This window comes from Corvus hawaiiensis, chromosome 6 (assembly GCF_020740725.1).
Source record: "Corvus hawaiiensis isolate bCorHaw1 chromosome 6, bCorHaw1.pri.cur, whole genome shotgun sequence".
Classification (NCBI taxonomy): Eukaryota; Metazoa; Chordata; class Aves; order Passeriformes; family Corvidae; genus Corvus; species Corvus hawaiiensis.
Genome location: NC_063218.1, coordinates 10,814,740 through 11,050,159, shown reverse-complemented (window position 1 = coordinate 11,050,159; position 235,420 = coordinate 10,814,740). Strand labels below are relative to the sequence as shown.

At 42.2% G+C, this 235,420-nt stretch overlaps 7 protein-coding genes and 1 non-coding gene across 19 annotated transcripts in view; 4 read left to right on the top strand and 4 right to left on the bottom strand.

Moving 5' to 3' along the window:
• The window catches only part of HSP90AA1 (heat shock protein 90 alpha family class A member 1), a 7,404-nt gene extending 3,798 nt beyond the window's left edge, over positions 1-3,606 (bottom strand). The window contains exons 1-4 of the mRNA XM_048306996.1: positions 3,439-3,606; positions 1,521-1,679; positions 1,062-1,428; positions 454-587 (exon numbers count right to left, since the gene is read on the bottom strand). Coding sequence (XP_048162953.1) covers positions 454-587; positions 1,062-1,428; positions 1,521-1,679 — 660 coding nt within the window. The 5' untranslated portion in view covers positions 3,439-3,606. The remainder of the gene's footprint in view (positions 1-453; positions 588-1,061; positions 1,429-1,520; positions 1,680-3,438) is intronic.
• A 20,656-nt stretch (positions 3,607-24,262) lies between these two features.
• On the top strand, positions 24,263-69,868 carry WDR20 (WD repeat domain 20). 8 transcript variants are annotated; one of them, XR_007204364.1, is made up of 5 exons: positions 24,268-24,570; positions 52,096-52,278; positions 56,482-57,759; positions 59,496-59,562; positions 68,887-68,954. XR_007204364.1 is itself a non-coding variant. In XM_048307659.1 (5 exons), exons 1-4 carry the CDS (start codon positions 24,322-24,324, stop codon positions 62,750-62,752), a joined length of 1,800 nt encoding a protein of 599 aa, XP_048163616.1. In that variant the 5' UTR covers positions 24,268-24,321; the 3' UTR covers positions 62,753-62,793; positions 68,887-68,971. The 8 variants fall into 8 exon arrangements, 6 of the variants coding, with proteins under 6 accessions (XP_048163621.1, XP_048163619.1, XP_048163616.1 ...); XM_048307659.1 differs by lacking the exon at positions 59,496-59,562 and adding an exon at positions 62,663-62,793 and having other exon boundaries at positions 68,887-68,971; XM_048307662.1 differs by lacking the exon at positions 59,496-59,562 and having other exon boundaries at positions 24,264-24,570; positions 56,482-56,704; positions 68,887-69,868.
• Positions 69,869-70,870: 1,002 nt separating this feature from the next.
• Positions 70,871-92,958, bottom strand: MOK (MOK protein kinase). The gene is made up of 6 exons (XM_048306033.1): positions 92,686-92,958; positions 80,629-80,682; positions 79,695-79,759; positions 79,387-79,440; positions 77,162-77,261; positions 70,871-71,656 (listed from the first exon to the last, which is right to left on the bottom strand). Exons 1-6 carry the CDS (start codon positions 92,956-92,958, stop codon positions 71,603-71,605), a joined length of 600 nt encoding a protein of 199 aa, XP_048161990.1. The 3' UTR covers positions 70,871-71,602.
• A 1,362-nt stretch (positions 92,959-94,320) lies between these two features.
• Positions 94,321-94,394, top strand: TRNAI-AAU. Its single transcript has one exon. It is a non-coding gene; the product is annotated as a tRNA-Ile (tRNA).
• A 1,050-nt stretch (positions 94,395-95,444) lies between these two features.
• ZNF839 (zinc finger protein 839) lies at positions 95,445-106,332 on the top strand. 2 transcript variants are annotated; one of them, XM_048307878.1, is made up of 8 exons: positions 95,445-96,058; positions 96,963-97,868; positions 99,694-99,945; positions 100,687-100,779; positions 101,130-101,282; positions 102,393-102,482; positions 103,196-103,334; positions 104,971-106,332. In XM_048307878.1, the coding sequence occupies exons 1-8, from the start codon at positions 95,507-95,509 to the stop codon at positions 105,945-105,947; spliced, it is 3,162 nt and encodes a 1,053-aa protein (XP_048163835.1). In that variant the 5' UTR covers positions 95,445-95,506; the 3' UTR covers positions 105,948-106,332. The 2 variants fall into 2 exon arrangements, with proteins under 2 accessions (XP_048163835.1, XP_048163834.1); XM_048307877.1 differs by having other exon boundaries at positions 95,446-96,058; positions 102,393-102,533.
• A 2,730-nt stretch (positions 106,333-109,062) lies between these two features.
• On the bottom strand, positions 109,063-115,224 carry LOC125327869 (cyclin dependent kinase 2 interacting protein). Its single transcript, XM_048307879.1, has 5 exons — positions 115,187-115,224; positions 113,784-113,952; positions 112,441-112,567; positions 110,775-110,904; positions 109,063-109,330 (listed from the first exon to the last, which is right to left on the bottom strand). The coding sequence occupies exons 1-5, from the start codon at positions 115,191-115,193 to the stop codon at positions 109,128-109,130; spliced, it is 636 nt and encodes a 211-aa protein (XP_048163836.1). The 5' UTR covers positions 115,194-115,224; the 3' UTR covers positions 109,063-109,127.
• A 25-nt stretch (positions 115,225-115,249) lies between these two features.
• Positions 115,250-156,131, top strand: TECPR2 (tectonin beta-propeller repeat containing 2). 3 transcript variants are annotated; one of them, XM_048307874.1, is made up of 20 exons: positions 115,250-115,353; positions 120,176-120,460; positions 120,576-120,704; positions 121,130-121,261; positions 122,187-122,344; positions 123,459-123,771; positions 124,590-124,722; positions 126,029-126,460; positions 127,074-128,071; positions 129,445-129,628; positions 131,430-131,603; positions 133,730-133,910; positions 135,400-135,541; positions 136,775-137,015; positions 137,769-137,858; positions 138,700-138,933; positions 142,540-142,688; positions 154,071-154,212; positions 155,204-155,353; positions 155,608-156,131. In XM_048307874.1, the coding sequence occupies exons 2-20, from the start codon at positions 120,227-120,229 to the stop codon at positions 155,763-155,765; spliced, it is 4,374 nt and encodes a 1,457-aa protein (XP_048163831.1). In that variant the 5' UTR covers positions 115,250-115,353; positions 120,176-120,226; the 3' UTR covers positions 155,766-156,131. The 3 variants fall into 3 exon arrangements, with proteins under 3 accessions (XP_048163831.1, XP_048163833.1, XP_048163832.1); XM_048307875.1 differs by lacking the exon at positions 115,250-115,353 and adding an exon at positions 116,979-117,090; XM_048307876.1 differs by lacking the exons at positions 154,071-154,212; positions 155,204-155,353; positions 155,608-156,131 and adding an exon at positions 145,640-146,137.
• A 16,906-nt stretch (positions 156,132-173,037) lies between these two features.
• On the bottom strand, positions 173,038-176,347 carry ANKRD9 (ankyrin repeat domain 9). Of its 2 annotated transcripts, none has more exons than XM_048308197.1 (2): positions 176,251-176,347; positions 173,038-175,792 (listed from the first exon to the last, which is right to left on the bottom strand). In XM_048308197.1, the coding sequence occupies exon 2, from the start codon at positions 175,740-175,742 to the stop codon at positions 174,867-174,869; it is 876 nt and encodes a 291-aa protein (XP_048164154.1). In that variant the 5' UTR covers positions 175,743-175,792; positions 176,251-176,347; the 3' UTR covers positions 173,038-174,866. The 2 variants fall into 2 exon arrangements, with proteins under 2 accessions (XP_048164154.1, XP_048164153.1); XM_048308196.1 differs by having other exon boundaries at positions 176,220-176,316.
• Between the last annotated feature and the right edge of the window lie 59,073 nt (positions 176,348-235,420).

Genomic DNA, 235,420 nt, shown 5'->3' with positions numbered 1-235,420 from the left:
TACTTGAATTTCAAAAACTCTAAGTTTATTAAGTTGCAGTTCTAAGGTACCCCTTGTAGTCTCACAAAGCCAGAAAACTCCACAAACATGGTGCCAAGCTTTCCCTCCTACACTCCAAGGACTCTGGGTGCTGACACAAGTGGTGTTTTGTTTTGGTGTGCTCTGAGCCAAGTTCTTACCATTCAGTGCCATTACACTGAATGACTCATAATAATGCACCCAGATGCAGTCAACAGTTTGGATACAGACACTACTGGCTTGGGAAACACCTGTGGTTTTTTTAACCTAGTCCTGTGAAATACCATTTTGAGTAACAACTGCACTTCCCAAGAGCTTTCTCCATGTAACATCTGAAAGAATTGACACTAACCAAATAAAAATTGACTGCTCCTTTTACACAAACTCATGTGTGAAAGCAGCATACTCATTTAGTATTTCAAGTAAGGTACGTACAAAGAGCGTGATTGGGTAGCCGATGAACTGAGAGTGCTTCTTCACAATTTCCTTGATTCGACGCTCTTCCAGGTATTCAGTCTGATCTTCTTTAAGATGCAGGATGACTTTTGTTCCACGGCCCAGAGGTTCACCTAGAATGGAGTTTACACATTTTACTTTGCTGCAGCACAGCAAACCTTGATTAATTTTTAAAAAGACACTGCTCTATCAGCAATTTTCTCACCACTAGGTAAATGAAGCTCCTAGGTCTAGAAACAGCCTAGGTTACACTTTCTCAGGTTTCCCTACATGTATTTCAAACAAGTTTCAGGAAATGTTTCCTAGACTGTTCAGTGTCTTTAGACTGCATACACAGTTGTTGAAGCCTACAAGTGTTTTTCCACACAAACTTTGAAAGCATAAGTCTTAATACACCATTTACCTGGCCATTCTGTATATTTCAAATTATGCCAACTTAAATGACCAGGGATGAACCCGGACCTGTGCCTGATGTGACACATGATTTGTACTAATTCCTTTTATCTAGTGTCTTTTCCAAGACAAAGTATGTGCCACTACCAAACATATTTAAAAAGCATCACTGAGCCAGAACACTGAACACTCACCATTATCCAGTCTAACAGTGAAGGACCCTCCAGCTGAGGACTCCCAAGCATACTGCTCATCATCGTTGTGCTTGGTGATCACTGTTACTTTTTCAGCAACCAGGTAAGCAGAGTAGAAGCCAACACCAAACTGACCAATCATGGAGATATCGGCCCCTGCCTGCAGGGCTTCCATGAAAGCCTTGGTGCCAGACTTGGCAATAGTACCAAGGTTGTTGACCAGGTCAGCTTTGGTCATCCCAATGCCAGTATCTACAATGGTTAGAGTGCGATCATGCTTGTTTGGAATCAGGTTAATTTTCAGCTCTTTTCCAGAATCCAGCTTGCTTGGGTCAGTCAAGCTTTCATATCTTATCTTATCCAGAGCCTGTAAAAGAAGAGACAGGTTTCAGTATTCCCTGACTATTCCTAGAAATTTCAGCAATTGTCATAATTTACCAGGCTAGCACTGGTACTCACATCTGAGGAATTGGAGATCAGCTCACGGAGGAAGATTTCCTTATTGGAGTAGAATGTGTTGATGATCAGAGACATCAACTGAGCAATCTCAGCCTGAAAGGCAAAGGTCTCCACCTCCTCCTCCATTGGTTGGTCCTGAGTTTGCACAGCTTCCGGCATCTGTGAAGATAGAGGGAGGAGCTGAAATTCCATCTGGAACAGCCTAGCTAACATATCCTCTTTCATGCAGTGACAATGGCACTCTGAGATCAAGTACTTCAACCACGTGGCTTCAGCATCAGGGGAACACACACATAAAAAAAAACCCTTCCCAGATCTTATTTCCAGCCAGTAACCCCTCAGAAATTTAAAGGAATGCAGAAAATAGATGACAAGACAAACTACAGGCTCACTTTACGCTCACTTTACTTTGCAGCACTTAGAATAAGACAAGACTTTTCCTCTCTAACTTCCTTAATTTATGAATTGGTATGAGACCTTTATTTTCCCTCTCCACAGAACTACCTAAAGTCTTCATATGGGTGATTTCTCTCTTATTAGCATCCACCTATTACTTTGCATTCACAGTTATCTCCTCCAGCAGCAAACACTATGCACAACTCCCACCTATGTACCAACACCACTCAACCGGACTCATTTCTCTGGACAAATACTAACGTGGATAAATATTCGTCCTTCACCGGCAACCTGCTGCCCACGGTCCTCCCCTGCGGGAGCCAAACCTCAGGGGCGGCGGATTTCGCCCGACAGAGATTTGTGCAACCACAGCCACGCTTCGATCGCTGCAGGACAGCGGCACCGAGCGCGGCCGGACCCGCGGGGCGGCCCCGGCTCCCCCCGCCCGCGCCAGGACCGCGCCCCCGAGCGGGAGCGGCGCCGCAGCGCCCCCTAGCGGCGCCCGCCAGAACCGCGACACGTTCTAGAAACTGCCAGAGCCTTCCCTGCCCCCCGCATCCCGCCCGCGCCGCGCGCGCGCCGCCCCCCTCACCCCCCCAAAGCGCTGCGGTGCCAGCAGCCCCCGAGCCCGCTCCTGGCCTCACGTCCTCGCCCCGCTCCTGCCCCTTCACACCGCTCTTTCTCCCCATCCCCCCTTCCTTCCCTCCTGTACTCCGCTTTTCTCCCGTTCCTTCCTTCCTGCCGCCCCCGCTCTCTCCCCCCCTCTGCCCCTCACTCTCTTCTCTCCCGGCGCTCCGCTGGTTCTCTCTAGCCCGTTCTCCCTCCTCCCACAGTACTCCTCTTTCTGCAACCCATTTCTTCTCCCGATCACCGCCGCTCCTTTTCTCCCGCTCCCAGGCTCCTTTCCTCCCCTCCCGCCCCCGCCGCTTTCCCGGCCCGGCGCTCCCCCACCGTCGCTCCTCCATCTTGCGCTCTCATGGCTAGGCACCCATTCATTGAGAATGAAATCCCTCCAGCCGCCTGCTCCCTCCGCACCAAAGCGGGCTCGGGTCACCCCCCCCCCCCAGCCCTCCCGACCACCCTGGGACGCGGAGGCGGCGCTGCAGCCCAGGACAAGAACAGCCTTCCCTGACCGCCACCTACGCCCCCTGCTCCGCTACGATACCGGACCCCTTCCCGCCCAAGGAACTACCCATCAGTTTCCCCCCCTTCCGCCACCTTTCTTAAGGAACATAAATTTAATAAACCGAGTTCAGAAGCATCAGCGACAACCCCCCTTTCAGCCATACCCAGACTTTGAACCCGACCACCCTCCGAAACCAAGCCACCTTTCCCAAAATCTAAAGAAGCACGGACGGAAGCACGACCAGCGCCACGCGGCTCCTACAGCACACCCCACCCCCCACGCAATCTCTAACACCAGCCCCACACCCCCAACGACCGAGCCCCGAGATTCGGTCAGAAAACACTCTCTGCACCGATCCAGCCCTAGCAAGCGCCGACTGCCGCCTCCGCCGCTCACCTTGGCAAGGGGAAGGGGCGCTGCTCTCCTCGCTGATGCTGTAACACAACCCTCACGCTCTGCGATACCCTCAGTAGTGCGCGCTCCCCGCCGCCCGCCCGGTTTATATACGGCAGGATCCGCCTCCTTCCAGAACCATCGGGAACCTTCACCGCCGGCGCGGGGGGGCCCGGGGAGGGGGGCGAGAGGCGGGGGCGGAACCAGCCGGCCGGGGGGAGGGGCCGTGCCGCTCGCAGCCAATCGCAGCCGTCCGCGACAGGCGCCGCGGGGCGGTGGCTGAATGGGCGAGAGCGCGCGCCCTCCTCCCACCCCGCCCCCCTGCGCCCCCAGCGATTGGCTCGGCCGGGAATCCGAGGGGAGGGGGGAAGCAGGGAGGAGGTGGGCGCATGCGCAGTAGCTGGCCGCGCAAAGCGGCGCTGAATGGGCGGGGCCCGGGGGGGGTTGCGCGAGTGGCGGGTGACGTCACCCGCTCCCGAGCGCCGCTCCGAACGTCCTAGAAGGGGGCGGGGCCGGGTCCCTTGTCCCCCCCAATCCTCCTTCATCCTGCCCCCGCCCCCGCGGAGCGGCAGGGAAGGGCCTGGAACACTCGGGGTGCTCCCCCCCCGCCGGGAATGGCCCAGGGCCGGGGTGGGGGGTGGTGGTGGTGGTCAACCTCTCTCCCCCGTTCCGAGCCCCCGTCCCTTTGCGTGGCCGGTGCGCCGGCGTGCGGGAGTGCAGGGGTGCGGGTGCTCAGGTGTGTGAGAGTGCGGGGTGCAGGTGTGTGTGAGGGTGCGGGTGCTCAGGTGTGTGAGAGTGCGGAGTGCAGGTGTGTGTGAGGGTGCGGGTGCTCAGGTGTGTGAGGGTGCGGGTGCTCAGGTGTGTGAGAGTGCGGGGTGCAGGTGTGTGTGAGGGTGCGGGTGCTCAGGTGTGCGAGAGTGCCGGGGTGCAGGTGTGTGTGTGAAGGTGCGGCGTGCAGGTGTGTGTGTGAGCGCGGGGTGGAGGTGTGTGTGAGGGTGCGGGGTGCAGGTGTGTGTGAAGGTGCTGGGGTGCAGGTGTGCAGGAGTACAGGTGTGTGTGAAGGTGCTGGGGTGCAGGTGTGCAGGAGTACAGGTGTGTGTGAGGGTGCGGGGGTGCAGGTGTGCAGGAGTACAGGTGTGTGTGAGGGTGCGGGGGTGCAGGTGTGCAGGAGTACAGGTGGACGTGTGCAGCTGTGTGGCTGTGTGTGTGCGCAGGTTTAGGTGTGCAGCTGTGCGGGAGTGCCGGTGCAGCTGTGCAGGTGCTGCCATCCCCTCGGGTGGGGTGAGGGGCTGCGGGAGGGCGGCACCGCTCCCCTTCCCCTGCTCGCCAGGCAGGATTCGGCCGCGCTGCCGGGCGTAGCCGGGTGAATCACAGCTTAGGGATGCTGTGGTAACGCGTTTCGCCTGCTCAGGGAAAACAACACTGGTTCTCACGAAGCAGGTATCAGTCTGCCAGTTAACAAAACTCTGCCTCTCGGTCTGTGCACTTCCACAGGGTAAAAAGAGCCATGGGACCGAATCCAAGCGGCTCAGCAGACCTACATAGCTATGCAGTTACTTAAGGATTTAAGTGCTAATAGTAGACATGAGACGTAGGTCAGTGCTGTTGGGTTTGTAGCAGCCCAAAGCCTGAAACCTGCTGGGATTCTCAGCCTGAACGTGGCCTTTGCCAGTTCATCTGGGAAATCTCGGTTGATGTTCAAAGGACACCGCAAGAGACAACTTTATACATACAATTACGCATCCTGCATAAAGGCTTTGATATGTACGTCTCATTATACCCAGCAGCTCTGTGATTGCAGCATTTAGTAGGGAGGGTATTTTTATATCCTGAATGACCTGATTGGGAGCAGGGAGTTAAATGCAGATCTTCCACAGCTCAGGAGAATGATCTGCATCCCATGTGTTCCAGACCAGACTTCTAAAACTTTCTTCTTGGAGCTGATCCACTTTCAAGGATATAAATACCAAGAGAAACTACATGTTAAAATTGTGCACTGATGTAAGCATGAATCTAGACAAATCTCCTTGCTCTAAAGAACAGCTATTTATTTGAGGAATAAAAAGAATGTTGTTTCTGTTGCAAAAATGCATCCCAGGTGCAACTTCTTTCTGTTTTCTTTAGGCTCTTAGATGTACCCCAGACTTCTGTCTAGTTCAACATCTTTGGGAAATTGAATTTTAAGTTGCCTAACCGGACCTTCTCCAAGTTAAGCATCTGAAACAGACTGGCTAGCATGAACTAGATATTCCAGTACTTACATCCATTGATGTATTTAATCAAAAATCCTCATGCTGAACATAGTATTCTTTACATTCATTGTCCTGCAGTTTAACCCAGACAAGCAAATCTAATTGAATTGGGGTCCACTGGCTTGATTTTGTTGTAGCATTATGTTTTCAGGGAGTTTTCAGTATTCTGACAAGAAGATACATTAAGTACATGTGTAAAACATGTAGGAACACCAAGGAATTAAAATTACAGCTTGTCTTGCTGCAGTTTCTGCAGTATCTGGATCAGTACATGCATTGGTGCAATGTCTTAAAGGACTCTGCCCTTCTAAAGAGGTGCTCCAGCTCTGACCCAAGCAGTTGGCCAAAATACAGGATCCTGCAGGTTATTTTAATTAGGTGGAGAAATTAATTGTGGTGCAAACATAACAGGGTGTATAGATGAGCTGCTGCTCAGCCCACAGGAGAAATCAGACCACTTGTAAGGGTGAGGTTATTTGCTCACTGTTCTAAGCCACTGAAAAAGCTGGATTTCAGCCAACATTCAGCCTCGGAAGTTCTGCACTTACGTCTGGGTCACCTTCTTGGTACTTACTTGGGCTGGTTGTTACTCTCTTCAAGTTTTATTTTGAGGTGTTCTCAATACATTTCCTTTCCTTTCTCTCAGACACGTACGCCTGTACAAAATAATGTGCACCAAAATGCTTTCTTGAGTACAAGTTCCTTTCTCTGCACAGTGACTGTGATTTCAGTGATCTGACAGCTGCTTTGGTTGTCTGCTTCCATAAAGCAGCCTAACTGCTCTCCACTACTGTCCTAATAAAGTGTGGCAGATAAGCATAATGATGTAACTTCCATGTTTTTTCTTAGATTAAAAATAGTCATGGTATAGTATAAATTCTATAGTATGTGCCTTTTAGGCTGAAACCCTCTTACATTCAGATTCCATTGACTGAAATGCTCCTAATGTGTATTTGCATCAAAGTAACTTCTGTACTTCAGAGAACTGCAAACTATTGCAATATATGGAAATCTGTCCAAGCATTTTATCCAGCAATATCCTACTAAATTTACTTGCATGCTCTCCTTTTGAGGTGTCCAGAATTTTAAGGGTGCCACTTTTATAAAAATATTCAAGATGTTTAAGAAAATATTTTCCTTTCTAATCTCTCGATTAGTGTGGGTCCAGTGAGTCAGACTTAGGGATATATATTATTTCAAGCATGTGAAGACCTATGGAAGGTTTTTGCATATGTCTGCAGGATCACATGCCTTTATACTGTCTAATCTCCAGTCACATCATTCTGTTTTCTCTTTTGTGGTTGTGTTATTCAGCCTTCAAAAGCAGACTGATTTCTTTTGTCAAAGTTGTTTGACAAGTACACTGGGAGAACGTAATCTCATACCAAACCATCTAAATTTTCCCAGCTCTGCTTAATCCGAGTTCCTCCGTGTCTGTGTAAAATTTTCTTCATGGCTTGTGAATATTTTCTTCATGGCTTGTGAATAACCTGTATCCTTTTTGTTCTGTTATGCAGTGAGGGCTAGCAAATATAGACACTTTGTTCCTATGGTTACTCTATTTTAACTGATCCCAGTTTTGTATTGCTTCACTTTTAGGCAAGGGAAAAAAAAAAAAAAAAAGACTGGTTCCAAAGTTGGTTCGTGTTAGAGTTAATTTTGGAGGAAACTCTGACCAAGACAGATCCATTTTTCAACCAAGAGATTGTGCTGGTTTTTGTTGGGGTAGACTTAATTTTCTTCACAGCAGCCAGTATGGAGTTATATTTTGAATTTGTGCTGAAAACAGGGTTGATAACACACAGATGTTTTTGTTATTGCTGAGCAGTGTTTGCACATCGTCAAGGCCTTTTCTGCTTCTCACACTGACGCCCAGCAAGAAGGCTGGGGGGACACAAGGACCTGTGAGGGGACACGGCTGGGACAGCTGACCCCAACTCACCAACAGGACACTCCTTACCAGAAAGCCTCCATCGTGCATTTCCTGGTTTCCTAAGGATTAGTCCCATGCTTGTTCTCCGTATACATTTGCATCCTAATAGAATCTTTAATTACACAGTTTCATAGAACTCCTTACTATGTGGAAGTTATAATATTTAAAAAGAACAAAGTAAAAGTCGGCTGAAAGAAAGTTTTTTAATGTTCAAAGTGTTGAAATAACACCCAGGAAAACTGGGGTTTATTCTTAATTCAATCAAAGGCTTCTTCAGTGTTGCTGAAAGAGATTTTTTTGTTTTTTATAAGTCACAAAGAAATTAAAAAACATTTGCATTGAGAATTCAAATTCCAACATTTCACTTAAGTTCTGCTTGGTTTTGTAGCCTTAATGCTTTTAAAACATTGCTTTAAAATTAATTTTAAGTTCTGACACAGTTTTGCCATGTTATCTCAGTGCTTCAGGGAAACAAGGAAAACAAAACAGCAGCAACTGAAACTGCTTAACAGTAGATTTCAGAAGAATGATGTAAGATGTGGTAATATATGTCTAGTTTGCTTTAACACATGGGATTATGCATGCAAAATCTGTGTTATCATAATGAAATGTAAAGCTGGGAATGGATATCTGTCTGAGCAAAGCTTCATGCTTTCTTAAAACGATTTCCAGGCTCTCTTCTTTTTGTGCTTCCTCATCACTTGCCGGAAGCTAAAGTGATCATAAGATCTGTAGGTCACCAAAAAAAGGTGATTCATACTAGAAATAGGATCAATAGTCACGTAGAAGAAATATTTTTGTGGTGAAAAAGCTAATTAAGAGGCAGGGAACAAAATCAATCTCATATAATGTAGTTGTACTGTAGAACTGCAGGTGGCAGCAATAATTTCATGGTTCGTGGGCTGCATGTACATATTCTTTTTTCCTAAAAACTTACAGATCTTGAAGTATGTGTCAGGGATTGTGAAAACTGTCAGTCATTTCTCTCAGAAGGAATTCTAAAGGGAATTACTGTTGAACAAGAATATATTTTTTATAACAAAAGTCAACAATTTCACTACTAAAAAGTGTCAATTATAATTTATATTTTATATATAGTATAACATATATAATATATTTATATAGATATAGATATAGATATAGATATGTAAAGCTCAGCTGCACAGGAAAGCTGAGGGAATGAGCATGGAAAGGCCTGGATTCGTGGAATGTTAACAAGCCCCCAGAATAATTGTCCAGTCTTAAATTACTTTATGTGGTGTTTGTTACAAAATTAATAAGTTAAGTTTATAACAGCTACAGTTTGATATTTTAATTTGTTCCTCATCTTAATATTCCCTTGTGACTGGAACAAAAGATACTGTCTTTTATAGCTTTAGACCTCATATAATGTTTGACACTTTCTCAGAATTAATGTAAATTTTTCATTTCTCAGCTGAAATTATATGTACAAATCAAGCATTATACCTATGCAAACTGAGCAATACAAGACACTTTGTTTTCCACCAAGTTAAAAGTGTTTCTTTCACTGTCTGCTTCTGCTCTTTGTTTTAAGAGCATTGCAAGATGACTGCAGTACCTGTTTTTTGAAATGTGTGCGGTCTCTGTCTAGCATGAGACCAAAAAGACAGGACATACAGTTACATGGCTTGGAGAGTGACAGGAGAATGTCACGCCCATCAGAGCTCCCCTAAATCAGGAACAGTTACATAAAACTGTTAACTTTGGAGGGAGAACAAGAGGTATGGTGGCAGCTGTAACTTTTATTATCCATAGTTAAGAGCTCTGTTCTATTCATATGCATACGTTTCAATAGATCCTAATTCAGAAGGACAAGAAACTTGGACAAAAAGCCCTTCCAGACAGCAGAAGGTTTGACTGAAAAGTCCCTAGACAAACAAAACCCTAGACTTCCCATGAAGTTGTTAAAAAATGATAGTGATGGTAAAGTAACATTATTATAAAAATAACTCCATAGAGCCCCAGCATCAGCAAGCGTGGAAATAAAGCTGACACTTTTTTCCCTGTCAAGTTGTAGTTGAATTCAGTATAACAGTAAGGGTTGGGGTTTAGCACCTATAACAGCTAAGCACTGTTGCACACTGTTTACTAGCAAGTGTGGGTATGTATGGAGCACTTACATACCTTTTTTTGTGGGCATGGTAGATTTGGACGCAGAACTATCCTTCAAGCCACCTTCTAAATGTTGGATACTATTGGTAATTATGTCACAAAGCATGTGTTCTGTACTTCACTGACATTCTTGATGCAATAGTATTAATTTTTCTAATTACTGAACACAGATGACTTTTCAGAGTTGAGTTAGGTGCTTATGACATGACAGAAAAGTTGACAGTAGGAAATAAATTTTCAATTCATTTTAAATAGAGGCAGAGAAGGTAAGTTCTAGTCCTGGGTTTTAAGCAGATAAGAAGAAAGATCATGTATTTTTGCATTAGGAGATTTTATATAAAGAAGATATCTTTGGGATCAAATTGCTCTAGTGACTTCAGCAAAAGCAAGAAGAAAATTTTTGGAAAGCCCTTCATAGTTCAGGAACACTTCCAAAGGATCTACTTCTTTATAAGCACATTTCCTAGAAACAAAGAAAAAAATAAAACCCCTTCATAGAAAGGTTTACCTTCGAAATCAGAGGGAAAGAGAGAGAGCAATCTGGTGTGGAGATCACACTTTCAGATTTAGTTGGGAGTGGAATTTTAGTTGTGTAAAGAGCTGAGAAAGTAGGTTTACTAAGCAGTATGATAGCTGGAATCAGGGTGAACTAGATTAAAGAAAATCAATTGCACATTTTTATTGAGGATACTGAGTATGCAGTAACCTCAACCATTCCACTTTAAAGAGGGCACAGAAATGGAAAGAATTGAAGAATCTTGCACAACTGCTTAAATTGGTGCTAATATGATAAACCTGATTCTAGAAAGTATTTGCAGGGAGTACTTTTAGCTTTTATTAAGTTCAAATTATAGATCGAAAGTAGCTCTGGTGTCATGCAGCCAAGTTACCTTGGATCTGACCAGTATGAAAGGAATTCTGTGAAAAAGATCTGCTAGAAGCCTTGGCCAAGGCTGACTCTTTTTACTCCTTCAAAGAGGTGTCCAAGCAGAACACCTCACAGTCCAGAAAACTGCTTACAAACTTGCTGTCTTCTTTCCTTCTGAAGGTCCAGGAAAACTTGGAAGAATTTTATTATTGTCACCTTTGTAATTGTGCTCTGCTGCAATATCTGTGAAAAAGAATATTTGAAGTCAGCTATTCAGAATTCAATATATGCTGGGCTATACTATGAGTCTGCTACAGACCCAGAAGTTTTAAATTTCATCATGAGGCATGTTTCAACAATGGTCTTAGAAGTCACAGAAATTTTAAAAATCTGCAAGCTTGGGATCCACATTTTTCTGGATGGGAGATTGTGAGCATTTAAAATACATGTCCATGAAGCTGATTCTTTCTAGTATTTCAAACAGGATATGGTCCTTAATTTGACACTATACTTGTAAAAAAAAGGCAAGAAATTAATTTATATTTGTCCATATATTCTGAGTAGACTTTTTTTTTCATATTCCAGACAGTACTTCCATTTTATTAGCAAGATACTGGTGGGATAAAAGCAAGGTACTAAAATTATGGAGTGCTTTCAGATAATCATAGATTAAGGCTTAACAGCTATCTGTGATGAACACTCAGCTTAGGCACAGTTTAATGTTATTTTCTTGCTGTGTGAGACAGCTCAAAAGATTTATTTCTTGTGAAAAAGCAGAAGAACTCTGAATCCCAGCTTCCTCTCCACAAAAGAATGCTGAAAAAAAGAATAGTAGCAGTAAGTATTCTGATTAAAGCTGACTGTGAGTAGGTACTTCGAGAAATTTTGTCAAGAGCTGTGTAAGTGCTTGATTAATCATTACAAATTTATCTGTGGGCTACAGGAACCAGGCATAGTGAATTAGAGGGAAAATCGGTTTTCATCTCTTTCAAGGAGATGCTTCCTGCCATACTGAGGCAAATCTTCTGATGTAACTTGGCTCTTTATGCTGAAATCCTTCTTTGCAGTCAGCTGAGCCGAGGGTATTCTTAGCAAGTTAATATGCAGGTCAGTATAATGCAGCTGCTCTGCACTGTGAAAGTAGGACAGACCAGTTACTAGAAGTCACCAGGTTATTTCTTAACCAGAGGGGTGCTGGTTAACACTTGCCAGGATATGCCTCTGCCTTTTTTCCCCACATCACTGACAAAACAAAACGAGGAAGAAACCCCCTCCAGAATGGGTTTTTCAGCGCTGTGGGAGTTGCAATGACTTGTGATTGACAAATTTAAAACTGTTTCAGATGCTGACAGCCCAGGATTTCTTCTCTGCTTTATTTGGATTAGATATATCTGGAAGAGTGAAAGTACTTTTATTTTGTCAAATTCAAGTTACTTTTTAAATGTCTAGTGATTAAAATAAAATCAGCAAGTTCACTCTAGCCAGTAAAGTTTATTATGAAATTAAACTATGAAAAAAATTATGACAGAATGCATTTTCTGTTTCTTGTTTTGGCTGCCCTTCACAGTAGATCTACAAAGCTAAGTTGCAGGAGGGGGCATTCAAGGATTGGGATAGTAAAAGACGGGATTTTTCAGCTTTTCTTCCTCAGGGCTTAGCTGCTCTTCCTAATGACATACCTAAAATTGTGTTTCCTCAGACCATTTGTTCAAAATGAAATATCTCTTTTAGCTGTGGTTCCATAGAACTGTTCAAGTTTGTTTCATCTGACACAAATACAGTTCTGAATTTATACCAAAAATAACCATGATGGCTTGGCTTCCTTCTCCTTAGTAGTTCAAGACAGAAAATTACAGGGGGCCATTCTTTTTCTAGAAACCTCTGCAGTCACATTCCTATTATATTATTTAATTTGCATGTTATTTCCATCTTGATGAACTTCCCTGCATGTCCCTGGGTTTGTATGAATAAACATAATTACAGGTCATATGAGAAGTATTTCCAACTCTGCTTTGCAGTTTTGTAGAATTAATTTATTAAATAATACTGATGCACCTGGCATTTGAAGTACATTTCTACATTGCCTTCTGCTCATCTGTTCTCACTTTTGGAACTAGAACCATAATAAGTCTGGCTTAAAAACCAGAATTACTAGTTAGTCACTGCCAACCAGACCTCTCTCAGAAGCATATCTAAACATGTCAGGAGATTTCTCTGGCCCCAAAAGCAGAACTTTAGAATATATCAATATAAAATGCATAATCAGAGTTTATTGTTTCACCTGCATAATTAGGATCTTCATCTACAAGCATGTATTTTCATTGCCAAGTAGTCCAGATTTTAACAAAAGCATGTAATGTGTCTTACTAAATTCACGAAGATAAATGTTATCTTTGTAAGATTTCCTCTGGGTTGGTGAGTGAGAAGCTCAGCATCTAGACTGATACATGGTGTAACTGTCCTACATAGGCAGTACTCTTTCAGAGCTCATTAGGAAAGCAAACCAAGAAATTATCACACAATACAGAGTCCTTCTTGCAAATGTTAATTTTGGCAGTACAGAGACAGCTTAGTTAATGTTGTACTAGTAGCATCTGGGAATGATGCAAGGACATTAGGTATGCAACTAGTGTTTCAAAGCATGTACAATTAGCATCTCAAACAAGGCACTTACAAAGAGTGTAATTGGATAGCTGATGAATTGAGAATGCTTCTTCACAATTTCTTTGATTTGCCTTTTCCCCAAGTATTCTCTTTGGTCTTCCTTCAGATATAGGATAATCTTTGTTTTACAGTCATGTGGTCCCCCATTAATGAAATATGTGCGTTTTAGTGACAGCACAAATGGATGAATAGCAACCATCTTCCTGAAATTAAGAGTTAATACAATTGTAATAAGAAATTCTTAACCATCACTGACTAGCTGATAATGCTGAGCTGGTGTTTTATACCAGTTCTGTGCTCCAACAAATGCAACAACTAAAGCAATTATACCATTTCAATGTGTATTTCCCCCAGCTTTCATAGCCCTCAAGAAGCACAGCATAACAACATATGAACTGCAAGAGAGAGTCTATAATGCAGAAATTCATTAAGTTCAACCTTTCTCTTTAAATGTTACACATACCAGAAATGAAATGCAGCAGTGGTGCTGTATTGTGTGATGCACTTTCATTCTCTGCTACACAAAGTTCAGCCAATGGTTATTACTGAGCCAGGCAAATTTGCTGCTAAAGGTAGAGATCCTGTGCCATCAGACTGTGCACCTGTGCTCCCACTCTGCTCTGCAGAATGTTCACTTGACTCTCACCACCCACGAGACAGAGAACAACGAATTCCAAAAATAATTACCCTTATCAATGACAGCAAGAAGCCTGGAATGAAGGTGACTTTCCTACTGCCTGTCTTTGCTTTGTGACCACAGTCACTTTTGCAACCAGGGAGGCAGAGATGAGGCTGACCTCAAACTGACCATTCCCAGAGACACCAGCACAAGCCATGTTTCTGTAGAAGCCCCACTGCTGTACCTTGCAGTAGTCATGGGATCAGCTTTGGTCACCCTGTGGTCAGGATGAATCCATGATGGTCAGAATGCAATTGTATTTGTCAGGTCCATCATTCCCAGGATCCAGCTTGTTTGGATCAGTCCCAGACTCAAGTCTCCTTCTGTCCAGGGATCACAACAGAAGGCTTGAGCATTCTCAGGCTACCCTTAAGAATCCAGGCAGTGTTTTAATGGCTGAGTCACATTAATAGCCAGATTACTTGCAACCAATGATTTGCTAACTGCTTCCCTCAGAAAGTTTTTCTTGCTGGAACAGAAAGTGTTGATGAGCAGTTATTTCAGCCTGGAAGGCAAGAGTCTGCTCCTCTTCATCCATGGGCTGATCTTCAGCTTGCACACACTCAGTGTTAAAAAGGATGCACAGAGTTGAAACCTCTCTGCATGTACACCCACACATACAGACAAGAGAGAGTGGCACATGTGTTTTTAAACTGAAAAAATACAAATAATTTGTCTTGAGAGCATATGGCAGAAAAATTTAATTATTGTTTCAGAGGTATCATTAATAATCCAGTACACATTTTAGGTTTTTCACTTTTCTCTGATTTCTCACTTAAGATAACATAGGATGAATAATTGTTTAATCAAGAGGGAATCAGTAGGCTTTTTAATATAATCATATTAGATTGCATTATAAAGTAAGAAAAGTAATAACAGGATTTGTTATCACAAATTAATTTCACTTGTACATTCTGGGACATCCCAGAGACAAAATTTTGCAGTTATGACAAAATAACAAACATGAGATTTCCACTCTCCTTTAACTGAAACACTACCTCAACAGGAATATTCTGAGGTAACTCTTTTACTTTATAAATAAGCTTGAAATTTCTCTGGGGGAATGAGAGATACTGGCTTAGTTGGCATAATGATGAGACTAATATAGTTTTGTTTATAGTCCCTTCAAGTCAGAATAACACTGCAAGGAAACACATTTTATTGAAGGGACGTGTTATAGTGCGAAGTCCCTTCTCTTATCATTTAACAGAAACCAAGTCTGAAACCACCTAAAGATGTGGATTTCCTCCTTAAGATAGGCTCTTATTTCATGTTCTTATTTAAGTTATGCCTAAACAATCCCCTTTATTCACCTCTTATGATAAAAGACCACAAGGCCCTTGTGTCTAGCTACTAGCTGTTTTTATTTTGCCCCCAATTCTCTCCTGTCACAGCTGTGGGCAGGGAAGTAGACAAGAAACAGAATAAATTATAATTTAAACTGACTAGAAATATTACTATGAGTTTTTGTTTGAATTTTCCAAAGGGAAGTGATGGAAAGAAACATACTGTAGCCACATTTCAGCTTACATTAGAAGAGCAACTAATTTTCATCAGCTAAGTCTGGCAGTAAAAGAATCACTGTCATCACTCATCTTTCTGCAGAATTTATGTAGGTAACCTTCAAGCCACCACAAAAATAAAAAATCAGCCCATCCTTTGGTTTAGACTTGCAGCAGGAGAAGGAAAGTAGAGAGAAACTGAACAAGACTCCTTAGGCATGGAGCAAATCAAGGCAGCCGTGGAGAGTGTCTTATTCTGACCTACCATATATCAAAGGCTGACAGGGTTTGCTAACCCATGTACTAGAGGCAAGCAGCCTCCTCGTTTCTTTTTTACAGACTAACATCATGATCGTGCACTTCAAAAGAGCTTCATAAATATTTATTCTTACAGAAGGTAAGTAAAATGCTACCTCCTCAAAACAGTGTTGATTTATATTGATATTGCACAAATGTAAACAATAATGTTAAGGGTAAACTTACAGAATGACAGAGTGTTTGAGGTTGGGGGGAACCTCTGGAGGTCATCTCATTTCTCCCTGCTCAAGCAGGGCCACCTGGAGCAGGTCACCCATTACTGTGTCCACTAACAGCTGCTCTGAAACGAACTAATTAATGGGTGACATCCCTTTGCAATTACAGAAAGTGGGCCACAGCCCTCCCAGAAAAACACTGAAACATAAAGTCTCTGTAGGAGCACCTGTTTTAGCCCTGGCACACACAGCCTCAGCTCAAACCAAGGAACAGAAATGGAAGCTATCTCTGCCTGTGAATGGGAGTGACTGAAGTGCACTGATGGGCTGTGCATGCTTCTGGATGCAAATGAAGAGAGTAGCACCCTGACTTGCGAGATTAATCCATTAAAGCAAAAGAGAAGCTTATGAACCATGTTACTTGCCATGCTAATGAGGTTTCCTCCCGGGTGTTCGTGCTGCTGCTGCAGAGGGAGGAATACGGGTCTCTGTGCAGGCCCTGCCACCTATCTAAGAGCTGGGACGTGAGTGCAGCATCAGGTCTGTCCAGTTTGCAATGCTGTTAGAATTCACCAGATGGGGCTAATACAGCAAATATAAATATTCTCTATAGGAGTCATACTGAACAAATATATAGAGATGGGTAGAGAGAGCAATACATATTTGTGTATATGGCATAGGAGTGTTAACCTTACAAAAGTTGTTTGTTTGGGTTTTTTTTTTAAGTTAACCCCTTCAAGGAGTCTATTTTTTAAAATAGATACTTTGTTATGTTAATATCCTGTTAATCAAATGTTTAATTATTCAGCCATTCTCTCCCAGCCCACAAACCAATAGATGTCTTAGGAAATCTATAGGTTGGATCAGGCTTAGTTATTTTAAAATTTTTAAAACTCTAAACAACTATAAAACCACATATATAAAAATTGAAGGTTTATGTTGAGATCAATTCCTAATTATTGTGCTTTTATCTCTGTTTAACTAAAAATACAAATGAAAGTTGTAAAAATCAGTTTGTTTATAAATGTGCACAGCTTTCCCTTTTCCTGTGGTATACTGATGCAGAGACTGATCCTGTCACATCAGTCCACCCCCCAGATTTATTTTCCTGTAGAGACCAAACATATTTAGACATCACAGTCAAGTTTTAGTTAACTGATTTAAAAAAAAAAAGGAAATACTTGTATGCCAGTGCATCTATTGAATGTCCTCATCTCTGTCAAATCACTGAATCAGGAAGTTAGTATTTGAAAATTGAAAGTAATTGCCTGTGAAAGATGTCAGACTGGTGCTCTCTGTATTTTACCATGCCCATAAGAAGCAATTCTATCATTTTTACTATCAAAAATGATGAAAATACGTGAAGATTTAGTATGCATCTACCCCATGTCTGATTGTAGCTTGTTATATGTACTCATGAGAAGAAAAATGACAGTGAACAAATAGACTTCAGATGGGATTTAGCTCAACCAACAGAACAGCTATTGGAAAATGACATAAATCTTGTTATACCTAGCACACGGCCTTAGAAAGATGGAGGCTAAAGACAAGGAATGTAACAGATATGTGCATGCTTGATTATGTGACTACTGGTAAGTGCTTGTTACATAAGAACAATATTGTATGAGCTTCATAACGATGATCGTTTCAGATAAACCAGAAAAGCAAAGACCTAAGAGCCTACTCTACACAGGTAATCTTTTAAACCACACTCCTATTTAGTAATACCATTCTTGCTTTATGTACGTAGCGAGAGAGAAACTGAACAAGTCTCATTAGGTATTGCGGCCGGGTTGGGGTCTGTGCTCAGACCCGGGAAGCCGTGACCGACCAGAGAGAGCGCCCCGCAAGGGACAGTCCCCCCGAGGTCTGCGGCGGTCCCTCAGCCGCCGGGCTGCCTCCGCAGAGGGGTGCCTGTCTCAGCAGGCTGTCAGCTCTCTAGTGATTTCAGCAAGGGTGATTTCAGCTCTCGTTCTGCGAGGCAACCCCAGGCCAGACGAGGAGGAGAGAGACGAGAGGCTCGTTTGGCCATTCCACATGGGGCAGCTTTATTAGTCCCGCTCTCTGCAAAGGGTAGGCTAGGGACGAGGTCTCCGATCTCTAAGGGAGAATAGGGTAGCTCTTATAGGGATACAAGGGTGGGTAGGAGAGGGTAGAAGCCAATGGGTTACAAAGAATCTACATAGAGTCCCCCAGAGGATCATGGTTCTTGTTTTCGCTCACCCTCACCGGGAAGCGCTGCCTTTTCCAAGGGGATCTTTATGGGAGGTTGTGCAATCCCTCCAAGGCATGGGCTGGGCGTACCCCACAATTAGGCATGGAGAAAGTCAGACTTCCACTTAGACATGCACTTAGGCTGCTGAAAGCCTGAGTGATGATAATTTTTTATGATTAATTAAATTTCGTGTATGATGAAATTATAAGGTACATATGGTATTATGTAAGAATACATACATCATAATAATAAATACCCCTTCCCCTCAGCCAACCTGTCTCGTAGATGACAAAACCCCAATCATAAAAAAACTATCCCACTTTGAGTTACACATAATCTTCCTATACACGAGTAAGTTCTGGACACCAGATGGATGGCAAAGCCTTGTGAATTTAACGTATGCCCTTCTTGACTTGCAAATGAAAATCAGTGACCACATAACCATAATGAAGCCAGAACATAATGATGACCAGAATGGAGCCAGCACATAATTCAGGGAAATAAGCTCTCCTTTCTTTATATGTGCAATGATTCAACCAGCAATGAATGAAGTCAGTGCTATGCAGTATCCAGAGCTCCCATGCTTCAGTAAGCCTATGGAAAAACTCATAAAAATTCCCATTAGACGATCATTTATCTAAAGCTTCAATGCTTCATCTAAAACAATTTGGAGACAGTCGTTCCAGACATGGAAATGGAATTATGCTTATGACACTGATGGAGAATCTTCTCCTATGACTGGACAGAAAGCAAATAGCCATGCTTTTTCTTAAGCTCCCTGCACCCTTTGAGATGTGAGAAAGGTGATAAGGGAATGAAGAATCTGCTAACACGTTTTCAGTTCCTCTTTGAGTAATACACCAAAGCAACAGAGAAAGATGTCACCATCAGTTAGGTAGATGACCTGGGGGAGACTGAAGAACCTGGTATAAATTTAAGATATACATGCACATAGCTGTCTTAAGTGCAAAATGTTCAGCAGCTCCTGAATCTGGTCACATTTAAAATTCAGTCACTGTTTTTCTTTTTTCTTTTTTTTTCTTTTAAGTGCTGGTAATGCTTCCTTTTCCTTGACTGTTAAAGTCTACTCTTTCCAAGGACACTTTTCTCAGCTTTCCTTATTTCTTGTTCTGCTTAGGGACTCCTAAATCACACACTGGCAGCCACTTTTCTTGCATGGATGGCTGTTAACTCGCTGTTGCTCACACCAGATGCAGGTCGCTTGGCTGACCTGCAACACCCATCAGTAACCAACCATGCATTATCATAACTCAATAACCACAAGCTTCCCAATGAAAACCAGCTGAGTGAAATAGCCAGTTCTGATGAAAGAGAAAATAATTTTGAAACACATATTTGCTGAATGTATTGTTTCTTAAGTTACAAACATGCAAGAGTCTATTGCAGACCACACTTTAGGAGTGTTCTTGGCTTTCTCAATGGCACTGCGTTCTCACACTGCAACACTGTCTAGAAATTCCAGTTTTGTGAGAAACTGAGTTGCTGCTGCTGGCCAATAATCAGACCTAATTTATTCACAGATTGTCATTCCTCAGCTGATTACAGCAGGACTGAGTATATATGGATAATATGTCTTCCCTATTTAGGGAGTTTTGAGAAGTACATAATGCTGCAGCACATCTTAGAAACACAAGCTATTTGTAGGTATATCAAACCAATCTCTCTGGCTTTCCATAGAATTTAAATTAAATTCATTATCTTAGTCTCATCTTCAGAGAACATAATTTCCAGGACAACTACGGCCTCAAGATAATAACTGTTGTTGACAAGAACAGCACTCCTGGCTATGGAGGCAAGGTAGTCTTTTCAGGAGACAAATCACAGAGAGCTGATTGCGAACAGCAGAATGAAGTTTTCCAAAGACACAACAGCGTTCACCCATCATCCTATCCCAGCTGCAAAGCAGACTTATTTTACCTTGCCTTCTTCAAGCCAAATGTCTGTTTTTAAGAATATCCATTTGTTTCTCAGTAATTACCACCCCCCCTCCCCCCCCATGGAAACAAAACATTTCACATGCTCTTGCTCCTCTTGTGGAGGGATGCAAGTACAAACAACATGCAATGTGTTCTAAGAGAGCAGAAACATCCTTGGTAACACCCTTTTACTTTGTAATACATAATGCATTACATCATGTATTTAATGTTAAATGTATGCAGTGGTTAAAAAGAGATGCCTAATGCAAATAAGAAACTATGAAACTATGCCAAAACCAATATTTTCTCATGATGAAAGCAAGTTAAATGTACTTTTAAGACCATGTAAGTTCTTGGAAACATATTTCCAACATGGCCATCCTTTTTCTTCTCCCCATATTAAGTAGAACTTGCATGCCAACCTCTCACCAGCACCAATCCTTTGCCTAGTTCAGATGTGTCACGTGCATGTCTGTGTATCTCTGTTAGTAACTCACATACATAAAAAAATTGTTAAAATTTGACATATTGCAGAGCTTTTTGACTCTCTTGACTCTTAAGCCAGTCACACTGAATGCCTAAATAAGTTTGGGCATCAGAAGTCCCAGAAACACTTGACAGGCCTGCTATAGTTGACAGACAGTGCAGAGATGGTTTCTTGATTTCTGGAGCATAATCTTCAGGCAGTGCATGCTAGAATAGATAGTTTGCCTGATGGAGTATGGCTGTAATCATCATCCTCTCTTTTTTTGTCTCAGAAAAGGTGGTAAAAGCATCACTAATATCAGTTGTTGCACTTTCTGGGAAGTAACAGATGGCATTCAAATTCAAGTACAGGAAAGTTTTGTTCATAACTGTACTTGGATTGCAGTTTCCTCATGTCCAGTAAAAGCACTATTAATATTACATTCTGAAAAGTTGCAGGACCAACTTATGCCCTGCATAAAGCAATCTCAAAGGACCACACTATTTTATTACTGTTAGTGAATTTTGCTCATGTGTGTTTTCCAATTTGCCAAAACAATTTGCAAAAAGTAAAGGCACGATACAGCAGTGATTGTGACTGTCTTCAGTTTATTGGTTGTGTGGTGCATACAAAACGACTCATCCGGGGTGTCCTCATGGGATCATTTCAGAACTATCATTCTTGGTTAGCTTGAAACAGAAGAATTTACAAGTGGTACAGGGAATTTTTCATAAGACTTATCTCTGTAGTCTCTGTTTCCCCTAGTATTTTGATGAGCATTGTTGTTGGGGCTGTACAATAGCGTTCTTGTGACTTGCAGCTGTGTTTTTCAAATGAATATTTGTCTTGGATTCTCAGTGGAATCTCTCAGCAGCTTTTATTGATGTTTCTTGTAAATGTTAAACACTACATAAATTCTTTGACTCTCTGCACCATCATCTACTGCTGATAACCAGGTACTTGTATACTTTGTTTATTCTTCAGATCACACTCGTTCCATCAGTGACAGATGGCCTGCTGTGGTTTCAGTACGATTTGCATTCCACACAGTCCCTCTACCAAAGTTGCCTGCTTTCTTCTTCAAAGTGATCTATTCAATGTTGTCAATGGGTAATGAATAAGACATACTGAATATGCCCGCTTGGAGCAACACTTTTTAAAAAAAATTTGTTGTTGTTGTTACATCCTTATCTGTTTTGAATATTACTATTTAGAGATCCATGCTCATCCTGCTCTTCTTTGTTGACTGAAAATATTCTGACTTTCTCTCTGGAAGTCATTAATTTCTCATTAATGAAATTTCTGTATGAAACAATCACTCTTAAGATGATTTTTTAAAAAAATTGTGGGTCTGCTTACTTACTTTATGGGCTTTTAGGAGGTCATCAACCATCTGGCAGGGCTGGCTGATAAGCTGACAAGATCTATTGGTCATTATTGATTGGCTTTATCTTAAGAATTTTAAGCAAGTCTTCAATACCTGGCCTTTTAGAAGTCTAATTATCTGTACTTGTTCAGATATTCACTCAGATACATACACTTTTCTGGTGATTTTTGGCTGTTTCATGTCTCTTAGCTTCCTTGTACTAATATTTTGATGGTCAGCAGCAAGACAGTCTTCAGCTACAAACAAAATCTCTTTGAATTAAATTGACCTGAAACTAAATCTCTTTAACCTCCTGCAGTCTGAGTGGACTTCTTCAGCTGAACTGATCTAATGGAAAGAAGGAAGGTCCTGCTTCCCTCCAGCTCTGCTGTCCATTGCTGTCCCCTCCCTTAAGCAGTCGGTGTTCTTAGTTTAACCCAATTCATTTCACATTTGCAAGGAGTTTAATTCTCTATCCATTTATCTTTCAGAAATGGCTCCTCATGAGGTCAGAAGAGCACTGCTGCTGGTAAAGGAAGCAGTAGCAGCAGATAGTCACAGTCCAGAAAGAAGAGAGCAGTACAGTGCTTTTTGTAGCAGTCACATTAGAGCCACACAGCAGGAAACTGTACCTTGAAAGTGTTTCTTTTGTTGTTAACATAAGATGATCTAACTCTGTGCTGCTTATCTTCCCCTAGTCGCACATTCCCAATTCCTTCTTTATTTTGACTCCAGCAATTCTGTGGTGAGTTGGATCAACCCGGTTGCTGATCAACACTTTGCTTACCTGAGAACTCATAATTTCTGTGTGTGTGTTAATTTTCAGGTGGATCTGACTCACCCTTTGGTTGCATGATTACTAGACTTGATGCAAGGCAGGTAAGAGAAATACCTGTCCAGGAGGGGTCAAAGCCTTTTTTACAGCTGGAGATCAGTCTTAGATCAGTTTGAGTCAGTCAGTAGGCTGTAGTGAGAAAAACTCTTAAAGCTGAAACTTGTCAGAAGAAATAGGCCTGCCTCCCTGCCCAGTGAATACAATCCTTCCCAATCCTGTGCCACCTCCACCTGGCATTGATCTGGTTCACCATGCAACACAGCTGGCTGTATGGTTGCAGGATGATCAGAACAAGGAGGTGAGTGATCTGAAAACCAGTTTTTCAAGTTCACACCTCAGGCCAACTCCCAGGCCTGGCTCTGCCTGCAGCAGGTTGGAGGCTAGTGCAGAGCTGGAGGGATGGAGGTAGCATCTCCATCAGGGGCAGCGTGAGCTTGGCATGAAACGTCAAATTACAGCTGCACACCTGGATTTGCTATCCCTAAGCTGATGGACATTCACAACGGGGTCCACAGCCCCACCTCACCAGGCTTCCAGGTGCTGGCAGTTCTCTGTGGGCAAAGCTGGCCAGGGCCATGGCAAGCAAGCCAATGGAGGTGGCCAGGGCGGTGATGCTTCACTGTGATGGCCCCATGGTGAGTGGGGACTCTCACCTGGGAGCCATTGCCCCAAAAACACCGCTGCATATGGACACCTCCTGGCTCTGATCTGGCACCTCCAGCAGCAGGACCACCTCACCCCACACTGTGCCCGGGCAGATACCCGCATCCTGAGGTGGCAGGTCCCTGTGGGCACACAAAACCCCTGCTCACAACCCCCTTCACCCTCTCTCCCCCAGAGCAGCTGCCCCGTGGAGCCACCATGTCGCGTGACCCTGCTGAGGCCACATCTGCAGCGCTGTGTCCAGTTCTGGGCGCCGCAGAAGGAGAGAGACACGGAGCTCTTGGAGTCGGTCCAGCGGAGAGCTACAAGAATGATTAAACTACTGGAGCATATCTCTTATGAGTAAAGGCTGAGGGAGCTGGGCCTGTCCAGAGAAAAGCTGACTGAGAGGAGACCTCATCAATGTGTATAACTATCTAACGGGGGTGAGGGGGTGTCAGAGGATGGAGCAAGGCTCTTCTCGGTGGTGCCACGGGCAGAAGCTAATGCCCAGGAAGTTCCACCCGAACATGAGGAAGAATTTCTTTACTGTGCAGTGACCACACTCTGGAACAGGTTGCCCAGAGAGGGTGCGGACACATCCAAGAGTCCTGTGGATGTAGTCCTGCACTCCGGGATGACCCTGCCGGCGCAGAGAGGTTGCGCACGGCGCCCCACTGCGCTCCCTCCCCGCCCGACCCACCCGGGCACGCTGTGAGGGCCGCCCCCCCCGGCCTCCAGCCACGCCCCTTTCCCCGCCCCCCGGCGCGCGGGCCCGGCGCGCGCGCAGCCGCGCAGTAAACAGGCCCCGCCGGCCCCGCCCCCTCGCACCGCCCCCGCGCGCAGGGGCCGCGCGCGCGCCGGCGGCTGCGCAGTGTCGGCACATCCGGGCACTGGCCAGGATGAGCGCTCCTTTCCAAGATGGCGGCGGAGGGAGGTGGGAAGGAGATGAACGAGATTAAGACCCAGTTCACCACCCGGGAGGGGCTGTACAAGCTGCTGAGCCACTCGGAGTACAGCCGGCCTAACCGCGTGCCCTTCAACTCGCAGGGCTCAAACCCCGTCCGCGTCTCCTTCGTCAACGTCAACGACCAGAGCGGCAACGGGGACCGGCTCTGCTTCAATGTGGGCCGGGAGCTCTACTTCTACATCTACAAGGGGGTCCGCAAGGTACCGGGGCTCCCCCGCCGGGATGGGGCGGGGAGTGGCGGGGGCTCCGCGTCGCCCGCCTGCCGGGGTGCGGGAGCCCCAGGGCCGCGGGGCCGCGCCGGGGGCGGGGGGTAGAGGCCGCCCCGCCGGGCCGCCCCTCCCTCGCTGTCCTCCCTCCCCGCCGCCGTGGGGCTGGCGGCTCCTCGGCTCCAGCCGATCTCCCGATTAACCAGGTAGCGGCTGGGGAGGGGGAGAGCAGGCCTGGGCCGAGGGCGGTGTGAGGGCATCGGCGCTGGGTCGGTGCTTGGGGCTGCTCCAGATACGGTGTCACCGACGGGAGTTGTGTGTGTGGGCCCTGTGCAGGGATGCGATCTCTTGGGCCCTCCTTGTCGTGCGGGAATGAGGGTTGGCTTTTCCTCCCTGGGCCTCCTTCACCTACTGCTTCAGGTCAGAATTTGCTGGACACACTAATGCCTGTTGTGATTATGGTGGTGTTAAATCCCTGCTTCCAGGATCTTTGTAGCTGTGGCTGCATGGCTGAAGCATTGGCTGCAGTTTTAGGCCTTTGTTGTGACTTGGAAATGTGGGTTGATTTTAGGATTGTTTCTAAAGGGGAGCGGTGCAATGAGATGAGTCTTAAATATCAGATAATTGACAGAGAGAGTTGCTTTTGCAGGAAAGATTGATGTGCTTGAGAGAGAGAGACTCCTTACCTGTCGTTATTGGATGCAGGACAGTGCATGCATTTGATCTCTCAGGTCACCATATTTATGAACAAACCCTGGATTTTATGAGATTCGGAGAACAATTCTGAATTTGTCATCCTAGGTGAACGAATGTCACTCTCAATAGACATAAACACAGATATGAATGTCAGCTTTCTGTTTTGTTTCAAATAGTGGGTGTTCATTATTTTACGTGCTTGGGTCTCAGCTGCCATCATGTGAGTACCTTGAAATCTTCCTGCTCTTAGCCAACCATTCCACATGGGATGAGTGCGCAGAGTGCTAGAGACTCACACAAGGCAGTGCAGGAAGCTCGTGGATAACAAGGAATTATACCTGATTCTGCTGTGTCCTAGGGTAGTGCCCCTCACACTCTTCCTTTATATAAAATGTCAGCACCAGCAGGAGTTTTAAATCTGTATGGTTATTTGTTGAATGTGACCTAACAGATCTGATATGTCCTGTATAATTATATGGAAAAGTGTGTCTGTGTGTAGTTTAGTTTCACCCTTTAATGAATTTTAATAATTTAGTTATGTTTCAATTAGTGCTTGGACAATGGCTTCTTTAAGCATACTAGGAGTATTTAGTGTCAAACAGTATTTGCTATTTACAAGTAGTTGCTATCTTTACAAGGTATCCTGAGGAGCAGTATCTCTGAAAATCTACATCCTATATTATTGCCATGGTTGGGTTCTACTGTGTTTGTTTGTTCCGTGCAAAGTAGCTGCAGAGTTTTCTCAGCTCACTGAGCGAGCCTTTATGTAGTTTAGTAATGGTACATGTGATTCTTGCAAGTTCTCTTAGTCATCTCTTGCCACACTTCTGAAAAATAAAGATCTAAACCCTGGAACTTCGTTGAAAATAAGGAACGGAATAATTATATCAAATTACAAAAATCTCCTTGAGCTGGGTATTTGGATATTTTTTCAGATGCCAAAAGCTACTGGTGTGATACACAGTAACTGAGAAGTTTGAGTTTGTGAACTCATGAGCTCTGAGGCATTTGTACCTGTTACAGTGTGAAATGCTTTTTTCTGTGAATTGAATAAAACATACACATTGTTAGGAAAGAATTCATCTCAATAACCTTTTACAGTATTAACTATCTAAAATAATACTGTATATTCTATATGTGTAATATATTAGTAAAGTGAACCTAAAGAAAGCTGAACTAGATTGACTCACTCTAAGGGAAGTGCTTTAAATGAGAATGGGAAGATGGTCTGTCTAAAATCTGCAATACTTGCTGCTTTGGAATTTATTTTGAAACTTCAGTTGGAAGCAACTGTTTTGTCTATGTATGAACGTGAAACAGGAACAGGCTGACAGTCTTGTCAACTGATTATGTAAACTTTTCAGAATCAAAAGTTCTGTCTTGTGGCTATCATAAAGGGGAGAGAGCTATTGTTACCTCAATGGACAGGATGTAATTCTGCCTTAAACTGGGCAGATTATCACATTCTGTGTTCCTTCCTGTTCCTGGGAGCAGGATGGGGAGAGGGACTTGACCTGTTTAAGACCAACCTATTTGTGCTCCTCTGCATAACACAGATGCTGATAACTTCAGTTTTAGTTGTTAGTTCATAATTATTTAAGTCTCCCTTAAAAAAATTTCCCTGATTACTTTTAAGATTATGATTTTCATTCTGGCTAAATCATATTACAGTATCGAGTTGTATTTAATGAAGCTATGCTGTGTGAATATATCAGCTAACTATGTATGATTTTATCTTTTTTTTTTCTTTTTTTCCCCCCATTTTTTTAAAAAGAATTTTTAAACACTTCTTTTCTGGATGGAAAAATGCTATATTTTTCTTAAAATGAGTGAAAAAACTACCAGGACTGTATTTTAAGTGACTGTGTCTGTTAGGTACTGAGATAACCCATTGCAGATCAGTACACATCAAGGAAGAGTAGCACTTAAGCCATGAATGACACTTCAGAATAAGCAATGTAATACGGAGTCAAAGATACCACTTGGGAGGATATTTCTTGACATCAGTAGTGCTAGTCTTTCTTCTTTTAGTTTCCCTTAAATCCTAAATGCATTGTGAATGCTCTATCTGGTTTCTAAGTCACCTTTTTAAGTGAACTGCTGATGTGTGTGTTGTGTTTAGGAGATTTAATTTATATAAAGAAAAATGTTTCCAGGTAACCTTGATCCTTCTTCCAAGACACTTGGTGGAGAAGTTAGATCTGGCATCCAGGACAATGATGTGGAGTTTGTCTATTCATACTCAAATCATGAAGGTTTGTAGAGAGACAGGAGTTTTGGACAGCATTTCAAGCTGTCTCTAGAGACTTTTCAAAGCAAAAAGGTATTTTCTCCCAACTTCGTTCTTCAACTCTTTAAGAAGGAAGCTGAGATTTTACTGTTTAGTGTTTCCATGTTACTACTAAATTTTACTATTGTTGTGAAATGGACATGGTCCTGTAGTTTAGTAAGAAATTAAACTGTGATGGAATGAGATGTGGTTGCTTTACTTAGATAAGTATGTAATTGTTCTTAACTGCTCTGAGTGTCAGTGGGCTTTCCCCTTCAGTCCTCCGTTACTTTGGCTTTAAGATTAGATGTGTGCAATGATCTCTTATTAACCAGAAAGGGTAAATTTTCATGAACTCAACTGATCTAGTGACAGCTGTAAATGATGGACTGGCAGTATAGGATCCTCTTGGCGGTGTGCTCCTATCTCCTTGTCTTTGGCAGTGCTCAGCCTCTGGGTGAGCTAGTTCAGCTTGCTAAACCAGCAGCAAAGTGCTTGCAGTTTTTCTGGGTAGATTTTCTCTTGTTTTGCTGAGTTGAATGGTGTCATCTTGGGGTTGATTATTAGCAGGTACAGTGACAGCAAGGAAAGGGTTGGAGGGGCACGACCCCCTTCAGTGGCCTGGACTGTCTGCTTGGAGGCCTTATGAGGTCTCTCCTGAATAAAGCCTCTGCTTCAGCCTTAAGTCAGTTTTGGAATGATCTGTTCCTAAGGGATTGTTGACTTAATTTTGATTAAGAGAGTTACAGGTGTTAAAGAAGGCTTTTCCTGCTATTTTAGGCATTTCCCTCTTCATGGAGTGAAAAGACAAAAAATTATAACGTAATAATTCAAAAATTGTTCAAATTATGATGCTATGATGCTCTGGGTAAGTTGCTTTTTCCTGCAGCCCCTAATCAGGAGTGAGGGCTGTTACTTGACTTTTTTTATGAGACAGTCTTGAAGTACTTAAATATGGTTTGTGGCTAGCTTTGCAAAATGATTTATTAGTTGATTCATTAGACTGGAAAAGCAGAGTGCTATATCATCTTCCTTGCCTTAGGAATGACTAACAAGACAAGGCTTTCCAGATTGCTGCTGACATTAACTGTCAAGTCCTTTTCCCTTCCTACTTCCTGCAAGGAAGCTTGTGCGTTTTCCTTATAGAAGTTGTGTGTGTGATGATGTGTTATTCTCTACATGTTGTAGAAGTTTGTGGGGAAATTAAGCTGCATCTGTCATTGCAACACAAGTACCTATTAGCAGTAGTGTTGCATGGTTCACAGTCCTAATTTTTATATAATATATCAGCAAGTTAATCTGAATGTATAGTTTAGCTTATTACATGACATAAAACCTTTTGCATTGTAGTTAAATTCTGGCTACCTACTCTTTGGTAACGTGTGGCAGACTTCCTTAACATTGGTCATTTCATTTTCTGAAATCACCTTGTTGCAAGAAGAGGCTTTGTCTTTAGTTTGACTTTTTTCTTGCAGCTACCTAAAGCAGCAGTCTGTTAATAACTATGAAATATTATAGTATGTTGCAGTAGTGTTGGATTAGAAACATACATAGGTGAGAAGCACAGGTTGATGGAGGCATGGAGGGCAGAATTTGTTGACTGTCGTTTTAAGCTTAGACTTAAGCGTCTTGGAAATTATATTTGTACTAGGATGAAAATAATCTTGTATCTCAACTTTTTTTATTGAGAGTTGGCATATTGGTAGTCCCTGCTTATCAGTAAAAAGACTGAAGTACAGGATTCCTTCTTTTGCAGTTCTCAAAATTACCTTTTTTTATGTCTGGCTTGATTTGTTGTGCAGTTCAGTGTTATCCTTGGTGGTGGCTTTCATTCTATAGTCTGTTCACCTGGGAACTTGTTGCAATGACAGAATGATAATGGGTGATATTTGTCACTGTGCTTAATATATTGCTGACAAGAGCAGGGCGAGGCAGTTCTGTGTTGGAAGCTGGGATGTGTGGAGAAAACCATCATGTTTTCTCAGGATGTGGTGGGAATGTGAATTAATATTACTGTATTCTTAGTGATCACTAAGCTGTGTCAGGCCCCTGAAAACGATGTACATTTAAATAGCATATATGAGCTATAAAAATACTGAGGTTTGTAAGGATCTTGGAAGATACAGTAGTTCTGAAGCAGAGGGAAGTATACCTACATCTTAGTCACCAGTTCTTAAACTTGCAGTAATGAGAATTCCACAGTTTCCTTCAATAACTTTTTTTGGTGTTTCTTCTCTTTCTTCTTCTTTCAATATCTGACTAAACTTCTTGTTCAGGGAAAAACAAACGTGAAAGCAAACCAGGCTGAACAGAGTTAATTTACTGTGGACATAGAGGACAGTTGACTATTGCCTTTGGCTTTTGCATATTTAAAAACTTGTTAATTTGTCCTTTCAGTTTTCCTAAGGTAAATAAATCCAGCTCTTTAAACCATTCTTTTCGGATTGTGAGTTCAAATGTTTCATTGCTCTCCTCTGTTGGCTTCTGTTGCCTTGCATTTGTGGTACTTTAACTAGACCCAGTGCTTGCACTGCGACTGCAGTACAGAGCAAGGCAGAATTGTTGCTGCTGTGTCTGTCTTCTAATATTCTTGCTAACATATTGAATAATGTTGACGTTTTTGAATCCTGCTTATAGTGATGACTCACTTGGGTTGTTTCTTATCATATTGCTGCTTTTCTCCATTTTTATCCATGCCTTGATTTTTGTTGCTGTTTATAAATGCCATGTAGCATTTTCATTGAATTTTGCTCTATTAAGATTATTAGAGAGTGGTTTTATTTCCAATTCTGTGCTGCATAATGCAAAAAATCCTTCCAGTCTTGATGTTATTCACGAATTTGATGCGTACTCTCATCCATTAATGAAAATCTCTCATAGAAGAGAAATCCAGCCATGTGTTGGATTTGCTGCTGACATTTCACATTTTTCAGGTGTGTTGGATGTGACTCTATTCTGTCCCTTCTTAAAAGGGTGTTGTAGATTTCTTTTTTTCAAGAAATCCCTTAATTTCTTGCTGAATTTTTTTTCTTCTCTTTGTGGGGGATAATAGTTGTTATATTGGGACTGGACTAGCCAGTCTCATGGAGGTATTGTTGCTAGATCAGTAATACTTTACCTCTTGATCTGTGATTGTGAAGGTATTTGAGAGCCTCTTGGACATTTGTTTCAGGTGTTTAATGGGTGGATATATTTACCACTTTGAGCTTTGTGATGTAGGTAGATACTTTCTTTCTTAATTCTAGCTGGGCTGTACTAGGGACTGACAGACACGTTACAAAATACTCTGTAGACTTTTCCGAAGGGTAGAATTTTTAGTAATGCTTTTTTTTCAACAACACTGCTGAAGGAAACAGTGAAGAGTTAATGTAGAATTACAGATGTGTAGGTAGCTTTCAGTGTTTAATTTTGTTATTAGGCTTATGTAGAGCAACTAGGAGTAAGATAAAAAGACTATAAAGCTGCTTTAAAATGACAGTTACACTGTTAAATGTTTCTTGCTCTGGAGGAAGATGAAATGTCTATGGTTGACAGAGCTTGCAAGATGATTTTTATGTAAGAAGTGGTATTAGTCTGTAGTGCTTTTTCTTGTTCTAGTCTGTGCTTCAAGCCCATATCACAACTGTTTGACTTCAGTGAGCTCTTGCTCTGTGTTCACTGAAGGATTGCTCTCTGAGGTAACAGTTCATTTGTCTATGACTGCTTGTTTGGCTGGCATGTTTGACAGTGAGTGCTGGGCTATGCTGGCCAAACCCCTATGTTGGGATGCAGTATTTTATAGGCAGGGAACTTTTGTGTGTGTCTTTGGTTGGGGTTTTTTTTGCCACAGCAGTATAATTTTGGAGGTTTTGTTTTGTATTGAAGTGCATTTATGGTAATATTGCACTTACATGAATTCAGTTGGGGAAATTTAGGTTAGCGTAAAGCCAATAATCGTGGCACTTATTCTTTGCATATTGACAAAATTTTAGTCATAATGCTTCACAGATGCGAAGAGGGGTCATTTGTAACAAACACTTCTGTGCCTGTGGTGAGTTTTATGGGCCAGCTTTGTCAGAATGTTTATAAAAGTGTTGTGCTATGTGCTTAAATTACAAGGAGTTTGCATTATATGTTGGCATCTGGGAGTCTGCAAAACAGTTAAAATAGTTAACTGTTAATAGTTAAAATGTACATTGAAGGTGCCTCACACTCTAATTAAAGGCTGCCTAGACCCACCTCTGAGAGGATTGCCAGCCATAATTGTCTTGTTTGACATTCTAGATTCAAATTTAATGCCCTAGTTTGAAGTATTATTGTAGTTTTCTGGCTAAAAGGAACCATCTGAAGTACTTTCCTGTGAAGGACATGTACCCAAAGGCCACTTGCTATCCAGTTGGCATGACTATGAGTTGACACACTTGGACAAATGACTATTTGAAAGTGGTGTCATTTAGTGCAAAAATACTGCCTAATATTTCCATTATCTGTCCTCTTAGAAGGCTTAAGGAAAAGAAACCGCAACATTAAATGTGCTATACTTTAAGTAATAATATTTGGTTGTGTCTTTCTGGGAAATAGAGTATTTTTCCTTCCTTACATCACCCCACTTTGCGGCCCAAGCAGCCCATTTTTTAACATCTACATCCCACCCATTTCTTGCCCCTGAAAACAAAGCAGCTGCTGTTGCCTGTTGGGCTCCTGTTGAGCAGCTGTTGGTGCAGTGTTTGCAGCCCCCTGCTCTTTGTGGGCAGGACCACCAACTGCTGCATTTGAAACCTTTCCAGTGGCAGTGTTGTAATTTGCATTGGGATTTCTCGTGCGTTATTCAGTCCAGCTGTTCATAATGGAATGATAGATCTCTAATAGATACTTCCTGCAAATTGATTTCAGTTTTGGTTTACCAGCTATATTCGTTCTTTAATTTCCTGAGTTAATCATAATGTTTACATGTGGTTGTAATGGTAAAAAAATAATATTTATAATTTTTTATTATTACTTTTTAACTCCATGGGGGATTGGAAGGTGACTGTATTAAGTTGTTCATTTAATAGCATATAATTTTTGTACAGCTCGAGATTGTGAAGTGCTATGTCAGACAAAATACTAGTCTAAGCAAGAAATTTAACTTAGGAATATGCTGGTGTAGGGAGAAAACATTGTGTGTTGTAAACAAACTCCATTATCCCCAGTTTCCTAGTAATTAAAAAAAAAAAATTATTTAGCAGGAGTTTTCGATATATTTTTTCAGGGAAGTGATATCATGTGAAAGTTGGAGAGAACTCAAGTTTATGGTTTTAATGCTCTCTTTCAGCTAAAGAAAGGGGGAGCAATGACAACAGGAGAGAGAATGGATACCAATATGCATTGAACTGTGTGTTAAAAACCCACAAGTCTGGTGAAAGAAATTATTTAAACAAGGCCTTAAGGACACTTTAGCCTGCCCAGGGCTACAGTCAAAGGGATAACTGTCAATCTGAGTAACAGAAATGTCTTCTTTTCCTAACTTAAAAACATAACAAATACAGAATCCTAAAAGTTGTAGTCTCATCCTGTTTTAACTGTGGCAGTTTATTTCTAAGGATTTTTTGTATGGTTCTTCTAAGACTTCTACAAAGGTTTTTTTCAGGTTTTCTTGGTATTTGAGGTGGGTATTGGAGCATGACCGTGATACATGTTTGAAGCTGTCATTAAAATGAAATTTTGGCACAAGTTGTAAAGGATTTTTTTTTTGTTGTCTTGATTTTTCTGGTTTTCTATTGGTAACTGTCAGTATTATAGAAAAATAATTTTGCAATGATTTGTTTTTTAAGTCATGTTACTAAGATTTAAATTATAGTCTAGTTGTTCAGATTTGCATATTTTAGTGGTTTGAATGGCAAATACTACCTCATAACATCAACCTAATACTGTATTGTGAAGCCGTAGATGAAGGCTTAGTGTGCATTTTTCTTCAGATTTTTGCCTTTCTTGCAGAACAGCAAACAGTTGGATTTCTTTTTCAGACTTTATTTTTACATGAAAGTATTTGTAGAGATTGCTTTTCTTTAGCCTTTTTAATAAGAGAGTGGGCCAGAGACCTTCAATAGCTACCTGTTTGCACTTAAGGTGTCAAGAGGGTCTGTCTTTAAAAAATAATTTATGGGGACAGGAATAGTTGCATGGTTAGGCAAATACCACTTTTGAAATTTGATATCATATACTGCCAAATGCAGTATTTCTTATGTGTTTTGCAGCCCATTTTGCATTGTCATTTTGTGTCAGTTCGAATTATTACTTTACTGTCCATAAATAACTAAAGAAGAATTTTTTTAAAGTGTGCCTGTTCAGTGTGGTATATTGATCCAGGAGATTCTTTCTCAAAGGAGACTTTCAGAAATACAGGGTGCAGCTTGTAAAAGGAAGATGCTTGTGTTGACTAGAGAATTATTGCTATTTAATAGCATTAGCTGTATATCTCAACATGTGACTTCAAGAAATGTCTTGCTGTTATTTCAGTGTGAACTTATGCTCCCTCCCTTCTAAAGGTAACTGTCCAGTTACATTCTCATCAGTTTAACACACGGGATGGCCTCTCCTGCCTTCAGCAGTGGAACTGTGGTCCCTTGTACAGAATAACTTCTGTCTGTGTGTCATGAACTGTTTGCCAACACCTTCAGAGTTTTAAGATGCTGTTCCAGGTGACGTTTCTGACCTAACAGCATTGGCAGAATAACTTCTGTGCCAATGAAGTGACTGTTCGAGTGTAGTTCTGTGTTTTAGCCAAAATGCTGCCTCTGTAAATTCACGAGATGGAACTGGGATGGTTAAGCGTGGGCACATGTTAGCACTTCTAAATCAGAAAGATGGGGCAAACAACTGTTCTAAAGAACTCAAATGCCCAGGTTAAGCTGCCTCTAGTGATGCTCAAGGTGATCCATACTTCTCATTTTTAGAGTGACAAAGTACATGTTACCAGTGAACTGCTGCAGCAGTCCAGTGGCAGCTTGCTCAGCTGCTCTAGGTGCTGCTCTTTAAGATCTCTGTTCCCTGTGAACAGTAGGTAACACCTTGTATTGGCTTTGTGTGGCCAGGTTTTGGGGGCTTCTGTTAGAAGCTGCTGTGAGAAGCCTGGGATGGACCTGCTGCTGGCCAAGGCTGAGCCAATCAGGAATGGAAGTAACACCTCTGTGATAATATATTTAAGGAGAGAAAAGTTATTGTGCGGATGTATTTGCAGCCAGAGAAGAGCAAGGTGAGAATATGTGAGAGGGATAGCTCTGCGGACACCAAGGTCAGTGCAGAAGGAGGGGCAGGAGGTGCTCCAGGTGCCAGAGCTGAGATTCCCCTGCAGCACGTGGTGAAAACCATGGCTATACAGGCTGTGCCCCTGCAGCCCATGGAGGGCCACAGGGATACAGGGATCCACTTGCAGCCTGTGGAGCAGATGTACATCAGAGCAGGTGGATACCTGAGAGGCTGTGAACCTGTGGGAGGCCCAGGCTGGAGCAGGTTCCTGGCAGAGACCTGTGAACCCATGGAGGGAGGAGCCCATGTAGAGCATGTTCCTGGTAGGACTTGGGACTCATGCTGGAGTAGGCTGTGCCTGAAGGAGTCAGATTGGAAAGGTTCATGGAGAACTCCGTCCTGTGGGAGGGACTCCACGCTAGAGCAGGGGAAGGACTCCTCTCCCTGAGCAGTGCCAGGAACAACATGTGATGAACTGACCATAACCCCTATTCCCTGTCTCCCTGTGCCACTGGGGAGGAGGTGGAGCTAGGAAGAAGGGAGGAGTGGGGAGAGGGTAGTTTTAAGGTTTGTTTTTACTTTTCATTATCCTGCTCTGATTTTGTTAGTAATAAATTCACTTAATTTCCCCAAGTTGAGTCTGTTTTGCCTGTGACAGTAATAGGTGAGTGATCTCTCCTGGTCCTTATCTCCACTCATGAACCTTCCACTATATTGTTTTCTCTTCCGTTTGGTTGGGGAGGGGAGTGATAGGGCATCTTTGGTGGGTGTTGGCATCCAGCCAGGGTCAACCCACCACACGCATTCTGCGAAAACATGTTGGACTGGCATTGATATGGTTGATCTATATGTTGTGTTTTGTTAGTCCTAAACTGATAGAGGCATTGTGTGTACATAAGAGAGAGCCAGAGGGGTATGCTGGTAAGATCAGGGCCTGGAGAAGCCCAGTCTTTGAAGGCTAGAAAAGGCTTTTGCTGTGCTTTCTCTTCACTCATCTGGGAACCCTTTCTTCATTTCCATCTCCTCTGGTTAGTAGGCGTCTTGCAGTTGCGGCACCTGCAGTGCAAATTGATATAAAGGAGAGTTTTGATTTGGACAGTGTGCTGACATCAGGTGGTTAAAGATACAATTATTTTTGACAGCAGAGCTCCCTAGCATGCCTGGTATTAGTATGCCCATATCAGTGGGTGGGACGATTTAATAGCTGGGCTATGTTATGTGTCCTGACGCAGTCTCCTGGGAGGACCTTCAACAAAACGCCTGACGTGGACAGTGGCCCCTCAGTGGGCAGCACTGTGTCTGTGAGGTCTGTTGGTGACAATAGACAGTCTGATCACTCCCTCCTCCGCTTGAGACAAAAATCAGCCAGAGGAAGGAGACTGTTGTGTGACCATTTGGTACGTGGAATACTTTTGGCCCTTTGAAGGTAATTTTTAAAGACAATCATTAATAGCAGGCAAAAGGTTGTGGGATTTTTCCACATGATATCTATACCAGTGAAACTGCTAACACTTATTATTACTTAAAATATCTTAATACTTTGCTTACTTTAAAAGAAATATTTTTATTGAGAAAGCTAGTGCCTGCATTTGGAACATACTGCCTTTTGTTCTAAAAATTCTGAAGGAGGATTCAGCTTTGCAGACTGGGTTATATCCCAGAACTTGTACACATGGGATTGTGGGAAATCAGAGTTCGTTGTATTTGTTTTTGGGGTTTCGTCCTTGATACTTGTTTTCTAGTAGCTGTGCTTGTTTTGCAGCACTTTTCATCTTGTTGGGCAGGCTTGTAATGAAAGGTCTTCAGCTCCAGAAGGAAGATGCATCTCAAATTAACAACTGCAGGACAATAGTTAGAGCAAGTATGTTATTTCATCTGCCTGTTACTGTGTATGACCACAAAAAGCATAAACCAATGGGCCTCATCCTGGTTTTGGAACACAGGTTATACATTTGCTCAGTATTTTATTCACATAACTTCTGTGGGACTGTTCTGGTGCTCTTAGGATAAGAGCCAGCTCTATCTTATTTTTAGTACTGAAGTAATTAGGGCTTTCTTCTAGTAATATTTTCTTAACATGCTGCAACATGATGGAATTATGGGCTTGATAAAAGCACTGTATCAAAAATGTCCCAGATTCCTGTAGGGCTTGCAAAATCCAGCAGTAGCCAGAAGAGACGTATTTTGGACTTGCTGGACAGACATGACAGTGTTGCATTTGACTTCTATTGAGCTTTGTAATGAAGAATTATAAATTGATTAGCAATTAACTGCTACAGTGAAGTAAGTTTCTATAGCAACAGGACAATGCAGGGTACAACTATTCAGACTGGTTTCCTTAGCAGATATTTTTTTCTTGCACGCACAGAGTTTACACTGTTGGACTAAAACATTGTTTTGTTATAGCAACGGATAATCCTCAGCTTTTGCTGCTGTTGCCTTTTAATTTTTTTTTTTTTTTCTTTCCTAAAGAGATAACTTTTCCTCTTGTGAGCTGAAAAGGGAATGGGGGAAACTTTCTGAGACAGATAGCAGTGTGGTAGTCTGGTGGGAACTCAACCTGCAACTATTTACCTGTATGTTATTAGTATAATGAATGGAGTTATATTGAATATATTGTTATGCAGTATGAATTTCTATTTCAATTTTTCATGTTGACAAGTCTACATGAAACTGAACCTGCTCGAATTTAATAATAATGGTGATCATATAATAGCTTGCAAATTTCAAGGAAATCAATTTAGATAAGTTGTAATGCTGATTCCCTGAATCAGCCAGACTTTTTTTTATTTGTTTTTTTTGCGTTTAAAGTCTCTGTATTTGTTTTTTGGTTTCAATACTTCTGAATACCTTTAAAGAGAGGAATATTATACTTTAAGCTTCACTCTTAAAATCAGAAAACATTAGGGTTTTGTCAAGGGACTGCAGGCATTTGGGGTATTTTGCCACAGAACACTCTCATAAAGCCCACTTTTAAGTGTTACTATATTTTGATCTTTTTAAAGTTAGAGGAAATGGAATTTGAACAACTTCAGTGGTGAAGCTACAGCAGTCTTGTTTTTTTAACAGAACACTTAGTTTTGTGTTAAGTATTTTAAAGATACCTCAGATGTCTGATCACTTGAAAGAAAAAACAAAAGCACTTTTTGCTTTTGTCAGTCAGCCTCAATGTTTGCAGTTGATAGGTGTGCATGTATTGCACAAGTGCATTTTCCCAATATTGTCACAAAACCATAACAACGTTTTAGAAAAGAAAAAACAGGATTCAAAGGTAAAGTGAAAGTAAAAGCTTTGAAGGTGTGACTGACTAGAGCACTGGTCCAACAGGTCAGGTAACTTGTGTGTGCATGGGAAGGAGGTGATCAACTCAGAGATGATGATACCATTAAGTCATGCAATGTTTCCAGTTTGTTCCATGTTTTGGGTGCCATCTAAAAGTAGTCTGCCAGCTCTTAATAATAACTTAAATAAGTGTTGCCTTTAACAGGTATGATTTTTTAACCAGTTTTGCTTGCTAAACTGGGCCAATTTAAACAATTTCTCAGTGAAAGTAACTTACTAAGTGTTTAATAAGTATTGCAGCTGAGTATGTGAACTGAATGAGAGCAGCTGTTGAATTGTGCCAGTGTGTGGTTTTACTTGGAATCCATTTGCTATTTACATACCTATTTTCCTTATTTTAATTTGTTTCTTATATCTAGTACATGTATTCTTATCTCTCTTAAGCTCATCTGAATCATGCCTCACTCAGCGTTAAAAACAGGTGAGAAAGGACTGATTATAAGTGTAGGCAACAGTGTGACTAGACTGTAGGAGTAGAAGGAAATAAAGGGATACACTGGAAAATAAGGAGCAAGAAGGAGATCAGAAAAGTAACTATTACTTTTTTGACTTTAGAGCAATGAATCTGTTAAAGGTACTAAATTGCAACTATTGAGAAGTGAATTATAGTTAACTAAGCATAAATATTAAGTGAGACTTGCAGAACTTAATTATGAAGTGATAAAGGAAAGAGATAATTGTTACAGTACACTTCATTTTCTCAGTTCCTCAAAAGTGAAGAGACTAAAATGTGTGCTTCAGTGCCTTCCAGTCTTTACAGAAGGTGACATGTTCTTTACACAGCTTGTGACAGTCCATAAGTAGTATTCCAGCATGAACTTTATTTAGTGCCTGTGAATATTTGGAATGCTCTGTGCTATTCTGGAATCAGTTGCTTTTTAATTCACTCTATTCCTAACAGTGAAAATTTCTGCTAAAAACCTTCTGACTGCCTTTGGCTCAGCAACAGGCAGGTATTTTCGTAAGGCTTATCCTGGATTGTATCCAGACAGAGAAAAACATGCAGGAGTGCTATTCAACACATACCCCACCACAACAACAACAACAACAACAAAAATCCCCTTTCAGTTTTAGCTCTTGAAATTCAGACATTGTAGACTTCTGTGTTAGGGTTGGGTTTGTTATTTTGCTGAAAGTAAAACATTGTCTCCCCGTGGTGGGAAAACATTAATGTATAATGTGTATATATAGACGGCTTTATATGAAGTTCAGGTGCTCAGCCTTTCTAGTGTAACACTTTGATAGTAAGGGAGAGTTGTAACTTACTAAGTTCATGTCCTTGAATGAAGTAGAAATTTAGATCCATGTAATAGATATTTAAAAAGAGGGAATTTTAGAACTTGGAAATTCTGTTACAAAATGTTGAGAGAATTAAAAGCTTAGTTCTTTATATCCGAGACAACCATTGGGAAGAGACTTTCAAGCTGAGGTCTTCTAGGAGTGGTTTTGGAAATAATTTAATTGATGACACTGATACAGAGAAGCAAGACCATGTACATGATACTTATAATAACTTTGGGAGGCATCACTGTTCATAATCAGAGTTACTTTATAAGGAGAAACGAGCTGATACCACAACCATAGATGAAATGAAAATTCATTGAAAAAATGCACAGGGAATTTTTGCTTCAGCAATAAAACTTTGAAAAGATGATAACCATAGTGTAGTGTTGATTACAAGCTGAGCTGGCTTGTGATACAGCTGTTGAAGGCTGGAGGAGATAAATGCAATTCAAAGATGTATCAAATGAGGTTTACCAATTGAAATAAAGAATGTCTTTAGTGCCATTGTACTAGGCATTGAGAAGATGGCTTTAGTATTGTATGAAATTCTGGTTGCTTGTGCTGAGGGTGATTTTTAACTCCTTCTACTAAAACAGGATAGTGTCTAATACAAAACAGGAGAAAGGAGTGTGTGATTTTAATTTTCTAAGCCCAGCAGTCAGTAAATATCCTTTTAGTCACATTAAAAGGAAGAAGAGAGGAAAGAAGGGAGAGAATAAATAATACAAAACCTTCCCTGGATGTATGAGACATTACCAGATCTCCCACAAATCCCAATCATGCAAAATTTACTATTAATTTAGAAGGATCCTGCTTTTTGACCAGCCCTGCTGTAAGCAGTTAGTAATAGTTGAACTGCAGAATGAAAATACTGCGGCGTGATAGGCTGCAGACCCTAAGGGAAGTACAGAGTAAGTTTTACCAAGAGACAGAATGTTTCCACCAGAAGCCTCTTAGGGCTGAGCCAGATGAACAGAGTGAAGAAAATTTATTTTTAGTGATACAAATCCAGCTCTCTGTGTGGTACCCAGTGAGGCCACCTTACTGGCTTTCACATCAGGAGAGGAAATGACTGTAAGAGACTGAGGAGCTGGAGGCAGTAATGTTTAGTGAAAAAATGGATGTACAGCTCACTTGGCAGATGTCATGGAAAGAGCAGGAGATGTTTAGTGGTAACTAAATGGATGCTAGAGTATCTCAGTAGTTTTGAGGGGAAGCTTTAGGAGGGGATTTTGTATTTTGTGTATTCTTGGAGGTGGTTTTCTATATTCTGAGTCTCCATTTGTATAGCAGGCATTGAAGGTCAGAACTATTTTATCCTGTCTTTAACCATGAGAAGAGTAAAGGATGATATTTTCTGAACTGTAACATCAGGTAATGCTGTGTGCAGTAATTGATTACAAAAAGAGGTGACCGGGCAGTCCTTACCTTTTTTTTTAAATTCCTATGGTGTAGTGAGACTGAAAATGATGACCAGTAAGCCTGCTTTTTTTTCCGGTTTTCCTAATCTGTTTTTTACTTTTATATAAAATTTTACTATGCTGAGGTATTTGATAGGTTTTACAGGAATTGGAAAAGATTCTGTGTGCTTAAAACATGTTTTCTCATGATTCTATTTGAGAGAAATGTTTGAAGCAAGATCTTTCTTCAAAATGGAAACTAAAAGGAGCAAGCAGCTGTGCTTTGGCTTTGCCCTGCTAGTGTTAATCCTAGAACTTCAAGTTAGCCAGTTACCTGGCCCCTCTTGCACTGGAACAGAACAGTTTTCCACCAAGGGAACAAGCTTTAATGCAGGAAACAGTCTTTCTCATTCAAATGTACTCTTGGAGCAAATTTTCCTTTCTGATGTGCATTCAAACTCTTCATTCACAGGGGAGAAAGTAGTGTCAGATAGAGACTGCTGTTCTGGTGTAGCTCCTTATAAATTGAATATACTCCTTTCCTCATATCTGAGTGCATTCTCTTTATTTGGTAGCTTTTTATGTACATCTTTGGCAGAGAAGTTTCCCTATTACCCAGCCATTTTAAACAACAGCAAAAATCCTTTAAGGTTTGTAGTATACGGTGGTTCTCCAGTATGAGAATGGCTGCTTCACTCTTTGGAGTACTTTAGGATGTTAATGTATCTTGATCAATATGCAATGCTAAACAGTTAAATGGAATTTCAAATAGAGGCTCAGGCTGCTTGGTTACCATGGCAGACACAGTAGGAAATTCATGCCAAAGTTTGGAAACTAAGATACACAAAAGAAAACTTATAAACGGAAATAATCACTTTGGAGAGCAAATATACTTGTTTATATTTTATTAGAGTCTGCTTCCCAAAGTATACAGTTTTAAAATCCTATTTTATCAAGCAAATCTTAATTGCCAGTCCAGAGTTTTGCACAAAGGAGGCAATATTCGGAAGCAGGGAAGAGTGAGATTCTTTGTTGGCTTGCCCTCTAACTGTAAGAGCATTGAGTGAATAGAGTAGCCTCTTGGAGACAGAGGAATTGAATTGCTTAAGTACTGTAATCAAGGTTGACATATTTTCAGTGTACACTGCCTTGTTTCACAGATGACTCAGATACACTCGTCTCTCTAAAATTTGTCTGTGTTAGTGACTGTATGTATGTTAGATCATATATGTATGACGTGTATATATATGATCTCTATATATTTAATGGTTTGTCTATGTTCCTGGTTGCATATATATCCTTTAATTACTTGTGTGTGTTGAAGATCTTGCCATATTTAATTCACTTTCCCACAGTTGTCTTAAGGCTTGCTACCTGTAACCAAGATCTATATGTGACTATTTTAATGGGGTGATTTTCAGTTTGATAGGTTCCCTGTGTAATTAGCTGTCTGTGAACACAATATTTGGGACTGCAGTCCTGTCAGGGTGTTGTGGCAAAATCTGATCCTGTTGCATGTGACTTGCTGTACAGTTTTCCATAGGTGTAGTCATATGCAAATCATGCAGTTATTTTTCTCTTTCTGAATGTAAATTAGTATGTCTATTTCCATGTATCTTCTCCAAAGTCTTATCCCCCAAAGGAGAAGCTGTTGCACAGAAAGGCCAATCTGTGGCTTGAGGGAGATGTTACTTTTGAAGACTTCCTGAAGATCGAGGTTAGAGCTCGAGTTGGGCATTGCAATTATGAGCACCTACCCTAACATGTGACTCTACCTTATCACTTTATGCATTGCATAACCTGGATTGGAGATTATGGTAGACAGTTGGAGGCTCAGGGAAAGCAGTTTAGGTTATTATTAAGAAACTATGATGAATTTGCCTCTGTCTTTATTATACGCGGTCTCTTGGGAAGGGAGGCTTGATGTCATTATAACTGGGAAGTAGTGGTACTGGAACACGAAATGTTGGAGGTGATGGAACAAACAGTTTATTAAATGGTGTTCAGGAGTTCTTGTTGTTAACAGTAACTGTTATATTGAATTACAGGTTAGTCTGCTTTTTGCTGACCTCTTTTAGAAGGACTTACTGAGCACTTTATAATTAAAACAAAAGTAGAACGTGAAAACATCTGGAAGATTATACTAGGGCTTAACTCAAAGGAAAATAAGAATTTGGAGGCCACAGGAAGAGAAGAATTGTGCCACTGATTAGCCACAGTAAATAAAACTGTTTCATCCCACTAAGTTTAACATATGGTAATTTATAGTTCTATGGTAGATCTGTAACTTCAGGAAAAGAAGTAAAAGGGGAAAAGCAGCAGAAGTGGAAAGTGGACTGATGTGACTGACTAACTGGCAAGAGGCAACTGTAGGAAACTTGGGAGATGCAGCTAGGCTACTTGAATGTATGTGTTCCCACTAACCTCTTGGTAGCATGCAGTGGAGGAAGATACTTGAGTCAGTTTGGAGGCACTACACAAAAAGAGGGGATTGATGTTGGTGATTGACTTAACTGATCAGTACTTGAGTTCTAATAAATATTTAAGAAATGGAATGGAGAAGAATGTTAGAAACAAGAATTGAATAAATCATATTGCATTGTATAAATCAGTAGGTCCATCTCTTCATACAGGTCTATAAAAGTGTATTATTACAGAGCTACTTAGAGAAGTGGTGAAAATTGTGACATCTGAAAACTTTTGTGTAAATACTGAGGACAGGACTGCTTATTCTAGTAATCAGTGTAAGTGCTATGTATATAAGGAATGTTAGACATCATTGTCTCTTCCTGGGTACAAGACTGTGTTCAGCAAAAATCAGAGGGGAACAAAATTTGGAACTGACACTTTTTTCCATGTGTTAACTTACCAGGGTACCTTGCTTCGATTGTATAAGTGAATAATGAACAGGAAGTGGGAGTTAAAATCTGGCAATATTTGCAATTCCATACAATAGTTAATGCAAAAAAAAAAAAAATTCCGTAAGGGTTATTAAACTTCCATATTTGCAATTTAAATGGCTTCATGAAAGAAATCTAGGATGGACAATATTCCATTAATGCAGCTGACTTCATGAGTTTACTTCTGGAACATGTATCTACCACTGTTGAAGAAATGGTAATGGAGTAAAAAGTCGCGGAGAAGAAGTCCAGTTTGGGGTCCATGATTATGAAGTATGTATTTGCTATGACTTGTTAAATCTGTGTCTTAATTTTTAAGCCAGTGAGGGGGAGATCAGTATAAAATATGACCTGTCACCCATGGTTTTTAAATAGCCCTGAGAGATCGTTATTTTGAACTTAAAACTGCACAGTGAGATGTCTTTCTTACATATGTTCTTAAAAAGAGCTGAGTAGGGGGAGAAGAGGAGGAAGGTGTCTGCATCACATGCACAACATACGTGATTCTGAATTAGGTTTCTGCTGGAGAGGTTTTTATCCAGCAGGCTGAGTTACAGTTGAGGAAAAAAAGACCAGGCACTGGGGAGAGACAATAATGCTGATATCACAGCTTCTTCTTCCTTCTTCCTATTAAAAAGAAGGCAACTAATTGCTTAAACCAAAATAGAACATCTAATTCAGTTCATGTCTGTTGGGAATGTGTGATACAGTGACTTTATTCAGAGTTGTTTGAGTTTAACCAGTCTGTTTACAGATTTAGTGTGACCAAACACATAACACTGGAGTCATAGTCTCAATTTTTATCTGAGTTGATCATGTCATTAACTGGCACCCGCAATGAGGGGAACTTTGCAAAAGGAACTGTGGATACCTCTTTTGTTAGCTCTTCTTCAGTATAGGTTTCTGAGGGATTGTTTAGAGGCTCAAGAGCAAGTTAAAGCTCATACATTCTTTTTGTCTTGTAGTAAAGCAGTGTTGTGCAAAGTGTGTAATTTTAAGTGCTTTTAGTGAGCAAAGGGAGCAGGTTTTCTTCTGCAGGTGTAATAAATAATTGACTTTGTTAATATGGAGAAAGAAACACCTTTTGAAAAGTTACAGTGTTACATCACTTGCCTGAACCTTAGAGGTTTCATTATAGTGCAGCTGAAGATTGCTGGAGTTGCTTAAAGTGCTTCCAGTCGACTTTGTGCAGTGGGCAAGCTGTTGGGTTTCTTTTGGAGATGCTAAGCTCTCAGACCTTCTCAGGACTGACGAGGACAGGCTCAGGAGAGCTGTGTCATGATCAGTTCATTAGAACAATTTGGGTCTGACCTGGCTCTTTGAACAGCACTGTCCCAAGTTGTGTTTTGGTCTTCCACTCAAAAGAAGCAGTGTCAGCATGGGTGAAAATTTTACCAAGTGAGTAACGCCTTGAATTGAAGATGCATGAAGTTTCTAAAGGAACAGCTTCAGGGACTTCAGACCTCTGTTGGGTTGTGACAGGTGGAAGCAACAGCAGCATCTGTGCTCAGAAGACAGAGGGATTTTTGTGTGGAGGGGTTCAAAACTTTGTTTCAACATCCCTTAGCCTTCCTGGCCTGCAGTAGTTCAAATGTGTTAATATTCCTGTACTGTTTTAGTTCCCTTTGCTCAGTCTTGTAAACAAAGAGTAAACTGATGCTGTATACACCTGTGAAGTGAATGGGGACTTGCAAACAATTTTTTTTTCTTTTTGAGTGTGCTGTTCTGGGGTTTTGAACACTTTTTAAAAATAAAAATATGTACTTTTTTAGAATTATTGGTAGACTAGTGCTTTCACCTTAGACGACTTCCAAAAGAATGTGCTGATCTATACTGTAACCACAGAAATGTTTTGGTTTATAGCCTTACTAAAATGGAGTTAACATTGTTATGGTATGCTGTAAATCAAACAGTCCTTTATGTGTGTTCTTTATGGTGTTCACATCTACTTTCTTGATCTTGCCAATTATATAACCATCAGTTCAGTTAATAGGACATAGATTTATTTCAAACCAGTGCATGCTCTTTGCTCTGTTTGAGTGCTTAGAGTAATTCTTCTGGAAACAGAATATGATTATTTTATTGGATCCTTCAGAAAACTGCACTGATCTCTGCCTAAATACGGATTTATGTCCAGTTATCTGGATTAGAGCTTTTCTCTAAATGTAAGTGGTCATAGTTGTCAGCTGTATGAATAAATGCTTAAATCTTGTTAAGTAATGTTTTTCTCCTTTCAAAAGTCACGTGTGTGTCGTATGGCCCCAAGTGGGAATTAAATCTAGAAGGGAGAAGAATATCAAGTAGCTTCCCAAATTTGCAAGCAGCTTTGTACAAAATTGATCTTTAAGACTTTGTTATGGATGATTTGTGTGGCAGACTTGAAAAAAATGAGGTTAAATAAAATTACTTGGTGTCCGTGTTTTACTAGCAGAGCTGTTCTTACACAGTATCCTAGAAACTATCACATGCCTTAAGTGTTCCTGTTCAGCATTTAATCAAGTGCTTTGTAACTTGTAAAAAACCTTCTGCAAAGATATAGGAACCCATTTATGAGGAACAGTACTGCGAGTGGCAAGCTATTGATGCTTCAATTCATGGAGTTGAAAGATCAGCTAAATTTTAAATGCAGAACTAAAAATAATATTTTTATTGATGTTTAGAAATGTGACTTTAATATAAAGCAGGTGCATTGAATGCAGTATAAAGACCTAAAATTTCCTTAGCATTAATGGCTTTGCAAGGCTCAGGAGACATTTAAAACTACTCTGTGTACACACACAACACCTATTATGCAACCCTTGAAACTAAGCACATCACTCAGGTATGGAAAAAGCAGCTCTTATTTATTTAAGAAACTATCCTTACATTTAAGAAACCTATTGTCGCTATAAATAGGGCAACTTTACAAATGGTGATTGTCTACTGGCTTTTTATTGAATCCTGAAGAGAATTCTAAATTTTTATTTTCTTTTTGCTTTCTAAGTGAAAGATGAGAAGCTTTTAAACCATTTTTTCTGGGGGGCTTCTGAAGTGAACTTGTGTTGACTTGTACACTACCTGAAAGGTTTGTGAATAGGAAGGGATGTTGGAACTGATGTGAGTTCTTGCCAGACTTTAAACTTTTTGCTGAGAAAGCCAAGTCAGCAGTCTGTCAGCTTACGTGCAGTTATATTTGTAGAAGCCAGTTTGCTACTGACAGGCTGTGGCACTGTCAGCTGCACTGAAGAGTGTTTTGTTAGGGCTTTATACTTGCAGGAAGTGTTGCCTGTTGTGTATTTTATACAAACTAAGCAGAACTCTTGCCCTACATCAGTGGTTTTTATAGGGAAGGACAACCAACTTGTTCCTGGAGATTTTTTTGCTTCCTGAAGTGCCTTTAAGATGCAAACCAGACCTGTTAAGGAAGCTGGGAGTGGCCCTGTTGCTGCTGCTTTGGTTGATCCTAAGCTTAGGATTCCAGGGCTATTCAGGTTGGAAGGGACCTCTGAGAGTCTCCAGTCTAACCTGGCCAAAGCAGGGTCAGCTGTGAGATCAGACCAGCTTGAAACAACAGTAATGTAACTACAAATTATTCTGTTGCTAATATTAAGTGATCTGTATTTGGGATATAAAACCAAAAAATCTGGAAATCTACTCCTTTGGTAATAAAGTAATTAGAGAAATTTCCAGTGTGAAGTATTGACGCTGGTATTTCTGGCAGAAATTTGTGTACAGAAACAAGGAACAGAGTTGGCCAGAAAATTCTACAGAATTATTCCACTTTCTTGTGTTCCTCAGCGTTCTCTGTCCTTCGTCTAGCTCTGCAGGAAGGAGAGACATGGAGGAAAAATAAACAAGTTTAGTTTTCCTTGTCCTTGCTAATGCAGTGAGCAAGTCAGGTAGGGCTCTGTCCTGTTCACAGGAGAATCTGTAAAGCAAAGGGCTGCAGCAAGGGTTGCCTTGCCTCTTTTTTCAGCTAAGTTTTAAAGTGCATCTGTGAAGTTCAAAGAAATTCACTTAGTAATAATTCTAAGAGTTGATTTCTTCTGTTACTTGTACAGCATTATAGCAAGCACAGCTTTCTCAAATTGTTCTGTTTCTAGACCAGAGACCATTAAATCCCTGGACAGCAACGTGTGGAAGAGATAGCAGGTTACAGGCAATCAGTTGTGAATTCCAAGCTCCAGAAATACTGAGGAAATTGTTTTCAAAAGTACATCATCTTGGTTCTGTGTCTTCTCTTTTATTGTGCACTAGAGCTGTACATACATAGCCAATCTGTAATCTGCTGTTCAAGATCAATTAATTCTCTGGACAAGAGAGATTTTCTTAAGAGGATTTTTTGGCAGTAAAATTTCTATTAAATGTTTGCCTTCAATATTCTCAATCTCACAGCTATGACCCATTGAAAGCCAGTCTCCTGGCAAATGTAGTATTAAATACTATTAAGTATCTAAAGGAAACCTTTAATGAATACAGTTGAAATTACCTGAAATAAACTAATAAAGTAATTAATTTAATATCTTGGCAATGTTTTCAGCTTGGAAAGAATTGTAACATATATGACACATTTCATTCAAGTAAAATTGCAGAAAGCTGCAAATATAAGTTAGGAAAAGAAAAGATACAGTAAGAAATAACAGCTGTCAAGGAGTGTGATTAAATGCTGACTTAAAATAATGTGATTCACTGTTTAGGCAATCTTATTATGGAAGCTCGAAGTCTAGGATCAATAAAATAAATTTTGGATAGATATTAATCTTTGGCTTTGACCTTAGAATTACATGCAGCTACAGAACCAAGGTTATTGATGTCCATCCTAATCAGACATCAGAATCTGAATACTTAGATATTTGCTTCAGACTAAGTTACCTGTTTTTGGTTGGGTTTTTTCTGCCATTTTCTTCTTAATGTTTGTGCAGTTAAAGCTGTGATTAATATGTTTCATTTGACTGCCCTTCTACTGGAAGTCATGAATCCAGGGTGAATAGGCTACTGTTAGACTGTTAGATGATTTTTTTCCCCTCCCTCCCTCCTCAGCAGAGTGGCAGTAATTTTGCTAAAATAGTGTGCTGTGAGAATTAACTAAATGAGACTAGGAAGTTCCCCAAACAGTTACATGGCTCATGTTTTATTTCTAGAGTATGTATTCATCACAAAAACCTAAATGTTCAGTTTTTCTTCTGTGAGTGTGAGGTTCTCTTAAGGTAGAGTTTTAATCTGTCCAGAGACAGGACTTGGAAGCTGTTGATGCCCAAGGAATACCAATTTTGTTCAGCTGTGTCACTGGCACTCTACAGGTGTGCGAGGTTCCTGTTGTTGCCTAAAAACTGTTATTCTTTGTCCCTTTGCCCGGGGGGTATTTGCAGTACCCGCTGTTTGTTGGAAGGAACAGACTTTTAGCACAGGTATCAGTTGGCCAAGGTGCCAGTACCAGAGCCTTGATTAGCTGGGATATACTTCAAGGCTTGTACAGGTAAGGGATGATGGTCTTGATTCCTTCCCTTGCATCAGCTGCCCCATTCTGCTTTCAGTCATGATTACTGAAAGTGTTGCTCTCATCATGAATCATCCACAATTGAGTAAATTTTCAAAGTGGACAGGCTGGAATAGTGCTGAGTGTTTTTCAGAAGAAAATTTTAAAGGCATTGGGACAGGAAGTGTGCAAATAGCTTGCTGCCAGCTGCCATGGTGAGGGTGCCTGCTCTGTGCTTTTAGCCTCCATGTCTGGCAACACTTAATCCCAAGATCTTTCTGGGTTTTTTTAAAGTACATCACCATTCTTCTAAGAGGGGGGCAGTTCATATCACCTTGTTCAGTAAAGAGCATCAAATCCTAGGATTTGACAGTTTTTTATGGACTCAGATCTCATGTAAAAGCTTTTCTCTTGAGAATCACATCTTGCACAAAATAGCAAATGGGCTTAGTGGTGAGCTAATGAAACGCCGAGTCCCAGGCAAGATTGAATTTTATGAGTAAGCACTTTTCTTGTTTATAGCAAAATCCGATAGCAACCTTCAACCATGCAGAAATAAAGAAAATGTCTCCTAGTTCCTGTGCCCATTGATTCTGCTCTCTTTCAATTAAGAGAGATGTAGACCAAAGCAGTACTTCAGTGCTTGTAGATTTGACTTATCTCCATGAGACAACTGTGCTATAACTGAAAGCAGTAGCTGCATGTAAATAAAAGGCATGGCATCCCTATCAATAGAAGCCTGGTTAATTCTGGGTTGAATTAGTTTATTTATACTTCATTAAGTTCTGACAGCTTTTCACTGCCATCAGGTTCCCAGGGAACAGCTAGAATAAGCACAGTGAAGTCTGTGCTTAGATTTAATTTATCAGAATTTCATGTCTTGCTGGGTCTGTTACCACACAATTTCATGAGATGGGGAACTTCATTCACACCAAAGTTGTTGGGCAACAAAAACAAAAGTTAGTGATGTAAAACCTCATCCAGACAGAAGAGCAAGGTAATAGTTTGAACATAGCCACCTATTGACTCTGCTGCTTAAAGGGACAGTGAAGATTCAGAAGGTGGTGGGTGGTAGTGCGTGTGTCCTCTGCTGGCTGGGAGAGTCTGTGGTTCTTTCATCATTCAGTATGATTCAGGCCAAGTTTACTTTAAAAGGGATCTTCATTCTTGGGCATTGAGTCCTGCTGCAACTTTTGTCCAGAGGACAGAACCTTGAGTCTCATAGGTTTGCTCTAATTCCCTATTTATTTGCAGTATGGAGGATGCATCTATGTGTTTGTGTGGCTTGCTCTTCCAGATAGAAATGCTACCCCAATTCTGAGAGTTCTCTCTTGACATCACTTGTTTTGTAGTGATACAGGACAATGGAATGTTACACAGTCTAAGACCTAACAGCAAGGCCTTTAGGATTTGATCTCCAGCTTTGAATCCCAGATTTGCATCAGCCTGGGAATGCTCTGTGGCAGGCATGCACATTATCCTGCCATCTCCCAGTAGAATAGTATTCTATTTAATTTCTCCTTGAAGAGGTATTGGTAATACTCTTTTCTAGCTTATAATGGATCTCTGGGCTCTGGAGAGTAACTTTTTAGTCTGCTGACTTAAGAAATTGTAATACATCATTTCATTTTGGAGTTTTTAATCAAGAGGCCATACACCTGATTAAACTGGTTTATAATACATGCTGCAAAACATAAGTGCAACTTTAATATTGTTGTGTATATATGCTTATCATGCATATCCTGTAGTTAAATTTGCCTTGGAAATGGCTCACCTGTGTAGCTAGTTAGGATTTTTCCCTACTGACAGGTCTAGTTTCTCTTGGAGTAACTCTATGAATACCAAAGATCTGCTGCTCTTCCGACCTTGTCCTCTAAGGTTTAATACTCTGGAGCAATTCTATTTTATGTGAAGCTTGTTTACTTTCTCTTTTATTGCTGGCCTGATTTCCTCTGACTAAATATACTGAAAAAGTAGATATCAAATTAGAATTCGAGCCCCAAATCACAGCTACATCTGAGGCCTGTAATACTGTTGAGTATCTGCAGCTTTCTAATTACAGACTCTGAACCTAGTAAATAGGGAGGTTAAAAAACAAGGTTGAACCTGATGTATGATCTTGCATATTTAATGTGTGGGGTTTAATCTCTGGATGATGAAAGATTTAGTTGTCTGTTCAGAAGTGATATGGGGATAAACACGGGTGACACAACTGAGAGGGCATTTTAAATTGCTTTTCTGTTCCTTTTGATTCTTCTGACACTTAGTGCTAGATCTTAATTTGTTTATATTGAAATTCCTCAGTTTTGTTATCACTTATTTTGTCCGAGTTATATTTGAATTCTGTTTTCAGAAGCAAATTACTTTGTAGCTCAGTGGTGTAAAATGTATTTTATAATCAAAGTATCAGTATCTTGAGTCACTGTTCCTAGAAAATGCTCTCCTAGGAGCTGGTTGATCATTTTTTGTGATTATGGAGAACAATATCATTTGTTTGCCTGTTGTTAAAAGATAGACTTACAGTTCAAGAATTGTGTGATTGAGAATATGGTATTTTTAATGCAAAATTGGTTGTACTCAATACTGAGAAAGTGCTACTAGAAAAGTAGGATATACCTTGTCTCTGTGATGGCTCTTGTGTCAGGAGAAGCCTTGTGGTATCTTGAGGGCTCACAGGAACCTTCGTGCTACTGAGTGGTTGTCATTGGTTTGTCACATGCTGTAGGTGCAAAGGCAAGGGCAGGTGTAGTTTGTAGCAAATGTGAAAACCACAAATATTGCATAATACAAAGAGAGAAACATTTTGATAAGATCTTGGATGTCTTTCATAAGTGCAGAGCTGCTTTTTAAAAGTAGGGTTTTGTGATTGCATAAATTGTTGTGTAGTATAAACATTATTTTCAAATAGATGTGGTTATGTGCACATATTGTGATAAACTGTCTGAATTCTGTTTGCTCTCTTTGCAGGCTGCGGACTTGAGTAAACCAATAGACAAAAGGATATACAAAGGAACACAGCCTACATGCCATGACTTCAATCACTTAACAGCCACAGCAGAAAGTGTGTCTCTTCTAGTGGGCTTCTCTGCAGGCCAGGTCCAACTTATAGACCCTATTAAAAAAGAAACTAGCAAATTATTTAATGAGGAAGTAAGTAGAAATCTTAATATTGTTGCATGCAATGTATCTGTCATATTGAAGTTCCTAGATTTTCAAAGTTCAGTAGATGTGGCTCCATTTTCCTATGTAGCTTATTGTTCAGTCACTGCCTTTGTTTTTCAGCTGTTCCATTGGCTTGGAATGCTTACACAAAAATGGTATTCATCTTGAAAAGATAAAGGCATCTTGTGGGGTTTAAGAGTAAAAATTAGAATTTTCTAGTTTGGGTAATACTGTAACTAGAGTTGATGGCCGTTTACTGATGGAAGTAAGGTCTACAAATCTAAATGTTGCTGTGTGTGCTCTGAATTCAGTTGTTTCTGAGGCTTCTGGTTGCCAGTGAAGAAGACTTTTAAGCCCCTATTTAACAATATATTATAGTTAAAAATACAAATTTTTATGGTCAGGACATTACAGCAGAGACTGCCTATATCAAGTATTCCTAAAGGCTTGCTTGGATAAGAGTAGGATATAAAGCTGAGCGCACAGAAGAAGCTGAGGGCTTATGAGGTCTTGGCCATGTGATGTTCGGAAGGAAATTCACCCTCTGCTTTTTCTGCTGCAATGCAATAAGGAAAGATAGAAGGAGTACTATGGGGGGCACTAATGCCAAGTTACAGGACCATTGGCTCTCAATATCTGGTAGCATTGACATTTTTAGAAGAGTAAGTGTCCAGATGCTAATAAGGAAAGAAATCTGGTAAGTGGGACAACTTATGACAGCATTTTCTGCAGGGGATAAGCTATGGGAATTTGGGTGGTCTAGGGCAGGTGATTTTCTTTTGGGGGTTGTTCTTTTGCTCCTTTTTTGTTTTAATCCAGCTCTGTAGAGATGTTTGCAGGTCCCTTGGTTGGTTTTTGTTTGTTTTTCTTTTCTTTTTTGAAATTTCAAATCTGTATTAGAATCTTACAAATGAAGTTAAAACTTGCTCAGCTTTCAAAGTATACCTTTCCCGCCTCAGAGAGATGTGTTGCCTTGCTCCTTCCTTGTGCAAAGAAGATTGAAGTATTGTTCTCACTGGGGATGTTTTATAATTAGATCTAATTCCTCCTCAGCTTTCTAAAAGTAGCTACATATAGATCAGAAGAGGACCCTTTTTCTTCCTACCTGGCCTTGTCCCGACTGCTCTCTCTCTGCTTGTGTTGAGTGGGAAACAGTGCTGGAGAATCTTTCAATGAATCTTTTGTCTGTTGGTAGTTGAAATGTTAATTTTAGCATTGTCCTACCACTCCCCAACCTCCCCCCCCCCAATAGTCTTATTTATTCTTGTATGATAATATTGTAAGTATTAGGAAGAGTAGCAGACATACTCTAAACAGCTGGTTTCATATCACAGAGTAGTTCCCACTCCTGTAGCTGAACTATAGTTCCTTTGAGAAAAACCAGTTCATTTGCTTCAAGATGAAGGTGCCTGTTGGGTTTTGAATATATTGAGTTTAGATGGTGTTTAAGAATAACCATAGGCATAAGGTGGTCTGAATGAGTTTTTACATTGTTCTACAGATCTAGCACTCATGCCAGAGGTAATAGAATTCACCACCTGTCCTGTGAGTAATTTGGTGCTTCAGTTAGCCCAGAGCTCTGCTTTGACTATCAGCTGTGGTAGAGCAATCAGAGTAGCAATGAGAATATATGAGATACATGAAATAAATCAACCTGTTGTGATAGGTTATGTTGAACATAAAATGCAATAGCCCTAGCATAGTCTTAACTTGTTACTCATTTTTGTTAATTCTACTGATGTAGAAGATGATAGGGACTTTAAAGGCTGAGGTGAGTGATAGATACTGTGCAGTGGCTGCCTACATAAATCCATATCCACAGTGGTACTCCTTCCAGTTGTGTCAAACTAGTGATATTTTCTTACTCCCCAAACCAGCCAAGTATACCTCACAGATCCAGTTGTTTCCAGGCGGTAGTTAGTTATTATCAAACAACCCAGTGCTTTTTCATCTTATTTTTTAATCCTTTCTAAAATTTAAACTGAAGCCTTAAGCTGCAATTTTTTTCCTAATAAACTTGTCCTGTATCTTTGTTGCCAAAGCTGTGTCAGACCTTAATGCAAATTCTTTGATTGCCTCAGATTTTTCAGTCCTTTGTGGCCTGCGCCTGTAACTTTGTCCCTTCAAGTTCTTCAAAACATGACCAAGATAACCTTGGCTCGTGTTTCTGACCGGTGACTGAAGCTTCTTCACTTACTATTCTTCCATCAAACTGAACATAAGCTCTTTATCCCACCTCTCTCACTGATTTGGTGATACTGCATTCAGTCCATTCTTGTAATGCATTTGCTGCTCCTACTGACTGCAGGTCTGGATTTGTTATGCTGCAGAACTTTGTGAGCCCAGTTGAAAGCTTTTAAAACTCCTGAAAGTTGTAACTTTAGAGTTTTAATCTTGAAAAGGGGATGCGTTGTAGTTACTTGTACTTGTCAGGTTAAAGTCTCTCTGCATCTTGTCTCCTTGAGCTGATCTGTTCTCATTGCAAATGGTAACCTCTTTTTCACAGTGTCCTTGAAGTAAAGATCAGGTTTGCAGGGTTTCTTTGCAGTATTTAGGATCACGTAGCCCAGCATGGTTATGGACATAAAGTGCCATTTCTGGTATAAAAGTTGAGCAGGTGCTGTTATGAGTAGAGGTTGTATGTCAGATTGAGGTGCTTTAATAGAAGAGAACAAGAAACTTTGCTTTTGTTGCCATATTGGTGATGAGAAGACTGTTGCCTACAGGAAACCAGTGGGCTGGTGTTCCCTGTCCATGTTCTCCTGGTGTGTGCCAGGTAACTTTCTCTCTAATGTTTATGATACCATCATTATTGAGATGTGCATGATATATATCAGTGAATACATGACAAACTAGTTAATATATCACAACAGAATCATAGACTTTATTATTTTAAAGCTACCCCATTTGAGGGAACTTTGCCATATTTAGTTACACCTCTCAGCTCTCAAATACAGCATGGCTGTTTTGACCAATGAGAAATTACAGGAGAGAGACTTTCTGGTTTTACTCTGAGGTTGACAGCAGCAGAAGTGTAATTTAAAATGGCCAGGTGCTGCTTTCCAGTGACAGTTCCAGAACAGGTAACAGTTGATGTATTGTCCCTTAGTTTGAGGTTTTTGTGTGTGATAAACAGCACAGCAAGGTTTTGGGGGGGGTTCTTTTTTCTTTGATTTTAGGGCTTTTGTAACTTGTTCTGGTATTCCTTAGGCTCTATATTTGCACTCTTGCCTTTTGTGTAGCTCAGCTCTTCTTTCTGCTTATAATCAATATGCCAAATACAAATCTTGAATGTGCTTGTAAAGAATTACTTGTCTGTAAGTTGCAGTTCAGTGGTGCCATGCCCAACGTGGTAAGTTGTGGAAGTCCACCACGACTACAGTAGTCAAGAGTCAAACTTTACCTCTCAGTTCTTAGACCATTGAAGACATTATGACCAGGAATGTTTGTTCAATGTGTGTCCATTCTTTTACAATGATGAACTCTACTAAAATGTTTTGCTCTAAAGGAAAGTGCTTAATCAAATGGTAACAGAGTATTGACAGGCCCTTGGCTATTGAAAGAAAAATAATTGGAGGTTGGGGATTCCAAGATGAAAAGTACATGGTGCCTTGTGAATTCACCCAGGCACGTGCATTTACCTACTGACTTTCCAGCCCCATGATAACAGGGTCACTGTGTATGCAGCCTTTGCTTCCTGAATCAGTAAAAGCTGGTAGAGCTTTTTTCAGAGATTGGATTTTATTTGTGATTTCAGATAAAATCAGAGCCTAAATTTACTGTTGTTGATGTGTAACCTGTTTGCTGTATAATACAGATGAGTTAACTGCCTTTTTTCCCTTCAGCTCATTCAGTGTTTTCTTGTTTACTTCTCATGCTCTTAAACCTGCACAGGGAAAGTAAACCGAAGAGCACTGCTTTTAGATTCGTAACAGATTGGCTTGATTGAAGTATGGTCTTTGTGGAATGTGACTGGACCATAATAATAACCTTTGATAGCACTTTGAAAATAATTTCCTCTTTACTGCCTGATAAATTTTTGCAAATACAGTAACATAGTTCCTCTCTAGAAAGTTGAGTTCACTTTATTTGAGTATTGTTCCTCATCCCCCTGCAAGCTCAGATTTACAGTTAATCATGAAAACTTTAATTTTCGGAGTTTCTGATGTGTATCTTCTTTGTTTTTCACAGAGACTAATAGACAAGTCCCGAGTAACCTGTGTAAAATGGGTACCAGGTTCGGAAAGCCTTTTCCTAGTAGCTCATTCCAGTGGCAATATGTACTTGTATAACGTGGAGCACACTTGTGGTACCACAGCCCCGCACTACCAGCTACTTAAACAAGGAGAGAGTTTCGCAGTGCACACTTGCAAGAGTAAATCCACAAGAAACCCTCTGCTTAAATGGACAGTAGGTGAGGGTGCCCTGAATGAATTTGCCTTTTCCCCTGATGGGAAGTTCTTGGCGTGTGTGAGCCAGGATGGTTTTCTTCGTGTGTTTAACTTTGATTCAGTGGAATTGCATGGTACAATGAAAAGCTACTTTGGAGGACTGCTGTGTGTGTGTTGGAGTCCTGATGGGAAATACATAGTGACAGGTGGAGAGGATGACTTGGTGACAGTTTGGTCTTTCATGGACTGTCGAGTTATAGCAAGAGGCCACGGACATAAATCGTGGGTCAGTGTCGTGGCGTTTGATCCATATACCACTAGTGTAGAAGAGAGTGACCCAATGGAATTTAGCGGAAGTGATGAGGATTTCCAAGACCTTCATTTTGGCAGAGATCGAGCAAATAGCACGCAATCTAGACTATCCAAAAGGAACTCTACAGACAGTCGTCCAGTAAGTGTAACGTATAGATTTGGTTCAGTAGGCCAGGACACACAGCTCTGTTTGTGGGATCTTACAGAAGATATCCTCTTCCCCCACCAACCTCTCTCAAGAGCGAGGACACATACAAATGTCATGAATGCCACAAGTCCACCTTCAGGAAGTGGTGGAACTAACCCAGGAAGTAATGGAAACAGTATCACAACACCTGGAAACTCTGTACCCCCTCCTCTTCCACGGTCTAACAGCCTTCCACACTCTGCAGTCTCAAATGCTGGCAGTAAAAGCAGTGTCATGGATGGTGCCATTGCTTCTGGTGTTAGTAAATTTGCAACCTTATCGCTACACGATCGGAAGGAAAGACACCATGAAAAAGACCACAAGAGAAACCATAGCATGGGACATATATCTAGCAAGAGCAGTGACAAACTGAACCTAGTTACTAAAACCAAAACGGACCCAGCTAAAACTTTGGGAACACCTCTCTGTCCCCGAATGGAAGATGTTCCCTTGTTAGAGCCTCTTATCTGTAAAAAGATAGCACATGAAAGACTGACTGTGTTAATTTTTCTTGAAGACTGTATAGTCACTGCTTGTCAGGAGGGATTTATTTGCACATGGGCAAGGCCTGGTAAAGTGGTAAGTTTTAATCCTTAATGCTGCATCAAAGAACTAGAACTCTGAATAGATAGTTTTCTTGAAATATAATGAATGTTGAATATAAAATTTCTTTATGCTTAATGTAAAAAAAATATCCTCAGAGCCATACTTTTGGATACTGCATGCCATATTTCTGAATGATTTGAAGTGTCTTGGATACAATTATTAAATATAGTTGCCTTCCAGCAGAAGAAATAAATACTGTGCATCTAAACTATTGATCAGTGTTCTTATACTTAAGCATAACCACAATATGGTGAAAGCTATATATGTAAAAATTGAAGTAAAACCTGTCAAACACTAAAATAATTATAAGCCTTCTAATGTTTTCTACAAAATAAGCACTCCCAATGAGAGTAGCTTATGAAAAGCTGCTGCTTCTAAGTCTAATGAGAAACTTGAGCCTCTGAAAAAATTAAAACCAAAGTGGTTTATTCCTCCATACTTTTCTGTGGTGGCCTGCCATTAGTGTGAAACCACTTATTAAAACATCAGCCGTTTTATGCACAGATTTGTGAGCCCTGTACTGACTGTAGTTTATGCTCTTGAATTGTGAATCAGTATTATCAAGGAACTCTAATTTTAGCCAGATTTTGATTTATGTATTTAAGTTGGGGAAAATCTTGCAAGCTTTCTCTCAGTAGTCTCAGTGTTCTGTTCCTGTTAGGTTTGTTAGGCAGCTCAACCACTACAAGCTCGTGCTTTTGATGGCATCTGTTCCATCAGCTGAACCTACATTAGTCTATTACTAGTTTTCACTCTTGTTGTTGATGCACTTGAACACCTATAAAATTTTATTTTTCTTCTGTCCAGTGTACAGATAGCTAAATTTTGACTGAAGCTAAATGTGGTGATTCTTACATTAAAAAGTACTTTGTGCTACAATAGCTCTGCCTGCCAGCAACAGTTCAAAGGAATACAACTATGAAAACGTTTCCAGAGTAGATCTGGAAAAAGGACCATTATTTCTGTGAAAATTTCTGAAAGGGGATGTAGATTATCACCTGAAGTAAAAGAAATGATCTGGTAATACCCGAATATTGCCATGTCGAGCAACTTAAATGAAAATGAAATTGTTGTTCGTTAGGTTTTAACCATTTGGTTCATAAATCTGACTTTTGGAGTAGAGGTACTGTATATCTTTAGATACCACATCTTCATTGCTATAAACTTGCAAGTAAAACTCAGTAATTTTTCTTAAAACTGTTTGTATAATATAGACTTTTTTGAGATCTTACTAAATTTGTCACAACATAGGTATGCATAAAAATCTGTGTCTGCTCTGCATCTTAATGCATATTTAAAGATTGAATCTAAAACCTAAAAGTGAAAACCCCTTTATGGGAGAAGGGAGGAGGGTATTACCTAAAAGTATTTTTTTGCTTGAGAACTACAAACCCAGCATTAATTTAAGGAAAAAAAAAAGCACTTCCTCAAAATAATAAATTTTAAAATGTTTGCTCAAAATGAAAGTCTTAAAGCAGTTATACTTTTGTGACTCAGTGCACTTCACATCTTGTTAATTACAGCAGTGCCTCAGATTGCTATTGTGAGCTACATTATCTTTTTTGTTCTAAAACTCCTTTGCATACTATTAAACACTACACTGTCACATTTATTTTCAGTGGCTGAGGTGGGTTTTGTTAGACTGAGTATAACTTAAATAGATTTGTGTATTGACTTTGATTTGGAATATGACATTTCAAATATTTCAGAGATAAAGTATGCAGTACCAAAAATCAGGATTTATGTATTGGCCAATATGGAAAACTTTAACTACAGGTAAGTAATTTTCATGCTGAAGTTATCATTTTCAAAATTAATATATTGCACACTGATGTAAATGCCATATTCTTTAGGATGTATTTACTTAGAAATTTTCAGATTAATTTGTTTTTCTGATTTCACTTGCATTTCTAGTGAGCTCACTCTGCTGGTAAAAACTAAATTTTGGTGGCATGTTTACAGGGCTTTGATAGGAAAATACTTGTGCCAGAAGGACGTTATGAGCATCCTTTTTGTTTATAGGAAAGCACTTAATTTTATTTAATGAGAATTGTCAAAGTATAAAACACTCATGGTGATGTCTTTCTTACTGGGTTATATACCATCATTTCTGTTTCACCAGCTGTTTTATCCTAGGATGTCCCATTACTGTGGGCTTTAAAGTTTCTATTTCTAGTCTTCCTTTGACATATGGCTCCCCAAGTGATCTTAAAGCTCCATCACTTTTTTGTCTGCCAACTCTATAGAGTGAAAGCCTCTGAATCTTACTGCTAATTCCATCATTGCCTCAAAAGGCCTTCATTAAATTAATGCCACTGCCAGCCTAAAGAAAGAATTGGATGGAAAAGCAAAGGAGGCTTGCAGTGTCTAATGTAATTTCCACTGAGCCTGTGCTACCTTTCCCTCTCATTTCCAACAGCCATCAAAACACACTGGATAAGGGGACAGTGTATGACAAGTTCTGATTATTTTTCTGGTTGGGCTTGTGCTGCCCTGAGTGGAAAATAAATCCAGAAGTGTATCTTCAGCCATGATCCCTATGATAGTCGATAGTGTGTATAGTGCTGACAGTGTCCTGAGAGTTTGTTCATAAATTTTCCAAATTACTGCTTCAGTGCGTACAAAATCATACCTTGAGCTTCCTCACGGGATGTACTGTTCTTGCATTGCACTTCCAGAACTGCTCTGCCAACTCCCAGTCAGTGAGGTGAAGTGAATGGCAAAATTCAATTAGAAACAAGTTGGACGAGGCTCAGGGTTCATTAGTTTCAATTTTTTTTTTTTTTTTTTTTGTTAGCTAGTTTCTCTGAAAGAAGCTTCAGGGCAGTAAGAAAAATAGGTTGCCTTAACAAGAGTATGAACTTTTCTTCTCAACATGGTGACAATTAGCTGTCATCTCTCACCCCTGTCTTTCCCAGGCCCTGATGGGAAACCTAAATGGGATTACAGAACTGTTGGATTAATCTGAAAACACAGGAAAAGAATTAGGAAGGAACAAAAGTAAACTTTATTGCGCTGTCTTTGTAGCTACGTCAAACTGAATTACAGGATCTGCAGAAGCAATTTAAAAAACCCAAGAAAACCAACCCACAAAACCACCAAAAACCCAAAGTGGTACTTGGATATGCAAAATAAGTTTTCTCTGAACTCAGTGGTCAGAGTAACTACTTACGTGATTTCTGTGTTGGACTTTGGAACTGACTATTCACTGTCTGTACAGCAACTCCATTTCATGTGAATGGAAGCTGCCGATGAGTTCCCTGTGTAAGAAAGCTCAAGGTAAGATTGGCCAGAAGTACCCCCAGGTGAAATGGCAGTGTATAACCTAGCAAGAGAAACATCCTACCACCTTGTAAAACAAATGCACATGGAATTTATTTATTTGACTTACTGTACAGGAAAACTTAGACTTAAATTATAACATCCTTGAATTTTCTAGTTAACTACAATTGTAGTACAGTATCATGTTTTAGTATGACTTCTGTTTTAGTGAAAGTACTTAAACATTCATGTACTATATTTGAGTGAGACGAGCAGCTATACATACTAATTCTTCCTCAGTGGAAAGGAGCATTTCATCATTACAATTGAAGTTCAATTGCTGGTATTTAAGTACTATCAAATAGATTTCTTTCAACGTGATACGGTATCTGTATAAACTTCAGGGATGATTATAGTTAAACTGAAACACAGCTATACGACTTCAGGTTACCATGCTAAAATTTGAAGCTTTCTGTAATGTGCGCAATAGCAAAGTTGCACATGGCATACCCGCATTATCAGGGTGAATTAAACCTAGAGTACACTGGTGTGATATTTATAGCAAGGTATGTGTGTGTGCGTGTGTGAGGAGGTGTGACAAGTGGCTCCAGTAAAGCCAGGAGAGATCATAACCCTGTAAAGGCTTTATGATGAGGATGTCTGGATTAGGAAATAACATGACTTTTACTAAACACTTTCTAGAAAACCCATGTTCTGAATTATCACCTCTTAAAATTTGAGTATGTACTTGGAATGACTGTATATGTCTGCCCCTTTAACAACATAAAACTACTAAATTAATATTTTAAATGCTGGCCTGCTTATGTTACAATAATAAAATTTGTGTCAGTTAATTTACTGTCAATTTACATGTAAAGATTAAACTATTTTTTCTGCATTTTATGATTCTGTATACTGGAGTTTGTTAAAGATTGACATGTTAGGTGATACTGTACAAAATTGTATTGACTACCTTTAGTGAAAATCAGAAGTAAAATTCATATGTATTTCCTTTTTACACTTCCATCTAATTTCTTGACAACTTGAATAAATTTCATAGAGCCTTTCTAACATGAACTATTGTTAATTTAACTGTTGCAATAATTAAGCTTTAAGAAGTATTGTTGGTATATTTATAATTTTAAGAAGATCATGTTTGTTTCATACTGCTTATTTTTAGCTGTTCTATTGTCACTGTTACAGCTGAAGAACTTTACTAAATACTTGACATTACAAAATAACTTGCTGGGGTTGTCCTCTGTATACTGATGTTAAATAAAAATGTGTGATTGAACTGTAAATGTAGATAACTTTCAATAGTCCTTTCCACATTTGAGTTTTAACTTGCAGTGCTTAGGTGGTCTTATGCTCTCGCGCTGTGCTGAACAAATGGCAACAACAAAATTGTTAACTTGCCATGCTTTAAAGTAAGAAGCTGATCACATCTGTAACCTGCTCTGAGAAAATGTTTCAATTCATCTCAAGACAATGCAGATGTTTTGATGTTTAAATCTTGATGATAAGGACATGTCTCATGGTAGCTATTTTTTTTAGGACTAGAGTAACATTAAACAGAATACTTACCAAACCACTTTTCAAACTTGTTTAAACTCAGATTCAGCAGAACACAGACATGGCTGTATCTAGATTATCTCTGCACACCTGTCCGGTAGGAGCTGGGGCAGAGTGTCGTCATTCCTTCTAGGACTCTACAGGAGCTCTTTCCTCTGTGGACTCTGGTGCAGGGTACGTTCTTTATTCCAGCTTTAGATCTTGATGTTTACCTAATGATTGCTGAATTTACAGCCCCAAGTATATGGCTCATACAGATGATACAAGCATTTTCTGTCTAGAAAAAACTAGTCTAGAATAAAACTCATCTGAACTAAAACTAAACTAGTCCAAAACTTAGGCTGCAAAATTTCTTGGAACAAATTTAGGTGAAGACTTAAGATGTTGCCCTTCCATTTAAGGGGTTAGGGATTGTCTCACCCTTGCAGAAGTGATTCTTTGTTAACCAAAGAAAGAGCCAAACAAGTGCTATTTACTGAAGTGTTTCAGAGGCATTTTTGAGGAATTTAAGTGTAAAAGTAGTTACTTTGGCTCCAGTATGAGTGTGGGAGGACTCTTGTTTGTCTCTTATGCAGAAATACTCTGTAGACTAAAGCTGAGGGAATCATCTTATGTAAACTTGAGAACTTTGTGGTGCTTCAAAGGTATTGATTGACCATTGTGATGATCTATACATAGAACATAGATGTATATTTAAGGACAGGGGCTAGCAGAGGAACAAAATAAAATCTGCTTGAAAGCTTCTGGAACATTCAGTTATATCAAATGATGCAAGAACTGGCTGGTCCAACCAGTTTCTCAACAGTCAGTGTGAGTCTGAAACAAAGCCCAGCTTCCACAGGTTTTGTGGTCAGAGAAGGTATTTGGCAAAAGATGTCTTGAAACATGAAGGTGTCATTTTACTTGTCCTTAATAGTATTGCACAAACTTCTCAAGGAAATAACTTGTATGATCATGTTATTTTCTGGGTTTTGAAGCTGGATTTTAGGTAGGTGCTGATCAACCTTATCAAATTCATTTGGCTCCTTTCTTCTGCTAAGACCACAGTAACTTTACAGCTAATGCACATGGGGTTGCCTTAAGTCATATGCTTTTCCCTGCGGTTTTTCCTGGTTTATCTCAATTTCATTATTTTTTAAACTGAAAATTTTACTCCTTACTGACTTTTGTAGTTCGAGGTAAGTAGAGAAACAACTGTTTCTAAGCATGTGAGCCCTTACTACTTGAATGAAGCTTAAGGTCCTATTCAAGCCAGGTCAGGTTTCTGCTGGCAGAAGCCTTTTTTGCATTTTCAAGCACACAGGTAGTTGCATCTTAATTTTTTTCTTCCTGTTGGACCTGCCTATCTTCCATTTACCTAGTGCCACTGGACAGATTTTAGTTACTCTGATGGTTTTCTACTGGCCTTGAATTTGGTTTTTTTGTTGACAGTGACCTCTGTTAGGAGAAAAACTCCTTTATGTACACAGAGGAGAAGTTGCAAGTGAAACCCTGAAGCTGCTACAGTCTTTTATAAAGTCTGGTGTCAAATGGTTTATGCCTTTATACTTTTGTGTAATGTTAGCAGAACAGAGAAAAAAAAAAAAGGCAAATGGAATAAAAATTTAAAAGCCCATTTAGCAAATACACAAACTGTGTAAAGATTGGTATCACCCTAAATCCCATACGAAATACTGCTCTGTAGCATTTTATGTGACTGTACAGCATGTGCTTTCCTGAGCATTTTCAGTTAATTAATTTTATTACTCCATTAGAGATTAATACCTGATTTAGTGACTATATGCAGTTCAGAAACTTTTGCTATTAAATGCTTATTCATTTGGATAAGAAACTTGGATATTTTGTTCATGCAAATCTTAAAACCAGTTCAGCTGATTTAACTACAGAATTTTAAACAAATGTGAGAAATCTCTCTGTGGTTTTGGGGTATTATTCCTCAAACACCATAATGGACCATGGGCTCTTTCCTCAAGCAAAGGTGTCAGTCCAGATTACTTTGTAACCCTGATTACTCCAGGAATATCACAGTTGTGTACAAGAATAAACTACTCCTGGAATATTTTTCAAATAATAATTTCCCATTATTTTATATACTGGCAATTGTAAAAATGGTTTAACAAACCAGTGCCATTCTTGTATGGGCATTTGTTAATTCAGCCATATTTTACTTTACTGGGTTTAATTGCATTAGTGAAGTGTACTATGAGACTTCTTTTTTTTTCCATGGGATTGTTTGTTATGTTGTACCCTTTCCTTTGTTTTTCCTACTTTTCAATTTCAAACCAGAAAGCAGAACGTTGAGCAGTTTGACATCCAGCATGTTCTGAGTGCCAGCGGAGCTGTTTTCCCTGAAGGAGACGTGCACTTTCTGTGTCCTCCTTGCCCTTTATTACCTAGATTAGTGAAACTATGTAGATTGCAGCTTTGTCTCCAATTAAACCTCTTCTAATTTAAATTAAGAAAATATTAACTCAGTAGTTACTGTTGACTTTTTTTCTTGCTTAGTATTGTAGTATCTTCCTGATTTTTTTTTTTTTTTCTTTTTAAATACAGCAATTACATACTGATCATTCATAGATTAATCTGTTTCTGTTTTGAAACCTTATGTTTCATGTCTTTGGAAAAACGCCCCAGACTTTTGTCTGGATTGTATGTGGAATTTTTAAAAACATACCCACCCCTCTCCTCACAATCTCATAAATGGGGAGGAGGGTTTGTGTTCATGCTGCTGCAGCGAACAGACCCCAGCAATGAGTGCCACGAAGCCCAGGTGCAAATGGCCTTCCTGACTGTATTTGTTACGGCTTTTCATTCTTACCCATGCCAGCCTATTTTTACCAGATGTGCAAAGTCCTGTGTGTTTCAGGAAGTCAGAGAATGCATCGATAAACAGGGTAGCCCTAGCAACTAGTGCTGAAGCAGCCTGTGTTCAATATTCACAGCACTAACTGATTTAAGAAAAATTATCCCATCTGAAAGCTGCATCGCTCAGCTGTGGAGTGTCCCATTAAGAAGGCAGATGGGATAGTGGCTACTTGGAGGACCCTCTCTGAGGTTGAGATGAACATTATTTTACTAAATTTCCTGTCTTGGATCTCGTAACTCTTCCGTTTCCCATGCCTGCTAGACTCATATGCTGACGAAATACCACTGCTAATAAAACACTACGTTTATTTCCAAAACTTTGAGCGGTCTCTTAATTTGTTCCTGCTGCTTGCTCAGTGGGATCTGTTTGTCCTTAAGCCTGAAGCTGCTGCACTGCGCAGCAGAGCTGCAGCTGTTGTTGCTCTGCTCTTCCATGGTTCCTGTCACAGCTGTTAAATGGGCCAGCTTGGCTGTTGCCATAATAAATTGCTGCAGCTTTTGTTCCATCTTTTCCCACCTGATTGACCAGACTTGGTAGTTCCACCACAGAAAGCACTGCACTCCAATGGCTTTATTCTTTCTTTACAGGCACGAGCTTTTTATATATTTTCATAACCTTACCCATCATATTATTCTAGAGAATGTAACTACACCTATTCCAATCCCACACCCTTTGTATCACAGATGAGACTCTTACGGTGAATTTTTGTATCAAAACGTAACTTTATTTTAGTTCTCACTTGCTTTTCTTATATTGGTTTCCTATGTTACACCAAACACAACCTCATGAATAGCCTTGCTTGGAAGGCTCCGATATAATGGCAAAATTCTGTAGAATTTTTGTTGTAATCAGGACCCACTGAGAACTACCACTTCAGTGAAACTTATGTGCCTAAAAAACAAATTCATATTCTTGCTTTTCTTGTATGAACATCTGTCTTCTGAAATCAGGGACTTGGAAGAACTCAAAAACCTTCTGGTCTCTCCCATGGGAGTGAATTTCTGAACAGCCATCATAGCCTAGTCCAACTTTTGAGGCAGTACTTGCATACATTTTTTCCATCCGCAGGAGCACAAGGATATTGGTCTTGAGGTTATTTCCACTTCGGTGTTCCCATGGCTTGCCTGCTCAGAGTTGCAGAATTAATTCAGAGCAAGGACTGAAATAAGGAAATCCTAGTAGTCACTGAAAGCTATCTGCACTGCACTGCTGCTCTTCAAAGCAGGGAGCATTCACAGCCTACAAGATGGAACAAGGACTGACTCTTTGTTCCTAGTATTGGAAATTGTATTCTAGAGTGACTGGTAGTTCACAGGGAATAAGGCACCACATTGAATTTTAGTATGTGCTGCCAGTTTCTAGAGGAATCCTAGGAAAAGAAATAATTCTTCATTTTGTTTCCCAACAATTGGTTGTGTTACAGCGTAAATCCAATACTAGAATAGTATTGGAATATAGAATACTAGAATAGTGCTTATTTCTCCTTCTGTCTAGGGTAGTTATGAGCCTGTTGAAAAAGACCTGACATTATGCCATCCCTAGAGCTTTCTGTGTGCTTATAAAGCACATATTTGCATATGAACAGTTTGGATTGCTGATTTAATTAAGACTGAAACAAATACCTTTGGACATCTTTTTCCAGGGTACTTCAAAGTTGCTTAGTGGATGTAATCTTCTGACAAGAAAGACCTTCCAGTTGCTGCTGAATTTAATAGGCTTGTGAAGAAAGCTTCAGTAATGAACTAGTGAATTCTGATTTAACCTTGTCATTTTCCAACAAAACTTCCCTGGTAGAAATTTCTGAAGTGCTTCAGTGGCTTGTTTGCTCTAAAGTTCTGCCTTCTTTCACCATCTAGTCCTTAACTAATAGCTAGGAAACTTTTTGTTCTCATGAAATAGGCAGGATCTTTGCACATCCTGAATGTCAAGTGTAAAGAACAACCCGCTTCAGTATACCTCAACAGTATTTGAATCAGATATTTCCTACATAAACAAATACAGTTAAAGGTGTTCAGGTTCTTTCAGGTGGTCTGTGGAGGGCACCAAGTTAAGTGCCATGTGCTTTTTTATCTATAAATGTAATATGGACCATGTGCAAATATACACACACAGTCTGCCATAAATCCTGCAAACTATCCAAATTCTTGATGTGTCTGAAGTGATCAGATGGTTTTTTAAAAGGGCTTTGGTTGTAACAGAAACTTGATGACTTGAATCCAGTCCATCTGGCCCTCTTTCCCCTCTTTCTGCCTGGTCTGAGGTCAGGGTTTACTTCCATCATCGTGATCTCTCAGTTCTTGGATCCAAGTGTGAAAGAGCTCCTGTAGATTCTGAAGTAACATGATTCTTGTATGCTAATTGCTGCCTGATCTTGTCTAGTTTGATGGATCTGAGTCCTGGGATCTTAATTTTGAGGTAAGAACATAAGCTGGGAGCTGCTTAGATGAGTTGCTGAAAGTGCATTTATCATACCTACAAGGTGAGGAGTTGCATGGGGATACTTGCTGGTGTGCTTCCAGCTGCCAGTGTGCTTCCAGCTGCCAGCATGCTCCTTGGCCTGCTGGCATTCCGTAGAACTAACTAATGACCTTTTAAGAAGGCTAAATTGTATTTTGACATTAAGCTTTTCCTAAATAAGCCTGATCAAGTTTTATGTGAATGATTAAAAATGGGCTACTGTGTATAAATCTGAAATGGAGTCCGTCCATTGGTACCCACAGGTCTAATCCATAAGGTGTAGTTGCCTTAATCCAGAGCAGCAGCCTTTGTGTAGTGAGGGGTACCACGCAGTCGTGGGGCTGCATGTGAGATAAGTCTCTTGATTTGAATGGCACGGTATTTAAAAGAGCTGGTAACAAGTTTTCCTGAATGTGAACTTAAATTGTAATGGAAAATCTTTACTAAACTCTTGTCAGCGTTTCATTCTGTTTTAAAATTACCAAAACAAGTATTTGTTTAGACAATCTATTTTTCTATTCAAAGCTTGTAATACTCAATCACATATAAGAGATGGAGCATTTCCCTGTGTCAGGTCAGGTGTCAAACATACTGATACTGGAATAGGTTTGTTTGTCACCACCCTAGTAAAATGCTGATCACTTCTTTGGTGTATGATTTTTAAAGTTTCACAGTTCACAATGACTCCAAGTGCAAGGTAGATTAAACCAAATGCTGGGATCAGATCCATTCCATGTCATAAACGCACACATTTCTTCCTGAGAGCTCTGTGTGCTGCTTGGCTGAGACCGTGGTGGCTTAGAGCCTTTGTAGGAGAGAAGGATGTCTGAAGTAAGCAAGTGTTTGTAAAAATCAATTGTACTCATTGTAGGTTCAGGTTAAGAACTTTATAAAATTCATGTCAGGTTCTCTTGCTGGATTAATGTAAACTGCTTTGTTTGCAGGGTTTATTGTCATCCCAAAACCAGGCCAATTCTCCAAGTGGAACTGTAGTATAGCCATCACACTACTGCTAGCAAATCTCTGAACACAGGACAAGAAGTAATGACAGTGGAACCAGGAGCTGTTCTTCAGGCAAAGAGCATCACAAATTATAATGTGGCAGAGTGTAAACATGGAATTATGTGAATCACATAGTGACTTGCAAAGGACAAATGTAAGGAGTTCTCACTACAGCTGATCCTGCTAGGCTGCTCACCCAAGGAAGAGTTTGCATGGAAGAAAAAGCAAAAAGCTTCCTTTGGTGCTGCAGGAAAAAGTAGTAACATTTTTGTTTTCTTTATACTTTTTAAGTCCAGTGTAATTTAATCTCTCTATAAATATATAAATAAAAGATATATATATATATATAGTGTAAAATAAGATATGTTTCTTAATTTCAAGTAAGTTCAATGGTTAAACTAGTACTTCACCATTGTTTATTTTGCACTGATTTTTTTAACCAGAGATGGCTAGAAGACAGCCTGGAATGCACTCATGGAAAATGAAAGTCATTACTTTCTGGCTTCAAAATGTTTTTCAGGAAGATGGATGCTGCAATCATAGATTTTTTTAAAACAAAATTGTTTTGCACTTAAATAGTTTAATGCTAATAGAGAATTACTTTAAAATTGGTGTCCAGACACCAGAAAAACTATGTTGTGGAGAAAAGATCCTTTGTATCTATTAAACATTTATTTTAATATTGTTGTTTCCAACTGCAATTGGCTCTGTATTATATGTATAAATAATGTAATTCAGTGATGGGGGAGGGGAGTAATGGATCATTACACTAGAAATTCTCATTCAAGAAAGTGATATTTCTAATTCAGAAAATACATATTAAACTATATTGAATATGCATTTTTGTTTACTTTCTGTTCAAATCCAATCACTTTTGATGTAACCAATTCTTTGTTGAATTAAATGTTTGGTACAGAAATACTATCTAAACTTTGTAGAACAAATTCCTTTCAAAAATATCTCATCTAGAACATTGCTTCATATTTAATAGAATTGAATTTCAATTAGGGAAGTGAAATACAATTGTTCTGTTCTTGTTCTTAATGGCTTATCTCCAAACATGTCCTGAAGATAAATACATCATACACCAGCAATCTCACAGAGAGGCAACTTCATGGGGTAAGGATTTTATCATGTAGTCCTGTGCATTTGGAGTTGGGAAGTGGAAGATCCCACAGTAGTACCTGCACACACTTTCTGACTTGTCAGTCAGAAACTGGGTTAACGTATTGGAGTAGCATTTCTGAGACTCATTTGTCTTACATCAGGCATCTCATTTATAATTCAGTGGTCTTAAACGGGTAAGTGTGATAGGGATAGGCATATCCATGGATTTGCAGAGGTTAATGCTGCTTGTCTAAACACTTGTCATTTTTCATCAGTCAACACACCACTTAACTTGTTTTCAGTAGTTCTTGCCAAGATTAACCACCCATGTCCAGCCCCAGAATGACAGAAAATAGAAGTATCCATCATACACTTCTCTTTTTCCTGTAGCAGTGTTCACAGTAGGGATGTGCAGAATCCTGCAGGCAGAATGGAACAGCAGCTGCTTGCCCAGGACCATGAACTTGCCCGAGGGTGCATGTGCTGTATCTGTGGGCACGTTAATGCACTTCCTGCTCTCCAACAAATAAAGCTGGGTAGAATTTTTTTAATTACAAGTAAACTTAAGACATTTTTTTGGCACGAGAAGTGATTTGTTTTCAGGAAATGAATGAACATTTGGGGAGAAGCAACTGCAGTAGCTTCTAAGTAACTAAGTCTTATCCTTGCAATACAGCTGGCACGTTGAAAACTGCCAGATCAGTTTATAAACCAGGAATTAGTTCCCTACTTTATTCAAGATGGAGCTGTGCTTTACAATCTTATCTGTCTTCTTCTGTAATATGAGGAATGGGGAAAATACTGAAACTGAGCAGGATGATTTTTCAGAAGTTTTGTTTTATTAATGTAGTGGGTTTAACTGTTAAAATACAGATAAACCTCATCACTGAAAACTAGTGTAGTTATCTCCCCGTAGATTTCTTTTATATGAGTGCTTCATATGGTCTGAGTCAAAATGAAACAGTTGAAAAAATATGCAATAACTTTAAAAAACTTTTTTTCCTTCAGCTGGAAAAATACAAAACCAGTAGGGAAAGAATTGCAGTATCCAATATCAGGGTAACAACAGGAGCTACTCACATCTGTGTTGGCAGGGTATGTCCCCGCCACAAATTGTAGTTCAGCAGCACACAAGGAATGTGTTTGGGTTTTCTTTTTTCAGCCTCTTCTTTACTATTAGGGCAGTCATCTAGAAGCTTCAATTGCCCATACCACACTCTATTCCATATGGAAAAAATTTATTTTAGTAAGAAATAGGACACTAATAACTTACCTGGAAAGAACTTAAGTCCTCTACTGTAGATACAGCTTTTAATAAAAATCTTTTTCCTAATACATTTAAAATAATAATTAAAAGTGAGCAGAACAGAGATAATCTCAGTATGGAATTTTAGCTGGAAGAATCAGGGTAGGAACCATACTTGCCAGTTTGTAGTTTAAAGTTGGGTGTATTTTAACTATAAAGCAGGTGGGAAAATTCAAGTTTGCCTATTCATCCAACAGCCAGGGAAGTGTTAAGTTGTCTCCAGAGGTTTAACAACAAAGAACTTGTTAGGAAATAAATATCCTTGAAGCACTGTATGTGCCAAACCGAGTAAGATCCACCTGAAAGCATAAAAGAAATGAAGAAAAATTCCAATGTGGTCCTTCACTTAAGATTTGCAATTTTATAGCAAAAATGATCTGCTGAACATGAAATTGTCATTCTCATTATAACAGCCTGACAGCCCCAGGTACACAGTATGTGATAATACACAAGATGTTACTCTGGTAGCCTTTTCCCTCCAGGTTAAAACTTACCAAAAATTCTGACTTCATCTTCTTCCCCATGTATGAATAATCACCTGCCTGATGTATGAATTAGGGAAGCAAACAGTGGCAGTAACATTTGAAATCAGAAAGGTACCTTGTGCAAACATAATTTGATGGAATTTTATATTTTTTAGTCAAATTACTTGAACTTCAGCATCTGTGGTTTGAGGCTTCCAGAAAAAGATTACAGGAGGCAACCAATACAATTAATATATCTCCATCAGGAATATAGTTTTGATAATCTGAGCTTTGACTTACTCTGTATAGTGCTAGGTAAGAGAGCTCTGAGTCAGAACAATCCATCAAATGTGGGTAGTTGGATTTGTCCTCTTTTTTGTAAGAAATTAACAACAGTGGAGAGCAAGCTCCCTTGGATCCAGTTAGTTACCTATTTTTAGACCATCAGTTTTAATGCTACTCATTATGCTCAACTCCAAATATATCAGCACTAAGCAACTCACCATCTTCCTCTCTAGAAAAAAACACTGGACAAGCTCATGGCACCTTTTCTCAGTGTTCCAAAGGTAAGAACTTGGAGGTTACTGTTGCACTGTGTTGCCTATAGACCTGCAGTCCTTAATTTCATTTTCTAAGTGTAGCATCACACCTTTCTCTTATCTATATCTATCTATAAAAAAACCACTGTGGTAGGTATTCAGACAAATACTGTATTGCCTTATTGTTGAAGTTCTCTGTTCTATCAGTATGAGCTGCTAACATGAAAGCATGACAGAAGTGGGGAGATGATTCACTGAAACATAATAGAGCAGGAAAACTCAGCCACTCACTGTGGTTTTATGTACTTTCACAGCACTTTGAGCTACTGTGTTCAGGAGAACACTTTTTGCTTGGAACAGGAGGAAAGCAGCATCCATGCAGTAGGAGTTTCAGTAAAATGAGAAAGAGCAGTTAACTGTACCGCTGTGTTCTGCTGTTTCCCTTTGTTACAATGCTCTCATTCTACTGATGTAAAACACTTCCTCCACTAAAACTTGGCTTATGTATTTGTTCAGTCTTAGTAAGAGAAATCTGCTCTTCCTTTGGCACACGTAATACGAGTAGAGGTTTCCCTGCAGAGCCTTGTTCAAATGCTTTAGGCTTATTTTAAAAGAATTCTTCCCAGGGCTGGGATATTTTTTCTGTTCTTGATACTAAGATTCTGAAAGTTTGCTATGAAGAAATTACATAAATTGAGCAGTGGTGCATGATGCAGGTGGCATGATAATCAACTTGGACAGTCAAATTTGAATCAGTATCAAATACTCCCACAGTCTGCACCACATTTACCTGCAAGTATTTTCACATTTTCAAGAATCTCCTTAAAAATGTCATGTTGATCCTCAGTACAGTATGTGATAGTAATACCATCTTCTAAACATGAAGATAAACATAAGGTAGACAAGTGCTTTTAAGCAGTCGATGTCAAAAGGATTCATAAAAAATTCAAGCTTCATGAGCTTCTCCACATGGAAAAGCTACAATGTGGAATTTGGGCATGCTCAAAGTTGTCCAGAACCTGAACAAGGATTAGGATCTAATCCAGTCAAAACAGAATCCTGTAAGTGCTGAGATGCCTCTTCTTACAAGAACAATCAACCAATCAACAAACCACAGCAAAAAAACCCACTTACTGGAAGACCTTAAAGTGAAAAGAAGAATTATTTTCACAAAGGCACAGCCCTGTGGAATCTCAGAAGAGCTGAGAGCAGGCATAAGTTTTACTCTTACAAGATCTTTATGTTAACCTGAATTTTACTGCATTGTTTTGGCTGCATCTTAACTGGTTAGAATAAATAGTTTGTCTGAATCTAAAACATCAGTCTCAAATTGATGGATAAGTGTTGGCTTAGTGACTTGGATGTGATGTGCTCCCCCCAGTGCCCCATTTTTCCATGGTGCCTCCCCACAGCAGGGCCTCTCACACAAAATGCCCTTTGCTTCCTGCTCTCCTGCTCATGGCTGGGGTTTTGAACAGCAGCACCAGAGCCCAGTGTTTGGTTTTGGAAAAAAATGATGATCACTTCCCAATTATGAGCAGAGTTAACTTTTCTAACTATAAAAATGTCCAAAAAAGTTATTTGCCGAACTTGTCTTGCATGCACGCTTGGTAGGCAGAAGATTTTTAACCCCCAGACAAGTATGACTTTCACAGACTTTTGTTTTCTAAATTACAAAACTGTTCTGTAACACATCACCAAATTTAAGTATTGCAAATTAATTAAAGCAAATTTTTAGATCTCAGGAATTTTAAAATCAGTGGTACCAATTTGGAATAAAGATTCTTTCCTAGTAAGATAAGATACTGCCTTTTAACTCTTACCTTATATAGCAATCAGAACCATTCTATTAAATTGTCACTGATGATCTGTGTCCCAGATTTCTGATGCATGATCAGCTATGTGTTTTTACTGCTCTTTGAAGCAACTGGCTGCAATATCAGCCCCTGTTAAGACTTTTGATTAATGTTAAGATCAATGGCTTGAAGCAAATGGTGACTAAGTTTTACTTGCTTTTGAATCAGATAAAAGGTTGGTTTAACTTTAAGTTATAGTTACATAAAAATACTCAGCAGTTACAAAAACTGCATCAAAATCAAGTATCTCATATGATTGTACAATTTGCACATTCTCAGTAAAACCTGAGGTGGAAGTTACTGAATAGAGGAGAGGAATAATTTCCAGAGCTAACTGAAAAAAAACCAACCAAACCCTTACATCTAAAAAAAATACAGCAGTTAGCTGTCATTTGTAATACAATTTGAAAACTTAAATTCTGTAGATAACATTCCATTCCTAATACTTGAGCTCAAAGAATCCTTTCATGTTATTTTTAACTAACCTCCTCCTCCACCAGGTTCTAAAAGGAACAAATACTTAGGAAGTTCAATGCAGAATACTCTCTGTGCTCTGCAAGAACAATGCTTTAATTAAATATTGACCTCCTTCAGGAACAGAGTATCAAAATGGTAGGAAAGCAGCCCTCAAACTTTGTGGGGTTTTCCTACAAATTGTCAGAGCAATACAAATTCAGGCACTGCTGTTCTTGTTAGATCTCTAACAGAAGCATGACTGGGTCTCTGTCACTGCATAGCCAGGCTTTTCCTCACTTCTGCTCCTTCTATAACAGGCAAATGGAAATGTTTCAGGGAAGACTGAAGTGCCTTCTGTTTCTCAGACTGTTGAAGAAACAACAGAAGTTTCAAATGTGCTTCAGTGGGCAAGTGAGAGTCTACACCTCAGTATTTGATCCAATAAATCTGACAGACTGGAACACAGGGGTTCCACCACCTTCCTTACATCCCTGGAAAACTGAATGCAATGTAGGAGTAGAACAGGAAGTCAATTTGGCTACTCCAGAAAAATTTAATTTTGGTAATTCTCCCAGAGGAGGCCAATGTTGCGGATTTGGGTTTTTTTCCTGGATGTTCCTAAGAGAATGCTTTAAAAATAAATAAAAAAGATTCAGTTTCTTTCTGAGAACATCTTAAGGAACACAGATAGAAGAGAAAACCCAAATAATCAGAAATAAAAAACCCTCAGCCAAATACAATTTCACCTCACTCCTTTTTAAAAATTACTTGCCTTACTTGATGTTTCTTGAAATCTTGCCCAAAGGAACTTCTTAGAAAACCTACACTGATTAACCCCAGAACTGAATTAGTGGGAAAAGTGGCTTCTCCCATAGAAGGAGAATTCATGCTTTCAAAGCTGAATGCACAACAGAAAATAATTTATAATTGTTCTTTGGTAGTTTGTGGGGGTTTTTGAGAAAAAACCTGTATTTGGAAGTTTTCCATGTAGTACTAACTTCCACCTCACCTTGTTGATAACAGCAAGTGAATACGAGTATTTTTCACATAGCTGATATATAAACAAAGTTTCAGTTTGTCAGAATTTTGAATCTAATTATTTTTTATTTCATGTCAAATACACACTTAGACTTTTCCCAGATATCGACTATATACAGGATAATTAAGTTTTTTAAAAAAAGTTTTTATTTGCTCAAAATGTAGACTGAAGCCCTGAAAAGGCAAAAGCATAATCCCTGTCTCTGCCAGAACTTCATCTGGAAAACTCTTTAACTCAAAGAGAGACATCAAAACCAGAATGATGATATTTAAAAATAAGGTGGAGCTGACCCTTTAAGTAACAGCAACTCTAACTAGAGTCTACTGAGGGGATTATGAGGTATCCGAGCTTCTAAATTTTAACTCGCGTATGTTAGGGATTTGGGGGGAGGGGTAACTGCATCACACCAAATAAAGATCTGTGTTTAGGCAGACAGAATAAACCCAAGTAATCAGCTTAAGTAAAACATTTGTTTCTAGCTAACAAGCTCAGTGCTACAAATTACTTTCTCTAAATGGGCTGACAATTCTTCCACTTAAGTACTACCTGTCTTGGACTTGCCTTTGAAATTTGACACAAATACTGAGGCACTTGCCCTGATGTATTTCCTACTAGTCTTAATTTTTTGTGCATAGTTAAAGCTTGTGTACTGGCTGCCTTAAAAAGGTTGGGGCGAAAAGAAAAATAGAGACAAACACCAGTAGTGTTTTAGGTAAGGTTCAGACTCAATGCAAAGAACTACGCTGACTGAATTATGTTCATTGTTGAGAAGCCAAGGACTAGCACTGGAAACAAATTTAATTTTACTCCACTTGAAACATGGACACAACATTCCCCCCACCTTTTGATTTGAGTCTTCAAAATTGAAGTGATTTGAAGTCACTTGCCAGAATTCTTGAAAATAAGGGTGCTGTAAGGCTTGATGGGCAGCAGTTCTCTCACTGAGGTAATATTTTAGCATTGCACACAGGAAATAGAAACCTTTGAAAGGCAATTTGTGCAAAATAGAAGATTTTCCTTTTCCTTTCTTTAAAGGGAGGATTCAAAACTCAAAGTTCTTGACCTCTGTTAAACAAGTTGAGAAAAACATTTATTCATGCATATTCAGAGAGGATTACAATTTACTGAAAAGAAAGAATTCACCTGATTTAGGTAATCATTCATAAGAGAAAAGTAAGCAGTACTTGATAAAAAACCCTTTTCTTTCCTAAAAATTTAGGTCATTGGCCTTAAAGGTACTAAGGAAATAAAAGGCCAAGTAAGGCTCAGATTTCCTCTGCTCTGCCTGTAAGGTTCATTAATGGGTGACTGTCTCTGGGTAGAGATTAGAAGACACTGCACAGATTTAGGTTTTTCTGGTGGTTCCCTGGGCAGAAATTGCACACAGCTGTACAGCTCTATTGTGGATATTGAAACAGTGAGATTAGTAACTATGGGAGTACATACTTACTGCTTGAACTTCCGGAGTTTTGTTACCAGGAGTGCCTGTAACTTCATGGATTTTTGAAATGTGGTCCAGCTCACTAGTTCCAAGAAAAAGAGGCTGGAAACTGCAAGGTAAGAGATGGTATTAGCACTAGAGAAGACGGTTAAACTGTCACTTTTGATTTAAAAACCCCTTCTTTTATGAGGAAGAGAACATGTTAGAATTATTCGTGGACAGTTTAATACCTATCGACAACTGGAGGATAATGTGAGCAGCAGAGCAACACAGCTGCTGGTTTGTATTGAAGGAGTAGCTTGGGTTATTAAATGGAAATCTGTAGCTTCCCTCTCCTGCTGGTTTGGGGCAAAATAGGTAAAGAGAACATCCCTTGTAGTGAAGGGCAATGGATCTGGGATTGTGTTTGTTTCTAGTAAAGTGGCAGATCCTAAAAGACAATGTGTAGAATCAAGCAGTCCCTCTTTCTGTGTATGCACATAGAAATGTATTTATAACACTCCATTCCTACACAGGTTCTTTACAAGCAGCAGTACTGGAAAGATGGTAATTTGAACTGCATTCCTGAGCTTGATCCTCAGTTAATATAAAACTTGCACGGAGTCATTGAAAACACTGTTATCATATTAAACCAATCTGACTTTAGTCAGGTCCACTAACATTTATTTCCTGCACATGTTGCTTTTTTCCTTGGGCTTATAATATAAGAAACACTTCAGTAGCACCACATGACTCTTGAAAGCAAAACACTCAGCCCCTTTGTAGACATGAGAAACTTCTTTTTAACTGTTTGCAAATTCAGTCAAACAGCTGGCTGCACACTCCTCTGAGTGTCTTCATAAAGCTTAGAGTAGAGGAAGGCGAGAAAAGATCTGATTCACATTGTGCAGCTGCATCAAGACATGCAGCTGGGACTAGCTTCTGTGTGAACTAAAAAATGTGCTGTCTTTGAATCTAAAACTGTACCAAAGTGGAGAACAACTCTGCAAGCCACTGAAAAGTGCGATCCAGGAATCATGATTTATAGGGAACAGAAAGAGGGAGTTTTGCCCTCATGGTGAGACAACAAGATTTGAAAGATCAGCACGGCTGTGTAAAAGACTAAAAGTTCTTATACAAGGTGGTGTAAGGCATAAAGGCTTATGCAACCATTCAACAGCAACAACTGCAGGAGGCACTGAAAAAGAAACAAACCTGTCCGTAACTGCCTTTAGTTTGGCAAGACTGTATCTCTTTCAATTCCGTAATTTCCAATGAACATCCCTCCTTTCTCTCTGAACACACCTATAAGGCATCTGAAAACACTTAGTGGTTGTAAAGCGTGAAATTTTTTACATTAAGCTGAAACAACAAGGAAATATTTTTAAGGTTTTCCTCTTTTTCCCTAAGAAAACTTAAGTTTGCCGCATGTAATTTTCTTACAAAGCTACAAAGCCCAGCTGATTCAAGCTGAAATGAAAAAACGTGGCATTCTTAAAGCTTTTGGTCCCGATTTACTTTGCAAAAGTACTGCCACATTTGGGATTTTTCTTTTAACAGTTTTCTGGCTGAAGAAGTAGAAATGTTTCTACAAGTTAGCAGGCAAAGCATAATGGTTGTCATTTAATGTGATGGTGATGGCAGCAGCTGCACTTGCCATGTGGAGGAGGAAAGAAGCAAAGCAAATGTTATCAGTCCTGGTTGCATATCAGAGACAGCAGTGTGGGAGGAGAATAAAGAACTGCTGCTGTTGCTAGGGCACAAAGATACTGGAGAAATACTCATGGGTATTTTTCCTTTTTCCTTGAAGACCAGTGACAAATTTTTTGAGTTATAGTTTCATCATTACCAAAAATCTTAAAAGACTTTGTGTTTTCCTGAACTCTTCCTTCATCAGAACCTGATTTCAAAATATACCAGCACACAAGATCTTAGTAGCACAGGGGTCTTAGACACACTATACTGTAAATCAAAGTCATAAATTAGAGGGAGGGTATTCTCTAATCTCCTCTGTTTTTGCAGAAAGTATTAGTAAGTCCAAAGAAAGCGGGAAACACTTTACCACTAAGTGCATTAACAAGACTGAGGGTATTCTGTGATGCTCATGAGAGGAAATGAGCCGTACTCTACACAGAGATAAAGCAGAGAAAATACATTTTTACTAAATATGAAGCCATCGGAAAAATGTTCCAAAGTGTTTCTTCGTAAATCACTTTTGTTTGTACTGTGTTCTCTTGAACTGCTTTATTACTAACCTGCCACTGGGTAAAGAGAGTGCCAGACCAGACCGGATTACTGCCTCATGAACCCTGCAGACTTAAGCACAGAAGCTTCTACAAATCCACGGAAACAAAGATCATATTACCCAAACCACATGCTCCTAATTTGAGCTATTTACCTTTGATTATCTTGATTAATGATACGCAAAACCCTCCACTGAACACTGTACCTTGTGATTTCATAGAAAGCACAGCCAGGACTCCATATACCAATTTTGTAACTATAATGCCCATTTGTAAGCAAACATTCAGGTGCTCAGTACCAGTGCGGGGAGGTACATTACCTATGTGCCTGCTGAGAATAGATATTCATACAAGATCCAAAATCTCTTAACTTCAGGGTGTTCTGCTGCAAAAATAAGTAATTTCCACAAATTACAAACAGTAAAATATTCAAGCAATGACTGTAATAATCATAAAAGAAATCACAGATTACTTTAAGAGGAAACTTTCCAAAATCCAGGGGTAGTAGTATCACAGCAGTAAAGCTGCATTAAAATAGTAAGTAGCTCCAGGTATGAAGATATCTGTGTCCATAGTACGTAATGCAAATACTGTTCTGTACACCATGAAAAGAAAGGCCTAAGAGCATAGGGACTGTCACAGAAGGAAAGGCTACTAAATAGGACATCTGGATTAAGTTATTAGAGTTCTTCTGTTTAGCAGTGATATAATAGGTGGCTTTGGCTTTTCCTGTACTCTTCTATGACTTAAAAGAAAAATTTATCTTCAGAAAATAAAATTTCATAAACTAAATTTAAAAATCCTTGCTTTTCAAACATTAGCAAAATAACTTTGTAAAACTGTCAGGAGAGATGGTTACAATGAAATCTTCTGCAGGCCACTATCTTCTGCTCTCTTTTGTATGTGTAACTTCCACTAAGTATAGGAATTGAATGTAGAAACAAAGAGCTGCAAAAGTAAACCCTGTTTCTTGTGTCTAGATTAAGACAGAAAGGAAAATATATATTAAGAGTGGATAAAGAATAGGTTTTTAGGTTGGAGGGAACACATGCAGGGTGTAATGCATCTCAGCCATTTTTTAGCCAATAACAAAATTGTTTGTTCATTCCCCTAGATCAGGAATACAGTAACCATCTATGTATTTCCTGAAAAATTTTACTTTTATTCATGAAGAAACATTACCTTCTCAGAGTAAAGAGAAAAATACTTATACATTTCACTTTTAGTTAAATATCCTCACATAAAATTAATTACCTTTATTATTATGTTTTCTGGTTGTCCATCTCTCTGAAATACTTCATTTCTGTACTAATACAAACACAGCAGAGAGAAGAATTCAGTAAAAAGATAAACATTATCAGTGCTGTCCAGTTATTTGTAAAAAAACCCCAAAACTTAAAGAAACCAGCACTTTTTTCAAACTTACCAACAGAATAGTAAAAAATTAAATTTTGCCATCATGGTGAGACAACAGCTACAGATATGGGAATGGGGAATGGGCAAGTCCAGGAAGGAGAGGCCAGGCTTTCTGCTTCTGCTCTCATCAGGGCTACCAGAGGGATTGCAAGGGCCATCTCCTCCCAGGAGGGCTACCTGCAGCAGGTACTAGAGCTCCTTTGGGAGCTGGCAGCAGCTCTGGCTGCCTGCTGCCTCCTAGGGCTCTGCTGCAGGCAAAGATGTATCTGGGCCATGGCCTCTTCTCTGCCTCCAGCAGTCTGCTGCTGCCCCAGACAATTCTGTCTCTGCTTAGAGATGACCCTGAAATAAATGTATGCTACATTTGCTGTAAAGCTGTTGCTGAACCAGGTCTTTTACCTATGTAAAACCTATTGTACACAATCTAGAGATTTGCATAACTGGTACATGTTATTCCTAATTTTTTTTTTCAGGTGATGGCTTTCTCCTTCCTAGAATAAAATTTCAGGTGGTGTGAGTCCCTTTTAGTAAAGAACAGAATACAAATACCATAGTCTTCAGCTTCCCGAGGTGCACTGATACCACCTTTTTCAATTATACTGATGCCGTGAAGATTTTTGCCTTTTCTTTTATACCCCTGTTATACCTTTTTACAACTTCTGTATTCCTGGTGCTTTTTGCCTACATTCTTGGACTTGTTTGTCAAGCTAAGAGACTAAACATCTTAGAAGCTTTGTAGCTAGGGATCAGTGTGCCCCAGACCCCAAGGTCCTCTCCAGAACACATTCTGTAAACCAAGATAGAACCATCCAGGGGAAGGTTCCTTGGGGAGGGGGGCTCACTTGAGCCTCTCATTGGGGAATCTTTGATAGATATGCTAATTAGTAAAACCTATAATGTTATACCCAATGTTGGGGGGGGAGGAAGGGAGACACAGAGACAGAGGGGACAGAGATAGACTCGGTGGGGTGCATCTCGATGCATATGACCTGGACGTGTGCACCTAAGGATCCTTAAAAATAAATACCAAGGTAAAATCCCTTTTCCCCTTCTAACTGTGTATGCCTCTTGATTTTAAGACCAGGAAAAGGCATCAATACTACTTCTGTAATTTATAGCTAGCTTTGTAATTAATTTTCCACTCAACTTCTGACATAATTTATATTTCAGTATGCACTAGAATAGCTCAGCTAACAACTGTCAATTCAATACTCTGTAAGATGCCTTAGTTTTTACTGCATGTATTACTTGCAGTATGTATTTCCTCAAGTTCTAGCAGAACTGCAGTACTTCACTTCTAAATATCTCATTTCCTCTCTACTCAAAGTAATTGTCTTTAAGGCTCAAGATTTGTATCAATCACCTCATTACTGCAATGGTTAAATGACTGTGATTCACATCTGAATTGCAAATTAAAGGCTAACCTATGTAGTTTAGCTTGCTGTTGCCATTAGGCAATAATTACAGTTATAAATTTTATCTATTTTTCAGAGCCATTCAGTAACTGCTCAGCTTTTTTCTTTTATAGGCTCCAAAGGCCTTTTAATCTTGCTGTAATGCCTTTATGTAATGCTGCAATGCCATCAACGGAGGCAGAAATGATCACATTTTTGAAAAACAAAGCAGGTACTGATCTGCATGATGACAGTAGTATGAGTAATTGGCTGGGGAGGAGGAGGGAGATTATGAGGACAGTAACTCATTGAGGCCAGGGCCCCAGCAGCCAGTGGGATTTGTGTTCCCAACTGATTACAGTGCTCCTCCAGGCAGTCACATAATCCACTGAGCGGGATTAGATCACAAAGCACTTGGAACAGAGTACCATTTACATCGGGAATTGTAGTAGTAGTGCCCCTGTAGAGATAAATGGTGCTTTCAACATCAGGATTTTTGTCATTTATAGTGGAAAAAATATTACAGAATGCTGCTATTCAAATCAATTTAGATTATTATTTGTATTTAAGGAATTGGGCTTTCATAAAAAGAAGTCATGCTCAGTTGCTTTTTTATTACATGTCACTAGTAAAATTTGGAGCAGATGCTCTTCTGCTTCCAGACTTATCATTGGAGAAACCTTATTTGGCAGTAATGGTGAAGTGAATCCTAAAGCAGTGGCACTTGAAGCTTCTGTCATTTCTCTTGAGAGATACTCCACACCTCTCTCAGAGCCCCTTTTTTCTTTGCTTTAAATGACCAAACTGCTGTTGATTAAACAAAGGGCAAGACTGTTTTTCAGTTATTAAATGCTGCTGCTATAAATTAACAGCAAGAGAATTATGACTTTCTGTAAAGACAAATATCCTTATCTTGATTGAAGTAACATGGATCGCTTGATTTTTTAAGGAAAAAATCAAAAGTATCAGCTTTCCACATTAGTAGCATTACAGTGAACTGTCCTCATAATTACAGAAGTGTCTCCATACTCCTTGTCAAATTAAAAATTCGTTTTCAGTCCAGTTCACTTTCCTATTATATTCTATGATTTGACAAGCTCCACCCCATGTGCCACTACCTTATACAACATTAAAAATAAGGCACTGTATCATGGTAAACACAATCCAGACTCAAAATTCAGACCATAAAGAAGAATCAGCAGTTTACAGAAGTTCAGGTAAACCCAGATTAATGTTCAGATAATCTCCAACTGCAGCATTTCAGATTACTGTTGAACACAGATTTCATTTTGAACTGATTCACCATGCCATAGGAAAGGAGGTTACTACAAGTAGGTGGTGTGAAAACAATCTTCTTCTGGAAAACTTTGAAAGAAATTGTATTTTAAAATTAAAAAAAAAAAAAATCTGAACATACTGAAATGATGATTCCAATTTCCATCTGAATACCATGCTAAATATAGCAAACCCAAAATGTCTTATTAAAACCAGTACACACTAATGTCTACTTCAGCAATCAGCAAACAACTCAATTTTCGTCTCACATTCTTATCTAGGTCAGAAACAGAGTTACTCCTTTTGTTAGAGATCTCAATACTCAGGTGTCACCAGTGTCATGTTCAGGAACAAGTCTTTATTCTATTACACTGAATGACAGTTGCATGTTCAGTTACTTAAATTAATCTCCCAACTGCTAAGACACTACAAATTCTTAATTATTCATTTTTTAAATTAATACTTTTTATTCATATATATATTTTATTCATATATATATGTATTTATATACTACATAATTTACTTATGAATTGTAAGCCCCTTAATTTGCTGTATACAATTCCTTTACTGTTTATATAAGATCTGGTTTTAAATCAGCTTTTGTTCTATATTTTTTTATAGGAACTCTTCCTTAAGCTTTATGGTCTCTGACCTGCTTTGACAAACAGCTCCAGAATTTATACGAGGTATCAGAGAACAGTGTTATTTTATAAAGAAAACTTAGTGAAAGGCTTTTTTACTAGGTATAAAAACTGAAAATCCTTATTCATTGATTCAATAGTTTTGAAACAAATGGGAATAATTTTCTTATTACCTCACTGCAGCCCTGACCTAAGAATCTGTTTAAGTTTTATTTTTTGTTACATAAAGCAATTATTTTGTGTTTTGCAGTCAAGGTTGTTTGACTGTAGAATAGATGGCTATGGACTTGACTCATGGGAAACCTGCATGCACCCATGCCTTAAACAGTTGATTATATTCCACTGGCAAGAACTAAAGGGTAAAGCAGTACAGCATAAAATTCCCTATGAGTTTTATAATTGGTAACAGTGAACAACCAAGGGAAAAATAATTAATTCCACTATGTGATCTACACAAGGAGAGTTTGTGTGTTTCTTAAGCATATGCTACATACCTTTTATCAGCTCATAAATTTTCATATACATAAATTCACATAACAGTGAAAGGGAGCCAGCATTTTCATCACTGCAGAAACAAATAAGGAGACTCTAAGCTAGAAATAAAACTTACACATTGATTTGTACACAGTGTAGAAAAAACCCACTTAGTTTAACCAGTACTAAAATGGACATTTTCATTTTTAATTGATACTGTCTCATAGAAGTTTTTAAACTTAAGTCTGACATATCATAGTTTTAGTTTATACTATCCAAAGTGCTCACTCCAGAAGTTAACTGATTTACTCTGTGAAGCTTTTTGAAGATATGTTTTCTGGGCATATCACACTGTTCAGTATCAAGAAATTTCCAGTAAATTCATTGATACAAACTTACAATAAAGGAGAGGGAAGCCATTACACCACATGTGAAAATACTTTGTACATAGATCTCCAGTAGTGTTCTGTTGCATGGAAATGAGTATCTGTCTGGAATCACTGTTTTGCTGACAACAGCAATTTAAAGTATAATCATGATATAAGACATCTGACACTTTATTTTCCATTTCACTGCCCTGCAGAGGCAGACATCTTTAAGTCTTCAGTTTTTCTTGTAAGATAATTGCATTACAGTACATCTCCCCTGCAATGTTGTGCTAACCCAGCCAATAAAAGGTTGAGGATACAGTCTGCAGTTCAGCTTGCAGACAGACTGCAGGAGCTCAGCAAGCTGGCTGGCCAGCTGGATTACACTTAGTTAACACCACAGCAGCTGAGGCTGACAATTCCAGAAAGCCAAACTGCTGACACAATTAGTGGCTTCCCACGTATTTGTAGAAAATGGGCCTAGCAATAACAGTGTAGTACCTGAGCCTTGAACAGAGAAATAAGACAGCCTGAAGGGCAAGAAAAAATACTTCAGAGCAGTCAACAAATTTTGTGTCAAGTATATGAATAATGAAGGTTATGTCTGCTGTTGCATAGTGATGAAATGTAACATGCAGTAGTGGAGTAAATGCTGTCATAAAACGTGATCACTCTGTGAGACAGAATGTGTCCCCAGAAGACACTGAAGTGCTTAATGAGGACAAGGAACCCAACTTTATCACTGACACCTCTTTCCAAAAGCATAGCTCAGCTACTGCCTAATTCTGACATCTAAACTTCAACTACTTGCACAGGGGTGTTTGCAAAGTTGTCTATTAAAAGATACTGCCAAATAGTTTGCCTGGATCCCTAGTTCAAATTGATAAGTCAAGCCAAGATCTTTACATACCAGAGGCTATTTCAGCTCTGAGTGTGCCTAATCAGAACACTGAGCCACGGTGTACAGTTAAAGGACTAACTGGATATGGGACATGCATTGAAATCACCAGCAAATATTACATAGTATGAGATGAAATTTAACTATGCTTTGCATATATTTTGTTTGTAATTTTAATACTGATGTTGAAATATTTTTGGTCTGTTGGAAAAGAGCCACAGAAAGCAAGAGCTACATCAGACTCTCTTAACAAAGGCAGGCATGTAGACTTCAGATTTTGAGAAACATGTTGCTTTTTTCTTTCTTTTGAAATAAAAAGCTGGTTAAGAATCTACAGGTTGTCTCTAGACCCAAAAGTTACAGGATATTGTTCAAATACAGGAATAAGGAAGAAAGAAATCAATGCACCATGGATACAAAACAACTTTATGTAAACATAAAGATAGTAAGATGTGGACTCAGCCTCCTTAGTGCTTGTATTTATCTCAGATTATTCACTTTTTCTACACTAAAGTTGAATTAAACAGAAAAGAGAAAGACTGACTTGCAGTCAGGGACTGGATTATAGTTGACTTTTTTCCCTGCCATGAGGCTGTCAGAACTTCAGTTTGTCACTGAACTTTCAAATGCAGGGCCTGATAAATTGCTTGCTTGCTGTTTCTTTATTGAGCAAATCAGTAATTAGTAAATGGCTTATTCCTTCTTGCAGCTTGGAGTAGCTGGGCTTACCCCAAGAAAAAAAGTAGTCATGTGTTGAGCTCCAGACACCAGTTACCATGCCAAGGAGCTACCCAGCAGGAATTTTGTGTTGCATAAGAGTATGTATGATACTGTTTACTCTGCGCTGCTGTAGCATACATTCCGAACATTGCTTAGTGTGATGCATTGCCAAATTTAATATTTAAAATTAAGTTTTGATGGAAACCTTTTAAATGAAAAACAGACACTATTCAATTATTGTGTATATTATTTCATTGCCCTCCTAGGCTTTAATAAACAAAAAAATCATGCTACAGAAACTCTGGAGAGGAAGCAGGAAACAAAGAGCTTTGCACACTATTGAATGGATCAGAGCAGGACATACGTCTTTTCCCAGTCAGACTTACAGCTAAACACCAAAACAATATTTTCCACTTTGAAACAAGGAGAAATACCTTGTATGGGCAGGTTCTGTTTAAAATAATGTTGTTATCTGTTGTTAAAAGAGTTCACTTCATCAAAGGAATTTGTCAGTCAATTTATCAAAGGGTTAAAGGCCTAAAAGATGTTTCAGATGAAAAGATGAAAGAGTCTGCTTGTTGTGCCTAACCACTGAGTTGTATACATCTGCCCTTGATACAGTTAAGCAGATAGTTTAAATATTGCTTTGATCATAAATTGGACAATTTTGTCAGTTGTCGGTAATGTATAAATTGACCAACAGATCTCTAACAATGTAACAGAGAATCAGAAGCCACATTCCTTGAAGATATTTGAGTTCTCTTTTTTTAACTTACATTCTTTGAAGCTCTGAGTTACATTTTGAAATCGCACCCAAGAGCAAAATGCCCCATCTCACTTTGTATGTACAAATGAGTCATTCCCAGTGATTTCATTAGGAGCTTAATATATTTAACTGGGAATACAAAACCAGTAACCCAAGAGGCACTGGTTGGCACTTATATTCTTGGAGGACAATGTCAAATCTATGTCTACTTACACACAGCCCTCTCCTCTATTTTCCTAACTGATAAAAAGCACCTATTTTTTTTGTGACCGTAAAACATCTGGATGATGGATGTAAATATAAATGCAAATATGAAGGAGAACTAATGCTATACATTGACTAAAGATAAATACACTGGTTTTAACCTGCATTAAAACAGTTATTTAAAGAAACTGAAAAAAGTATTATCCAAGGAGAGGACGGACACATTTCCTCCAATCATTATTGACAGCTAAAAGAAAAACAGCACAAGTATATTCAGTGCATTTGGCAAGGCAGAGATCAACTATTTATTCCTCATTCATCTTGTTTCACCCTAGACCCAGTGGCCAGGCACCATTTAATACAGTGGGTGACATCAATTAAGAGTACTCAAGGAAATAACCCCCCAGTGCCCAACAGGAAGGCAGAGTTCCCTTTCTGTACCACATGCAAACCTTTTTAATTCATGTGTATTTAAAAAGCTTCACTTAGTCTTAATTTCGTATTCCCTCACTGAATTTAAACAAGATTTTCTGCAGAATTCCCATTATTAATTATGCATACCTTTCAAAATGTTGCTTCATGTGTTTACTTGCATAGTACTTTCCCTCCCTAAGACTCACTGTCTCCAGAACATCAGAAAATGTTCCCTCTCCTTATCTTACCAACTGGTATTTTAAAAACAAAAACACACTGTTTCAGTATGTTTGAAATTGTTATGAAGATTGTTTATCAATCCTTATTTGATCTGTCAAATGCTGACTAATGGAAAACTTTCAAAAAAGAGGTATTTTGTTAACATATAAGTTGAAAGAAAATAAAATGAAAAACAGCAAATGAAGTTTTGCTGCCCAGATTATTTTGCTGCCTATATTCCAGAAAGTAGAATACAGTAATTCTTAGACAATAAACTACCACCTCCTTGTTCAGAGACATGATGCCTCTTCACACTGTCCTTCGTACCTTTTTTATGCTGCAGCACATTAGCAATTCATATTTGAATTTATTCTTTGCTTCTTTCACAAAAAAAACAAAACCAAAGAACTTCCTTTATTTACAATGTACTGAAAACAAAACTGTCTTGGAAAGCAAGTGTATCATGGAATCATTGTTCCATGGGGGTTATTAGTTGGGGTTTTTGTGGAGGTGTTGTTTGGTCTGTTTTTTTTTTTTATTTTAAGCAAAGCAGTTTCTGATTTTAAAGCTATATTCCCATATTAAATTCAGATATGAGATTTGCACTGGGCCAAAAGTAATGTTTGGCTTTGATAAGTATGTGCTTCAAATACAAGGATGTGAAAAATCAGTCAGTTCTAATTCTGCACAACTTTAAGAGATGAAGCAGATAAGGGTTATCAGAAAAGTTTTATTTATATTAATTTTCAGGTCTTCTAATTTCCATCAGAATTGACTTTTTTTCTTTCCTCCTTTATTCTCCTTCAGCTTTGTGATTAACTGTTCCTTACCAATCCCAGTGCCTAGTTTCCTTCACCCACCTCATCCTCCTATTGCCTTTTATTTTTAGCACTTACAGATTCTATCCTGGATAATTTTTTTCAGTAATTTCACCTGAGCAAAATCCAGTTCTAATTAGCTTTATGCTACTGTTGCTTTTGACATGGTCTTATTATTCAAGAAAGATACAAACCCAGTCATTTTGAGGGAGGCAGGGCAGAAAACCTCTTTTATAATATTCAGCCCTTTATGGGTGTCAGAATAACTGTGGGAGTCTCAAGCTATGTCGATAGCAGTAAATTCAGTGAAGCTGCCTGTTATTAGTTACTGTGACAACAGTCCCTGGCAGGGATTTGGCCTGTGACAATCAGCACTTTCCGAGGCACCTTCCCTGCCTAGTGTGAAGACTCCTTCTAAGGTCAGTTCTCAAGCAGTTTCTGTCCTACTGCCTTGTTTTGGAAGATAAGAGAATTTACTAGCAGAGATGGGGGCCATTTCATGCCAGTTGCTCTTTGTGTCCAAGAAGATTTTCAGATATGCTTAATTTACAAGTATAAACACAGCCTTATAGTGGAGAAAGCCTGCCAAGAAATTTTGCAGAGGGAAAAGTTACTTAGGCAGGGATATTCTAATGCTGTCTTCCAACTAACAATCAATTTGTGTTGTCTTATTCTCTTTTCATCTCCCCAGCTTTCACACTTGCTCCTGTTAAAAAGAAACAACCAAGTGTTTTCTTTCCTTGTGAGCCAAATGCTTGTATTTTAATTAGTAGAAACCTTCCCCTTGCAACCCCTCTTTATCCAATACAGTAGCAGCACTTACATGGGAATTGTCAGTTGCTCTTCTCATTTTTATCATCTGCTGCTTCTGTTTTCTGATCACTATTGATCATGCTGCATCATAAACTAATTAGGCCATCTAACTTTGAAAAACTGAAAATAGCAGAGCAATTTTAAATTAACCATCTAATGCACTCAATATAGACAATTTACATATAGATCTATTTTAAAAGCAGAAACTGAATTTGAAAATCATTGTGGGTAAAGGAGGCAATCTCTAACAGACACTCCCAAATGGGGAGGAGACCATGGGACTGTTTAATTGCTTTGGCTGTTAATTGATAACTGGTCAGTTAGTGCTTCAAGCGAGCTTATCCTCAGCCTTGACTAACAAGACTGAGGAAACAATGTCTTGACAGCAAAAATCACCATGCTCTCTATCCCCACCTTAAGTTTTAATTTCCTATCTAAATTGCTAAATATAAGATGGACATTGTGAATTCAGACTACTTAAATACTACTCTCACAGAATTCAGTGTAAATGGATATTTTTGGTAGCAACTGATACTCTCCAACCAGTCAGAAACACAATGGCTATATGTTCTTAATGTCAGAGCCAGCCCTGGGGCCAAAATATACCCAAGATAGACACAAAAGAAGTTAGATATTTATTGATACACTCTTTTATTCTAATAAATGGCCATCCTGTTTTTTTGTTGGTTTTTTGGTTTGGTTGTTGTTGGGTTTTTTTTTGTTTTTCTTACATGCAAGTAATTGGTTCTCTGGCATTAAAAAAAAAATTCAAATCATATGATCTGAAAATAAGATCTTAATATCTATGGCATACCAGCCATAGATGTTAATGAACCTAAGTACTTGGGCAAAGAGAAACGCTGGGAAAGCATTATTGTACAAATTTAATGAAAATATCTTTAGGCATATACAGAAGTCAGATAGTGTATGTTTATACTATTTGGTTATGTTTATATATTTTCTTCTATAAATGTATTTTACTCATACAAAAGAAGCCCAGATCACAGTGGAGAGCTCAAAACAACTTGAGTTGTTTAAATTTTTAACGGCAGAGTTCTAATACTGTACAAAGAGTTAATCCTTAACACATTTTAAAACATTGTTACAGCACTGAAGATCTTTTCCATGTAAGTGTATAAAGCTTGTTATTGTAATTCTTTTACAACAGAGTGCTCTGTAGACAAAATAAATACCCCACACATAACAAACAACTGGGGCTTTAACCTGGCACTTATGAGATACATCCAGTGAAAAGAATGAAGCAAAGGCCTGAATAATTTCAACTGACTGAATAAAGTGCAGAATCAGGAATGAAAATTGCATTATTTGAAATGTCTCTTTGATTAATAAAGTCAATGTGTAAACTCTGAACAAAACAGGTCACTAAAATAAGAGAGATTTTCTCCAGGGACACAATGAGAATGATCACATGACAAATTAGTTATTGTTTAATCAGCAGCTGAAAGAAAATCAGGTATTGTAAGAATAACAGCATAGAAGTTTATATAGAATAAGAAGAAATAAAATGTAGATGTACTAACAAAGTTTGATTTTTGCATTCATAAACCAAGATTTTTGGAGATTCTTAAAAATCCACTTCAGCACCATCCTGATCATGATGTGATCTCATCCTGAGAGTGACCAGACAACAAAAAGAACCCACCAAAACAAAAAACTTCAAACACACGCTGAACAAAAAAAGCCAGGTCACAGCCTGGCAGCTTTAAGCTATGAAAATTGTTACAGCTACAAAACAAAACTTAACTTCCAGTTAGATTACCTGAATTTGGTGTACTCAAAGATGAAGACTCAAAGAAAGGTTAAAAATGTTATGAGCACTGTAAGACTGAAAGGTTTGAGGATAAATTAAAGGAAGTGTTTTAATTAAATTTGCATAAAACATTTGAAGAATAAAAGAAACCTGATCACTGGGTAGCAGTTCTTTCATGCATCTGTAACAAAAGATGTTATCTAACCTCTTCCCTCCCCTCTGTTTCAGCACACATAAGCTTAGAATCGTTAGTGGAAAGGGAAATAAAGGTTGGGAAGAACAAGTTGTAGCAATATGAACTCGTCTAACACCCCCAAAAAAGTGGCCATGAATCATTCAACAGAATAAGACTTTAATGTGCAAGAGGCTAAAGAACCCAGGAAATAAGGAACAATCTAAATATAAATTATGGGCAAGTGATGGAATTCAAAGACAACACCCAATCACTGCAACTAGAGAGCGCAGAAAATTAATAATCATTTAGAATTAAAGAATCCAATACAAAATGACAGAGAAGACAGCACTACAGTAGTCAAAAGAGGGTATTATAAAAACGTAAAGCAGACACTTTGTTACAAAGATGCCAAGATACCGAGGAACAAAAAGCTATGATGTTTAAGTATGATATTGATACACGTAGGAAGAGAGAAATAAAGAAGAAATGAAGAAAGCAAGAAGTTGATCTTCAAGGCCATGGTACGTAATTATTGCACTCAGAGACACGCCAGATGTCTCTGAGTGCAGGGTGTGACATGGGATGATGTGAAGAAAGATGCTAAGCAATGGAAAGCAAGGCGTGCCGAACCAAGAAAACTTAGCAATTCCTGAGAAAACACTTGGGAGAGACCAGCACCTAGGGCGATGCCCCGCAGGAGCCGAGAGAAAGACCTATTCGCACCCTGTTGCGGAGGAGTGGGACGAAGAGGCTAGCGTTGGCATGCGAGACCCAGGAGCTGCCCACGGGCGGCAGGGACGGCATTTCCAGGGGCTATAGAAGCACCTACGGCCCCCTCAGCGCGGGTACTCCCTAAGAACACAGCCCCCTTGGTGACCGCCAGCCTCCCTGGAGGCTCCGAGCCCGCACCACCCCTCAGAAAGACCCCGAGACCTTCACCCGTACCCCCTTACTCTGCATCCCGCGCCGTCCCGCAGGTGACGGGATTGGCGGATGAGCGGCCGGGCCCGACCCGGCCCCGCTCCCGGCGCTCCCCTCAGGCCGCCATGTTGTGTTCCAGTCGCCCCGGCAACCGCGCACGCGCCGCTCCCACGCCGCGGCCCGCTGCACACGGCACGGCCGGGAGGCGCATGCGCGGTGTGCACGGGGCGCCGTCACCCCGCCCCTGCCCGCCAGGTGCGCGCCCAGGTGTGGGGCAATTGTGGATGTCGCACCCATGGATAAGCTTTCGTTTTAAGGAAAAGGGAAGCCAATCCTAAAGTGAACGGGCTGTCTGGACGAGAGCCACCAGGACTGAAGTCAGGAGAATGGAGCAGTAAGTGGGAGAAACGTAATTTCGGCAGTGCGAGATCGCAACCCATTGGCCGCCTACCCAAAACGGACCCCAGACTCAACTGGAAGAAAGAACTGCGCCTGCGGACTAATTAGCATGAGAAGTGAGATGCAACTAGCAAATACTGGTTTCAGTACGAATTAATAGAAAACTTATGCAGGTGGTAACCAAGGAATGCTGATGTCTTTGTTTGTTAAAATGTATACAAGTTTAAAGTTTTGATGATCACTGAGCTAGGCTTTCGTAGGTTACCACCCAACTCCATACTTTGCGCGAACTAGAATAAAACCCAGAAATACCTCGCCTAGAGGTGTCAGGTGGCGCTGCGCACCCGGTAACGAGCCCGCGTTCGGGACACACCACGGTCCCGACTTCCCGGGGATGGCGGGGCTGAGCCGCCCGTGGGTGAGGGGTTAAGGAGGGGAACCCTCGGGACTAGGGATGTTCTCCATGAGTCCAGCGGCGGGCCCTGGCTGCTGTCAAGTCTCCCGTGGCCGGAGCAGCGCCCCGGCGGCCTCAGATTCATCCTCGGTGATGGCCTGATCCCTGGCGGATCATGCGCGCCACTGCGGGATGCCGAGGGCAGCTGTACCGCCAGCCCAGCATGAAGAGGAGCCCGGGGAGAGACCAGGGGCTGCGTTCTCCTAACTGAGCTGTCTCCAAAACCTTGCGTTTTGGAGAGCTGTGTCGTCCCCTTCGTGCCCACCCCCCTCCCCCCCCCCCGGCGTTTGCCTCTTGCTAAACGGACATCCTGTGCTTTCATGTAGGCTTCAAAGGTGAGCAGAAGTTGTCTTTTATATGCAGCATATGTAGTAAAAATCAAAATACTAGGAAAAGGTGAATCGTTTGTCCGTGCAAACTAAGATCCTAGTAGTGCGTTAAACAATAGTAAATGCTTTTTAAGAATGTTCAAATATTTTAATTAAATGAAACTGGAATCATATCCTAGTAAACTTGAAGTATTACCCTACTGTCTTAGAGGGGAAGTTGTCCCCGATCCCGCTTTATGGTTGTTCCCACTACCAGGCGCTGCATCTCTCTGTAGGCAGGGCAGAGTTTTCCGGTTTGCTTTTTGGTCTTGCTGAGGAGTTAAGCGTGTGTTTCCATAAGCGCGGGCTCGGCTCCGGCGCTCCCGGGGACGAGGAAGTTCTTCGCCCAGTCTATCGTCTTCACTATTTTGGCCTGAGAGTGGAACATTGGCGCGGATCTGTCTTTATGTAACCCGGAGGCGGCAGCTGGTGCAAAGTGGCCGGTTAGCTCAGTTGGTTAGAGCGTGGTGCTAATAACGCCAAGGTCGCGGGTTCGATCCCCGTACGGGCCACAAAATTCCACCTTTTCTCCTTTTTTTTCTCCACTCTCTCCAATTTGTCCCACCGATTCCCACCAACCTCGCGCGGTTCTGCTGAGACACGGTGTGACCTGCACACAAGGGCACGACCGCGAGGTGGGGTGTGTGTGTGCAGGGCTCGAGCACCCAGGGCGGCTGCAGCACTGGCCGAGCTTCATCGCGCTCCTACGGCTGATGGAGCCTGGCCGGTCCCGGCAGAGCGCGGATTTCTGTTTCTGCGCGGGCGGCTCAGCGTGCTCGGGTGACCCCTTCGGGCGCTTTTCTGCCGTGTGGATTGCCCTTCCCGCGTGACACGCGCTCCCCCGCCCGAAACCCGCCCGGTGACAGCGAGTGGGGAGTGATCCACAGAATGGGCCACGTTGGAGACCACATCTCGTACCTCCCTCGTCAAGCAGACTTGTCCCAGAGCACACGGCACAGGATTGCGTCCAGACTGTTCTGGGATATCTCCAGTTGAGGTAAACTCCACAATCTCTCTGAGCAACCTGTTCCGGTGTTCGGTAACCTGCACAGTAAAGTTCTTCCTCATGTTCAGGTGGAACGTTCTGTGCATCGGTTCCTGCCAGTTGTCTCGTGTCCTAGAGGTTGGCACCTCCGAGAAGAGCGTGGCTCCATTCTCTTGGCACAATCCCCTTTAGATATTTATACACAGAGATGGGGCCCCCTCTCAGTTGTCTCTTCTCGAGGCTGGAAAGGCCCGACTCCCTCATCCTCTTCTCGTAAGAGAGACGCTCCAGTCCCACAACTACCCCCCGTTGCCCTGCACTGGACCCGCTCCAGGAGGCCCACGCCCCTCTTGAACTGAGACTCGGTACGCTCTGCCTGAAGAGCGGGGAAACCCAACTCGCGGTAACTCCGCCCACAGGTCCCACCTCCAGCCCCACCCGGGGCCAGACGCTTCGGCTGCACCTCCGCCGGCTTTTGCCCGCGCGAGCCGCCGTCGGCGCCGGGCGGCCCCGCCCCGGGAGGGCGCGGCGGGCGCTGCCGGGGGTGCCATTGGCTCCGCTGCCGGTGCCCCGCGCATCGCCCGCGCCGCCGACACCGCCCGGGGCAGCTGCCGATGCGGCGCCCGCCCGCCTGCCAAGATGGCGTCTCCCGGGGCGGGGGGCGCCGAGGCGCCGCCGCCCCCTCCGCCCCCTGAGGACGAGCCCCCCGGGACGCGCGGGGCTCCCCGCGGCGCGGTAGCCGTGGCGGCGGGGCGGGAGGAGGGCGGCAGCGGTGGCGCGGAGCTGCTGGCCGTGACGGAGGAGCTGGTGCAGAGCTTGGCCGCCCTGGAAGCCGGTGCGGGGGCGGCGGCGAGCGGCACCGTGCTGTACCTGCGGGCGGACGGGGGCGCGGGGCTGAACGCCGGCGAGCGGCGGCGGCGACTGGAGCGGCTGCTGGAGAGCCCGGGGCTGCCCCTGCCGCCCCGTCCCGCCGCCGCGCCGCTGGCCCCCGCGGAGCTCCGGCGGGTCATCGAGCAAGTGAGCAAGGCCCAGGAGCAGCTGAAGCCGGCGGCGGCCGCCGCGGCCCCGCCGCAGCCCTGCCCCGCGGGCGGCATCATGCAGAACGCCGCCCGGCAGCTGCAGAGCGTGGCCCAGCAGGTCGCCCTGCAGCAGGACAGGGCCGCCGCGGCCGCCCGCCTCCTCCCGCAGAAGGTAACCCCGGGGGCTGGGGGGCGGGAGGCTGCGGCGCTCCGTTGGGGATGAAAGCCACGGCTCCGGCGGGTTTAAACCCTTTGTAATGATTTTTTTTTTTTCCCCCCCGTTCTCCTCAGTCACACTTGCCGTCGGGTGTAGACTCCAGTCCCATAGCTGAAAGGCACAGCTTTCAATGTGGTTTAGGAAATCCGTGTTTGAATGTAACTAATAGCTGCTGTGGTCAGTATTTCGGTCTGACAACACGTGCAGCCAAGAATAGCTTAGAAGAGCTGTTTCACAGTGGTGATACAGAAAGTTAGTGCATGCCTTTCTTGCAGGTGACAATATCTGGGCTTTCAACCCACGTTTGGGGTGCAGGGTTTGTCAAGTGATTGAGCCAAACTGAGGCAGAAATTTGGATGAAGCAGGCAGAACTGTGAGGGAGATGAACAGTAACGTCTGATTCTCTGAATCATCACCACGAAGTTTTTGTGAACTGAACACATACTACAGTATGTCCTGGACTGTTTTTTTTTGGCCTGTGTCGTGTAGCATTGTAGTTCTCCCGTGTTTGGGGTTTGCTAAAGGTTATGAATGTGCCTTGGTGATGGCATTGACCCTGCTATTCCAGACAGGCCTGCTAGTAGGAGACAAAGCTGTGACATGGCTTCAGAGCAAACTTTACATGTTTTAGTTGAACATCAGTCACAGCAGTAAATGTGCAGGAAAACCCATAGCTTGGAGGAAGAGAAATCTGTGCTTTGATGTTAAATCTGTGCTTTGATGCATTAAAATGAGAAACTAATGATGTGCAGTGGTTTCTTCATGCTTTGCTTTAAGGGCATGTGTGTATTATCTAGATAAGTATTTATTGATTAATGCTATATTTTGTAATTGCAATTCTTCCCTTTTTCCACAAAAGCATCTGGAAGCCATTTGTGTCCAAGTTCAGCCAGGACAGATGAAGGAAACTGAAAGGCCAGTGACATCATTGGCACCAATCCAGTCCAAAACTCTAACGCTGAGTCAGCCAGTTGGTAGGAATTCTAGCATACCAGGACTTGGCATTATTAATCCCCACATAATTAGGATACAGCCTGTTTCAGGAACTGAGCAGCAGCAGCTATTCCTGCAAAGTTCTTCTGAGTCTCCGGTTCAGTTGCTTATGCAGAGGCCTTTACCATCTCATGGCTCAGTGTCTGTGAGCAAGATTCCCCCGTCTAAGATGGTGAATGGACAGAGGGCTACTCGTGCCACAGCATCGGCTTCAAGGTCTCCAAATCCTACCATGGCTGCAGCCAGTTCAGCAAGTACACAATGTCTTGAAAAAAAGCAAAAGGATGACAAGTTAAAGAAATCCTTGAAGGTGAAAACTCGTTCTGGACGGATTTCACGCCCCCCCAAATACAAAGCTAAAGATTACAAATTCATTAAAATGGAGGATTTGGCTGATGGTCATCAATCTGATTCTGATGACTACTCTGAGCTGAGTATAGAAGATGATGAAGAAGGAAAGATGAAGGGAAAGGATGCATTATTCAGTTCTTCAAATTATAATCTGAAACCCAAAATGTTTAAATGTCAGACTTGTGAAAAATCTTACATAGGAAAAGGAGGATTAGCAAGGCATTATAAACTTAACCCAGACCATGGACAGCTGGAGTCTTCACCTCAGAAAATACCTCTAAATAAGCCTAATGGAAGTATATTTGTGGAAGAGCAAATGATGAGTCCAGCACATTTGGATTCAACTACTGTCACTTTAAATCATGAAAAAGCACTAGCTACCAATCTGGAAGAAACTGTTGATTCAAAGGCTGGAGAACAGGTAAAGTGTTACTTAGAAAAACTGTCAGTTCTTTCATTCAAAGTAGAATGGCAGTTCTGTAGCTGCACAGTCTTGTACTGCTCAGAAATATCCATATTTCTGAAATGTAGTCATATCAGAAATATCCATATTTTTGAGCAGTACAAGTTATGATAGACTACATTAGGCAAATTTCCCATTGAAGTGCTTTAAAAATCAAATTGTCTCTTGCAGTGCTGCAGCAACAGTACTGTTGCACAGACACATATAACTAAATGTTCACTGAGTGCTCATTTGTTACTGGGCTTCTGACAGTTTTCACCTTGTCTGCATAAATGACATTCTTTGCATTTGGGTAAGAACACTGTTGTTCAGTTACAGCCTTTAGCATGACAGCAACACATCATCTGCTCTCTCATTTTCTGTTGCTGAAATAATGTCATCACAGAAAAATCTCTTATTTGGAACACAACAGTGAACTGCAGCTCTTCCTAGAGCAGGTTTTCAAAGTGGGGCTTTGAAACCCTGCACACCAAACACTGGTGAAATTTGAGTCTCCGGGTAGGAAGCTGCCTCAGCTGCTAATTTTTTTCTGTGATGTTTTAAGCTGGTCACTTCAAAGAAAAGTTTCTCTTCTAATATTAAAATGACTCTTAACATTTTGCAGCAAGTTGATGCAGCTGCTGGCTAGGAAGAAGTACTCGTTTAGATGTAGGGGTGTCACATTTATTACTTGCATTTGTAATTGTGAAGTTGTTCTCAGGAAAGTGAAAATTTACAGCTTAAGGTGCCAGTGCAGCAAACAAACCTTCCTTCATTGTCTACGCTCGCTTATCATCTCTGGAAAAAGAGAATTGCAGAATACTGAAGTCTGCTCTCTGAATTATTGTACAGTTTTTTGATACAGATAGGAAGCCAATCAAGATCCCCATGCTCAACCCCATGTCTTATGACAAATTTAGAACTAATTTAGTAATTTAATCCCTGGATAGAACTGACATAAATTTGCCATTTTTAGAGCTTCCCTAATCAGTAGAATAGTAGGGAGTTACTGAATGTTGGGATGCAAATGTACAGATTATGCAAAGAAGCCTGATGTACCTCAGTACTATTATAAACTCATTTCTTAAAAGATGCTAGAACATTCTTAGAAATTCTAGCTTGGAAGGGAAGATGTTTAAGTAAGAAATCACTCCTTTAAACGGTTAAAAAGTTTTGTACTGAAATAATGATGATAACTTAAAAATAGAAAAGGTATTTTGAGTTTCTGTGTGATCTTATAACAGAAGCTACTTTCTAGCTGTGTTCCTAGGAAAGACTGGATTTTGAAATGTGGAAACTGGGCAGTACGTTTTGATATTTAATTACTGGGCTTGTCACTGTTCATGGTGCCGGAGTTTTTGTCTTTTGTATAAAGTCTTTAAGCTTTGATGTGGTTACAATGAAACCCAAGTTATTCTTTGAGTATGTTTTACTGCTAATTAAGTTTTAGTTCTGCAACTTCTTTATCTAAAGAGGACATATTTTACTTCAAAAATATTAAATGTATTTAACCCACTTAAAACAGCTCTTTTATTATGTTTATTTAATCTCTTTATTTTGTATGACATCTTGTGGTTCAAAAATGCTAACTTTGCAAATAATGACATACATGTGATGCGGAAATAGCATTCTTAACTAACGTGTTGGATTTATTCCACAACTTTATTTGCAAGTTTTGCTTGTATCCAGCTTTGCATTTTTTTAATATGCTATTATTGTTTGCATAGATGGCAAACTTAATTACAAAATTGTCTTCCTCAAAACTGTTTAAAATAGTGAATAAATACTTTTTCTTTTAATTAAGGCTTCAGAGTCTGAGGAAAGCAGACACTTGCTGGCAGAAAAACCAAATGAAACCAGTTCAGGACACCGGGGACCCGTAACACCAAAAGGACCTGGAAGACCCAGACGACCAAAGAGACGTGGTCGACCCAGGACGGGTGGAAGATCCAGGTGTTCTGGAAGGCTTAGCAGACCTGGTCAGTCCCCTTCAAAGTCACTTAGTAGTGTGTCAGCAGAACACAATGTATTCAGAAGAAAAGCTAGGTTAAAAGAGGTATGGTTCTCTTCTGCAATTACTTCACAAGTATTTTTCACCCGCCCTATTTTTTTTCCCCCCTTTTTTTTCATCACTTATTTTCAATGAATCATTTTCAAAAAGATTTTTTTTTTTTTTTTTTACATCCTTGTGTATGGACAAGATGAAAGCCCAAGATGGCTTCTAAGAAGAAAAAATTAAGTTGTCTTTTAAGAAAAAAATATTTCCAACAGAATACTGGAAAAAGGGAAAATGGGAACTCAGTCTGGAAAGGGATTTTTGACATGTAGATATATTCTTGCTATCCTTTTTCTGGAGAAGGAAAGTTACTAGCTACTACTACATATCTTCTCCAACACAGTAAAAGAAATAATAATAAAAGAACCCTGAAAAACCAAAACAAACCCACAAAGAAGGTCTTGGGGGAGGATAGAATGGGGATTAAAATCCAACTAACACAACTTGTTCTTTGTTTTCTGTGTGTTGTAGATCCTTTATGGCTACTAAAGCTACTGAGGTTGCTGTTCTTTCTATGAATTGGCAACATTTTTGGGACTGAGTTTTGTCTGCACATGAGTAGTAACTGTTCTGAGGTCTTCTAGCTTACCCCATTTTGGAGTTAGTTTGCATGTATTCTTAAAGCTGCCTAAACATACAGCACATCTTTCAAAAAAACGTAGTGATATTTTATGTTCTGAAAATGGGGTGCATAATGTGTGGGCTGCTTTTTCCTAATAATCTCATTCTGGCTTTTGACAGCTAATACAACAATGTGATAATGAAGACTTAATGGAGCTGGCTCTCCCACGTCTTACAAAGCTTGTTACGGTGTATGAATTCCTGTTGATGAAGGTGAGTTTTTATGTAAAAATAATAAATTATTTTAGGGATACTTCCATTAGTATACACAAAAAGATACCTTTAGAGACATAATCGAATTTCTTAAATTAGTATTGTGCAGCATGTTGATGTTCCACACATCACTTCAGTCTTACACAGGCAAAACTCTCGTAGGTTTCAACTCAAAGCCTTGCTTTTTGCTGCCTGGTTCAGTGGCATTTTGAATATTGCATAGTCTTTTGACTTGCATGTTTCTGTTTTAAAATGTTGAACAAAACAAAACTGACAGATCTTAATTTAATCTCTTTTTAAAGTATAGGGAGGGAGAAACAAGCCCTTTTTTATTCCCCTCTTATTCCTAGGTTGAAAAAGGATATCCAGCCAAAGCTTACTTTCCAGATGTGTACAGGGAATTTGAAGACTTGCATAACATGGTAAAGAAAATGGCTTATGATCACCTCAGTAATTCTGATTCTGTGAGTTGCCAGCAGCCTGTTGAAATAAAAGATGCTAAGGTAATAAAGCACTCCGTTTGGAACTATGATTGGTTTGTTTGCTTGCTTTATTTTAGATGCCTTGCATTTTTAATTTTCTCTGATAAGCTTTCTCATGTAGGTAAATTTATTTGAAGACAACATGATTTTTGATGAGCAAAAGTAGACATTATTGTAAAAAGTCCAACAATTTACCAAGAAGAAAAAGAAATCCATAATAAAACTACAATTCTAGTTTGTCAGTGGATATAGAAAGATTAAAACGAATTCTAGCAGTGCTGATACCTGCCTTGCATATCTGGGGTAGTATGAAGCTGCATGTTACTGCAAGGTGTCTTTAGCATTAACTGCTAATAAAAGTACATCCTGATGTTTGATCAGGAAGGAGAGGGGGGGTCTATATTTAAAATGAGTGACCTTGATTTGAAGGGATAAGTAGTTTCATTGCAAAATGAGGGCAAACTGAATGCATCTATACAGTTCACTGTGATACCAACAAATGTGAAAGGCAGGGACTGCATTAATAAAACTGCAAACTATTATTTCAGTGACTCCAGATTCATTGTTTATGGAGCTGTATCTAGAAAGACAGATGGAACCTCTTTCTTGCTTCTCTTCTGTGTTCATGTGCATTCTTAATATAGAATGATGCTTTTTAAAAAATAAAAACAAGACCAAACCAAACCCCAAAACAACCTAGCCTTGCGAAGCTGGATAGTAGTATATCTACATAGGGATGAAGCACAGGAACGGAATGTGAGGAGGGGGGAAACTCCTTAACTACGCAGAGATATTCTAAACAGGAAGACTTAAATGTTTTTTATATGATGGAGAGCCTCAATAATCTTTATTAAACTCTGCTCTGAGTAACTGTCTCTGGATTCTATATAAAACCATCATTCTTTCAAGGTTTGCCTGTTAACAGTCACCTTCAGATGAAGATCATGTGTCAGTGTGAAGGCTAGGAGAAAACATGGGAGTCTAAATACTGGCATTGAGCTGAGGTGATTGTCAGGCTAGACATGGTGTAATTCTAGTTCAGTTTTAAGAAAACGAGTCTGTATTTCAGCATTTATGTATTCAGATCTGAGAGGCTAACTTTTACTTTTTTCCCTGTATCTGTTTTTAAAGGTTGCTGAATCTCTAGGAATCACAGAAATACTCAGTGGAGAACAGAAGATGCAAAGTGCAGGCTCTTGTTCACCATGTGTAATTAAAATGGTTAGTGAGCAAGTGCCTGAGGATGTACTGGGACAAAAATGGTTAGCTGAGGTATGGAATACCTTTGTGAAAATTAACAATGAAACTAAGACAAATTAAAACTTTTTAAAACACATAATTATTCCTTACAAAATCATGCTAGTATTATCTGAGTCATGTTAAAGTAAGGCTTTCGTGGTGTTCAGAAATACTGAAAGTACGCTCTGCTGTGGTATCATAGCAGGGCATATGAACTAGCACATTAAGTATGTGCTTTGGGAAGACACTTGGTAGTGTTCAGGACAGAATATCAAAGACTTACAGGTCTTACAGGGACAAAAGAACTTCGTTGAGGTGCTGGTAACTGGGGGCCCCACAGATTCCAACCTGTGTTAGAGGAAATGGCCTAACCTACAGGAGGCTCAGACGTTGGAGAAGTGATTGCTGTGCTAATTGGTGGTGGATAGAGGGGCATGAAAACAGTTTCTTTCTTTCTGACAAGTCAATTGACAAGCTTCAGTCTGTTTACAGTGTAGCAGAGAGCTGTGTTTTCTCCCCTTGGAGTTCTGGCGAAGTGTGAGGGCTGTGTTTAAATCCTTACCTTTTAGAAGACCTTTAGTGTAAACTCTGTTTTCAAGGATCATCAGTTCACTGCCATGATGTCTCCACAATTATCTCTTCCAGTATTTTCAACTGTTATAGGGGCAGCAGTTAATCATCTCTTATATTGACAGAGCTCAGGGGAAGAACTGTTGCCACCAGCCAAAAGGACCAAGTTAGAAGACGTAACAGAGAATGTGAACGATGCTTATGCCAGTCAAGATGAAGTGAAAGAAAATAGTGGAAATTTGTGTACACTGTTTGAAAAAGATGGTAACCTCTTCAGATTTTCCAGTTCTGTTCTGTTCATGGAGGAGCTGAACAAATCTTTGTTCTTCAGGCTACTGTGGTTTTTGTATTAAAGTTTCATTTCTTAACTTGCTTCCCAAGTCCTTCAAAAGCAACTGTTTAACTGGAAAGGCCTCATGAGGAGGGAAAAGTTATAGATGATGCAGACAGCAGTAGCTCAATTCTAGATGCATGATAATCCAGTTATTGATACTAAGGAGCATAGTACTGTCCTCTGCTGTGTGCTTCCTGTTTGTCCTATCCCTCAAAGTCCTTGACCATTGTGTCAGCTGTGGGAGAGCAGAGGATGAGGAAGCAGAGTGCACATTCTTCCTCTTGATCCCTGCCAGCTACAATAGCAGAATTCCCAGAGCTTTGTGGATCTTGGGGGAAATGGAGAGCTGGTGTAGGCTGTCCTGTATCCATCATTGGAATACATCTTGTATTGGAATTGAGGCACCATTTTTCACCAGTCTTCAGGTGGTTGCCTTTATTTTTATTATTTCTTCATCTTTCATCCTGCTGCCCTTCAGATTAGCAGGGTAACAGTGAAAGGAAAGTAAATCTGTAGTAAGGTGCGTCTATCAGTACCATCCTCTTTGTAAATACCTTGTTTTGTTGTTGGTGTTAAGTGGATTTGCTTTTGCCCTTTGCATGTTTTTCAGTCAATGGTCATTTTTGTTTCCCTCCATTAGATTTTCTTTCTCTGAAAGGCTCTCTGCATAACCATGCTTACTTCTTGCTGCACTACGATTTTCTTCTGGGCTATGAGTTTTTAAAATTTTATTTTGCTTGCACCTGCTAGTAGAGTGTTTGCTAGTCTACAGTGCAAAAAATTAAAAATAGTCCTTTCTGCAGCGTTACATCTCCTTTGTTGTGCAGTGATATCTTTCATAACAAAAAAAATCCAAAACCAAACCAACCTACTTGTTCCTTTTGACCTTTATAATAATAAAGACTGACAGCTCATACCACTGCAGCTTAGTAGTTATTGTTCAACTACCTTCAGGGTTTGGGACTCTGGTCAGGTCCAGGTCAAGTAACTGGTAGAACACTGCATTTCTTGTGGTTTTTACCTTTTCTGGCACAGGACAAAAGTGCCTCTGTGGCTCTTAGCACATTAATATGTAGCAACCTGATGACATATCTGAGTCCAGGATGTGCTTGATTAGGAATAGAAATTTAAACAAATTTAAATGCTTCCATCGACTTACTAATGGCGATGATGATGAGCAGCTGACAAGTTTGTGCCTGGTAAAGTCTATATCTTTTAATGTTACTGGCTGCACGGTCGAAGAAAATTGAGTTTGACTTTCAGCTCAGGTTGTTTTCAGGATTAACAGAAAAATGCTGCCTCTTAATGTAAGGTCTCTTAACATTTCTTAATATAGAAATACTTGATAAAATATCACTGTTCAAAAATTCCCTAAATATTTTTATACTGACTTTCTCATTGGGAAGTTCTGTGAAACTCTTGTAAGGTGCCTCAGGTTTGCTAATTTGGGGGAAAGAAAGCAGGGAAGTAGTCTAGCTTTTCCTCCAAAATTTTTGCTGAAAACCAATTTTTTTGGCATGCAATATTAGATTGCCCAACAAAATAATATTTCTTTTCCCTTTTCAGGTTTTAATCCATTAAATGGAGAAATCTTGCTTTCAGAAGATAGGCATATCACTTGCTGCACAACTGGAAGTACATTACAGACAGCAGAAGAACATAATTCAGTTGCTGATTCAGGAGTTAGAAACTATGCTGAAAATTCAGGTACCTTCTCCCAAACTGTGGAAATGAGGATAGAGTATCCCCAGCCTGTGAGCATACAGGGAGCAGATCTGGCAGGTGCCACATCTCTGCTGCACACTGAAGTCGTGCTGCCTGTTGAAGCAGGTGGCTCAGCTGGGCTGGTTCAGGCGCACTTTGTGAGCGGGAATGCAGCGGGGGGACTGGCAGCTCCTGAACTCCACAGCTCCATGCCGAAGCAGGCAGTGGCCAGTCAGAGCACTGGCTTACCAACGAGTGAAGAAAATGGTCACAATCCAAAATATCAGGAACTGCAAGAAGAAAATCCTAAATTTGCAATTAAAGAACATTCTGAGCAACTTCATAATGCTGGTATGACTGATGACATACAGGAACTTGAAAAAGTTTTTTCAACAAACATTGTGCCAATAAACTACCCCCACAGTGCTCAGGCTGAATCGCATGAGAACGCTGTCCAGGGAGCCTCCCTGTCCACTCATGGGAGCCAGGAAAATGCTTTTAAAAATGAGAGTGAATATTCTTCACAGGAGCTGGCGAATACAGTTACTGTAGATGAAACTGTAGCTTTTGAGATTTCTGATGAGAGCCATGATTTTTTGTCTCAGGGACACGAACAGATTTTTATCCAGACTTCAGATGGGCTTATCTTGTCTCATCCAGACACTGCTGTTTTGTCTCAGGCGGAAGGCATCGTTATTGTGACTGATTCCAATGGTACTACAATGCACATTCGCACACCTGAAGGGATACCTTTGGAAACAGTGGAAGCACTACTGGCAATGGAAGCAGGTGGCCAAAGTGAAGATATTTTGCTCTCGCAAAGTGAATTGGAGCCATAAATTAGAAAACCCTATAAGCTTTCTTCTGGAAAAGACTGATTATAAAATGTATATTTTTCTAATGTGAATACTGAGATAATTGAAATTTAACTTATTTGTAAACTGTTTCTATGCCCTGTACTTTTTATAACTTATGTTTATATAAATCTAGCAGCATTGCAACCAAAAATTCTAGAATTAACATTGTTCTATTTGCTTTATATGTTGGGGATGGGTGGAAAGTGGAAATCTTGTCAACCCTAAAACTTGCACTGTTCCCTTTTGTTACATAATTCCTTTTCTCTAGCCATCTAAAAATGCAGTAAGTTGTACTGCTGTTCAGCAGTGATGTGCTGTGTACTGGCAAGCTGTATATGGGTAAAATAAAAGCTATATTAAAAATGTGCATTTTCTTTGCCACTGAGATTACAAAATACCATCATTGCACTTTTTAAAAGCTATCTTGAACATTCATTAGCATCTAGACTTGATGCACATAAATCTGCCTGGAAAAATCGGCAGTTTTAAGTATAATCCACACTTGTGCATTCCGGGAACAATGTGACAGCCTAGGTCATCCTTACTGAAATAAGCATTCACTGAGTTAGGGACAAAAATAGCCTCAAACAAGATATGTTTTGTACTGAACAGTTGGAAATGTATTTAAGTTGCTTGTCTAATGTTCAGCCACATCTTTAAAAACTGCTGTTGCGTAGACATAAACGGGAAGGTGCGTAAGTAGTGATCTAATTTTCCTTAATGAGGTACCAAATTCTTTTTTTGCTTTAGTCTGTCACGGCCTATTTTTGTTAGACTGGTATTAGACTTTTCTTTCAGATGACGCATCCTTTATGAATTCTACACTTTGACCTTCCTAGTAACTCCACACTACCTTGTACTGTTTAATCATAATACAAAGGGACTTTCTTTAGGCACGGAGAGCACTTGGCAAATTACTTGAATTTTTGTCATACTCTCAATATGATCCTTGGATCATATTATATTTTTGTGGAGACCTACCAGCATCCTGTCTGAGGCACTGTCTTTTCTGTCAATATGTTTAGCAGGTGCAAAAGAACAGCATTAAATGAGCAGACATTACTGAAAAGTGGTAACATAAAATGTTACCTTAAAATGTGTGTGCTACCTCATTGCTGAATAGATGCAGCTACTGGGATAATCAGGCAAATCTGCCAAGGACAGGAGAATTGTACTTAAATCAAGTATGAACACTGATTTTTTTCATGATATTGTTACTGAAGAAAACCACTAAAATTGAATCTAAACAAAAGAGAAGACAATTCACAGATTACATAAACTGCTCTACTATGTCCCTTTAAACATAGTTGAGTTAGGCTTTTTTGTTTGGTGCGTTTTTTTCTTGGTTGCCTGAGTAGGAGATGAATTTTATTACCCAAAATGTTGCCTTTTATGAGTAGTTGTGAAAGATACTGTATGTTAATGAGTTATTAATGTGTTACTATTTGTTTTGGGGTTTTTTCCCTCTTTTTTAGGAGGTGGTAATTGCCAGAGCATACAGACCTACCTTGTAAGTGAAGGTAGTATACAAAGCAAAGTTCTGCTGGTCTTGCAGTCTTCGATTGCAGTGACCAATTCTTTATGATACTCTTTTGTACTGACTGTCTAATAATTATATCTGAGGGCTACAAATATACCAATCAACTGCTTAGAGCTGGAATGACAAAACATCTCTGCAATGGTTTTGCAGTAATCTTCCAACGTCCAACAACAGTCAATAAGCAAGAGGGTCTGTGGATATGAAGACCTGTTCCTGAAGAGCTTCTTTCCTCTTAAGAAGTGAGAACAAACCACAATTACCTCCTGTGCAGAAAATGAAAATTGGCCTCAATTTTGCCTTCCCTATCAATTTGCCCATGCTGGGAAATACAATACACCTACTCTCATCTTAAAAGCACAGTTCTATATGTGAACCAATCTTTTCTCCTTGGAAAATATTTTTGAAGTACGGAGATGTTTCCATAGTGACACAGGTCTGGCCCTACTCAGATGAATTAAGGTGGCTGTTAAACTAGGTGGAACACTTCCACTGAAAAAATAACAAAACCCAACAAAGCTGTTCCTAACTGTATTCTTGAGCTACTGCAGAATTTCTTTTCATATGCTGGAATTGCAGGCTAAGAATAGAACTCTTATTAGCTGCCAGAAACAACCTCATTGTTCAACAGAGCAACATTTCAAGAAAACTTTTCAATTCATGACTGTCTGTCCTGTTACTGCAGGAAACTGATGTTATTTCCCCACTAAGCTTACGAGTTTTCAGCTTGGAGCTAAGTAGGTAAGTGACCCTGCTTTTCCTGTCAGTACACAGGAACACACCTTCAAACCAAAACCACTTGACATCAGTAACAGTAATCTAAGGAAAAACTTACTGAGCCCCATGACAGGGAGCAAACAATACGGGATACAGCCTTGACTAAAGAAGGTTTTGTTTTATACAACAGATGCTTTCATGAAACATCTCTTAAAAAAAAAAAGAAGTTAAAATTAATTAAAAGGGACAAGACCTTCTTATACCTTACACCTTCTTAAAACTTCCTGGCTGCTGGTTCAGGCTTGGATCACTCTCCGAGGGTGATGTACCCATCACCAGAATCAAAACCAATCCAGAATTTACACTATTGTCTGCAAGAGCATTTCAAAACCACATACCAAACTATGTGGATCCTTTTGGATTCTTCCTTTTGTGCTTCCCTCTCCTCCACTTATAAAGCAAGTACAAAAACATTTGCCCTGTTAATTCATGCAAAAAAAACCCCCATGTAGAGATCAAGAAGTGTTGAATTTTGATGGCAAAAGGGACCATGTAGGTATGTTAGGCTGTCCAGACTTTGGAGGAAGTAACATTTTTTGCTGTAGCTTCTCTTCTATATGCATTGAATCCCCCCAGACCATCAAGCAGTCCTTACCTCTTTCTGATTATAGAGGACTTAGCCTCCTACCTGTAGCCTCTGTGTTGCCCTAAAATAGATAAAACCAACCAAAACCAGATTGTCCCACACAGGAAAAGGAGTATCAGCTGAGACAAAGTAAGGAATACAAATAGAGAAAAATATTTTTAATAAGTTTTACAAAAAATCAACTTACTTGGTAAGCCTTGCAATTTGCCAATTCAGTTTCATGTAAGCATCACTAGAACCCAGCCATGTAACCTTTGGAATTCTAGCACTGCCTGTGTCCTGTTTCCAGCAGCATGGCTTCAAGCAGCAGTGTGCTGCTGTTCTCAATGTAAGGCTGATACAACCATGATGATAAATACACCATCATCAGATCCTGGTCAGCAGAATGAGCAATGTCTTGCACAATTGTTTGCTTGAGTTTTAGTTCCTTCTTGTACATTTCAGAGAGCTTCAGACAAACCTCATCTGAAATGGATTGAAAAACCAAACACATTGACCAGAACATTTCAGCAATTCTCTAAAAGCTAAATTATACTTGTAATATGTGGATCATAAAACCCCCTACCTTACATAAGCTATTCCCTCAATTTAGCCATCTTTTTTTTTTTACAGCATTAATCATGTTTTTACATTAGAATATAAAATGCTAAACAATTTGGGATATATTTTACACAATTCTGATTTTGACATGAGTCCCCATTTAATTATAGAATAAGCAGTGGCACTGGTTGTCAGGACCCATTGTAATATTATCAATTACAGCTATTCCTCAAATAACCAAAATTTGATTTTAAAATTTGGTAATGCTATCCTGCAATACAAGCTTCACATTTTAGAGTCCCTCTTGATTTTAGCTAATCTAAAGGATGCTCTCACATACTGTGATGCACTTCAGCAATGAATGATCAGCAATGAGTAACACCAATAGTGAAAAACAACAGCAAAAATCCCCAACAGATCAAAACTGAAGTGTTTATTGTAAAAACTGTTACTGGTTATGTTAGCAATAATGTTAGAGGGGTACAAATGCATCTGTAATCTTTCATTGTTTGACTTCTTAAAAAGTAACCGCACAAAGTATTTTTAAAGAAAGACTGATCTTGTGTTTCTAACTTAACCTGAACTATCACTGCCTTCAGAAGGATTTAGTCTTTCATGGAGTAGACAGCATCACTAAATGATTCAGTCACAATGGGTGTTTTGACAGCAGTTGTCTTTGTCATTCTTTTAAGCTGGCAGAAACTAATACATAAGATTCCTGCTAAACTGTGGTAGTGAAGTACAAAGCAGGGCTTCACAGAGGTATGATTTTCACTTCACAAAGGCGGCAGGTGTCTCACATGAAATCAGGCTTCTCTTGAATTCCGTTTTAAAACTGGGGTAATACCAGTATGGAGGCACTACCTTTTGCCATCAACTGAATGCTGAAAGAATTAATATTAACAGTAGACTGTAACATTTTTTTACTTGACTGACACTGAGATCAGAGGTATTTTTCTTTGACTGCTTGAGAATTAACTGAGGTATAGCTTGCTCTTTGCATTCAAGGATTTAATTTCAGTGTCAAGTAACAAGTCAAGTAGTTAAGCCTGCAGCTTAACACCAGCAAGTTGCAAATACATCTCTGCTTGCAGAGGATGTGGCTGTTGCAGCTTGGACATTGTAAACTGCTGACAAATTTAGTTCTATGCTGTAATTGTTGCATGTCAGACAATGCTTGGCAGTCATCAGCAGTAACCCTAAACCAAGTGGTGCATTCATGTGTTTATTGATTAGTCAATTGTAAAGGAGACAGCACTCTCTCCCTCTCAGGCAAGACATCCAGATAAGAGGGCTTATTTTTCAGTCATAAATTAGATGACATTGATGACACAATGTAACTAGCTAAAATAATCAATATTTTACTTACAGAAGTATGGTGTGGGCCATGTATGAAAGAAGGGTGCTGTGCAATTCCCAGCTCCATGGTGGAATGTTTCCAAGTCACAGATCGCTTTAGTAGTTGAAGTAAGCTTTTCCATTTTCAGTTGTATTTTTGTCTGAAAATGATGAACATGGAACGTTAATGAATATCTCAGGAACATTAGGCTACTGTAATACTAAGCATTTTTAAAAAACACACTATTTGTGAAGGCTATTTAGTATTAATGTTTCTAACTCACATTTTTTTAACTCCAGACAGGAATCAAAGCTGGAGTCTATATACAGATTTAGTATGAGATATCGTGAAATTCTGAACTCTGCAGATATGACTCTGATTTTGCACATTCTTTTGTTTCCCTCATTTAGAAATACACTAGAGCCGTCTCATTTTTTCACCTCCCTAGTTTTTCCTATAGCAATTTAGCACTGGGGAAAAACATCACACAGGTGTAGCACAAGCCCTATCATGTTTTCTAACATTACCATATCGAGATGACTTTAATTTCAAAGGATCAGCAGCAGGTGAGAAAAGCAGCTCAAGCTACTACTGACAATATATCTAGGCTGATCTAACAGCTTGCTTCAAAAAACAGTTCATTCTATCCACTTCCTTCATGTTCACCTTACTTTGTGCATTTGGGTATGAATATTTACACCAAAATGAAGCTTGCGGGCAGTATCTTTAAGTCAAGCAGCTAAACCACAGATACATCTATGAACCTATAAGCTCACATAAACTCCTAAGGAATGAAAAATAAATTAGGTCAAAGTAGCTATGTTTAGTATCCAATCTAACACTGGCTGCTCAGACTCCTCTGTTACTCAGGAAGAGTAAAAAATTTCATCAATGCATTTATAGTCTGAATACAAAAGCACCTCAAGGAAAAAAAAAGAAAAAAACCCCCACATTTTCCCCACAGAACAAAATCTGAGGCAAATCTACCCAGTTTTCTATTTTTTCTAAATACTGGAGGACTGTATCCTGTCTATATAAAAAAAAGATCTACCGTCCTTTTAATGGGGGCCTCCACTTTGGCAAAAGGCTATAGAAGCTATTTTTGATAAGAATTTAAAATTACAGTACCAGGCAGAAAAAAAAATTTTTGCTTCCTGTCAAACTGACAGGTGACAATAATTCCTAGCAAGGTATCCAGAAAAAAAGGTGGGTTACATAATAATTATCTTACTCCACTCTCCAGAGGAGGAGATCTGCACAGCAAATGCAGGTAGGCAGGCTAAAAATATGACATTATGTCTGATCAAAGACAGCTGCACAGGTATGATGGCAGGTAAAGCACTGCTTTATGTTCTGCTGTTTCTTTTGTTCTAAACAGAAGGACTATCCAGGATGAGAAAACAGAAAACAGGTGCAGCTTTGGAATGCATTCTTTCTATGATTTGTTTCCAGATCACTTTATAAAGGGGGGAGCAGAACTATAAGCAGACAGCAGATGTAAAACCAACTTTCAAATTTACCAATCAATCAAATAAATGGTGCACTCTGGATTTATAGTCATTAAGGTTTGAAGCCAAAGAACTATAAATGAAAATCTCAATCTTCTGTCTACAATAAATACTTCAGGACATTTCCTTGTAACTTGAGCACGCTTAGAATTGATTCATATTGACTAAGTCTGAAAAATGAGTATTACCATATGCTTTAAGGTCTCTAGTAATTCTGCACAACAATTGTCCAACTCTTCATTGTATTTTGGGGTTGGCTTTTCAGGTTCTGTGGCATTGTTATCACATGCTATCTCCAGTTTGTTGTCTTGAAATCTAAAATAGAAACATAAGGCAGTGTAAACAACTGCATATAGGTTTACTTGACCAGTGCAGATTTTAAATCCTTGTGGTCTGATCCTACAAAATCTCTCTCTCACAGGCTGCTTATGAGAATTCCTACATAAAAATAGCACAAAGCATAGCTGGCCATGTGAGCAAATGGGGCTAGTACCACAATCTTCAGAGAAAAACAGAACTACGCTACCTTAGAATATATGCTTGAAAAAACATTTGCAGGTGTTAAGACAGTACTTTTTCCCTCTTTACCTTGCCCCTGTGCTGGAGGTTGTTCTCTCATAATGGACAAGGTATGCTCAAGCTTCAGCTGCTCCACGGGATAATCTGGTGCCTCACCACAAACTCACCTTTGTGCACAATTTAAGGCAAGACATTTATTTATCTGTGACACCAGAGCAGCCAATGTACAGACACCTGCCCCATCTGGCAGACTTTCCCACACCAGCTGTAAACTTAGACCGAGGAGAGAGAGCTGCTAGTGAGTAAAAACAACATCTGGCACCATTACAGCAAAATATTCCTCAGCTTGTACCTGCCAGAACCCTGTCAGACAAACCCTCTTCAGCTGTCAGGACCCTGGAGAACCTGCTCAAAGCCCTGTTGACTAAGGTTTTTCATTACAGCATGAAAATAAAAGCTCTACCAAAGTGGGGTTTTTTTCAGTTTTTTGGTGGGTTTGGTTTTGTTTTGGGGTTTTTTTATGGTGGTTGTGTTGTGGTATTTTTGTTCTTTGTTGGTTTTCTTTTAAATCATCACTGTTAAAACCTTTTTGTCTGTACAAATCAGTGATTCTTTCTTAAAACCTTCTGAACTTTTGACTTGAGTGAAACTTGGTAATACTCACCTCACTGTAAAATGTGCGAGAGAATAAGGGAACTCACATGGGCTGAAGTTTATAGAACTAGATTTTAACTTGGTATATTATATAAGGATTTTAAATACATTATGTTTGACTATGTAAAATAAACATCTCTCATTTCTTGCAAATATCATTACTATATGAGACATTATTTGAATGTAGATAGTTTCTGTAACCAAAGAATGCAACTGCTGGGTTTGATCTAAGAGCTAGTTTATCCACTGTGACATGTTATTTCCCGATCACCAAAAAGAACTTTCTAGTGAAGAAAGCAGATTATTCTCTCAATAAAAGCAATCTTTCTGCTATCTGTACTCGAATTAGCATACTTACTGCTCACTGATCCTCATGTTGACTATTTTGTTTGCCGTAGTAAATCCATTATCATTCAGTCTCTCCCATTTCATCATTAAATTATGCCAGTCTGCTGCATTATCTTTAATTTTTCTTGCACTGACAGATAAAACAGGCCTTCTTGGAGTATTATCAGGAGGAGTTTTTGCTGTATGAGAAAATAAAGATATTGAAGCCATTTAAAGCATATAGAAAACAAATCAGTGTCCGGCAGCTATTTGTGTTAAGGATTTCCTTGCTTTACTGGTAAATATTGATTAAAGTAAAATGGAATTTACGTTAACCATCTTTGATCATGAAATCTAATTCCTCAACTATTGCTATTTACAAGAAAACTGTATTATTAAACAAATGCAAGCACATTCTGAGATGTGATGTTGCAGCATGGACGGCAGTGGCTTTGTAGTGCTGGCAGATCTAGCAGTCTACTGACATCAAATGACAGATGCTTACGCAGGGTATGACAGAAAGAAACCATGGCAGCAATTACTGTGCATGCATGCAGTGCTCATGCCATGAATGTCAGAATTAACTCACAGCAACACGTGAGCTGTAAGAGTTTGGGGGAAGGCTGGGTCCCGCTGAAGGCGGTGGGTGCTTTATTGCTGAGCAGAAAGCCCTCGTTTCGTGGTGTCTGGAGGCCAGACAGCTGTAGGAACCCACTGCACATCCTCTGATCACACAAAGCAGGCCCTGCCCTGGCAGCCAAAGCAGGGGTCAAAGCCAAGCCAAATGCCGTGCCTGAATGTTTGCTGGCTTCAACTTCTATCCACACAGATGCCTGAAAAGAGTTCGTCACATAAAAAGATGTAAAGTCGACACAGAATCGTAGAAAGGGTCAGGTTGGGAGGGACCACAGTGGGTCACTTGGTCCAACCTTCCTGCTGGAAGCAGGGCAATCCCAGAGCACGTGGCACAGGATTACGTCCTGATGGTTTTCGGGTATCTCCCGTGACGGAGCCTGCACAACCTCTCTGGCCAATCTGTTTCAAGGCTCAGTCACAGCACAGTAAAGAAGTTCTTCCTCATGTTCAGGTGGAACTTCCTGTGCATCAGTTTCTGCCCGCTGTCTCTCGTCCTGTTGGTTGGCACCACCGAGAAGAGCCTGGCTCAATTCTCTTGACACCCACCCTTTAGATATTTATTCACAGGGATGTGATTACAGACATGGGGAGACACGGGAGGCCCCCGCTCCACCCGGGGCGTGAGCGAGGTGCTGGGCACGGTGCACACCAGGGCGTGACAGTGGCGGCCCGGCGGGCTGGCAGGGCACCACAGGCACATTAAACCTCGTTAGTTTGCTGAGAAAACGCCGACACGCGGCCTCTGGCTGCTCCCCACCGCCCCCCGTTCGCTTCCCCCAGCTCCCCCCCTTCACTCACCCGCCATGGCGGCCCCACCGCCCCGCGGAAGTTCGCTCACGTCCGGCCCCGCCCAGCCCGGCCCCCGAGCGGCGCAGGCACCGGGGCCGCCGCCGCTCCGCCGCCTCGGGGCCCGGCGACGTCGCTCCCTGCTGCCCTTCCTGAGCCGCCGCCCGCGCTCCGGAGCGGTGAGTGCAGCCGCGTCCCCGCGGAGCCGGGGGGACCCTTCAGGGCCGGCCCGCTCCCGCTCCCCTCCCTGGGCTCCGCAAGCGGGGCCTGCTGCGGGCGCCTGTTGCGGGCGTTGCTCCCGGGGCGCGGGCAGCGCTCGGTGAGGGGGCTCGGGGCGTGCTCCGGCGGGGGCTCGGCGGCTGTTACCGCCCGCGGAGCGGCTGGAGGGGCTGCGTCGCCCTCCCCTTGCCAGGGCTCTCGTCTGGGCGGTAAATCCGGCATAAGCCGAGGTAAAGCCGGCGGGAAGGCGAGGCAGCCCCGCGGGTGTCCGGCCGGGAGCCACTGGCTCTGTCCTTCTCTGGCAGGGGCTGCAGCGAGAAGGCACCTGTTGGGAAGGAATGATTTGGAACATCTGAATATGTTTCAATAGAATATGTATAAGAAATACATTTGAGGAGGGGAAATTAAGACAAGGGGGAATGGCTTCGAACTGAAAGAAGGGGAGATTTGTGTTAGATGTTAGGAATAGATTCTTCACTGTGAGAGTAGTGAGGTGCTGAAACAGGTTGCCTAGAGAAGCAGTGGATACTCCATCCTTGAAAGTGTTCAAGGAGAGCTTGGATGGGGCTCAGAGCAATCTGCCTCTCAGGTGCCTCAGGTGCCTCTGCCCATGGTGGGAGGATTGGAACTACCTGATCTTTAGGGTCCCCTCCAACCCAAACCATTCCAGGATCCTGTGACGGTTTCGTAGGGTGTCACAAGACCATCAGCATGAATACAGCTGAGTTTTCCCATCCCTATAAGGATGTGCAGCGACTGTGGGTTCTCCTTTTCTTACCCTTTCTGATGTCACACAGAAAAGAAACAAACCTCATTTGAGCCAAAAATGCAACATTTCATGAGTTGTGTAAAGCCAAGTGTCCGTTAATCAGGTAACCATGACCTGTGTGCCAGCTGGTCATTTGCCTGTGTGCAGGACACATGAAAGCAGAGCTCCTTTGGCAGGGTGTGTGTTTGTGGTCTTTGCTCTGCTTGGCAGCATTCTGCTGTGAAAAGCTTTGGAGATGTGACAGTGGGGTAGCTGGCTCTGGGGCTAAATGTGTGAGAAGTATTAGAAAAGAAAACCGCTTTCCTTTTTAGTTGGCAGGATCTAGCTGAGAACAGAGACTGTTGTGTGTAGCTGTGGTCATAGGGGAGTTTGTCTGTGCTCTGAAGAACTTACATTTAAGTTTTAATGTCAAAGATTTAAAAAAAAAAAATGGAGCTGTTGTCCATCTTCTACAAACAGGACCCTTGGGCTTAGAGAAATGCAGTGACAGCTTTAGCTTCCTGCAGTCTATCTGTGGCATATCCTGGCAGTGAGCCTTTAACTACTGCCTGTCTGCTGAACTACAGGATTATCTCTCACTTTAGTTGCCTCCGTTAGGCAGCATTGAGCCTTATTCCTGGTTCTAAGACCAGAAAAAAAAAAATTTAAAAAGCTGCTTTTCAAAACATAGCCTTGAATGTAGTATTTAAGAACTTGTGAAGTCTGAGAGTTTAGAAGGAAGGAGTCTGTCTGGTGATTGTTTTTGGTGTGCTGTTTTTCTCTACTTTATCTCTGCTGCAGGACAGCTGCTTAGCACAAGCTGATTTGCCCTATACGACTGTTACGTACTTCAGCATAACTGTGGCCAAGGCAGACTGAACAAATGCATCCAGTCCCAAAATCTGCTTAGAAAATAGATTATATCCACTGTTTGCCTTTGATTAATGAGGTAGGAAAACCAGATAACAATTAATCCTGAAGCTGTTAGAGACTACATGTGATACACAACTGTCATTAGAGGGATATTGAAGACTTTAGGCTCAAAAGCAGAGAATTGGGGCATTTATGCAGATGTTTTGAATGTACAGGCCACACTGGAGATATTCTAGTCCCTTACACATTTGGCTAGTGTAGATAAAATTACTTAATTAGTAGTATTTATAATGAAATTATGATTTTGAGCTTTCACTTATATTTACACAAGCAGTACAAGCATTGTGTTAATCTGTAAAGCACTCAAGATGAAACTAATTTGTATACACTGTAAAGAAATAATAGTTCATTGATAAATTTTTCCTTTTTTTTGATTGTACAGGGTGAATGGGTTATAGAGAACAAAATCTTAATTTGTTTTATTGACTACTTTGCCATCAGAGATTGTATTTAAATGTTACAAAGAGTGAGAACCTTAACCTAACAGCAGAGTTTTTTAACTTAGTATGTGACAAGAAATAATTCCTCCCATGTTTTTTTTTGTGAGTGGGAAGAAAAAACCATATAAAATTCTCCTTTTTTGTGTTTTTTTAAATTAAATGTACGCTTCCAAAATATGTATCAGGTTGCAGATAGGGTTATTGTAGAGGAAAGAGGAAAAGTCTTTTTCTGGATAATACAAATTTGCATATTTCCATAGTTGGTAATTAGTTACTATATTTTAATGTTTTAGTTGAGCTGGAGGAATAAGTGATGGAAACTAAGAAAGAGGATGAATTCTGAGGGCTTGGAAGGTCCTCTAGTAACTGAGGAGTGTGAGATGGTTCTAGCTACAAGAGCAGCTTTGGATGCTGGCAGATGTAAATTGCAAGAGTCACAAAGGGGACTTAAAAACCAAAATATGTGAAATTCATGAGGCAGTAGCTGGATAATGGTAGAAGTTGAGGTTAGATAGAGGAAGATTTGTACATATGAGACTCAGGACAAAGACTGGATTTTGTTTTATTAGAGAAAAGAAAAAAGACCATTGACTAGTAAAATTACTAAGATGGCAAAACAGCACATTTAGAACAGCAAACTAGACTAGCAGTGGATTATTTTTATATTTAGTTGACTGTAGGTAGAAAGTAGTAAATGCTGAAGGAAGGGGTAGGAGACTTAAAATATAGGATAGGAAATAGATGGTTTGTGAAAATATTGTGAAAATGTCATGATGCACTGAGGTTATCTGTTAACTTAGTAAACATCTCTGAAACTAACTCTTCATTCAAAAATAGTTTGGACACGTGTCAGCTGGCCTTTTTGCTATTTCATGAGATACATGTCATGACAGGTTGTAAACATTGGAGGAGAGTGGAGTTCATTTCTAAGCTCTAGCAAGCAGTAAAATTTATCACAATTAGGAACATCTAACAACGGGTTCTAGCATAGTTACTGAAAGTTTTTGTAACAGATAAAATACAAGCCAAATAACCAGTCTTTATTCCTATGGTGTTGGCTATGACATGCATGGGCAATGTCATGCAAACAGGCCCTTTGGATTTAGTGGAATTGTATATTTACAGCAAGTGTTGCAGGGCCCAAAGTGTGTGTGCTGAATGCTCTTGCCCAATAACTGAAGTAGTTGGAAAACTGAGATGCCAGAGCTTTTCACAGTAATGGAGATATAAAACTAGGGCAGCTCTTTTTTTTTTTTTTTCTAATTTAGTTGATACACATTGCAAGCAATGTATGAAGCTGCCAAACAAAAAACATTTTCCATCCTTAGAGAATTAAAAACTAGACACAATAGGACATATCACAAATTGCAGTAGGAGTACTTCACAGAATAATTGTGAGCATTTAGAAGCATTTCTAACTTCAACTGGCAGATTTCTGGTTTTTGTTTCTGTAAGGCAGTTCTAACTGCTGAACCTAAAGAAAATCTTCAATGTTAAGATCTTAAACAACCACAGAAAACTTTAGTGTCTACAGAAATCCAAAATTCTTGTCTTGGAAAACTGCAAGTATTTTTGGTAGACTCTATACCATTCTGTTAATCGGACTTGCTCATGGCAAAATAAAATTTAAGAAGTGAAAGCTGCTTTGCTTTTCCATGTTTCAAAGTCACCCATGAGAAGCAGCATCTAGTGCTGCAAAATGTTCTTGTCATGGTTGTAGTGATGAGAAAAATTACTGGGTTTAATTAAATTTTTTGAATATTTTTACGTTCCTCATGGTCAGCTTTTTCTGAAGGTGCCAGTATGTTGTTGCTGTGATGAGCTCTGACTACATTGTTTTTCTTGGAGAAGGTAAACAGATTCTTTGTTTCTGTTATTCTTAGATATTGCCCACTAAGTATATTTACAGTATTGCTCACAAGCATGAAATTATTTTCTTATCCATAAAAGGAAAGCTGGACATATGGTACTTTTTTCCTGTTTGCTCCTTATCTTTCTAAATTCAGTTGCTACATGAATACTTTCCTGTGTCTGTGAAAATAGGAGTTCTTTCATTTTTACTTTCCCCATTTCTTCCTGCATTATTCTTATTTTTTGGTTGTTATTTGAATGTATAGCAGATGTAGCTCTAGCTGAACTGTTTCTCAGCTGTGTTTTTTCTTGGGCTGTGGGGCATTAAGGAGTGGAGCACAAATGCTGGTTTGTTGCTTTGATCTTACAGCACTGTCTGATAACAGTGAATATTCCATGCTCTTGGGCACTGGTTGGATTGTGGGTTGAGGTTGCAGAAAGATGAAGAAATATATCACATGGATTGTTCAGTGTCAGAGGCCTTATGGTTTTTTCACTAGAGAGATGAGAAATACTGCATTTGAACTCATCTTTGACAAGCTTACAGCTGCAAGAAAAAGTGGTTATCCCATATTTAATGGTTACCATACATCCTTATATGTTAGCTGAACCTAAGGAATAGACTTTTTGGTAAGGAAAAGTTTCTTCTAAGAATAGCTTACATTCACTACAAGAGTTTAACTTGCTTTTTCTTTATGCAAAGCAAAAACTGAATATTTTTTCTTATTTTTTTACTAAATTGTGGCTTTCTGTTAACCTTTTATTCTCTCCACACAAGTTAATGACATGTCTTTTGCTTTTGTCTTTCAGATTTCCTTATGTGGTCCTGTAGATGTGTTTATTTCAGCCTTAAAATTGCTGATGCAAATCCTTGCTATGGCATCTGTGGCTTCACCAGTTATATTTAAGGAATTTTGTCCCTTGTATTATCTCCTCAATGCCATTCCTACAAAGATCCAGAAGGGCTTTCGCTCTATTGTGGTTTACCTCACAGCACTTGATACCAATGGAGACTACATTGCTGTGGGGAGCAGCATTGGAATGCTTTATCTCTACTGCAGACATTTAAACCAGATGAAAAAATATAATTTTGAGGTAAATACTAACTTTTACTGTTGTCTGTTCCAATGAAGCTGAGTTGCTCAGAATTGAGCTCTCCTGTCGGTGTCTCATTAACATTCTGAGTTCTTTGTATGGTTTGTTTCAACAGGGGAGGTGTGAATCTATAACTTTTGTAAAGCTGTTGAGTTGTTTCGATGATCTGGTTGCTGTTGGTACAGCCTCAGGTCGGGTTGCAGTTTTTCAGCTTGTGTCTTCATTACCTGGAAGGAACAAACAGGTAAATCTTTGCATTTGGCTAAACTTCTGTGAGGTTTAGGATGGCCAATCCTGGTAGAGTGGTACTGTGATTCTTTATAAGAGTGAGACCCAGCAAGTGAAACCAAGCAATCAAATAGCTGTGAGTATGTCTTAGGCTTCATATGTTAAACTTATAAAACAATAATATTAAAGCATGCTTTGTGTTACAAAAGATGTATTTAATCAAATATGCTTCTGAGAGATTTCTCATGTGTAATAGTTGGCTAATCTCTTTGGCGGGGGGGGGGGTGGATTGTTATGGGGTTTTTGAGCTAAGTAAACTTCAGAAGGACCTGCGCTTTTGTTCTTGATCTCCAGTCAAACCAGTCAGGAGTCACTGAATAGGCTTTGTGCATCCATTTTCTCTTCAGCTCATTCTTGTATTGCTTTCTTATTGTTTCACAGCTTCGCAGATTTGACGTTGCTGGCATCCACAAAAGTAGCATTACAGCTTTAGCTTGGAGTCCCAATGGAATGAAATTATTCTCTGGAGATGACAAAGGAAAGATTGTCTACTCTGCACTAGACCTAGACCAGGTGAGTGTCTGTTATAGGGACCTCAATTCACATTTGCGCTTTCTGAAAGAATGCTTGTGTGTTTAAATTTTTAGCAGTTACTTAATTGCTCAGTGTTAAGTGTTTAGTTGGATGGCTTTATTGGTATGTGTACACTTGGCCAAGTATGTGCACACCCAGCAAGGCAACCATGGGATTTCCTGCACAGCTGCCTTACCTTTTTTAAAAAGTAATACATTTTAAAAGAAGTAGTGATTCTTCTCATTTTTCATGAACTGACTATCACATCTTTCTTCAGATTTCTGCCAGTACTTTCTCTTTTGTTTGGAAGGGGTACTTTTGACTGATGTGGCTCTATTGATGAAGTACTTCTTCCAAAATTGTTCAGCATCTCAGTCGAGAGTGTAGAATGAAAGTAACATTTGGTTGCTGCTGGCTCACTAGCATGTTACTAGTAAATGGAATTTTTCTTACATCTTGTTAGTTAATACAGACCTGAGATGTCAACAAAATGAATGCTAACTTGAATTTCTATATGGAAGAAAAGTTTAAACAGCATCTGTCCTGATGTATCTGTGACCGTCCCTCCGTTTGGTTTGACAGAAATCACCAAAAGTAATGATTGCCTCAGTGTGTGTATGACCTGGCAGTGGGGAAGAAGGAAGAAAATGTGTCCTAAAGTTTCTGTTGATTTCAAGAAAAATGTATGCACTAATATTGCAAGAGAAACTACATTTCATATTGTGTCACACACAATCAAACTCCCCTCTTGCCTATGTAAATTAAGTCCATATTCATTAAGTGAATTTCATGCAACAGGAGTTCAAAAGCTTTTTTTGTTGTTTATTTGTTTTCTCTTGGGCTTATAAATTTCTTTGAAGTGTTAGTTACTACCTTGTATTTTTAGGAGGGTTTGACTCTTGTGAATTGTGTGTATCTTTGAAAGGGTCTTTGCAACTCCAGCCTTGTATTGGAAGAGCCATCTTCGATTGTCCAGTTGGATTACAACCAGAAGGTGCTGCTTGTCTCTACTTTACAGCGGACTCTGCTTTTTTACACAGAAGAGAAATCCGTGAACCAAGTTGGAACACAGCCCAGAAAAAAGTAACCCTCGTAAAATCCTGATGCAGGCTCATCTATTAATTCTAGCATTTCAAAGTGAATTACAGACAGAGTGATCTAGGCAGTGAAATTAATACAACACAGCAGTTTGCTCATAAAAAGCTAGTTACAATAGCTATGGGTGATCGAACATGAAATGACAACTACACCTATTTAGAAAGTATGTGGTTGCAAGTATGTCACAATCATATTTTCAAGGCACTATTAGGCAAAAATATTTAAGATATTTTCTCATTGTTCAAACTGAAATCACTGCCAAACTTCCTCTGCAGTCCCTCTCTGTTTACTGTGACTTGGAGTGAGCAAGCGTTGTTTACAAGTCTGTCTAACGGGTGATGTAATATTTGATGCAAAAGGCGAGTCAGCATCCTCATTTTTCTTATACACTGAAGTGAATTAATAGGGAGAATGTATAGTAAGCACTTAAATTTCAGTTGAAGACTAGGAACCTCTTGTGTGACTTTGACATCTTCTCTTACATAATCTCTCTCGGGTAAGGAAGGGGGAACCTGGTCATAGAGCAGCATGACTGACTCTATCTCTAAGCAGAGGAAATTTACACTTGAGAGAGGGTTTATGATGTATCTTTCAGGGATATGAATAGTAAGAGGAGTACCAAGGGCCATCTTACAGGCAAAGGGTGTTCTTGGGTGATAGTAGTGGTGTTTCTGTGTACGAGAAATGAAGGGTTTAACAGCTGAGGTCTGTTCTGTGCTTCTTGCAAGTAAAGGCTGTCAGTTTCTTTGCATTAGTTTGTAGTGTTTTGCTTGTTTTTTATTAATTCTGGGAGAAGGAAGAGTGCATAGTAAGATCTTTTTGAGATGGACAGAGGGGCATTAAGGCTATGAAGCTTATTAGGAAGAGTCATTTGACTTGCTTAATTGATGTTGTGTCTGACATCCAAAGCTGAGTGAAAACTTGTTATTTGGAATTACTGCTCTTGTCTTACTGTAACTCAATTTGTTCTTCAGACATTTGACTGACTATTTTAATCAAAGATTTTGATAATTTGTGTTTGTAAATTTGTGCCATTAGTTTTAAAAATTGTTTCTGAGTTGAGTATATAGCTTTTAAAATAAATTCTTTTGCATTTTAGCACTGGCAAATTTGGAGCATGTTTTATACCTGGCCTGTGTAAACAGAGTGACCTGACATTATTTGCTGCACGACCTGGGCTTCGTCTGTGGAAGTCTGATGTTCATGGGACTGTTCAAGCCACATTCATATTGAAAGATGTATTTGCTGGAGGAATAAAAACTTTTGAACTGTATCCTCGTTTGGAACCACCTGACAGAGGAAGTTACAGCTCTCCAGAGAAACACCTTGGGCTTGTGTCATGCTTTTTCCAAGAAGGATGGGTGCTGACCTGGAACGAATACAGCATCTATTTACTAGACACTGTGAACCAGGTAGATAAATCTTGTGGCTGCATATTTTGTTTCTTCCATATTTTTGTTCACACTATGCCATGAGACTCTGTTTTGGTTATCCCATTATACGTCTGCAATTTACATCCATGTTTAAAATGAACAAAAAAGAATATTTATTGTCTCCCTCCTCAAGTTGTCATTGCAATGATATACTCACCAACTGGCTCAGTATGTTGTTTAGGAAAATTACATATATTTAAAGCTTTCAGTTGAGGTCTTAACATCATAATCAATTTTGATGCTTAATGAAGCATACAGAAACCTAAAATCTAGGAGTTCATGCAAAAAGATATTTTTAGGCTTATAAAATGTGCCTGGAAGTATTTATTCTTTCCCTTCTACTACTGTTGGTGTCTGAAAAAAAATAAGTAATATCTTTTATTTGGTGTACAGTGTAGTGTTAGCTATTTCATTGTCTTAAAAATGCATATGCAAGTGGATACAAGTTAATATATTTTTGTCTAAATGATATTAAACATTTGTACTGTGGCACTCTTCTGCCACCAAATTGTATATTGCTTAACTTGGTATATTTAGTTGCCTTTAGTTGGACAAAGAATAGATCTGTGGAATTTAGTATAAAAACGGAGCTGCATCATGATTAAAGGGTTCTTTCCTGTTTCTTTTTTTCATTTGCCTTTTTTTTTTTTTTTTTTTTTGGATAGGATAAAAATCTTTATCCTGTAACTGCTTATGTTGATTAAAATCCAGCAAATGCTTTTGTTAAGAGTACCATGTTGTGCAAACAGTATGTTAATCTGATGCCAATTATTTATTTCTCTGTTGACTCTTCATAGGCTTTGATTGGTGGCTTAGAAGGATACGGTGATATTGTGTCTGTGTCCTGTACCAACAATGAGATTTTTCTGTTAAAAGGAGATAGAGACATAATAAGAATTTCAAATAGACCCGAAGGACTGTCATCAATAGGTTTGTATAGATTAGTAAGTTTAATATGTAGAAATCAGTAAGTTTAATATGTATAAATTAGTGTGTACCTCATGGAACATGGTGCCTATCATACTTCTTTAATATAAAAACCCCCCAAACCAACAAAACCGAAACCAAATCCCACACAAAACTCTTCAGATTATTGCAAAAACCTGCCAGGTCCTGTAGAGTTACTCATCTGTTTTGATAGGTTATATTTAGAGATTTAGTCTATCTGCTTATCTGAGCTTCTCTTTTGGCTGCAGTGAGAATGGGGGCATTAAGAAATTAAATATGGTTGCCCTTTTTGAGAGTGGATCAGCATTAACCTAATGAGGCATCTCTAATCTGTGCATTTGAGAGCTCATTCTGAACCATGATGCTGAAGCAGTCTGGATTCCTGATCATGGTTATCCCTTTAGGATCAGTCTCAATAGCTGAATATGTTGATTTTGTGCCGCCTGTCACCAGCCACATTCCAGGTGAAATCTCAGCCTTCCTAGCAATGAAAAAGAAAGAATTGGCAAATAAATCCAAAGAATGCTCACTAAAATTCCAGAAATAATTTGACTGTTGAATACCTGTTGCCATCTGAGTTAAAGATTTATGTTACTAGAACTCTCTAAAAGGGCCTACTAATGCATTTAAATACTCCATCTTAGCTTCGTATTAACAAAATGCTAGTAAATATGCTATGAAGTCTCACTGAATGCTGGAGATCTTGCTTGTCATTACATATTGGCAATAGCTTTAGTCATTTAGGCAGTTCTTTACTCACAAACTACTAGAGGCTGTTTATTATTTTAATCTCAACTTTCATGTATAGTTTTAAAGGAGCCTTTAGAAGTGTAAATCACCACAGCGATTTATCTGGTAATTTTTCTTGATTTTTTTTCTTAGCTACTGAATGTTTGAATGAAGAAGTTAAAGGTATAGGATGGCACTTCAGTGTGTGATACAGCTGGGTCTTCCAAGCTGCAGACCTGTACTGTTCTTTATACATAAACATAAATTCAGAATTTTGCTTTTAGAAGCTTGATACAGGGTTTAGGGGGGAAGTGATTTCATACAGATTAATTTTCAGGAAGTTTTATAGTGTGTGTGTGTGCAAATATTTATTTTTAAATGCTGTGAGCTTAGAATTTTTTTTTTTTTTTGCATATATACTCTTTTCTTTCAATACTCTCCAAGCATTATGCCCCTACTAACTTGATGCTAGTACTTACACTTGAAATAGTATTTATACTTCTATTTTTCTTTTGGACAGTTTCAGATGTGAATTCAAAATTGTCAAATCTTTTAACAGATACAAGTCCTAAATTGCTGACCCCATCATCAGTTGTTTCATCTGTATCATCCAGCCCTTCAGTAGAAACAGAAAGAAAAATGGTTACTTCCCCTTCAGTTACTGGTAATAAAAATGACACTTCTTCTTTAGTGAAAGATGATCTGGAAACTCCAATGCTATCAGAGAAAAGTTTTGATAGAGTGGGAGACTTGAGCAGTGAAACCAGAAAAAGAGGCTGCTCTGTAGTAAGTGAATCACGGAGCAGGAGCAGCTCTGTGAACTCTGTGGACAGTGGCTCAAGCTTTATGATGTGTGCAGACCAACTTCCAGAAGCTCAGAGAGAAGGCCAGCTTTCTTCACAACGGTTCAGCACCATCAGCTCTGAAGATTTTGATCAAGAACTCATTGTAAAGCCAATTAAGGTGAAAAAGAAAAAAAAGAAGAAACAGGGTAGGTCTAGCAGAACTTTCCCAGCCATGCTCGTTGTTAGAACATGTTACATGAAAGAGTCTGTGTTTGGCAGGCTTCATTTATATTGTGGTGTTGTGCTTCTGAAATGATTGAGGGGTTGTGGTGGGCCATTTCTGTTTAAGATTAAAATCTCCTTTAAAAGTGATGAATTCATGAAGGCTTTTTAGATCTGTTTGGGGTTTTTTACTTTTAACTTTTGTTATGCTTTATGTAAACATGCTTCAAGTTCTAATGTATTCATTAATGGAAGCATACAGTGGACTCTGCATCCAGTTTTATGTTGGAATTGTGTAATATCTATACATCCTATTCAGAATATTTGGCAGTGTCTTACTTAGCCATCCTTTTTAGTTTGATAAAATAGTGTGAGTACTTGATAATTTTAATTGTTTACTATATTAAGACTTTTCTTGGCTTTATATGTATCATTTGTTATTAAAGTTGAAAAAAAAAAATCAGTATGGTTGAAATTTAGATTTAGCTTTGTCCTTCCTCCAGTTCTAAAAATATTTTAATTTCTTACTTGGCACTGGAATTTGATAGATTTTAGTAATATTATTTTTCTCCCTTCTCTTTGTGTGCGTGATAACAGAAAGTGGGACAAGGAAAAACCACAGCTCTCTGGAAGGCACACCAATTTATGAGCGTCAGCTTTCTGGTGACAGTCCACATTCCTTGAATGCAGACTCCTTTTCCATGACTTCCAGCATAATGAGTGGCAGCATTGATCATTTGAGTACTGGATCTCCAGATCAGGAAAGCATGTTCAGTATGGAGTCCCATACGATCTTGCAAGAAGATAATGGTTCAGAAACTTTCAGTGTCCTGCAGTCTCCGGAGTCAGCAACTGTACTAATCAATGAAGAAAATGGAGATGTGGTTGATTTACAGAAACTTCCAAACAGTGACAGTGGCATGGGTACTTCAGCTATTATAGATACTTTGGCATCTGCATCTCCTCTGATATTCACAGAAGACTTGACAAGCAGTGTTGATGGTGAATGTAATGGTGGTGCGGTTTCTGCAAGCAATGAATGCTGTCCTGGAAAGCTGAGCCAAGAGGAGGAGGAGCAGGATTTTCCTACATTGTGTAAAATAGATGAAGACTTGGATAAAGTAAAGCTGCAGGATACTGAAAAATCTTCTGAAGATCCAGATCTTGCAGACCAGCTGTTCTTGGAATGCGACAGTATACTTGGTGTCCAGACATCCCTGACACCAAAGGAAAGTGATGAAATTGGTAGAGAAGATCAACAGCAGCTCTCTCTAATCCACAGCGCTTTGTCAGACCCTTCTGTGCTCCAGTTTGACATCTCTGACAATGTTCATTCAGATAACTGTTCCATTTCTGGGTGGAATTTTGAAAGTGCAATCGAAGCTAAATGTAGTACTAGCACTGCTGAAAGGGTAGCAGACACTCATGAAAGTAAGACTGAAAAATCTGCCTCTAGTGATGAGGAAGATATTTATGGACATGGATTACCATATTCATCCTCGGAGACCAGCATGCCTGAAGTTGGTGCTGTGCCTGGTGCACAGGATGTAGCCAAGATAAGCCTAGATGAAATGGTGCTCCTAAAATCTGATCAGGTATTTCTTCTCAGTTTAATTAAAAGTACCTTGAACCTTAAAAAGAAACAGCTTTTCAAAAGAAACGTTCCTGCAATTACTGTCCTTTACATCTTTAGGTGAGCAAATTTTTTTTTTTTTTTTTTTTTTTGGATTCAAGTACACAAGTAAAGTATAAAGCCAAACAAGAGTACATGTTGTAACTCTTGCAAAATGTGATGTATCTGACTTCAGAATGGGTGATGTGTGCTTGCAATGCAAAGAAGCTGTTCTGGCTGTATTATTCCCGGCTCGACAAAAATGCTGTTAGAAACCCATCCATTAAAAAGTGAACAGTAAAACCCAGTCACGCTCAAAGGCTGTTCCTGGTTTGGATCTCCAGCAGTCCAAGTTCTGCCTGATGCTGTTCCCAAATTCAGCTGACTTCATGGAGAATTAGTGCTAATTATCTCACATGGCTGGCTTCTGCTTAAGGATTATTTCATGTGTAAATACTCAGAATAAGGATTAGTCTTTGCCCACTAGCCAGCAGTAGTTAGTACTGTTTAAAATGTTGACAGTTTTGTTTTTCTTTTATCCCTCTTTCCTTCATCATTATTTTGTGGGTAGTCCTCATACAGACTATAGAAAAGAAGTACTGAAGTTAATTGTAAAATCTATAAAATTGCTAGAATCACTGGAACTTCTAGCAGAAGACTTAAGGAAATGCAGTTCTTGTAGGCTGGGGATTTTGTTTCTTTTAGATCTGTAACAGCTTTGTATTGAGATCAAGCAAATACTCATTCATAAAGGTTGAGTTACAAGTTGGTGGTGTCCTGTCTACTAACAGCTGCAGCCTAAAGTGCAGAAGATTTTAGTTTCAGGTTAAGGTATTCTTATACTCTGTCATGTTCAGAAAACTCCCCTGGTAATGTATGCAGTGCTTGAGTTCACCTCATGCAAGCAATCGAAATTTAAGAGAGCAGGCTGTAAACCAGATTTTTGCAAGATGTGGCTCCTGTACCATACAGAGAGTACTGGAGTTGGATATTTAGCTGTCTCTGCCCTCCAGCTGTCTTGTTCTCTTTGCTCATCACTTCCTAGACAATGAATAATTTCCTGGACTACAGGCAGACTGTACATTTTTATGTATTCCTTTGTTGGAGGTGGATGATGGGGTGGAGGGGTTTATTTTTTTGCTAAATCTGTTGTTCTAGCAGTCTCATTATGCACATACAGCCTTAGAGAACAGTGACAGATGTAGTTTTATTTTACACAAGGCAAATTTCTTCATTGATTAAAGTACTTAAGTTTAGCTTTTTAAAAATCAAAACGTGAGAGCTGCTGTTCTTACATACCCGTTTTCTTATGCAGTTTGAAGACACCTGACACTGTTCTGACTGTACAGTTTTTAGTTTGCAGAGAGCTGGATGGGATACTCTGGCCCTGGTTATGGCATCCTGAGCCTTGTTGTCTCAGAAAAATACATTTGGTGCCTGGACTACCGAGGCAGCCTGTACTGCAGTGCCCTTCCTTCAGCTGGGCTGCGCTGGCAGAAGTTTGAGGATGGAGTCCAGCAAGTGGCAGTTTCCCCCTCAGGTGGGTTGGCTTCTGCTGCACTGTCACCTTGTAAATATAGAACTTGGACAGACTTGGGCATTTTGTTTGGGTTTCTTTTTTTTTTTTGCTTTTTTTTTGCCTTTTTTTTGTTGTTTGGTTTGGGGTTTTTTTTGCTTTTTTTTTAATATCAGTTATTTTTTAATTAGGTGAAGCTTGTCATTTTTATGAGATTACAGATACAATTGAGTGCATATGTAATTTGCACAAAAATTGAGTTTATTGTTTGTTTGTTTTTTTCAAATAAATTACTTGCAGAAACTTGGTTGTTTAGGGCTTGTTTCATGTAGAAGTATTGTGTTGGTTTGGGTTTCTTTTTGTTAGTTTTTTAAATAGTCACAGTTATATGACTGCATCTTCACTACCTCTGCATCCCATGTTCTAGTTTAAGTGGCTTTCTTTCTACACATTTCACGTTACATTTTGGGAGGTTTTCAACATGCATTTGCCCAATTAAAGTGAACTTCAAAAGTAGCAGTTCAGTGGTAGGCACAGAAGAGTTCCTTGTCTATACAAACCCTTGATTTTTGTTACAGAGCTATAGAAGTTCTTGGCTGTAATGGTGGTGAGGCACTGGAACAGGTTGTGCAGAGAAACTGTGGATGCCCCATCCCTGGAAGTGTTCAAGGCCAGGCTGGATGAAGTCCTCAGCAATCTGGTCAAGTGGGAGGTGTCCCTGTCTGTGGCAGGGGGTTGGAACTAGATGATCTTCCCCTCCCACCCAAACCATTCTGTGATTCACAATTTTAAGGCTCTTTTTCTTGTAAATGTAGAATTGGCTTTGTGTATGCGTGGGTTAGTTGATTTGATTTCTTTTTAAATACTGGAGAAAAAAACCTTTGAAGTTTCAGTACATTTGCATATGAATTTGTTCTGGATGGTTGTGAATGAGGATTATGTTGGATTAAAAATAAGGAGGTTTTGGTTATAAACTTGCGTCACTTTTGGCCTTCCAGGTTGTTCCAGGACTGGAGTGAAAATAAGAAGTTTCTCAGCCATTTTAATCTCTTTGTCTCCTGCCTTGCCACTACTTTTCTTCCCTGTCATCTCTAAAAGCGCATATCAATCTTCCTTTCTCTCTGTAGGGGAACACTTGCTATCTGTTTTAAGAAGAAAGAAATTCTATTTGATCTGTAGCTGAGCTTTGCTATAGCCAAAACAATTTAAGAGTACTTGTACTAGGTGAGAGTGTGGGTTCATCCAGCTCAGTATCTTACCTTTAAGAGTGGTTAACAGCAGGTCCCTGCAGAAAAGTGAAAGGAATGAGCATGTGTCATGTTTGCCCTTGGTAGTTTCAGGCTGCAGTTTTTGGTGGCTCAGATTGCCTGGGCAAGATGTTGTTCCTCTGCATTTGTTACCCGTCAGTTCCAGGAGTTCACCCAGCTTTCCACTGAATTTGTGGAAGTTTCTAGCATCCACAGTTAGCCATGGATGTATTCATGCAGGAGCATGTTAACCACAAAATGTCAAAATGGAATTAAATGCAACTTTGTGGAATCATTCAAAGGGAATTAATATGACGATGTACTGTTCTGGTACAAGCCAGCAGTTAAGTTTGGAGTTCCATTTGATTTTCTTTTTTTAAGCTATTATTATGTATTAGAAGTCAGTTACTGTTCTGGTCTTGCTTTTAAAAAAAAATTGTGTTTCTTAAACTTGCATTTTTGATGCTACTGGTTTGCTTTTCCTCTCCTGTTAGTGTAGGTGTAGGTAGGACACGTCACCTGTGACTGTTGCAGTAATTGCTGAGTGCTGTTATGTTCTTTCTTTACTTCTCATACAGGGGCTCTTCTCTGGAAGATTGAACAGAAGACTAACAAAGCTTTTGCTTGTGGAAAAGTAACTATTAAAGGAAAACGGCACTGGTATGAGGCTTTACCTCAGGCTGTATTTGTAGCTCTGAGTGATGACACCGCCTGGATTATCAGAACAAATGGAGATCTGTATCTACAAACAGGTACCTGAATTAATTGCAGGCTCTTTGAATTTTTGTGGGCTGAGATTATTAGATTTCAAGTCTGAAGAATGATCACAATTTGCTATAAACTTTGATCTGCAGCCAGGACATAAGGATACCTTTTTATCTTGAGAAACACTAGGAAACAGTTGTGAGATTTTGTGTAATTAGGAGAGTGGAAAAGCCAGTTCATGACCACTTGTTTTGTGTGTGCCAAGTGGAGTACATATAGTACAGAGGATTTATGACATGGGGAGGATGTGATATGGATGGAGATAAATGGAAAGGGACTGTAGAAAATATCAAAATAATATCCTTGCTTTGAAAGTGATATGATGCACTGAAACGACTCAGCCTTAAGTGGGCAGAACAGGGGAAAGTAGAAGCTTTGTGTTTTGAAAAGCACAGATCTCTTGAAGATATGAGTTACCACTTAATAATGAAAGGAAGGTATTCTGAGACAGAAGATCATGAAGTGCTTTGGAAGTATAGACAAGTGGTACGTATTTTACGTGAGAAAGCGAAGCCATGGGGGAATGGAATGGGCTGTGGAGCAGGAATCTTTGCAGCTGCCTTCTTGGATGTGAATGAGGCACAAATTGGAAAAAAGGATAGTGCAGTGACAACTTTGAAGTCATGGCTTTAGTTTTAAGCCCTTCAGTGAATAGAAGAGGATGTATTTGAAGGTGTTATGCAAGCAATATTCAGGCTAAATGCAAAGAGCTAGGATGAAGGATGGCAGTACTAGTTTTAGAGTTAAGGGAGAAAAGTATGAAGGACTCTCAGGCATATGGGGCTTGCACAGGGAGCTGAGTTACTAAGGAAAAATTGCCAATAACATGATGAAGGAATTACTGGTGAATGAAGAGGAGGACTGGGTTAAGGGGAAGCTGTGTAAGACGTGCTGAAACGGGACAGCATCTCTGAGTGGCTGTCAAAATTTAATTTTGGCACTCTCGTAAATTTGTCTTTTAGATTTAGTTACTGTAGCACAATACAAAAATTATTTGTGATTAAGAAAACTGTTTTAAGTACACATCACTGTTTCGAAGACACGCTATTAAAATTATTTTTTTTAGTTAAGTGTAGTAGTTCCAGAAAAATCAAGTGGCCTGCCCATGGTCACATGCATATCGCCAACAGGCATGGATAGTGGTGATGGAGAGTGAACTTTGGATACTAATCATACAGGGCTCTGTGGAGGTTTGAATCAATGTTTTTCTTCCCTTTGAGAGACTGGTTTGATTACATCAGCTTACATTCTGCTGTTCTTAGGCTTCCAAATTTGTCTTTTGATGCAAAAAATAAATTCTCAGTATATTCTGTCTTCCTAATGTGAGGCAACCAGTGAAAATTGTTTCTCCAGGACCTTTTCATTCCCTCCACTGTCTTGTGAAACATTTATAACAAGAGTGTGTGCTCAGAGGTTTAGAAATGAGCATTCTTGTTAGTCTAGAATATCATACAGATGAGTCTTTTCATACTGGCTTTGGCAGCATGAGAAGATGAAACAAAAGCTGTGTCTCCTGAAGTGTTTCCCATGTAGTTTCACATGTGTAAATCAAGCTTCAGTGTAATTGTAAAGAAGACATGTTCCTGGAAATTAGATGTAGAAATGTGTGCAAGCTGCCTGTAAATCTACCAGAACCTCTCTGCTCCTTTCACTACTACACACTGTGGCATGCTCTTTTGTAATTGCTCTGCTGTCAGTATTCAGATCAGGTTGCTTTCCTCCCTGGCATGTTTTGGGAAAAAGTTCTTCCGTTACTGGCTTTTTTTTTTGATGCTTCTGTCAGCTCTAATAGAGGTTTTATAAATGGAGATTCCTGGTGCTGACACTAGAGGGAGAAAAGGAACAGAAATGACAGGACTGGACGTGCACTGTGCAGGATGTTTAAGGATATACAGTGTCTTATTTTTTAAAATGTAAACTCAGCTATATTAGAGGAAATTATTAATATTTTATAGAAAGAACAGTCACTCATGGAAATTATGATCAAATGACAGATGTTAGCATGTCAAGGAGATTCCCTTCTGCATTTTCTTTCACTGAGTTGCTTTATCTCTTTCCTTTTTGTTGCAAAAAGCCAAAGTTTGTAAAGCAATCCTCATTTTCTGATTTCTAGGCCTGAGTGTGGATCGTCCTTGTGCCCGAGCAGTAAAGGTTGACTGCCCTTATCCACTGTCACAGGTCACATCCAGAAATAATGTGGTGTGGGCTCTGAGCGAGCAGCGGGCCCTGCTGTACCGGGAGGGAGTGCGCAGCTTCTGTCCTGAAGGAGAGCAGTGGAAGAGTGATATTGTCAGGTAATAACTCTAGTGGGACATTCTGGGCATAGGAATGACACAAATAACTGTGCTGGAACTCCTTGATGTTTGAAAAAGTATTACCTGAACTCGTGTGTATATATCCCTCTGTGTGTGTATATATAGCTGTTTTAGCTATCTGTCTGTCTGTCTATCTGTCCTTCCTTCCTTTTGTTTTTGTCCAGACATATTCAGAGTAACTGCTGTTTTTCTGTCAGGTGAATGACTGCTGTGTAATGAAAGGAATTGTCATAAACAGAAGCGAGTTTAAAGAGTGAGAACAATTAAAAAAGAAATCTTTATAACGTCTGTCAATGTGACTTTTTTATTAAATATTGCTTCTTTAATCTGTGCCATAATGAGGTGTTTTTTTGAGGTTTTGTTGTTGTTTTTTTTTTCTTTTTTTCTTCTGAGATTAAATCTGTGCATTTTCTTGGTCATCCACACAGCTGGATAACACTTCTGCACTCCCCAGCCACAGCTTTTTATAAATATTTTGTGTAGTTGGTATTTAGCTTTGTAGTTGATCCTAGGCTCATGGTAGTTCCTTTGTGATAAAGTTAAAAGCACTGAGTCTCTACTGCTGGCTTTGAGAATGTAGAATATAGTGTCTCTTGTGACATCAGCCTGAAGCAAGTTTAGGAAGAAATTCAAGTCTTGTCTTCAGGTGATTTTGTCTACTGAATATCCTATTGTGAAACCTTAACTTGTGCTACCTCCCAGCCTGGTACTTGGCTCTTGAACAGTCTAAGAAACTACTGTGTCTTTGTTCAAATGTGAAATTTGCATGTACTTTAATGAGTTTGTTTAATGAAAATACCTGCTTGACCTACACCTTAGGTACATTTCATGTTCTTGGGCTTTGTGTTAAAATTGCAGAAAGCAGTCACTATTTGTTCTTAAATTGTCAAGAAAGGTTATCTGAAAGAGCTAGCATTGTTTGCTGCCTTTTCAGTGTCTGATACGATCACCTCACCCTGTTGACTTTCTGAGCTTGAAAATCGTTTACTTATGCAGGAAACTTACAGTCCTGGATTCAGCATTTATCTTTGTCACATAGTTAGGTTGAGTTTTCTATTTGTGGTCCCTGAACTGCAGGTATTGTTCTCGGAACAGGTCAAGGAAGCTGAGGAGATACATTTATGAGGCTATTTTATCAAAAACTTAAAGAACACAGCTCTTGATTGCTTATTTTACTGAACAAATAGGGTTTGTTTAGTTTTATTTTTATGAATCCAAGTTTCAAATCTTGAGTGATCTTTGAAGGACTTATGGTTTTTTGGTCGTTGTTGTTGTTGAATGTTTTTTACTTAAACAAATAAAATATAAAGTACTGAATAACTGAAAATTTGATATCAAATGTGTTTTTTAGCTTGGCTACACTGAGTTCAACCATGTTAAACTATTAGCATTATAATAGCTTTCTTAAAATACCATCAAGATAAATTTGAAGTAAGGTTTTAACGTTTTTACTTGTTTGCATTTCCAGTGAAATGCAAGCTTTGGAACCAGTGTGCATAACCCTTGGAGATCAGCAGACATTATGGGCTCTGGATATCCATGGCAATCTCTGGTTCAGGACTGGTATAGTTTCAAAGAAACCACAAGGAGATGATAATCATTGGTGGCAAGTAGGCATTTTTTTATTTTACTTTCAGTTTAGTTTTTTACCTTGGGTTTGTTATTTGTGTTATTTTCCCCACAAGATTCTAAAAATAAATTCAATTAATCGCTTGATATTTTATAGCACTCCTTATCGTGTATATTAAAACTTCAGTGTGGCTATGGCTGAAATCCCTTTTTGGGTCTATTTTAAAGAGGGGAGGAAAAACCATCCCATGGTCATCCAGAGCAGCATTGCAGAAGCTTTCAAGAGCACAAGAAATGCTCTGCCAGGTCATAGGACATGCTGTTGAGGCTGAGTATCAAGTCTGGTTGCTGAATGCAGCCTCTTCTCTTGTCTTCCAGTGCCCATCCTTTTCCTTAGCTAGATAAAACAAATAGTAAGTCACCATGCAAAAGAATGTGTTCTGCATTTTTCCATTCTCTTGAGGTTTCTTTGAGCCATGTGGAGCTGCTTGCTTAAGCCACAGTTCATGTGGGTGAGACCAAGTCGGTTACTTCAAGTACTGTCTGGTATTGATTTGGAATTCCTGACTGGTTTCTCCAGCTTTTCTTGTTTTCTCCAGAGAAAGGGGTGGGGAAGAAGGGAGTACAAAAACAGTTTTACAGGAAATTTGTCTACATGCCACCTAAGTTACAAGAATTTTGGTCTATGAGCATATATAATCCCTTTTTGCTTGTGGGCATCGTGAGTAGCTTGGCTTTGAGGTATTTGGCAAGCTGCTGCTGTTTTTGTGCTCTTAGGCATTTTGTTCCTTTCGAGGGGTATCCCAGAGTGTTGCCAGCCTAGTTGTCCATGACGGAACTTGGGCAATTGCTTATTTAGACCTCCATCTGCACTATGAATTAAAATGTCCATGAGGTAGTTGCAAAGGAGTATTGCATACAGGTTTTTGTCATGTGGTTTGAATTGCTACACCGCACAAGTTTCTCTCTTTCAGAAATTGAAAATTCACCTCTTAGTTTGCAGAGTTCAACATGTTTTCAGAGGGAGACATCCTAAAACAAAGGGCTTTCTTAGAATGCAGATTTCTAAATGGATTGTTGGGTAGAAGGGAGTTGTAAGATGGTGTTTAATATTGATTGTGGCTTATTAGCAAGACAATTACTCAAAATGTACCATTTTTGTTTTTCCCTTCCTACACTTTGAATATTTCTAAAAAAGCTTCTGGTGAAAGATTGTGCAGTTCACCCCAAAGCTTAACTAATTATCAAGAGCATTTTTTTTCTTTTTCCCCCAGGTAAGCATCACTGATTATGTAGTGTTTGACCAGTGCAGCCTGTTCCAGACCATAATCCAGGCAACTCACACAGTGGCAACAGCAGCTCAGGCACCTGTGGAGAAGGTGGCTGATAAGCTTCGAATGGCATTTTGGTCACAGCAGCTTCAGTGTCAGCCCAGCCTCCTCGGAGTTAATGGCAGTGGAGTCTGGATCTCTTCAGGCAAAAATGAATTCCATGTAGCAAAGGGAAACTTAATAGGTTGGTGTGCTCTTGCATCTTAATTTTTTTAAGTTAAGAAAATTAAATAGAAGGAAATAACTAACTACATCTCTGTCACCACTGAAATTATGCATGGCAAGTCAGAGCAGCTTTAATATGTTTAAAAATTAAATTAAATTATTCATTAGCATTTGGTCTTAAATACTTTCTCATTTAAAGGGAAATGTTTTTCATGGAAAAGTCATTGTCAGCCAGTGAGCTGTGCACAAGTTACTCTTTTTAACACCTACATGTTTCTCTTCTCTGGGATAAGAAAGCAATCTTAAGCTGTTGAACCTATTTTATCTCACACAGTGAGTTGGGCTCATGGCCAGTGTGACTATGTAAGACACTAATGTTACGGTTTTACAGAGCTAATAGAGGAATTGCTTTATTTTTCTTGCTACAGTTCTCAAAATAGAATTTTGATTTGCTACATTTCTTCGTTTAGGAAAACTAGCAATACATCTAGGATATTGTTCAACCACATCACCAAATTGGTCCCATGTTGAAGACCATTAATATTCTTCTTTATCCTCTTCTGCATTCCCAGTTTTCTCTGTGTGTGTTTACGTAGGTGTCAGGAGGAAGTTTCCCTCTCCTCCCAACAGTTTCTTGAAAGATTTTCATATACGATCTTGTCTAAAATATATTTAATGAATGATTGCAATAGAATTTCTTTTAAATTTTAGATAGCATATTTTAATAGAAAACTAAGTTTGCTACTAATACTACTCTATTCTTTCTTTCAAGGCACATATTGGAATAATATTGTGCCTCGTGGTACTGCTTCTGCCACAAAATGGATTTTTCTGTTGGCTTCCACAGCTTCATCTAAAGAAGGTTGGTAAATCAACAGTGAAGGCATATAATATCTGATTTTTAAATAGAGTGGAATTGATGGTGTAAGTAATTAAATATCCTGAATTACTTCAGATTTTGGTTGTCTTTTCTGTTTGCAGGGATCTAAAGTAGTTGAAGTAGGGTGGAAATAGGTCTGTAAAACTACTGGAGATTAAAATAACATGTTATTCACTCTCACCTTTGGTGTGGAGTGGTATCCAGCAGAGAAATGGGTGGTCCTCAGGAGCAGCAACTTCCTAAACTGCCAAAGCATGAATTGCCAGAATTTGTAATTGAAGTTTTGGAGCATGCTTTGCTGGAATGCCTGTACTAACCAAGTGCTTCTCCTGTCAGTGCAGTTACTGCAGCAAAATCGCACATTATTGGTAAAAGTGAGACCCTGTGAGGGAATTGAACTGCTGGTTACAATAGTTAACAATTGCATTATCTAAGTACAGTGGCTTTAGTGGCAAAAAAGGGTTTAGAGCTGAAAAGGAATGCTGCTTTTCAAAGGCTATTATCAAGGATAAAAAAGAGCAAAAGAATAGAGAGGTGATAGTGCACTGTTACATGTCTTCTCTGTATTAGTTTTGTCAAATGAAACATTTCTTCAAATGAGATCACTTATTACTTCCTTTATTTGAGAAAGGGTGTATTTAGGTGCCTAAATAAGGGCTTAGGATGTGTATCTGAACTTAAAAGGCTTACCCTATGAACATAGCCAAGAAGCTTTAGTTTTGCCTTCAAGTGTACTGATCACTTTTTTCAGAAAAAGTAGATGTGTAAGCTTTCTCAGAGTGGATTAGGAATTATTTTAATAACAGAACTGTCCTTTCCATAGGAAGCTTTTTGTGGCTATGCCAAAGCAACAAGGATCTGTTTTGTGTCAGTGATCAGAATCCTCATTTTCGTCCTTCTACGGTGCAGCTGCCACCAGAGGCTGAAATGGTGCACTACTCGGCCTGCCAGGATGCCATTTGGGGCTTGGATAGTCTTGGGCAGATATTTATCAGAACACTTTCCTCCAGCTGCCCAACAGGGATGCACTGGACAAAACTGGATCTCTCCCAACTAGGTATGACATTTTTATTGAGTAGACTATCTCTTAGCATACTGTATTTCCCAGAAGTATCTTCCAGTTTACTGATGTAGAATATAACATTTACTGGATAAAATAGTACTTACTGGCAGATGATTGTAAAACATCAGGAGCAGCTGTGGCTTTCAAAGAGTGTTCTGTTTAGCCTTTTCCTGGCCACAAGAAGTCTCCTGTTTGCAGGATACTTTGTGTGTGTTCAGTGCATCTTGCAGAAGGTCAGTCTGAGGTGGCTTGGCCTGACACGGTGCTGTGCAGGGGCTCCAGCAGCTTTAACTAGGCTGGCTCTTGTACCTCAGTGCAGCCATAATCACCTGGTCTAGGGCACAAAGGTCTGAATTTTATGGTTAAAACACATTTTTAGCAGAGTCATCAAAGCTTCCTGCCAAGGAAAAATTATGCTTCAAGAGTTGCATCGTTCATGAGTGATGCAGCTGATACTCATGTTCAGGTTTATAGTGATGTAATAATTCAGCATAATGCTTAGAATGTGATGCTGGTTAACTGCTCTTTTCATTTGCTTAGGTGGTTGACCACTATTTGATCATTAAAATATAGTCCCAGTTTGGAATTTGCTCTGGGGTAATTAGGTTATTTGCCAACTTCATCAGTAATATTCCAATCAGATTTATTTCTTGAATAGTCTGACTGTTAGAGCATTCTTACCTTCATGCTGATCTGCATTCCTATTTCAAGTGAAGATAAAGGAAATTGAGACTATGTACCATTCTCTCACCGTTTTAAAAATAATTCAACTGTTTTGCAGTTTTTCCATTTTTGATGGCAGTGTTCATGACTGGTCTGAGAAAAGCGATTTAAACTTCAGGTTTAAGGAAAGGCAGACACAGCTGGCAGAGTTTAAGCTTCATGTGTAAAGAATTTTTGTGTATGATTTGTAATACTTCATGGAAAAATCCTAAAATGTGTATTTAAGAATTAACTTTTTTGTCAGTTGTATACCAGTAGTATTAGAACTGATGAATTGGTTCCAAATCACTCATCAAACCATAGTTAAACACTGATTGATGCCTTTTACTTTTACTGACCTACAGGATAGATTTGTCCACTCTGTCCTTCTCATGTTCCTTAGTGGGATTTGAAACTCTTTTCATGAACCACTGCTTTCCAGCAGTTTAGACAGTAACTGTTAAAGTGAAAAAATAAATAACTTCTGGCTATTGTCTGAAAACCTCAGGAGAATTCATACAGGAAATCAGTGTAACTGGTGTTGGCTGGCTGTAATACCTGGCCTGTGAACTTCAGCAGTTCGGGAGTTCAACCTTCACATTCAGCTGTTCCTGTCAGCTCTGTGGTGCATGGTGGTGGCATAGCAGAGATCTGGGGTCAGGAAATGCTCAAACACTCCACTGTACCTGTCACTGTGGGTTAGCTCTGAAATGTGAAAATGTTTTAGGCATTTTTCCTCTAATTAGTTGCATATGGTAGATTGCTGCTTAACAAGTGCATATCCATGGCTGTAATAGAAGAGCCTTTATTTGTTCTAATGGGGCTGAGGAAATTGGAGAACTATTGTTACTGTTCTAGCGTATGTTTAAGTTTACTCCAGAAATATTAGGACTGTAACTGGGTAGGGCAGGCGGGGTGAGAGCAACTTTATGTAAAGTTCAGTTCAGAATTCTGTATAGAAGTGATGGGGTTTGCCAGCATTAAGGTTGAAATATTCATATTATGTTGGTAGTTATCTTGCCTTTTACATTATGTAGTGGGAGTAGCACCTAGTAGATTATTTTGATTAGAGTTCCACTATCACTGTCAAGATTTCTAAACACAGTAGAATGACCTTTAGGTTTTAACAACAAACAATGCTGCTGGTTCATGCTGCTTGCTCTAAAATAGTAGGTGAATGTGGTTAGCATGACCTTCTCCTAAGATACAAGCAGTAAGTGGGAGGAGGGAGAAACCCCAAAACATTTACATAAGGGCTGTGTTTTTGAATATCAAATTGTACTGTAGACGTAAATAATATCAGCTATGCCGAGTAGGTGATATGTGATTCCACGTTTGAGTGCCTGATGCTTGTCTGGATCAACACTTTGACAGCTGAGGTATCATGTGACAAAGCCATTGCTTCAACTCATGCTTTATTAGAAGAAATAACGAGGTTTTAAGTAAGATTTTGGCTTTGCAGCTGAAAGTCAAGCCTCTGTCTACAAAAGAAAGTTGCTATAGATATTCTCATACCAAGCAGTAGAAGTTTTTGTTTGTCATTTTAGTTTTTATATGAAGCTGTATGGTTAAAGGAAATTTTGGGTTGAGATAGGTTGATCTGTGTTCCTGTGATTCAGAAAGTTAAATAATTTTGGTTAATGGGATCTGTTTACTATTACAGATAATTAAAAGATAAAGCTATGTTGTCCTGTTGCTTCCTGTCCTTTCCCCCAGCAAGCCCTAACAATAGGGAATATTGCCTTCTGCAGAAATAAATACTTTGAACTTGAACTCTGTGGGATAAAATTCCACGCCCCTCTTTAGGGAATGCTGCGTCTGATGCACTTTACAAGGATTAGTTGCCAGATTTCACATCCCTGAAGACAGAACTGTTACCAAGAATGGGATATCCCAAGCAGCATGGGATGGTCAATTAACCAGCAAGGCCTATTTTTAGAGTCTTTAGTTTGGAGTCTGACCAGAGCATTCCTTCTGTAGTGGATCTGTACTGCCTGGGTCCCTCTTTCTTTGGAACTTGTTTTTTCATTACTTAGCTTTGTTTTGTCCGACATGGAGTGAAAAAAGGAAATCAAATGTTAGATACATTACATCACATGGCTATTTTAAAATGAATGTGAAAGAGTAAGAGTTTCAGTAGACAGTTAGCTAGCAGTTCTTTGTAGTCTAAAATACCAGGTATGCATCTCTACTGTCTTTGCAGGAATCTAGACTAAACCCAAGCATAAAGCACACCAAAATTCCAACACACACTTCTTTTAAGGCAACTTTATTTTCATGGTGCTGACAGGGTTAAAATACTGCTGCACATTTCAGATTGATGTAATAAATATGTACAGTGGTGAATATAAATCCATTTGAAAATCAGTTCCTGTATTTACAGATGTGGCACTGGTATGTTAACACTGAAATGCATAACCCATGTGCTCTCATATTTTTGAAATGCTGGTGCCATTAAGAATGTTCTTTGCTGACTGTATTAGCAGATCAACACCTTTAAAAGTCCCCAAGCATGGCCAGCTACAGAGAAGAGTTCATGTTAGGTCATGTGAAAGTTTGTCTAGGTACTGATAACATTTATCACGGAATGGTTCCCTGCTTGAATTTGGTTATTTTAATAGTGTATTTATAATGTGCTTTAGAAATTGCAGTCTCCTATGACTAAAACATTTATTTTTAGATTTAGGAGAGAAATGTCTCACATATGCACTACCTGTTGGTTTTGTTCTTTGTATCCAGTGATTTTTTTTTTTTCTCGCACAAGTTGTATTAACTTCTAATCATTTTTATGTGACTGTTTAAAGCTTGTTTAATACAATGAAGTCTAAATACAAGTTCTGATTATTTGCTGAATTTGAAAGGAAAATGCCAGGTTGCTAATACTCTCTTTGTTATTAGGTGGTGTAAAGCTGATCAGCTTGACCTGTGGAAATCAGCATGTTTGGGCCTGTGACACAAATGGTGGCATTTATTTCCGTGTAGGAACTCAACCTCTTAACCCAAGTTTGATGCTTCCTGCATGGATAATGATTGAGCCACCTATACAGGTAAAATGTTGATTACAATTCTTTGTAACCTGCTGGTTTAGCTCTATGCTAAACAATAAAACAGTAATTTTAGAATTCATGGAAGACAGTAGAGCCAGGTTTTGTAGTAGAGTGTAGCCTTGAGCTATACCCTGAGTACCTGCTGTGTGCTAAGCAAGGGGCTGGATGGGCAAACAGCACAGGGCAGAGGGTGTGGGAAGCCTCTGCTCAAGTGGCGTGGTGCTGAAGTGCCTGCCTCCCTCTTCCTTTATCCTCCTCACCTCTGTGAGTCTGGGATGCTTGCTAGGGTGCTGTGCCTGAATTCAGGGACTTTTCCATGTCATGCAGTGATTCATAAGCAAGCAGTACAAATGCAGCTCTTTTCCCTTGTTACCAGAATGAGCAAATTTTATATCCTTTCTACCTGCCAGCTGGGAGGATCAGAGTTGAAAGAAGCCTCATAAAGTAACTTGGAAGCATATTTGCAAAATACAGAAAACTGACAAAATCTGTTTCTCCAGTGTCTGTTTGTTGTTTAGTTTTTGGTTGTTTTCTTTTTTAATCTCTCCTTAAACCACAGTGCTTGCTTTCATTGCTGCTCTAATACTTTGCAAGTTAATCTATGAAATGGGAGTAATTTCTCTTGTGGTTTGGGACTGCTGTAATGGAGCTGACCTCTGACTACTGATTTCATTCTTTACTCCTTGGCACGAAATCGCTTGAACTGAACCATCTGCTGATCTAGCACAGTAGCACTGGATGTGTTTGCATACTTGATTGACATTTTATGATGTTACAGCATTTCTCTTAAAGATTTTGAAATATGCGGTACTTTCAAAAGTACACATTAAGAAATAGAAGTAAATCTGTGGCAGTGGAGTTGCAATCATTTATTTGGTTTTTACATAATTTGCTTTTAGTTTTGCTTATCTCTCATCGGCCAGTTGTTGGCTTGTGTGTATCTGAGGGTGTAACAGCAAAGAAGGGCAGGGGAACAGGGAAATGAGAACTGCAGATATGCATCCCATCAGTTACCACAGCATCGGTTAGATGACTAATTCTGTACTGAAGATGTGGTCCTGGAGGAATTGTACCTTGGTTTGCAGAATAGCAGGGCGGGCTGATAAATATGTGCCAATACCACTTGCAAAAAACACGTGGTTACAGTGCTCATTCTTGATGTGCTGCAAGTGGGTCTTTCTGATGTTATCTGTAACATGTTGTCCCTGCTGACAAGGGTGTAGGGCAGCAGGAAGAGGAGATTGAACGTGTCAGTAATGACATCTCCCATTAAGGCAGTACTTTTTAAAAAAAAAGGGAAGAAACATTCCATTTAAACTAAGTTTGCCAAGAGACAGAGAGTTAAACTTGTGTAGTACCTTCTTACCAAAGGTCTATCCAGGAGAATAGCCCAAAAAGCTGTTTCTGTATGCTGATACTATTTTCTCTGTACTAAGTGGTGCTCTACTCCTCCCCTGAAGTAGATTAAACTACTCAATACAAAGATGTTTACAAGAATTGGGATTTGCTGTGGCTAATGATGTGATGCAGTGACTTTCTTATGTAGAAAGTGGACAAGGTTGAAAATCAAATTATTTCCCATTATCTTATCAACAAAGCTGGATGATGTTGCCTTCCAAAAATTATAACCTTCTGGTACCCCGAGCAGTGTCATTCCCTTTCCTGTTATCTTGCCAGCTCCTGGCATGGCAAATTTAATGAGTCAATATGAAAGGGCTAGAATTCAAACATTGCTTGCAGAGAAGATGAAAACTCATGGGTTACATGCTTGTTTTGAGACAATTCCAGCATGTTAAGTCATTAAAGGACCAGCCATTCATGCTTTTACAGTGGCTTAATGCAAAATAAGAAAATATGTGAACTTTAAAAGCATTTCCAAATGCTAACTTAGTATTTGGAAAACAAATATAACATGATATCTGAAGAGTGAACTCTTCAGTGAACACTATTTGCTTATTAGGAACACCTTACTATTATCTGTCCCTTAACTGACTTTGCCACAGTTCATGCTGCTTCGCTCTTATGTTCAGAGCAACAGAAATACTGTAAGAAGTATTTGTGAATGATTCAGCCATTTTCTGTTTGAAGAAGGAAATCAAAATTGCTTTTCACTTGCTTTAAGTACAGGAGCACTCTCAAATAACGTAATTTAAAACCAACTATGGATATTTCATTCCCTAGTAAATGTCAGAGCCAATATGACTTGCCTGTCCCAGATCTCATGACTCATGAGCAGCTTGTGAGCAGCTGCAGACTCTGCTTTTATGGTGTCACTTCTTCCTAAAGGAGTTCTGCAGCTGCACAGCATCCATCTTTGCACAACTTCACTAAGGTATTCACAGACTTTGATGAGATTTTGCTCATGCTAAAATGAGTGAATATAATTTGAGTTCAGTCTGTGGCTCTGTGATGCAGTATTTTTTCTTAAATCAAGACTAAACCCATTCTCATTTGTTACTCTTCCCGCTGTACCTCCTTACTGAAGCATCTCTTGAGATGAAGAATAACATATGTTCTCTGCCCTCCTTCTTTTTTATTTTATCCAGTACTTCAGAAGTGGTTGATAACATCATTAGAGTATCTTGACCAGTACTAGTTTATATATAGATGTTTTCTGTGATTCATCAATTTGGTTCTGCAGTCTTAGAAGTCAAAATAATTATGTAGTTAAGCAGCTTTTTGGAAGCTGCTTCAAGGACATTGACAAAAGTGATCAAAATGCTTTGATTAAATTATTTTAGACCAGGAAATAGAAAATGTTTTTCCATTCTATTGTTAACATTCAGGATAAAACTATCATCTGCTGTAGCTTGTCTCAATATACATATATATTTTTACTTATATAAAAAATGTAATTTTAAAAAAAGAGCAGGAAAAAGTATTATTTATATAGATAATATAGAGTATCTTTTTATGTGTGTGTATCTTTATTGTCATTTAATGTTTTTCAGATTTCTGGCCTAAAGGAACAATAACTAAAAATAAAATAGAAAATTGGTATAGACTGTAAGACTAATTTAGGTTTTTAAAGAGCAGAGCTTAATCAAAAGGTAAAAGTCTTTAAATTGCTTTCAAAGGTCCCCCCAAGTTGAACTGTTTGAAAATAATTCTTTGAACCTTTCAGCTTTGATTTCTGGTACCTTCTGAAAAAGATGCTGAGACAAAATCTCATCTTGAGAAACTCTTACTTCCCACAAGTACAGTTTAAAAACTGGCCCTGAGAACCACCTTCTCAGATTTACATTAAGGCATCTATCATCTAAACAACTTTATCTGACAAAATTACAGAACAAGTATTTGTAATTAGTGATTAGTCATCTATTCATTGTAAATAATCAGTCTTACTCTAAAAATAGATTGAGACATTTTATTGTCACTTCTTTAATTGCTGCTCTTTGTTCGTGACCAAATTTCATAGAGAATAGAATTGAAAAAGCAGTTTTATTAAATCCAGAACTCTGTTTAAATATCCACATAGCTTGTCTGAGCTGTGGAGTACAAGGGGTTTGTTTAAGGAAATGTTTGGCTACTGCATAAAGCTTTAGTTGATCATTTGTAGTTCCCAGGGTCTCAGCAGATGAGCACTGCTTAAATTAGTTTGCCATAAAATTGTCACCTGTGGTATGTGTATTTCAAGTTAGAGAAACTTCTCATTTATTATTCTTCCCATAAACAGCCTGGTAACTGTGTCTCTAAGCTTGATATCATCGGTAAGAGAAGTTACTACAGGTAGTAGAAGTTCTTACTGATGTAGGAGGAGCTATTTTTTTCTTACACACAGACTTCCAAAAAACTGAATTAAGGCTTTTCATGCTTTCACAGTTATTCAAAAATTATTAAAACTGTGAAGTAAATGGATGTTTAAAAATACCATTTGAAATTAATGGAAATTATCTGTAATTCTGAAAAATCAATACAGGATAGATTTAACTTCTTTTCAATACCTTATATTGAACGTAGGTCAAGAAAAGGTAAGGAGGTTGGTTGTGCCTTATGGATGGGTGTTGACTTTTTAGAAACAGTTGTCAACATCTTTGTTTTGTTTCCTTTATTTAAATAAAATTATGCTTACCTTACAGAACACTTAATGTGGATCTGGGGACTTTCTTCTTCTGCGTCTGCCTTGCTTTTGCATTTCTCAGTGAGATTTCTGTTGTTATTAAAGCCAGTTCTGCATTAAGTGGTACTTAGAGGAGAAAGTGGTGAGCAGTCCTCAGGATTTAATTTTGCCATTGAGCTGAAATGTAGGAAGGGTTTGTTCGAAATGATCTTCAAGGATTGAATATTTAGAGGGGAAGGGATTTTTTCTGTTGAAAATACTTTGTAACCTCAGAATCATCTATGCTACTTTTGAACACACTTGGCATGGATATATCTCTGTTCTTTCCGATGCAATATCCACATGCCTATTCTTTCCAAGTCCAGTGGTTTTCACTAGCACAGACCAGCTTGCATTGCTCAGCCATTGCACAGACATCTTCTGAGTTGATATGAATTCTGCTTTGGATGAGATTCTGAGGAAGTGTCTTTTATTAGCCAAAGTCTGCTTAGGTTGGAGAAGTAACACACTCATTAGGCCTGGTTATCTCTAGACCAGACTAACTAGTCTGTTGTTCTATATATCTTCACTGATGTGAGGCCTCTGAAGACATTAATAGGGAGAAGATTTTCCTGGAGGACTGCACTTTTCAAGATGATGTAGAGAAAAGCTGTTTGGCAGTAGTAAGAGCAGCTGTCTCAAGGTGGGTTGCAAATAAGTATAGGAGATCAAAGCTTCTGCAGATGTGTCTTTTGTTTAGCTCATTTAGAATGCCATAATGTTTAAGTTCAAGTCTGTGCTATTCTTCACAGGCATGCCTGTCTTAAGTAATTGTAAGTTACATAAAAGGTGCTTTTAGAGGCTGAAAAAATGCAATTCCAGCATTTCTTCTGAAGTGACCTCATGCTGATTCCATTGCTGAGTGTAGTGCTTATTATCTTCCTCTATGTTGCTAGTTAAGAAAACTGCTGTCACTGTATTTCCCTGTATTTTGCTGCTTTGGAGTTATAGCCTTCTGATACTTGTTTTAAGGCATTGCTATCACCACATTCAGAAAAGTATGTGTGTGGCCTGTCACAGGAGATAGCAATTGTTATCAGCACCAGAAGCTTCAGATCACGGGAAGTGCTCAAAATGGGGTACACACAGAAAATTCAGTAGGCAATCCTCCTGTGTCCTTCTGAAACATGATCTCAAGGTGGTGTATTTGCTTTTTGACAAGACTGGCTTACTGAAAACAATTGTGGGAAAGAGAACTGTCAGTTTTCATACTTCAGTTTGGTCATGACTTGGAACTTCCTTATACCTGCAACTCTTCCAATATTCCCGTATTTTGGTTAGTTAACATAGAATTTGATATTATTTTTCAGAGAGATGAAGAAATACATTTAATATTCAGTTGGGCAGATAAAGTAACTACAACTATCATTAAGTTTTGAGAGTTTTTCAGAGCTACTCTATTTAAAAATAACATCACCACAGTATAAAAATTCATGGGTAGAGGATGCACATCATGGTCTAGCAGGTACAAGCTGTGGTTGCACAGGGTAAGGAGACACCTTGGGATATCTGCTGGACACATCAGACCCTTTGACCTTGAATTAGGAGCTCGAAGGCCCCTCCCTATAATGTATTACTGTCTCCCTGTTTTATGATGATGCTGTGAGCGGACAAGGTGCCAACCACCTCTCTTTGCAGACCAGTGTAGCAATCATTTGCCTTCCCAGGGCTGGGTTGTGTGTCTTTCCTGCCTGGAGGTGGTTCCCTCTGCCACCTCCCCTGTCATATTGCTCAAAAAATTTTGTCATTTTGGTCACAGCTGAACCACAAAAAAATGCTTTGCTCTCCTTGGTAAGGTATCTAAGTTTCAAAAACTGAAGAGATGCACTTTACGGGCATAGGCTGCAGGAGAGGGTGTTTCACTGGTGCTCATTAGAAGTGTGTTTATAAAAAAAAAAAAAAGCCTTGGTTACTTAGAGCTTTGTTTATACAAGGTTTTTATTACCTTGTGCTAAACTACATTCTGTTTCATGGGAGTTTGCACTTAGTGTTTACTTAACACACATTTCTGTAAAAAATTAATTTTTATTCTCCTAACAGTTCAGTTCTTCAGTATGTTATTAAAAATACCTGTAGTGGTAATTACAGAGAGCTTATCTCCTACATTACAGTTTATAATCTTAGTTATAAAACAGTGCCCAGAAGGCAGTCGGGCAAACCTGAGTAGGCCTGGAGTTTGTATGGTCTCTAAAGTGGTTACATGAAATTTATTATTTTTTTAGTTCCTTCTAAGGAACGGTTGTACTAAGTATTTTTAAGGTATTTTATGATTCTGCTGAGAACATGTTGAGTAAGTTGCATGGGTTTGGTTTGTTCTTTTCTATGATTTGATACCTTATATTGTTGTCTTCCCCATGTTTCTGCAGGAAAAAATGTTGGAATAAAAAATTTAGAGCTAACAGAGGGGAGAGGTCAAGGAATTTACTCCTTGGCTTTGTTTTGTCTTTCAGATTGTGCTAGTTATAGACAGCACAATAGATGTCTCCTTGGCTGGAAATACCCAACTGAGGCCTTTGTCCCTTTATTCACTAAAGGCAGAAAGTAGGGGAAAGGGTCCTTGTTGTTCTAAGGCTTCTGAGGAAAATAATGCTCCAGTTTTACAGACAATAAACAGTTATGTTTTTCTGACAATTTAATGCCAGCTTTGCTGAAAAACACGTGGCATCGAGGAAGACCAAACACAAATTCATCTTTCCTGCTCCTGTATATTGCCTTGAACTTCTCTGCAGAGAAAAAAGCAGCACTTAATTTAGCAAGCTAATGCTGAAAGGACTTCATTTAAGTGGAACTCAGAAAATAATGTGTAAATAGGCCTGTACTGGGGGAGAGTCTCTCTAAGCTGCATTCTTTGTTTGTTGTCCTCATTAGGAGGGTCTGGATGCTGTTAGTCATGAAAATAGATTGGTCTGATACACTCAATGCTCAAGAGTGTGCGAAGTATCTCTGATGTGGCCTTCTTACAGCCTGACCTGGACCAGCTGAAGGTGTTTCTGATTTGTCTTTTGAAGGCAAGGAGAACATTTGTGCTGAATGTAGCCACCAACCTGTTATTAAAAGGATTGGGCTTGGACAGACTGATAATGTTATGTTTAGTCTTCCTTATCCTGGATATTTGCAGCAGAACAGAGATAATGGAGGTTTGCTGGTACATGGACTCTGTGCTCCTGAAAAGTGACGTGGAAAATGTTCTGGTGCCTTTTTTGTGTGCGTTTGTCCTTTCTTCCTTGACAAGGAACTTTAACCATTTGTGTTCAGCTGTGACCAATAAGACAAAACTTTTGAGTAGTATGTAGGGGAGAGTGGGTGGGAGAATGTGTTAGTTTTTACTTTGGATTTTGTTTAATACTATTGTTTAAATTAAATTCTTACACTGAAACTTACTTCTCTGTGGTTTGCAGAAAGAAAGGAAATAACTTGAGCAGAATTATAAAGCTAATGGACAACTTGATAACTTAAGTATGTTTAGCATAGACATTGTTTCTTGATACCATTTACCAATTTGCCAGTTACGTGATTCCTTCAAGTTTACTTCATTTTATCAACACTGTTTTCTCAACAGACGTGGCAAGCTGGTTTTTGTTGTTTTTATTTGTAGCAGACAACAAATATATCTACATCTCGTAGTATATTGCTTTAATGTTGAAAAGGACGTAGTTGATAGTGTTGCAGTGTATGGTTGTGGCGGGAAATTCTTCATATCACAAGACAGAGTGACTGGGATGTTTGTAGCTAAGGCACAAGACCAGAGGATGGGGAATCTGCATTCAGATCTGACTGGCTAAAAGAGTCAGACTTCTGAGATTTTTAGAGTTTAGAAATTTTTGGCACTACAAGTAATAGAAAAACAATATTCTGTAATTTTTTATCAAATAGCACTGGATCCATGAATGATCCATAATAAGTTGATCTCTCACAGTGATGAATATTATGGATAAATGTATAAACAGTTTGGTGTGTCAGCGTCAGAGCAGGAAGGCTGAGAGACTGCTGCTAGGTTCTTTAAAATTCCAGATTCTCCAGTAAATTACAAAGAGGACATGTTTCACAGTCAGGGTATATAAATCTCATGAATGGTTTTGGAAGTTAAACCAGCTTGTAAAGGCTACACTGAAATAATTTATTAATTTTCATGGTTATCAGTCTCTGAAATGTTATCAGCAGATTTATTAATTTGCACAGATATCTCTCTTTAGTGCTGTGAGAGAACTCTACATAACCTTTAACTGTAGCTGCAGAGATTTTCTTGTTATGTAAACTATAAACTACTTAAAGCATGCTTATGGTAATTAGAACTTAGTGAAAATGAGAGATATCTGAGATAATATCAGCATGATTGTTCCAAGAAGATAGTACATTGTGTCAAGAAAATCTAAAATTAATTTTACCCACCTTACTTTGGTAGCCGTGAGAGTACGTCTACTTGTAGATGGCTGCTTTCTGGGTAAAAAATAACCCAGAGGTCAAACATTTGCAACAAGCTCTAAGAATTGCCTCTATTTGTTTCCAGTGTCTTGTCCCTGGTTTGTGCCAAAAGCCGCTGTGTATAATGATGTCACTAGGTGTCCTGTCAGTTGTGTCCTTTACTGGCTGTTCTGCAGCAGAAAGCTAGGGGGTAGAGGAATTGCCTGGATCCTTCACAGTAGGAATGAGTAAGAAGATTGTTGTATTGATGCAAGGTTATCAGAAAGAGCTAAGTAACACAAAGAAGGAAGAGAAGCTGGAAGTTAAATACCCAGAGAGGTAGGGAAAAACTTAAGGAGGAAATGAGCTCACTTAGAAAAGCAAAGAATGAGAAGAATATTTTGCCAAGCTTTTAAACACATTACTTTGAATTTGATGATTTCCTTTTGTCTCTTAGATGTGTTGGTGCTGCAGAATTGGGTGGAAGTAATTGCTTTGATTACACTTGAGCCTGCAGTGGTATCAGGAGTAATTTAGCTGAGATTCATGCAACTCCTTTTGTGGCTCTCCTTTTGGGTGTTTTCTCTGCTTTTCTTAGCTTCCACTACCTGTAGATCTGTAGTAATGCACAGGCTTAGGTACTAGGTGTAAGCACTCAGTAAGTCTTTTTGGATGGAAATACTCCTCTAGCTCTTTCTCAGAGAATTCTCTTCTAGACAAATGACAGTGGAAGAGAGGCATGGGATCCTGACATATGAGAGTGGAGAGCAAGGCACACAAATCCCAACAGTTCAGCAACAGAAGTCCGACCAAGGTGTCCAGGCACAGTTTGGGAAGGACCCTGGTTGGAACCTGAAGTGTATTGCAGGGCATAGGCAGACACACTGTCAGTTTGTGGTGTGAAGGACCACATGTGGGAAAGGTGGCAGAAAGTCCTAAATCTGGGAGAGGTGGCTATTTAGAAGAACGTGGTAAGAAGGAGATAAGTGGATTTTAAAAAATAAAATACAAAAAAAAAGTTGAAAGGCAAAGGTTTCCTGTTCATGTAGTACTTCCACCTGCACAAGCTAGTAACTGCCCAGCTCCCTTATGTGAAAACATGGGACTGCAAGAGCAGAAGTGTGGAGAGGGATGGCATGGAGCTGGAAGCTGCACAGGATTGAGGCGCTGCCCCGTGATAGCGGTGTGGGGAGGTGAGCAGGGACAAGTGGGGAGTGAGAGCCAAGGACCTGTAGAAAGAAGCAAATAAAAGATGGAGGGGAGAAATGGAAACCGAGCCAGGAATAAGGATCACTTCCAGCAAAGGGGCAGAAGTCCAAATGGGAAAATTGTAGGGGGTTTTGGGCTGTTTTGTTTTTAGTGTGGTTTGGGCATTTGATGGGTTGGTCGGTTGGTTTTGGATATGTTTGGAGGTTTTTCGGTGTGGTTTGTTGTTTTGGGGTTGGGGGTTTTTCTTGGTTGGTTGAGATTTTTTTTTTCAGTACAGTAGTGTAATACCAATCTGAAAGTAGCTAGGCAGCTATATATTCTATGTAGTCAGTGCTTTCCAAGACAATTAGTGGCTTTACTTGTAAGGGTTCAAACTGCAGCCACTTGAGAATTTACTTTGACCACAGGTAAATACTTGATCAAGCCTCTACCAGCCTCAAGCTTCCAACAGAGGGCAAATACCTAATGAGAGCAAACATGAGCAGACAATCTGTCAAGGGCCTTGAAACTTGAATAGACAGGATTGATTTGGTGATGCAAGTCAGACTTGGTTGTAGCTTGGTCAGACCCAAGTCAGCACCAGAATTTTAAAAGCAAAGCCAAAGCAGGTAACTGTTACGTACACAGAAGGCCCATTTGGGACTGGGTTATATATATATATGCAGATCATGCTTCTGTATCCCTAGGTTTATGCATACAGAGAGCTACTAGCTCTTCTATTTAGCACTCTGGAAATTCATCTTATGCCCATGAGGCTAAAGCAGGGAATGCAGTGCTGCTCTGTGAGGAAGTGATGTGTTTCAGACATCCTACTGTCTTCTGCAGTGCCTTTATTAGGCTGGTATGGAGAAAAGCTTTTTTTTTAATATGCGTATTTTATTCAAAGTACATGTTTTGCTGGATATTTGCAATCATCCAGCCTGATTGGGTGATATATTTTGCTACAAAATACCAATGTTATAATGTCAGTACCACTGCTTCTGAACAGTAGTTAAGGCAAATCTCTGTAGAAGCAGGTGGAGTAAGGACATGCCTGGGAACAGAATGGGAACTGTGTTTCGCTTGTGTTTGCCAACAGGTAGTGTTGTGGATCCTCTCCTGCAGGTGTGGCTGCTCCAATACTGCAGTGCTCTGCAGCGAGTTCCATGATTGTATTCCTGTAGAGTGGAGTAAAGGCAAGAAGGCAGATCATAATTTCATTGCAAAGAGGAGACATTCAGACTGTAAAAATATACTGCTTTAGAATATGCTTAGAAATAAAATTCAGAGTTAGTAATGTTAGGAAAACTTTCTGTAAGGCAAGAGGAAAATACTGCATTTTGTGTATTTCATTGGAAGATTTCCCTCTTCCAACTTGCAATTGAAACTGTATCTGATTGGAATTGCAGTGGTTAAGCAAATACTAGCATTATTAGACTTGAATGCTGAACATTAAATATGAATATCAGTAATGATACAGTCATTCATGTTGCTTTTGTACTTACTAAGGGCTCAACTTCTTGGAAAATGGATAATTTTGTACAATAGCAGATAAAATATCAGTTACATTTCTCCCTGTCTTTAGTATCTGGTAAATATTTTACTTCTCTTGTGTACTTCTGTGAAAAACAAGTGCTACAACAGTACAAAGATACAGTAGTACAAAGTTTAAATACTGTGCTTAATTTTTATAGCCAGTAGGAGTCAACTTGGTCAGCATTCATTCAAGTCCAAATGATCGGATGTTGTGGGCAATTGATAGCAAATGGAATGTCCACGTACGAGTTGGAATTACAGATGAAATGCCTGTAGGCACTGACTGGGAACATGTACCAGGTAAAAATTAATGCATCAGTTCCTTGTTTCTGCCATTTTCTCAGTGGTTTTGTTTTGTTTAGTTGTTTTTTCTTGTTGCTTTTTAAATCGGATATTGATGCTTAAGTATTTTTTTTGGCAATCAAGTGTTTGATAAGGGTTATCTTTTAAAGAGGACCTTGGTTTTACTTAAAAACACTGAGTAGTTAACTGGGAGAAATAAGATGGTTTTTTGTTAATTTCTGTTGTGTTATTTCAGGCTGCTGCCACTCAGTGATACAGTTAGTAGTACAGTTCCCTTTCAGTTAAAACTAAAGCAGAATTCCTAAGCAGTAGGAGACTGTTGTTCTATGGGGTTTTGTATTTAATTGTGATATCACATGAGGTTTCTACCTAGGTGTTGGTAGAAAAACCTTACGCTATTTTGCACATCTTTCTACTAATCCTGTGTGCTGGATATGTTGTGGATTAGCTAATTACACTTTTGGCTTGCCTTTAAATAAAACTGAATTTTGTTTGTTTCTTTCTAAATAACTGTGCATTGATGCTGTCTGCTTTTTAAAGATTTGTCACTGCATTTACTCATGGCACTTAGTTGTGGGGTACTTGTAAAGTGGGGGCAAAAGTCCACAATGTCTATAATATTAACCATTTTTAGACAAACTAAGATTGTGATTGTTGGCTTATTCCCCATGTGGTAGTCACATACAGTGGAGGCTCCAAAAGCGTGTTAAGGTCCTCTGATTGGACATTGCTTGTGGCTGTGGCCACATAACAAATTGTATCCATGTTGGGATAACCCTTAAGGTCAATAGATGCAGGGAATACCAAGTCTGCAGTTAAAAAGCTTTTCTGTTCACCAGTGTTTCATGTAAGAATATATAAATATATAAAAATATAAATATACATAGACTTTTGCAGTCTTGATATCTGCTTTTATTGTATTTTCTGCAAGTGTATTTAGTGTCTAGGAAAGCCTGATTATTCCCTCCTCATGGCCAATTCCCTGTAGGTTTGCAGGCCTGCCAGCTGGCTCTAAGTACCAGGACTGTGTGGGCACGCTGCCCCAATGGAGATGTTGCTCGTCGATACGGCATCACTGACAAGAATCCTGCAGGAGACTACTGGAAGAAGATTCCTGGGAATGTCTCACGTTTAACAGGCAAGTTGGTTCTGCATGACAGTCTGTCCAAAACATTGTGATGTCTGCTTTGAGTTCTGCCTGATGGTGCTCAAGCTGACCATATGCAGGGAGAGCTGCACACGCTGTAAGTGTTTCACCAAGGATGCTTTTATCACATTAGTAAAAGCCTTCTCTGGGTATAATTGGGAAAACAGATCCAAATATTAGTTATTCAGTGTTTAGAATTGGAACCTGCTACTGTAATTAAAAGATGGATAATTTATGCTTTGCAGTGACCCCTCTAGATGAACTGTGGGCAGTCAGTACTTCAGGATCTCTGCTCCAGCGCCTCACTAAGACCTTTAGCCATTCCCATAGTTTGCAGAAAAATAATGATGCCTCTGTTCTGCTTCACCCTGATGATTTTGAAGATGAATGGGAAGTGATATGAAGTCTCTCAAGCTTGTGAAGCAGTGAAAAAAACAGGAGGACAGAATTTCTGTAATGTATGTACAGAATATTGGATCTAAAAGCCACTCATATTGGACCTGTGATATTAGCACTTTTGTATTGGAAAACTGACCTGTTAAATAGCCCCCAAGCTGTGAGTTCTGATGTTTGTTACATAATCTTTTGGGAGACTTTAGGTGTGGCATACTGCAATTGTTATACCGTACTACTGTAGAAGCTCCTTCGGAAATATAACTCTTAATTTAACCTTCCTAGCAATGAAAGTGAGTACTTCACAACAGCATGCACACTAATGTACTGATTTTGAGAAGGAATTGTTACATTAAATATTTCTCTACAGCAGAAACATTAAGCATTTCTCAATTTGTTCTTGTACTTGGAACTCCATACCGTACTGATGGGATCACTCCCTGACTCTTGTACATATATTTAGAATTATTTTTCCTTGCAGCATGGAAGAAAATATGGTGAAGTATTTTTTAGTAAGATCTGAGAACATCGTGATTACACTGTATTGTTGAAATGAACTTAGTTTGATCCATTTCCATATAAATAATTGCAAGGCTATACTAACCTTCCATTTCCAGAAATTCTGTTCATAATTTGGCTTCATTCACAAGGTAGAAGTTTGGATTACACCTAATATCAGGGGGACTTTTGCCCGTTTCCATAGCCATCAGGACGCTGACAGAGCTTTGGGGGTGAGTCCCAGTTTGGAATAAGAAGAGGTAGCTTGTTGGGTTTGTAGTACAGAGCAGGAATGTACAAGGCAGCTTTCATAATTCCTGTTGTGCTGTATTTGTGCCTCCAGCCAGTGCTTTAACATTTGGACTCATATTGTTTTGAGTACCAAACTTAGATGTAGGAAGAACAAAAGGGTAATTGATAGAATTACCTATATATCCCATTAAAAATTGTGATATTGTGAGAAAATACTTAACAATATTCTGATTTTTAGCTATGTTAGCTAAATTTTGAAGTGTCTTATACTTAACAGATGTTGCAACAGGAGTATGTGATGAACTGGGAAGTAACCTAAGTTAATCATTGCAGTTTATTTTTCTTTATACTAAATCTTCTTTGAAAGATACCTCATCTTTTTTAAGCAATAGAACTATAGATGAGAGAACCTGAGTTCAGTATGTAGGCGGAGGAGTTATTTTGTGTCCGTTCTAAGCTTATAAATCATCAGAATGTTTTAAGCAGCTGCTAACCAATACTGTAAAAGAGCCAGCTTGAGGAAAGGCCAAGAGTTGAAAAGTGGGGATGTTTCTGTTTTCAGAACTTAGCACATATGGAAAAGGATGTGTTTTCTTTTTAACCTCTGTTCTCTTTCAGAATAGTTCATGCGTGTACTGCACTAAACTTGGAACAAACGCGGTGCAAGGTGAGAATGGGAATTGGTGGAGAGAGAACCAAGTTATGTCACGTTTTTTTAGTAGCACTTGTGATATTGGCTGTCAGTTCTCAGTCAGATCTCAGTCCTACAGGAAGGACAGATTTATTTCCCTTTTACAGATGATATGTTTGCTTCTTTGTTATCTCATCTCTATACAGAGATTATCCCAGAGGGATTCTTTTAGCCTGTCTGGAAGTGGATGGTAATGGAATCAGCTTGTGAAGTAACCCAGTCTGTTTTATGCAAGCATAGCTTGGTGTCTTGAGGACCCCAAAGAAGCTGAAATTCAGCTTAAAAGTATCTTATGGCAACTCCTGAATCAATCACTTTGGAGAAAGGACATGAGAAAGAACAACTCTGTGCCCTCCAAGCACCAGATGCTCAAGTACAGTGGCATTATTTAACAGTGACACTTTTGTATTACATTTTTCAAAGTCATCTTAGTAATGGTTTGAGCTTGCTAGTTGTTTATTTACTGTATAATACTGTTCCTTGCTATGGTCATTAATATTAAATTGGTGTCAAGAGCTCTTACAGACTACTTTTTAGGGTAGTTTCAACAAAATTAGGATGGGTTTTTTTACTTTTATTTCTGTATTTAGGTTTTTGGTTTTGTTTGTGCTTTAAGACAAGTGCAATAAATTAGATTTTTAAGAAATAAATTACCGTGGTAAGACTCATCTTTTGTATGATTTACAAGAGAGTTCTCTTATGTCTGGCAATTGTGTTGTTGTGAAAGACTGTGCTTATGAAATCCCTGCCCTAATGTTGTCCCAGACAACATGGTAACTACAATATAAGGACCTTGATACTGTGAAGTTTATTTTGCATATTTTTTAAATTGTGACAGGCGTATCAAGCCAGCAAAATGTTCATCTTTTAAGCAAAGGCAATTAAACACATCTCATATTTTAATATTAAGCTTGTTGCCTCCATATTAAGATAGTCTTGCTGTAATAGCAGTAAACAAATGTCTTTCCTTACAATGCTGAACAAAAATTGCATGTTGACTATTTTAGCTCAGTGAAAAATACACATTTGTGGTCCCAGCTAGAAAATGGTCCAGCAGAAAATGGTGATTGTACCACATGTGCTGTAACTGCACCCTTCCTTGAATTTTACACTATCTGAGGACTTCCTGTGTTTCTGGCATTTTACTGGAACTGCAGCTGGGGCTTAAAAGAGAGCACCTTGGCTTTGCTTCCCAGAGGAGAGAGCTGTTTCCTGAGTGAGTCGGGACCTGGGTAACTTTACACAAGAAAACAACAGTGATTAATGAGGCTTCTGACTCTTAAACACACTTCCAGCCCCAGGAATCTTGTTCAGATTCAGATGGCAGTGTCCTTGCCTAATTATCATAGCTTTTATCTTGACAAACTGGTTGAGCTGCTTCTCTGACTCCTGCAGGAAAATAGTAGTCTCCTTACAGCACTGGCTCCTTGCTATTGTTCAGGAGTAATCCTGATGTCACAGTGTAAGCAAGGTGACTGTGATGAGTTGTTGTGAAACAACCATCTTACATAGATGAGAAACTCTTGGTTTTCTTAGTCTCACAGCAATAAAAGTAAATAGGATCATGTTAAATGGTACAGAGAAAATCTTTCACTAACAAGTGTCAAAGAAAATACATTAATTGCTTAGGTAAGATTGCAGAACTGTTGATATGAAACACTGCTACTACTAGGAAAATTGAGAATGAGAAACAATTATGAACTTGGGTCATTGTCTAAACATAGCTTTATTTGTGCAGGTACAAAGTTTCACATGTCTTCAGCCTTCACATCCTTTTCAAAGAGTGTCTGATGGAATGGACCAGAATTCCCCCTTCTTCCCACACACTTGTTATCATGAGAATGCCGTAAATCCCATACAATACTTTTCAATAGATGAGTTCTGCCGATCATTTCAAAGGCACTTCTGGGTAATTTCAGACTTGTGTGACATTCTGGCTTATATTTTTGCTTTTCTCTTAGAACTCCCTTTAATGAGTAAGCTTCTGCTAGTTGTTTCTGCAAGTTCTGGATAGATTTCAAGGAGCAACCTTGATACACCTTTTCAGTAAATGCTGTTCTGAGTATAAAGGCTTGAAATTCAAGTGCTTGTATGCCTATGGCTTTGCCTGGTTAATTAGCAATTAGTGAAGCATAAATTGTTTATGAAGGTACAGAGTTCTCCTTATAACCTTGGTGTAAGTTCTCAGGTCTCCAGATTTTACATTAACTGGCCCTGTCTACATCCCATCCCTGTTGTCAGGAGTAGAGAGGTAAGACTGGATTGAGGATTTCCAAAATGTAAAATGTGAGATGCAAGCTGTATTCCTCTTGCAGCCTGCTGAAAGCAAAAGTTACATGTTGGAAATAGTATTGTGGTGGCAAGTAGCCAGCTAAGAAAACGGATGGATCCCTTGCCAGACAAAACCCTGATTTTTTGATAATGAGTTATTGTAGTTAAAAATAACCACTCTTGTATCAGCAGGACAGAAGAGAAATTGTAATATATAGGACTAGATTTTAATTACTGGAAAGCAAAAATTGAGTTGCAATCATTATCTTTTGTGAATTACTACAACCAGAGCTCCACCAATAAAGATTAAAATGTCTGGATGAATGAAAGTATCTCCCTAGTGTTCGGAATAGCTATATCTAGGTTATCAGTTATGGATTTCTCACTGCTTGAAACTGAGATGGGAAGTGAGGTTTGGGTTCAGTGCAGCAAATGTTTTAGAATGTTCTGTGGCTGGTATCGCCCTAGAAGCTGGGTGAAATTACCATGATGATTCCTTTGGTCCTTGAGTCTTACCTGACTTGAAATCTATTTAAATATATCTATCAAATTGTTATATTAGCCATAAGGTTAAACATAAGGTTAAAGTCCTGCTTGATGCTAGTGGAGGAAAAAAGCATAGGAAAAGTAAAGATCTGTTTGAGAATCTTCATGTTCTTATGGATGATGGACTTTTTATATATGTATATTATATGCACATACATAAAAGCTTTGATTTCTGTTCTGTAAAATCTAATAACAGTGATAATAAAATACCAAAAAGTACTAAATCCTCCAAACTGAAAAACGCCCTTTCCATTTTGGCCCTCAGAAATTACTTCTAAATACAGGGATTTTTATAGCCTGTGATTCTGGTAGAGGCATTGAATAGTACACAGCTGAATAGCACTGAGTGGAGCTGCAGTTACAAATTAATCTTTCAAACATCATTCACTATTTCTGATATTGAAGAAACCAGTGACTTGTTTTTCCATTTTAATATACTTTTCTCATTACCTCAGCTGAGATACACTTAGAGCAGATAAAGGAAGGAGACTTCCATTTACAACACTTGTGTTTTGAATCTCATATCCAGAGAAAATGTACCTAAAGATGTGTACAGAATTTTATTAAGGTCCTGCACTTACCATCCTGGGTTTGCACAAGTGACTGCGTGCTTTATTTGTATTCAGTGGACCTGCTGTCTAATCAGTGTGGGGAGCCTGTGCTGAGAGCTCTCTGTAGTTAAGGATGTGCAGAGGTATCTTGTGTGTGGAATGGGGAAGTGACACAGGTGTTAACATCTCTTAAAGCATGAAATGAGAATACTCCACAGATGACTCCTTGCTGAGGCTGTCACGCTGCAGTATTTTTCCCTAGATGTGGACTGGATGAATTTAGCTAAGTTCTGCTGGCTCAGGTGAAAGATAAAGCTAACTAGATCTCTCCCAGAAAAAAAAAAAAAAAAGACTGGGAGGAAAGTTCCAGGGAAGCCCCCAGCAGAATTCCTGGCACATGTGCCTGGCTACAGAGTAGGGGGATGTACCATAGAGAATGAATTTGCTTGAGCTGCAGGGGAAAAACTGCAACTGCCAGCAAGAAAACCCCACAATCCCTGGTGGTTCTAGGGAACAGACCAGCCAGCTGATGCTGGGAAGTGCAAAGTAAGTAGGGTAATTGCTAGAATGACTGAGATTTTACTTGCTCAGCTCCCACGCTTGTCTTGCTAAATCCATTCTGTGCCTCAACAGATGGTCTAAGGTCTGTTCCCTCCATGAGCCGCACCCAGCACTCCAAATTTGGGATAAAAACATGTGAAGCAATGGACCTGCACTTGGTTCCATGGTGCTGTGGTGAAAGTCAGACCTTTTAAGTTAAGGAGAAGATGGTAAATGATCAGTGTAACACTTTGAAATAACATGCGTAGCACTGTTGGTTCTCTCTGTAACTGCTGTAATAATGATGCTGACCTTGTTAAATATTAACGTCGATGCCATAGGTACTTGTGTAGGAGATCTGTTGGCCCTCAGGTCTCATCAGCTGATTACTTAAAATACTGCCAACATGAGGCCTGATTAAAACAACAACAAAATCTGAAACGTGTTTGTCCATACTAGGAATGGATACACTGGGGAGCTGAATCTCCTTGCTTTTAAGGCCTGCTGATGGCTTTTCATACTGTTCTTTGGAGCTCTTTCTCCTATCCTTTCATGCATTTACATGATGCCCATATAGAGCAAATCCTTCCAGGAAAATCCCAGGCAACTGTGTTTTGTATGGCACTTTCTTTCCTTCCTCCCCATGTTGCCATTTCTAATTGCTATAGGATGGGAGTTGAGGTCCAGGGATGCAGTGAAGCAGCTCCTTCTACTTCAGCTTTGGTTTTAATATAAAGACGGTGCTTAAACCAGCAGATATTTGTTTAACCTCTTCCTGAGTCCTTTGCAGCATGTTTTTCACCATTGCTGGCTGCTTGCAATATAGTGACTTCCTAAACCTGATTTTAATAGAAGACTTTTGAGATGGAAGGTAACAGATGTTTGGTTGTTTTTTTTTTTAATGGGTGAGAGATGCCATATTTTTCCAGATGAGTTTTCAAAGCATACCAAGCAAGGTGAGCTCGGCTTTCACTTCAAAAGCCGTGCTTCATTCAATCCCTGAGTGTTGCAATCATACAGCCAGTGATTTCTCAAAGCCACTTTTAGAAGCAGATTGGCATCTGTCTTGCTGTCAGCTTCAGGGACCTTAAGAGTAACATTGTCTCTGCAGAACTGTACTGCCAAGAGCCCAGACTTCAGGGTCTCCTTTAGCACATTTGTTCTAGGCAGCATGGACAGGCTCATCACCTACATAGGATTCCCTGCCTGGTGAGTTTTGCCAGCCTCTGTGGGGGATAATAGGAATCTTTTGCAGATCTGGACAAATGGGTAATTTCTTATGTCTGTCTCTAAGGATTCTTGCTTTAAGTCTAGGGTTCCCTGCTAGAGTTCCCAAAGTCAGTCAGGGTGGAACATATCAGCACAAAAGACACAAATTGCATCCTTGATCAGTTAGTACAAATGAAACTTTGTTCATGCCCTCTTCAGGGTGAATTTCACCAAATTTTATGCAGTTTTTAATTTTAAAAGTTGATGTGGAGGGGAGCAGCACAGCCCTTATTGTATCTACCATCTACAATTATTTTAGGACATTGAGTGACAGTGGTTTTCCAAAAGTACCCATCTCTGACCTTGAGATGGGTACTTTTAAAATCCAGTGTCTAATGGACCCAACAATTAGGCCTCTCACACAGATGATTTGCATGTTATTATTCTGTTTGCATTTTGCATTCAAGATTCTCACCTTTTGTTACTTTTAGTTTTACAAGTACAGCTTGTTCAGAGTGAGTAGATTTAAAATAGCTGTTCCCAAATTCTTGAGTGGGTTGACCTGGGTCACCACTAAAACTTCCATGTAGATTTTCTTGCACTTTTTCCATCTAGTTTTTAATAGAAAGCACCACAGAAGTTGTACGCTTCTGTAAACAAATGTGGTCCATCAGCAGTGCCTGATGAAACATCTTTGAGAATCACTGCTCCAGAAACACTGCTGCAGTGGGAATATGCACACTGCTTTCACCCAAAAAAATAAAAGAAAATAAATCTGAGTTTATTTTTACTAGTACTGGTATTGTTGATGTCTTGACTTGTATTTAGCTGTTTTCCCAATAACAGACTTAGAGTATCTGAATTCAGTTGTCATGTTAAGCTCTGGAACTGAGCTTAACATGAAAACTGGTCACAGTTATTACCCTGCTGACTAGAGGAAAAACAAAAATTTTTTTTTACTATTTTGAAAAAATACTTTGTGAAAACACAGCCAGGCAAGTCAGGTCAATCCTGGAATGTTTGTGTTTCTTATTTAATTCTATATATATTCATGGCAGAGCTTTTACTACAATGGACCCTGGATAGGCTTTGGAACATTATTAGTAGGACCTAGGGCTTTGCCGTATAACATCTCTGGAGGCAACTCTGCTTATGTTCAGCCAAGTAAGATGTTTTTGGAAGCCATCCGAAGCAAGTGATTTTGCATAATAAATGCATCTTCTTTCTATAATGTGATAGTCTTTCTTCTTTGGCAGTGACTCATAGAATTTTAACATGGATGACACTTGGGGAAAGAACCATCTTTTTTTTTTTCCCCCCTCTCTTTATCCCAATGTCTCTGCTGTAGTCCACATAAGTAAGGGGTATCTTTGGGAGCCATTCTGTGCCACTGGTTGAGAAATAGGAGTATATATTTTCAAAAGATAGTCAAGTCGTAGGAGGCCTGTGGTAGTGGTTTTGTGTAATATTTGCAGTTTTGTTCCTGGTTTGGGGTGAAGTCTTTTGCATTGCATGGCATAATGCTAATGTAACTTTGTTTCCCTCTGATATTGATGTGTTTACATCAAGGTTACTGCAAACAGCTGGAAGCACATGAATTTCAGAAAAACATTCTGAGAAAACCAGTATGAGCAGAGATAATGCTCCTCCCGCTTGGGGAGGGGGGCAGGGATGGAAGTGAGAGTCTTGAAAGAATACCTACCTTAATTCATGGTTGCTAGGGCGAGTAGAAGTAAAATTATGGTTTCAGGGAATGTTGAATAAAGTAATTCTGACCTGTGGAAGATGAACGAGGAAAGAACAGGCTTAATGGCAGGAAGGATTTCCTTATCATAAGACTTACTATGTTGTGCTGTTGTCAGGAAATGGTGGCAGTTCCATTCCATGAAGCATTTAAGATTGGACAAAGGGAACAATTCCTGTAATTATATGAGGGAATGAGAACATCTATCTGTCAGAGGCATTTAATGTTCTATTGCTTTGCTTGATTCTTTTATGCAGGTGGTATCACCTTGCTTTCACTTCTTTAAGTACTCTTATGTCCCTTCGTGTTCTGCTTGGTAGATCTGAATGACATTAGCAGAAAGTCAGGAATTTTGAAGGTGAAGAATGAGTGCATCTTCCTTTGATGTCATTTTCACAGAATCACAGAATGTTATGAGTTGGAAGGGACCCACAAGGATCATCAAGTCCAACTCAGGAATGAATGGCCTGTACAGTCATTTGGTGCTGTGAGCACACAGCAGTTTTGCACACTAGTCCTCCAGCACTTCTCTTACCCAGGAGAACATTCAGGGCTTATTGATGGCCTGTCTGAAAACAGTGCTTTTTATTGCAGAGGAGGCACAAAAGCAATGCCACCAGCAGGCTAATAACACATGACATCACCTGTAAGAGCTGTAACATAAGTGGGGTTTGGTTTGGTTGTTTTTATTTTCAGAACCAGTATGTCACAAGCATAAATAAGAAAGATTTGTCATTACAACAATTTGGGAGACTTGTAAAAGGCAAGTGGTTAGACTTGTGTAAGACATCCCTTTTTGTTACACTCTAGGTGTTGGTTCCAATAGTCTTTCTCCACAGAGGTGATACCTGCACAAGTGGGTGCTCATGCATGGTATCAGTCTTTGACTTCAACAGGCCTGAGCTGTCCCTTTTATTTATTACCTGGTCATTTTCCCCAAAACCAGCCATCTCATGTTTTTATTGTGGTAAATCAGCAGTAAACTTGTCTTTACCTAAATGCAGATTGAGAAGGAGAGCAGGCAAACAGGAAAGAGGAATTGAAGGTTTGCTGCTGACAGACTGACTGGACACGTAGTTCCCAAAGGCTGCTCAGAAAGGAGCAAACTGGAGTGGTGAGCAGAGTGAGGTGACTCTCACTACCCAGTTCAGCAGGACATCAAGCCTGGAACTTACAGTGAGGGTGTGGGCTTGGGAGCAGCATGATGGGCAGATACATCCTACAGCAGTAGAAAAGTGAGCAAGAAACCAGTAGAGTTATGTTTTCCCATTAACCCATAAAGAACTATGTTGCAGAGGCTTGGGAACTAGGAAGGCAGGTAGAAATGCCCGAAGCATTGAGCTAGTTTCATGTTTTGATACCACAAAGAACATGGGTTTTCTGTAGGCTCAGAGCTCAAGATTTGCTGTCACAGGGGGTGCAGCCCTTCTGCCAGCTGAGCTAAAAGTCATCAGCTTGGATAGCCAAATTGGCTTTTTTCTTCACAGACAGCAGCTAACAGAGAGAGGTAGGACACGTCTTTCTGCCACACTGTATTTAATGCCAAGGTCACCTGTGGTCAATGTGGCATTAAAACAGCATGTGTGGTATGTGTCCCATCAGCAAGGGTGCCTCCTACAGAGTGAGCTGCATCAGTGTCAGGTTTGGATCTGAGTAAAGCTTCAGTGTAGCCTAATTAATGAATAGGGCCTGGTAAGGTCACAATCCAAAGCAGGGATTTGGTTACATAAATTTCTATGCTTTTGTTTTAACAGGGAGTCTACACAAGATTTGTTTGGTATCTGAGCAACCAGTTTCTAAAGCATCAAATCCCAAGTAGGAGGCAGGAAAGGCTTCTTTTGATTCTGGAACAAAAGACTTCCGAATACCCTCCCAGCTCTGTGTCCTTGGTTCAGTACGGTACAGTGCCACTTCCCATGCATGAACTACAAATGCTGAAAAGGTGAATAGATGCAGATCCAGACTACCAGCTGGGACTTATTACCTCCCAGAGTGAGTACTCAGTGCTGCTTAGCACCCTCTGAAAGGCACAGTATTTGCTCAGCAGAGCTTTTCTTTCTGAGTTGGAGGTGGGCAGAGCCAATCTCTGTGTCACTTCTTCCCTCTTCTGCTTGGCTCTAGCTCAGAAAATTACTCCCTCACTGTCAGGGCTAGTAATGCAATTTGCTCCCCCTTTTTTCCTCCCCCATCATTCAGCTAAAGTGGAAAGAGGATGGGAACACACGAGAGTCCTGCTGTTTGAGCAGAGCATTGTGGTTCTCTCTGTAGCCCCATGGAGCTCAGCTGTGCAATAGAAACACCAGCCTGACAACCCATGGGCTGCTACCAGCAAAAACGCTGTTTGCAGGTGCAGCATGGACTATTGCAGGACAAGGTCTGCTGCTATCTGGCTTGTGTTGTGAGTGCCTGTGAGACTTGAGGAGTTAAAGGCCGCTGCAGTGGCCACTGTAGGGCAATATGGAGCCAGAGACCTCTGGTGATAAGAATATTTGCTGATGTTAGTGATAAGAATGTTTGCTGATGTTACTCAGAAAAAGCTTGGCCTCAGAAGCTGGGATTTAACTGCTCTGTGTCTCTCTAAACTGGCAAGGGGGAGATGTGATGTGAGTTGGCTGTTCATCATGTCGGCAGTGGCTCAGTAGCACAGGCATATCGTTACTAGTCATTTCTAAGCCTGTGTGTAAGCACAGCTGATACCATGTGGTGCCAAAGGATTAGGAACTCGGATTCTCACAGCATTCATGATAAAAGTGTTAGGGTGCTTGGCCCCCGTGTCTGCCTGGCCATGCTGTCTTCCCGAAGCCCCAGGTGCCTCCTCCTCTGTGCTTCCATGGGGCCTGGTCTCACTGAGGAACTGGGACTTACCCAGTCTCTTGAACAGTGAAGGACAGCTTGGATGCTCTTTGCCCATCGCCATGCTGGTAGTGTGCTTCCCCTGCCTCCTGAGAGCAGGGGTGTAAGTGCTGGGAGGAGTCAGTGGCAGACAAAAATCTTGTGACAGGCTGTGCTGGAGAGAGGACTTTATTCCTGAGAGAAAGAATGGAGGGTGGAGTGCCTCTCTCTGCACACCCAGTCTGGGGTGGTGACTCTCAGGAAGAATGACACTCTCATAAGGACCAGAGTGACTGGAGCAAAGGATTATGAGGAAATACACCTTGCATCTTTCACCTAGAGCTTGATACCACAGCCCTGGCTGATGGGATGGTAGACTGCTGACCTGTCATAAAGGTTGGGATGATGTTGCTGGATGCGAACTGCTTATCCCTGGTCAGGATGTTGTACAGATCTCTAACACCTCAGCTGATGTTCTCCATAGTGAAGGCAGCCTGGATGATAGGTAGCTGGCATTTCACTTTGAAGGAAATTACCTGGTTTTATCCTTCAAAATATTCTACCTGCTGAGTGATTCAGTGAGTGACTCACCTGGTCTGCCCTCCCAGCAGCTCTTACCTCAGGGCTGTCTCAGAAGGTGGTTTTCTGCCAGGGCATTCATGGTCTAACCACAGCCCTGATGCTGCTGCTGGCAGGGAAAATGAGGCAGCAGCAAAGCTGAGTCAAACCTTGAGCATCTGAAGGAGGAGGCAAACCCAAGGGAGTGCCACGCTCTTCCCACTGGCATGTGAGTGTTTTTCCCAGAGCGCTGAGAGCTCTGCAATGGTTCTGTGGCTCTACAGTGCTTTCAGCAGTTTTCCTAAGCTCTGGGGCCCTTAAGGTCCCAGCCCTGCTCCTGCTGGGAGAGCCTGCAGATATGTTACCAGAAGTGATGTGCCCCTCTCCTCACAGAAAAAGTGGACAAGCAGTTATTCAGATCACCTCCTTTACTAGCTGGGGAATTTTATCCAGCCTGCCTTTGGCCACAGCCCTGACTGAACATGGCATTAGCAAGGGACTGAAATCAGTGTGAGAGTCTGCATCCCTCTGTCTTGTCACTTTGAGTCACTAACCATCAATAGCTTTCCTTATTGCAGGAGTGGGAGAGAGCAGGAGAGCACTAGCAGATGGTTTTAGAGGAAAGCATGTTCAGAAACTCAGCTTCTCAAGGGATTTCATTCTCTCTCTTACTGTGAGTTAGAAATTACTTATCCTTTTGGGCTTTTCTCTAAAATGCTGCCTCAAACATTGTCAGGAAAATGACATCACATTAAAAATATGAGTGTGATGTAGTATGTGTTTACTGCAATTTACTTGCACTATTAAAAATAAAAACCCCTAATGATTATAAAATAAAGCCTGAATATTAAGAGCATGATGACAAAAACACCCCTTACATCAAAATAATAATTACCACTGGGATGGGAACAAAGGAGCAGAGGGATAATTTTGGGCAAAGTTGCTTTGCTGGCTGAGAGAGAAGACAGGGCTGCCCAGTCTTCCAAACAGAGTCAAGGTCTTTGTACACTGCCTGGTCACTGCTGGGAGGACAATCAGTTTGCCCACATGAGACTGTGGAGAGGAACTATGGCACTCACAGCAAACTGTGAGGGAATCAGAGGGCCAAGAGGCAGGGAGGGTGCTGCCCTCCTTGGAGCTGGAAGCTGCTCCCTGTCCTGGCTGAGCCAAGTCCTTCCTGCCTGGAAGTCTCTCTCTCCTCCCTTGGCCTCCTTCCATTGCTTTCCACAGAGGATCCTGAGGGAAGGACTTGTCTAGCATTAATTGTTCATCTCCCTGTTGAGGTCCAGGGAGTTTATTGCCCTTGTGTTTGCCTTAGTTGGGCAGCACAAGGAAGGGGAGACTGGTCCATGGTCACCCCTCATATCCCAGGCATGCAGGTGTCTTGCCATGGCTCCTGAACTGGGGAATTGAGCTTTTCAGGCCTAATTTGCTTTTCTGAAGAAAAAGTGTTGATTTGCTCTGTTTCCCATTAGATTTCTAGTACAGGGAAGAACATAACCTTACAACAGCTGGAGGGTCTGGAGCTCTCACAGGATCCCGACTTACTGGCTCAGACTTGCTAAAACTTTGCTCAGAAAGCTGAAGTGTGGGACAGATCAAAGTTCCTCTCTGCCTTCCTTGTTTCTCTGAATTGCCTCTGCCTCTCTCCTTGCTGATGCAGATCCATTATGGTCAACTCCCACATTTGTATTAGGAAAATAATATTTTTTCCTACAGAATAAGGAGTCAGGGTTGATGGCAGGGCATGTTTTGGGATTTAGGGACAGATGAGAGATTAAGGTTAGCTGGATGGCACCTTTGCTTGACTCAGGTGCAGGTTCCTCAGAGAGTCTTGGATGTACCACAGTTTAAAAATCAATAAAGTAAGGTTGGATTTAAAGCAGATACTGTAAATCAGTCAGATGTGATAAGCCCAACATGGGAACTGCTGGCCTGGGTCATATACAATTTAGACTAGATGACCAGGCTCTTCTGGCTTTAGCAGTTATTCCTAAACATGATCAGTTTCTCTTCATTTGAAGGTTCTGAAGGTTTGCTTTGTTGATTTATGTGATTTTTTTCATTTATCGACTAAACCACTGGGCAAACAGATCCTGGTCATTTCAGAGGTCATCAGGGCAAGTGGAGGAAATCTTTGTACCCCAGCTTAACTTGGTTCCTTTTCTTGTAGCAGCAGGGAGGGATTACTGATGTTTTTGCAAACTGTATTTGTGTTTCCTGCTGAGTTAGGTTTTGTGGGGGAGCTCAGCTCCTTCCACTCTTGTGCTACACGTGCACCTGTACCTGCGTGGTGGGAAGAGGAGTAAATCAGTGCTAGCAGCAGCCTTGCAGCACCATAGATGAGATTCTTGGTGATAGAGGACAGTTTGGTGTGGTCTGAGCAAGTCATAAGCAGAACTTCTTCTTCACATGTTGTAGGTGGAGGAGGAGAGACCACTGAAGCCACACAGAGAATGAATGCCTATGTAGCCTCAGACAGGTGCTGACGCCAAGCAGGGATGGAAGTAGTTATTAACTCAGATGTTATGAAACTTGGTTTGCAAGGATTTACAGTGCTGTAGCGGGTTGAGTTTGAAACCGGGCGGAAACACCAATTAAATGTAGTGGTTTTGATTCAAAATATTCATTATTTACTTATTTTCCTTCTGTGAGATAAGAATTAGGAGAAAAGCAAAGCAGGCACAAACCTTAAACAGTTGCAGTACAATGAAAGAGCTTTATTACTAACAGAATTAAAAGTAAAGAGAAAACAACAAAACAAAATTAAAGTAAATTCCCCCCCCCCCTCTTTCCAGCACTTCTCTCCTTTTATCCAGCTCACACAAGGGATAACAGAACATGGGATGTTAGTCAGTGTTGCAGTTCTTGAAAAGTCTCTCTCTTATGCTTAAGGAAAAAAGGGTTTTCCTTCAGTTGCACGTGGTTCCCAAACTGCCACCAATAGCAGACCCGCCCGGAAACAAACAGTCTGCTGTGTGTAGAACATCTCTCCCATGAAGAATTTCACAGTTCTTTCACACTACAGAACATGGGCCATCACATGGGGTTATTTATCTTTTTAAGGATAAGTTATTTTGGCCTGCACACAGAGGCTTTTCTTCGCCACAAGTCTCTAACAGCCTCTTACTACTTCTATATAGCCTGGCATAGGCACTCTTCACAAACTTCATAGGCACACGTTGATTCTCCACCCCCCCCCCCATGTTCTTCAAATGGATTAAAGAGACAAACAGTTTGTGGTATTACAGTTTCTTACCACGGCATGCAAGAAGGTTTCTTTTAAGCTGCGCACCAGAATCGCGGCACCGCCCTCTTTTCTCCTGTCGCCATGCTCAGCTCCGTCCCACGGGACTCACTTCTCTTTCTCTCTGACTCTGAAGCCGCCATGTTGAAGAGTGTTCTTGTTCAGGCTTTACGGTGGGGAAAGCCTCGCTCCCTCTGTGCTGCTGGCTGCGTGGTGTCCTCTTCAGTTCAGCACGGAGTGTGCTGGCTGCAGACAGGAGGCTACGCCAGCTCCCGCTGGCTCCGCCGGCTCCGCACGGAGAGGAGAGGGACCCGCCTGTCCCCAGAAGCCGCGCTGGATGGGTTTAGCTGTGAGCAGTCCATGGCTGGTTTTAGCTGCCTGCGGCTCTGGGACAGTCCCCCTCAGTGACCCAGGGTCCGTGCCGCAGCGATGGGAAAGGGGGAAAGGGGCAGTGGCCCCGGCCCGGCCCGGCGGGGCCTGGAGGCTCGGAGCCCCCCCCCACCTTCCAGCAGGCGAGCTCCGACCAAAAGGGGAAGTCCCGCCTTTCCGTGCGGTTTAAATATGTAAATTGTGAGAAGCGTAATTGGTCTTAAAGACTGTCCATCAACTCAGGGTCAACCCAACACAAGTGCTCTTTAAATATTAAGCACATGGCACGAGTGCCTTGTTTGCCTGGATGGAAGATGCAATGCACAAGGATCTGCTGATGCCAGTAGATTTCTTATACTGCAAGTCAAAAACCCATATGGCTTGAACACCAAACACAGGACAAAATAGGGATTAGGAAACCAACCTGGCACTCTGGCCCCTTTCTAGTCTCGGTCTTTCTTTGTCTCTGTGCCAGCGTAAAAGAAGACTTTTAAAGAGCACAAATCCAGCTTTTAAACAAGTTACTCAAAATTACAATAGACTTCATCTCCTTCAGCAGACTCTAGGCAGGCTAAACTTTGGGAGCTGCAGAGAGGAGTCAGTTGCAGAGTCAAAACTAACTCAGTACTTCATCTCTCCCCTTGCTTCCTGGATGAAAATGATTCAGGCATTTTTTACCTGTCACAGCAAATAAAACCACTTTGTACTACAAGGTGGGTAGTATATGAATATTTTGGTTTGAAAGTGCTTGAGCAACCCATGGGACATATTTATTAGATTTCATCACTGTTTCATGATAGAAAGTCATTTTTTAGGGGACTAACTATAACCAAGCTTTTCAGGAATGCTGGTTCTATCTACTGCCTGGCATGCTTTTGGAAAGCATGTCCTATGGATGAGTAATTTGCCTTGTGTGACAAGATTAACCTGTGCAGGTAAGACAGAAGCTTTTAACTACTTATCTCCTTACCCCTGTGCTCCCATGGTGTTAGGACTTGGTCAATCTTCTTTCCCATACCTTTGTGGCCAGCTCCCTGGCTCTAGTACCACAGTCCTCTTCAGTGACATAATCACTGTCCATGTTTGCTTTATTAAGCTTGTCAGTGGCGGTGCAGCTGGCACTTACTGGTACTTTTGTTCCAAGAGAAGGAAAACTGAATGGGCTGTGGAGCCTGCACTCCACCATGCCCTAAAGATGGCAGAAGACAGAGATGTGCTGGCAGGTCAGTCTGAGGAAAGCTGATGCTGCTACTGCTTGGACTATAAACAAAAGACTTCTGTTTCCAATGCCAAGAAGCCCCAGCCTTTTTCCAAGCTGTGACTCTGTCTGAAAAACAAGCCTGGCCCCAGCTGGGTGAGTGATCCACGTAGTCACCGATGTAGTTTGCCCACAGTTCCTCCCCAGATGCAGCATGGCAGACACCAGTGAGCCACAGGCAGGGAGGGCTCTTCGGCAGAGCCATCCCAGCGTGGGCTTGGCACCAAGTCTGACTCCTGTCCCAGAATAACAGGAAGGGCACAGCAGTCAGCTGGCTTTGGACCCATCACAATATGCTGAGGGGATCCGTTCTGTTTGTTGAAATGAATTACTCCAGAGCTGGTGGGAGGGCTCTAGGGAGTCACAGGGCAGCCTTTGCATCGAATTTGTGTTTTGTTAAAGGGCTCATTTGAAGGTGTAGGATGTCCTGCCCAGCCTGTTGTGCTGTTCCACTGTGTAATTACTCTCAAAGCTTGGGAGCAGGAGTGTCTTCCAGCGCTCAGGTCAGTCAACCAACCAATTCCCCACTGCTGAAGCTCGTTATGTCTTTGTCAACAAAACTGATAAACATTCCCTCCCACCCCCAGCTCTGTCTCTTCCACCACCTCATGACACTTTGCCATGTGCAAGTGAGACCTGACTGCTTTACTGCTTGTCTGTTTTGAAAGATGTTTCCACACCACTGTTACAGAAGGAATGGGGAACACATACACTAATAAAGAATGTAGCAACATAGATATTTTTTTTTTTTTAAGTGGCTAGATTTAGAAGATTAGGATTAATTCTCCGAATTTCTGTATTTTTATAATCAACAAGGTAGCTGAAGAGAGCAGTTAGAATTGTTCCATATTTTCCAGCAAAGAATTTTAATTTCCCATGGTAATGGGTTTGAGCATGTATCAGCTTGGTTTCTTAGGAAAAAGGAACACTTTCTCTTCTAGGAAATATTTTCAGTGCTATCAGCCTAAGAATAGCAATCTTCTTTCTGTTTCTTCTCAAATTTCAGAAGTATGGTTTATCTTTTACTGTGCATGCAGTAGAGTGATTATTTTAGATGAAATACCACTCTGTTCTGATGAAACACTAACAGCTTATAGCATCTAATTCTATGGTTTTCTTTTTTGTTCCTTAACCAAAATTAAGTTCATGTGCCTTGAACATGGCTCTTCTCTACTAAAAACATCAATTCCTTGATGACCCTAGAGGGAACAGCAGTGCTGAAATAGTTCAAGTGGCAAACAACTTCCTGGCTATGAATTTAAGCAGTGAAACAAAACCCTACCGTTTCAACGATAACTTCCAAGAACAGAGCCAAGGCTCCAGCGCTGCGGCCCAGGAGATCACTATCATTGCAGGGCTGGTGGAGCCAGCACAGCTCCCTGCAGAGCACGCAGGGGCAGTGCCAGTTACACCCAGAGTGCCTGGAATGCTGGAGAGTAAAGGTTGCACAGCAAAGCTGTATCCTTTGCCTGGTCAAAACAGAAGCGCTAGAAGCGGGACATTACTCAGAAAGGGCTTTTTGATATGGAGCAGCTGTGAGGATGTTGTTTGTACCTTGGAGTATCTCAGAAGGGATAGCTGGGGAAAGGCTGGATATCTAAGCTACTGATCTGGTAACCAGAGTGCACACCAAGACTGCCATGGTGCTCTCAGCTGAACCTGAGCCATCACACACTGATGGGGAGTGGCACTGGAGTGGCCAGACTCCACTGAAAAAAGCCATGATCTAGGATCCTGGGCTAACTGTCATATGTCCTTACATCCCTCTGGGAATAGCAGGCTGACCCTCCTGCTCTGAGCTACCCTCCTCACCTTGCAGCAATCACACTGAGGGGCTGCCAAGGCAAGTACATTTTTGGCCACAGCAATGTGCGTGCTCCATCTCTGTCTGCCTGACAACAAACACCTTGGCCCTCCAAGGGGAACAGAGACAACTTTACAAGGAAGCCAACTGTTATTTATGCATATTTTAAAATACATTTTGTTCAGATGCACATCCTTGCCAGCCTTGTTTAGGGAAGTTTTAACAGTATCTGGCTTCTCTTTGGTCTTGTGTACAAGACAAGGAAGTTTTCATCTGTGCCTTTAAAAAATCCCCGCATCTCTGCCAAGATGTATTAGGAGAGCTGTAAAAAAGGAGTCATCCTGTTCCAGGACGGCAAGGCTTATGTAACAGGGAAATCCTAACAAAAAGATACTCCCCCACCCTGCACATGCTTTTCCAAGGCACATGCCACTCCAGGGTTTTCAGCTGCTTGATTTGTATTTTGATCACATCTGCCACTGGTTTATTCGATGTATTTACAAATATGTTCTTCCACATACCCTCATTTGTACATGCCATAGAACGTCTTTATAAGCCCTCACCTCACCACAAGGATCTTTAAATAAAATATATTGTAAAGTGCCAGATACAATGCTTTTAAAAAATACTGTTCTCAGTAAAACAGACACTTGGCCACTGCATTAGCAGCTTTGTATACTGATACATTTTTAGCACAAGTCTATTTCTGTCAGGTGAGCGGGAGGCCCTCATACCACCCCTCTAGCTCTCCAGTTTCAAGTCCAAAGGCTTTAGAAAATGAGGCAGAGGCAGATTGTCCAGAGCCTCTGGGAAGTGCTCAGGTGAAATGGTCCTGATCAAGACACGCATGGCTCCAACAAACAGCGATGGGGGAGCTAAGCCCACCAGGCACTGGAACCTGTTCTCCCCCAGGAGGTCCTGCCACTGCTGCCGGTTGTCCAACAGTTGCTGTTTCATTGCAAACTTGAGGTCCTGAGGCACGAAGAAGAAGAGGCAGTCGAGGCAGAGGAGCTTGGCACGCATGTTAGCTGCCGGCACGTGGGAGATCTGCTGCAGCAGGGTGTCGAGGGGGGTGTTCCCAGCACTGTCCTGCAGGCAGGGCGACGCGCCGTGCCCCAGCAGCAGGAGCAGGCACTCGGGCCGCACCAGTTCGCAGGCCATGTGCAAGGCTGTCTTGCCGCCCTCCACGCGGCTGCAGCCCTGGCGGTCCAGGTGGCCGGCTCTGTCACTCGGGGGCAAGGCTTGGATGGCCTTGAGGATTCGGAAGAGCACCCGGACGCGGTTGTAGCGGACGGCCATGGCCAGGTGCGGGGCTGCCTGGCAGCAGCTGAAGCTTTGGCTGGGCACGGCCAGGGCACTCTGGGGGAACTTAGTGAGCAGGTGCCGGGCGTAGGGCTGGTGGTCGTGCACCAGCGCGTAGAGCAACGCCTCCGAGGGCGAGTACACGCTCACCTTGCCCCCGTCTTCCCAGTGGAAGACCTCCATGGTCCGCATGTCCTCCAGGAACCAGACGGGCAGCAAGTCCCTCACCGCCTGGTAGAAGGCGAAGGATGATTTCTTGCACTGCTTCTGGGACTGGGCGCCGCAGCCGCCGACCCAGCGGACGCTCCAGGGCATGGCGTGCGGCCGGGCTCCGCCGGGGGCTGCCTCCCACCATCGGCCCGGACCTGCGGGAGCGGACGGGCAGTCAATGCCGGGCGGCCGGGGCTCCCCGGGCTGCTTCCGGGGCTCGCTGGGCTGGCCCGCCCGCCTGTCGCCGGTGCGGGGGACAGCGAGCCACCCCCGGTGCAGGAGATACCCGTATCCCGGAGCACGGGATCGCCATCCTTCCCTCCCTTCCTCCGTCCCTGCTCCCGCTGCACGGGACCCCGGTGTCCCCGGTACACGGAGACCCGGTAAAAGGAAACGGCCTCCCCTCAGCGCACAGGACGCCCATATCCCTGGCGCACGGGAACCCGGTAAAAGGAAACGGTCTCCCCGCGGTGCACTAGGCACCCTTATTCCCATGCACGGAGACCCGGGTACAGGGGAACGGCCTCCCCGCAGTGCACAGGGACCCGGTGCACGGGAATGGCCTCCCTCCCCGCCGCTCACCTCCCCGCCGGTCCCGCAGTGCCGCCCGTACCGTGTCCGCTGCGGTGCAAGGGCAGGAAGCGGGAGCGCCGCGCGCCGCCGCGGGGCCCTTTTATCGCCCCCCCGCCCGGGCGGTGAAGGTCGGTCAGGACCGGGGAACTGTCCGGCCAGCGCCGATTGGCCGCCGCCCCGGCGCTCCGGCCGCCCATTGGCTGCGCCGGGAGGACGGGGCCCGGCGCCGGCGCGTGCGTCACAGGAGGCAAAGTTCCAAGAAACTTGGCTGAGGGCTCGGAGTCCCGCGGGGGCGGGGCGGGAATGCCGCGGGGCGGGGGCCGGCGGTCGGGGCCGTGGGGGTCGCGGGCTGAGGGGTCCCGGGGCGATCGTAGGGATCGGGGCTTCCGGAAGCGAGAGGTCCCAGGCACATGGGGTTCCTGAGGTATGGGGTGTGGGGTCCCGAGGGTGTAGGGATCGGGGTCCCCGGGGGTATGAGGTCCTAGGGATATGAGGTCCCAGGAGTGCGGGGGTCTGGGGTCCCAAAGGTATGGAGTCCAGGTACATGGTGTCCTGAGGGTATGGGACCCTGGGGATAAGGGATGCAGAGAGCACAGAGTCCCCGGAGACATGGGATCCTGAGTCTGTGGGACCCGGGGCGTACCAGAGCCTGGACACATGGGTCAAGGGCACATGGCGTCTGGGCCACAGCGGGGCTGTGCACAGGGACTGTGGGACACCCGGGCCCCTGGGCGTGGGACGCTGCAGGCGTGCAGTGCCCGGGTACAGGGATGCCGGGACAGGCGGTGTCACACCCCCCTGCCCGCCCTGGCAGGGCCCAGCCTGGCCTATGCCAGTTCTGGGCTTGCCCCCTGCCCGCCCCCGTGAGTGGCTCGGGCTGGGGCCTGGCACTGCCCTTCCGCCAGCGCATGTGTGAGCACGTGTGCTTGTTGCTAAACTTGTGGCTCTCGAATGTCTCCAGAGAGTGACATTTGCCTGCAGCCATTCCCTCTGAGAAGCACCTGTCAGGTTTGGGCTTCAGCAGAGCGAGGAGGTGGTCATGGTGTGGGGTGAGCCCGGCACTGCCCGCAGCCCTGCACCAGGGGCTTCCCTTGCACACCTGCAGTCCCTTGGCCCTAAAATGCATGTGTACAGGTAAGAGTCACACACTGGGAAAGCAAGTGCTGGCATTACTGAGATGTGCTCTCTCATAAGGCCTCCTTACTGATAGCAAATGCTGGGACCTGCTCTATCCTTGTCCCCATCAGAGCATTTCCTTCTTCCTCTGTGTGTTTGGCCCCAGTGTCTCCCCCTCTCGCAGTCATTGTCCTCTAAGTCAGGAAGATCAGACTCCCTGGCATCTGCAGGTGGGCGATGCCAGTCACTGATGGATTCATGGGCCACAGCTCTGGTTTCTCTGTCCTTGGAGTTCTCCCACTGCTGCTGTTAGCTGCTGGAATAGGAGACACTCATGCACACTGAGAGGGATTGCCAGACATGGGCTGAAATGCTCTGCTTCCCTGCAGCCCTCACTGTGAAGCTGCTTGGGAGGCAGGAAGGGAGCCCACATCATGCTACCAACCATCCCCATGCCCCTGATGAGCATGAAGCTGGCGAGGAACAGCCATCCCCTTTGTCGTGCCTCTTCTGAACCACCATTCATCCAGGGAAACAATGCCTAAACTGTGCTTGGTTTGCTTTGTAACTTCTTCCCTGCCACGCGATGCTCACACCAAACCCTGGGGATCCATGTGAGGGGGTGCAGGCAGGTGGGGGAGCTGGGCAGGATACTGCGTGCCACTGTCACACTTAAAAACTCTTGCTGACCACATCTGAGGGAAGAGAATAAAATAACATCCACTGAGCTGCTTTGCCAGAGAGAATTACGTCCAGCGTTTGTCAGCACGATTCGTCATCCGAGGATCCCCACAGATCCACCACGGCTCCTGGTGTCTTGGATGTCAGCCACGGCACAGAAAATCCTCTTTGACTGCTCATTTCCGATTCCAGGTGAAAACCCATTAAAGGCAGCCGCTTCACCACTCCCTGCTACCACCAGGGCACTCACCTGTCAGTTGGCTCCTATGACTGCAGGCATGGGATAATTTGTACCAAAGTGCAGGATCTAAAGAAATGGTTAAAAAAGAGCTGATTCTACAGCCCTTCCTTTGTGTGTGCCTATGCCTTGCTGCCCATTGCTGATGGCAGTGGTACGTGCCATGTCTCCCTGTGCTGCCTGCTCTGGGGGATGCCCTGATGAAAATCCCAAATCCTGTTCTAGCTGTTGCCAGGACATTGCCATTGATTTGGATGTCCAGTGTGGTGATAAGTCAGGTTGCCCAGCCCTTTCTACTCATCCTCCACACATGCCTGGGCAAGCCAAGTGGTGTCAGAGCCCAAAGGCAAGGCATAAGCACAGTTGCAAAGCCAAATTGGCTTTTGTGTAGGAAATTAATGTCTTTGGTGTAGAAGTGGGACTGTTATTCACGGGCCAAGCTCTCCTGTGGAGGTGGTGGGAATGGTTACAACCATAGTGTGCTTTGGGCCCCAGCACTGGCTTAAAAACAGGCCAGAGTGTGCCAAGTCCTTTTGGCCTCACAGCTGGTGGGTAACCCTTTGCAAACTGTATTTGTCACATACATTTGAAGTGGGAGCCTTCCTACAGGAAAGGCAGCCTGTCTGTGGGCTGCACTGGATTACATTTGCCTCCAAAATTGTTTATAGGGTGCTCAGCACTAGCGATGTAACAGGACAGCCCAGAAAAGTTTTAATTTTGTGATATGTATTATTTTTTGCACAGACCCATGAACATGACTTGTTTGTTTGCAGTCCAGCCTGGTTTTACTCACTTTGAATTAAGTAACTGATCTTATTACTGATCCGACTATGAGAGGGCTTATCACAGGTTCCTTGGCACATGACAGAGATTACTCTGTCGGTGCAACCACATCCAAGTAATGTGACGTGTCCTCTCAGAGCTATTTTTGTCTTTAGCCTCCTCCAGGACCTTGATCCTTTGGTTTCTCCAGCCAGTGACCAACTAAAACCTTCTTAATACTACGGAAACCCCAACTACGTAATTGGTCGAAGGGAAAAGCTCTGCCATTTCTTATGGCAGACGTCATTTGCTTCTTAAGGCTTTCATTAAATTGAGGGCAGGATAATTTTGACTTAATAGACATGATTGTGGGTGTAATTAAAAGCAAAATAAAAATAGGCACTATCAGGGACTACACTGAACATGGTCTAGTGTTGGGTTTGAGAATGAGATTGAAGATGGGCAAAGAGTACATCCCTCATTCTTGAACAGAGCTGAGGGATACAGGGTTTACTACAGTCCTGGTAAGAAATTTGTGCATGGGTTTGACTCTGAACACTTACCAGTCTCCTCTGGAAGAAGGCAGGCTCAGGAACAAAGGTCAGCAGAGTTTGGACAACAGCTCCAGACCCATGGTGGGCTGGAGCAGCACAGCTGACATTTCACTTTAGGCCTCTGGGAGCTTCGTCAACAAGTCCGAGATAAATGCCTTATGTCCTGTTTGGCTAAAACTGCCACATCTTCAGAGTGAAGCAAGGAATGAGGAGAGCCAGGGGTTTTGCAGTAGGGGCACTTGGCTGGAATATACACACTGTATGTCCCCCTCTCACCACAGGTACATCACTGGTCTTTAATTTAATCTCTCTGTGCCACCAGCATCCCAGCTGCACAGGGAGTGCTGTAATGCTGCTTTGACCTTCCTATTTTAGCTGGTGAGTTCTTTAGGTCAGGGATAATATGCAAGTATATTGTTCTGGTCCTTGGGGTCCTGGCTCTGGATGGGGAACCCTCTGCTCTGGTGTGTTAGACAGGGGACAGAGACTGGTCATCCTTCGGAGAGACACAGTGGCAGAGCTGCTGGCAGTCGCTAGACAGGATTTGTTCTCCTTTGGTGAGGACATGCCATGTGAGGAGGCGGATGGCAGCCCCAGGCACTCTGTTCAGCTCTGATGAATAATAGCTGTTGCTGACACCTCGTGGAAGCCTCACACAAACATTTTCTCAGAAACATTTCGGTTTCATTTCTTCTGCTGCTGCTGGTTCCGCACCTGATGAACTTGTCCTTTGTTTCTGTCATCTCAGGGCTCTTGGCTGCCTGCAGCACCAGGGATGGGAAGGCAGCAAGGGAAGCTGCGTGGGGCTGCCTGGTAAGGAGGAGTGCACATCTTCTTCCTGCATGGTGGTGAGTGAGGGCTGTTCACCGTGGATGGCTTTTGCACATCAGATGCAGAGAGGAGAGCACCTCCCTCCTATACCCACCTGGGTCTGTAACACCTATCATGTACATGCCTTTTGTGTGTCTCTTTGCCCATCTCCATTTTTCAGGGGAGCATTTTGGCAAGTGGCTGTCCTTTCATTTCAGAATATCAAATCACTTTGGAAAAGATACAGAAGTTTTCCTGGGAAGTGCAAAAATATTTTCATTTGAGAAACAAGACAGCTGATTAGAGAGTCAGCGGTAATCTGGGTTGGGGCAATGCTCCAGGCTCCCTTGCTGGAACCATCAGTCAACATCACCCTGTCCAGGGGAGGAGTCGTGGCCTTGAACCTCGCCCTGTTCTCATGACTCACAATTGCACTGTTTTGCTCAGCATCCACCTCTTCTTCCTCCTGTCTTCATTTGTATTACAGTCAGTGTCTGCTTGCTTGACTTTGTGTGAATCATTATTCCACACTGAACCTTAGCTGCCCATAACTTCAGCTGCTCTGCTTTCTCTGCTGTGTTACAGGGTCAGCTCCATCCTGACCCATGGCATGAAAGAAAAATCTGCTTTGGAAACAACAAAGTGAGCAAGTCTTCTCTTGTTACTCTTGTTTCCTGGATGCTGCTGAGCAAATTCCAAAACCCTGCATCCCAAATGATTCTTGGTGGAGTAGGCTGCCCAGAGAGGTTGAGGAGTCTTGATCCCTGGAGATATTAAAAAGCTGCCTGGACGCAATCCAGAGTAATGTGCTCCTGGGGACTCTGCATGAGCAGGGGTGTTGGATTAGATGGCCTCTAGCAGTCCCTTCCAACCTTACCCATTTTTGATTTTTGGGAGCCCAAGTGAAGCTCTGATACATTTTGTTTTGGAACAGGAATCTCTCCACTGGCTCTGTAGGAAGTACACAATGTGAGGGTTGACTGCTGTCAGACATCAGTCCCAGCTGATGAGAGGCTGAACTGGTGTCATGGATTTGTTGAGGTTGGCCACCAGTGGGATAAACCAATTTTTAAGGCTTTGAAACTTATTTTTATTCTGGTTCCTTGATAAAGTGGTCTGGCAGAGTGAGGTGGGCAGCAAGGTGATGAGCTCCTTCAGCTGCAGCTGCTTTGCAAGCCCTCAGGGATGCTCACTAGCTGTGGTCAGTGTCCTCTTCACCTTGGCCGGGTTCACAGCCCACCTCTCATTAAGCCTTGATTTTGGCACCTGTAATAAAAGAGCCACATTTATCCTTTTGGAAACTTGCAGAAACTCCCAGAGCTGCAGGAGAGATTAAATTTCATCCAGCATATTACAGGGGGAAGCTGAAAAGTGTGCTTGGCCCTTAAAAGACTAAAAAGTACCTTTTGGGGAGCCTTTCTGTTTCGTAAGCAAGCAGTCAAGAGGGGTCAGAGAGCTCCTGGCGCCTTTGGACCATTTTGGCCTTCAGCTTGATGTTGGTTGTTAAAAATATTTTCCCAGATGTATTAATACGACCAGACTGGATTGCGTCTGAGCTGAACATTGTGAGCCTGAGGCAGGACATAAATATAGAAGCAAAACAGGCTGACATAAGAGTCATCTGTCCTCTTCTACACAAGAAGTGAAGGGGAAAGAGAGGGAACTTACTCTGTTGCAATTTTTAGACACTTCCAGGAATTAGCCTGAGCCTCAGATAGTGCCTGCATGGGGTCCTTAGGCACAGAAGCCCCCACGTGTCCCTCTCCCAGCCCCTGGTGTGCTGTGCCACAGGACTGCACACTCAGCACATTTTTAGCCCAGGGTTAGATCTGCCTAGACAAGGTCTGCAATCAGGAAGGACTATTTGTTTGATGTGTTTGCCCAACAGGCTTACCCTTATCATAATGACACAGCAACCTGGCCTTAGCAGAGCAACCCCCAAGGGCACAAGGGGTCAAACTCTTGCCTCCATTGCCCCAAATATGCACAGTGTAGCTTGTCTCTTATCGTGCAATATCCAGCCATGCTTCAGTTGGCATTCAGTGCTCTGCTTTGGGAAAGAGCAATTGTGCCAGGTACTGCTGCCTGCTGACATCACACTTGGCATTTCTCTCTCCCCACCTGAAAAAAAAAATCAATCATATTCAAAGGTTAGAAAAATGATGCAGTGTTTTATAATTAGAGAATAGGATGGCTTCCCCAATGGGAATTGCTCTGAGCAGGTGCCTGATTGAATTCAATGTGAATTTGTTACCCTCTGGCTCCCTAAGAACCAATGAATTGCCTGCCTTTAGTATATCATGAACATGCCTTAAAATCATTACTTAATCATCTCTTTGTCTACAAAAGTATACCTGTGATTATTAAATTTTGCTACTTAAAACACTCAAGGAAGGTTCGGGATGAAAGCTCAGTTTTCCTGTAGATACATAAGATAAAGGTTTTGCTAAAGCAGAGTCTGGCCCCACAGGGGATCAGTACCCAGACTTACTCACTCCAGTTTCTGGCCAGGCCAGAGACACCTCCTTGTTCCCTGTTGGTGTCATTTTAACCCCAGCACTTTTCAGGCTGGTTGATGTGAGCTTGTCCTCACCAGCTCCCGGGCTATTTGCAGAAGCAGAACCTGCCACTCACTATGTGCCAGTTCCAAAACAAGCAGGATCCTTTGTTTATAATGTGCTATAATTGGCCTGAATGAAACCTGCGGTTCTTCAGGCTGTAGGGCCCAGGACTGCTGATGCAGCAGCACCCTAATTCCAAGCAATGCTGCTGGGAATCCTGAAATGGCTTTGCATAAAGCTGAGGGATGTGTAGGTACATAGTGTTAGCGTTATGTTCAAAAGCTCCTGGTTTCTGGAGCAGGCTGTACTTGTCAGGGCTGTGTAGATCTCCTTCTCTAGATGAGGTTTGGGGGGATGGAGCCTCCCTGGAGCAAAGCAGAGAGATCCTCTTTCTGCAGCAGCTTCATTGTGTAGATGCTTGGGTTGCCACAGGGAGCATTACCCTAACCATCCTCTTTTTCCCCCAAGGCATTTGTAGTTGGGATGTGAGCAGGGCTCTGTGACTCAGAAACTACCTATCCAACGATTGGGCCTAAATGATTTGAGTTCACCTGTGATTAGTGTATATTTAATTTTGGTGGTATGTGTGGCTGTTCAGACCCTGCTGTTCAGCATGGAACTGTTCTGACCTTGTAGCTCATTGCAGGACAAACTCCTGTCTAAGATAAAGCAAAGCAGCCCCCCACTTTTGTTTAGAGGCTGGTACATACAGTATAGTGCTCACCCAAGGGTTGTATTTGATCTGGCTTTGCTGTAAGAAACCCCTCTGCTATTTCAGTTCTAAAACACAATAGATATATGGTCAAGCAGAAAGATTAAAAAAAGTACTGGCTAATGCTTTGTGTGTCTTAGAGGACTTATTTTTATTCCTATTTGTTCTTTCTCTCTGCTTTTGGCTGCTGCTGGGTCTGTTGAAATAACAAACAGGGATAAAGAAAGAGGGCAGCTCTGTTGTGAGCTTCCTTTGGTGGGAAGTGGCTGTGGTGCAGCAGTTAACTCCAACGGTGACGGCAGCCTCTGCAGCTCTGCTGCCAGCAACCCAACGGGAAACCCGTCCTGTTTTTCTGAAAAAAGATTGGATTATCAGTCAAAGGCCTTTTTGCTGCAGAGTGGTGTTTAGAGTCTGTCTTTTGCTTTGTAAAAAAGTAGTCAGAAATCTTCTAGTGCTGTGTGCAGCTGCTCTGCTGCCAAGAAAACCTCCAGGGCCTGGTGATGAGGCCTCTGCAATATTTCCGGTTTCTTTGTAATTACTTTCTAATTAAATTTTCAAATCCAAGTACAATCAGGAGGTTAAACCATAGTGAGTTCATAGTAGGGTCTTTCCATTTGCTTTTTCTTTTTCTAAGTCAGTAGCTATCACCTATGTAGAGGTGATAGGTAATTTTGTGCGTATAAAAGTGCTTAAAATCAGGGTGGCAATGCCTTTTACCTGATGGATTCAGCACTAGCATAATTTTATGCACTCTCCATTTGGAAGCACTGCTTTTGCATAGAAATTGTTGTAACTGCCTGATCAGATTTGTCCATTAGTATGTCTACTCATGGCTTATTAAGTGGCTGGGGCATTAGAGTCCAAGCTTCCCTTGCCAGGACTTCCCTCTACTTCTCCACACGCAATTTAGGGAAATGGGAGGACCGATGTTTCCAAGGTGTTGCAAGAGTTTTGTGATGCCTCCATCTCAGAAAACAGAAATAAAAAAGGTCTAAAATGATGATGTAAAGTAATTGGGAGATGAGATACATGACAAAAACTAGCCATGTGTAAATAGTGAAGCTGAGAAACACCTGAACGCAGTTGCTAAGCGCTGCACAAAGGTCTGCTGGCTCCCTGCCACCACCTGAGCCATGCAGGGGTCCCAGTGGTCTCCTCCCCTTTGGCTCTGCTCCCTGCACCTCTCCTGCTGGATACTGGGACCAGGACAGGCTGACCATTGCCTTCCATCTCTGCAGCAGGGCTGCCCACAGTGGAGCAGCCACTGTTGAAGTGAACAGAGTGTTTGGATTTTGTTCTGCAGGTTTTTTTACTGCAGAAAGGTGTGAAGCACACTTGGACAAGGTCTTGGGCTCCTTCAGACTCTTTTGGAGTGCTGTGGGCAGAGCCCATCCTGGCTACCCATCCCATCTGTGTACCCTGCCCATGCCAATGTGATCTGTCACCAATGGAGGTTATTTGATGGCTCTTGGGAGTGCTGCTGTTCAGAGCTGGGTATGGCAGCACCTGCTGGAGCACCCAACAGTGCAGGTGGGAATTTCAGTCATGCTAAGAAGCATTGCAGGTGACAGACAAAATTACGCAGGCTCACCTCTTCACATCTCTGCTTTGCTGCTGTCAGCCTCTAGCCCTGCTCTCCTGCCCCCAAACTGGGGATGGCAGAATAAGAAGTGCCTGTGTCCTGGTTTACAGCCAGGTGGTTCAGCTTAAACCACTGAAGAAAGTGGGTCTGGGATAATACATCAGTGTTATAAAGGAAGGTAAGCCTTGGAGTAAGGTTTGTGCTTGGGAGAGGTAATGCTATGGGGTTGAGTGTTTTTTGAATGATGTCAGCATTTGCAATCCCTTAGACTTGTGTTTGGGTTAAGCCCACAAGAGACATAAGAGTTCATTTGAGTTTACCCTAGAGACCTTGCTGCCATCTCTGAGGCACAAATGATCCTGGAGACAGCCTGCTCTTGAAATTCATGTATTCTGTGAAGCAGAAAGAAAAACATAGTGGCCAGGGTTCAAGCACATTTCTTGGTTGTCCTGGTGATAAGTGCCTGATAAAGGTTCAAGATCTTTGCTTGTATAGAATAAAAGCAGCTTTGCTTAAGTTACTGCTGGCATCCATGGTCTCCCAGAGGGTGCTGATCTATTGTTCCCAGTGTCTGGGCCATTCTTGGTGAGTGAGACAAGGTTGTGTTGTGTGGGTTGTAGTTTGTCCTACGACAGAAGTGACCTTCCAGGTTTTCAGTCTGTGGCATGCTGCAGTGGCTGTGTCATGCAAACATTTGCAGTAAGCTGGATTCCCCCCTCTGAGGGACTGGGGCTTTGTGGAAGGAGTATGGGATGGTGGCACAAGCCCACTGCAGTTGGCAGCCTGCTGCAATGGTCCCTGGAAGCAAGCCAAGAGTAGCTGGTTAGCACCACCATTAGGTTTCGGTGTTGACAGCCTGTGGAGATATAAAGGCAAAAAAAGCCTCCTTGGCGCTTCCACTTCCAGCTTTTTGTTGTCTGGCGAAGAAGGGACTGGTTCTCTGACTCTTGGTTTGTGCTCTGAGAGACTAAGTGTGTTTGAGGGCAGGATTTTTTTAGCAGAAGTGTGAGGATGGTGGTGGGGGGAGAGGTGAGGCGAGGTCAGAGCAGTGGGATGTGACATTCAGGTTTTCTCTCAGGGCTCCAGTGGGCTGAAGCAGATGTCAGAACCTGAACTCCTTGAGTCACCTGCAGTAGTGAGGATGGAGCTGCATTCCCTCTGCTGCCTTCAGCCCCTGCTCTCATGGGGCTTCCCCAGCCCCATCTGCCTGTCACCATGGGCAACTTCCCAAAGCTGGAGCCTGAACTGCTTTCGTTTCTGCACAGGCCACTTAGTCATTTCCCACTTGTAAACAAACATTTTGGAGACACTGGAGAAGCTGAGCCACCAAGAGGACAAAGTTCTGTTGCTTTTAAAGTAGCTCATTCATCAGTGAGCAGCTCAGCCACAGCTGAACTGAAACCACCCTCTCCTTGTCATACAGGGAACAGGAAAATATGCTTCTGGAACAGGCCAGTCATTCAATCGTCAGCTTGACTTCCATTTAAAGTGTTGTAGTTGAGGTGGCTTTGTTATGAGATTTTTTTAAAATCTGTCTTGTGACCTCTTCTTCTTCCTTATATGCAGAGGTCTTCCTGAGTGTCTCTGAGGACACTTGCATTGGCAGTGCAATGGAGATCTGAAGCGTGGTTGTTGCTGCAAACTAGAGGCAAACAATTCCCCTCAGTCCTTGAAAAAAGGAGGAATCTGCTCATCCACGTTTAACTGCTGCCTGGCTTCTGTACTTTTCTAACCTTCATTTCCACTTGTGTGACCTGCCTGTAGGTGTGGGCTCACACTTTCCTCCCGCTGACCCAGGCAGGTCATCACGCGGTTCCACACTGATGTGGTTCTTGAAAATTCATTGTGACTGAGGTCACGCACAGCTTGGAGGTGAATTATTGCCAGGTCTCCTGGAGTATTACCCAGCAGTGCTGGAAACAGCCCTGAGGATGAACACTCTTGCAAATGATCAGCCAGCCCCTTCCTCAAAGAGGTCCTCATACAAGAAGGTCTAAAGTGGAAAATTGTTTTTCAAAAAAATCACAGAGAGAGGGATAAAAAATCAAAAACCTGTGGGAACTGTTTAAATCAAATTTTAAACAGCATAGTGGACATTTTAGTTGAGAGATTATTCATGTCTCATTAAAAAAAAACATACAAACTTAATTATTTACCAAAAAGCTGTATCACAAGGGGCAGATGCTGCCAGCATGTGGGGCTGAGCCAGAGCTTGCTGCTCCTGCTCTGTCCATGGGCTTTGGGCTGGCACAGGCACAGTGCTCCTTCCCGCCTGCCACCAGCCTGGTGAACATGGCTGGCTTGTGCTCAAGCTTAGCACAAGCTGGGTCAGGCACCTGATAAATCTAAGCCAAAACCGAAGTGCGTTTGGCTGCTGAGGATGGAGCTGCTGTCAATTTGTTTTTCTCGGCTCAGCAGTTCCCCCTGAGATCTCCATCAACAAATCGATGCTCGGCGTCGCACTGTCCTGCCTCAGCTCCTCCTCCCGGGAGCTGTGTGTGTCCTCAGGCTGGCCCTGAGGGACGTGCGGCATCCCATGGCCACTCAGAGCAGCAGCCTGGGGCTGGCTCAGCGCTGAGCTTAACTCCCATCGGAGCTGCTGGGATTCACTTCAGAGCTCAGCGAGTGCCAAGTGCTCCCTGGACTGGGACACGCACCTGGCTGCCGGGTGAGGGGTGTGCCACTCTGTTAGATAAGCCTTTTGGGTTCCCTCTGGTTTGCTGCACTTCATTAGGAGCCAGAATTTAACATTTTCTGCTGGACTTGCCCCTCTGCAGTGACAGCCTGACTCTGCGTCTGTGAGGCGGATTCATGTTTTCCGCTTGGGTATTTCTAGTGACACTGGTCAGGCACAAAATCATGTGATTTGAAAGAACAATTTTGGCTATCTTACCCCAAATGTCAGATTCTTTCTGTCTTTTAAAAAATTATTTTAATTTTTAGGACTCTTTTCCCTAAACTGTTTAAAACTAGAAAAAAACTCCAGAAGTTTGCTGTAATAAAATTGGGACCATGGTACAAATTGCCAGGGCTCTTCCCGGCGGCATTCCGGCCAAAGTTGACTTGCGGTGCCTGCTCCAACTTGCAGCAGCCGCGAGTGCATCAGCAGCCAAAGGTTCCCCCCTGCAGCACAGTTACAGCTACTGCAGGTGCCCCATCAGCTGGAGCTCATTTATTCATGAGGATTGTTCCTGTTTTTAAAAAATGGAAGAGAAAAAAAAAAAAGGCATCTTGCGCCGCTAAAATCCGGAGAAAATTCTACTGACTTCAGCAAAAGCAGATGGGATTGTTAATGTCATGATGGAATTGACAATTCTTGGCACTCCTTTTCCTTTGTGGGACCCGATCTGAGGAGTTTCCCACAGAGATATGTTGGGTCACAGGTCATGATATAATGACTACATCCACGGGTCAGCGCCAGACATAGTTTTGCTCCTCACTCGTGATGAGTCATGAAGAAAAAATGGGCTAAAGCTTTATGTGGTTCAAGGGACGACTGAAAAAATTCATAGTGAAATGTGTTGAGGGATACTGAGGCAACACCACAGTGCAAGGACAGGGCTAAGAATCAAACTGTTGGAGTTGGTGGGGTTTTTTGGGGGAGAATTTTGGTTGATTCTCTGTTCTGGTAATATCCCCTCTTCTGGGTGCAGCTGGGACCAATGGACCTTCACATGATCCAGCCCCACCACTCGTGTTATCTCATGGGCATCTGTGCCAGTGCTTGCCAAAGCACTTGGGCTTGCTGTTGCTTCAGGCTCTAGCCAAATTTAGGCAAATGCAACTAAATGTACTACACAGAGATCACAGACGAAATGTCCTTTCCAACTTCACCTGGTTAGATTCTTTTCTAAAAGAAAATGGAACTCCTGAAAAATGTGCTGGCCTTGTGCATCACCTACACCAAGAGCATCTACATGAGTATATATTGACCTGCCCCATTTTAGGGATGCAGTGGGCTTGGCCAGAAGTTGGCAGAGGCTCATAAAGCAGTTGAGGGCCTTTGTTCCCCTCTTACATGCACATACAGACCCCCATAGCTCTTAGCTGGATGCTGGCACAGCCCTCAGTGTAGCACAGACTATGTTTTCTCATGTGCAATTCAATAAATTCAGCATTTTCAGGACCTCGGCATAATCAGGGTTTTCAATCTTCTCCTTCATTGCCTTCTAATATACCCTCCTAACAATTAACTCTGTGTGTTGGGAGAACGCCAAATGCAGGGTAAAAGACTTCGTTTTTCTTTCCCATAATTAAATGTCGTGTTCGCTGCTGTCTTTCCCACTCGATTAAGTATCCGTGTATGGTCTAAAATGCTCTTTGGTGAATTAGCATAAAGTCTGTCAGGATTTCAACCAACATTCTCCCTCCTGCTGCATCTGTGCAGCTCACAAAGGGCAATGTTGGCTGGCAGCGGGGGCTGCCAGTATTTTTTTAAAATTACATCTAAAGATATATTGGAGAAATATTCCCCAAGCTGGACTCTGGCAATATCTACAGCACTGCATGTGATGGCAAAAAATATAATAGGTTGTCAATGACTAATAAATGTGTGAGTTATGGGCTGGGAGGTGAAATATCAGAACTTTCCACCAGTTCAGGATGAGCTGGAAGTGAGATGATGACTGGGATTCTCAGCACGAGATGAGCAGTGGGGTTATCCTGGTTGGCAGCACTTTCCTGGGGAATGGCCACTTGGAGGGTTTCCCCAAAAAGCATTCTCTGGAGCCAGTGCACTTTTTCCTACATCCCCCAGGGCTGCTCTGTGCCACCTAGTTCCAGGTAGAGGGTGCTGGTAGGTGCCTGGGCAGTATGACATTCCAAGGGGAATTTCTAATCAACTTTTCAGCACAGCCCCAGCTCCTACCAAGAGTCTGTCCTTGTCTCCATTACATCCTTCAGTGCCCAGCCCTCCTCTTCACCCTTCAAAATGTTCCTTTTCCCCCCCCACTGTGGTCATTTTTTAAATAACAGAGTGGGTTAGGTTGGAAAAAAATTTAAGATCATTGAGTCTGTTAACCCAGCACTAAACCATCTCCCAAGTGCCACGTCTGCACATCTTTTAAGTTCCTCCAGGGACAGTGACTCCACCACTTCCCTGGGCAGCCTGTTCTGGGCAGCACCTTCCCTGGGCAGCTTGACCACCATTTCAGTGAAGAAATTTTTCCTCATATCCAATCTAAACCTCCTGGCACAATTTGAAGCTGTTTTCTCTTGTCCTATTGTTCGTTTCTTTAATTTTCATAATTCTTCAATCTTCACAACTTCAGGTTTGTTACCAAGTGCAGAAGCAGTCTCTGATATGGGAGGATGGGTCATTATAAGTTGGGAGAAGACTTAGTGGTGAGGGGAACAGAGCTGGCAGATAAACCTGGGATGTGGCTGAGTCCCAAGCCCTCCTTGTCCAGAGATACCTCTGCTCCCTGATCCCTGGGTGGAATCTCATACCACTGCTGTTTCCCATTTCCTCCTGCAGCTCTCTTGGTGTCCTTTGGATAAACAGCTGCAGAAAGGGAGCCTTTGTTTCCAGAAGCGTTGGGGGAATGGCTCGTGGTGGTACAGATAACCCTGCCTGTTGAGGAGAGGCTGCAGTACAACTGGGAGGGTACACAATGAATTATTCACCAGCTGTTTCCTTTCCTTTCAAGACATTTTCTGTAAAAACAGGGGCTGGAAGTGGTGCATGTGAGATGTGCAATCAACCACACAGAAGGAGTTTGAGCTTTTGGCTTGCTGGGTACTCAGACCATCCGTCACGAATAACCGGTTTGTGCAAATTTGTCTGGGCCTCCATGAGGTTTGACTGCAGGTGGCCCATAAATGTGTTTTCTTTTTCTCTGAATGCCTGCTGAAGACCTGAAAGTCTGATTTACAGAAGTGCCAGGTGCCTGCAGCTTTGACAGGCATTGGTAGGAGTAGGAGGTAGGATGCTTTAAACATACAGAGAGAGGCACAGTGCCATGCACCCCCATGAGTGGGCTCTTGGGACCTTCTGCTTGGGCCCCCGGGCTGTTTGCAGCCTCTCCTTTGCATGGCCCAGTCCCTAAGGAGGAGACAGTGACAGCCCCCTCTCCTCGGGCTGCAGATAAAGGAGATGCTCTCACACTGGTGAGCACTGGGCTGCATTGGTGAGGTGCTATGGAAAGAAGCCCATGAGAAAAAAATACAGGTCCCCACGCCTGAGTCCAGCACTGGCAAAAAGCAAGATGTGAATAAAAGGCATTGCTGGTTTGTTTTTTTTTTTTCTTTTCTTCAACCTGGTTATTCAAACTGCCATGAAAAATATATCAGTTCTTTTCTTTTATAACCTCTTACAAGCTCTCAATTTTAGCCTCCACTCCCCAGAGCCCATAAAATAAATGGGTAGAAACACCATAAAAATGAACAAAATCACAAACCATAGCTAGTTCATATTCTGAGTGTCTCATTAAATGCATATTAAGGAAAATCCCTCATCTTACATAAATATGTAATTGTTTATAAATCTGTAACTAATTTTAAGCTATTTGGAACAGCCTTATAGTAGAATGACCTGGAAATTGAAGGAGGTGCCAGCTGACTGCACTAAAGGACAAGAACAGATTAGATGTGAAATACCTCTATTTTAATAGATTTGAAAAAATTTTCCAGAAAACTTACAGGTTAAAAAAAGGTAAAATTGCTCATTTATTTCATGTTTTTGGCTTTAAATAATAAGAATAGTTTCCCCCTAGGAACTCAGCACCCTGCCATACTCAGGAACTGAGAACTTAACCGGGAACCAGCTGGTCAGGCCACCTTCCTCTCCTGCTGTCGCTTTTTAGCAGTGGGTACTCAGCCTGCTTTCTGCCATCACCTCCACTTCTACAGGGCAACAGCAGAGATGTGAGAGAGGTTATTGGGAAAGGACAGTATCCTCTTGTACTGCCTTGCCTATTTGCATAAGAACTATCTCAGAGCTGGAAAATAGTCTTTTGTGCCTGCAGTTCCAAGGGAAACTCATGGCAGGGGGACCAGAGGAATAGACATAAAAACAAATGGACACACACATTTCATTTCTGTTCCTCATGCTGAATATTGATGCACAGTGCATTGAACACCTGGCCTTTGCAGCCAAATCCTACCTGATCCCCTGGCCATGGATGCAGGGGATGACAAGTGCTTCCCAGTCTCCCAGGTCGCATGCTGACAAGGCCTAGGCATCAAGTTGAGACTTTCCCAGCCATTTCCCAACCCTAGCAAGGTCCTATTCCAAGAAAAGAAGAGCAAGGTAAAGTTCTGCATCCTCTTTCAGCATTGCCCCCAGTTGAGGAGCATCCTTCACAGCTGCCCTCGAGCTCCCAAGTGTACCTTTGTCATGAAACCAGAGGGCGGCTCCAGGCTTTCCTCAACCTGCCTGGGGAGAGAGGAAACGCGATCCTATCTCCTAAGGGAAGCTGGAAACAGCCGAGTTGATAAGAAGGAAATCCATCCCTGTCCTAGCTGTGCCTGGGCTCCAGCACTGAATCCCTCCCTCTCCGAGTGCTTTGGAGAGGAGTTAAAACCTTGCTGCCCCTTTGGTGGAGACTGAGCCGGCCCCAGAGTGGGGTCGAGCCTGTGCTGCTGCTATGGGTGGGTGCACGATGACAACCCACAATGATTATGTTCCCAGCAGTGGGTACAGTGAAGTGCTGCCAGATGATGACACCTCACAGGGTCCCAGGGATGCTTTTAGATTCATCTATTAATAGCTCCCTGTGTTTTCATTTCTGGAAACATAAATACGTATCCCCAAATGCTCCTGATTTTCACATGCCTGGAAGTTGGTAAATTGGTGACTGATTTCAGATCTGTCCAACGTAAGGCTCTGTGATTGATCGGCATGTCCGGAGCCATCCTCACCTCACTCCTATGCCAAAATCCTGGGAGCGTGTGCTCATCATAGTGACAGACTGGGAACAATCTGAGGAGGAAAGCTGCAGGAGCTGGGTCAGTCCTGGAGCAGGCTGGCATAACTTCAGCTGATTTGAATGTGAATTACACCCATTTAGGCCAGGCCTGGAATTTGCCCCTGGCATGGGCTGGCTCTCTGCAGCTTCACTAAACCAGTTGTTTTTGCCTCAAAATGCTGTCTATGGGAAAAGAGCTGAGCAAAAGCAACTCACGGTTCCAACCTCAGCTGTGACTTTGCCTATGAAAAACGCAACTAATATGAGCGATTCTTACGTCTCGTGATTTTAGATTTTCTTTAGAAATTGCAGTAGTTAGTGAGTGCATACAAATGTGTGTGCATGGGATGCAAACACATAAACTCCCACCCATGAACGCACACTCTAAATACTAGCTGATTCTAGTATAAGTGTTTTGTTTCTGGATTTAAACTTCCTCCAGATTTAGTAATTTTGGAGTGCAGATTTTGTCACACTGTACTGCTGAGGTGCTCAGTGCAAATGTTGGGTTTGATCTGGCTGCTGACAATTTCTTGGGTGATTTGCGTTCTGGGCTTTGTTACATGGTTCTGTCTCTGAACCCAAACATCTCTCTGGGCTCTGGACTAGCTGAGCTGCTGGTTTTAGGGTACATGGGTATGTAGGTAGGGCTCCCCACAGACCGGAGATCAGCATTTCCACCTTCCCAAAAGGTCACCTTGTAGCATCTTTTAGCTGTTGAGTGACTAAATTAAGGTGTTCAACCTAGTGGCAGCATAGGAGGGACATCAGTGACCCCACTGATGGGAACACATGCGTACAGGCGTGTTTAAGATCAAGCACAGTGAAATGTCTATCAAGAAGATATTTGCAGGTGATGACAAATGCAATATGCTGAGACAAGAGCCACCCTGAATCATCCGCAGCTGGTGGGACAACGTCCCTGTGCCCAGCACTGCCTCTCCATCCTCTGGCAACATGAAGATCACCCAAGGTGAGCTGCTGCCTCCAGCCAGCTCAGCATGGACCTGCCAGCTTCAAATATCACCCTGAGCCGTTATGTGATACAAATGCAGCTCTTCCTGGGATCAAAGAAAGCAACCTGCATTGAAAAAGACTCATCAGAACTTTGACTCTGTGCCCCCTGCACCACCCTCAGCAGTGACAGAGGACACAGCCATGCCCTGCAGAGGTCACGCTTCACTCCAGATGGAAATGGCATTTCTGGGCACCCTCTGGCCTCTTTTAAAAGTCTTAATAAATTTAAGTCCCATATTTGGCTAAGGTAAAACAATTTGCAATTCTAGTCACTCACATGAGAATTATTTTAGGATAAAGAGCAGAGGCATTTGCAGTCTGGTGAGACACTCCTTGCAAGTATTAATTTGGTCTTGTTGCTGGGGGGACTTTCTGGAGAAAGGAATGGTGAGAAGAGAAAAAAAGAAAAAAAAAGAAAGCAGAGAAGAAAACCGGAAAGTGAAGGTCATGTCTTCCCTGTCTGGAGATGGTCTTTAGCAATGATGGTGAACTGTCCTTGTCTAGATCTCTGTGCCTGGACATAGAAAGGGAGAGAACAGCAGTTTTGGCCCTAAAAATGCAGAAATAGGAGGGTGATATTTTGCTTTCCTGCTGCTCACAGGGAGTCACTCAAAAGCCTACTGCAGTGCAGAGCAAAACATGGCCATAGTGATCCAGCTGCTTATCGAGCTGGGGAGGGCCTGAAGTCAACTAATTTGGTAGCAGCCTGTTTGTGTAGTGTAATCCCATGTTAGCCTTGAAAATGCTAAATCAGGAGTGAAATCAAGATTTTTCTCGCCACTGGATTTAGTTTAGCCTTTCCAAATGGGATAATGTAGCAGAATGCTGCCTTTCTTGGAGCTGTTATATTTCATCCCATTTTATTTCCTTGCTTGTTTTCAGTAGCCGAGGACTTTCCAAAAGAATAGTTTTGTGCTCTGCAGGCTGCTCAGAGCAGGTCATATTAACGAGCTGTGGATAATGTTTCAGAGAGCATCTCAGAAACCAGAGGCTGTGCCTCAAACCCCGGCTGCAAGCCCCTGGGCTATCCAACATCAGGCTTCCCATTCCAGCACCGGTTTTCCCCAGCAGGACAGAGGCTGTATGAAACAAGCTATCGGTGAGATTACTGCATGGCTGGGCTCTGCTTCTGAGGGACAGGAAACTCCATTAAAGAACCAGTGCAAGTTGCAGGGCACAGTGTGCACTGTGCTGAACTGAGTGGCACTGGTTTGGAGGCTACTGCTACATGAAAACAGTGGGACATGGTGCATCCTGGTGTTTAGTCCCTGTGTGCAAAGGCTGTCACAGGATGCATGACTCACACTTCGTGGCCTTAAACTGCTTTTGTTAATGTTGCAGGCCCAAACGGCCTGGGAAAGGCTGGCCAGGAGAGATCCCATGGCTGGCAGTCCATGCACAGCCTCCTCTGCCGCTGCAGTGAGGTTGGAGGGAGTTCCCGGGAGAGGGCAGCAGGCTCAGGGCCACAGCCGCCCTTGCCTGCCTCTGCCTGACGCAGTCCACGAGTACCTTCTTCCCGTGCTGGGAGAAAGGCATTGTGAGCATTGGGAGGACCTTTTTGGCAATCCTTTGCCGTGGGGTTTGCCAACCCTCGCCCCTGGTTTCCACCAGCAGGGTGAGGGATAGGCTTGGTAGCAACGAGGACTTCCCAGTGTGTTCCTTAGGACCGGTCTGACAGAGGCATCCTGTGGGCAGTGTTGTGAAATCCAATCCGGTTTTTCTTTCCCTGTGACACAGATCTCACTTTACCTGCCCTCTTCCTGCCTACCAGCAGCTCCAGCCAGCTGTGTCTTACACTGAACTCTTGCTTGAAGTCAGTGGATTTTCCACAGCTTTCAGTCGCAGATGAGTGTGCTGATAACTGATTACAACTTCCAAGGACTCTCCCATGCAGTCTTCTCTGTCCATTATGAAACAGAGAGGTATGACAGAGAAGAAAATCAAGTAAGTGACAAGGACAGAGTCGGTCACAAACTGGATGAATCAGCAAACACCCAGTTTTCAGTTATTTACTTTCAATAGGCCAAATCTTCAGGGCTGAATTTTTCTCTTTCAGTTCCTCTTGGGTGCTTAAATCACATGCAATACTTAGCAAATATAGATTTCCACCTCATGTGTAAAAACAATGAGATGAATAATTTTAGCACAGATGGCTCTTGTAATACTGCTCTGGTTCCAAATATTCAAGGATCCCTTTAGAGCCCTGGGTCCTCATTCCTGGTATTTGAAAGCTAATGTTTGACTATTTTTATTTTTAATTCTATTCCATTCCATTTCTCAACTTCAAGGTTATAATTTTGCCCTAGAAAGGCTTAGGGAAATGAAGAAATCAAAGGACACCTCAAATACGTATTTTTTGAGATCATTGGTGATTTTAACATTAGATAATTTGAGCCTCTCTAAGTTGTAGAATCACAACTGATAATGTCAAAAAAGGGTATTCAAGAGAAGGTCCCTTTTAAACAAATAGTATGTAAGGAGCTGACCAATATTAAAACCTCTTGAAAAAACCCTGTGTCACAAAGAAAAGTAGATGGTGTGAATGCAACCCAGCATGGTTTCTGCCTAGTTCCACACGATGCTGGGTGGAGTGACCCTGACCCAGAGCAGCTTATTTGCCTCTGAGCCCTTGTTCACCATCACTGCCCAGATACCCACAGAAACCCCCTCAGCTGATGAACTCTTCACCAGGTAGGTGGTTAAAGCTTTCATTTAGGCATCAAAAAAGCCCCAACAACCTACAGCTTCTACAGACTGGCCTTCAGGTGGTTGCTGTTAGCTACTCATGCTGGATATAGAGGGCACTTAGAAGCTGGAAGGTTTGGATTGGGAATCCCAAACAGGAGGTGCTGGTTGTGGGTATTGGTCTTTGCTGGTGTGTCCAGTAGCAGTGCTGGGATTTGGGCTGGAGGTAAGCTTGTTTTGTTAAGCTTTCTGGTGGGGGCTGAGTGGTGCCTGCAGGGAACCTTTCTCTGCCTTGGAAGATGAAGGTGGGCTCTGGCTTCCCTGGAGAATGTAAGAGCTGGGCTGGAGGCTAATGAGGCTTGTGTGTGTTTTGAAGGATGGAAAATTGCAGAGCCTGTGCAATGCATAGGGGTTGGAAAGCTCTGTCAACCTGACGACAGCAAGTTCAGTGTGGGCTGCTCCCTGATATGGGAGAACGGACCTGCCCAAGTTATTTAGAGCTGGGGCTTAAGGAGCAGGAGAGCCCAGAGTGGGCAGTTTGCAGTGTGAGGCTGGAGCAAGGCACATCTGCAGACAGATGCCCTTGGGGAACACATCCCAGAGGTCTCTCACAAAGAGTAGTCAGTGCTTTTAGGGGTTGTTGCTGTGCTGGTTCAGAGACTCCCTGGACAAAGTAATGCTTACTCTCAGGAGTATCATCTTGCTGCTTCAGATATGTCTCTTTTAGGATGATTTGTGGCTGGATCTGGCCCTTCCAACAGCAACTGAACATTAACAGCTGAAGGCTTAACAGTAATATGCTTAGTGTAATAAGATCAATTATATTAAATGCCTGATTAAGAGCCTGAGGGACTGGAATCCTTCTTCTGCAGGGGCACCAGTGAGTGCCCTGGCACCAGTGGGTGAGGCTTCCCCTCCTCCAGAAGCTGTGTGTTCTACACCTCACTCTCATGTCCAGCCTGCTTTTAGTTGTAAACAGACATTTTTTTCTCTTCCTACCACTCTTTACTCCTGGTGCAGGTTGCATCAGGGACTCCTCTGACGTGGGTTTCCACCCTTTGAGCTGGATGGCCATCACTGACTTGCTTCATCCTGGCTAGGAAATAGGATGTACATGAGAGCACTTCTAATGTGGGGCTTGGGGGCACAGCCCTTGGCACCTGAGCACCTGTGTTCACATGGGGAGCAGTGCTGCAAAGCACCTGTGCATAGCAAAATTAGCTTTACACATAATGGTGTTACATGCAAAGTGCTTCAGAAAGGGGGAACCAGCTCAGAGCAGGTTGGGGAGGAATATGCTTCTACTTCTATCAGCTCAGCCTTCATATTCCCAGAAAAACATGAATTTCAGCTGGATGTTACAGTCCACTAAATGTCTTCAACTCTCTACTCAATATACTAGAGACGCACACCAGAAATTTAGAAGAGAATTGAATCTGAATATTAAACCTGCAATTCCCCAGAGGGAAATTTTCTCAATTTGTCTGATTCTCCAAGGAGATGGTATTCCCAAAGAACTAATTTTGTTACTAATGATCAGATGAAATAAGGCTCTGTCAGAGGTTTAGAAGACCTAACTTGGCACCAGTTGAACACATATGGAATTTGTCATCAGTAATAATGAAAAAGATAGTTTGAAACTTTATCAAATGTGCATTTTTTTCATTGAAAGTGCACTTGGAACTAAAACCACTGCTCTTCTCAATCCGTGAGGTGAGTAGATGATTATGTCCTCTGAAACGCATATCAAAGGGGATGCTCTACCTTTCTATAGTGTTTTCCTTTTATTTGAAGTCATTTTACAGAAACTGATGTTGGAAGTTGTCATGACGTGAGAAGCAGAAGAGTTGCCAAATGTCTTGGAAACACAGGCAGCTGCTTCTGGGAAAGTGGATAGCTAAGGGCTAACAGGAAGGCAACTGCTTGATTCCAAATTTAGATTCAATGTCCCAAATAACATAAATCTGCTGAATTCCATCTCTGTCTATTCAGGCCTCTTAAAAATCTTGTGCTTGGGATGCTGTGTCTCAGGACTTTTGAAGGTAAATTCTGTCCCCATTTGGCACTACCAGAATGGCTGAGCAGATCAGGGATTATTTATTCTTTATTATTCACATACATTGTAAAATATAGGAATTTTTCAATGTGTTCTGCCCTGGGCAATGGAGGAACATGCAGAGCACAGCAGCTTTGACCTGGGTTAGGTGAAGGAAAAAAAGGACTGGGGGAGGAAGTGTGCAGCTGGGGCAAGGTTGGTGCTGTTCCTCCCGTGGATGGACTTGCCTGAGGGGGTAGGAGCTTCTTTGCTTTCCCCCTCACTCAGCAAGAGCAGTGCTGGCCCAGCAGTGGGGACCATCATGTGATTGAAACAAGCCATTGCTAGGTGAGTGTTTGTCGGGTGATGGGAGGATCTGGGTGGATGTGTGAGTAAAGGATAGGGATAAAATTGGAAGAGTGGGGAAGAGAAAGATCTGACTAATGGGCCTTTGTCTGAGAGGCATATGAAATGTCCTGTAGAGTCCAACAGTATATCCTCACCAAAGGTGAGTCATCAGCTGCATCCCACTGCCTAGCTGAAGGGCACTCTGCACTGCAGTCCAGTGTCTTGCACAGCATCTGCTCCCAGTTTTCAGGGGAAACCTGAGTGCTGTTTGCTTCCATGGTTCTTCTCTCAGCAGGGACTGGCTGTTATCCTCTGACCCAAGCTTAGAGGAAAAGCACATCTTGTGCACTGCCTTACTTTTCTTCCCCTTTCCTCCTTTTTCCCTTTCCCCCTTTCCTGTACATCAAGACCTCACTTGCATGGGCTTCATACCTGAGCCATGGCTGCAAGGAGTACAGAAGGAGAAATCAAACCCAAAAATCAACTATGGACACAATGTGCCTGACTCTCATTGAGTGTTGGTGAAACTCCTTCATGGAGGGCTGTCAGCTAAATGGGAGGGTATGAACATTCCTGGTTGAGGTGGATCAAGAAAGGAGGACTTTTGCTCTGTATGTGGGTCCCTGCCTTCTTGCCCTGCTGGGGTGCAGCAATCTGACCTGTATCCTGACCAGGTGACACTCCCAGGAGACATGAGGATCCACATGCTCCCACCCACAAACCTCCTCTTGGCTGGTGGCTGGTGGTGCTCAGAATCACCCCAGGAAGAGTGTGGAGGATGCCTTTATTGGAGTGGGGTTGTGACTGTCCAAGGGTGACACCAGTCCTGAGAGGCTCCCTGCAGCATCCAAGCCTGGATGAGCTTCCCCTCAGCAAATGCTCCAGCTGGATGACTCGGTGGTGCAGTCATGCAGTGGCAGCCGTCCAACCCTGTAAACCACAGAGCAACAGAAACTTTAAACAGAAGTTGCTGAAGAGCACTTGCAAGAGGCCCAAAGTACTCCGGTTGGGCCAACTCTCCAAGGATAACTGGGATGATACCCTGAGCCAGTGTGGCCTCAAGCTCCTGGAGTGACTGTTGGCATCCTGGGGTGGGCGAATCCTTCTATGGAGCAGAGGGGGAGGATAGTCTGTGCTGACCTGTAAAGCAAAATAGCCATATTTTTTACCTTTAACTATTTTTAGGTGGAGGAGTGGCTTGAAAGTTCATTTCTTCTCTCATTTATGTTGGTTTTCCATCAAGCCCTGTCAAGAGTCTGGCTTGTTCCTTGGAGTTAATGTAATGAGCAGGCCAGGTCTTGCACTGATACTCCCTTACTGGATTTGGAGTCAGGTTGGCAAGGAAAATCAACCCCTTGGGAAGCTGAGCAGCTTTCATAGCAGTTAGTGATGCCTCTTGGCTTTTTGTGTCTTCCTGGGAAACTTCTCTTGTGGCTCTGTCCTGTGGGAGCTGGTAAGGATTCATGCTGAAATCACTGCTGGGTAAAAGGGCTGCTCCAGCCTCCCCCAAGCTTTACGGGTGCCTGTGTCTCAGGACTGAACCGTGGCTTAAGGGTTTGGCCCCAGCTATGGGACACAGGTGGCCTGTTTGCCCTCCTTTGGGAAGGGATGAGCTGCTGTCCTGATAGTTCACAGGTCCTGCAAGATGCTTTGAAATCTTGTTCTAAAGGGGATAATTGATCCCTCTCTCCTCAGCGGCTGTGGGTGTGGGAGCAATGTAGCGAGCCAGGTGGGAGGCTGGAGGAGCTTGGACCCATTGCTTTGTTGGCGTCGCTTTGAACCCACCACTCCGCCTGAATAGTGGGAGTGTTTCCCTCTCAAAAAGCACCTGCATTTTAGAGTTCGGTAACTGCCAACTTAAAATCCTCCCTCTCTCTCAAGAGGAGGCACATCTCTTGTTGCTTTTTCATCCAAAGTGCAGCAGCCTGTGATAAGCCACGCTCCAGCCCTGGGTGCGGAGGGGAAACCAGGCGGTTTGTGGAAGGTCCCGGCCTTGTCCTGCAGGATGGCTGGGAGCTGCACCATGGCTCCGTAAAGCCCGCTTTGCTTTGCAGGGGAGTGAGCACTTGGCTCTGGTATTTCTTACTGCCTGGCCAGGGGCTCCCTGGGCCGGGGGCTCCGTCCCCCTGCGGCTCCGCGCTGCTCTTGGATCCGGTGGTTTTCAGAGAGCAGCTCCGCATGCGAGGGAGGAGCCTGGTTGGGTGCTGCTCGGCTGGGTTGGGTTTGGAGTTTCTATTTTTTTTTTTTTTTTCTTAATTTCCCCAGTCATTGTGGCCACTGCTGAAGGCTTTTTGTGAATCCAGCTCCACTAGAGGGCAATGTGATCTGGCGTGGGAAGGACCGAGCCAGCCAGGGAATGGCACGGCTGCACCTCCGCATGGGATGGTGCCGGGCACTGGCCCGGCCTGGGGCTGAGCCAAAGGCTCGGCTCAGCCTGAATGGGACCCCACTGCTGGGGCGAGAGCATCTCCTGTTCACTGCCACAATGCAGAGACAAGACGGGACTTGACAGTCAATGAATGTCACCGAAAGGGGGGGTGGGGGGGAGGGTAAAGCCCCAAGGACTCCTGAGCACTGCTGAGATGGCAAAGCAAAGGCGTGGGTGGGGGATGGATGACACGCACAAGCATGTTCCTGCTGCGAGCAGAGGAGCCTACCCTGGACACATCTCCTTGCAGGAGATGTCAAGGATGATTGCTCTCTGCTTTGAGCACAGTCCAGTGTGGTGGGAGGTGAAGCTGTCTGTCACAAGTTGTCTGTTCTCTTGTCCTCCCTTGGGGTTGGGGGGGAGGTGGGTGCAGGGATCACTTCGTTTTCATAGGGTCTGGGAGATTGTAGTTTATTCAATATATTGAAGATAATAGGGGATCAGTTTCGTGTTGGGGTCCCTCTCCTGCCGTGTAGCCCTGGGAGAGGGGCCCTGAGGGCACAGACATGGGGCTACCCTGTCCCTGCTCAGCCTCGTTCCCATTGGTTGGTTTGTGTTCCCTGCGCGGGCAGAAGGACCCTTGGTCCCGTGACTGGAACAGTTCCTGGGCAGAGCTCTGGCCATGCGGCTGGAGAAATAAACATCTCTCTGAAACAGCCATCAAGAATCTGTCTGTCCATATATATTTCCTTTCCACGGGACTCCTGGTTTGATATATGCGTGTTGCAGGATCCCCACTGCAACAAATGGTGGAGAATGCGGGCAGAACGATCCCCGATCCCTAAGCGACTGATTTGTGTGAGTAAACCCTGGAAACTTTGGATTCCTCTTCTTGGTTTTGCTTTGCTATTCCATATCTAAACTATGGAGGAACCGTGGGAAGACTCTTGGCTCTCAGAGCCGCATATGGACATTTATCTTAAACTTAAAATGATTCTTGAACAACGATTTGTGAATTTTAGCTTGATTCAAGCTCAAAAAGAACTGAAACACTTCCTGTCATGGTTGTTTAAGAACTTTTTCTATGTTTCTTGGGATTTAATTCTTACCAAGGGCTTTTGGAAAACCGTTTGGACACAGTTAATATTGGAGTCAAAATATATGCCGATGGAAGAATATTTTCGTGAATATTATTTAGTTACCGAGACTGTTGAGCAGTGTCAGCTGTGTCCTGGTGAAGGGAAGCGTGGCGCAGGGACCGTGCGGCCCAGGCCACGTGCACCGAGCGCTCTGAGAGCAGCAGCGAGGCAGTTCCCGCGTGCGGGCGGAGCCACGCGAGCCGCAGTGTCGGTGGCGGAGCGAGGCGCGGCGGGACCCGGCGGTGCCCGCCCGGTCCTGTGCAGTGCGTGGTGGAGCGAGCCCCGTGAATGCCCGACCGAGAGGGGCGGCACGCGGGCGGCGGCTGGCGGCGATGGCGGTGGAACGGAGCCGCGCCCGGCCGAGACGCGCGCTGGAGCGGGGCGCGGGGGAGTCGTCGCTCGGGGGCCCGGCCGAGACGTGGGTGCAGCGCCCGGCAGCGGCAGCGAAGCTGCGACCAGAGGAGGCGACGCACGGAGAACTGAGCGGCGTGGCCCGGCCCGGCCCGCGCAGCCCCGAACGCGACCCCGGGAAGAGCGCGCAGGCACGAGCAGCTCCGAGAATTCCAACACGGGAGCGACCGAAGGAGAGAGCAAAGACGCAGCGAGACAGAAAACAGCAGCCACTCGGAAAAAGGAAAAGATCATAGCAACTAAGACCTTAGGGATAGTAAAATGGTATAATGTTAAGCAAAATTATGGTTTTATAACAAGATGTGACAACCAGCAAGACATATTCGTGCATAGAACTGCTATTAAAAAGAATAACCCTGAAAAATGCATCCCAAGCTTGGGAGATGGAGAGGTGGTGGAATTCAAAATTATACAAGGTAGAAAAGGGTTACAAGCATCGCAGGTCACTGGGCCTGATGGTGTTCCTGTAAAAGGCAGTATATATGCAAAAAATCGTAGTCATGTTGGACAGTATCTCCATTGTAAGTCCCCCCTACAGTCTCCCTTTCCTAATCCCACCTTTCCCTTTTACCCTATGTCCTATTACCCCCAGTGTATTCCCAATCCGTTTTTTCATCCATGGTTTCCCTCACAAAACCATGCTTTTGCCAATTGTTTCCCCAAAAATCCCTTTCCAATGCCGAGTGGGGGATGAAAAGGGGGAGGGAAGAAGTTAAACCCTCTCCTGCCTCAGTTTCCCCACAAAGCATGCTCAGAGAATTCTGTCTCCCTTCTGTCAGCCCTAAGATGTTCCAGAGAATCTGTTTGGACATTTAAAGACTCAGGAGGGTGGCTTGTTTTGTTTTGAAACTGTTCTTGTTATGTTTATCCAGTTGTTTTCATTCTCCTTTTATTAAAATAAAACGGGTGAGGTGTTGGGGTCCCTCTCCTGCTGTGTAGCCCTGGGAGAGGGGCCCTGAGGGCACAGACACGGGGCTTCCCTGTCCCTGCTCAGCCTCGTTCCCATTGGTTGGTTTGTGTTCCCTGCGCGGGCAGAAGGACCCTTGGTCCCGTGACTGGAACAGTTCCTCGGCAGAGCTCCGGCCATGCGGCTGGAGAAATAAACATCTCTCTGAAACAGCCATCAAGAATCTGTCTGTCCATATATATTTCCTTTCCACGGGACTCCTGGTTTGATATATGCGTGTTGCAGGATCCCCACTGCAACAGTTTCCTTTCCTGGTCTGGGTAAGGTTTGTTATAACATCACATCACTGTTTTGAGACAGTGCGTGATGCAGTGTGGCTTCTCCTGGGAGTCCAGAAAGCTGTGAAAACTGAGTTTCCTTTTTTTTTTTTTTTTTTTTTGAGTGTGGAGGATATGTGATTATCTGTGCTTCCTTACACATGATCAGGCACAACAAATTGAGTAGGAGTGGGCCCAGACTGGTATGGAGGCAGGGGAATGCTCCAGACCGGTGACCAGACTAGCTGTGGAGTGGAGGGCTGGGTGGGGAGGGAAGGGTGACTGGGTTCCTTCACTGAAGAAAAGCTCCAGGCTTTGCCAATAGCGAGGCCAGCATTGGCAAGTGGCTGTGGCAGCTGGCCAGCAGCTGCGGGGTGTAGCTATGAAGTGCCCACACCTTTGGATATGGATTGTTGGCTGCACACTGATTGCTCCCAGGGCCCTTCCTCTGCAGAGGATCATTCTCTTCCGGGCCAAATGCTGTCCCAACTGTTACAGTGGCTGAGCAACACATTCCTTGTCTTTAGGGAAAAAGAGAGGAAGAAGATGACCTGAGGGAGTCTAGACCTACCCCAAATGTGGATTTGGGGTTTAAGGCCAAGTCTCCTCATAAGGTTCAGGGGAATGTGCTTTGGCAATAGACTAATGCTCCAACAGTGACTCTTGGCATTCTTGCTGTTCTGTCCACCCTGCTTTAGGCTGCCCATGCTGGGCTGGTCATTGTCCCCAGGGAAGGCTGTGGAGCAGTGTGAGCCATGCTGGAGGGGCTGTAGGACCCTACCACAGGGTCGGGCCAGCTCTTGGTGGCCAAAAAGCTCTTGAGCCTAGGGTGGCCCTGGCTCTGCCCTAAGCCAGTTTCTGGAGCAGACACAGCCAGGACTAAGGGCTCCCCATGGGGGAGGCAACACCACAGCAGCTGCCTGCCTTGCTGGAAACTGCACCCATTAAATTTAACGTGGAACCTGCTGCAAGGTAGCATATCAGTAAAAAATGTGAATTGCTGACTTTGACACTCCCTCGCATGAAAACTGACCTTGGGAGGTGACAAAACACAGCTGTACTGAGGAGTGACCTAATGAAGTTTGACTTCAGTTATTCTAGGCTTTCTTCAACTTTTGGTAGGTGTTTTCACTGCATTAACACTGTAGTGGCTCTCCTCTCCTCCTGCCCAACACCTTGGGCATGGGCATGTGGGACTTGGTGACCCCTTCCAAAAGGCTGTCAAGGAAGAAAAATTAATCCTAGCTCAGTACATTATGTCATTTTGGTTTTCTTCTGTGGTTTATTTTTCTTTAATTTCATCTGCTCCAAATTTGGTTACACAGAAATTTCCACTTCAACCCAATCCGTGAGCTTTTGACAGACAGGTTTATTTAAGACCTACAGCTGGAAGAAGTAATTAAGGTTCCACTGAAAATGCAACTTCTTGACCTAAGGCAAAAGTACTAAATTTCAACTTAGTTTTACTTTATAATCTCAGGTTCAGCTTCATAGCTGTGTAACATTTTATTGCTGATAGTGGAAACAGGGCTCTTGTATCCTCCTTTTGTTTTTGTAGTGGAAACTCACAAAGGTATGAAAAGCCCTGAAAACCCATTTCCCTTCCTTCACAAACCAAAGCCTACAACAGGGGGGCAGATATTTTTTCTATTTAGGGTGCTGCAACCAAGCACTTTTAAACATTCACTTCCAATGTAGGACTGGTGGTGTGGGGGCCAGGGTTTGTCCTTGTTTCACCAGGACTGGGATGAGTTGTCTCATGATGTGTGGATCTTGTATTGCTGAGCTGAGGTTTGGAGCTTCCAGCCCTTAAACCCTTCTGGGTGATACCTGCCCCAGGTCAGCTCTGGCCCTTGGAGCTCTAAAAGTGCTACCAGCCCCTCACCCAACACTGGCAGTAGGGATGGGAAGGGAAGCTGTACCTTACCTGCATCTCCCTGAGACCAATTTCCATGCTAGAGGTGGGGGGAAGTTCAGGCCTGGCTCAGGGAGAGGGTGTGTAAAACTCACACTACAGCTGCCTGGAAATGTGGCCAAATGGGAATATAACCAAACTTCTTAAAAACTCAATAAAGCAAGAAAGTAGTGTGGAATCTTTAGAAAATAAGATGCTCACATTTTTGTCACAGAAGAGCATTCCACACTGGTTTTTTTATTAACTTGCATTCTTGAACAGCCTTCTCCTGTCATCCCTCCTTCTTCCCCCTCAACCTTTCTAAAGGTTTTCCTGGAAAGAGTGGACAAGGAAACGGCTGATGATCGATGGCAGACTAAAAGCCAACTCTTTTAGAATGAATTACAGGAACAAACCTTGCTCTGTTTTTCTGGGAAAACTTTACTTAGTTAACTCTCGTGGATGAATCACTGCTGTTAGCAGGAAAGCCCTGCTGGTCTCATCTTTACTGCATCCTCTTGCACCCGTACTTCATCTCCAGAATATGTGCTGTTAATCCTGTCTGGAGCCTGTTGCTGCCTTAGAATGCTCCCTTTTTGGCTGGGCAGGGTTGCTGCTATTGTTTATTAACAAGAACAGTTAAAATATGCTGCTGCTTTTTGCTTTGTGCCATCACGCAGAGTTGTCTGACCTCAGCATCAGGAGATGGATGAGAGGAGAGCCACGAGCCTGGTTTGCCAGTGCAGTGAATAGCTGCTCATGGAGCCTGGATCACTGCTGTCACAACCCCCTTGCTGCAGAGCAGAGGTACAGCAGGAGCTCCCGCTGCACATCCACATGGGCTTAAAGCATTCTGACAAGTAAACTGTATGGGCTGGCTTGATGCAAGATCAGATAGAGTTTGTCAGGGCTGCTCCAGCCTCATGGTTCATTGGAGATTACCCATCTTCCCACAGCTGGCATGGCCCTGGCACATAGCTCCCAGCCAACTGCAGTGCTCAGGGTAATCCAGGCCCCCTGTGCTTGTACCTGACCAGGACCAGTTTTGGACTGTGGGGCACCTGCTGGTGTTCACACCTGGTGAGGGTGATGCCATGGCTGGAGAGGGCAAGGCCTGTTCCACCCTGCAGCCAGCAAATAGTGCAAAGGAACAATATTTTAGGTGGGCAGAGATGCAGATCCCAGGGGACTGCCAATGTTCTTGGCTAACTCAGTCCAGGCAAAGCTTTGCTGTGGCATGGACCACTGACCCTGGGGAGAAGCTGGTGTGGTCCTCAGCCTTCACAAACCCAGAGGCAGCTGAAGGGGTGCAGCCCAAGCCTGGAGGATCTATCCCTGCTACAGTCAGAAGTTCAGTATTTGTGAAAGAGGAGAAGGATTGTGTTTGCTCAGTGGTTCCAGGGGAAGCTGTGTCCTCGGGAGGAGGGAGTGGGAGGCAAAGGGAAAACCAGAGAGCAATTTAAAGGAGTCCTTCATTCACTGCCTGTGCTGTGAGGTCAGCAAGGAGGCTGTTTGGGAGCTTATGGCACTGCTGCTGCACTGTGGCATTTGCTAACACAGCTTCTAAATCCAAGGGGAAGCAAGAGAGAAAGAAAATTCAAAATAAACTGAAAATTTTGTTTTAATTTAAAATAAAATCCGTTATATGCAAAAAATGGGAATAACTTTATCCCTGTCAAAATATTTTTGATATGGTTTTGTGTGCAGACTGCTTCATTTTCATCCATTTTGCAATAAAAAGCACCCGACTTCTCACCGGGGCTGGCTCTGGCAATATCCCTCAGTGACGCATTTGCAGTTGGCAAGGGAAGGAGGGAGAAGGTTCATGTGGGGTCAAACACATCCCAAGCGGGTGTTCCTCCGAGCGGGAAGAGCTGCAGTGCAGAGATGCAGCTGCGGTGGCTTGTTGTCCTTGGAAAGGCCCTGCAGGGCTGGGGAGGGACAATAGTGTTCCTGTGCCAGCTCTCATGTGTGTTCAGCCGAGCCCTTCTCTGGTTTTTGTCCTACTGGCTCCATGTGGGCTCCTCGTGGTTTGAAGAGGGGCTGTGATGAGCTGGAGCAGATCTTTCTGCCAGGGCTGTTCTCAGCAAAACGGGGCTTTGGGTGATGCTCAGCTAGAGTTGGCTGTGCACTTACATGTCTCAATACTCAGTTCCTTAGTTACCTCCTGTTACCTGCTCTCCCCTGTAGCCTTTAGGGCAGCCTGGAAAGAGACAAAGTCTGTGTGTCACAAGTAGTGCTGGCCAAAGCCCAGTGCTTGTGTTCCCCTCCTGTGTCCTCAGGTGGATTATGTGTATGAGCCACTGCTACTGCCAGATAAGTGATGTCTCAATGTTTTCTACATTTAAAAAATCTACTTTTCTTGTTCCAAATGATTTCAAACATGAGCTAATTGTCTAGATGACTCTTCTTGCACCAGAGAGTTCATCTTCCCATGTTCAGCACAGGGTCTAGTCCAGTACTAGGGCTTTGGTTGCTCTGATAAACAGTGATGATCAGGAGGAAGAATGACAGTGATGTTGAAACAAATATACTGAGCTGGACTGGTTTTCTTTGCAAGCATTTTGTTTTCTGACAGCTGCAGAAATCTTTGCCTGGGGATCCCATGCTAAGAAAAATACCCCCGGGAAAAGCAGTTCAAAGGCTGGGAGCGGGAACTTCCTTCCAGTGCAGCTTTGACAAAAGCACACACAGGTGTAGTAGTATAGACCAAAACCCTTCTGCCCTCTCCCAGCAATGGGCTGGGCTCCTCAGGAGCCACAAGCCCTCCTCTCTCTGCATTTTGACTAAAGACACCCCACATACCGAGGGTTTGGCATCTGAACCATACAATTTGTCGGTGACCTGTGCTATTTGGAGACTTGGGAATGTGGCACCAGGATGCAGAGCAAGGCTCTGTTTGTAAGTCACGCTGCTGCTGTAACATATGTCCTCGAGGGCAAGTTTCATGAACAGCAGCTCTGAGATGAAATGCTCCCACGTGGCTCTGTTCCCCCTCACAGGGAGAGATGCACAGCCCTTCCTGGCAGCCAGCATTGGTTGTGATTTGGGACTGCAGTGGAGGAGTTTTCACGCAGAGCTGGGGATGCGGGGGGAGGAAGGCGCCTGGCCTGGCTGCGCTCGCAGAGCCAGCGGTGGCGGCCTGACCTGCGGGTAATGATCTGACCTCCTTCTCCTAATTAAGAGAATGAGCCCTGGTTGGGGTGATCATCATCACGGTGGCTCCTCTCTGGTGCTGAGCTGCACAGGGTGGCAGCGAGGGGATGCAGATTGGGCAGCTTTCTGAGCAAGGGTATTTTAATGGGTGTTGCCCAAGCCCACACAGACCTCTGGAAGCACTGAGTGGACTCTTTATCCCAGAAGGGCATTAAAGGCAGCCCTAGAAGGGAAAATGCCAGGACAGGGGGGCTAGGAAGTCATGAAAAGGGAGTGAAGGGGAAGGGAGGCAGAGACGATGTTTACCAAGGGCCTAGTTAGCACGAGTGAAAGAATGGTAACAGGGTGAAGAGAGACTGGGAAGGAAGGGGAGAGCTGTGTGTATGTAGAGACCAGCTGGTAGAGAGAAACCAGATGAAAGGGAAGAAACCAGAAACAGGAGAGGAGCAGGGATGAGGAAACAGGAGTTGGGAGGCAGAGAAGGAAGGCAGGAGGATTAGTTATTTTGAGGGACTTTGTCAGCAGAAGAAACGTAAGGTTAGGGGAAATGGCATCTGTGGAAAGTAGAGAGGTGAGTTGAACTGAGGGAGGAAAACCTGTGCTTTAATATTTCTCCTCTCCAGGAAGAGGATAAAATGGTTTCAGGATAGCTGTGTGCTTGGTTACACTGAGAGGAAAACCTGGATAGAGCAAGAAAAAGACCAAGGTCCATAATGAACAACAAAAGAACAAAGGAACAGAAGGAAGCTGTCAAGCAGTTGATTACAGAGAGAAGGCAATCGGATTTTCTTTTCTCCACTAAGCAGGGTAAAAGTGGGCTCAGCTCTCCTTCTCTCTCTGAGTAACCCTGAGGTGGCTGTTTTGCTGTTTCTCTGTTGATTATGCAGCTGTTGGGTTATATCCATGCTGTGCACATGTGAGCAGAGCTTGTCCATGGAGCTGTTTCCCATTTCCAGGCCTCTCCTGGGGGTTTCTCCAGCAGGGCTGGGTATGGGCACTAGCTGTGCCTGGGTCTGCAGCCCCAACACAGGGCTCAGAAATGATGGGAGTGCTCTCCCTTGACAGCTGCGCCCCAAGGAAGCTAAACCTTAGCTGCAGCCTCTCTTTCTCTATCTCCTAGCTGTGTGCCAGGTAAGAACTCAGTTTTAATTACTGAGCAATAACCTTTTTCACTTTCCCTTTGGAGCCACTGCTGTTGAACTGTGCAGTGCTCAGTATGCTGAGCCCCTGTGTGCATCTCCAAGGCCCAGACCACACAGCCAGGAAAGAAACACACACCAGGGAAAAGCCCAAACCACGGAGGCATGGCTGTGGTGGGACCGTCTCTGCTCTTGGGCAGAGCTAAGACCAGGGTAAAGGTAGGTTTCTCCTGTTTCTTTCTTTCTGCAATATCCACCCTCTGTAATTCCAGTAACATGGGTGTAATCCTGTCTAGAGGTCTCAGATGCTCTTCTTCCCCAGTTTGTACAGCAGTACTATAGGCAGAGGAACTTGGGTCTGATTCAAGAAACTGCCTGGGCAGTACAGGCTCTGCTCATACCTGATGTCGAGGCACATGCAGAATGGCACTTGTTGGCCTGGAAACTCAATTGTAGGAATTTTTGGGGGTGTGTGTGTTTTTTTGCAACTTCATGTTCTTTATGAGAATTTCTGACAGACCTGGTGAAAATGTTTAACAGCTTCCACAACACTTAAAACATCCCCCTGCCTCTCTTTCCCTTACTATAGTGGGCAACTATAATTGTAAAATAGAAGGAGAACTACCCTTGTAGTCTATCAGAGGTGCTCATGGAAAGGGTCCTTCTGTGAAGTATAAATAATTTTGCATTTTAATGAACTTCTGGATAGATTTTGGTTCTGTGTGAGGTTTGCACCCAGCAGAGGGGGGGAAAATGTCTGTTAATCAGAAATCATTACCAAAATAATGACACCATAATACAGGCCCAAATCCTGCTCCTTGTCACCACCTAAGTAATCATGTGGAACCAAATGCATCCAGAAGTGCCACTCCTATAGGAATCTCTAAATCAGCTGTGGTGGTGGTGTAAGTCAGGAGTGACTCCAAAAAGTCAAAGCATCACCTTTCTGCTTGTGTCCTGCATGGGGAAGGCACAGTATGTGCTGTGAGGTCAGGGATGTGAGCATGGTGTGGTCCTACATACACCAGCCCCCTGGGAAAGACTCCACAGCCAAGGGGGATCACTCCTGGGCAGTGTCATGTTCCTTCCCTCCCCCCCCCCCCCAAGCGTGGGGGGATCCCCCCATCTTTACAGCTGTCCTACAGCATAGGGGGTCTGGTTTGCTGCCCATGCTACTTGTCCTTGATGCAAAATGAACCATTGTGCAAACATGGCTTTGCCTTTGATGGGGGAAGGGAAAATCCAGGACTGGGCAAAACTGAAAGCAAGGTGATCCCAGGTGAGTGGAGTGAATCGTGTCTGAGGACATGAGGGATGGCAGCAGCCATGGGTGTTATGAGAAAATTCTCCTCCAACGGGCATCTCTGCCGTAATATAATTGCACTTCAGGCAAAAGGCATGTCTGATTTGGCAACAGATAAAGGCTAAGTGAAACTCTTCTTGTTTGTTTTTCTTAGCTTTACAGCTCATAACTGGACTGGCTGGGTTTCCTCCACAAAAAATGCAAAAATTTAATGACATTGAAACAGCTGAAAGGCAAAGCAAAGTAAAGCTGAACAGTTCCCTGTTTTTCTAAAAATTTCAGACTTTCAAACTTCAGACTTTTCTTCTGTCTTTACTGCATTTTTATTAATTTTAATTAAAAACCTGAAAACCATGGTTCAGTACCAAACCAAGCATTTCATTTCACATCAAACTGAAGTGTCAGTAGCAATGGTAATCATATAAACAGCCATTTTCGTAATACAAAGAAAGGGACATGCTGAGGCTGGAGATCTTGTTTGGAATGGGAGACTCAGTGGGTGCCCTGGTGACAGCAGCAAGAGCACAAGTGCATGCAGAGGTCTGTCCCTTTCACTGACAGAGTCAGACCATACAGTCAAATTGTACAGTCACCAGCCGTACAGACAGAGGGGCCCTTCTGGGATGGAATAAGGAAACTACAGTCCCTCCTTTTCAGCCTTTAACAGCAGTTCCAGTTCAAGGCCCTGGATCACACTTCTCTCCTTCCAGTTATAGAAGGCCAAAGTGGTTTTGCTTGGTGAAAAGAAAAACAAACCCAAAGCCTCAGAAGAAAATATCAAACTCCTTCCCCCTGCTGAATTAGGTATTTTTTATAGGATGACATTTTCAGGGAAGCAAACGTCATGAGAGGCAGTGAGCACTGAGAGATCTGTATGTGATACGTGATAAACTGAAACCATAGCAGGTTGGGGTGGTTTAACTGTTTTAGCAGGCAGATGCAGGGGGGTGGGAGGATGTGGGGGTGTACTGACAGTCCTGCTGCCCTTATGAGCTGAGCTGTGAGCAGAGTGCGGAGCAGGTGGGGCCCTGGCCTCCGCTCCCCACGGGAGTGAGCAGGGAGCAGGACCAGTGCTTGCCTTGCCCTGGGCTCTGCCCATTGGCTTCACCCTTGATGGTTTTGTTTCCTGTGCTGTGGTGGACAGGTTCACAGGCAGTGATTCCTGTCAGGCATCAGTTGTGGACCACACAGTGAGTCAGATCGATAATCTTACTGCTGTGACGTCCTTTTGGTTCGCACGCTGTCTTGGTGGCCAGATCTGAGTGTCATATCAGCTGCCCTTGGCTGGAGACCGAGCCAGGCTTGGCCCCTCTTGGAAGTGACAAGGTTTTCTACAGCATCCCATTATTGGTCACTTCTCCTTTGCATCAGAGACAGGCAACAGACTTGTTAGTTTTCCTCTGCCAGAGGAGAAGCAGCTGTTGATATCTCCCCTATGTAAATCTGCACAGCCAGGTGAGGAGCACAGCCACCCACAGGTAGTCAGGGTCCCTCAGAGGTCTCTGAAGATCTCTCCAGTATTCTGGTCATGAATCCTTGTAATAAAACCACACTTGCTTCACTCTTGCCCTCCATCTTCAGAATGAAAAGAATTTGTAAAGGCAAAACATTTTATTTTTATTTTTGTTGTTACCTTTGCAAACACACGCAGTATGACAGGACAGAGGCTTCCCCAGGAGGTGCAGATGTTACGCTGCTCAACACAGTGAGTCTTTCACCATTTTGGTCAAAAGCATTCTTAAAAGTGAGGAAAACCTTAGCATTGGCTTGAAGCACAGAGCACTTACATTTCAGTTTGCCCCTGAGGCCAACCTAGATACCAGCTGCCCCCACAACAGAAATGTGCCTGGGCTGCCCACCTTTGACACAGCTGAGAACCCCAGCAGGGCAGGTGTCAGAGGCCACCAGCTCCACCACTGCACTGTCCCTTCCTACTACCAGAAGGTGCTGGCATGTCCTGATAATCCAATATTGTTTGATGTAACTGAGGAAAAATGCTGCATTTATCTTCTGCTCATCTAAACTCAGTTTGAAGAAAAGGCTCTGCTCTCATAGCTTGAGGAGAACCTGTCCAGAGAGGTTAATGGTAGAGGATGTTTATACAGGAATGGAACTTCCCAAAGAGGGAGCTGGGTGGAGGTGATGTCTCCTCTAGCCGTCACTTTAATTTCCTGTTTTTAAACAATCGGTCTCTGCCTTTCAAGAAGGAGGTGTGTTAGGTGAGAGCTTTGCCATTGTGGTGGTGTGAAGTGAATAAAGTGATGCCTCTGGCCCCACTCATGGAAGGCAGAAGCCCAACATCTGACATGGGTTGGGTAGTCCTGTCTTTGTAAAACAGCCTCTGGCTGGAGGCCCCTCTAACAATGGGAGGGGTGCACCAGCAATGAGGGAGACTTGTCCTACCTTCTGTGCTGCTCAGTGTGGTATGTGCCCCACCAGAGCCATAGGACAGGTGGTGTGGTTACCCCATGTGGTTACCCCATGGGCTCCTGAACCCTCTTCCCCACTCACACCCACACAGAGGTTGCACCCAAACCTCTTACTCTACTCTTCCAGTAGTGTCATGTCAACCTTCTAGCCAGGAACTTGGATGGAGAAAGACATGCTGGCCATCTTCTGAAGGTGGGGGCTGGAATGGTGTTTTGCCTGCAGATGCCCAGCCAAATTTATGCATCAGCACAGCTTCTTTCCCCATCCTGAAAGCCTGAGAGAAATTCTTCCATTGCTCTTCTGCAGAAGTCACCTTGGAAGAGTGGGGACCTAAACAGTTTTGGGGCACAATTACCTGTGTAAAGACAACAGCAAGAGCTTGGAAGATAGATGTGAGCCAGTAGACTTGAGAGGTCCTTCCTGCTGCCCATGGTACCAGACTGTGGTTGAAGTATTGATGGACCAGGGTTGTTTGTACCAGTGAGGATTGCATTATAAAGGGGGTATCAGATGGATATTTAACATAAAGGATTATCCAGTGTTGCTGACCTGCACCAGGGGCAGCCCTTCAGAGGGCTGGCATGGGGTACCAGTCAGCTCCCAATTTGTCTCAAGTGAAGCCATTATTCTAGTTGGACTCTATTATAAGACATGAGGTTTGTTGTGTTAGTGGGAATTGGATCAGAAATGCCTATATAGAAGACACAGCACACAAACAAAAGTAATTTTGCAGTTTTTCACAATTTGGCTAGCATTTCTGGGAAGATAAAAGGACTCCTGATGGTGATGCTTATTTAAAATTTCTTCTAGGTAGATGCGTCCTGCCATGTCCTGCCCTGACCCTCCATCGGTTTCAGCTGTCACCAGTTGTCCCTTGCTCTTGCCTTGTGAGCTATGTGAAACAAAACAAGAATAAGTACAGTGTGAAAGTGTGAATGGCCTGTGCTGCAGACTTCCCTCAGGCTCCCTCCAAGAGCAGAAGCCAGGAGTCAGCTGCTCTGGAGATGTGCCCTGTGCCAGCTCCAGGAGGGACAACCTGCTCTGCACGCCCACAAAAACCTTGCCTGGCTGAGGGCACCAGGCTCCCAGCACTCGCTAAAGCAGCCAGGGTGGAGCAGGGCAGAGAAAGGCCAAATCCTCAAGGTCTCTTTGTGGTTTTCAAATGGATGGACTTGGACTTCAAGGCAAGCAGTGCCCACTGAGCACCTTGCCTTCCTCTTCCCAGGGGAGCATAGGAATGGGGATGATCTTCCTCAGCTTTCTCATGTGATGCCTCAGAAAGTCTGTTGATGCTGCTGGATCTCAGACAAGCTGCTCGAAGTCTGGGTCTGGCTGACTGCAAAAAGCGTTATCCGGCTTTTGTTCCCTTGTCCTTGCTTTCCTCTTTTGTTTCCCCTCTTATTTCTTTTTCATACTGGGTAAAGCAAGCATTTGAATCTCCAGCAAAGATAGACTTTAGGCAACTTAACATGTCCAAGGCTCTCCTGCAGTCGGAAGAAGCCAGCAGAAGGACTGTGCTGAACTGCAGTGCCTTGGAGGGCCTTTAATATCCTTGTCCACCAGCATTAGATCTGGCAGCTTGCAGGCAATGAGAGCAGTCGCACGTCCTCCCGCCTGCTGCCACCAACTCACACTCCCTGTGCTCGTGCTGCCTCCCTCTCTGGCAGAGACACAGGTCTGTGTATATGTGTATATGTATATATATATATCATAATGTGTGTCAGAAGCAAGATTAGGTTTACTTTTGGGTATCAGTGGTTTTTCTGGCACTGCAATCATTTGACCTCTCCCAGCTCTGCAAGGAGAGGAAGTTGAGCGTTTATTACATTTGTAGTTACATATGCCCATCTACAGCATATGTTTACAACGAATTTATAGACCCCTATAAAGGGGCTAACAGGCATTATATTTAATTAATGTGGCAGAAATTATATCATTGTAATAACTGCCTGGCCTTTAGAGGTAAAACTTAGTGCCAAGGATTCCCAGATGAATCATCTCTGATAAGAACCAGAAATGACATAGGCCATATATTGTATGGTGAATTTGTTTGGATTGGTACCTTTAGGGTATTCAGCCTTGCCAAGTCTCTGTGGTGCTGACACAGTTTATTACACATTTTCATTTATTAAGAGATTATTTGACTGCAGTTTGTTGTTTTATTGTACAGCAGGTAATAATTTTACACTAAATTAACTGTAACATCTCTGTTAGAAACAGGCCGAAGAGGCTTCTTGCTATGATGCTAAATACTAAGTAATGGCTTTTATTCATCAAGGGAGTAATTTACTGCCATGTGTAGGGCTTGAATAAGACTTTCCACTAATCTGTTATTAGTCTGTGTGTGTTCAGGTTAGGGTTAATGGTCTTGTGCCAACACAGGCTCCCTCTTAAAAACAGATATCTGTGTTAAAATCTCAGAGCTCGCTGCTTTCAAGCTGGATGAAAAAATAGTTTGTGGCTACTAAATCTACACACAGGCAGAGAAATGGCCACCAAGGTCTGGAGATGGGTGATGATTGTTGTGTCAGTCCATGAGCTTGGATTTTAGCATCAGAAGAGGTTACAGATGGGCAGGCAAAGAAGTGAAAGCTCCTTGCACAGTTTGACTCTTCAGTAAAATAAAAAGGTGGTGTTTTTCCCCTTGGCTTAAATATTTGTTATGTCAACCAAATAAATAATTCAACCAGAAAATAATTTTCAAACACTTTATGAAAACAAAGGCAAAAATAAGCAAGAATAACCATCCCTCTTTTCCCACAGAAATTAATAACTTTTGAAGGAAAAATATTTATTCAAAAGCCCTTTTTTTCCATTTAGAATAGATTACAGATGAAAATAATTTGCCTATCCCTTAATGAAGTCCATTATACCAGACTAGTTTCATAGTCTGTCTCACACAGATACCATTGAGTTAAGCTTTGTGTTGGGAGATGGGAATTCCACACCAAATTGAATTGGAGACTGAAGCAGGAACAATTATGGCTGCAAATTATTAAAGCTTTGCTATATTGGAAATTCACAGCATGCTTATAGTGGTAACTTACTATTAAGAAGAGCTATACTACAAAGCTAAAAAATAGAGGAAAAAGAACCATATTGCTTTGATCACAATTCCATGTTTAAAGAAACCAATCATTGGCAAAGTAATCCCCTTCCCAACTGCGCCGTGGATTAGCTTTGGTTAATGCTAACATTGCCTTTATATGGAGCACATCAAGGGAAAAATTATCAAATAAAATCTAGGGCTGCCTAAGTAATTCACAGTAAATAATGTGCTCGAGGGAAGCCCCTGACACAAACAAACACACACACACACACACACACACACACCTGCACTCGTTCTCACTTAGGACTTTCCTGTGAGCCAGTTCTGCCTTTGAGTGCAGGGTGAGCGACAACTTCCCGAGCAGGCAGCTCTGACTCACACACATCTGTTCTGACTGGACAAGCACATCAAGTGTTATATTTCCAGCTAATGAAAGGAAGATCAGAGCTCCTAAATTAGCTGTCCAGTGTGAAGTTTTTTATGAATAGTTATTCCAAGTTGTCTTCTGGGGAATCTTTTCTGGGCCTTCTTTTAAAATTTGCTGCTCAAAGATTGCTCTGCTGCAAGCTTGTTAGCTGGAGTGCTCATGGAAGGCTGCTCCCAGAGCAATGCACATCCATATGCTGAGGATATGAAGTAATATTCCTAACTACTTTTTCAGTATTCCCCAGATCTACAAGCACCGAATGGGTATGCCTCTTTTATTTATTTGGGGGTGTTACTGATTTTAGATGAGGGAATGTCAGACTATATAAACAAATGCTGTCTTGTTGCCTTTTAGGAATGACATATGATTTCCAGGCCCCTCCCCAGTTTTTTGGAATCGCTGTTTTCTGCAAAGGGAACATACAGCGAGTTTCAAGCTCATCCTTAATGCGGGATTTTTTTTTTTTTTTTTTTTTTTTTTTTTTGGAGCAGGAGCAGGAGCAGTACCAGCCTATGAAACAAAACTCTCCCGGGCCCCAGGCCTGGGAATTAAGTATTAGTGAGTGGGAGGCTCTGCCCATGCATCCCAGCTTAGGTGTGAACATTTGAGGCAAAAACCTGCACACTTGAGAGTGGGGGAGGTGCCTGGCACCCTATGGACACCTGTAAGAGACAGTCTGAAGATCCCTCATCTGCCTCACGATCATCGCCGAGGAGAGACTGAGCACAGGAGTCCTGGCCTGGCTGAGGTGGGGTGTCTGCCAAGTGTTGCCTGCAGGTGTGCCCACTGGGAACTGGTACGCATTCCTGAGGAAATTAGTGCAGGACACAATGGACTGTGCCATTCTTGCTGCCCAGGCGGGAAGGACTGCGCTGAAGCGGAAAGGAATGACCTGTCCTGTCCACCTGTCCTGTCCACCTGTCCTGTACGTCTGTCCTGTACCTGTTTCCCAAAGCAACGGGCCCCATAATCAACGGCTGTAGATTTCCCCACCTCTTGGCCAGCTGCCCCTCGCTTCTGAAAAGGACTATAAAGGGACTTTCTGAAATAACTGAGCCCGAGATCTCCCCATGGAAAGAGGACGAATCTAATGGCGGAAGACCACGAGGACTTCGTCTCATCCATTGGTAGCTACTGCCCCCCTTTTTCTTCCTTTACTCTTTTACTTTGTTTTTCTTTATCCCCCTCTCTTTCTCTCCTATCGCATTACTCTGTTGTGGGCACTTAATAAAGGTGCACTGTTCTGATTAAAACTGAAATCTCTTGTGTCCTTTAACACTCTGAGATCGATAAATGAACCATCACGACCCCCGCTTGTATTAGCAGATCGCGACAACACCACAGGCAGAGCTGCATACAAGGGACACTTGAGAATGAATCCTTTGCTGGACAGCCAGAAAAGCTGCTGCTCCGAAAGCCACCAACACAAAAAAGATAAGCAAACCTGAGAATGAACTGACATTCAAACAAATCTTTTGTGTATACTCAATGTATTTTTTTGGGTAGTTGAGATTTTAAATGCATTCAATCCTTCAGAGGGAGCTTCATTCACAGTGTTTTAGAGGGATATGGTCTTGCACCTGTGCCTGCCTCAGCACTAGCCCAGTGATGTCCATCCCTGTGCTTTTTAGCCAGCCTACAACAGCACAACATGAGCTTGTGAAGCCCTGAGAGATCCCTCCGTGAGGGCTGTTCTGCAAGGACCCATGGACATTACAAATCCTGTTGTGTTCAGGCAGGATTGCAAACACTGAGATGAGCTAGCATGAGTGACATGAACATCAGCTAGATCATGTCTATTTTTAATATCCAGCAAAATTATTAGAACCAGTACTGTTATCATCTGCAGGGCTAAATTCCCCCTAAAAGGAGAAGGTATTGTGGGACATCCCATACAAAATGATGCTTGGAGGTTACACCACAGTATATGCTATTACATTACATTTCTACCCATCTACCATCCCTGTAGCCTGTTCAAAGAATGGTAAGTAAAAGCTGAGCTGCTGCTAACCACTTTACAAATGAAAACCTTGATTTTATTTGATGGTGTAAGACTTGAGGAGAAAATGGGGGGAAGATCACAGAACAGAATAAATTTTATTAGTAGAGTAGATGTGGCAGAATAATTACAGTTTCTGGGGGAGTGTGGGGAACAGCATAAGAAGGCTGGAAAAGAAATAGCAGCTTAAAAATTGATTGTCTGTTTGGGGTGATAGTAAAGTCAAAAGTGCCATTTCCAGTCTAAAATCCCTATATCCAATACTAAAGAGTATTAGAGCCTAAATAAGGATTTGAATACAAATGTCTTCAACTCTGGCTCACCACAAAATTAAAGGATCTGTTCCAGGAAATACAGTGTCTGCATGAAGAGACCCCCCTAGATCTATGCCTTTGAAGCTTAAGTTTTAATTTGGGATTAAAAAAAAAATAAGTTGCACAGGGCCATGCAGGAGTCTGACACAGTATCCTAGAAGAGATCCTCAGCTGCTGCAGACTCCAGCAGAACAGGATTGAGGGTCTTGCCACTTGCCTGCCCTGGAGAAGGAACACTGCCCATGGTGATGCTGCTGATGCAAGAGTGATTCAACTGTGAAAGAAATGCTGCATATGGGAGAGAAGCAGGGAATCCAGGGCAGGCAGGATGGCACACAGGCTGGCTGAGTCCTGCTGATGCTAGTTTTAAAGCCAAACACACGTGGTTTGAGTTAAGGCTGGCCTCCCTCTGTCCAAATGCATTGCAGATTATGGATGATGTGGGCTTTGCATGGGTAATTTTTTTCTTTTTCATCTCAGTATAAGGCAGCCCAGGAGACACCATCATGTATGATGTGAGCATTTTTCTTGTGCTCTGTCTTTGATTTAATCAAAAGAACTTTCTTAGCAGCCTGGATATACTGGGTGACCACTTCTACTATTCTCAGCATTTTGTAACATGATTATTTTACCTGTCCTCTCTTATGTGCACTCAGAAGTCTTGAGTGCACTCAGAAGCACCAGGCACAGCTCATTGATTTAGGGACATCTGAACTGGGATAAAATAAGACAGTGGGTAGCTTGTACCATTGTGTCTTTACCTCTTCCTGTAGACAGGGCTGGCAGTAGGGTCGCCTTCAGCAGGTGCCCATGGGTGGGCCTGTCAGACAAGGTGCCTCAGTGCTGAAGTGCTGTGTAGCACTGAAGCAGCAGTGGTGGCAGAGTCCTGGGATGCAGGGCATGCTGTTAATTGGACTGCTGGGAGCTGAGGCTGGCCCACGGCTCCAGTGGTGTCCCTCTGCCATGATTTTTGGCCTCTGTGGTGCTGTCCCAGGCAGGTGTCACAGACCCAGGAGCACCAGGAGGCTCTGCCTCAGTGTGACAGTGGGGATTTGGTGCCCAGCCTCACTGATGCTTTGCCAGCTGCCCAGCTGCTCTGCAAGCAATCCTGAGATTGGGGTTTGTTTTTGTTTATTCCATGACATTTCAAATTTGAAAAAAACCCCACACCAATACCAGGAAAACCCCCAATACCCAAAGGTATTTCCAGAGAAGGATATTTCCCATTTTCTCCTACTGAGCAGGGTTGCTGTCCCTTTGTCCCATGGTGCAGTGCTTTCCATTTTATGATCTGCTGTTCTTGGGTCAGACCTGGACACAGGAGCCTGTCCAAATTAGGGGCCTTCTAAGCCTGGTTCATGGACCACTTGCAAGCTCCCTCCAAAGTGAGTGTGTGCAAATTCACTGGTTGTATTCCTCGTCTTTCTGGAGCTTGTTGTGCAACTAAAGATTGGTTTCTGAGTCATCCTGCTGTGAGTCCCAAGTCCTGCAGGGAGACATGCCAATATGAGCCATATTAGCACAAAGATCTAGTGAAGGGGGTCGGTGACTTCATTTTAGCCAGTGGGAGAATTTGTACACTGCAGCTCAGCTTGGGCTCTGAGGGCAAGGAAACCTTTGGTGAGGGGCAGCTGAGAGCAGACAAGGGTTAATTTTTTCACCTGGAAGAGCTGCATTTTCCTGAAGAGGGAAGAGCCTCCAAATCTCTCCTGTGAGCTCTAGAAAACATTTTGAAAGTTTTTTTCTTCTTCAAATAAAGAATTCATTAAGTTTTCTGTTCCTCTGAGTCCCCGTGCTTCCCATTCCCAGAGGCATAATATTGAGCCTAATCACCAACTAGAACAACTGAGGCCTTTATTTTGGTGTAAAGCTGCATGAAAAAAGAAAGTCCCCTGTGTATGCAGCTGTAACACTTTCATAATTTTAAGAAATATGGAGAAATTCACAACTGATTTCCAAATCTGTGTCTTCCTTTTTCCTATAATGAGTGTGATGCATACTTTACACTGGCAAGAAAATATAGGAAGCTGATTCTTTTTGTTGTTTTTTTTTTTGTTTCTTTGTTTTTGTTTTCATTCAGTTACAGAAGGGCTGGAACTGCAGAAAGCTGAGATAAGAGCCCTACCCCTTCCTTGGTGCAGTGAGCACAATATGGAGGATGAAGAGGAACTCAGGGTACAACCACAAGGACTTAGTTGGGTCTTTCCTCAGTTATCAAAAACAAATATGTCTCGTCTGTTTCCTGTCTTGAAAAGGAGGAGCATGAGAGCCATGGAGCAAAACACTCAGTGATGTTGGGGGCAATCAGAGCCTCAGCCACTGAGATACCTGCCCACACCCATAGCTCTGGCAATAAACTGCTGACTACAGGGAATATTATAAAAATTCCTCCCTGGATGCCATAGACACGTCGACGGTTTTGCATATGTTGAAAACTCCCTGGCTAATGACATATTTCCTCTTTGGGCTGACTCATGAGCTGCTTCTCCTCGTTGCTATGAAAGTTGGAAGCACTTCAATGCTGCCTGCTGCAAGTACACTTCATGAAAAGAGAGGAAAATCTCAGTATTATTTCTGGATTTGCAGATTTGACCCTGTCACTTTTGCAGTCAGTGAGCTCTGCCACTCTGGCATTTATTAAATAGCTTGATAGTGGCAGAAGGAACGACAATAAAATTTGTGTGTATAATTTAAAGCAAACAATCTCCGCTCTTAATCTGGCCTTCAAGGCCTGAGGTAAACAACTGCATTTCAAGGGAATGCTGCTGAGAAAAGGAACGGTCTGTTGGGTGCTACTTGCTTTTAAACATTGAGACAAAGTGCTTAACAGCCTAGAAGCTCTAAGCCCTGCATTGTTACAGGGAGATAACAGCTCCATTAATTAGATGATCAAATATTACTTTATTTGTAAATTCTTGCATTGGCCTGGAATGGTTTGTGCCTGCTTATGAGACATGTAACTAAATTCTTTTGAGCATTTGTAATATTCCAGTAGATTATTTAATGTAATTGCCATAATTCTTAAATTTACGTAATATTTGCATCAATGTTGTGTGTTGTGGTTCAGGGTATTTATCTGTGCTGATTTTCAGCAGTTCTTGGGGAAAAAATAGAAGGTCTTTTCATGATGTGCAAGTTTTACACAATGTCAAGCCTTGTTTTCTGTCCCTTACCAGGAGAGGTGAGACTTGTGGGTCTGTGTACTTGAGCTCATTTTTAGTTAGCACCATGCCAGCACATGAGCAGAGGGAAACGTGAGAGAAAAGAGGCTGGATAAAGCCTTAAGGGCTGCTGACACAGCGACCAGGAGCCAACCTGGCTCCACTGACTCCTGAGCAGGGGCAGTTTATATGGAGATGGACAACACCTTCCTCTGTGTCTGTCTGCCCTGGTGGTTAAACCACCTGCAAGCTGCTGATGGCCAGAGGTTACAGCCTCAGGGCTTAAGAGAAACTAAAATCACTGCTAATTCACCTTGAAAAGTGGGCTGTAGGCAGAGAGCTCAGGGGTGCAACAACAGCCAGAGTGGGGAGCCAGGGGCACACACAGTGGCAGAGTTGTGCCAGAAATCACTTGGCCCTTGAGCCAGCGCCAGGCTGCCTTGCAGGGATGTGGGCTGCACAGACTGGAATCACTGGTGGATTTAAATCAGTCCTAGCATTTCACAACCTCTCCCTGTAGCTCCCTATGCAGGGCCCCTATACATTTGTGTATCATACAGCTCCTTCACAGCCTGCAGTACTTTTAACACACAATATACATGTTTATCTTAAAGCAGGATAGACACCAACTAACACTGCTCGTTAATGAGGGCACAATCAACTTGCATAACCTTGAACCACTGAATGCACACAGCAATGTATGAATGAGAGGTTAACTGCAGATGACAGCTCATTTCTTTTTGCTCTTCTGCCCAGAACATCCTGCCAATACACACATTATAAATAACATGTTCTTGTGATGGTGGGGGGGGGGGGGGGGCATTTCAGAAGCAAGCATTGCTAATTTTTTTTAGGAGTGATTACATGACATTTGGGGGTTCAGCTCTAATGCCATCTGTTACCTTGGCTGCTGGGATCAGCTGTTTCCGCTGCAGGATCTCCACTGCTGGTACGCTTGACCACAGCCCAGTTCTGCATTCTGAATTAGAAAGTTAAATGTGAAACAAATTAACATAAAAACCTACGGAAAAGGGCAAGTTGCATTTTTGATGTGCCTGAGACACCGGTGCCCATGTGACTCACAGTTCACGACTCGCAGAGTGGTGTCATTCGTAATTCGTGTAAGCGCTCACTTGCTCACCCACACACACCCGTGTTATATCCTGCTTTTCCATGCAAAGCACTCAGCCAGCCATACAGCCCAGTTAGCAACACGCTAGCTCTGCTCTCACACAGATTATGCCACATCAGAGTTCTTTCTGTGGGGAATATATTTACTTGCTGTAAGGAGCCATCTAGTGAGGGTTTACTGCACATAAAATTAAAGTCACTGTTTCTTTACTGTTTCCAGGCAATACCGAAAGAAAACGTGCTAATTTTTTCCCCTCTTTCCCCCTCTCCATGTTCTCCTTGCCACACTTAAGGTGCAGCTAAAGCAAACGGCTTGAGCAGGTGAGGCTGTGCAGGACTGAATGCTCTTTCCCCCGGCTGTCCCTGTACAAAGGACAAGGCGCACATGTGCTCAGCCTGGCTCAGCTCTGCTCTCGGGGGACCCGCACGGAGTCAGCACAGTCCCAAAGGACCTGCCCTGTGCGCTGGCAAGAGCGAAAGCGAAGTGTGTGGGTGGAGAATGAAGGGAAGGGCCACGCTAGGCAGAAATGAAAGGCCTTAAACTTGGTCCTGCTCTGGTGTGCGGGGAACTGAAGGCAAAGGCAGCCGGTGAAAGTGCCCTTCGTCACGCAGGCAGCGATGGCATAGCTGGGAGCTTAATTTAATTGGCAGAAGGCTGAGCCAGAGCCTCCGTCAGCACACAGATAAAAGAGAGCAGCATTTGAATGGTGGGCACTTCTTGCTGATTTGCTTTTTAGGTTTGTTTTGTTCTTTAAAGAACGATGAGCTCGTGCAGATGGAAATGCGAGAGTAGAGTTGAGAGTGTCTGTGCACTGCAGAAATCTGAAGTTACTGCTCCTGGAGCATCAAAAGCACAGTTACAATGCAAATCCATATTGTGAGGAAGTGTACAGTCTGCAAAGGGACCAAGCACACCAAGTTAAATATTAAGCCCTCGGCCAGGGAAATGACAGCAGCTTTTCCACAGGTTAGAAGTAAGATTTTGTTATGCTCTGAAATTATACCCAGTAAGTGCAGCTGGGTGCAGGGACAGGGTGGAGGGGCAGCACCGCCTGTTTCAGGTAAGCTGAAACAGTCTCCAGACTGAAACCGAGCAGGCAATGGGATCTCCATCAAGGTGTGCCTGGCATGCTCCACAGCAGGTGATGTGCTGGAGTCTCCATCATGACATTCACTGAGGGGGCTCTTCTGGTCCCTGCAAGCCTCCTGGGGTGGGAGTTTGCAAGCAAGCAAGCAGCTGCACAGCACTTTGAGCAGCCTTATGCTGTGCTGGCACTGGAGTAATCCTCCCCATCTCCTGCCTGCCTATTTGCAGTGCTGGCTCTTAGTAGGCAGCTTTTCTGCTCCTCGATAGCTCAGCTCTGCGCTCTCCCACGTTGTCCTCAGCTCAATTCCCTTAGGCACAACTGGCCAGCCCTCAATGGGAGAGCACCAAGAGACAGCTCCGTGGCACACTGCAGGAAAGAGACGCTGAGGCATTTGACACTGCGATACACAATAAACAGGACAGTCATTTTTCACAGCTACGATGCATATCAGGATAGGGAAAGTAATCCAACTTTTATAAACAAGCCTGTATTCTACAAAACCCAGACACTCTCTCATGCACAAGAAAATGCCCTGAATTATGAATGTCTGCCATTTTACAATAACTATTCCTTGCTTTTAAGTTTTTTTCCCTTGAAAATGCAATAAATTAATTTTTTTTTTCTTTTGACAGTGAGAAAATCCCCAATTTTTCGGTGGAAATTATTTGACTACATCAATGATTAATAGGTTTAATGTAATAGCTGCAGTGGAAATGTAGAAAGCAAACAAGCCAAACAGAGCTGAATGGATTTGTTATAATGATTTCATTAGGGATTTTTAAAAGTTTGCTTTATACATGCAGTTTGTTGTCAGAAAGAATTGGCTGAATTCAGTCAAATGGTTTGTTCTTTGTCTGTCCATGGTCACCATAGCTACCATTTCAATCTGTTAACATATGTGGTATTATTTTTGTTCCTTTCTCTTAAACTCTGTTCACAGATGCTGTCAAGATTTCCCTTTGTACACATCTGATCGGTTCATGCCAGGTTTGGCTCCGTGCCTTTCCAGGGGAGAGCCTCTCTGATGAGGACAAGGTGGTTAGGCACTCGGTGCAGCAATGGAGACAGGATTAGAAGCTGGGGTGGGGATGGCTCCTACTCCACTAAGGCATGGGATCTGTGAGAAATACCTTGGGAAGACATTGTCAGAGGTGTACCTTTATTCTGGAGAGGTGGGTATTCCCTGCATATGCTGTGGCAGATCCTTGGCTGCCATAAAGCAGTATAAATGCATTCATTTTAGTGGAGGTGTCGTGTCTGCTGATAGTGAGGTCCTGTGATGTTGCTCATTACACAGGTTTTGGGTAAGGAGCCAAGAGATGAAGGGAGGCACGGCTACAACATTTTAAATAAATAAGTAATAAGATTGTACGGTCTCTATTCTTTTGCTTTTTCTAGTCTTAGAAAAGCAGGTTGCCACTGAGTGGAGGTGTATCCGTTCTGTGCTATGGAGGGGATTGGAATATTTAGTGGAGATCAGATTATCCACATTTCACATTTTAATTGGCCTTTAGTGAGGAAAAAAATCAGCTTTTTCTTTTGCTGAATGTGAAGGTGATTGAGATGGCTTCATTTTCTTTCCAGCTGTGAAGCAGGCAGGTAAATATATTGATGTATGTATGCAATACAGTTTATAGTGATGCTGTGAGAGAAATCAGATAGTCTGGAAAATACACAATTTCCTTTCAACAAAGCACTCACAGTAGAGAGTAAAGTTAAGGTGAATCTATATATTTGCATTTTTAAGAGCATAAAAGCATTTGTTTAAAGCTCTGTGGCTCTGATTTTTCAGAGCCACTGAGCACCCTGCTCTCTGGCTTCTTTTAACTGGAGATGTAGGTTTCCAGCATTTCTGGCAGCCAGGCCCCCTTTACTAATGCCTGCAGAGAGTAGCTGGAGAAAGTGTGAGAAACATTATTGTAATGAAGGGCTAATTCTGCCTCTCCTTCCTGCCTCTCAGTGTGGATGAAAGAGTGCCTGCAAGTCGTGTTATGTGCACAGGAAAAGGGAATTCTGATTACTGGCTCTGGCTCCCCAGGGGCAGGGAGGCTCTCCTAGCACAACTCACAGTAAGCCACATCTGCATTTCCAGTATAAGGCCCATTTTTAAGGACTCCTAGTTTGGCTATAAAAATTCACTTAGCATGCATGAATAGAAACCAAATTGACAAGATAGACCATAACTGCTCTGAAAGGGCCATTAGTTCCTGTCGTATGAAAAATCCACATTTTAAAAAAGCAAGTATTGTTCACATTTGCACAACAGGCTGTAACCTGTTATAGACTGTATGGAAATAATAATTTTCAAAATCACTATTGATACCACAGGCACAGAAACAGCAGGAGGCAGGTGCCTGTGCTTGATATTAATCCAGAGCCTTCTGGTGCCACTGAGCAGGTTGGGATCAGTTTAAACCCTTGATTTACCAACAATGTAACTGAGAAGAGGAAGACCACAGAATAAAGATTTGGTCTGATATCTGGGTTTGGTGCAAGGTTTCTGGTATCATCAGGGGAATCCCAGAGGGGCAGGGCTGTGAGAAGGTACCAATGAAAGACCATCCATCTCCTGTGCTCAGTGCTGCTGGGCAGGGGAAATGAATCTGGTTTTGGTGCATTCCATGTTTAATAAGGGGAAAGCTTGGGGCAGATAGGAATGTAGCTTTTTTTTTTTTTTAAATTGTGATTTTAAGAGGTACTAGGTCATGGCTTTTTAAAAAATTGTTTCTTTTGGTTCATGATTAGTGCCTCACGTGACACCAGATAGAGGTTTCACTGCTTTTTTAAAATTTCTTTTCTGGGTTTTCATGTGTTGCAGGTTTTCTTTAGACAAATACTGGCAAGGAACTAACCTGGATTTCTCTCTCCTCCCTCTGAGATCACTAGCATTTGAGATTTCCAGATTATATTTGGGCTGAATGAAGAGAAAATGTACAATCAAAGGCTGGCACTAGAGTCCCAATGAGCTGTGCTGCCTTAGGGGTCTGTTCACAGAAGCTGAGCCTGAGCCTTCTACTGGTTTTACAACAAAGGGAATTTCCAGGAATTTCAGCAGAGTGATCCCTACATACGTCAGAAGGATGTGAATGATTTTCTCCACTCTCACATGCATGTATGGACATACCAACCTGAACATTTTCACTCTGTTACAACAGTTTGCTTGGACCTATGACTATGGGTTTTGAAGGGAGTTTCAGATTAATTCTAATAGTTCCCTTTCCCGTGGGAATGCCAGTGCTCGGAGGCCCTGTAGGATAGCCCTGGCTGCATTTCCCTAAGATCTTCTGTGTCATGGGAAGAGATTGGGCTGAGTGGTGGAGTAAAGGGGGCTGTGTTGGCAGAAAGTCAACACGGGGATTTTTTGGTAGTATTTCAGGAGCAAGCAGCTGCCTCTCAGCTGGACTTCTCTTCCCCATTGCTGGGATTACCAGGATAGCAGAAAGACAGCAAGACTCATGGAGGACCTCCAGGGAGGCAAGAGACCACCTGGCTGAGGGGTTTGCTGCAGTCAGAGCCCCAGGCACCAGTGTGTCTCCATGGGAGGGTGCAGGGACGGGGCTGCCTGACATGTTGCAAAGGTGCAACACCTCTCTCTGGGCAGTCTTTTCTGCTCTCACCATGGACTGGAGTGACACTGGCCACTGGAAAGCTGCCACCATGGAGGGGCTGGCATAGAGGAGATTTCCTGCTGGATCTGGGCGATATTTCTCATAGTTAGTTATTCTTGACATAGCAGTATCCTTCAAAGGTAATGCCATAGTACTGCACAAGCTCTTGGGGAAAACTTCTTCCCTCACCCAATTAAAAAAAGAAAAAAAGAAAGGTTGATTTAAACACTGAAATGCAAGGGACTGTATTCCTTGCAAAGCTCTTACTATGGGTATCTACTGTTAAACCTCAATCCTTGTCCCACTAGGTCTTGTAACAAAGAGCTCTCTGAAGGGATTGTGTGCATTTCTTGTTCAAAATCTCCTGTGAGAAGAATTATGTTATTCGACTCCCAGACACCCTAAAATGATAGCAGCTGTCCCCTGCAATTCCATTTCCCTTCACAGACTAGCACTGCTCACTGGCTGTCCCGGAGACAAGTAAAATGGAAGTTTATAAAAAGAGGGTGGTATATTCCCAGGTTAAATGCTGTGCTGACTGCAATCATCCCTATGATTAAGTGGCTCCCAAAAAGGAAGTATTTTTTTCCCCATATGTTTTCTTAAGGAGTGATGAATCTCTTCACACAGTGTATTTCTCATCAGATATGGAGATTAACTTAAACAGAGAACTGAGTGAAGGAAACCCATCAGCTGTCTGAGGCTTTCTACTCTGATTTTGCTGCACGACTCTTTGTCATCCTCAGCCAGGGAAAGGTGCCTGTCCCACCTCACTCAAGGTTTATTTTTTGGGAGAAGGCACCAGCTATGGAAGGGTTAATACCACCGAAGCCTGTCTCACCTCCTTTGACTGCCATCATTTCCCACTTTCTCCTCCTGAGCTCTTCTCCAGGGCTGATCAGAGGTGCAGGATGGGGGCCAGAGAGGGGCTGCCTGCTCTGGGTGCTGCCTCCCAAGGGTGCTCCACTCTGGAGCACTGCTGGCTGGGCAGGGGGGGAGCTGAGGGGGAACAGGGCTCCTCCACAGCCTCAAGTTTAATTAGCTGAGAGGAGCTCCCAGGAGGAAAGGGAGGAAGTGGAGTCCTGTGAGAGCAAGGTAGGGTGGTGGGGAAAGCCATATGTGCCAGGCGCCAAAACTCTGCTACGGAGATGGTCACAGTAGCAGGTACAGATGTGTGTGTGACTCCTGTTCCCATCAGCTTCACAAGCTGTGAAATAGCTCCTAGCACGGATGCTGAATCAAACCCACTGGGGGCTGTGTCCATGCTTTGCTGGGGACAGACAGGGTGTTCTCTGCAAGTCTGCCCACACCAAGATGGTCGTGTGCTCGTCCCACTGCTCTCCCTGGCATTGCGAGCCTCTGCCTGAGCAGGATTTCAGTCTCATCCTCTCCGTCCTCCCAGGGCCATCTCTTAGTGCCTCCCCTCTGGGTCAGCCTGGAGCACTGCTCCAGGCCAAGACAGTGTTTCCTCGGCTGCTGTGGCTCCCCTGGTCCTGCCATGCTCACCCTGCAGTCCTTTCCTGCCTTCCACTGCTGATCCAGCCCCAGCTCTGCACCCTCTCACTCCCACCACAGTTCCCCGCCTCGATTTTTTCCACTGGCCTCCCACTCACTACAGGATATGAGCCATTCTCTCCAGTGGGAAATAAAAGTTTGGATTAAAATTTGCTATATTACTCCTTCTCTAAAAGCAACTTTTAGGCTGAAAGGCTCTAATGACAAATTTCCAAAGGCCTGCAAGAGATTTAGGGACAGATTTTAAAAGTCTTTCAGTTACATTAAAATGAAATTAGATGCCCCTTGGTGGTTTTTTTTCAGCAAAAGGAGGTGCTTTTGAAATTTGCACATTATGCCTGTTTATGTCTTTTAGGCATGTAAATGCTTCCAGGAATTTGGGGTTTGAACACCCAAGTCCCCTTGAAACCTAAGAGAACCAGGCATCAACTCATGTGCATTCCTTCCAAATTCCAGCCAAAATTGTTGTCGAACTTGGAGCACAAAGTTCTAAAGTAAGAGATTATAAACCCGATTTCCACTCTGCATTAGCAGGCAGCTTAGCACCAGGGAAAAAACCAACCCATACTGTTGACTGTATAAACATCTTCTTCAAAGGGTAACATTTTTCTGATTAATAGCCTTTCAGTATTAAAAACAATCAGTCTAGAGCGTGATTAATTGTCCCTTTTACTACTGGTAACCAACTATATGTATATACATACGCACATACATACATACATACGCACTTCTGTAAACACATGCACGTTCTCACTGGGGTAAGCATTTTTAGCATGTCTGTTTTCAAGGAAAATACAGTATGAAGGAGGTGAGAGAGCTGCTTTCTACAGCTCCAGCTAATGGGAAGGGTTTTACCTCTTGTAACCCTTCGTTGCAAAAACTAGCAGCCCTGAGGATGCACGATGAGCATTGCTGTCCTGGGAAAAGGCTTGAAACACTCACCTGGGCAGGAAGGAGGCCAAGAAAGAGGCAGAAGACACTCCTCTTTTCATCCAGGGAATAAAAGCTGCTCAGTTGTTGGGCATCCTGACTGCATTTCTACTTCATCTGTATTTTACTTGTGGCACTGACAGGGTTAATGACAGTACAAAAAGTTTTCATTTAAAAATTGGCAAGGAGAGGTGTTTTTCCCCTTAACAAAGAGAAACAAATTTCAAGAAATTTTTTTAAATTACAGTCCTGCCTGGTCCAACCTGTTAGGCCACAGTATATGCACAACGGTGACGCTGTCTTCATAAGGAAGAGACTTTTTTTTCTCCTCTTTTTGCTATATCTAAACAGGTGAGCAAGTTAACCACTACATTACAGTATTGTCCAGAAGTTGCAGCCAAGCTCAGGTGCAAGGAAAATACCATCCCTGCTTTACATAACAGCATCTGCTGCGGATCATACACGAAATTCCTCTTGAAGAGCCTCAGCAGGACATACAGGTATGTGCAGCCAAGTGTGGGATCATGGCCTGACATGTCTAAATGAAGTTTTGATCCAGGTAAACAAGACCCTGTACCTGCCAGAGGCTCTCGTAGTGCTCAAAGGGTTTCCTCCCCATCTCTCCCACTTTGCAGAACTTAAAAAAAATGAAGTTTTAACAAAGGTTTTCTCCAGAGCAAGCACTGTGAGCCAGAGGAGTAGAATTTGTTGCTCTTTTGGCATTAGTTAGAGGCTGCATAAAGTGTATTCACTGCTGCTGCTAAAAAATAAAACACAATTCTCTATTTTGTGTATGGTCTCTGTGTACACACTCGCCTACACTCTGCAAAGAGTTTTGTTTATGGCCAGAAAACAATTTTTCAAAGTTTCCTTCAAGAACAACACCAAAATCTGTTGTGCTGTTTTGGGACACTCTCAAAAATTCAGGCTTTTAGCTGAAGCATAAAGAAACCCAACACCAGTGTTCAGAAAGCAAAAACCAACAGGAAAAATTTTCTCAATGGTTAGAAATAAAAAGCTCCATCAGCATCAGAGCTGTTGTATTCAGGGCTCATGAATTTCTGCAGAAAGGCTGGAAATTGAAGAGCAGCCCTGCTGTGGATGAAGAGGGTGTTGTTGGCCTGGGACAACAGCTGTGACAGGTGCAAACAGACTGTGACGGTGACAACGCTGAGACTTCCTGCTCTGGGGACACACGCACATGCACAGGGCACACACACAGCCCTTGGCAGCCAAGGGAGAAGGCATGGATCTGCTGCTGTTCCTGGGCACCTGCTTATCTTCTGCTGGGGTCAAGGAGCAGCCTGGTGAGCAGGCAGGAGGGGCAGAGTGTGCCTGGCTGACCTGGGGGATGGCTTCGGCAAGGGTGGCATCCCTCATGGCACTGCCAAGTAGTGGGGATGCAGGGAATGTGCTGCTTCCCCAGCCCACTCTGACAGGATGGAGCTGCTCAACCCAGCTTCTGGGAGGGGCTGTGGGGCCAGGGCTTTGGGAAAGGCAAACTGTGGTGAAGTGCCGGCAGTAAATGTTGTTTCAACAGTTCAAATGAGGGAAATTGTGTTATAAATAATTTAGATGATTGATTTAAGATTTTAATCCTGGGGCCTAAGTGGGTAATGGCCATGAGGAGAGGAGGACGGAGGGAGGAAGAGGAAGTGAAGGAAGACCAAAATTAGGCCCAGATTTGCAAAACCGTGCACAAGTATGTGTGTCTCAGCTGTACACACGTTTCCAAATGTCATCTGTGGTCTCAGGTTCAAGTTCAAGTTCAGGTATGCTTCAGCCTAAGTCTTGGGTGAGCCTTTTTTTTTCTTCCTTCAGTACTGGGACCTTCAAAGCTCATTTTAAAATGAAAGATCAGGTGTTCCCTTCCTGCCTTTGCATTTCTGGAGTAGAAATCTTCGAGTACAGAGAAGGATAATGAACACTCAGCCATGTTTGCATTCCTGTCATCATGAAAATGTATTCTCTGCTACAGAACTAATACACTTTGCACTGGGAAATATTTGTGGCTGTCAGCACTGGGGTTTAAGAGCATCACTAATTACTCCTCTGATTTAGAACTGATATTTTCAACGAGTGTGGGATCAAGAGCCACCATTATAAATGTTAGTTTTGTGAGACAGAAAAAGTTATTTTTATGTATGTGCTTATTTTTATGTAGCGGAAAATAAGCTTATTTTTTCAGTGGTAGATAACTGAGTGAATAAATACTCACAGATACATGCATGTGTAAATGAAGGAAACCGACTGCATATCTATGTAGGCACAACACACATACCAAGTGAAGATGGGAAAGGAGATATTGTAAAGACCACAGTATGCTGAAACAGACTACCACGGACTTCAAAAACATATTTCTTTCCATAATTTTAATGGCGAAAATAGTGTGTGAATATTCAGGATCCTTTCCAAACTACTCCCTAGACGTGAAATAATTTTGATAATCTTAGGCACAACACAGAGAAGGAAGGGTAAGGCCAGGGTTGGAGACGATGGCTCTCCCTCAGCAGCTCTTTCCCCCTCCCCCTGTGCAAATTCTCTTGGATTAAAATGGCAGAGGGAGGCGGGGAGTGGCTGGAGACAGTTTGGCTGATACGAGATAACCGCTGCTAGTCAAATGGCACTTTTAATTGCCCGGGCCAATAAAAAAAAAAAACTTGCTACAGAAGTTAATTTGAATGAAAATAGCAGACACACCCCACAAGCTGCTTTCCATGACCGCGCATTGTGCTGCCTCAGCCTGATGTACAGTTCGAGTAGCAAATAACAGCGAGCGGTCTGGATAGACTTTGGTTGCCCATTTTAGCTACGGCGGGGCTGGACGCCCCCTTCTCCCCACCCAGCAGTGCTCCCCCTCGCCGCGCCGGTTTTCCCGGCTGGAGCCTCGTGTGCCGAGGGAAGGGAACGCGGTGCCGCTGCCCCTTTTGTTCCCCCGCTCGCTGCCGGGTCACGCCGGGGAAGGCACGGAGCGTGGGACGCGGCCGCCCCGCCGGGAGGGCTCCGTGCCGGCTCCGCCTCCGGGGCCGCGTGGAGAGCCGGGCGCGCCACCGGGAATGCGGGGCGCGGGATCTGTTGCACGGCCGGGCCCTGAGCGCGGAGCCCGGCTCGGTACAAGAGCCCCGGCAGGCCAAGGGGCAACCAGGGAGTTTCTTGAGGGGACCTGGGGCGCCGCCCGGTGCAAGGGCGGCTCCTGGGCACCGAGCGAAACCCTTGAGGGCGGCTCTGCCCCGGGGGCAGCTGGCAGCGCCCAGCTGGCGAGGCTGCACCGGGGCCCCGTCCGTGCGGTGCCCGCTTTCCGGCTGGCTGCTGGCGCTTCCCCGGGTCTCTCCGACCCCGGCACTGTCCCACACTCTCGGCACCGCTTCGGTCGGGCCACCCCCATCTCTCCTCAGGCCACTCCTGGCCACCGGGACCCCGTCCCCTCGTCGGACTCTAGCCACTGCTGCTGGCGGGAGTCGTCCTGAACGCACCAAGCACAGATCCCCGACCCTGCCCGGCTCGGCTTCCCTCGGGCAACTGAGCTTTGTATGGAATCCCATTCAAACCACGCCGTAACCTTCCGCCAGAGGGGAGGCGGATGGGGAGGGGGGGCAAAGTAGTCCCTCGCCACGCTCCTCCCGGGTCCGAGTTCCCGGCGGGGCGGCGGAACCGGGGCCGAGCCGGGGAAGCGGCCGGGGAGGGGCTCCCCGGTGGGGGGTGCGGCCCCGCCTCCCGCCCGCTCCGCTCGGAGCAGAGGAGCGCGGAGCAGAGGCATCGCTGGGCGGAGAGATCCCGGAGCCCGCACACACACGGCCGGCGGTCCGCCTCCACCGCGCCCAGCGAACGGAAGCGCCGGGCCGCCGCGATGGACAGGCGGCGCCGGCCAATGGGCGGGCGGGATGGCCTCCCAAAATGTAGGTTTGGCCAATGGGAA

Bases quoted from the DNA above. Each gene is read 5' to 3' on its own strand.
- MOK (XM_048306033.1), bottom strand. From the start codon at position 92,958: ATGGGTGCGACATCCACAATTGCCCCACACCTGGGCGCGCACCTGGCG. The intron at 79,760-80,628 runs GTAATTAATTTT...TTATTTTTGCAG, and splicing joins CAGAAAACATAATAATAAAG to CAGAACACCCTGAAGTTAAG. The intron at 77,262-79,386 runs GTTAGTAATAAA...CTTACCTTGCAG, and splicing joins CTCTCTTTACCCAGTGGCAG to TTTCCAGCCTCTTTTTCTTG.
- TECPR2 (XM_048307874.1), top strand. From the start codon at position 120,227: ATGCAAATCCTTGCTATGGCATCTGTGGCTTCACCAGTTATATTTAAG. The intron at 135,542-136,774 runs GTAGGCATTTTT...TTTTTCCCCCAG, and splicing joins ATGATAATCATTGGTGGCAA to GTAAGCATCACTGATTATGT. The intron at 137,016-137,768 runs GTTGGTGTGCTC...CTTTCTTTCAAG, and splicing joins AGCAAAGGGAAACTTAATAG to GCACATATTGGAATAATATT.
- ANKRD9 (XM_048308197.1), bottom strand. From the start codon at position 175,742: ATGCCCTGGAGCGTCCGCTGGGTCGGCGGCTGCGGCGCCCAGTCCCAG.
- ZNF839 (XM_048307877.1), top strand. From the start codon at position 95,507: ATGGCGTCTCCCGGGGCGGGGGGCGCCGAGGCGCCGCCGCCCCCTCCG. The intron at 96,059-96,962 runs GTAACCCCGGGG...TTTCCACAAAAG, and splicing joins CCCGCCTCCTCCCGCAGAAG to CATCTGGAAGCCATTTGTGT. The intron at 102,534-103,195 runs GTATGGAATACC...TTATATTGACAG, and splicing joins GACAAAAATGGTTAGCTGAG to AGCTCAGGGGAAGAACTGTT.
- LOC125327869 (XM_048307879.1), bottom strand. The intron at 110,905-112,440 runs GTAATACTCATT...CATCATTTTCAG, and splicing joins TAGAGACCTTAAAGCATATG to ACAAAAATACAACTGAAAAT. The intron at 109,331-110,774 runs GTAAGTAAAATA...AATCCATTTCAG, and splicing joins ATGGCCCACACCATACTTCT to ATGAGGTTTGTCTGAAGCTC.
- WDR20 (XM_048307659.1), top strand. From the start codon at position 24,322: ATGGCGGCGGAGGGAGGTGGGAAGGAGATGAACGAGATTAAGACCCAG. The intron at 24,571-52,095 runs GTACCGGGGCTC...CTCTCTTTGCAG, and splicing joins TCTACAAGGGGGTCCGCAAG to GCTGCGGACTTGAGTAAACC. The intron at 57,760-62,662 runs GTAAGTTTTAAT...GTTTAAACTCAG, and splicing joins GGGCAAGGCCTGGTAAAGTG to ATTCAGCAGAACACAGACAT.